Source organism: Dendropsophus ebraccatus, chromosome 5 (genome assembly GCF_027789765.1).
Source record: "Dendropsophus ebraccatus isolate aDenEbr1 chromosome 5, aDenEbr1.pat, whole genome shotgun sequence".
Classification (NCBI taxonomy): Eukaryota; Metazoa; Chordata; class Amphibia; order Anura; family Hylidae; genus Dendropsophus; species Dendropsophus ebraccatus.
Window position 1 is genome coordinate 104,909,540 of NC_091458.1, and position 238,245 is coordinate 105,147,784.

Below are 238,245 nucleotides of genomic sequence, written 5' to 3' on the forward strand. Positions count from 1 at the left end.
AGTGATGAAAAGGTCACATATATAACAGTTGGGGGGGTAGATGATAGATAGATAATAGATAGATAGGGGGAGATTTATCAAACATGGTGTAAAGTGAACCTGGCTCAGTCGCCCCTAGCAACCAATCAGATTCCACCTCTCATTCCTCACAGACTCTTTGGAAAATGAAAGGTGGAATCTGATTGGTTGCTAGGGACAACTGAGCCAGTTTCACTTTACACCATGTTTGATAAATCATAGATCGTACTACTATCGGGGGTCGGGTGGTTTGGGGGGCTGGGGTTTAGGGGTGGCACTCGTTGTAGTAGGATTTAGTATATCGTATCTAAATACTACAGCCTCCCGTCATGTTTGTGGTTTTATTGTGGGGGTTGTCTGGAGGGGTGGGAGGCTGTAAGATTTAGTGTATGTCACCATAAGGGGGTATCAACAGGGGCGGGGGGGGGGGGGGGGCGCCAAAAGAAAGTTTCGCACGGGGCGCCATCTTCCCTAAGGCCGGCCCTGACTGTCATCACCATCACCAAGCTCTTCTCTCAGCTCCTTCTTCTGTTACAGCAGCCCCCCCACCTCCCCTGCCTTGTCAGGTGACTCGGCTTGCTCAGCTCCCATTGGCTGAACAACTGCAAGCCATCACTTGGACTGGGGAGGGGGGGCTGCTGTAACAGGACCTAGAGCAGCCCTCCTGCTGATGACTCATCCTCACAAGAAGGAGCTGCCTGGTGATGGTGACGACAGTCATTAGGTCTGTGTGAGTTAGGACACTTCCTGGTGGAGGGGGGAAAAGACAGGGAAGGGAGGCAGATAGGTGATTGAAGCATATTACAGAGTTATATAACTTTGTAAAGTGCTTCAATTACTGGGAAAAGTTTTTCATGGCACTTGTCCTTTAATGCCCCCCTCCCTCCCCCCACAATGCACAGGTCACAGCACATGCCCAGAAAATGTTGTCATAATAGTAAATAGGTTTACTTCCAGTCTATTGTACCTAAGTCCATGCGACTTGCTGTATTGCTTATCTCTAAAAGCAGCTTATAGACAAGTTGTGTGTGTCCATATTAATGTACTGAAATGAAAACAGATTGGGAAAAAAAACACTACATACTTTTCAAAATTGTGAGAAAATGCTATTGCTTCTCCAAATCATAAATGGTAATCTCCTGCCTGTTAGGCATAGAGGTCCTCCGGAGAGAACCACACACCAGTGTGCACAGCTCTGACTTTTGAAGTTGGCTTACAACAGATGCATAATTTATATTTCTTTAAATATTAAATACTTTGACTCTAAGCCTCTGACTTCACTAAGACTTTCTGTAGTGCTACTGATTGATTTTAACTATTAGGTGACAGCAGCTTTCCACAAGCTTACATACAACTCTGCATTTCACTAAACAGTAGCTGCCCAGGTAAAACAAAGCTGGGGAGTATTCATTTGATTCATTTGTTATTTCTTGGGAGTTTCATTGCAGTACTGTCACAATCCTACGGCGTCTTCAGAAATACGATACTCTACTTCAATAAAATGATGCAGTAATACAATAAAATGATGCAGTACTGCAATGAAATGATTAAACGGGTATTCCCTTTGCAATGAAACTGCAATGTGTGAACATAGCCTAAAGCCCCTATTACACGGGGCGACTGAGAGGAGCAAACGAGCACTGTCAGCGCTCGTTTGCTCCGCATTTCTCCCTTGCTGCCGCCGCTATTACGTGCGCCGGCACTGAGCGGTTGAGTACAGGGGGGACCGCGGGGAGCTGCAGGGGGGCTGCCCAGGTGATCGCTAGAACGTCCAGGCAGCCCATAGCAGATAATGGTGGTCTGCTGCCACCGAACCTATTCCACGGAGCGACAACAGCAGACCGCTGCTATATGAGTCATTTGTCTTTCAACATGTTGAAAGACAAACGACAGCAACGATCAGTCAACATCATTTATGTTGGCTGATCGCTGTCTTGTATAACACAAGACAATTATCGGCCGATAATAGTCTCGTGTAATAGGGCCTTTAGGTATAATTCTTAAAGAGTCACTGTCGTATTTTTTTTTTTTGCAGAAATCAATAGTCCAGGCGATTTTAAGAAACTTTGTAATTGGGTTTATTAGCCAAATCTGCCATTATCTGCATGTAAAAAGCCTTTTCCCAGGTCCCCCCCTCCTTCCTCTTTTTCATCCACTCTGAAAAATCTGAAAATTGTGACTTGTTGCAGGAGACGTCCCCTGTCTGCTCTAGGGAGAGGGGAGGGGGGAGGAGGAAGGAGGGAGTTAGCCGGCAGCAGAAAGCAGATAACAGAGGATTACAGGCACGGAGCTGGGTGACAGCTGTAATCTGAGCTCAGACAGTCACTGGTGATGGTCAGAACAGATGGGTGAGGGATTTGTAGATTAACTCTTTGTTGTCCTGTTTTGGTCTTTTCTTTAGCTCTCTCCATAGGAGAACAATGAAGACAGGGGGAGAGCTTCAAACTGCTTTTTCATGATAAAAATGCATTTTTCGGATAATAAACCCAATTACAAAGTTTCTTAAAATCGCCTGGACTATTGATTTCTGCAAAAAAAAAATTCACGACAGTGACACTTTATGGGTAGCTTCACACGGGCGGGCTCGCAGCGAGATTCTCGCTGCGAGCCCGGCAGGTCCTGTCAGTTTCCATAAACTACATACTTGCTGCGGACCGCAGCGAGTATGTAATTGTACCGCGCTTAACCCCTTCTACTCCCGCCGGCTCCCCCGCTGTAAGCACCATACATTACCTGTCCTTGCTGCACGGGTCCGGCGTCCTGCTCTCCCGCCCGGCCAATCAGTGGCTGCGGCTGGGCAACACACTAATTGGCCGGACGGGAGAGCAGGACGCCGGACCCGAGCAGCAAGGACAGGTAATGTATGCTGCTTACAGCGGGGGAGCCGGGCGGGAGTAGAAGGGGTTAAGCGCGGTACAATTACATACTCGCTGCGGTCCGCAGCAAGTATGTAGTTTATGGGAACTGCCAGGACCTGCCGGGCTCGCAGCGAGAATCTCGCTGCGAGCCCGCCCGTGTGAAGCTACCCTAAGTCAATATTAGGCTGTAGATAGGGTAAATATCAAGTTAAAGAAAGATAGTCATTGAGTTGTGTAGGAGGCTGGGGGGAAGAAACAGGAGACACCAGGAGATTGTGTTGCATCGGCAACCATTCCATGTAAAAGCCCTATTTCATGGAACTAACTAGAATAGGACTCGTGCTCAGAACTTCAAACCATCACATCATGTGAAATTAGGACCACACAGTGCTAGTTCACACACCCAACTATTTTTGACAGGCCTTTTTAAAAGCCCTCCACCTTATTGGACACCAAAGCAGCTACATAGGCTACCATGATGTTACATATACTATTGCTTGCACAAACCTTGTGAAACCTGCCATTTGCTTCAAGTTACTGACCCAGACAGCCATTTCTCCCTGATGCTCTCATGCTGCTAGATCATATTCCTTTTATTTCAAATAGGATGGTACCATTCTGAGTCTCCTGAAGGCACAACTAAGCAACATACCATCACTTTAATAAGATAGGAAATACCCTTTAAACGCTAGTGTTCCTATCTCTCCAATTTAGACCTAAAAGAGTACATGAAGAAAAAGATAGGGAGAGTTTGGTGGCCCTCTCATACTGGAAAACTACTGTATCTGCTTCTGTACTTGCCTGTGATATTTAGGGAACATTGCGGTTTTATTTCCTCAACTTCCAAAATAGCAGCTTTGCAGAGCTAAAAAAAACCCCACCCCCTAAGGTTGAGAAAACCACTACAATCCAAAAGCAACTTAAAAAAGACTTGGCTTACAACGAACTGTCCTGCCTTTAAAAGTGCCTTTGCCTTTCAACATAGAATAGTGACAGTATGGCCTCTGGTAGTACATTCCCAAGCTTTGTAAAGATATATTGTATAAGCAATTCTGTAGTTTTAAAATACCAGGGCTGTGGAGTCGGTAAGCCGCAGCTCCAACTCCGACTCAGACTCCTGAATTTTATCAGGACAGACTCAAGACTCCTGCTCCTTCATAAATGGCCAGTCAGATACCAGGGGAGTTATTTATCACACTGGCTTAGCAGATTCTCCCTAATGTCCAACATGATCATGGGGCGACTTCTGAGGGAATAAGGAAAGATATAAAGCAGATTCTCCTCTAGACTAGACTAGATGGAGCAGGTGGTCTTTTCCTGATGACAATCTTCTACGTTTCTAACTAATATTCACCATACACTGCTAACAATGGCAGATCCCTGTAATATAGAGGTCAGCCATAGTGATATACAGGGGGTCACACATAGTGATATAGAGTGGTTACTGTAGGGTCACGCCAAAGCACACACACAGCCTGCTGCAGCCATAGCATATACACACACACACACACACACACACACACACACACACACACACACTGCTGCAGCCATAGAACACTGAAGAAAAACACACAATCTTCTCCCAGAGAGAAAAACACCACATTAAGGGCAAAGGTTACTGCTTCGCTACTTCTCCTCCTGCTCTATATTACACAGGATATCTTTAGATTACACTGCTGCTCATATACAGTCATCGAGCATCTAGGAAGAGAACAGCACAGATCCCCCCCCCCCCACACACACACACAATGGACTCTTCCAGCTCAGAAACAAACTGCCAAATAGTGACCGACAACTTTTCCCTGACCACCCTTATCTAATAGGGTCAGTGTCCTATTACTAATATATTCCCTGACCACCCTTATCTAATAGGGCCAGTGTCCTATCAGAATGTTGCTCATGAAATATATTGATGAGCAAAACTTATAAAATTCATATCAAAACTTAATTCAAATTTTTTTGAAGATTTTTTTAAAGCTGGAGTCAGAGTTAGTACATTTTTTCCGACTAACTCCATGACTGCAGAGCCCTGTATAATACCCCTGCTCACATTTTATATATACCTTCAATTACTACTAATCACAAAAAGAAAGATTAATGCATCTGGTGAGATACCAAAAACTTTTTGCAGGTATCCATCTGGCATGAGGTTTTTCCCATAAATATCCACAGACTTCTTAGTGGCTAGCTTCTGGCCCTACAAGCTATATAAGTTTACCCCTGTATTAGTGAACATTACTTTTTAAACAATATTTTCACCAAGAACATTAAAGGAATGTACTACAGCACAGAGATCCCAGTGATGTGGTCCATTTTTCAAATCACCGCCTGGTTCCCGCTATCTGCAATGGTTTCTTTATATGCAAATAGCGCTGCTGTATGCACTGGAGGGGGGCCTGGCACCCCCAAGCATACAGATATCCCCTTGGTGACGCATCTCCTTAAGAATCAAGTCTGGCCACATTACCATTGAAAGGAGATATCGGTACACTGGGGGTGCTGGATCCTACGCTGGAACATAGAGCAGCCCTGTTTGGATATAAAGAAAACGGTGGGAATGGGGCGGCGATTTGAAAAATGGACCACGCCACCGGGATCTCCACGCCAGTGAAAACATTTTATTAGCCCTAGTAATACATTTGCTTTAATAAATGAATGCAGTCAAACATATGTAAAACAACATTGAGATTAATGGTAATTAACTGTTTTTACCGCAAGGTACTGGGGTCTGTGAGACTGAGCTCCAGAGACTGAAATACTGCTTAAGCAAATCATTCGGCATCAAAGAATTATTTCAGGCAAAATACCTCTATGAAAAGGTTTCGCTAGTTCTCCTGACAAATCATCTCCTATAAACATGCATGTTTTAGTAAATGGTTGCATTCCCCATGAAGTAACACTGCTGAAGCATCTCTTCTTAGAACCTGCAGCACTAAGCCATTCCTGTTATTCCTCCTGAAAATGTATGAATAAATTGACAACTAGGGTGTGTGTCCATGTGTATGAAGGGAATGGGAGAGATAGATGGCAGCTATTGCATTTCTATGGGTACCTGTCAGCACTCAAAGTATGTAGAGAAAAGCCTCTTTGACAAGAAGAACGGCAACACCCAGTTATCACTATAATGATGAATTTCCAGAAGGAATATTTGAGAAAATACACAATGCAGAGTGCCAAGAAAGTCATTCTGAAGGTCAGGATAGCTAAAATGATCTTGTTGCAGGGGCTGTAATATAGAATATATCATAGATCTAGATGTTGTTTAAACCCTCATACTAAAGAGATGAACAGAGTTCTTTCAAGGCTGCTCCTGCTGATAGTAAGAGGCATGTCCCCATAGCGGAGCCCTTTATTACTTATGTATGCTGTTGACAGACTTTCCAGGCTAACTAGGCACAATCCGTTACCAGATGATGTTATATACCCCACAGAAAATAATACCCCTCCACCAGCACCACGCACAATGTCAAAACAAAGGTATTTGACTATGCACTGTTGGCAACATGTTCTTGGGATGATGGGTAGATGAGGTAGTGACAGGATGTTCCCGGAATTCATTCTATGCAGTTTTGTAGCAATCTGTCCAGGGCAAATCACATGTGCAATTTAATCACGGAGAGACCAGAGAGTAGCAGGACAGATGCACATTGGACCTTATTCATGTACAGTGTTATAATCCTGTTTTATCCAGGCCTCAGGCAGAACAATAGAGCAGCTACCAAATCCCTTCTCTCTGTTCAGTCTGCCCCAGTCTAAACAGTCAAGCCGACTAGTAAGCTGCAGAAAACACCAAGAAAACATTTACTATGGAGTCTAATATGTGCAACTATTCTAATGAGGACTGGTGTGTATTTTGTTCCAATATCTTGTGACTGATTTATTAAAATGTAGCACTGCCATAGTGAATGTATCCAAGTAAAAAGTCGCACAAAAAGTCGCAAAATTGCAAAAATTGTGCAAGCCTATTCACCTGGTACTGACTAGACGTAGGCCTGCACCTGTTTGTGCGACTTTTTAAAAATTTGCAAATGATAAATTGGGCATTAATCTCTGATTATGCAAACTTTAGGGTGAATACTGAAAACAGGCAGATTAAAAAAAGTTGCATCTAGAAAATGTTTGCCCCTAAAATACTGGTTCATAAAAAGTACTTGGGTGGAAAATCCAATCATTCACCAAAAAAAAGTCGCAAAGCCTTTGATAAATGTTCCCCTAAGTGTCAGCTTATTGTGTGTTCCAGTGGTCATTTTAGCCACTGGTAAAAAGCGCATGGCGTCGCCTAGAAAACCAACAGATGATGTTGTTGGAGACAGGGGTCAAGCCCTTTGTTTAGAGAGAGAGAAGCCACAGTGAGACCACTCTCTCTGCGGCTTACCCCTACCCGTAGAAAACACAGCAGCCCTTAGCCAGGACAAGTAGTAAGCAGGAGATACAACTGACGTTTCGACAATTGTTGAGCCTTCAGTTACTAAAGGTTTATGAGGAACATTACGAACACATCTAATAGAATTTAGACTCCCCATCCTGGCTGATACTCATCTTTGGCACATTTTAACAAACCACTATGACATGGAGGAGATCTCAGCTGCTAGAGGATAGCTTGACTGGATACACTGAAGCTACAAATATGAGATGTGTACAGGTTCCTGGCCTCTGAATGGAAATAAGGCTGTTTTCCACTGACAGCAAGCAGAGGTCATGAAAATAGGGAGAAAATAAAACACAATGCATAGTAGCTGCTTTTCTCTGCATTGTATATTTGTAATACATAAGATGCCCGTGGCTTTCTGGCAGCTAGTTTGGTACTTTTTGTACCTTGGAGTGAACCAGTCTGTGGGTAGGTGAAGCAGTACAGTTATGCAAGTTAGCAGCAGAGTATGTACTACGCACCAGTCTGCAGGTGTCAACATTCCCCTTCCTATATGTACGTGCACTCTGAGTGCGCATGCAGATCCCTCTACTGTTAAGAGAAATTCACATCAGTTACTAAGGAAATTCAGCTCTCTATTCAGACAGAATGCTATTGTTTTAGTTTTTTAACTTTGGAGAAAGGTAAAAAAAACAGCTTGGTCGTGCTACAAACCTTGGGTGACTCTTACTGTACAATGCATTATGTCTGTAAAAAATAAAACTATACCTATCCACATATATGCTGGATACTGAGGTAGAGCTCTTAGGTGACTGCCAACACACCCTGTGGTGAATTAGATAGTGTATACCTTTGAATACTTTTTGCCCATAGAGCAATGCATAATTTATAAGACTCCATGTGTCAGTCACATTTCCCTAACTGGTAATTGTGAGACACTTTCTCATGACTCCCCCTTTGCTTTTTACTCTTTGAGAATTGTCTCACACTGTTAGGCCATGTTCACAAACTGTATAAGACCGGCTGTTCTGTGACCCAGGCAGGTCACGGAACGACCGGTCTCAGAAAAGATCATCCCAGCCGGTACTGCAGTACTGGCCAGATGATCTTTAGCGCCGCTGAGTTCTGATGCGAGCGCATTTGTGCGCACCCGCATCAGAACTCCCCACTGCACACAATGGAGCGTACGGCTGGAGCCACTCGCTCCAATGTGTGCACTGACAGGGTTTTCTGTGGCCGCTATTCAGTAAATAGCGGCTGCAGAAAACAGAAATGTCAGTTTTTCGCAGCACTGCTAGGGATCCCGGTGTATACCATGTGTATATACTCCGGTCGGGATTCCCTCAGCCTGCAGCACTACTAAAATACCACAGAAATCACGGCCGTTGCCGGTCGGCATGTTGTCCCTTGAGACAAATGTGTTTTTAGTAGTACCTGCTACTTTGTCCCATATCTACTGTCGGCCAGCGCCTGGCAAGGTTTCATCTACATCCACCGCTGCCAACTGCAGAGATTCGACACCCCACCACTCTGCATTTCCTGTTGGGACCCAGTGGCGTAGGATCCCAGAAACCTAGAAACCTATGGTAGCTCCGACCTCCATCATTCTCTTCACTGAGAGCGTTTTTAGATGTTGTGCTCTAAGGTGAGAAAATCCAATTGCCTTTGTTTTCACCACCTTTCTCCTGGATTTCACCCTATGGTACCTGCATATCTCTTTTAGCTTTCCATTGATTACAATGGAACCTTTCTCCTGGATTTCACCCTATGGCACCTGCATATCTCTTTTAGCTTTCCATTGATTACAATGGAACCTGGAAGTGAGGAAGAACCAAAGGCGGTGACCAGAGCGGACAGAAACTATGGCCGGCAGGATATTCAAATGGCGATCTATTCAGGAGGGATGGGGAGTATAAAATCTGTGTCGGTCAGTGGGGTTTTTTTTTTTTGCTAGAACTGGAATTGTTATAGTTATAGAAAGTTATATCGTTTGCAATTTATTTCTATTTATAAATCTTAAAACTTCCAGTACTTATCAGCTTCTATATGTTCTGCAAGAAGTGGTGTATTCTATCCAGTCTGACATGGTGCTCTCTGCTGCCTCCTCTGCCCCTGACAGGAACTGTCCAGAGCAGCAAAGGATTTCTATGGGGATTTGCTCCTTCTTTGGACAGTGTGGGAGCAGAGAGAATTGTGTCAGGCTGGAAAAAATACACCAGTTCCTGCAGGACATACAGCAGCTGATAAGTAGAGATTTGCGAATTTGCCGAAGTTCGGGTTCGTATGAATCTGAACTATCGGCTTCTGATTCCCGCTGTCTGCAGCCTCCGCAAACAGGGTGGATACAGCGTAAGCACCGCCTGGAAAACTGGGATACAGTTTTCCGGCCGATCCGTAAGGCTGTATCCACCCTGTTCATTAAGGCTGCAGACAGCGGGAATAAGAAACCGAACTTCGGCAAATTCACTCATCTCTACTGATAAGTACTGTAAGGCTTGAGATTTTTAAATAGAAATACATTACAAATCTAGCTAACTTTCTGAAACCAGTTAATTTTTTTCTTTCAAATGGACGGGCACCCCTTTAAAGAAAGAATTGTCTAACATTGGTACATGCAGCAGCATGGCTCCTGGGCTTTGCTTAGCTCCTAATGTATAACATGTTACAGCGTTCTTTTCGGCGTATCCCTTGCAGTAGGGCAGAAGAGACACCATTCCTCTAAAGGACTAGACATTATGCTGCCACTTACCCAGCTCCAAAGCCGCGTTGTATTTCTCTAATGCGCCTACTAAGTCCTTGTTCTGCCATAGAGCATCTCCTTCAGCAGACAACCTCCGTACCTTGGTCTCGGCACCGAACCACTTCTCCATCAAGTTGCCCAGCACCACATTCACCTTTAAGTCCATGCCTGGTGCTTCATGCCCCTCTGCTTTGCCTTTAATCCTATTGCTACAACAGCTACATTCAGTGGATTCTCTATCACACAGGCATTTCTTACAGAAACAATGGCCACAAGTCAGAGTGACCGGGTCCAGTAGTAACAGTCTGCACATGGGGCAGGAGAAGAGGTCGGAGCCCAGGGGCTGCTCAGGGGGGGTGCTCCTAGTGCAATGGGGCTCTTTTCCTTCCTTCTTTGTAGGTATAGCGTCACTTTTCATCTTGGCACAAGGTAATTTCAGTTCTTTCTCTCTGATGGTGTGAGCTATACTTTCCACCAGTATGCCAAGTTCCTGTGGACATAGCTGGCGCAGCATCGCTGCCCTTGTGTATGAGGCCAAGGCATCTGCCACCCTGCCAGCCAGTGCCAGGGCATCTCCTTTCTTCAGGTACAAGGACCTCTCAGGCTGGGGCAGCTCATCCAGCTGAGAACCATAGATCTCTGCTGCCAGGTCAAAGTTGCCAGCCTTGAAGGCTTCCTCTGCCACCCCCAGCATCTCAGAGCACAGGCCGGGGGGGTCCAGAGAGAAGGGCTCGGGGGGCTGCAGGGCCCTCACCTCCATGCTGGGACCCTCGTCCAGTCAGGGGCCGGGGGAGGACAAGGCTTCCCCTAGCACAGGCGGCTGCTCACGTCTCCTCCTCAGTAAGGCCATTGTCTGATCGCACGCTCCTTTGTTCTCCAGAGATGAAGCTGATTTCCGTGTTACTGTGCCAGGGCACTGGAGTTGGGCTGTCCGGATTGCCCCATTGCAGCACATGGGCCATGCCCGCCGCGGCTGCCAGCACACTGACCAAGTTGGCAGGCGCCAGTCATCGCCCGGTGACGCCTCCTAGCGGCGGCCTGTGCCTAATGACCTGGAGACACTAGCGGCTCATAGAGCAGTGTGCCCCGGTGCTGTGTGTCTGCCGGGCACCAGCGACTTCTCCTCCCGGTCCGATCCCCAAGGCTATGAGCTCATACACAGAGGCGGGGGCCGTGGCGTCACAGCCGTCCTCTTAAAGTCACCGCAGCACTGTACAACCGGGCGGCGCGGTGATAGGTAGTAGTGGCGGCGGCGGGCGGAAGTGGCGCAGGAATGCCGGGCGGCTCGGTGTGTTACACTCAGGGACTAATCTGTATAGGTTACATAAACTACCAGTCATGAGGCGCGCGCACGGAGGCGGCAGTGCAGGGGTTAATGCGCTTACACCAGGGCAGACGGTGTGTGACAGGCGGGCGGATTACCTCCAGATCTCCTGTAAAATACTATTAGTGTCGCTTACTGTCTGCGCCTGCACTCCCTCTGGGAACACTGAAGCATTGTGCTGCTGCCCCCTGGTGGCAGCCCGCGGGACTGGCAGTGTTTTGGGGAATTGTGACTAATGACACGTGAGGGAACAGCTCCCCGCCCCCACCCGCGTAGGTTTATGTAAGGAGCTGAGGGGGGTTATACAACGCCGGCTCCACGTCACGGACGGGTCACCCTCTGTCTCTAGTGTCATGTGAGGAGAGGCTGCATGACAAGACTGTGATATACACTGTGTTATGTATGTGCGCAGTACCACACAGGTGGTCGGACGGACCTGACCACCTCCTTGAGGTTCCCATGTTAGTGGCGTTTCACTGAAGGTCACATTTCTTTGTTGCTACCACAGCTCATGCAGGGCCTGACACACAGCTTTCCTGGAGTCCTGAATGCCATGTCTGTGTAGTACTGCCACCAGACACCTAGCGTTATACAGCTGAGGGCGTCCTGCGTGAGGGGCCATGCCTCATGGTGCCCTATCATTATTATTATTATTACTGTGGTGGGAGACTATAGCTGAGGTATATGCCAGGGGAGAGGGAGTGTTTTGTTATGACGAGGCTGAAGTTGGTTTCTTATTCGGCCAGTTTCTTATTCGGGGCTGAAGTTGGTTTCTTATTCGGCAGTTTCTTATTCAGAGGATTTTTCTTTTTCCTGTTTTAGCTATTATTCTTACAGAAAATGAATAATATTCATACCCTACCGTAAGTGAGGGGCCTTGAGGGGACTGGTGATAAAAATGGCAAAAAAGATCCCACGGTTGGCATAAAAATGGGCATGAAAGTAAAACCACAAAATTATTATTTAAAAATAAAATTGACTTTGGGCCACTGATCTCACACTGATAATACACAGAGAGGGATGCCCCGCATCATACCCAAGAGAGTCCAGCCTGGCCCAAAGTGGTTCTAGGTATAAAAACTGGCGTCAAAGTGGGCACATAGCCATTTTTCATGATTTGAATAAGTAACAGGTATTTTCAAAGGGTTAAATGAGTTTGGGCCACTGATCTCACACTGATAATACACAGAGAGGGATGCCCCGCATCACATCCAAGAGAGTCCAGCCTGGCCCAAAGTGGTTCTGGGTATAAAAACTGGCATCAAAGTGGGCAGATTGGCATTTTTTCCTAATTTGAATAAGTAACAGCTGTTTTCAAAGGGTTAAATGAGTTTGGGCCACGGATCTCACATTGATATTGCACAGAGAGGGATGCCCCGCATCAGATCCAAGAGAGTCCAGCCTGGCCCAAAGTGGTTTTTGGTATAAAAACTGGCATCAAAGTGGGCAGATTGGCATTTTTTCCCAATTTGAATAAGTAACAGCTGTTTTCAAAGGGTTAAATGAGTTTGGGCCACTGATCTCACACTGATAATACACAGAGAGGGATGCCCCGCATCATACCCAAGAGAGTCCAGCCTGGCCCAAAGTGGTTCTGGGTATAAAAACTGGCATCAAAGTGGGCACATAGCCATATTTCATGATTTGAATAAGTAACAGCTATTTTCAAAGGGTTCAGTGAGTTTGGGCCACTGATCTCACACTACGTACACACAGATAGGCATGCCCCGCATTACATCCAAGAGAGTCCAGCCTGGCCCAAAGTGGTCCTGGGTATAAAAACTGGCATCAAAGTTGGCAGATTGGCATTTTTCCCAATTTGAATAAGTAACAGGTATTTTCAAAGGGTTAAATGAGTTTGGGCCACTGATCTCACACTGATAATACACAGAGAGGGATGCCCCGCATCACATCCAACAGAGTCCAGCCTGGCCCAAAGTGGTTCTGGGTATAAAAACTGGCATCAAAGTGGGCACATAGCCATTTTTCATGATTTGAATAAGTAACAGCTATTTTCAAAGGGTTAAATGAGTTTGGGCCACTGATCTCACATTGATATTACACAGAGAGGGATGCCCAGCATCACATCCAAGAGAGTCCAGCCTGGCCCAAAGTGGTTCTGGGTATAAAAACTGGCATCAAAGTGGGCAGATTGGCATTTTTTCCTAATTTGAATAAGTAACAGCTGTTTTCAAAGGGTTAAATGAGTTTGGGCCACTGATCTCACACTACATACACACAGATAGGCATGCCCCGCATCACATCCAAGAGAGTCCAGCCTGGCCCAAAGTGGTTCTGGGTGTAAAAACTGGCATCAAAGTGGGCACATAGCCATTTTTCATTATTTGAATAAGTAACAGCTGTTTTCAAAGGGTTAAATGAGTTTGGGCCACTGATCTCACACTGATAATACACAGAGAGGGATGCCCCGCATCATACCCAAGAGAGTCCAGCCTGGCCCAAAGTGGTTCTGGGTATAAAAACTGGCATCAAAGTGGGCACAGAGCCATTTTTCATGATTTGAATAAGTAACAGCTATTTTCAAAGGGTTAAATGAGTTTGGGCCACTGATCTCACACTAGGTACACACAGATAGGCATGCCCCGCATTACATCCAAGAGAGTCCAGCCTGGCCCAAAGTGGTTCTGGGTATAAAAACTGGCATCAAAGTGGGCACATAGCCATTTTTCATGATTTGAATAAGTAACAGCTATTTTCAAAGGGTTAAATGAGTTTGGGCCACTGATCTCACACTACGTACACACAGATAGGCATGCCCCGCATCAGATCCAAGAGAGTCCAGCCTGGCCCAAAGTGGTTCTGGGTATAAAAACTGGCATCAAAGTGGGCAGATGGGCATTTTTGTCCTATTTTGAATAAGTAACAGGTGTTTTCAAAGGGTTAAATGAGTTTGGGCCACTGATCTCACACTGATAATACACAGAGAGGGATGCCCCGCATCACATCCAAGAGAGTCCAGCCTGGCCCAAAGTGGTTCTGGGTATAAAAACTGGCATCAAAGTGGGCAGATTGGCATTTTTTCCTAATTTGAATAAGTAACAGCTGTTTTCAAAGGGTTAAATGAGTTTGGGCCACTGATCTCACACTGATAATACACAGAGAGGGATGCCCGGCATCACATCCAAGAGACTCCAGCCTGGCCCAAAGTGGTTCTGGGTATAAAAACTGGCATCAAAGTGGGCACATAGGCATTTTTCATGATTTGAATAAGTAACAGCTGTTTTCAAAGGGTTAAATGAGTTTGGGCCACTGATCTCACACTGATAATATACAGAGAGGGATGCCCCGCATCACATCCAAGAGAGTCCAGCCTGGCCCAAAGTGGTTCTGGGTATAAAAACTGGCATCAAAGTGGGCAAATAGCCATTTTTCATGATTTGAATAAGTAACAGCTATTTTCAAAGGGTTAAATGAGTTTGGGCCACTGATCTCACATTGATATTACACAGAGAGGGATGCCCCGCATCACATCCAAGAGAGTCCAGCCTGGCCCAAAGTGGTTCTGGGTATAAAAACTGGCATCAAAGTGGGCAGATTGGCATTTTTTCCTAATTTGAATAAGTAACAGCTGTTTTCAAAGGGTTAAATGAGTTTGGGCCACTGATCTCACACTGATAATACACAGAGAGGGATCCCCCGCATCACATCCAACAGAGTCCAGCCTGGCCCAAAGTGGTTCTGGGTATAAAAAACTGGCATCAAAGTGGGCACATAGCCATTTTTCATGATTTGAATAAGTAACAGCTGTTTTCAAAGGGTTAAATGAGTTTGGGCCACTGATCTCACACTGATAATACACAGAGAGGGATGCCCCGCATCATACCCAAGAGAGTCCAGCCTGGCCCAAAGTGGTTCTGGGTATAAAAACTGGCATCAAAGTGGGCACAGAGCCATTTTTCATGATTTGAATAAGTAACAGCTATTTTCAAAGGGTTAAATGAGTTTGGGCCACTGATCTCACACTGATAATACACAGAGAGGGATGCCCCGCATCATACCCAAGAGAGTCCAGCCTGGCCCAAAGTGGTTCTGGGTATAAAAACTGGCATCAAAGTGGGCACATAGCCATATTTCATGATTTGAATAAGTAACAGCTATTTTCAAAGGGTTCAGTGAGTTTGGGCCACTGATCTCACACTACGTACACACAGATAGGCATGCCCCGCATTACATCCAAGAGAGTCCAGCCTGGCCCAAAGTGGTTCTGGGTATAAAAACTGGCATCAAAGTTGGCAGATTGGCATTTTTCCCAATTTGAATAAGTAACAGGTATTTTCAAAGGGTTAAATGAGTTTGGGCCACTGATCTCACACTGATAATACACAGAGAGGGATGCCCCGCATCACATCCAACAGAGTCCAGCCTGGCCCAAAGTGGTTCTGGGTATAAAAACTGGCATCAAAGTGGGCACATAGCCATTTTTCATGATTTGAATAAGTAACAGCTATTTTCAAAAGGTTAAATGAGTTTGGGCCACTGATCTCACATTGATATTACACAGAGAGGGATGCCCAGCATCACATCCAACAGAGTCCAGCCTGGCCCAAAGTGGTTCTGGGTATAAAAACTGGCATCAAAGTGGGCAGATTGGCATTTTTTCCTAATTTGAATAAGTAACAGCTGTTTTCAAAGGGTTAAATGAGTTTGGGCCACTGATCTCACACTACATACACACAGATAGGCATGCCCCGCATCACATCCAAGAGAGTCCAGCCTGGCCCAAAGTGGTTCTGGGTGTAAAAACTGGCATCAAAGTGGGCACATAGCCATTTTTCATTATTTGAATAAGTAACAGCTGTTTTCAAAGGGTTAAATGAGTTTGGGCCACTGATCTCACACTAATAATACACAGAGAGGGATGCCCCGCATCATACCCAAGAGAGTCCAGCCTGGCCCAAAGTGGTTCTGGGTATAAAAACTGGCATCAAAGTGGGCACAGAGCCATTTTTCATGATTTGAATAAGTAACAGCTATTTTCAAAGGGTTAAATGAGTTTGGGCCACTGATCTCACACTAGGTACACACAGATAGGCATGCCCCGCATTACATCCAAGAGAGTCCAGCCTGGCCCAAAGTGGTTCTGGGTATAAAAACTGGCATCAAAGTGGGCACATAGCCATTTTTCATGATTTGAATAAGTAACAGCTATTTTCAAAGGGTTAAATGAGTTTGGGCCACTGATCTCACACTACGTACACACAGATAGGCATGCCCCGCATCAGATCCAAGAGAGTCCAGCCTGGCCCAAAGTGGTTCTGGGTATAAAAACTGGCATCAAAGTGGGCAGATGGGCATTTTTGTCCTATTTTGAATAAGTAACAGGTGTTTTCAAAGGGTTAAATGAGTTTGGGCCACTGATCTCACACTGATAATACACAGAGAGGGATGCCCCACATCACATCCAAGAGAGTCCAGCCTGGCCCAAAGTGGTTCTGGGTATAAAAACTGGCATCAAAGTGGGCAGATTGGCATTTTTTCCTAATTTGAATAAGTAACAGCTGTTTTCAAAGGGTTAAATGAGTTTGGGCCACTGATCTCACACTGATAATACACAGAGAGGGATGCCCGGCATCACATCCAAGAGACTCCAGCCTGGCCCAAAGTGGTTCTGGGTATAAAAACTGGCATCAAAGTGGGCACATAGGCATTTTTCATGATTTGAATAAGTAACAGCTGTTTTCAAAGGGTTAAATGAGTTTGGGCCACTGATCTCACACTGATAATATACAGAGAGGAATGCCCCGCATCACATCCAAGAGAGTCCAGCCTGGCCCAAAGTGGTTCTGGGTATAAAAACTGGCATCAAAGTGGGCAAATAGCCATTTTTCATGATTTGAATAAGTAACAGCTATTTTCAAAGGGTTAAATGAGTTTGGGCCACTGATCTCACATTGATATTACACAGAGAGGGATGCCCCGCATCACATCCAAGAGAGTCCAGCCTGGCCCAAAGTGGTTCTGGGTATAAAAACTGGCATCAAAGTGGGCAGATTGGCATTTTTTCCTAATTTGAATAAGTAACAGCTGTTTTCAAAGGGTTAAATGAGTTTGGGCCACTGATCTCACACTGATAATACACAGAGAGGGATCCCCCGCATCACATCCAACAGAGTCCAGCCTGGCCCAAAGTGGTTCTGGGTATAAAAACTGGCATCAAAGTGGGCACATAGGCATTTTTCATGATTTGAATAAGTAACAGCTGTTTTCAAAGGGTTAAATGAGTTTGGGCCACTGATCTCACACTGATAATACACAGAGAGGGATGCCCCGCATCATACCCAAGAGAGTCCAGCCTGGCCCAAAGTGGTTCTGGGTATAAAAACTGGCATCAAAGTGGGCACAGAGCCATTTTTCATGATTTGAATAAGTAACAGCTATTTTCAAAGGGTTAAATGAGTTTGGGCCACTGATCTCACACTGATAATACACAGAGAGGGATGCCCCGCATCATACCCAAGAGAGTCCAGCCTGGCCCAAAGTGGTTCTGGGTATAAAAACTGGCATCAAAGTGGGCACATAGCCATATTTCATGATTTGAATAAGTAACAGCTATTTTCAAAGGGTTCAGTGAGTTTGGGCCACTGATCTCACACTACGTACACACAGATAGGCATGCCCCGCATTACATCCAAGAGAGTCCAGCCTGGCCCAAAGTGGTCCTGGGTATAAAAACTGGCATCAAAGTTGGCAGATTGGCATTTTTCCCAATTTGAATAAGTAACAGGTATTTTCAAAGGGTTAAATGAGTTTGGGCCACTGATCTCACACTGATAATACACAGAGAGGGATGCCCCGCATCACATCCAACAGAGTCCAGCCTGGCCCAAAGTGGTTCTGGGTATAAAACTGGCATCAAAGTGGGCACATAGCCATTTTTCATGATTTGAATAAGTAACAGCTATTTTCAAAGGGTTAAATGAGTTTGGGCCACTGATCTCACATTGATATTACACAGAGAGGGATGCCCAGCATCACATCCAAGAGAGTCCAGCCTGGCCCAAAGTGGTTCTGGGTATAAAAACTGGCATCAAAGTGGGCAGATTGGCATTTTTTCCTAATTTGAATAAGTAACAGCTGTTTTCAAAGGGTTAAATGAGTTTGGGCCACTGATCTCACACTACATACACACAGATAGGCATGCCCCGCATCACATCCAAGAGAGTCCAGCCTGGCCCAAAGTGGTTCTGGGTGTAAAAACTGGCATCAAAGTGGGCACATAGCCATTTTTCATTATTTGAATAAGTAACAGCTGTTTTCAAAGGGTTAAATGAGTTTGGGCCACTGATCTCACACTGATAATACACAGAGAGGGATGCCCCGCATCATACCCAAGAGAGTCCAGCCTGGCCCAAAGTGGTTCTGGGTATAAAAACTGGCATCAAAGTGGGCACAGAGCCATTTTTCATGATTTGAATAAGTAACAGCTATTTTCAAAGGGTTAAATGAGTTTGGGCCACTGATCTCACACTAGGTACACACAGATAGGCATGCCCCGCATTACATCCAAGAGAGTCCAGCCTGGCCCAAAGTGGTTCTGGGTATAAAAACTGGCATCAAAGTGGGCACATAGCCATTTTTCATGATTTGAATAAGTAACAGCTATTTTCAAAGGGTTAAATGAGTTTGGGCCACTGATCTCACACTACGTACACACAGATAGGCATGCCCCGCATCAGATCCAAGAGAGTCCAGCCTGGCCCAAAGTGGTTCTGGGTATAAAAACTGGCATCAAAGTGGGCAGATGGGCATTTTTGTCCTATTTTGAATAAGTAACAGGTGTTTTCAAAGGGTTAAATGAGTTTGGGCCACTGATCTCACACTGATAATACACAGAGAGGGATGCCCCGCATCACATCCAAGAGAGTCCAGCCTGGCCCAAAGTGGTTCTGGGTATAAAAACTGGCATCAAAGTGGGCAGATTGGCATTTTTTCCTAATTTGAATAAGTAACAGCTGTTTTCAAAGGGTTAAATGAGTTTGGGCCACTGATCTCACACTGATAATACACAGAGAGGGATGCCCGGCATCACATCCAAGAGACTCCAGCCTGGCCCAAAGTGGTTCTGGGTATAAAAACTGGCATCAAAGTGGGCACATAGGCATTTTTCATGATTTGAATAAGTAACAGCTGTTTTCAAAGGGTTAAATGAGTTTGGGCCACTGATCTCACACTGATAATATACAGAGAGGGATGCCCCGCATCACATCCAAGAGAGTCCAGCCTGGCCCAAAGTGGTTCTGGGTATAAAAACTGGCATCAAAGTGGGCAAATAGCCATTTTTCATGATTTGAATAAGTAACAGCTATTTTCAAAGGGTTAAATGAGTTTGGGCCACTGATCTCACATTGATATTACACAGAGAGGGATGCCCCGCATCACATCCAAGAGAGTCCAGCCTGGCCCAAAGTGGTTCTGGGTATAAAAACTGGCATCAAAGTGGGCAGATTGGCATTTTTTCCTAATTTGAATAAGTAACAGCTGTTTTCAAAGGGTTAAATGAGTTTGGGCCACTGATCTCACACTGATAATACACAGAGAGGGATCCCCCGCATCACATCCAACAGAGTCCAGCCTGGCCCAAAGTGTTTCTGGGTATAAAAACTGGCATCAAAGTGGGCACATAGGCATTTTTCATGATTTGAATAAGTAACAGCTGTTTTCAAAGGGTTAAATGAGTTTGGGCCACTGATCTCACACTGATAATACACAGAGAGGGATGCCCCGCATCATACCCAAGAGAGTCCAGCCTGGCCCAAAGTGGTTCTGGGTATAAAAACTGGCATCAAAGTGGGCACAGAGCCATTTTTCATGATTTGAATAAGTAACAGCTATTTTCAAAGGGTTAAATGAGTTTGGGCCACTGATCTCACACTGATAATACACAGAGAGGGATGCCCCGCATCATACCCAAGAGAGTCCAGCCTGGCCCAAAGTGGTTCTGGGTATTTTGTGAATAAATGTTTAGCGCCGCACTATCCCTTTAAGCAAACAGGGCTAAAGTACTCAGGAGGCATTTGTCAGCATAACAGGATCCCAGAATTAGCTGTCCCATCTCGTCTTATTAAACATTTCTCGGCTAACCCTGAATACATTTCTATAATAACAATACCTGCAGCAATATTTTCTGCTGACAGGTCTGCTTTAGGCTATGTTAGGCCTCATTCACACATCCATAGTTCAGCCAGTGAATACGGACCTGTAATGGTGGACCGCACTATGAATGTGCAGTAACAGTGCTACGCAGTTTACGGAGCACTATGTAGAAGACAATGATTCGTGCCGCAAATCCAAGTCCGCACTATAATCTATCCTTTATTTTTTTGTAGCGCGGGACGTGGACCTGAACACTTGTACAGATGTGTGAACAGGGCCATTGAAATATATTTGTCCTATGTGTTGCCTGCAATGTCAGGGTCCCCTTGTAGCCATATAGGACCCCTTTGTAGCCAGTAAGACCGCCCTTGTAGCCAGCAGAACCTGATTACGGGAGCATTGATGTCCCTGTACCCAGTGGGATTAGCAGATGCATGCTGCAATACTAATGATCGCACTGCGCACATGTAGGAAGGCCGTTCTGGGTACGAGAGATGGCTTTGCCCCCAAGTGCTGACGTCACCATACCCAAGAAGATGAAAGGAAGTAGGACATCACTGTAAGAAAGGTTGCATCATGTGACTGGACCAGCAATCTCCGAGTAAAGCCAACAAGGAATATATAAGTTCTTTAGTTAAGGGTTAATTTTCGTTCTTTTTTTTTTCAATTTTTCCAGGATAACCCGTTAGGCTATGTTTAAACAAAGTAAAAATAAGGGCAAATAATGACCATTATTAAAGGGGAACTGTCAGCCAGTTAGATTAATCTAAACTGCTGATAGCTCCTTATTGCACCAAAAACACCATGGATAAAGGTGTGTTTTACCTTAATCCTCATTACCGTTTCAGTAAAGTTTGGCATTTGCTCCAAAGTCTGGTAAGGACCCACAGGGCATCCCTCTCTGTGTATTATCAGTGTGATGCGGGGCATCCCTCTCTGTGTATTATCAGTGTGATGCGGGGCATCCCTCTCTGTGTATTATCAGTGTGAGATCAGTGGCCCAAACTCATTTAACCCTTTGAAAATAGCTGTTACTTATTCAAATCAGGAAAAAATTCAAATCTGCCAACTTTGATGCCAGTTTTTATACCCAGAACCAGTTTGGGCCAGGCTGGACTCTGTTGGATGTGATGCGGGCATGCCTATCTGTGTATTATCAATGTGAGATCAGTGGCCCAAACTCATTTAACCCTTTGAAAATACCTGTTACTTATTCAAAATAGGACAAAAATGCCCATCTGCCCACTTTGATGCCAGTTTTTATACCCAGAACCACTTTGGGCCAGGCTGGACTCTCTTGGATCTGATGCGGGGCATCCCTCTCTGTGTATAATCAGTGTGAGATCAGTGGCCCAAACTCATTTAACCCTTTGAAAATAGCTGTTACTTATTCAAATCATGAAAAATGGCTATGTGCCCACTTTGATGCCAGTTTTTATACCCAGAACCACTTTGGGCCAGGCTGGACTCTCTTGGATGTGATGCGGGGCATCCCTCTCTGTGTATAATCAGTGTGAGATCAGTGGCCCAAACTCATTTAACCCTTTGAAAATAGCTGTTACTTATTCAAATCATGAAAAATGGCTATGTGCCCACTTTGATGTCAGTTTTTATACCCAGAACCACTTTGGGCCAGGCTGGACTCTCTTGGATGTGATGCGGGGCATCCCTCTCTGTGTAATATCAGTGTGAGATCAGTGGCCCAAACTCATTTAACCCTTTGAAAACAGCTGTTACTTATTCAAATTAGGAAAAAATGCCAATCTGCCCACTTTGATGCCAGTTTTTATACCCAGAACCACTTTGGGCCAGGCAGGACTCTCTTGGATGTGATGTGGGGCATCCCTCTCTGTGTATTATCAGTGTGAGATCAGTGGCCCAAACTCATTTAACCCTTTGAAAACACCTGTTACTTATTCAAAATAGGACAAAAATGCCCATCTGCCCACTTTGATGCCAGTTTTTATACCCAGAACCACTTTGGGCCAGGCTGGACTCTCTTGGATCTGATGCGGGGCATGCCTATCTGTGTGTACGTAGTGTAAGATCAGTGGCCCAAACTCATTTAACCCTTTGAAAACAGCTGTTACTTATTCAAATCATGAAAAATGCCTATGTGCCCACTTTGATGCCAGTTTTTATACCCAGAACCACTTTGGGCCAGGCTGCACTCTGTTGGATGTGATGCGGGGGATCCCTCTCTGTGTATTATCAGTGTGAGATCAGTGGCCTAAACTCATTTAACCCTTTGAAAATAGCTGTTACTTATTCAAATCAGGAAAAAATTCCAATCTGCCAACTTTGATGCCAGTTTTTATACCCAGAACCACTTTGGGCCAGGCTGGACTCTGTTGGATGTGATGCAGGGCATCCCTCTCTGTGTATTATCAGTGTGAGATCAGTGGCCCAAACTCATTTAACCCTTTGAAAACAGCTGTTACTTATTCAAATTAGGAAAAAATGCCAATCTGCCCACTTTGATGCCAGTTTTTATACCCAGAACCACTTTGGGCCAGGCTGGACTCTCTTGGATGTGATGCGGGGCATCCCTCTCTGTGTATGATCAGTGTGAGATCAGTGGCCCAAACTCATTTAACCCTTTGAAAATACCTGTTACTTATTCAAAATAGGACAAAAATGCCCATCTGCCCACTTTGATGCCAGTTTTTATACCCAGAACCACTTTGGGCCAGGCTGGACTCTCTTGGATCTGATGCGGGGCATGCCTATCTGTGTGTACGTAGTGTGAGATCAGTGGCCCAAACTCATTTAACCCTTTGAAAACACCTGTTACTTATTCAAAATAGGACAAAAATGCCCATCTGCCCACTTTGATGCCAGTTTTTATACCCAGAACCACTTTGGGCCAGGCTGGACTCTCTTGGATGTGATGCGGGGCATCCCTCTTTGTGTATTATCAGTGTGAGATCAGTGGCCCAAACTCATTTAACCCTTTGAACACAGCTGTTACTTATTCAAATCAGGAAAAAATTCCAATCTGCCAACTTTGATGCCAGTTTTTATACCCAGAACCACTTTGGGCCAGGCTGGACTCTCTTGGATGTGATGCGGGGCATCCCTCTCTGTGTAATATCAGTGTGAGATCAGTGGCCCAAACTCATTTAACCCTTTGAAAACAGCTGTTACTTATTCAAATCATGAAAAATGCCTATGTGCCCACTTTGATGCCAGTTTTTATACCCAGAACCACTTTGGGCCAGGCTGGACTCTCTTGGATGTAATGCGGGGCATGCCTATCTGTGTGTACGTAGTGTGAGATCAGTGGCCCAAACTCATTTAACCCTTTGAAAATAGCTGTTACTTATTCAAATCATAAAAAATGGCTCTGTGCCCACTTTGATGCCAGTTTTTATACCCAGAACCACTTTGGGCCAGGCTGGACTCTCTTGGGTATGATGCGGGGCATCCCTCTCTGTGTATTATCAGTGTGAGACCAGTGGCCCAAACTCATTTAACCCTTTGAAAACAGCTGTTACTTATTCAAATTAGGAAAAAATGCCAATCTGCCCACTTTGATGCCAGTTTTTATACCCAGAACCACTTTGGGCCAGGCTGGACTCTCTTGGATGTGATTCGGGGCATCCCTCTCTTTGTAATATCAATGTGAGATCAGTGGCCCAAACTCATTTAACCCTTTGAAAATAGCTGTTACTTATTCAAATCATGAAAAATGGCTATGTGCACACTTTGATGCCAGTTTTTATACCCAGAACCACTTTGGGCCAGGCTGGACTCTCTTGGTTGTGATGCGGGGCATCCCTCTCTGTGTAATATCAGTGTGAGATCAGTGGCCCAAACTCATTTAACCCTTTGAAAACAGCTGTTACTTATTCAAATTAGGAAAAAATGCCAATCTGCCCACTTTGATGCCAGTTTTTTATACCCAGAACCACTTTGGGCCAGGCTGGACTCTCTTGGATGTGATGCGGGGCATGCCTATCTGTGTATACGTAGTGTGAGATCAGTGGCCCAAACTCATTTAACCCTTTGAAAATAGCTGTTACTTATTCAAATCATGAAAAATGGCTATGTGCCCACTTTGATGCCAGTTTTTATACCCAGAACCACTTTGGGCCAGGCTGGACTCTCTTGGGTATGATGCGGGGCATCCCTCTCTGTGTATTATCAGTGTGAGATCAGTGGCCCAAACTCATTTAACCCTTTGAAAACAGCTGTTACTTATTCAAATCATGAAAAATGGCTATGTGCCCACTTTGATGCCAGTTTTTATACTCAGAACCACTTTGGGCCAGGCTGGACTCTCTTGGGTATGATGCGGGGCATCCCTCTCTGTGTATTATCAGTGTGAGATCAGTGGCCCAAACTCATTTAACCCTTTGAAAACAGCTGTTACTTATTCAAATTAGGAAAAAATGCCAATCTGCCCACTTTGATGCCAGTTTTTATACCCAGAACCACTTTAAGCCAGGCTGGACTCTCTTGGATGTGATGCGGGGCATCCCTCTCTGTGTAATATCAGTGTGAGATCAGTGGCCCAAACTCATTTAACCCTTTGAAAACAGCTGTTACTTATTCAAATTAGGAAAAAAATGCCAATCTGCCCACTTTGATGCCAGTTTTTATACCCAGAACCACTTTGGGCCAGGCTGGACTCTCTTAGATGTGATGCGGGGCATCCCTCTCTGTGTAATATCAATGTGAGATCAGTGGTTCAAACTCATTTAACCCTTTGAAAATAGCTGTTACTTATTCAAATCATGAAAAATGGCTATGTGCCCACTTTGATGCCAGTTTTTATACCCAGAACCACTTTGGGCCAGGCTGGACCCTGTTGGATGTGATGCGGGGCATCCCTCTCTGTGTATTATCAGTGTGAGATCAGTGGCCCAAACTCATTTAACCCTTTGAAAATACCTGTTACTTATTCAAATTGGGAAAAATGCCAATCTGCCAACTTTGATGCCAGTTTTTATACCCAGAACCACTTTGGGCCAGGCTGGACTCTCTTGGTTGTGATGCGGGGCATCCCTCTCTGTGTATTTTCAGTGTGAGATCAGTGGCCCAAACTCACTGAACCCTTTGAAAATAGCTGTTACTTATTCAAATCATGAAATATGGCTATGTGCCCACTTTGATGCCAGTTTTTATACCCAGAACCACTTTGGGCCAGGCTGGACTCTCTTGGGTTTGATGCAGGGCATCCCTCTCTGTGTATTGTCAGTGTGAGATCAGTGGCCCAAATTCATTTAACCCTTTGAAAACAGCTGTTACTTATTCAAATTAGGAAAAAATGCCAATCTGCCCACTTTGATGCCAGTTTTTATACCCAGAACCACTTTGGGCCAGGCTGGACTCTCTTGGATGTGATGCGGGGCATCCCTCTCTGTGCAATATCAATGTGAGATCCGTGGCCCAAACTCATTTAACCCTTTGAAAATACCTGTTACTTATTCAAATTAGGAAAAAATGCCAATCTGCCCACTTTGATGCCAGTTTTTATACCCAGAACCACTTTGGGCCAGGCTGGACTCTCTTGGGTATGATGCAGGGCATCCCTCTCTGTGTATTATCAGTGTGAGATCAGTGGCCCAAACTCATTTAACCCTTTGAAAATAGCTGTTACTTATTCAAATCATGAAAAATGGCTATGTGCACACTTTGATGCCAGTTTTTATACCCAGAACCACTTTGGGCCAGGCTGGACTCTCTTGGTTGTGATGCGGGGCATCCCTCTCTGTGTAATATCAGTGTGAGATCAGTGGCCCAAACTCATTTAACCCTTTGAAAACAGCTGTTACTTATTCAAATTAGGAAAAAATGCCAATCTGCCCACTTTGATGCCAGTTTTTATACCCAGAACCACTTTGGGCCAGGCTGGACTCTCTTGGATGTGATGCGGGGCATGCCTATCTGTGTGTACGTAGTGTGAGATCAGTGGCCCAAACTCATTTAACCCTTTGAAAATAGCTGTTACTTATTCAAATCATGAAAAATGGCTATGTGCCCACTTTGATGCCAGTTTTTATACCCAGAACCACTTTGGGCCAGGCTGGACTCTCTTGGGTATGATGCGGGGCATCCCTCTCTGTGTATTATCAGTGTGAGATCAGTGGCCCAAACTCATTTAACCCTTTGAAAACAGCTGTTACTTATTCAAATCATGAAAAATGGCTATGTGCCCACTTTGATGCCAGTTTTTATACTCAGAACCACTTTGGGCCAGGCTGGACTCTCTTGGGTATGATGCGGGGCATCCCTCTCTGTGTATTATCAGTGTGAGATCAGTGGCCCAAACTCATTTAACCCTTTGAAAACAGCTGTTACTTATTCAAATTAGGAAAAAATGCCAATCTGCCCACTTTGATGCCAGTTTTTATACCCAGAACCACTTTAAGCCAGGCTGGACTCTCTTGGATGTGATGCGGGGCATCCCTCTCTGTGTAATATCAGTGTGAGATCAGTGGCCCAAACTCATTTAACCCTTTGAAAACAGCTGTTACTTATTCAAATTAGGAAAAAATGCCAATCTGCCCACTTTGATGCCAGTTTTTATACCCAGAACCACTTTGGGCCAGGCTGGACTCTCTTAGATGTGATGCGGGGCATCCCTCTCTGTGTAATATCAATGTGAGATCAGTGGTTCAAACTCATTTAACCCTTTGAAAATAGCTGTTACTTATTCAAATCATGAAAAATGGCTATGTGCCCACTTTGATGCCAGTTTTTATACCCAGAACCACTTTGGGCCAGGCTGGACCCTGTTGGATGTGATGCGGGGCATCCCTCTCTGTGTATTATCAGTGTGAGATCAGTGGCCCAAACTCATTTAACCCTTTGAAAATACCTGTTACTTATTCAAATTGGGAAAAATGCCAATCTGCCAACTTTGATGCCAGTTTTTATACCCAGAACCACTTTGGGCCAGGCTGGACTCTCTTGGTTGTGATGCGGGGCATCCCTCTCTGTGTATTTTCAGTGTGAGATCAGTGGCCCAAACTCACTGAACCCTTTGAAAATAGCTGTTACTTATTCAAATCATGAAATATGGCTATGTGCCCACTTTGATGCCAGTTTTTATACCCAGAACCACTTTGGGCCAGGCTGGACTCTCTTGGGTTTGATGCAGGGCATCCCTCTCTGTGTATTGTCAGTGTGAGATCAGTGGCCCAAATTCATTTAACCCTTTGAAAACAGCTGTTACTTATTCAAATTAGGAAAAAATGCCAATCTGCCCACTTTGATGCCAGTTTTTATACCCAGAACCACTTTGGGCCAGGCTGGACTCTCTTGGATGTGATGCGGGGCATCCCTCTCTGTGCAATATCAATGTGAGATCCGTGGCCCAAACTCATTTAACCCTTTGAAAATACCTGTTACTTATTCAAATTAGGAAAAAATGCCAATCTGCCCACTTTGATGCCAGTTTTTATACCCAGAACCACTTTGGGCCAGGCTGGACTCTCTTGGGTATGATGCAGGGCATCCCTCTCTGTGTATTATCAGTGTGAGATCAGTGGCCCAAACTCATTTAACCCTTTGAAAATAGCTGTTACTTATTCAAATCATGAAAAATGGCTATGTGCACACTTTGATGCCAGTTTTTATACCCAGAACCACTTTGGGCCAGGCTGGACTCTCTTGGTTGTGATGCGGGGCATCCCTCTCTGTGTAATATCAGTGTGAGATCAGTGGCCCAAACTCATTTAACCCTTTGAAAACAGCTGTTACTTATTCAAATTAGGAAAAAATGCCAATCTGCCCACTTTGATGCCAGTTTTTATACCCAGAACCACTTTGGGCCAGGCTGGACTCTCTTGGATGTGATGCGGGGCATGCCTATCTGTGTGTACGTAGTGTGAGATCAGTGGCCCAAACTCATTTAACCCTTTGAAAATAGCTGTTACTTATTCAAATCATGAAAAATGGCTATGTGCCCACTTTGATGCCAGTTTTTATACCCAGAACCACTTTGGGCCAGGCTGGACTCTCTTGGGTATGATGCGGGGCATCCCTCTCTGTGTATTATCAGTGTGAGATCAGTGGCCCAAACTCATTTAACCCTTTGAAAACAGCTGTTACTTATTCAAATCATGAAAAATGGCTATGTGCCCACTTTGATGCCAGTTTTTATACTCAGAACCACTTTGGGCCAGGCTGGACTCTCTTGCGTATGATGCGGGGCATCCCTCTCTGTGTATTATCAGTGTGAGATCAGTGGCCCAAACTCATTTAACCCTTTGAAAACAGCTGTTACTTATTCAAATTAGGAAAAAATGCCAATCTGCCCACTTTGATGCCAGTTTTTATACCCAGAACCACTTTAAGCCAGGCTGGACTCTCTTGGATGTGATGCGGGGCATCCCTCTCTGTGTAATATCAGTGTGAGATCAGTGGCCCAAACTCATTTAACCCTTTGAAAACAGCTGTTACTTATTCAAATTAGGAAAAAATGCCAATCTGCCCACTTTGATGCCAGTTTTTATACCCAGAACCACTTTGGGCCAGGCTGGACTCTCTTAGATGTGATGCGGGGCATCCCTCTCTGTGTAATATCAATGTGAGATCAGTGGTTCAAACTCATTTAACCCTTTGAAAATAGCTGTTACTTATTCAAATCATGAAAAATGGCTATGTGCCCACTTTGATGCCAGTTTTTATACCCAGAACCACTTTGGGCCAGGCTGGACCCTGTTGGATGTGATGCGGGGCATCCCTCTCTGTGTATTATCAGTGTGAGATCAGTGGCCCAAACTCATTTAACCCTTTGAAAATACCTGTTACTTATTCAAATTGGGAAAAATGCCAATCTGCCAACTTTGATGCCAGTTTTTATACCCAGAACCACTTTGGGCCAGGCTGGACTCTCTTGGGTATGATGCGGGGCATCCCTCTCTGTGTATTTTCAGTGTGAGATCAGTGGCCCAAACTCACTGAACCCTTTGAAAATAGCTGTTACTTATTCAAATCATGAAATATGGCTATGTGCCCACTTTGATGCCAGTTTTTATACCCAGAACCACTTTGGGCCAGGCTGGACTCTCTTGGATGTGATGCGGGGCATCCCTCTCTGTGTATTATCAGTGTGAGATCAGTGGCCCAAAGTCAATTTTATTTTTAAATAATAATTTTGTGGTTTTACTTTCATGCCCATTTTTATGCCAACCGTGGGGTCTTTTTTGCCATTTTTATCACCAGTCCCCTCAAGGCCCCTCACTTACGGTAGGGTATGAATATTATTCATTTTCTGTAAGAATAATAGCTAAAACAGGAAAAAGAAAAATCCTCTGAATAAGAAACTGCCGAATAAGAAACCAACTTCAGCCCCGAATAAGAAACTGGCCGAATAAGAAACCAACTTCAGCCTCGTTTTGTTATGTCACAAATGTAAACTTAAAGGGATACTAATGGCAGGTTAAGTTCCTATAGCACAGGGATGGGGAACCTTCCGCCCTCCAGCTGTTACAAAACTACAATTCCCCTCATGCGTGGCTTTGGCTGTAGAGGCATGAGGGGAATAGTAGTTTTGCAACAGCTGGAGGGCGGAAGGTTCCCCATTCCTGTGCATAGCACATGAGATGGAGAATAAAGGTCATTTCTCTACCTTCATCCTTAGCACAGTTTTTGTTAAATCTTCAGTCTAATTATTATTTACATGAGAGGGTTTGGTGCACTGGGGGTGCCGATCAGCCCCACCTGCTGTCTGTGTCTTTATGAATATTGAGGTGGCATCGCTCATCACTGTAAAAGAGCATCGGATAAATATACATGAGGAGGGGTGGATCAGTGCCCTCAGGGTGGTAGTCCTGCCCCCAGTGCTCCAAACCTCCTAATCTACATAGTAAATACATACATAGAACATTTTACTACAAAGTTCACTGTGTGCATTAAAGTGACTGTACCACCAGGCCCAGGCTGAAGCACTGGTGGCAGACCAACCCACCCCCAGTGGGAAGAAACCCCAGCCCCTCTATGACGTGACTCTATTAGAATCAATGGAACCCTATCATAGAGGGGCTAGGGTTTCCTCCCACTAAGGGTGGGTTGGCCTCCCTCCAGTGCTTAAGCCTGGGCCTGGTGGTACAGTCACTTTAAATAATGTCTTTGCTCTATGGCTCGAGTTATTACAGGAGTGGTGATATCAAATATGTATATAGTATACTAATAAATTAAAATATATTGGCTTCCATGGAAATGAAAACAGAGGCTGGACATTTCATACCTATGGTTGCCATGGCCACCATCAGTACTCCCCAATCATGTATAGTACCAATGGAAAACTAGATGCCATGGTGGCACTGACCACTGCATCTAAAAGGTTAAAGGAGAAGTCCGGCCAGACCCATTTTTTAGTAATAGCATTCTCTTACCTCTCCCGCTCCAGCGCTGGTGGCCACATGCCGCCGCTTGTGAGCGGGGACCTGGGTCTTGACGTGTGAGGTCCGCTCTGCCAGTCAGCAGCCGAGGTGGGATCCCACTACAGCCACTGACTAGCTAAGTAGACCTAATTGAAAGTGTAGAGACAGCACTTGTAGGCTGACACTCAACCTTTCTCACGCTTGAGAAAGGCTGAGTGTCAGCCGAAAGGTTGCAGGAGTAGGATGTGAATAAATGACACATTTTATTCACCTGGATGCTGTCTCAATGCTTTCAATTGGACTCTGTCTGGACGGTTGCGATCCCGTTTGGTGAGGCGTGCACTCTGTTTTGTCTACTTTATCTAGCCGGTGCTGTTCCAACAAGCAGACCTAACATGTCACAACCCGGGGCCTGCTCAGACCAGGAAGCGGTGGTATGCGGCCACCAGCGCTGGAGCTGGGGAGGTAAGAGAATGCTATTTCTTTTATCCTTCCCAGCACTTGCTAAAAAAAGGGTCTGGCCAAACTCCTTTAGGGTAGCTTCACACGTACCAGACCGCAGCGGATTGCCCATTGCGTATATTTCGCATCTTAATCCGCTGTGAATTTTGGCTCAATTATAGTCAATGGAAAAGCAGATTCACAGAGTATACTGTGCATGTTTTATTGTTCGGCACCGTGGGTGCGATTTTGACAGCTTATTTGTTAACATTGCCGGCTTGGTAATAAAGCACATTACAATTACAGTTGGACATACTGGCGGAATAAGGAGAAGAAGTTGCCACGTTGCTGAACTGCATGCGCTGGGGCCATCTTGTGTGTTCATTATGGCCTCCTACTGCCGGATGGGTATAAATGTGCCCCGCTTGATTTTGCTGGTGAGTGTTGATTTTTTTTTTTTTGGCTATTTTGTTTCTTGTGTGGACATGACCGTTGTTTGTGAGCTGTGGCCTCTGTTATTTGTATAAGTGATGTGTACTGCCTTGTCAGCAAGAGAGTTAGTAATTTTTGCTGTGGCCATCACATTTGGGATGTAAATGTAGTCATCGGACGTAATCCGCCCCACTATGACACTTTGCACAACACAGCTTATGTTGCCCCCCCCTCCCCCCTTGATATCTGTAGTTTAGCGCCGCCCATTAGGAATTAGGAAGTCCTGTGTAGTCTGGAGGCATGCTTACTTGCCCTCAGTGTTGGCTTACCCCTAAGTAATGGTGGCGTTATCAGATCGCATTGTGGTCTGCTGCCTGTGATGCAACTCAATTAGGACTAGTTGGCAAAACACCACCCAGTGCACTTTTTGGATGGCTTCGGAACAACTATCTTGTGTGTTTCCATGAGGCTCCAGAATGAGCATTGCTGTGTATTGTGAGAATATAGCCAAGGAGTCTGGTTTTATACTATGTATATGTCTGTGTATGTGAAATCAATAACTATACTTATATATGTATGTAGATAGATAGAGATAGGAAACAGCAGGGGCAGCATGCATGGATGCCTCTGAGGCTGCCAATCGCACCATTACGCCAAATTATGGGCAACAGTAGGTTAATGATCACACAGTGAAGGATTAAAACAGAGGTAGCATATGAACCACCCCATAAATTAAGCTTGACATACCATGGCAGTGAGAACACAGGGAACCATTAAAACAGAGGTAGCATATGAACCCCCCAAAAAACTTAGCCTGACATAGCATGGTGGTGAGAACACAGGAAAGCATTAAAACAGAGGTAGCATATGAACCACCCAAAAACTTAGCCTGACACAGCATGGTGGTGAGAACACAGTAAACCATTAAAATAGAGGTAGCATATGAACCCCCCAAAAACTTAGCCTGACACAGCATAGGAAACAGCAGGGGAGATAGGAAACAGCAGGGGAAGCATGCATGGATGCCTCTGAGGCTGCCTAATCGCACCATTACACCAAATTATGGGCAACAGCATTGCAGTGATCACACAGTGAAGGATTAAAACAGGTAGCATATGAACCACCCCATGAATTAAGCCTTACACTCCATGGCAGTGAGAACCACCCAAAAACTTAGCCTGACACAGCATGGCAGTGAGAACACAGTACACCATTAAAACAGAGGTAGCATATGAAACACCCAAAAACTTAGCCTGACATAGCATAGCAGTGAGGACACAGAGAACTATTAAAAGTGAGGTAGCAAGTGAGCCTCCCAAAAATTATGCCAGACACAGCATGGAAGTGAGGACAGAGTGACCCAGGTAGAAGCGGTAGCAGGTGAGCTTCCCAAAAATTATGCCAGACACAGCATGGCGGTGATGACAGAGTGACCAAGGTACAAGCGGTAGCAGGTGACCCTCCCAAAATTTTGCCAGACACAGTATGGCAGTGAGGACACAAAGAACCATTAACCCTTTGAGGACCAGGCCCAAAATGACCCAGTGTACCGCGCAAATTTTGATCTTAGTGTTTTCGTTTTTCCCTCCTCCCCTTCTAAGAGCTCTAGCACTTTCAGTTTTCAATCTACAGGGCCATGTAAGTGCTTGTTTTTTACAGGTACATTGTAGTGGCGTCTTTCATTTTACCATAACATGTATGACAGAATTCCAAAATTATTATTTATGAAGATATAAATAGGTGAAATTGTAAAAAAGAACGCAATATGGTAACGTTTGGGGGGTTACTGTGTCTACGTAATGCATTATATGGTAAAAGCGACATGATACCATTATTCTATAGGTCAGTCCGAACACAACCATATGCAGTTTTACATAGATGTATATATATGATGTTATATATTTTTTTAATTTGAAATCCTTTTTTTTGGCAATTAGTTATTAATAAAATGGGCCTATTGTGACGCTTATAACTGTTTTATTTTTTCACCTTTGGGGCTGTATGGAGTGTCATTTTTTCCGCATGATCTCTAGTTTTTATTAATACCATATTTACGAAGATGGGACGTTTTGATCACTTTTTATAATTTTTTTTTATATATAATGTAACATCAAAACTATAATTTGCGCACTTTTTCCCCTCTTTTCATGTACGCCGTTCGCAATGACGCTTGTTATATTTTAATAGATTGGACAATTACGCACGCTACGGTATATTATATGTTTATTTATTTTTATGTTTTATTTATATAATGGGAAAGGGGGGTGATTTAAACTTTTATTGGGGGAGGGGCTTTGGGGTAGTGTATTGGTGTTTTTAACTTTTTTTTTACATATTTGAAGTCCCTTTGGGGGACTTTTACATACATTAGTGTGATTATTCACACCCATCACTGCTATGCCATAGGCATAGCATTGATCAGTGTGATAGGCGATCTGCTCATTGAGCCTGGACCGCACGGAGGAAGAGACCTCCGGCGGTCCGATACAGTGATCAGGACTGCGGGGGTCCCGATCGGTAAGTGACAGGGGACTCCCCCTGTCACTTACACTTAAACGTCGTGGCCGTGCCGCGGTTGCGGCATTAAAGGAGTTAATGACATGCTGCAGTGCGATCGCTGCAGCCTGTCATTAACGGTGAGGTGCCGGCTACTCACTGCAGACGGTACCCACGCTCCGGAGCGCGCTTCATAGCAGGAGAAACACCCAGGACGTATAGTTACGCCCAGGGTCGTCTGGTGACAGACTTCCATGGCATAATTGTATGTCCAGGGTCATCTAGGGGTTAAAAGGGGGTTAAAAGTGAGGTAGCAGGTGAGCCTCCCCAAAATTATGCCAGACACAGTATGGCAGTGAGGACACAGAGAACCATTAAAAGTGAAGTAGCAGGTGAGCCTCCCAAAAATTATGCCAGACGCAGTATGGCAGTGAGGACAGAGTGACCAAGGTAGAAGCGGTAGCAGGTGAGCCTCTCAAATATTAGGCCAGACACAGCATGGCGGTGATGATAGAGTAACCAAGGTAGAAGCGGTAGCAGGTGAGCCTCCCAAAAATTATGCCAGACACAGCATGGCGGAAAAATAATTGGCTGTTGGCTGAGAACTGAAGGAGGAGGAGGAAAGGATATACGAAGAAACCTCATGTTGAGCTGCTTTCCCTGGGTGGACAGTTGAATTCAGGTGAAATCCAGGCTTTGTTCATTTTTATAAATGTCAGCCTGTCAGCGCTGTCAGTTGACAGGCAGGTGTGCTTATCAGTGATGATGCCACCAGCTGCACTGAAGACCCGCTCTGACAACACGCTAGCGGCAAGGCACCCCAGCACCTCCAAGGCGTAAAACGCCAGTTCGGGCCACGTATCCAGCTTTGCAACCCAATAGTTGTATGTAGCAGAGTGATCGGGAAGGACGTTGGTATGGTCAGCAAGGTACTCCCTCACCATCTTTCTGAAGGCTCCCCCCCTACTCTGTCTAGACTGGGGACGGGTGACATAGTGTTGCTTGGGGGGGCCATGAAACTGTCAAAGGCCTTGGAGAGTGTTCCCCTGTCCCTTCACAAGCTACCTGCTCATCCCCTCCTCTCCCTAGCTTTTTGGCTCTCAGAACTACATCCTCTGGCGCTAGTGGTGCCAGAGGAAAGTAAATTTTTAGTTTCTGCACCAGGGCCTGTTGATATTAATTCACTCTCATACTGCGTTCCTCGGCAGAAATGAGAGTGGAAAAGTTCTGCTTGTACCTAGGGTCCAGGAGGGTGAACATCCAGTAATCGGTGTTGTCAAAATTTTTTTTACCCGAGGGTCACGGGAATGACTGCCTAACATAAAGTCAGCCATGTGCGCCAGGGTCCCAACACATAAGAATTCCCTCTCCTCAATAGGCTGACTCTTAATATCCTCCTCCTCTTCCACCAATTCCTCCTCTTCAGGTCATACACGCTCAACAGCTAAGGATTGAGCATGGGTACCCTCTTCAGTCGTGGCAGCAGTCTGCTCTTCTTCATCCTCCTCTACTTCGTGCTGAAAAACAGACATGAGGGTGGACTGGCTATCTAACCGCGGATGTTGTTCCCCCGTCTCCTGAGACGAAGGCAAAGTCTCAGACTTCAGGCTGAGCAGGAAGGTTTGAAGCAGACACAGCAGCAGGATGGTGAGGCTGATGATGGCGGCATCACCGCTGCCCAGTACCTGAAAGATAGCAGACATCCACATCCACTCCTCATTGTAGATTTGAGGAAACTGACTGACCTGACTACCGCTTCTTGCCGAGGTGCGGGGTCATATTGCCCCTAGTAGACTTAGAAGGGTCCAGAATAGGGTTCCTGAACAAATACAAAATGTATCAAAAGAGGTAGGATCCACAAGATGTGGGCATAATCGATGCCTATGTTGTGAATGGATGCCCCCGATTTTAGTTACCACATTTAAATCTAATACCACAGGAGAAGTATATTTTATTCGTAGCAAACTTAATTGTGCAACACAGTTCGTCATATACCTATTGGAATGTAGTTGTGGACTGCAGTATGTTGGCCGCACTGTTCAGACAGTGCGGTCACGGATGAATAAACATAGGTCCAATATAAAAAAAGCTTTTCTTCTTCATAGTATATCCAAACATTTTTCAAGTCATCATCAGAATAATCCCACTGATCTAACCCTTATTATATTAGAACAAATCCCAGAAAATCACCCGAACAGATATAGACAACTGATAAATCGGGAATCCTTTTGGATTTTTAAATTAGCTACTCTCACACCGCAGGGATTAAATGAAACCATTGAGAATACAAGATAGGCTTTTATCATATATTTTATATATATATATTTTAATATTTATATTTTTTCTGATGTTTGTATTTATCCTTTTTTTGGTTTGCTTGCCTCCTATTTCTTCTTTGTAGAAGTTTTATGTACTAAGTGAAAGCAGGTTTACTTGTAACTTGATCTACTCCCTGCTGGGAGGTACTATGTAAGTAATCAGACATCACCTGTATCTTTGGCTGCTACTGGGCATGTGCAAACCACCCTTTTTATAGACCTTGAAAAACATTCTTTTGTTATACACTTGAAAAAGAAGTCAGCACGACTTCGAAACGCGTTGTGTTTTAATAAATATTTTTATCTTCATTATCTATTTTTTGCCTATCTTGGACCAGCGCCCGATTTTACCCAGTGGTTGGAGTAGAGGTTTTATGTTTCTTGAGGTTGACATCTGGCATTCCACAATGGCTCTGCATTTCTGGTAAACCCTGGCTACCATCTGGAAGGTGGAATTCCACCGTGTGGGCACGTCGCACAGCAGTCGGTGAGCTGGCAGTTGCAAGCGCCTTTGCACTGCCCTAAGGGTGGCAGCATCTGTGGTTGACTTGCGGAAATGCGCACAGATGCACCGCACCTTAGTTAGCAAGTCAGCCAAATTGGGGTAGGTCTTAAGGAACCGCTGCACGACTAGGTTGAACACGTGGGCCAGGTATGGCACGCGTGAGGCTGCCAAGTTGCAGAGCCGCCACCAGGTTCTGCCCGTTGTTACTCACAACTAGCCTGGTTCGAGGTTCCACGGCGCGAGCCAAAGATCGGTCTGCGCCGTGATGCCCTGCAACAGCTCCTGAGCGGTGTGCCTCTTTTCGCTTAAGCTCAGCAATCTTAACACCGCCTGTTGGCGGTTACCCACCGCAGTTCTGATGCACCTAGCGCTAACAAATGGAGGCGACATGCTCATGGACGGTAATAGAGAGAAGGAAGAAGAGGAGGAGGTGAAAGAGGTATACAAATCAAGGGAGACTGCGACCGAGGTAGGCCCTTCAATCCTCGGTGTGGGCAGCACATAAGCGGAACCAGGGTCAGACTCTGTCCCAGCCTCCACCAAGTTGACCCAATGTGCCGTCAGCGTGGTTAGGTGGACCTTGTCACTGACCGTGTTGGTCAGGGAGCAGATTATGTTTTCTGACACATGCTGGTGTAGGGCTGGGACGGCACACCTTGAAAAGTAGTAGCAGCTGGGGACAGAGTACCGAGGGGCAGCCACCATCAGTGGCAGTGTATTTGCGCTTCCGTTCAAAGGTCTGTTGTAGGGATAGTTGAAAGCTGCACTTGGACACTCTGCTGGAGGGTGTTGAGCATAGTGGAGGTGAAGGGGTGGGTGTAAGGCGGGAGGCGCTGGGGCCTGGGTGGGTGCACTGACAGAGCGAGCATGTGACACAGGGGAAGGAGCAGGGGTGTGACTTGCAGTAACTGAATGGCCTTGGTTCCACTGAGTGGGGCGTTTAGCACTCATATGCCTACGCATGCTGGTAGTGGTTAGGCTGGTAGTGGTGGCTCCCCTGCTGATCCTGGCGTGGCACAGGTTGCACACTACTCCCTCTGCCCACCCCTCTTCCTCTTCCAACCGGTTCTGTGGCTAAACTTGCCTCCGCCTCAGAAGCAGTGTCTTCACTAGGCTTATCGACCCAGCTCAGGTCAGTCACCTGGTCGTCAACCAGCAGCTCTTCCTCCAATTCCTCACTCTGCTCCCCACTTTGAGTTACATCCATCACAACAACGTCATTGTCTGACAACCGGGTCTCATCGTCATCATCAGACACCTCTTCCAACCCCGCTTGCAAGTCCCCACTCTAGTCACCCTCTGACTGCGTGAGCTGCATAGTTTGGGCATCGGAACAGATCGACTGCTCTGGTTGCTCAGACTCAGGGAAGGGTCCAGAAAAGAGTTCCTTGAAGCATGGGGCTGCGTTCACACTACGTATATTTCAGTTAGTATATGTATATTTCAGTCAGTATATTTCAGTCAGTATTGCAACCAAAACCAGGAGTGGATTAAAAACACAGAAAGGATCCATTCACACAATGCTGAAATTGAGTGGATGGCTGCCATTTAATGGCAAATATTTGCTGTTATTTTAGAACAACGGCTGTTATATTGAAATAATGGCATGACTGCACGAAGAAATTAGAAAATATACTGGTCACCCTAGTTTTCGGAGGTTGTCGTATAAAATCTGTGGGTAACTGCAGCTATATACTGTATGATACCCTCTTACACAGGGCAATTCGCAGTGAGCTTGGATATGACTGCATGAAGAAATAAGAAAATATACTGCACACACTAGTGTTTGGAGGTTGTCGTATAGTCTGTGTGTAAGTGGTGGTATATGGTGTATGCCACCTGTTATACAGGACAGTGAGCAGTGAGGTTCTCTGCAGCTGTACTACAAATCACAGTAATACAATGTACAGCAGCAGCAGCACCAGCCACAAAAAATATAATAGTACTGAGGACTTTTTGGGGGTCTGTATGCAACACCAGCTGTCCCCTTTCTGCCAGCAGATGATCACCACAGTGTACAAGCCAGGTAGGAAAGCAACAGAAAGGTAACCAGTAGCACTCACCAGTCTTCAGGCAGTACGTTGGTGTGATGCAGGGGGAGACAGATCCAGCAGATGCCGTGCCCCGTGGACTTATATCTGCAAACCTGTCTGAGCACCACATATAGGCAAGACGATCGGGTTTGAACAATCTGGTTACCCGAGATACCAAGAGTGACACTTCCTACACTTAAAACACATTTGTGAACACATTCCTCACCACTGAATGCGATAGTGCCGACATCTCTTTGAAGCTTGTGTGATCACCACAGTGTGCTGCTAAAATCGTATTAGCTGCACTGCAAGTCCCAGCCAGCAGTCTGGAGTAATCAAAAAAAAAAAAAAAAAAAAAAAGATTTTAAGGCTTCAAAAGGGCGGTTGGGTTCTGTATATAGTATCCCGACCTAGTGAAACGCTAATTCCCTCCCTAACGCTCTCCCTGACAAGCAGCAGCTCTGTCCCTATTCTCTTCCAGCATGCATGTGAGCCAAGCCCTGCCGACACAACTTTTTATATGCCAGGGTCATCTGATCTGGCCAATCGCTGCTATCGACATGTATGGACCCTACATGATCGCAGGATGTACCAAAGACTCTCCTGCATGTTGATTAGCTGAAAAATTGCGCCCAAACTTACAGGAAACAAATGATGCCATTTTCTTGAGTATTGCGAGATGCTCGTCCGAGTACCATCGAGTACCCTAATACTTGAACGAGTACCAAGCTCGGACGAGCATGCTCGCTCATCATTCGTTAAAATGTCGGTTCATGTTTCAAGTTGCTGTTTTTACTCTTGCTGTCTTGCTCTGTTTCTGTTTTGTTCTCGTGTGTTTTGTACCTATGGTATTTTACGTTTTCCAAATTTTGCCATGTTTATTAATTTGCAGGTTAAGCAACAACCTTCAATATGGAATGTCAATCACCCAAAATACAGGGACCGTCATTCTAAAAATGACATATGGAAGCATATTTGTAAAACCTTATATCCTGAATGGAACACACTGACCCCATGGTTGAAGAAGCAGATAGGTAATTAATAAATAATATTTTGTTTGTTTAAATATGTGAAGTCTTTAATAAAAGGAACAGTATTGGGGTTGTAGAGCAGCATACAGTCTATAAGCATTTTCCTTAAAGAGTCACTGTCGTATTTTTTTTTTGTGTGTGCAGAAATCAATAGTCCAGGCGATTTTAAGAAACTTTGTAATTGGGTTTATTAGCCAAATCTGCCATTATCTGCATGTAAAAAGCCTTTTCCCAGGTCCCCCCCTCCTTCCTCTTTTCCATCCACTGCAAAAAATCTGAAAATTGTGACTTGTTGCATGAGTCGTACCCTGTCTGCTCTAGGGAGAGGGGAGGGGGGAGGAGGAAGGAGGGAGTTAGCCGCAGCAGAAAGCAGATAACAGAGGATTACAGGCACAGAGCTGGGTGACAGCTGTAATCTGAGCTCAGACAGGTCAGTGGTGACTGTCCCAGGAGATAATGGTGAGGTATTTGTAGATTAACTCTTTGTTGTCCTGTTTTGGTCTTTTCTTTAGCTCTCTCCATAGGAGAACAATGAAGACAGGGAGGAGAGATTCAAACTGCTTTTTCATGATAAAAATGCATTTTTTGGCTAATAAACCTAATTACAAAGTTTCTTAAAATCGCCTGGACTATTGATTTCTGCAAAAAAAAAATCACGACAGTGACACTTTAAATATTCTGATGTACACAGGCTTGTGATACGGTGGATACATTATTGCCCTATAATGTGTTTACCCTGTCTGTGTGTGGTTATTATTAACAGGCAAGGATGTGCGAAATCGATGGAGATCAGTGCGTGACCAATTTCGCAAATACGAGAATGACCTTGGCAAAAGGGGATCCTTACCTCCCAAAAGGAAGACTTCATATTCGGACATCCTCCAATTTCTACACACAGGGCGTGAGCTTAGACAGTAAGTGTTTTTGGTTTGTTTGTTTGTTTTAAATTTTTCATTTAAATAATGTACATTAATATTTCACAATTTTCTCAAAATGTCTCAAATTATCTGGCCAATCTTGAGGGACGAGGTCTGCGTGCTGCTTCCTGTTGGGCGCTGTGGCTTGGGAAGTCACATCTCAAGGCATTAATGTCTTTTAGCTACTGTGGCGAAATTATACTACACCAGCTAAACGGCTGGTGTGCCATCAGACATCATCTCCCAAGCAACACCGCAGACCATGAAGCCACAGTCTGACAGGAGAATGGCCAGCCACAATCCATGAGGCAAGCCAGAAAACAGGGACCTAAGTGCCAGACCCTTTCCATATGCACCCCCTTTACCCACACACCACAGGCAGAAGTACATCAGCAGCATTATTTAAAGCGTAACTCATTTCAGGGCCATTTTTCTGAAAACATTAAATATCAACAGTACAAGCGATTTTAAGAAACTCTGTAATAGGTTTTATGTACTAAAAGAGTTTCCTTCTGTACTGAAAAAGCAATCTCCCAGCCTCCCCCCTCACATCAAATGAAGCAGGATTTCTGTCTCCATTATGTGGCTATGGAGAGGGGAGGGGCAGTTAGGAGTGACTGAGCACGGAGGATTTCTGCAAAGCACAACACCCTGCAATCTTCTCTCAGTAAGTTCATAGATAAGCACTGACCTTTCTGACACCTGAATTTAGGGTTTTAGGTGCCCAGAGAGTCTACAAACAGCTGACCTTCATGTCACCTCTTCCTGCTCCCTCATCTCCCTCAGCCCCTCCCCCCTTCATAGGCTTACAATGGAGAGAGCAGAGCCCGTCTTCACTGGCTTCTCTGTAATGAAGACGTGTTTGCCTGATAATGCACAGACAAGAAGTCAGGGGGGGGGAGGCTGGGAGATTGCTTCTTGAGTACAGAAGGAGGCTTTTTTGGCTGATGAAACCTATTACAGAGTTTCTTAAAATCGCTTATACTACTGATTTCTGCAATAAAAAAAAACATGACAGTTACGCTTTAAATCTCAATTACTCACTTCACCATCGATATATTGTGTTTGCCGATGATGTTGTGGATCTACTATCATTAATTTGTTAATGCTTAAGGATCTGGACCATCTTCGGTCACCACAATCACATATAATTCTGAAGCTCCCTGTGGGCAATTACCTTCCACACAGGAGTTGATTTTATCATTGCACATAATTGCTGTTAGACACACTTATATGAGGAGCCATTTAATTACATATGTAAATGTTCTGGAAAAATATGCTGTTGTCTATATGGCTTTGCTGCTCCTGTTAAATTTTTGAAATTATGACCGTTACATTTTGGATAAGTATCCACTTTGATTTTAACATTTTCTGTCCTTTTCCAGAACGGAAGGCAACATTCCCACTCAAGAGTCTGTTTTTGAAGATAGTAACCCACTTCCATCATCGGGATCAGGTCAAGACATAGCAACGTCTCAAGATGTGACAGATGGCCAGGCTGGTACCTCCAGTCCAGTTGATGCTCAACCATCAACATCCGCTGCTGGGCCTCAATGTCAAGCCCGTGCGCGTGTCCACTCCAAGTCAAACACATGCTCTTTGATGCCAACTGCAATGGGATGTGAGGCCCTCAATATGATTGAGAGTGTTGAAAAGGAAGACCACTGGGACCATCTGGGGTGCGTTGTAGCTGAACGCATACGTCAGCTCCCCGAGTCCCGCCAGTGGGTATCAGTCCCACCAATGTTTGAATTATTGAATTTATTTGGGAAACCACACCCAATACCAGACAATGCTGAAATTTTACTTACCCTGAAACATCTTTTTGAAAAGCATAATAACTCAAACATTGGTGTTGAAAACTATTGTTTAAACACAGTAAACACCACTATCGGGCAAAACAACACCAGAATGGCTGTTGCCCAAATATCACAATCTTTGGAAATGTCAAACAGTAGCCACATGCAAGGCAACACCAGCTCCAGAGTTAGCTTTATGGAGTTACGTAACTCTACTCCACTACAGTCTCCTGGCATTACACAAGTTTCTCTGACTGCCCAGTTTAGCCAGCTGTATGAAATCCAAAGTGTCTCACACCAACACTCTCCTTGCTCATCCTCAAGACACTGTGAGCCTTTAAAATGAGCAATGGTAGTGTACTGTATGTAATGGTTTACAAAATTCCTATTTTGCAAACATTGTTCTTTTCATATTGTTATGCTAAGTTAGCATTTGGTTTTATATTTTGCATCACTTGCCTATGATGCAATGTTACAATATGGGTATGCATATTGTGTATTTACATACTGTTGGTACAGCGTTAACTCCGTGCCTTATGAGCCACTAGTTTATTGGCAACCTGTACCAATGTTTAGTATTGTTTGTGCCTTTTTTCCTTTTTTACTTAAATTGTTATACAACATAACAAAATAAATTTTGTTTTTTCAAACCTTTCAGGGTTAATAGTCTAGCACATGGCCTAATGACAAAGGCCATCTTCTTGATCTCAGGACACCACAAAAATACACACTTATATGTGTGCTGGTCAGCATGTAAGCAATGGCTGAGTAAAGTAACCAAATTTACCCCTTAGCAGTGTTGTGCTTAAATTACCTTTTTTGTCTGCAATTCTACTATTGTTGGAGAAATGTTGATAATAATGCATAGGATACATTGTCGTGATCTAGCAGATGATGTTCACACATAATGATGTTGCTCCCAGTATTCTGTATTATTATTTGACTCTCCTGTCTCTGTGTCTGCCGTGAGGGTTGGGCCATGAGGGTTATGGATGTGGATTGCACTGGTCTGTCTTTTCCCTGGCTGAAGAGTGAGGTTCAGGATTTTGGGGCCCTGTTTTCCCCGGCTGCAGTTGGTTTCCGGTCTGAATAGTTGCTTGAGACGTGACATCAGAAGACACATGAGCCATTATATGTTCTTTGCCCAGTGCCACCACCAACGCTGATTGGCTGCCCTGCCTTTTGACGTCACATCTCAAGATGCTAGTCTGAACAGGAACAGGCAAGTGAAATTTAAAAGGGGTTGCCCCTAACATGGACCCAACGCTTCACCCAGGGCCTCAACTAACGAGTGAGCTCAATGTGCACCAGTCTTCCCTGCCATACATTGACCCACAAGAGGCATGAGTATCTTTTATAAACCTTTGCTTCTCCAAAACAGTCATCCAAACCAGGCAATCATTTTTGCACTTTCATATGTATCCTTTCAGCATTGCTCAGTTGGTATTTCAGCACACAGAGGACAATGTTGCATCACTACACACATGTCAATGTGTACTTTATGCAATGTTGACTCTCTAATGTAAAGGCCTTAAGAAATGTAACTGTCCTTGTTGTGTTTGTGAGTCCCAAAAATATCCAGACATTGTTAATGTTAACAATTAAGTTATTTTTATTTTGTTCAACACAGATGAAAACAAAGTTCCTTAATGTGTCTGTATTCATGCTACACCCACAAAATTTGTGGTCTCTTTGATTTTTGGTTGTTGGTTGATTTTTGTTGTTTAGTTTGCATTTTCATCAAGGTAATCCTAAAACAAAAAAAAGTCAATGTCAATGTTTGGAGGGTCTTTCAGTGTTTTTTTGATAGTTCCAAAATTCTGTTTGTGTATGACTCTCGTAATAAACATGTTGTCTGACCATAGGCTAGATTTTGCTGACTACAGGATACTGGAAAAGCTGGGTGACCTCCATTACACTGACTACAGGATACTGGGAAAGCTGGGTGACCTCCATTATACTGACTACAGGATACTGGGAAAGCTGGGTGACCTCCATTATACTGACTACAGGATACTGGAAAAGCTGGGTGACCTCCATTACACTGACTACAGGATACTGGGAAAGCTGGGTGACCTCCATTATACTGACTACAGGCTACTGGGAAAGCTGGGTGACCTCCATTATACTGACTACAGGATACTGGGAAAGCTGGTTGACCTCCATTATACTGAATAGAAGATTCTGGAAAGCTGTGTGACCTCCATCATACTGAGTACAAGATGGTCTCAGAGCTGTGTATATATATATATATATATATATATATATATATGGCTCCTCCTGATTATTTGGTCATATATATACTGTATATAGCTGCTGCGTCTGGTCCGTGGTGTGGGTGGGTGGTTGTGTGTCTGTCTGTGTGTTGTCACTCCTCTCACAGTACCTGACACCTTCCAGCGCTCAGCAGCCTCACTTACTGTCAGAGCTGCTGCTGGATGACTTCAGTCCCTCTCTGGCAGCCATGGACGGCAGGATCCCTCCAGCTGCTGGTCCCTCCCCACACATGTCTGTAGTGGCCGGGGCCTCCAAGAAGCCAACAGCACCTGGCAATAGCGGGCCCCCTCAGCTGTCGGATGCCGTGCCCGGCCAGGGCTGGATGTTTTTCCTGCTTCTTCCTCACACGCTGCTGCTTCTCCCCTCCCCCTCACTGTCCTACAGAGTGTGGTATGAGGGGGAGGGGCCAGCAGCAGCTTGTGAGGAAGAAGCAGGGAGAAGATCCAGCCCTGGCCGGGCACGGCATCCGACAGCTGAGGGGGCCCGCTATTGCCAGGTGCTGTTGGCTTCTTGGGGGCCCCGGCCAGGACAGACATGTGTTAAGGCTGTCTGCAAAAGCAATAGCTTTTGCAGACAGCATTAACTGTCTGAGACCTTAGTGGGCCCCTGCCTGAGTGGGCCCGGGGGCGACCGCCCCCTTTGCCCCCGCCTATTTTCGCTACTGCCGGGACCGCAGGTATTAGCTGGCACGGTCCGATCGCCATGCCCGCTAATACAGTAATCAGATGCAGCTGTCAAACATGACAGCTGCATCCGATTACCGGACGCAGCATTTCCCTGGTGTCTAGTGGGTGGGATCGCTCCTCCGGGGCGCCGTCCCGGCTCGGCACTCGTTTGTTATCGGCTGCAGCAGCCGAAAGCAAACAAGTGCTGATCTCATTGATCTTTGCTGTATAACTATACGAGAAAGATCTCAATGAGAGATCTGAGTGCATATACTAGAAGTCCCCCAGGGGGGCTTCTGGTATATGTGTAAAAAAAAAAAAAAAAGTATTGTTGTCAATAAAAAGCCCCCTCCCCTAATAAAAGTCTGAATCACCCCCCTTTTCCCATATTTTAAATAAAAGTAATAAATAAATAAACATGCTTGGTTTCGCCGCGTGCGTAATCGCCCGAACTATTAATTAATCACATTCCTGATCTCGTACGGTAAACTGCGTAAGCGCAAAAAATCCCATAGTGCAAAATTGCACATCTTTGGTCGCATCAAATCCAGAAAAAATTTAATAAAAAGCGATCAAAAAGTCGTATATGCGCAATCAAGGTACCGATAGAAAGTAAACAACATGGCACAAAAACTGACACCTGACACAGCCCCATAGACCAAAGGATAAAAGTGCTATAAGCCTGGGAATGGAGCGATTTTAAGGAACGTATATTTGTTAACAATGGTTTGAATTTTTTACAGGCCATCACATACAACAAAAGTTATACATGTTATATATTGTTTTAATCGGAACGACTTGAGGAACATGCATAACAAGTCAGTTTTACCCCAGGGCGAATGGCGTAAAAACAAATACCCCCCAAATAAAAGAAATGCGTTTTTTTTTTTCAATTTCACCACACTTTGAATTTTTTCTGGTTTCGCAGTGTACTTTATGCACAAATTCAGCCTGTCATTGCAAAGTACAATTAGTGGCGCAAAAAATAAGGGCTCATGTGGGTTTTAAGGTGGAAAAATGCAAGTGCTATGGCCTTTTAAAGACAAGGAGGAAAAACTGAAAACGCATAAACGAAAATGGGCCCCGTCCTTAAGGGGTTAAGAGCGACCTGGGTCCCTTTAAGAGCGACCTGGGTCCCTCTAAGAGCGACCTGGGTCCCTCTAAGAGCGACCTGGGTCCCTCTAAGAGCGACCTGGGTCCCTCTAAGAGCGACCTTGTTCCCTGTAAGAGCGGCCTGGGTCCCTCTAAGAGCGGCCTGGGTCCCTCTAAGAGCGGCCTGGGTCCCTCTAAGAGCGAAATGGGTCCCTTTAAGAGCGACCTGGGTCCCTTTAAGAGCGACCTGGGTCCCTTTGAGAGCGAAGGGACCCAGGTCGCTCTTAAAGCGACCCAGGTAGCTCCTAAAGGGACCCATGTCGCTCTTAAAGGGACGGGAGCCAAGTTGCTCTTAAAGGGATGGGACCCAAGTCGCTCTTAAAGAGACGGCACCCAGGATTAAAGTTTCTCTTAAAAGGAAGTCACTGGTAAAGGGGCGCTCTTTTCAAGCACTATCTATTTCCCTGGAAATGCAAATCTAGTTGCTTGATCAATCTGATCACAATCAGACAAACATCTGCGGAAAAAAACGCAGCAAAAATCCGCACATCAATGTCTCTTGCGTAATTCCTGCACATGAAATCGCACAAACCGTTCAGGCGAGTTTGATGCGGATTTGCAGCGGGCAATCCGCTGCAGATCCAGTATGTGTGAAGCTACTCTTAAAGAGGAAAATGTCTTTTTTTCAAATGAACTGGTTTCAGAAAGTTATACAGATTTGTAATTTACTTCTATTTAAAACTCTCAAGTCTTCCCATACTTATCAGTTGCTGCATGTCTTGCAGGAATTGTTGTATTCTTTCAAATCTGACACAGCGCTCTCTGCTGCCACCTTGGTCCACAACAGGAACTGTCCAGAGCAGCAGAGGTTTTCTATGGGGATTCGCTACTGCTCTGGACAGTTTCTGCAGCGTGGTCCTCTCCCCACTTGTTCTCCCAATCGGTACAGGTCCGAACACTCAGAACTGGACTGATAAAAACTTTTGACTTGTCTCAATGACATGTCAGAAGTTTTCCCAAACAACTGTGTCACTTTAAGTTAAGGCTCATTTTGAGCCTCAAAAATGTGCCCATTTTTACAGCCTGCTTTGGGGCCAGTGTTTACCATTTTTGGAAAGTTTCGTGTTTTTTTTTAATGGCAAAAGTTATTAACCCCTAGACGACCCAGGGCGTATAGTTACGCCATGGAAGTCTGTCCCCAGACGACCTAGGGCGTAACTGTACGCCCTGGGTGTTTCTCCTGCTATGAAGCGTGCTCCGGAGCGGAGCGCGCTTCATAGCAGGTGGGGGCCCGGCTGCAATCAGCAGCCGGGACCTCACCGGCAATGACACGCTGCAGCGATCGCGCTGCCGCGTGTCATTAGCTCCTTAAACGCCGTGATCGCGGCGCGACCGCGGCGTTTAAGTGTAAGTGACAGGGGAAGTCCCCTGTCACTTACCGATCGGGACCCCCGCAGTGTGACTGCGGGGGTCCCGATCGGTAAAACGGACTGCCGGAGGTCTCTCACCTTCCTCCGTGCGGTCCGATCGGCGATCTGCTACACTGAGCCTGCACAGGCAGGCTCAATGAGCAGATCGCCGATAACACTGATCAATGCTATGCCTATGGCATAGCAATCATCAGTGTAAAAATCCAAGTACTGTATGTAAAAGTCCCCCAAAGGGACTTCAAATGTGTAAAAAAAAAAAAAGTTAAAAACACTAACACACTACCCCAAAACCCCTCCCCCAATAAAAGTTGAAATCACCCCCCTTTCCCATTATATAAATAAAACATATAAAAATAAATAAACAAATAAACATATAATATACCGTAGCGTGCATAATTGTCCAATCTATTAAAATATAACAAGCGTCATTGCGAACGGTAAACGGCGTACACGGAAAGAGGGAAAAAAGTGCGCGGATTACCGATTTTATGTTACATTATATAGAAATTTTTTTTATAAAAAGTGATCAAAACGTCCGATCTTCACAAATATGGTATTAATAAAAACTAGAGATCATGGCGGAAAAAATGACACCACATACAGCCTCATAGGTGAAAAAATAAAACCGTTATAAGCGTCACAATAGTCCCATTTTATTTATAATTAATTGCCAAAAAAAAGGATTTCATTTAAAAAAAAATATATAACATTAGAGAATCTGTGTAAACCTGCATATGGTTGTGTTCGGACTGACCTATAGAATAATAGTGTCATATCGCTGTTACCATATAGTGCATTACGTAGACACAGGAACCCCCCAAATGTTACCATATTGCATTCTTTTTTGCGATTTCACCAATTTATATCTTCATAAATAATATATTTGGAATTCCATCATACATGTTATGGTAAAATGAAAGACGCCATTACACAGTACAACTATTCCTGTAACAAATAAGCCCTTACATGGCCTGTAAATAGAAAACTGAGAGTGCTAGAGCTCTTAGAAGGGGAGGAGGGAAAAACGGAAACACTAAGATCAAAATTTGCGCGGTCCACTGGGTCATTTTGGGCCTGGTCCTCAAAGGGTTAAAGGGGTTATCCAGTGCTACCAAAACATGGCCACTTTCTTCCAGAGTTGTGTTGTGTCTGGAAGAAAGTGGCCATGTTTTTGTAGCACTGGATAACCCAGAAATGCCTTTTTGTAAACAAGATTTCTGGGGGAAGGGAGGGGTACTTAAAAATTTGGCTCACTGTTCTTATTGGGGGGAGATTTATCAAAGGGAGTAAAATATACTTTAGTGTAAACTGCCCACAGCAACCAATCAAAGCTCAGTTTTCAGCTCTGATTGTGGGCAGTTTACACCAGTCTGTACTTTTAACCCTTTGATAAATGTGAGCCTCGGTTCTAAATGTCCCTAATGGTCTGTTTACATGTAGCAATAATTCTCCCAATCGCACGATTAACGATTTTGAAGTAACAATGTGTTTTGTATAACGATCAGCATTTAGACAGAACAATATATAGTTCGGAAAAATCGTTATTACAATCATTTTAAGATCGCTTAAGCCCATCTCACACATAGGGTTAATCGGTGAAAAACTGTTTACACAAAGCGATCTGCGAATTTTCAGTGAACGACCAACGACGATTTGAGAACTTGTTGAAAGATCACGATGAACGATTTATCGCTCGTCGCTTGATCGTTCACTGTGTTTACACAAGTTGACTATCGCTCAAATGCGATCGTTATCGCGAAATTTTGAATGATAATCGTTCCGTGTAAATGCACCATAAATTTCCACACAGTTATGGCTGAACAATTAAACAGACACACTTTGTACCATGTTTTTTTGGATTTTTTTGAGTTGCAAAACATATTTTTGTTTTTAAATGTTTTAGATTTCAAAAATGTGCCAAATCCTGTTTGTGCACATACTGTAGCTTTAGGATATATCTGCTCAGCCAATCACCGACTGAGATCATTGTGGTCAGGGAATAGCTAAGTGGATATTATCTTTCAAGCTGTACAGTGTTATAACCCTGTAAAAAATAACGCTGCATAACGGCATCTGTTAACCGGAGGGTGGGGGATGTAGTGTAGGCGTAGATCTCTGCTTGCCGACTGTGAATAAAAACATTCTAGTTCCATCCAGCCTCTAAGAACCTCCATAACACTTACAATATACAGAGCCATGACACAAAGACAGGCACATATGCCTGCATTCACTGACAGCAAGCAGTGATAGAACTGTAACTTTTCATATTACAGAAATCTAGGCTAAGTCTATGGAAGCAGCACTTTCACTAGCAGTAAACAGGTTCATGAAGATGATGCAGATGATGTCTCCTGGGGGCCGAGTTACCAATTCAATAGACAGCTAACGCAGCCCCCAGAGAGGAGATCACATGTCCTTTGTCTACAAAGGGAGGGGGGAAGGGGGAGCAGCACGTTGTCAGAGAGGACACAAAGAAGATGATTTTAGACATCCAGAGCTGGTAAGTATGAGAAAAAAAACTGGGAAAGTGTGCAAGATAGATTATACATGTATATTAGACATAGGGTGGTATTGGGAAGGGGGATAGTTTAGAATATTGTTTTTGTTACCTAGATAACCCCTTTAAGATGGGGAATTTTGTGTATTGCTGTGTGTCTGAATTTCATACATATATCAAAAGGCTAAATATCCATTGTTTTCCCAGATTCTCACATCAAAAAGGTTCCTGGGTTTCACATTGCTTACATTGCACTTACATATTGAGCACAATGTAAGCAATGTGAAACCCAGGAACCTTTTTGATGTGAGAATCTGGGAAAACAATGGATATTTAGCCTTTCATTTATTTCATTATATTTCAGTATTTCATTTATTGCACCTAACCTCAATTCTAGACCCAGCAGGTATACATTTTCCCTCGTCTCTAGGCTCATCTCCCTGACCTTCATAATAATAATAAAAATAAACATATTTATATAGCACTACCAAATTGCACAGCATTTTATAGATAGGAATTGGACATTATAATTACACACTACTTATATAAACATGGGGAATGAGGGCTGCAATCTATGTAGCTCTCCCCACTTCCTGTATAATCTTCTGCCTCCAGAATCTCTCCCTGCCCAGTATCACCTCCCCCCTTACCCAGTATCCTCTTGCTTCTAGTATAAACTCTCCTCACCTCCCAGTATCTTCTCCTCCTCCCCTAGAAGGCAACTGTCTAATTCAGTTGTCAGTGCTATTTGCTCTGTGGATGCTTGCCTAATGCCACTTGCAGTAGGAGCTGTCAGTTGTCTTGCTTAAACTGTCATTGTCGTTTAAATTTTTTTTTTTTTTGCAGAAATCAATAGTACAGGCAATTTTAAGAAACTTTGTAATTGGGTTTATTAGCCAATGAGAAAGCAGTTTGAGAAAGCAGTTGGAAGCTCTCCCCCTTGTCTTCATTGTTCTCTATGGAGAGGGGAGGGGTGGAGGGAGATGAGGCACCAAAACAGGACAGCAAAGAGTTAATTTACAGCTACATCACCGAGCAATCTCCTCTGAGGTCAGCACTGACCTCTCTGACCTCTGAATATCTGCTTTCACAGAGTTTCCACTGTGTAATCCTTTGTTCTCTGCTCTCTGCTGCTGATTAATCTCCCTCCTCTCCCTTCCCCTCTCCATAGAACAGACAGGGCCGGACTGATGTAAAAGAGTCAAGATTTCCCCTGATTCTGAGCAGTGGATGACAGAGAGGAGGGGGGGGGGGGGCTGGCAAAAGGCTTTTTGAATGCAGATAATAGCATATTTGCCTAATAAACCCAATTACAAAGTTCCTTAAAATCGCCTGGACTATTGATTTTTGCAAAAAAAATAAATAAAAAAAAATGAAACAACAGTGACACTTTAACCCCTTAACGACATCGGGCGTAAATTTACGCCCTGATGCCGGTAAGGACGTTCAGAGCGGGGCCGCGCGGCGACCCCGCTCTGAACCGCGGCGGTCCCGGGTGCCGCTTGTAGCCCGGGACCGTAGGTATTAGCGGGCACGGTCCGATCGCCGTGCCCGCTAATACAGTAATCAGATGCAGCTGTCAAACATGACAGCTGCATCCAATTACCGGATTCAGCCGTTCCCTGGTGTCTAGTGGCGGAGATCGCTCCCCCGAGATGTTATCCCGGAGGAGCGATCTCCGTTTCTGAAGCTGGCCGGGGACCGCTCCAAGATGGCGCCGTCCCTGGCTCGGCACTCGTTTACTTCCGGCTGCAGCAGCCGAAAGCAAACGAGTGCCTATCTCATGGATCTCTGCAGCATATCTATGCTGCAGAGATCTCTATGAGAGATCAAAGCACTTATACTAGAAGTCCCCTGGGGGGGCTTCTAGTATAAGTGTTAAAGTAAAAAAAAAAGTGTTGTTAATAGTAAAAATCCCCCTCCCCTAATAAAAGTCTGAATCACCCCCCTTTTCCCAGGTTATAAATAAAAGTAAATAAATAAATAAATAAACATATTTAGTATCGCCGCGTGCGTAATCGCCCAAACTATTAATTAATCACATTCCTGATCTCGCACGGTAAACGGCGTCAGTGCAAAAAAATACCAAAGTGCAAAATTGCGCATTTTTGGTCGCATCAAATCCAGAAAAAATGTAATATAAAGCGATCAAAAAGTCATATATGCGCAATCAAGGTACCGATAGAAAGATCACATCATGGCGCAAAAAATGACACCTCACAGAGCCCCATAGACCAAAGGATAAAAGCGCTATAAGCCTGGGAATGGAGCGATTTTAAGTGACATATATTTGTTGACAATGGTTTAAATTTTTTACAGGCCATCAGATACAATATAAGTTATACATGTTACATATCGTTTTAATCGTAACGACTTGAGGAACATATATAACAAGTCAGTTTTACCCCAGGGCGAATGGCGTAAAAACACATTTCCCCCAAATAAACAAAATGCTTTTTTTTTTTCAATTTCACCACACTTTGAATTTTTTTCTGGTTTCGCAGTGTACTTTATGCAAAAATTCAGCCTGTCATTGCAAAGTACAATTAGTGACGCAAAAAATAAGGGCTCATGTGGGTTTCTAGGTTGAAAAATGCAAGTGCTATGGCCTTTTAAGCATAAGGAGGAAAAAACTAAAACTCAAAAATCGAAATTGGCTCTGTCCTTAAGGGGTTAAACCAATAGGTCTCTTGCCACCTGTGCTTTATAATCATATATATGGCTGCAATAAAAAGATTAGAGGCAAAATAAAATTATGCACTAACTGAAGTGAATGCTTAATGTTGCACAATACATGTTTTTATTTGTTTTGTAACTTAAACAAAATAAGCTTTGCAACAAAAGCTCTCTTTTGCCTCTAGGGAGAGCTCTGCATACAAGGTTATGTCGTTGTCACTGACTTCAGAAGTGGTTGGGTAAATGAGTTAGTATGTAGTGTGCTCAACCTAGTGGAGGCTGCATGCCCTGTTAGGGGTCATGAACAGAGTTATATAACTCTGTAATGTGCTTCAATCACCTATCTGCCTCCCTTCCCTGTCTTTTCCCCCCTCCACCCCCCACCAGGAAGTGTCCTAACTCACACAGACCTAATGACTGTCGTCACCGTCACCAAGCTCTTCTCTCAGCTCCTTCTCCTGTTACACTAGCCTCCCCCCTCCCCTGCCTTGTCAGGTGACTCAGCTTGCTCAGCTCCCATTGGCTGAACAACTGCAAGCCATCACTTGTCACATGTCACTTGCTTATCTTCCCTCCGACTGACTCCGGCACATAGGCAGCTCCCCCCTCCCCTCATACTCTCTCCTGCTGCCGTGGACTCAGTGAGTGAATGAGTCATGTCACTAGAGAAGATAAGCAAGTGACAATCGGAGCTGAGCAAGCTGAGTCACTTGACAAGGAGGGGGGTGGGCTGGTGTAACATGACCTAGACCAGCCCTCCTGCTGATGACTCATCCTCACAAGAAGGAGCTGCCTGGTGACAGTGACAACAGTCATTAGGTCTGTGTGAGTTAGTACACTTCCTGGTGGGGGGTGGAGGGGGGGAAAGACAGGGAAGGGAGGCAGATAGGTGATTGAAGCACATTACAGAGTTACATAACTTTGTAATGTGCTTCAATTACTGGGAAAAAGTTTTTCATGGCACTTGTCCTTTAAACAGTACATCAATATAAAAGGCGGGGGCATCAACAACTAACTCTCAGCACAGGAAAAATAAATACACAACTACAGTTACAAAGGTACATCAGGAATATAGTTAAAGAGTGGACGATGTTTGTCTTGGTAAATAAATAACCATTCATAAACAATATCATGTGGTGGTGCAAGTATAACCTCACCAAACAAGTCAGAAATACACATAGGAGAGGGAATAGACTGATTTAATCAGGGGTCCCCTGATGCACATTTTGCACTCATGCATATTCATGATATACCTGATATATTATTGGCTGTATATTTATTTTTCTGAGCTGAGAGTTGTTGATGCCCCCACCATTCATATTGATGTACTGTTTATTATACACGGGGAAGGAGGTTTTATAATGCATTAAATTGCATAAATGTGTGTCTCGGGTTTATAGGGCAGGGATAGACCTTTATTCCCCACTTAGTTTTCCCTTTCTGTATACAGAATATTATTAGTCTGAACTAAGAATATTACATTTTATGATATGAATGTGCATACTTTATTATTAGTCACCTAAATGCCGCTGCCACCTTGGTACAGGACTGAAACTGCCTGCGGCCTAGAAGTTGGCGCATCGCAACAGATGAAAAAAGGGTTGGTCCAGAAGAGTGCCCATATTATAATTTGTTGCAATGTCCTATCGGCTGGCCAAAAATAATGGCGCCACAGTCCAGAGTTTGACATGTCTGCTCTATGTGAAGCAAAATTCTTAGAGATGCTGTTACAGATTTTAAATTGGGGTCCCAGAGATTGAATTTATACCCCTGTCTATAAACACATTATGAGACATTTACTAAGGAGTCTAATATGTGCAACTATTCTAATGGGGATTGGTGTGTATTTTGTTCCAACATCTTGTGACTGATTCATTAAAATGTAGCACTGCCATAGTGAATTTATCTAAGTAAAAGGTCGCACAAAAAGTTGCAAAACTGCAAAAATTGCGCAAGACTATTCACCTGGTACTGACCAGACGTAGGCCTGCACCTGTTTGTGCGACTTTTTAAAAAGTCGCAAATGATGAACTGGGCGTTAAAATTAGATTATGTGAACTTTTGGGTGAATACTCAAAACAGGCAGATAAAAAAAAAGTCGCATCTAAAAAATATTCACCCGTCAAATACTGGTTCATAAATAGAACTTAGACTAAAAATGGGTGAAAAATCCAATTATTCACCTAAAAATAGGCGCAAAGTCCTTAAATTTCCCCCTTTATGTAAATGATTTAATACTTTTCCATGTAACTTTGAGAGCAATCCCAAATCAGGCTTCTTGGTCATTCAATATTCTGCTTCTGTGTAAAAATGAAAAATATACCTACCATAGCATACCTACCTACCATATACCTACCATAGCAACAAACCATAGCATGAATACTACATATAGAATACAAATGTATAGTAGCAAATCTCAACCACCAGGGGTCAGTTATCATGAAAGCATTTCTGATAAATACTGTTCAATGAAGTGAGAACATTTGGTCCTAGAAAGCGGTAGAAAATAGTAGCACCCCTGCTCCTGTCAGTCACAGGTTTTAAAATACCCGAGATCACAAGCTCTATCTGTTAAGAGCCTTAAATTAATTTAACAAACTTGGAAATTAATTTACTTTGAGTAGGACATTGACATTCATTTTTATTCTTAGCATATATTTATAATAATGAACAGTTTATATTAGACAAAAGCATTAATAACCGCTAATGCAAGTTCTAAAACTATAGTTATCACACGTCTATTCCTATTTCCTTTTCATGCACAAGACTTTAGAATTTCACAGAGACCACATGAATTTCAGTTCCTATTTAGACTATGCTCAGTAGAATAAAAGAGATTTATATTTTATAATGAAGCAAAAAAAATGCATTTGAATAACTAAGGACTATTCTACCCATAAGATGTTAGACCTCTAAATGCATGTCCACTTTTAGACACTGTTCTACATAAAAGTTTTACTACATCATATATGCATTGTGTTAGTGTTTCAAATTGGTGTAATACAATTTATACTATAAACTTTTCCAGTCTCACCAATCAGTACTTTTTCTAAAATGACCATATAACCAAAGTTTTGTTTCAGGGAGAAGGAAATGAGAATCGGACATGCTAAGTTTCAGCACAATAAACATTTATGTTTGGTTGAGCTGAGCATACATGTTTATAGGGAGTTTGAAGCATACCTCTGAGTGAACACTATGCCAACCTTTGTGTAGAAATGTGTAACAAAAATGATTGATTAATTAAATCACTTGAAAGGTTTTAGAAGATTGTTGGCAGAAAAGATAACCCTTTTTTTCCCTTTCCTATTATCTTAGGATAGATGTATGTTTATCCCAGGCATGTTTAAGTTCAGTTATTGTAGGTTTAGCTTCCACGTCTGCTGTAAGTTTATTCCAAGCATCTACTACTCTTTCTGTAAAGTAATATTTTATTGTGGTGTTTCTGATCTTTCCCCCAACTAACCTCAGATGCAGCCCCTTGTTCTTGTGTTCACTTTTTTTTTTTATTTAGATCGTGTCCCTTGTTTCCTTCAGACTATACAAATTTAGAAGTCTTCCCTACTTCCCTGTTTTTATTCTTCAGATCCTTCACCATTTTTGTGGCCTGTCTTTAGACTTATTCCTTTTTATTAGCACTTTTTTGTACCTGGTGTCTCCAAAACTGGACATTCCAGATGTGGTTTCAAACAGAAATGTTGTGAATTTGCGCAATTATTCTCATTTGTGCAAAAACTCAAACAGGAGTAAATTGTACAGGAGAGTGGCCAATAACTGCTCACAATTTGCACAATTTTTAATTTTTTTTAACACCAATAAATTATTCTAATACCACTGCACACTAACATTTTAATACTAACTGCCTCACTTTCATTTAGGTAAACAATAAAAAAATTACAGACAAAATATAATTGAGCACTGAATCTCCGCCCAGCATGTCCTGGCCCTTCTCCATCCCTCCTCCATGTCTCCGCCAGCCACCTTTTCTCACTTCTCTGTCTGCAGATTTTGAATTTCGCACGTCTCCTATCTCTGCTGGGCTTTTGGGTCATCAGATTAGTGCATGACACATCAAAGGCTGATCAGGTGACCCATAAACATTTGGCCAATAATCACCCCTTGTAAAGCCACCTTTATAAGTTGAGGTTTTAGGACATTATGACTTTTATTATGTTCAAGTTTTTCTTGGTTGAAGGAATAAAAGTCTACAGCCCAGATTGATTATGGCTTTTGCACCTTTTTTGGTGAATATACTTGATTTGCCCCCTTTTTTCTGACATAGTGGTATTTCTGAATGGTGAGTATATACATTTTTTTCTCAGCAATTTCTCATTAGCAATAAGTCACTTATCGCTAAATGCAAGGGACAACTATCCGGGACAACAAACACTACATGGCATGGTGTTACTAGAATGCCTACCTTGTGGTTATTTGGATACAATTATTGCATTTTAGCACCTGTCTTATATTTAGTTTTACTTTCTGTAATGTTTTTTTTGTGGGGTTGGTGTCTTGCAGTTTGGTTATCTAGTTAGAGGGTGGGATGTTCCCTGATTTACCCTCACCCCCCTTTCCCAAGTGATTTTATTTATGTATACAGTGTTGGTTTTAGCCTTGTATATTTAAAGAGGATGTACCACCAGGTACATCCTCTTTAATCTGAACCTACTGATCGAACAAAGCTGGCACGGGGAAGCCGGTGCCGTGGTCCGTTTTTCGGACCGCGGCCCGATTCCCGTGCACGACGCCGTTCTATGCACCGGAACCAACCGGTGCTCAAGCACTGGAGGCCGACTGGCCCGCCCCCAGTGGTAGGGAATTCCCTCCCACTAGGGGGCGGGCCGGTCGGCCTCCAGTGCTTGAGCACCGGTTGGTTCCGGTGCATAGAAGAACGGACCGCGGCACTGGCTTCTCCGTGCTGGCGCCGTTAGATCAGTGGGTTCAGATTAAAGAGGATGTACCTGGTGGTACATCCTCTTTAATAAAGCAATATTTTTATGCATAATATTGAGCGGAATGTGCTCCTTTTTCTTTCTCAGGCTTTTTTTTTTGTAGTATTATGTATACCTAAGATAGTTGTGCACTCCCTATTTATATTGGTATAATGTGCATTTTTTTGTTTGTTTCTATGGTGTTCATCAGTGGGACAATTCTTTTAGGACGTTTTGTTCATGTTCATTGAGAAGAATATTTGCTCACAGTCATATGTGCTGCCAAACATAGATAGCGTTTGAGCAGCTTGGGTACGGAGCTGGGTCATTGTGTCAGGGATGTAATGTGGGAATAATGCAACACCTTTCAACAAACACTTGGGAACACAGCTTCAGGGTCAGCATACTGAGATGGTTTGTGATGTCACTGAGAAATGCCAGATCAGACAGAAATCTTTATCCTTGAGCTCTTCTGTGTCTTTCCCTCTACTTTCTTACTTTGTTATCTACTTGTGTTAGGATGCTTATAACATGTTCCATTTTAAGGGCTTTTGCCACACAACAATTGATGTATGATGCAGTAATAAAGTTAGCTTAGGGTCCATTTACACAGAAAGATTATCTGACAGATTATCTGCCAAAGATTTAAAGCCAAAGCCAGGAATGGATTTGAAAAGAGGAGAAATCTCAGGCTTTCCATTATGACCTGATCTCTGTTTATAGTCTGTTTCTGGCTTTGGCTTTAAATCTTTGGCAGATAATCTGTCAGATAATCTTTCTGTGTAAATGGACCCTTACCTGCACAGTTCTCCTTGTGCATCTTCTCCTGAATCCTAGCCACCAATCCATCCTTTTGCCTGTGCAGGTGCACCATCTGTCGTTCATCCCACTGGTTTATACCAAGGTATCCTCATTACAATTGTTGTACCATGCATTGATTGTTTCTCTGTAACACTCAGATTTGAGTCCACTGCACGGATGAAGATTGACAGCTGGGCAGTATCAGATATGTTGCTGCTCTTATCCAAAGCAAAGGGGAATGCAGTGAAATATTTTCCTTTTCCATCAGCTGTTCATGTAGATTTGTGGCATGATCAAATGCATGATCAGCTACTGTTTCTGCTCAGGCTTACATTGAAAAATGCTTGCCTTTTATTCTGGGCACATGACTTTGCAAACTTTGCCAAAATTTCCCGCATAAAAGGCTGGGGCCAGTTTTTTGCTATACTTGCTGCCATAATAAAACTAGCCCTTACAGTAACCCCCCACTTTGTGCTATAATTTTATCATTTGATCATATGGGCAGATCTATCATGTGTTCCCCCGGCGTACCCATTTTTGTGCAATTCGCAAAAAACAAGATTTATATTTCAATACTTTGCAATAGTGTGATAAGTTCCAAAACATGTGAAACTACACAGTCCTAGTGTGGATGGGGACATAGGACAATAAAAACTTGAGTCATCTCTTTGGGTTTTTGACAAACTCCTGATCTGGGGGTTATCTCTGGCTTTTTGGAGTCGTCTCTGGGTTTCTTGGATTCCTGATTCCTTCCCTTTAAATAGAAGATGTTTCAGAAGTTTTTTTTTACAAATACTGTAAAATGTATTTGTTCCCTGGGACCTTTTGCAAATAATATAGGAATTTAAAACTGCAACTTAGATAAATGATCACCTTCTTGTACCAAGCTCCTTTTTTTTTTTTTGTTCAGTGAACTTCACGTATTTAGTGTCATCATGTATTGTGGTGAGCACGAACACTTCTTTTCTATCACATCACTAGAGGTCAAGCAGTTTGATGCTTGCTACAGCACGGTGTAGGTGCCATGTAATAAGCTGTGATAACAAGCCATTCTCACACGCCTCTGTGCTCACGGTTTACATACGTTTGTAGAGTGGCACACTGGAACAGTAATTGTCTGTGAAAACTCTAGCACTTGTGGAGGAATGGATTCAAGAACCCAAAATCCGCTGGCACCAATCTTGTCTGGGCATAATGAGGAATTGACATCATGGTCCCTGCCTTAATGATTTATCCACAATTTATATCCCGTGGTGCTGTCATAAAATTTGTATAGCTTTACAACAACTTGTAGTTTAGGCCAGTTGCACTCATAACGGAATCGAAGCAGATTTTATGCTGCAAATTTGCAGTGAGATCTGCTGCGATTCTTAACACTGTCAGTTTCAAACAGATTTTCATCCCACTGTGAGTATGTAAACGCGTCTCCCTTAACCCGCAGCAGGCCATTGCATACTTTAGCTATGGTAATAAATGGTAGAATGTTCTAGAGGTCAGATTTTACCTCACAAAGATGTCAGTGTCTGACCACACACCCCTCCTCTTTCTCTCTGACACACGCACACACACACACACACACACACACACACACAATAATGGTATTTGGGAAGGTATACTGAAGCCTTAGCAACCAATATGATTACTAGTTTAATTTTCAAAGGGAACTGGAATCTGATTGGTTGCAAGGTGCAGCTGCCTCAAAACAGAACTATAGAAATAAGTGGTAGAATGTTCTGAAGATCAGATTTTACCTCACAAAGATGTCAGTGTCTGACGACACCCCCTTCCTCATACACATACAATAATGGTAGTTGGGAAAGTATAATAATGACACTTTATACCCGGGCAGCGGTGGGTACATTTTCTAGTGTACAATAAAACTATAATTGTAAAACTACTTTTAGGGTGCCTTCACACGTACCGTATCGCTGCGTTTTTAACGCTGCATTTTTATCGCTGCGTTTTTTACATGCGCGTTTTGATTTTCACATGATTTTCATGTGAAAATCAAAACTTGCATGTAAAAATCACACTAAAAACGCAGCGATAAAAACGCAGCGATACGGTACGTGTGAAGCTACCCTTAACAGATTTTCTTGTATGTTTTTTTTTTTAATACTTTTTATGCAAGATACCAATGTTGGAGGCTGACAGCCTCCTGTTTAAAGGGGTAGTCCAGCTGGGGGGCATTTTTTTCTTGGGACCGGGGCTGAGGGAAACGACATCCACTCCCCTCCCCAATTCCAGAGGCAGGTCCCGCATCGCGGCGCTCCAGCCCCCAGTTCCTGGCCGCTTCCTGGTGTCTGACGCGGGCCCGAGACGATACGTCTCAGGTCCGCTCAGCCAGTCAGTGACAGAGGATATGAGCGGACTTGAAACGGATCCCGCCTCCGTCACTGACTGGCTGAGTGGACCTGAGACGTCACGTCTCAGGCCCACCTCAGACACCAGGAAGCGGCTGGGAATCGGGGACCGGAGCGCCGCGATGTGGGACCCGCCGCTGGAACCAGTGAGGTAGGTGGACGTCGTTTTCCTCAGCCACCTCCTCCCCGGTCCCAGGAAAAAAATCCCCCCCCCCCGCTGGACTACCCCTTTAACCTATAGAGATTCAATTAGGGCCCTTTTACACGGAAAGATTATCTGACAGATTATCTGCCAAAGATTTGAAGCCAAAACCAGGAATGAATTTGAAAAGAGGAGAAATCTCAGGCTTTCCTTTATTACCTGATCTCTATTTATAGTCCATTCCTGGCTTTGGCTTCAAATCTTTGGCAGATAATCTGTCAGATAATCTTTCAGTGTAAAAGGGCCCTTAGTTTTACTGCTTCTGGCAGCAGTTGAACCCCTAAGCCTTCAAATAAACCTCCTGCCGCATTCTCTCCAAGTCTCAAGCTAGAAACTTTATAGTTAAACAAACTGTTCAAAGATATGTTTTTACACCTAGTTTTATTTATTAAAATACTCTTTATATAAATATAGAGGTTCAAAATATCACAAAATAAATTCTGTATTAACCACACTTACATAACATGGCAAAGTATTCCAGTTTGCTTATTTATACAACAAATAATATACACATAGGGGAAGATTAATCAAACATGGTGTAAAGTAAAACTGGCTCAGTTGCCCCTAGCAACCAATCAGATTCCACCTTTCATTTTCCAAAGAGTCTGTGAGGAATGAAAAGTGGAATCTGATTGGTGGAAGCTGATTGATAAATCTTCACCATTATCCAGAACAGTAAAGATTAGTGTTTAAGATACAAAATTTTATAGATGGTTAAGATGGTTATTTTATAGAAATATTTTGTAATAACTAAGTAGCCATGATCTTCCTAGTTGAGGCAGATTGTAAAATTCCCCTTCCCCATTTGTAGTTGTTTGCTATACCTCTTGTCCCATCACCTTGCCCTGTACACATGAATTTTCAGCTCAGTGGAACATGCTTACATTTTTTAATGATAAGAAGGGGATAAGCTGCTGCCAGACACCCCTGACAGTGCTTTATCTACATGGAGAACAGAAAGTCAGCATTAAAGATGAGTAAAGCGGGTTTTGTGTGAAGCAAAATGATCAACTTTTGAATCCTGCTGTCTGCCATAAGCTGTATCCATGTTTTCCACGGTCCTTGAGCTGTCTCCACATTATCCATGGACAGCAGGATTCAAAAGGCGATTAGTTTTGCTTCGTACAAAGCTAAACAAAACCCGCTTCGCTCAACTCTAGTCAGTAGGCCTGACACCTGCCATGGAGGGAGGTCAGGAGACATACGACTAAGATAGTAGGCTAATCCCACAACAGTTATTGGGTTTTTATGTACTATGTATGGCATATTAAGATGTAGTAGTTTGCTTGGGGTTAATCAATCTTACACTGCATTGAGGTATACATTCATATAACTCCATGGCTCCATTCCAGTGTCAAACTATGTATGTAAACAAGAGGTAGTGCCTTAAAGGGATTGTCTCATCACGCAGGCATATTCATCCATATGGGCCCCATTCATGACCCCCTTTATGAACAAGAACAGTCAGACTTGAGTTGTTTTAGATGAATAGCCATATATCTAAGGCCACCATTTTATACAACAAATGCCTGGCTAACTGGGGCATTTGTTATAAGCATGACAATCAGCTATGGTGGTTGCATTTTGAAATGGTTTGTAGCTGATAAGAAAAGCCCTTTAAGTGTTAAGTAGTGCAGTAATGTAGTAGTGTATGAGCTATGTTAGCTGACTAGCATGTAAACATTAAGGACTGGCACTGCATATATCTGTTGGAATCATTGAATGTAAACTAAAAGAACCTGCTATCCTTAGTAGAAGTCACCAAATTATTCCTTCCTTACACACTGAGTAAAAGCCAGTTCACACTGAGAAAAAGCAGTGGAATTCAGCGGCGGAACTCTCTGCCGCGGAATCCCGTCTGCCTCAGTGTCACACTGTCTCTATGGGAGGGCTTGCGCCCCTCCAATGCCGTCACACTCCGCTCTCCGCGCAATTGAGGCAGACGGGATTCCGTGTCGGAATTTCGCCGCTTTTTCTCTGTGTGAACTGGCCCTAAGAGGAAATCTGTTAATGCCACCAGCACTGCCTTCATAGCATATCAAGTACAAATATTTACAGTACAGTGGATAATATGCATGCATAATATTTTACAACGTGGTATAGAGTATAGTATACAGAATAGAGCTAGTTAACAACCAAATATACAAATTTCCTTTAAAGACAGTACAAGGTAACCAGATATTTCATGTGGTAAAGTACATAAAAATGTGGACTTGTCATTATGTGCATAGCAATAAGATTTTACAAGTGTGAACAAGATATGCCATTGAAACTTTTCATATAACTGGTGCTTTTTGTACAGTTGCAATATAGGTATATATTTTATTTAGTGCTACTGAGAAATTTGCCAATAAAGTAAAACTGTAAAGACTAAAATAAATACAACTCTTCTATAATGTAAGGCATAATTTCATATTGACAGTTCCACTTTAAAGTATCATTAATATTCACCCTACCCTGTAATGTTTTTAGTGCTGTAATACTATGTTTTGTCAAACATACATATATCTGAATAACTGCTATTTGCCTGGTTATCTTACCATTCACTGCATGCTCATTAGACGGGTATTCGACAAAGCTCAGAAACATCATTTCAGTCCTATCCCTTAATTATTTATAGTCTTTGGCCCAGATTTGTCTAAGTGATGTCCAATTTCCCTTTCAACATTAGATATAAGAATTAGAGATGAGCGAACCGGGTTCGGGTCGATCCGAACCTGAACGTTCATTATTTGATTAGCTGGGGCTGCTGAACTTGGATAAAGCTCTAACGTTGTCTGGAAAACATGGATACAGCCAATGACTATATCCATGATTTCCACATAGCTTTAGGGCTTTATCCAAGTTCAGCAGCCACAGCTAATCAAATGCTGAAAGTTCGGAAACGACTCGAGCATGCTCCAGGTTCGCTCATCTCTAATAAGAATAACAGGCCTGCAGTCTCATGCTCATCACATAATCTCCTACTATTGGGAACCCTAGTGATCAGCTGATAACTCAGATGAAAGGTGCTGGTGAGTACAGTATATCACTGAAATAGAAAAAAAAGCATATCTTGATGCTCATGACCTCAGGCCCTTGTAGAAGCTCTCCACTCTGGCTGATGGAAAAGGTCAAAAATAGAGATAAACAAATCAGATTTGTTTTCCTTCATATGATGCAAAACTGATCTGCGTTTATTTCCCTAAGGCTGATGGCTCTGTGCAGAGGCAGGATATTGCCTGGAAAATGTCTGGAATACATGGATACAGCTGTGGCTGTATCTATCTTTTCCAGGCGGTCCCTGGATGGTATCCTCTCTGCACTGAGCTGGCAACCTGAGGGAGATGAATGCAGATCAGTTTTGCATCATGTGAAGAAAAACAAATCTGATTCACTCATTTCTAGTTGTAAACATCACATAATGTGATGTTTATGGACTCCCTAGGCCTAAGGCCATAAGGATAGTTCACATTTACAAAAGTTTACATAACCTGTACTATGGCCTCACTCATTGTATGTTGGTGATGTTCGGCTTCCAAATCATAAAAGAGCTGGGATAAGGAAGGAAATTACATAGTACTACACCACAAGACTTACTTCAACAACATACTGTAAGAAATAATAATAATAAAAAAAAAAACAACAGTCATTGCATTCCATTTATAATAAAAAGGTCTCTAGCACATAAATTGAATTCTGCACTTTAAGTTATTAATTTGTCTTTATATTCAGCTGGGGCAGCATTTGGTGGTTTAAACATAATGTGCCATATACTGTATTTTATTGAGACTTAATCGTTTACTGTTAGTATTCTAATTGTACTACCCTAGGTTATAATTGCTGATTTATGCAAATTTCATCCAACAAATGTGTGTTCCTGGTCATGTCGTTCTTGTGCTATTCCTTGTTCTCCTACATCATCATTATATTTTCTACAAAAAGAAAAGGTATCTATTTAATATACTGTGTATTGAGCCAATATCTTCATGCTCATTAAATAAAATTGTGGTTAACATTAATAGGTTAAATTTCATATAAATATTAGGGATGGTCCGAACCCAGTTCGGCCCGGGTTCGTACGAACCCGAACCCTCGGTAATGATTCTCGCTGTCTGCCCGCTCCATAGGCTGTATCCCAGTTTTCCAGGCGGTCCTCCCGCTGTATCCACCCGCTGCACGGAGCGGCAGACAGCGGGAATCTGCTGCCGAGCGTTCGGGTACAAAAGAACCCAAACCTCGGCAGGTTCGGACCATCCCTAATAAATATCAATGAATATAATTTATAGATGATATATTATAAATCTATTATATCATGAAGTTCAGAGACAGCTGTCTCTGAACTTCATGATATAATCGATTTTTAATATATCATCTATAAATTATATTCATTGATATATTTTACATTTTGAGTTTTTGTTGTTTTTTTTTACATCAAAGTGACTGTTAAATTACGTTAATTAAAATAAAAAATAGTATATTTACTAAAATGGTTGTCCAGGCTTAGATAAACATGGCTGCTTTTTTCCAGAAACAGCACCACTCAGCTCAGATCCATTGAAGTAAATGGTGCTAAATTTTAATACCACACACAACCCAAGGACAGGGGTGATGCTATTTTTGCAAGAAAGTAGCTGTGTTTTTATCTAATTCCGGAGAACCCCTTTACTTAGTGGCCTAAGGTTGTTTTCACACTTAGATTAAGGGTCCTGAGGAGCCTTTGTCACAGATTCCATCATATTTCAGTGGATGAATAGTGCAATGAGCAGTGTTAGAATTACAGACATTCTGGCACAAGCTGACAAACCCAATTATGAGTTAGTGGTGTCCATAGGTCACTGGTAGTGTCTGTTGTATGATGGATTCAGGACTGCCTCTTAATGCATGTTTACAGTGGAATCCACAATGCAAGTGTGAACAGAGCCTAAGAATAGTCTTTATACTATATTATATTTGATTACTAACCCATCATATACAGATTTTATATACAGGAGAAATATTTTACAATTTATCAAGGAGTATGTTTTTTACAGTCATAGTATTGTAATCTATAATACAAAGTGGAACATTTTATGACTTCATATCCCAGTTTAAATTCCATTCAGTAGGTACTCTTAAAGGGCCAGCAGGATTTAAATTCTGCACCTACTGATAGATCTTGATTATTCGGGCTAGATGCACAGGTGAAAGCATGTTATGACAACACACTCTGATGGAGGCATTGCGTGTCCAGGATCACATTACATCATGTGTCGTTGGTTTAACCACCATCTGTATCATGCTTAGGTTTAACATTTCTTGCGCAAAAAATAGCAACAACACCAGGTGCAACTTTCCATTCTGACTTACTGTAGCTTCCATCTGAAAACTATATTAAATAAAGCAGAATCCATGTAAAGTAAAGTGCACTTCATGATGATCTCTCGTTCCTATTATTTACAAATAAAAACAGATAAGCTGCATTACAAAAATCCAGTGTAAACATAGAGAATCAAGTGGATATATTTAGAACAGGTCTATATTCAGTGCAAGTATTGTGCAAGCTGCTCATCAGAGTAAATGTCCACATACACCTTAAATAGACAAGTGCTTCTCCCCTTCTCTGTGCTGTAAAGAAAACAGTGACCAGATTAGAAGACATGTTTCATAAGGTCACAGTCCACAGACAAGGGACATTACTACGAAACAAACACGTTACAAAACAACAAATTATTTAGAGATAATAGTTAAAATGGAACAAAATGTTATCATTTCAAAATACATGCACATATACTATTATACACATATATATCCCATAGCCCATCCGTAAAGTATTTTAACAGAACATTTACCTTTCTATAGTTCTAAGGAATATATTGATGCTCTAAATACTGGGTAATATAATAATAATAATGTAATACCATGTACTTTCTATACTAGGAAGAAAGCCCTTTGTTATCTATTCCCTTTAAAATATTATATTTTAATATAATTCCCAGAAAAATTTGTTTTGATTTGCTGTTGTTTCACGCACAGTATCTCAGAAGTAAAATACAGAATATATTGCTTTATTACAATGTTGTAAGCATCATAGTAACTATTTATAGACCAAATCTACTCAGCTGTCACAGATATGCATAGCAGGACTATTTACTCATACACTATAAAAATAGTAGCATTTGGGCTCTATACAATATGCTGTGCATAGAACTAAGCCCATAAAATCTCTTATTTTGTTTTCTGCCCATTTGCTGTTTCCTAATTATTAAATTAGACATAGTGCAACAGAATGATGTTGCTGGATGTCTATGTCTAAGATAAACGGAAATGACACTATAGTTTTTTATGCGGAAAAGGCTATTAGTCTACTACTTACTATTTTTCTCTGATTGCTGAGGCAAAAGGTGCAGATAGGTTTGGGAGCCGTACTGGTCACAGAAGCTCTGTACTGTAGACATGGCTGTCCATCCATGCAGTTCTCTCCTAGGAGCAGGATGTTGGCTAGATGAGAAATGTAACTAGAAGCCAGCCTCAGGGTTTCTATTTTGGACAGCTTGCGGTCTGCAGGCTCTGTGGGGATTAGTGTCCTGAGAGCAGTGAAGGCTGTATTCACACTGTGTGTTCTGTCTCTTTCCCGGGCATTGGCAGCTTGTCTTTGCTTGCTGACTCCAGACAATTTACTCTTCCTCTTCCTCTTGCCCCTGTTGTCTGCAGATGGGCTGCTGTAGCCTCCGTCATCTCCTCCACCAAGAGATTTTTCTGAACTGTCACTTGCACTTTCAAGATCTTCAGCATCAGACAGTAAACCACCACTACAGTCTACAGGTTGCCCAATTCCACTGCCCACACACTTCATGGTCCTGCAGTCTACGCCTGTAGTCTGTGCCTCTGACCTCATGAGCAGCACTATCCCCTGGGCTCCCATCACTTTTATGCACTGCAGGCAAGGAGCACCTGTTGGTAGCGAGCAACTCCACTTGATCCACTGACACCTCAGCAAGTCATTTTTTGAATGGTTGCTCCATTTAGACTGAGCATGTGGTCGCTTCGAAAGGCAAGAAAGGTGGGGTTGGTGGACAGTTATGGAGGTTGGGGCAATGGCACCATCCTAAGCAGTGCACCTGTTCTTGTTGTCATGTTGTGGGTAACAGCTAAAGACAGAAGCCCCGTATCAAAAGTGAGTGAGAGGGGACAGGCGGTGTGCTAACTAGAGTGACAAGTGAATCTGTACAACCTATAAAAGTTTAAAGTGTCAACCAATAACATCATGCCCTAACTTTACTCATATTGTACAATAACTATGACTAGAAGTATTCTTTCATAATAATAGTATAAACTTTGCACTGAAAGCCAAACTTTTTGTATAAAAGAGCACAGGCCTTGTATTAAGACCATGGGCCTTGATAAATATTGAGCAGTTTTGCACTTTATTTTAGGTTTTTAAAAAAAGGCTAACGACTACTTGAGTTCTGCAGCAAAATATCAAAGCAACAAAATCACACAGGATAAATCTGGCTTAAAAAAGTAGCTAACATAAAACCTTTCCTCCTCAGAGCAAAAAAAAAATGGCGCAGCTGTCATAAATTGCTTATAAATAGCACAAATGGCTTGATAAATGCACCCAATATAATGGTGCAAAATGAATGTTACATGCGCAGTGCTGTAATGAAGGGAGTGGAAGGGAGTTCTACTACAAGTCTTCCATGTCCGTGTCGTCTGTTAAAGGAGACCTGTCACCCCCCCACCCCCTCACCCCGTGCCAGGGTGAAGGCCTGGAGCTGGTCCCGGGATGGAGATATCCCCGTTGAAAGCTGTGCACGTGCGCTCCTGTGATGAGTCCGATGCACATAGAGAATAAATGGCTCCATTCATTCTCTATGGGCGTCGGACTCATCTCAGGAATGCACGCGCTGGGCTTCCGACAAGGATATCTCCGTCCCGGGACCGGTTCTAGGCGCGGGACTTGGAGAGAAGGGGTAAGTATAAGGGTCTCTAGCGGGGGGTCAGACAGCCTTCACCCCGGAACGGGGGGTGACAGGTTCCCTTTAAACATGGAACATGGTAATAAGGCCTTAGGCTGATCAGTTTAGTATGATAGTACTTATCTATCATTAACCTATGCTTTTATGGAGTTATGTGGTGCCGTGGCCCGAGGTTGCTAGATGACAATAGTAGTGGGTTAGATGGTGTTTTTGCTTGGGCACTTGTTGCGGTGGCCAGGAGTGGTGATACCCACACCCCTGGACACACTGGCACTGAGCTTTGTATGGGTAGCATAAATGTGTGAGTGCAGGTGCGGCGGACAATAATGAGCACACTAATTAAACAGGAACAACTTTTACTTGAATACTCTTCAATGCACTACAGTAGTAAACTGTGTAGTATATGAAGGTGCACTAAAAATATTCACAGTTAACAATGTCCTTTCTCTTGGTGGACAACACAGAATCTTAAGCTTTGGGTCCTTGGGGTGAAGGTAATAGGTGAAGAAGAATAGCTGAGTGGAGTAGGCTAGGAAGTGTAGCTGAACTGAACTCCCTGCGGAAGTGGAAGCAAAACGGAGTTGGAGTGAGGTGGGAGGCCAGCGGACTGGGACTTCTAATATCATGTATTTTTGATTTTTTGCTTGTGTGTTACTGGATGGCACTTTTGCATATGCTCTGTTCAGCATTTTATAGCATTTTGTGGTGTAGCACTTGCACTTAATTGTTATTACATGCATTTATGCTGATGAGTTTACGAAATGTTTATTCATTATATGCACATGCACTTTATACCTCTAATTGTCCCAGTTTTGGGGTCTCACACCTCCCAGGTCTTGTTTTTAGTGCTTTCTTTGTGATAGAGTCAATAAAGTTTTGTTGTATTTTCCTACATGTTGTGTGATATGGAATTATTGAGCGCTTATTGTACTATATAGGTGTTTCATGAATAGGTTTGGGGGCTGTCTTAGGGACCTTGCCTAGGTAGTACAGTACTCTGCCGGGATGGGTTGTACTGACTTTGTGTAGAAAGAAGACTCTCATACTCATGGTTAAAATCAGAAAACAGAAGACTGCCTTATGCCAAACAAGTCCATCGAGTGTCAGGTTTGGTTGTACGAGTCCCAGGCTTGAACAACTGGGCAAAGCTAATCTCTCAAGATTAGGCTGAGTAGGCAGAGCAAGGGTCAATGGAGTACTTCAGCTTATGCTATTTGCTCCTGGCTTTGGATTGTCCTTACTTTAGAAGGATCCCAGGCATAGGCAGGGTTGAACCCAGGTGACAGTTATCCCACCTTTTGGGTTTAACAGTGCATAGTAGTTTATTCAAAGTTTTCTCACAAAACATTCTCTCTCTCTCCAACAACTGACTAGCAGAAAAAAAAAACACAGGCAGCCCTGGCTGTAGACTAAAGGCAGCAACTATCTCTCTGTCTCCTTCACTGCAGCTAACTGGACAAAAGACCCTCCCACCAGGAACTAACTCTCCTAAATAGGGGTGACCAGGAATAACCTCCTATTTGTGGGGTAAGGGCTAGAAGAAGTGAGGTGTAAGCGTGTCATAAGGTGGCATCTAAGCGAGTCATTGGTGAACAGAAAAACAGTGAAACACACAAGTTGAAGGGTTTGTCCAGTGAGAAAAAAAATCTTTAAAATCAACTGGTGTCAGAAAGTTATATAGATTTGTAATTTAATTTTATTTTAAAAATGTCAAGTCTTCCCATACTTATCAGCTGCTGTATTTCCAGCTGTTTTATTTACATTCAGACACATTGCTCTCTGCTGACATCTCTGGCCAAGACAGGAACTGTCCTGAGCAAGAGAGGGTTTTCTATGGGGATCTGTTACTGCTCTGGACAGTTCCTGACATGGACAGAAGTGTCAGCAGAGAGCAATGTTTCTGAATGTAAATAAAAAAACACTTCCTACATGACATACAGCAGCTGATAAGTATGGGAAGTCTTGAGATTTTTATATAGAGGTAAATTACCAATGTATATAACTTTCTGACACCAGTTGATTTGAATTTTTTTTCTTCCCCCTGGACAACCCCTTTAACCCCTTTCCTTTCTTCAGATGTGCCAACAGACATGGAAGAGTGAGACACCAAGTGGTGATGGCGTGGAAAGGCACCCATCATCCCAGAGTGTGACAACTGACAGAGTTATCTTTGGACAGGTGGAATACAGGGCTTAGTGGCACACCTGTACTTGGACACTACACATTTGTTTTCGTAAACTCCAATATTGCTAATGTAAATTGGATGTGAAGTGAATAGTGTAGTACAGATCTAGAAAGCAAATTATGATCAGGAGCACCACAGCAATTGCAGATTTGTGTATGTCTCTGCAGTAATTTTATGCACTTCCAAATTAATTGCTTGACTAAATCAAAACAAGAAATTCTTCAATTTTCTTCCAAGTTTTCTCATTACTTTAATTTCACCTGGGAAATTTATCATTAACTTGCTTGTGCTTGAAAGGAAAGTGTGTTTTGCATGATCCTACATTCAAGGTTAAAGGAAAGATATACAGTATGTGTATTTCGGCAATATTCATAGAAACTATTAACCCCTTTGCTGACTGACATACAGCTGCGTCGTGGTGCTGATAAGGGGATACCGGGCAGCCCGCGGCTGCTATCAGTAGCTAGGTGTCGCCAACTAGTAGCCGTCACAGAGTGATGCCAGCTAGTTAACCACTAACATGCTGCTGTCAAAACTGACAGCTGCATTTAAATGGTAATAAAATGCCTTTTACTGGTGGTTTAGTGGGAGGATGGAGGATCAGTCCTCCGTGACATGATCATGGGAAGTCGATCTGTTCTGGTCCTTGGTTCAGTGATTGCTTCAGGTTGCCTTCTGCAGATTTCATGGATCAATGCAGTACATATGTACTGCATTGATTCCTATGAGCAATCATGGTATTGCTCATAGAAGTCCCTAAGGGGAAATACAAAAATGTGAATAAAAATTTTAAAAATATATCTAATCGATCCCATAATAAAAGTTTAAATCACCCCTCTTTTCCAATTTTCCAAATTATCACATTCCTAATCTCACAAATGGCATAAGTGCAAAGTACCAAATTGCTGATTTTGGGTCATATCACATCCCAGAAAAGATTGAATAAAAGTAATCTAAAGTCGCACATTTGCAAGTGTAGTGCCGATTAAAAACTACAGATCACTGTCCAAAAAGTGACACCTCACACAGCTCTACAGTCGGAAAGATAAAAGCGCAATAAGAGTCACAATAGAACACATTTTTTCATTTTTTTAAATGTTTTAATTTTTGGAAAATAGTAAAATAAAATAAAAGTTCTATGAACTGCCTGTCGTTGTAATCGTACTTACTTGAGGAATATAGATCAGTTTTACAACAGAGCGAAATCTGTAAACATGAAATCCACCTGAAATTTGAAAACTACCATTCTACTTGAACAATGAGAAGAGTCGTTACAAAGTACAACTGGTGTCGCAAAAAAAAAAAGCGCTATGGCTTTTTAAACACAAGGAAAAAACAAAAGTGCATAAACAAAAATTGGCTGTGACATGAACACTGTGGGGGAGATTTATCAAAGGGTGTAAAACTGGTGCAAACTGCCCACAGCGACCAATCACTGCTCAGCTTCCAGCTCTGGTGAAAGGAAAGAGGAGCTGTGATTGGCTGCTGTGGGCAGTTTGCACCAGTCTAAATTTTACACCTTTTGATAAATCTCCCCCAGTGTGTTGCAAGCTTCAATAGTGGATCATTCGTGAAAGATTATTAGTGTATTAACAATTCCGAATGAACGATGTGTTTTTCATAATGATCAGCGTTTAGACGGAACGATACATCGTACGGAAAAATCGTTTTGCGATCGTTTAAGCCTATCTCACACATAGCTTAAAGGACAACTCCGGCGGGACCCCCCCCCAAAAAAAACACAGACACACACAGACACCATACTCACCATCCCTCCGGTGATGATCGCCACTCCATTCGCCCGCCGTCCGCCTCACCGTCACCTGCGTATACATTACCTATTACGGTCGTCACGGTCCTCTTCTCCCGGGAGGCATCTGGTGACGGGTGACGTCAGAGCTGGGGGGCGGTCCGGGTCTTCTTCCTCTTCGGCGTCTTCATTGAGAGTGAATGGGAGAGAAAAGGCTGCTGGTGCACATGCGCACCAGCAGCCTTTTCATTGGCTGGAGCGCATCACATGGCTTCCAGCAAGCTCAGCCAATCAGGGCTGAGCAAGCTGGAAGCCATGTGATGCGCTCCAGCCAATGAAAAGGCTGCTGGTGCGCATGTGCACCAGCAGCCTTTTCTCTCCCATTCACTCTCAATGAAGACGCCGAAGAGGAAGAAGACCCGGACCGCCCCCCAGCTCTGATGTCACCCGTCACCAGATGCCGCCCGGGAGAAGAGGACTGTGACGACCGTAATAGGTAATGTATACATTCTTTAACTTCCGGGGTGGGGGGTCGGGAGTCGGAAAGTGGGGGAAGGGGGCCAGACCGGGTATTTAACCACATTACAAAGTTATATAACTTTGTAATGTGTGTTAAATAAGCCAAAAAAAATTTTCGCCAGAGTTGTCCTTTAAATTGGTGAAAGACTGTTTACACGGAACGTTCTGCGAATTTTTTGCAAACGACCAACGATGATTTGAGAACTTGTTGAAAGATCAAAATGAACGATTTCTCACTCGTCGCTTGATCTTTCGCTGCGTTTACACGGAACGATTATCGATCAAATGCGATCGTTATCATGCAAATTCAAACGATAATCGTTCCCTGTAAGACCACCATAAGGTTGCATTCATACATTCCATGAATATGGTCCGTGCATGGAAGATGTGCTATGGACTGGATTCACAGACCTCCTGGCATCATGTATCATTATGATGTTGGGAGCTCAAAAACAGTTCAAATGTTTGTGCCACTGTACTGATACAGCCGTGCGGCTGTGGAATGTTCAGCTTTTGGTTCTAACAAATGATGAGGTTCAAGCATTACCATAAAATGCAACAAGAATACACATTAATCCTTTTTTTTTAATGTTTAAGGCCACAAAGGCCCTTAGTCATAGCACAACTACTTAAGGTTACAATATGTACACAAATACATGAATAACCATATTAAATGGGTTACATGACCATGAAGAATCTATAAATATATAAAACTCACTTAACACTTTACTATCCTGTTATCAGTATGCATGTCATTAATTATGCACATAGCTCAATAATAAGTCTGGGTGCACCTCAACACATACAGAGAGAAGCAATATCAAAAACAAAGAGAAAAGCGTATGTGTAATGAGTAGATGCACACACAAAATAGATTTACCAAAAATGATAGACATCTTTATTAAGTACAAAAACACCACAAGAATGAATTAAAACCACTTAAAAATGACCACAAGGGTCATGTACAACTTCTGATGACCCCCACTATAATTGGGGTAACATCATAGTACCGGAAAAAATATCCAAATACAGTACACACACAGCACAATGCGGAGGGGGGCACGACAGAATACACACAACAAAGTGTTAATCACAGAAATAAATCAAATCGTATACAGTGAGACAATAAACCAAACAAATACACAGTGTGCACCAGCATGATGCCCTCCAGTGTATTGTGCATAGTGTCCGGTACAATACCACCTAAACCCCACGCGTTCCGTTATGTTCCCCTAACTTCATCAGGAGTAAACAATTGTCCCAAAACTTATGCGCAACGTGCATGAGTCAAAGGGTGACGCAGGACTGGCATAGGTGCATGCAGTGATGTTACTCATTGCACCTTCACCAGAACAGAGAAGGAAGGAAAAGGTCTTGCTGCACTACATGGGAGATGGTGAGTTTTCTTTTCTTCTTAGGGTATGCTAACACTGCAGAATAGGCAAGGAATTTCAAGAAGAATCCACGCTCTGGATTCAGCTTGAAATTCTGTGTGTCCCATTGATCATTGACATATGACTTCTTTGGGTGGATTGCGCTTGGGAAATCCCATTGAAACAATAAGACAAGGGGAATTTCTGCCGATGGCAACAACGGACGTACTTTTATGTAGTGTGAACATAGCCTAAAGGGGATATTCACCTAAAAGGGAAAAAAATGAAATGCTCCCAACCCTAGGTGGTCTTACTCACCAAGTCCCCTGGAGTATTTACACTCCTGCTAGCTCCATGCCTTTAATTGGACTGTATGCACCTATCACTCCCTATAAATTCCTGCCCCTGCTCTGACCCCGCTGTTAGAGCCTCTGCATTGCTAAACCTCAGCATTGCAGTCCCAGCTCTCCTGCTTTTGACTGCTTTCGACTTCTTGTTCCTGTCAGTGAGTCCTGCCCGAGATTCTTGTGTGTTTATGCCTCCTGTCCTGGCTACGTGTCACCAGCTGCGCCTTGCTCCCCCATCACTAGCAGGCCCAGCCAGGGGTAGTGGCCTGGGAGGTTGTCTGCCGCAGCAAATTCATCCCACCTTGTGATTCCTGGGCTTTACCAACTATTCTCGGCAGTTTATCCCACACTTTTGCAACCTGGATGTGCCAACTGTGGCCTGTACCATGAAGAACACTAACCCCAAATGCGCCTTTGCTTCTGCTCCAGATTTAACTTTGTTTTCCACTTCTTACTGTCTGAGAATGTAAAAGCCAACGCTCTCTTACGAGCTTCTGATGTTCTTGGGCAAGAAGATGATCCTCATCACAACATCCCTTCTGAATGCTTGGTTCCTGTGGCAGCCTCGATTCTGCAGAGTCTACCTCCTGGTAAGATCTATGTGTGCCCAGTGCTTCGGAGAAAAATACTGGAATAGAGTCCTGCTTCCTTGATTGCTGCGCATCCCAGAATCCTACAAAAAGGGCAGTTGATCTCCTGTCTTTTCAAGGATGTCAAGGACTTTGTGGCTACTTGCAGCACCTGTACCCAAAACTAGGCCTCCCGTTTAAAACCAGCAAGGTTCCTCTAGACTTTGCCCATTCCAGATCAGCCTTGGGTGCATATTGCCATGAACTTTGTCACCGACCTACCCCCATCACCAGGCAACACTGTCATTAGGATGGTTACTGACCAGTTTTCCAAGATGTCCCATTTTGTGCCTCTCCCTAGTTTGCCTTCCGCTCCTAGTCTGGCCAGCCTTTTTCTCCAAAACATCTTCAAGTTGCATGGGCTGCCACAACATATCGTTTCAGATAGGGCAGGATGCCTTGCCGATCCATGCTCCTGCTTACTCCCTCCATCGTCAGTGCAAGCGTGGCGGCTCAGTGGAGTTTAAAGGGCCAGTATGCCCTTAATTGGACTATATGTACCTAACACTCCCTATAAATTTCCGGCCCTGCCGTTGGAGCCTCTGTGTTACTAACCCTCAGCATTGCAGCCCCCGCACCCCTGCCCGTGAACCCTGGTCCCTGTCCGTGAGTCCTGCCTGAGATTCCTGAAGTGTGTCTGCCTGCTGTCTTGCCTATGTGTCACCAGCTGCACCTCGCCCGCCACTGGGAGTAGACCTAGGGTAGGGACCCGGAGGGTTATCTGCCACAGCAAATCCATCCCACCTTGCAGTGGGCTCTGGTGAAGACCTTTTAGACTCTGTTCCCCATTGCTAGAGGCAGTTCAGTGGATCCACGACTATGGTTGTTACAGACAGGAGTCTGCAGGAGACACATTTACAGTGGATGCATTGGAAAATGTCTTTGTTCTATCCACGGGTCCCGGGCCAGAGCTGAAGCACAGGAGGCGGGCTGGCACACCCCCAGTGGGAGGAATCCCCCGCCCCTGTATGACGCAGCTTAATTAAGCCGCGTCATAGAGGGGAGAGAATTCCCTCCCACTGGGGGCGGGCTGGCCCGCTTCCTGTGCTTCAGCTCCAGCCCGGGACCCGTGGATAGAATGGTGCCATACACGGGAACCGGGCCGCAGTTAAAAAAACAGACGGCGGCATCGGCTTCCCCATGACAGCGCCATTCTATCCTGGGTCAGATTAAAGAGGATGTACCTGATAGTACATCCTCTTTAATATAAATGTTTTCCTAGCAAGCATCTAAACCCACCCTATAGTATTGTGGCATTTACTGAATCTTGGAATAGAACTGATGTTTGCAGATAAAATTGCAAATGTGCTTATACTAAACATTATAGCTTGTAGAAAATAAGGCATACTGTTTGTATGTTGGTGTATTTTGTCCTCTCATTTAGATCACTGTGTAGCACTGTCTTGCCGAGATTTAATGTATGTGCAATATGTTGAGCCCTTTGAAACACCCAACCACTATATCCCTGGTGCAGAGTAGTTTGGTCTTCCATAGCCTAATGGGGAAAAACAAATAAATACAAAATAATTGCCCATAGGTATACTCTGAAAGGACAAAACACAGTAATCACTGAACTCAAGGAGAACAGCGAAAAAAATTCCAATGAAGTTCTCAATCAAGAGTCTCCACTGATGCCCCCAAAAATTTAAATATGCAAAACAAGAGTCCGTGGAGCCTCAGTTACGAGTCTCAAAACACGGGATAGCCAGATATCTCTAGCCTGTTGCCAACGGGGTGCCTCCATGATGGGGAGAGCACCACACCACCCTGATAAATAACCCCTTAAGTCCCACTCGGTTGCGAGTATTGGAACATAGACAGGGAAACAACAGGGTGGCCCCTTTTGTCAATGTCTAACTCAAGGTGCGAGTATTGCGATCATGACAAGGGCTTGCAAAGGCAGGCTTCCACCCACAGACAGCCGTTTCAGGGTTTTTGCCCCTCGTCAGTGTGGGGTAGGATTCTGGCTAGTTGGGGCAATGAAAAATCAACAGACAAAACACAGTAATCACTGAACTCAAGGAGAACAGCGAAAAAAATTCCAATGAAGTACTCAATCAAGAGTCTCCACTGATGCCCCCAAAAATTTAAATATGCAAAACAAGAGTCCGTGGAGCCTCAGTTACGAGTCTCAAAACACGGGATAGCCAGATATCTCTAGCCTGTTGCCAACGGGGTGCCTCCATGATGGGGAGAGCACCACACCACCCTGATAAATAACCCCTTAAGTCCCACTCGGTTGCGAGTATTGGAACATAGACAGGGAAACATACTCTGAAAGGAGCATTTTTTTTAAACATATAACTGACACAAAGCTCCCTGCTGCTACCTCGGGCCATGTTAAGTACTGACTAGAGCAGGGGAAAACCCTGTTCTAAAAGAATGTAGTCAGGAGAAAGCAAGAGGCAAGACAACAGACAAACCAAAGGACAAGGCTGAGGTCAGGAACAAGGTGAAACACAGTAACAGCAATGCAGGAAAACAAGAGTCATAAAAAGAATGTATTGCAGTCTCCACACAAAGCATGGAAGTTCAGTCCCTCATTCATGTCATCTGCAGGCCTGGTTGCCCTTGCAGTCTGATGCTGTGCATTTACACCCGTGATCAGCACCAGCATAGCCACGGTGTAAAATGAGAGCTACAGCAGGTGTGGAGAAAGCAAGGTTAGTGACCCTAGTTCAAGTGGAACCTCTTGATAAGCAGAGGCACATGAACATTAATTGTAGGACTCAACTTCTCTCTTCTGTTTCAGTCTGTAAAATTTAGCTGTATGTTATGAGTTAAAGGGGTACTCCAGCGTGGGGGAACTTTTGCGCTGGGACCAGGGAAGAGGTGGCCGAGGGAAAAGACGGCCACTCACTTCCCCGGTTCCAGCGGGGGGTCCCGCATCGCGTCGTGACGTCTCAGGTCCGCTCAGCCAGTCAGTGAAAGAGGCGCCTCCTTCACTGACTGGCTGAGTGGACCTGAGACGTCACATCTCGGGCCCGCGTCAGACACACGGAAGCGGCCGGGAACCGGGCACTGGAGCGCCGCGATGCGGGACCCGCCGCTGGAACCGGGGAGGTGAGTGGACGTCTTTTCCCTCGGCCACCTCGGCCCCGGTCCCAGCGCAAAAGTACCCCCACGCTGGAGTACCCCTTTAATATACTATAAGGGTATGTTCACACTGAGTAAATCAGGCGGAACTCTCCACCGCGGAATCCCGCCTGTCTCAGTGTGTCATAGCCTGTCAATGGGAGAGCGCGTGCTCCTCCGCTATTGCCGCTATCTGCTCAAAAAAATAACATATCAATTCTTGGAGCAGAGAGCGGCGGCAGCAGAGGCGCACAAGCTCTCCCATAGACAGCCTATGGCACACTGAGACAGGCGGGATTCAGTGTGAACATACCCTAATACAGTAAAAAATGAAACATCATCAGCAGGCCTGTTCCTACCATGAGGCAGAGTGAGGATCCTGCCTCAGGCGGCAGCTTCCGAGGTCCCTGAGGGGCGGCACAATCCTGCCCTTTCATTGTAGTCATTTCTGACTTAACTAAATGACAGGAGCCGCCCAGCAGTGTTACAGGACCCCCTGCTGCTGCCTTATCTGGGTCCCGGCTGCCTTATCTCCAAATCAAACAGTGGAGGATGTGATCCCCGTGTTTCCTCCACTGTTTGCTACCTGAGCGTCGGGACTGGAAGCAGGAGGAGGAGGAGACTCAGCACGGCAGCCTGCAGAGGTCATAACAGTGAGAAGACCAGGAAACTGACCCTGCAGAGCTGTGTGCTGCCTGTCCTGTGCCCCCCTCTCCTCTGTGTGCTGCTTGTCCTGTGCCCCCCTCCCCTCTGTGTGCTACCTGTCCTGTGCCCCCCTCCCCTCTGTGTGCTGCTTGTCCTGTGCCCCCCTCCCCTCTGTGTGCTGCTTGTCCTGTGCCCCCCTCCCCTCTGTGTGCTGCTTATCCTGTGCCCCCCTCCCCTCTGTGTGCTGCTTGTCCTGTGCCCCCCTCCCCTTTGTGTGCTGCTTGTCCTGTGCCCCCCTCCCCTCTGTGTGCTGCTTATCCTGTGCCCCCCTCCCCTCTGTGTGCTGTTTGTCCTGTGCCACCCTCCCCTCTGTGTGCTGCTTATCCTGTGCCCCCCTCCCTTCTGTGTGCTGCTTGTCCTGTGCCCCCCTCCCCTCTGTGTGCTGCTTGTCCCGTGCCCCCCTCCCTTCTGTGTGCTGCTTGTCCTGTGCCCCCCTCCCCTCTGTGTGCTGCTTGTCCTGTGCCCCCCTCCCCTCTGTGTGCTGCTTGTCCTGTGCCCCCCTCCCCTCTGTGTGCTGCTTATCCTGTGCCCCCCTCCCCTCTGTGTGCTGCTTGTCCTGTGCCCCCCTCCCCTCTGTGTGCTGCTTATCCTGTGCCCCCCTCCCCTCTGTGTGCTGCTTGTCCTGTGCCCCCCTCCCCTCTGTGTGCTGCTTGTCCTGTGCCCCCCTCCCTTCTGTGTGTGCTTGTCCTGTGCCCCCCTCCCCTCTGTGTGCTGCTTGTCCTGTGCCCCCCTCCACTCTGTGTGCTGCTTGTCCTGTGCCCCCCTCCCCTCTGTGTGCTGCTTATCCTGTGCCCCCCTCCCCTCTGTGTGCTGCTTGTCCTGTGCCCCACTCCCCTCTGTGTGCTGCTTGTCCTGTGCCCCCCTCCCTTCTGTGTGCTGCTTGTCCTGTGCCCCCCTCCCCTCTGTGTGCTGCTTGTCCTGTGCCCCCCTCCCCTCTGTGTGTGCTGCCTGTCCCCCCTCCTCTGTGTGTGTTGTCCCCCCTCCTCTGCACCATGAGCTCTGTCTTCTGAGGTCCTGACTCTCCACAGCCTCCCAGGACCTGTGTAGCCAGGAGACAGATTAGAAACAGAAGGTATGGGGTGAATTGCATAAGTGTGTGTGTGTGTATGCGATGCCCTGGCCCATAGGGGCCACTCCGCAGTGTAGATGGTGCTAACAGGCAGGAATTGGGGCAGCTGTAGGGTATAAGGTTGTCACGGTGAAGGCACGAGGGTGATACAGCTGGAAACCGGGCTCCTGACCATGCGGGAATACTGGGCATGCGATTCTTCGTTGTCCTTAGTCAGGGCACCAATTATCACACCAATGCCAAGGTTCAGAAACAACGGCAGTTGTATATTTATTGTAACGGTGGTAACTAGTAGCAACAGTCTCTCCGGATGCAACCGGGAATAAGGCAATCCTGAATAAAGCAGAGTAATGGGTGATGCTGCAATAGGCTGTGAGAGTAGCATGCTGAATGATGGGAGTTGTAGTGAAACTGAAAATGAGATGCTGGGTGGAATGAGACTTGAATGAAATACTTGCTGTTGATGATTAGAGAAGATGATGAGAGGAACTGAAGAATGACTGAAGAATCGACACCCAGATGAGAATCTTGAGACTTGAGACAGGAACACAGCCAGTGGACTGGAGCAGCAGAGCACACACAGGCCTTTCTCTTAGCAGGGAGAGAGGACAAACACACAACCTATTCCCTATGGGATAGGAGATAGACTGAGGTAGAACAGGAAGTCACATGGTAAACCCCAGCCAAAGCTCGATGACCATTGGAGTTACCATGGAAGCAGGGCACAGTCATGTGACATCCAGCCATTGCATCATCACACCATTAGGCATATACAGAGAAATATATATGAGAAGTACCATACTTGAACACTGGGGAGTGACATAATCCCATTAGACACTGATACCTGAATATACATGCAATAAATGAATGAAATAGCAGACCTGAATACTGCAGGGGTGACACAATACACACAGTTTGCAGTGGACCATAGCTTTCCAGAACAGAACTGGTTATAATAAAAGTGTGAGCATAAGAAGGGCTGTTCTGGGACACTGCATGTAAGTGTGTGTGTGTGTGTGTGTGTGTGTGTGTGTGTGTGTGTGTGTGTGTCTGTGTGTATTATACAGTAGATATATGCTGGGGTGGGTATGCAGTGTTTCTAGGTGCTGTGTGTTTGGGGAAGTAGGGCTGACTGACTGGTAAACTGGGTCTTTGCTGAGGGAAGGGTATGGGTATCTTCTATTAGGAGGTCAGTATCACCAACAAAGATGCTGTTTGGGGGTATTAGGTGATGTCCACCATTCCAGGGGGCACCATGCTTTATAGGTCACCTCCCCTGATCAAATGCAGTAATCCTCTACTGGACACTCTGGAGGATTACTGCATTTGATCAAGGGAGGTGACTTATACAGCATGGTGAGGGTACAGCGATTATGCGGATCCCATGCTTTACAGTTCATCATCATCTCTCCATCTCATTCATTGAATATCGGCTGCAGAGAACCTGTTAGTTCACACGATGAAGTGTGTGGCTCCGGCCGTACGCTCCATTGTGTGCAGCGGTGAATTTGGATGTGGGCGCACATGGGTGGGCCCGCACCCAAATTCAGAAGGAATGAACATCATCCAGCCCGTACTGCAGTGAATTGATGATCTTCAGTAATACCAGCCGCTTTGTGATCCAGCTGGGTCACAGAATGGCTGGTGTTATACATAGTGTGCACATGGCCTAAGGCACAGAGACAGGGGGAATGATGGTAACTGGTCACACAGCTGGTACATGTGTTTGCATGCAGTATACGCACTGCTGGTACCTACTATGCAGTACATACACTGCCGGCATATACAGTATGTTTATGTGTCATACAGTGACTGCTGGTAGTATATTTTTATGTGTGTGTTATATTTATAGCTAATATATACCTATATGTGTGGTATAATTTCTGCTAGTATATTTATGTATGTGTGCAGTTGAAATGGCGCCATTTTAATTTTAGCCTCAGGCAGCAGAAAGGCTAGAATCGGCCCTGATCATCAGATATACCTTTAAAACTTAAAAACCATGGAGGATTACCGTAAAAGATTGTGGAAAATGGTATTTGACATGCAACCATCTGAGAGGAATGCTGGTTGACTGGAAAGATTACTATTCAGAGAAATGAAGCTGGGGTGGAAGTTAGAAAAACTATGTGATATGATGATGAAAAAAACCTAAACTTGAACTTACCATAGAAAAAATATTGTTAACACAAAAGTCAACCTTTTAAAGAAGAAAGAATAGAACTGATATTCCAAAACTTTGTTTCATTTCCATTGAAGGTGAAAGTTCAGATTCTCCAGAATAAATGCGTAATGATATGTCCACTTGTTCATGAAGAGAAATGTCTTCTAATCCTTGAAAGGTGCTATCAGCTTAAGAAACCACCAAATGCAATTTAAAAAAAAAAATTCAAAAGGTAATTAAAATGTCTACTGTATTCACAGTGGAGGAAGAAGAATCCCCAAAGGTAGGTTAAGGGAATCTGTTAGCAGCAATATACTTTCCAGACTGGGTCCTATCACACAGAGCAGTTATCTGCACAATCAGGCTGCTTTGGGCAGATATCGATCTGTGTAATAAAAACAATGATCAGCAGAAGAGCTGATCATTTTCTGATCTTTGTCTAATCTAAAGATCATCCAGGGAGCCCCTCCTGCAGCCCCCGGTGCATGTTACCCGCTCGCTTTTAACACATGTAATAGCGTCGCCAGCAAGTGGGGAACAAGGGGCAAGCGAACACTGATCTGACATGTCAGCGCTCGCTTGCTTCTCCATATCGGCCTGTGTAGAGATAAGCTAACCTTTCGGACTTTTGGTCCGAAAGCAGTTTGCTCGATCGTGATGCCTGTGATCCCGGGTGCATAGTTGCGATCCCGGGAATATGCGTCCGCGCATCTTTAATAATAGGGCCTTAAGGATTTCCCTCAAAAAAGGGGGTCACACCACATATAGATTTGATTTACCAGTTTACCAGTAAGAAGAGGGAAATAGTGATCCCACTGTATAGAGCTCTAGTAAGACCACATCTGCAATACTGTGTCCAGTTCTGGAGACCTCATCTACAAAACGATATTGATAAAATAGAATGGGTCCAAAGACGGGCTTCAAAATGGTGGAGGGTGTGAGGCATAAACCATATCAGGAAAGACAAGGATCGAATCTGTATAGTCTGGAGGAAAGAAGAGAAAGGGGGGACATGATCGAAACCTTTAAGTATGTTAAAGGACTGAATAAGGTTCAGGAGGGAAGTGTTTTTAGAAAACATAGAGGTTATTTGGGGAAAATATCAGAAGCAACATGATAAAATATTACTTTACTGAAAGAGTAGTAGATATTTGGAACAAATGTCCAGCAGATGTGGTTGATAAATCTACAATAACAGAATGTAAACATGCCTGGGATAAACATATATTTATCCTAAGATCATAAGGATGGAAATACTAAAAGGACTAGAATAACACTAGATGGACCTTTGTCTGCCAACAATCTTTTATGTTTCTATTTAGATTATGTTCTGTTTATTCACTTTGCATTTTCTATTTTTAAATAAACATTTTTACTTTGCTGCATCTTTACCGCAAAATGCTTTTTATAAGGAACTCACTAAAATAACGTTGATGGATGAAATTATGTACATAAAATTGCCTTAAAATCCTACAACAGCGTACAAACAGGTTTCGTCTAAGATTAAAAAAAGGGGTGTAGCTTGAGGCAGTGGGTGTTCGCTGGTGTAATCAGGGATGAATGGATTTCGGACAACACCTTACTGTAGAGGTCAGATAACACAACAAATTGTCCTCTGGGTGGTCTCTAAAGGATGCCATAAAGGTCAATGATATGTGTCTTTTCCACAAGAAATAAATCAGAGGCCTTCAAGGACTTAAGGAGGACATTTCCTTGCTTGATGAAAGGTGAGAACAAAGTTGAACTAAGAGATGAAAAAACTAGCACATATAATTGGATGAGAATTACACTTCTCCAAGACGAGCTTCAATGCCAGTAATTCACGATCACCAATTAAATAATTCTTCTCAGTAGAAGAAAGTGCTTTTAAAGGGAACCAGTCAGCCCAATTGGTCTGATTTAGTTCCCTGCAGCACTGTATAAGCTCCTGTGCAGCTCACGACATGTACCGGCTGTGAGCACAGGAGCTTTATACAGTGCTGCAGGGAACCAAATCAGCCCAGAGAACCAAAAAAGCCACATGTATTTTACTTTAAAAGAAAATATCTCCCTGAAGCCACAAAAAAATATATAGAAAATACAGGTTGTCCACCATTATGTTTCATTAAAGATAAGGCTTTTCCATACTCTCCAAGTGCTGTCTCTGTTCTGCCCCCTCTGAAGAAGGGTATATAACGCAAAGTGATTTACGCTATTTACATGCAAGTTAATTTCTCCCCACCGTGCATTCTCTGAACCTTAATGGATGAGATCTTCCAGCAAGACAATACAACATGTTACACAGCTAAAAATGTCCATCATTGGTTGGAAAGGCACGACCATGATTCCAAGTACTACCCTGGCCCTGGACTTGAACCCAATTAAGCGTCTGTGGGAAACCTCAATCCTCATGTTTGCTCTATGAATCAACGCCTATGCACCTTCCTGCAGCTGCACTGGGATGTGGTGCAGTCAGCATGGCTGCAGATACCTGTGCAAATTTACCAGGACCTTATTGACTCCCTCCCAGCCTGTCTAGCTAGCTGCTTTCTGTGCTACGCACAGCAGTTACTCTGGGTATTAGCTGGTGGTCATAGTAATGTGACTTGACTGTGTATATAAGAGTTCTGTTCTGTAATGTTCTCATTTGCATCTGGTGCTTTTGATGCATCCCATGATGTTCATTGTGCTGTTAATTTACTATCCACTAATATGGCCAAATGCTTACAGACAGCATACCCAAATAATTCTTTCATCTTCTTCTAGTGTCATCTGTATTCACTGGTTTTGTACGATCTATGGTTTGTCCTAAAAAAAATGTTCATTGTCTCCGCTGGCCACTTAATTCTTGTTGATAAGTTGCAGATAACAGGATGACATCCTCTTGAGCTGTAAAGCTATATGTAAACCAACTGTGGGAATCCATTTTAACATTCTGAGCTGTGAATTCTCTTGCTCAGCTCCAGCACAGCTGATGCTCATACATGGTATCTTGGCTGCCCATACACACGTCCAGCTGTTGGAATGACCTTGCACCTGTAAATGACCAGTACACCAAAAATAAAGGCACCAGGTGCACCAGATTAGAACACAACAGGCTCACAGCTCGTGGCTGTCTTGTTCACTAAAAAAGAGCTAGATCTTACCCTACAAATAATGCTAGATTATCCTCTATTAATACATTGTTTATGTGTTATTTTAATGCCGCATAGGTCTTTGTCCCATGCGTCCAATATCTGCCGCTATCCAGGAACATCCCAATATAATTTATTCTGGATATGTAGGATCCAGTAGGGACCATTCATAAGAAAAGCCACACGGGATAAAAAACATTTAAAAAGTCACCAAAGGACTTCCGGTTCCGGCGCGGCCATGTGAGGACGCCGCACGGCAGAGCTCCCGGGATCCGAGCTGCACCTGACCCTTACAAAACCGCCATAGCGGCGACTGACCAGCGGGGAGGATACAGCGGGGCCCGGAGAGTCTGGAGAGTGGCTCCATGGACCGCTACGTCCTACGCAGCACCGCCAAACAGCTCCCATCTGACGGCACCACAGATCAGGGTCCCGCCGCAGCTTCCAAGATGACGCCGGACGACAGCTCACAGCTAACCCAGGACGTGCACAGGGAGCTGGAGTTCACTGACATGGAGGTACTGGGGGACGGAGAAGCAGTAGTGCAGTCTGTGCATGCAGTGGCGGCAGACCCCATAGATTTTAAACTTATGGCTGCAGAAGTGACCAAGTTAATAGTGCCAGACTTCCAAAAGCTGCTGGAGGGAGCCCTCAGGAACTCGCTAACGCAGATTCACAAAGATATCTCTGATCATTCTAATAGACTATCTGCTGTGGAACACAGAGTAGCGGCATTAGAGGATGAAAATGATTTTTTACGCTCTAAAATGCGCCAAATGGCGGGTGACTTTGATCTTTTTGCTGATAAGTTAGATGATCTGGAGAACCGCTCCAGAAGAAATAACCTGTGGATAGTTGGGGTTAAGGAGAGTGTGCTCAATACTGAACTACAACCTTTTTGTGAGAGAGACATTCCCAAAGTACTGGGTTTACCGCATGCATGCCGAGTGGAGAGGGTACACCGCTTGGGTCCTAGCCCTGCACTCAGAGGGGAGCAGCCTAATAACCTCAGCCCACGGCCACGACAAGTGATTTTATGATTCTTTGTCTACAATGACAAAATGGCCGTATTGCGGGCATATAGAAAGAGAGTGCAACCTTTGGAAGTGAAGGGAATGAAACTACTGCTCTTTGAGGATTTCTCGGTCGAAGTGACTAAAAGGCGGAGAGCTTTCACCACAGTATGCGCAGCCTTGTATAAGGCCAAAAAGAAATTCCAACTCCAATACCCGGCTGTCTTGAGGGTATTCCATTCTGACGGCTCTGTGTCTACCTATACATCCCCCCGCAAGGCGGAAGACGCACTGCACACTCTGCGCATACCGTCTCCAGAGGCTTCTACGTTACCCAGACGCCCCAGGACGTCACCGCAGCGGAGCCAACGACAACAGTCGCAGATGGAGGATCGGTAGATGATTTCGTCGCAATGGCGCAGAGACACATCACCATTGCAGCAGCGCAGCAGGAGGCGCCGCTCCAGACAGAGAGGGAGAAGAGCACGATCACTAACACCAGATTGAGTCCTTTTTATTTTTTGTCTCATGGTTATTTTGTTCCAGTTGGGACACTGAAAAATATATCTACTGGATTTTCTCCCTGAGGGCAGTTTCTTATCCTCCCCTAGTTCTAGTTGGGGGGAAAGTTAGATTGATACCCCTCATGCCTATCGTAGCATTCAGTAACCCTTTCAGGGCCTTATTTCTGTCTTTTTGGTTTTTCCTTAAGGTTTTGTTTATAGGTTAACTTTCTCCTGCTCCACTAGGTGGCACGTCGCACCTTGAAGCAAGTAATTAGAGGTGCACCCCGAGGAGCCTTCCACAAGGCTGAAAAAAGTGAAGTCTACATCTCTGATATGGGGGTATTTAGATCTTACCGACCTCTATGAGAATGAGGGTTCTTGTGTTTACATTGTTGTTTTCTATTTCATTGCATTGTGCCGTATTTTAGCAATAATTAACGAGTTTTGTTATTCTCTCTCAGAAGTCTGCCTCCGAACTGTAGATTTGATCACACCGCCTCGGGGTCGGGGATCCGAACGCCCTGCCACTCAGCCCTTTCCGAATAAGTATCGCTTTTCTACATTGTATTCAGGTAGAGTGTCTCGCCGCCCTCTGTCTATAATCCCGCCCTTGCCCGAGTCACAATGGCGACTGTAATCACCTGGAATGTCAAGGGGCTGAAATCTCCCCATAAGCGTGTACAAATTTTGCGCTTTCTAAAACGTTTTCGCCCAGATATAGTCCTATTACAGGAATCTCACCTGGCGGCTGATGATTTAGTGAGAATGCAACGCATGTGGGTAGGCACGGTGTTCGGATCACCCGCAGTGGAGGGAAAGGCAGGAGTGATTACCTTAGTTATCAAATCCTTCCAGTTTTCGTTGATCTCGCATGCTCATGATACGGAGGGTCGTCTTTCTCATGTTCTCCTGGACCATCAGGGAGAAACTTACAGTATATATAACATTTATGCACCCAATGGGGAAAATCGGTCCTTTTTTACAGCAATGGCCTCTAGGTTGGGGAGTGACCAAACACCCTGGAAACTAGTGGGGGGAGACCTGAATACATTAGCCAGCCCGATAGAAGACAGGAGAAGTTCGGGCCATACTCTTCCATTACCCCGAGCCAGAGATAAAATCTTGCCCGGGTTTTTGGAACAGGTGGGATTGGAGGACGTGTGGAGGTTGACACACCCGGCTGAGAGGGATTTTACCCAATTCTCCCATTCCCACCAATTGTGGTCCAGGATTGATTAAGTTCTCACCAGCCCTATGGTTAGCAGGAGAATACAACTCATGGAACATAAGGATTTGGTCATCTCAGACCACGCCCCGGTTCTAGTCAAATTGTTCCCCACTAGCCCGAAGGGTAATGAATATTTGTGGCGGTTCCCATCTTTCTTGACACATGATGAGTCTTTTAGAGAACTCCTGCAGGCCTGGTGGGTGGAGTATGACTATTATAACAATGAACATAGAACGGACCCACAGTTGTTTTGGGAGGCTGGTAAAACTGTTATGAGGGGGAAAATAATAGCCCATGTGACTAGCCTAAAGAAACGTACTTCTCAACAGTTTAAAACCTCCAGTGAAGCTCCTAGATCTGCCTACACAACCTTTGTACAGTCCCCTTCAGAGGAAAATGGTGCTCTGTGGAGGAAAGCAAGGGAAGACTTTGAGTTGTGGCTAGATAGACGGGACAGATTGTATAGTTCCCACCAGGAGGCGGACTTCTTCCGCTTTGGGAATAAGGCTGGGAAGCTTCTGGCTAGATTAGCGTGTAGTAATTGTCCCCCCTCTAATGTTTTAGCTCTGAAAGATCAGCATGACACTATTCATACTGACCCAATAACTATTAATAAATTGCTTGGGGAATACTATGGGGCCTTGTATGCTCCCCCGCCTTCGGGTCTGGGTCCCTTGTCTGATTTCTTGCAGAACCTCCACTTGCCCTCTCTGACAACGGAGCAACGGGAGGTGCTCAATGCAGAAATTACAAAGGCAGAAGTACGCACTGTTATTAAATCTGCTCATAATGGCAAGGCTCCGGGACTGGATGGCTTTAGTGGGGAATTCTATAAATCCCTCATAGATAAAATTGCCCCTACTCTGGTTAGTCATTTTAATAGCATGTTTGAAACAGGGAACGTTCCGATGGGAGCTAAGCTCGCATACATTAAAGTCCAACCTAAGGTGGGTAAGGACCCTCTAAATCCAGGATCTTATCGTCCCATCTCCCTGATCAATCAGGATATCAAAATGTTGACCAAGATTTTAGCAGATAGACTGGCGGTATTTCTGCCTGAGATAATAAAGGACAACCAGGTGGGTTTTGTCAGGAATAGAGCGGCGGTCATCAATATACGTAAAGTTCTGGCAGTCCTGGATAGGTCCGGCACCGCCCACAGCCAGGAGAAACCCCAGCTTTGTTAACACTAGATGCCGAAAAGGCTTTTGATAACGTGAAATGGGACTGGCTGTGGGCAGTGCTAGATAAATTTGGGATATTGGGTAGATGGCAGACTTTCCTACGGGGCCTGTATAGTGATCCCATTGCTAGAGTCCACACACCGGGGTTGCTGTTTGATCCGATCCGTTTGTTCAGGGGCACCCGTAAAGGGTGCCCGCTTTCTCCCCTGCTGTTCGATCTGGTGATCGAACCCCTGGCCAGATACTTAGATGAATCTGCCTTATTCGAAGGGATTAGGGTGGGTGAACAGGAGGTGCGCTTAACACTTTTTGCTGATGACGTTTTATTATTTATAAATAAGCCCCAAATTGGTGTTCCAATGATCCTATCCTTTCTGGAGGACTACGGTACACTTACAGGATATACGATCAATACGGGGAAGAGTGAAATTATACCTGTGGGTTTGGCTCCTCCTACTTGGCAGCGATCTGTGGCTTCCCTGGAGGTTAGGGTGTCTACTAATTATATTACCTATTTGGGCATAAAGGTGGGGAGAACCCCTGATACCCTCTATTCTCTCAATTATCCGCCCCTCATAGATAAAATAGTGACGGAACTGAGGAGATGGGCTCATTTGCCTTTGGCATTCCTGGGGAGGTGCCATTTAGTTAAAATGGTCAGCTTTTCCAGATTGCTTTACCCGCTACAAACGTTACCCTTATTGTTAAAGCACACAGACGTTGACAAATTACGGCAGGCGTTCTCAAAATTCATCTGGGCGGGCAGGCGCCCTAGAATAGCCTTTTCTAAGTTAGCTTTATGTAAACCCGAAGGAGGGCTAAATTTCCCCAACATCAGGGGGTATAATATAGTATGCATTTTTAGACATGTCATAGACTGGATTCATGGGTCATCTTTCTACTCTAATATATCCTTGGAACAGGCCTTTGCCCATCCCTGGGATCTCACTGCCTTACTACATTCTTCCTTGGCTCGCCTGCCGTCTTTTGTTAAGAGTTCTGCTCTGCTGCGTGACACCATCATGGCCTGGAGGGAGATACGCAAACTTTCTCGCTTACCATTTCTATTGTCTAAACATATGCCTCTGTTTGGCAATCCAGACACGCCATGGAGCTGTCATCCTCCCTGGGAATCACTGTGGTTTAGTAAGGGTCATATGTGACCCTGGTCATCTGTGAGTCCATCTAAGTGAGCCATTTTAAGTGTGAAAAATAAATTAATACCAGAATTGAAACCAGAATTAAACCAAAGGTAACACTCCGCCATATTCTTATCTCCTCTTCCTCTCTTTGCTCACAATGTTTATTTTGGCTTTCACCTTTGCTTCCGTTATCCTCAAACTCTGTGTTAACCCTCCACTCCCCACACCAAGTAACAATCTCTTTATTTCTCCAGCTCTTCTACCCGCTGATCTCACCCCTCCTTTTATCCTCTTTCCATACAATAAAACCTTTACCTACAAATGCTCTCAATGTCTGCGCCCTCTTACCTACTCACACCTACTGTCTCTGTCTCTGCTACTTCTCACTGCTGGAGACATTTCACCAAACCCTGGCCCTCCCCACCTGAACTCATATACTCCACTGCCCCCCTTTCGTCCACATTCTTCTAGATCACTCTAACACCATACGCATCCGTCCTGACCCCCCTCCCCCTGTCCCTTTCTCTGCTGCTCTCTGGAACGCACGTTCTGTCTGCAATAAACCTACATTCATACACGATCTCTTTCTTTACCACAACTTCTTCTTCCTAGGCATAACTGAAACATGGCTGTCCCCTACTGACACTGCTTCCCCTGCTGCACTTTCCTACGGTGGGCTCCAGTTTACTCACACCCCTCGCCCTGGCAATAAGCCGGGTGGCGGGGTTGGCCTGCTGCTAATGGACAACTGCTCCTTTACTCCAAGCCCTCCTCTCCCTGCTCTCACCCTCACCTCCTTTGAAGTACACTCTATCCGTATCTATTCCCCCTCTAACCTCCAAGTGGCCGTCATCTACCGACCACCAGGCTCCGCAACCACCTTCCTTGACCAGTTCAACACTTGGCTGTTGCATTTCCTTTCAACAGATATTCCCACCATCATCATGGGCGACTTCAACATCCCCATCGACACGACCAAATCACCCGCCTCTAAACTCCTATCACTAGCCTCCTCCTTTGGCCTTACACAGTGGTCCTCCACGGCAACTCACAAAAAGGGCCACACACTGGACCTCATCTTCTCCCGCCTCTGCCCCATATTTGATCTCACCAGCACATCCCTCCACATCTCTGACCACAACCTCCTAACTTTCTCGTTTCTCCTCTCTTCATCTGCCCCCCCAGTCCAGAAACTTGCCCACCCTCGCAGGAACCTCAGAAACCTCAACACTCAAACACTCTCTGACTCCCTTCTGCCTCTCTCCACCATACACTCTCTGAACGACACTGACACAGCCGCAACCTTCTACAATTCCACAATAACCTCAGCCCTCGACTCTGTTGCCCCTCTCACGAAAAAGAAAACACGAAGCACGAACAGACAGCCCTGGCACACCGACCTAACCAAACAACTAAGGCGAGTGTCCAGAGCTGCTGAACGGCGCTGGAAGAAGACTGACTCTGAGGAACACTTCCAAACATACAGGAGAGCACTCCTTGAGTTCAAATCTGCCCTCACCTCTGCTAAACAGGACTACTTTTCTTCCCTCATATCTTCCTTATCTCATAACCCTAAGCAACTGTTTAACACCTTCAACTCTCTTCTCCGCCCCCCACTGCCACCCCCCACATCTCTCATCTCTGCTGAGGACTTCGCCACATTCTTCAAGCAGAAAATCGATGACATCAGAGGAAGCTTCAACTCACAGTCCCCTCAGCCCCCCCCCCAATGCCTGTCTACTGCCCGTCCCCACTAACTCACCGCTCCACCATCACAGAAGAACATCTCTCCAAACTACTCTCCACATCGCACCTCACCACCTGCGCACTTGACCCTATTCCATCCCACCTTATCCCCAACCTCTCCTCAGCACTTGTCCCAGCACTTACCCATCTCTTCAATCTATCACTAACTTCTGGCATCTTCCCATCTCCATATAAACATGCAACCATCACACCCATCCTCAAAAAGCCATCCCTTGACCCTACCTCCTTATCCAGCTACCGCCCCATCTCGCTTCTCCCCTTTGCCTCAAAACTCCTGGAACAACATGTCTACCATGAACTTTCCTCACATTTTTCATCCAACTCGTTTTTTGACTCCCTGCAATCCGGTTTCCGCTCCCACCACTCCACAGAAACTGCCCTCACCAAAGTGGCTAATGACCTGCTGACTGCCAAAACCTCGCGCCACTACTCTGTGCTCCTTCTCCTTGACCTATCTTCTGCCTTCGACACAGTTGACCATTTTCTCCTCTTACAAATCCTCTCATCCCTTGGTGTCACTAGCCTAGCTCTCTCCTGGATCTCCTCTTACCTCTCCAACCGCACTTTTAGTGTCTCCCACTCCCACACCACCTCCTCTCCTCGTCCCCTTACTGTTGGTGTTCCCCAAGGCTCTGTACTCGGGCCTCTTCTCTTCTCCATCTACACCTCTGGCCTGGGACATATCATAGAATCCCATGGCTTCAGGTACCATCTTTATGCCGATGACACTCAGATCTACCTCTCTGGTCCGGATGTCACCTCTTTGCTATCCAGGATTCCAGAGTGTCTATCGGCCATATCCTCCTTCTTCTCCTCCCGCTTTCTAAAACTCAACATGGACAAAACAGAACTTATCATCTTTCCCCCATCTCGCTCCACCCCGCCTTCTAATCTGTCAATCACTATCAATGGCTGTACTCTGTCCCCTGTCCCCCAAGTCCGCTGCCTTGGCGTCACCTTTGACTCTGCCCTGTCCTTTAAACGACATATTCAGGCCCTGACCACCTCCTGCCGCCTTCACCTCAAAAACATTTCCAGAATCCGCTCTTTCCTCACCCCTGACTCCACCAAACTGCTGGTCCATGCTCTCATTATCTACCGCTTGGACTACTGTAACATCCTCCTCTCTGGCCTTCCAGCTAACTCCCTTGATCCCCTCCAGTCTATCCTTAACTCTGCTGCCCGACTAATCCACCTTTCCCCTCGCTTTGCCTCAGCCTCTCCCCTCTGCCAATCCCTTCACTGGCTCCCCATTGCCCAACGTATTGACTTTAAATTGTTGACCATGACGTACAAGGCAATCCACAACCTGTCCCCTCCGTACATCTCTGACCTGATATCCCGCTACCGTCCCTCACGTAACCTTCGATCCTCCAGTGACCTCCGTCTCTGCTCCCCCCTTGTTCGTACCTCGCACAACCGCCTCCAAGACTTTGCCCGAGCCTCCCCCATACTCTGGAACTCACTACCCCGACACATCCGTCTCTCATCCACCATCAAGTCCTTCAAAAGTAACCTGAAAACCCATCTCTTCAAACAAGGCTACAACCCACAATAACTCTGCATCACACTTGAATGGCTGCACTTTACCTCCTGTTTCTCTCCCTATACCCCATAGATTGTGAGCCCTCGCGGGCAGGGTCCTCTTCCCCCATGTACCAGTCTGTCTTTTGCCTTCATGTAATGTTTTCTGATCTTGTATTGTTCCTGCCTGTTGCCTATCTATTGTATAGCGCTCTGGAACTAAGGGCGCTTTATAAATACATAATAATAATAATAATAATAATAATAAAAGGGTTTATCTACGGTGAGACCTCTCATCAATGTGGAAAGAAAAGATGGCTTTCCCCACAATATATCCTTAATAAATTTTCTCTTCCCTCCTCACATTTTTTGTTTGTTCAGCAAGTATATTCCTTTTGTTCGGCCAAGCTGAGGAACTTGGACTCTGAGGCACCATCCCACACACTGGATGGCGTGATAGGGGGGGACTGGACGAAAAACGTCCATTTCAGACCAGTATAATGCCTTTAGGAATGCATTCCTGAAAATTGATCCTAAATCCATCTTCCCTACCTGGATACGATGGACGGGCGACTCTGAGATACAGGAATGCATTCTTAAAGGATGGAAGGTGGTACGTGCTTGCATCGTCAATGAAAGGTGGACAGAAACTTATTTTAAATTGGCTCACTGTGCTCTTTATGGGTTTAATATCCGTCCATCACCGAGTTTCCCTGACAGAATAGTCGCCTGTCCAAAATGCAAAGAGGCTCTAACTAATTTGTGGCATGGGGTTTGGGAATGCCGGCATACCAAAGCTTATTGGGCCTCACTGGAGACTTTGATTCCCTGATACGCCGCAGGCATTTCTCTTTCACCAGTTGAGGCCGCCTGACACGGAATCCCCTGTGGCCGCCATCCCAGAAATAATACATGTAGTGTTGCACGTTGATCTTAGGTGCTTGTTTCATGAGTGGCTGGCCGAGGAGGTTCCGGGGATACCCATGATAGTAGCGCAGCTCAAGCTGCTTTTTGGTATAGATAGGATTTATGCCGAAAAACACAAACTAACGGGTACTAAGAAGTTTTTCAAGAGATGGAAATCTTTTCTAGAATCTCATTACCAATCACAGGAGCTCAGAGATATAGTATTCCCGTTTCGGTGTACTGATTGGTACTGTACGAGTGATTTAGCTGGTACCTTGGGTTCTCTTCGCCTTCCTCCGTCAGCCACTGGAGGGGGCCGTAGGGATGATGGAGATGGTGGAGCCACGTAGGGGTTTTTCTTTCTTTTCTTTTTTTTTTTCCCCCTGACCTGACAACAGAGTATGTTCCTAGTATTCGGGCAGGGGGGGGGGGGGCAGGGGGGCAGGGTGGTGGGAGGGATCTGGTGTATTGTATACTCCGTTAGTGGCATAGTTATACTGAGGGGGCAGATGTCTGAGAGTTATTGGTACAACTGTTTCTTTATTTTATTTTGTGTTTTTCTTATTGTCTCTGATGTTTTATACGTTGGGTCCAATGTTTTGGACTATAGTTTCAATGTTTGTCATCACACAATTGTCTTGAAAAACCTTTAATAAATATATATTTAAAAAAAAAAAGTCACCAAAACATAAGTCACATGGTAACAAGTAATATGTAATTCATACTATACAGTGCACTACATGTGCTGAGGTCTCATACACACGTTTTTACTACTATAGCACTATACTATAACACTAATTCAAAGAGAGTAAACTCATTTTTAGTTGTCAAATGATCAAAAGCTCTTAGGTTATGCTCACACCCTTATGCCATTATTATCGACCATTAAAAAAAATACTCAACTTGTGTGTTTAGCTGTAGATGTTTTTCCACACAAATCCACAGCAATTGCATTTTATTTTGTGCAATCAAAGTCAATGGGAAAAATCGACAAGAAGTTTCCAACATTTCCAACACCAGTAAAGACCTCTCATATTAAGGTCCATTTTCGCACAAACTTTGTGCTAATTTTTTTTTCACAGTATGTGGATTTGATTTTTTCAAATCTCCCTTTGCTGACCACTGTAAATGATGGGGGATTTTCTGAATGAAAATATGGCACAGTGGGGTTTAATGTTGGAGTAGGAAAGGTTACAGAAGGGCAGGGTTAATGCCAATCTCTAGAGTGTAACCTCTTGTAGTGCCAAGAGCACCCTGCATGGCATATAGGCCCAATTGCAGCAAGTAGGGGGCTGTAGTAGGGTCAATAGATAGAGAGCCTGAATGTAGCTGTGCAACAGCAACCAAATAGAGCCACCAATGGCGGTACTGCACAGAAAAGTGTGAGTGTAGCTGCAGGAAGATGAGCCGATGAGCTGGTAAAGAGACTTTGGAAACCATTACCCATTACCTAGTTGGTAAAAGAGAGAGACTCGAGAGTGAGTGACCAGTGGTTATTAAAAGACTGGTGGACTTCCGGCCTGTAAAGTGAATGCACTGATGGCTAAACAGGGACCGTAACATTCCAAGATAGTTATTAGGAGACAAGTTTAAGAATTTGTGAGTTATCCATCCTTCTGTTTAGTATGAGGTTGTATGAGTTAGACTATTTTTTCAAAAGCAAGCCCTAACTTGTGTTGAAGTTGAAACTGCGCTGCTGTTATTATTGCTGTTACAAGTACAGCAGTTTCCTCATAAAGCCGGTACAGCAAAACCTTGGATTACAAGTAACTTGGTTTGAGAGCGCTAACAATTTTTTAAAAATTAAACTCTGCTGGTGATAGGACACCTTCCTGCTCTCCTCCAATACAGTCTGCGCCAATGCTGCTTCTCTCTTACCCCTGAATTATCCCTTCACCAGTAGCGGCTCCACACCATTAGGTTTGCAGCCACCTGGGGAGTTGTGTGGGAAGGGAAAGTTAACTTATAAACCCCTTCTTTACTGATACAGTGTTCTTTGTTGATACAGAAAACCTTACCTACCTTTTTTTTGGGTAGTGAGAAGAACTGTCTGCTTTTCAGTTTCTTATGGGAAAATGTGTGCTATATGAGTGATTTGAATAACAAGCACGTTCCTGGAACAAATTTTGCTCGTAATCCAGGGTTTCACTGTATCTTGTTCTGACAATGACACTTGGGGGCTTGAAACTGTTCTATTGTGTGTATGTTGTATGTTGTGACAGAAATGGTCAAGGTTTGTAGCAGTGGATAGTCTGGCATCTGTGAAACGTTCTAATGTATTGGGCATGAGAACTTGTGGTAGTAACTAATGCAATGCCAAGCGCGCTGTGAAGTTGAGGCAAGCTGTTATAGGGGGTAGCCTCCCAGACACTCATGGCTTTACAGCAGGAACTAGGGATGGTCCGAACCCGCCGAGGTTCGGGTTCGGCTGAACTCGAACGCTCGGCTTAGGATTACTGCTGTCTGCCCGCTCCGTGCAGTGGGCGGATACAGCGGGAGGACCGCTTGGAAAACTAGGATACAGCCTATGGCTATGGCTGTATCCCAGTTTTCCAGGCGTTCCTCCCGCTGGATCCGCCCGCTGCACGGAGCGGGCAGATAGCGGTAATCATTGCGGATGGTTCGGGTTCGTACGAACTCCATACGAACTAGGTTCAGACAATCCCTAGCAGGAACCACAGACATCCGTGTCCTTTGCAATAGCACTGGACAGGAAATTCACTTTCTTTTTTTCTTAGAAATTGGATGAGGGTCTGATTCCTAACATAGACTATAGATTGTTGAAAAATCAGAGTTAAATATCTGTCTTCAGCAGTTTAAATAACTTGCCATTATTGTGGTGAATATACACTCATTGACACTCATATACACTCTCAGGCAGATAAATGATCGGAGGTATGGTATGAATAGACATTGGGTCTTGGGTCAGGTTCTGTTTGGGGTCTGAAAATGGTTGGTTCAAGTATGAAGGCCTCATGGTGGGCACTTTAATCCTGCCTTTGCTGTGGAGCAACACACTGCCCCAACTGCAGGCATGATGATCTGGGGAGCCATAGTATATGAAAGTCCATCACCCCAGTAGTGACGGGAAGGAAAGGACACATCCTGCCTCTCTCCTAGCAGGGCTTCAAACTGGCTTTTTTAGCTGGATAATTCTCACCTACACATAGCAAGAGTTTCCCAGCAATGTCTCTGCCAGTTATATTGTATCTAAAATGAGGAGGCTAAAATAAGCAATATGCCCATTCTTCTTATGTAAGTTTACACGGAGCGATAATTGGCCCGATCGTACAATTAACGATTTCGAAGTAACAATTTTTTTTTCATAATGATCAGCGTTTAGATGATACGATATATCATACAGAAAAATCGTTTTGCGATCGTGCGCCAGCAGCCCGGCCCCCCGCTCGCAGCCCGGCCCTCCACTCGCAGCCCGGTCCCCCGCTCATCCGCAGCCCGGCCCCAGGGTCAACCGCACCCCCCTGCGCCGCCCCGATCGCCACCCCCGCCGCCGCTCTGATCGCCACCCCCGCCACCGCTCCGATCGCCGTCCCCCCGCCGCCATCTCTCCGATCGCCAGCCCCCCCCGCCGCCGCTCTGATCGCCACAACCCCCCCCCCGGCTCCGATCGCCACCCCCCCCCCAATGCAAGGCAGCACTGATTGGCTAAATAGGAGAGCCGGGAATTTCAAACGGCTCCTCTTCAACCAATCAGTGCTGCCTTGCATTGATTGGCTGAAGAGCGGAACCGGGGATGTCGAAGACCTGCAACGCGGAGCAGGTAACGTATGGTTGCGGTGGGGGTGATCGGAACGGCGGCGGGGGTGGCGATCAGAGCGGCGGGGGTGGCAATCAGAGTATTGGTGGGGGTGGCGATCAGAGCGGCGCGGGGGTGGCGATCAGAGCGGCGGCGGGGGTGGCGATCAGAGCGGCGCCGGCAGGAGTGGCGGTCAGAGCGGCGGCAGGGGTTGGCGATCGAGCCGGCGCAGGGGGCTGTGGATGAGCGGGGGGCAAACTGAGGTGCAAATCTCTCACACGTTCACACGTAACGGATCCGCAGCGTATTTCACGCTGCTGCAGATCCCTTCACTGTCACTTTCAATGCGATTACATACTTAGAGCGGAATTGTCATCCCGCTGCGAGTATGTAAAAGGCAGCCCCTTAACTCCCTGCCAGCCTGGTGTATACATTACCGGGTCCGCGCTCCAGCTTGCTTCGGGGGCACCCGGCGTGTCGACGTACCGCTCAGCCAATCAATGTGCTGCCTCGTCGCAGCCAGGGGCCACATGAAAGACTGACATAGCTCTCGAGAGCCAGACTGGTACGTGGCTACTTTTTCCCCTCGCTTGTCTCCAGGTCAGGTGTGCTTTGCAATTAAGTTCCATTTGCTTCAATGAAACTGAGTTCTAAACCCCACCCAATCTGGAGACAAGAGAGGGGAAAAAAGGCCATGTTTTTGTAGCGCTGGATAACCCCTTTAATACGGCTGAAAAAAGACACATGTCTATCAAGTTCAACCAAGGAGGGGATGGATGGAGAGAAGGGGGAGGGATGATGGGTAGGTTCTTTAAATATGCATTCATTTTATTTTGTTCTAAGAACCTGTCTAAGGCTGGGTTCAAACTACGTTTTTGCAATCGTACAAAAAAACGTATGTGTGTTCATTCGTTTTGATCCGCTTTTCCATTGACTTCCATTAATAATGGAAGTCAATGGAAAAACGGATCAAAACGGATGCACACACTTGCAACCGTTCTTTCTATCCATTTTTCATCCGTTTTTTGCAAAAAAACGGATCGCAAAAACGTAGTGTGAACCCAGCCTAAGCCTGTTTTGAAGCCTCAACTGTTTTTACTGTTAGAGCAATCACATCCCGGCTGCTCATAGGCTGCGGGCATGAGATACCCACAGCCTATGACAATGATTAGAGCAGCAGGACAATGACACAGGACACCTACTGTTCTATTCTCCTTATGCTCAGCCTGCTCACACTGCAGTGAGCGTGCTGAACATATCAGTTGCGAGGATTCCCTAGAAGCTGCACAGCCACAGCTTCTAGGAATGCTGAAAGGTGGACGCCGGCCAGGCCGTACTTTGCCCAGGTCTGCCTTAAAGCCTACCTGTCATTAAAAAGACCATTGACATGTCACAGGACATGTCAAAAGTATTGATAGGTCAGGATCTCACTGCTGAGACCCCCACTGATCCAGAGACAGCTTCAGTTTCCTGTGACATGTCAAAAAGTCTTTCGTAATGACACATTTATTAAGTAATTAAACACTGCACACATAAGAGTGGCCACTGGAGGGCTCCCTACACCGAAAGGAAAAACATCCAAGGAAGGAATACTCATGCTTCTAATACTGTGTGCAGTTCGATGGTTCATTTCATAACTTTTTTGACAATTACTGTAATATTGTTTTTTTTTTAACCCCTTCATGGACAAAGGTCATTGATACACATAAGTCTAGGTCACAATGAAGCAGCGCTTTCCTCCTTGTCTCCTAAGAACCATTACTCTTTTATTTTTCTGCCTACAGGGCTGTTTGTGGGCTTATTTATTGTGTCATGATCTATAGTTTTTATACCAGTACCATATTGGTGTAGATGGAAAGTTTTGATTGCTGTTATTTTTTTTCTGATATATAATGTGACAAAAAATGCAATGCTTTTTTTCTCCTTTCATTTATGCTGTTTACCATGTGCGAACCATATTATTATATTACAATAGTAAACATTCCCACATGCTATGGTACCAAATATGTTTGTTTGTTTATTTATTTATTTATTTATTTGACATATTTTTATTTGTAAAATAGGAAATGGGGGTGATTTCAACTTTGATTAGGGCAGGGGCTTTGTAATATTTTTTAAGTCCCAAGTGGACTTTTATAAGCAATTAGCAATGCATAGCATTGATCAGTGACATCTGACAGCACAGAGATAGGTAAAAGACCTCCAGCTGTCAGGGAAACTGAAACTGTCGGGACCCCCACAGTCAAATTTGCTATAGATTGTGGCGATTAACTGGTTAATGGTGGACAGCAGTGTGATCATTGCTGTCTGTCATTGTGTCTGCTGCTGCTCACACTAAAGTCCCCTTCTCACCAGAAAGGCATAAATACCAACATTATAACTGCAAGGGAAACCGACAAATGGAACATATATAGCCACATGACTGACGTGAACGGGTTAAAGGGGAAATCCAGGTAGAGGTAAAAAAAAAATAAACTAGGTGCAGAAGCAAATTGCATTACTTACCTATCTATTCCAGTTTTGAAACTACAATAATCACAGATAGGTGGCTATAGTAATGCAATTCCACCAAGGGGTATCTCAAAATAACAAATGATCACAGATAGATTACCCAAAATAATAAAACATAACTTTTAATACATTAATGCAAAATAATATCCCCAACAATAGCCAAAAGCTCATAGAGCCAACACATAAATATACAGACAAGTGAAAAAATATGTATCTGACAGTATAGTGTGATCCCTGGCACCAACTCAAACAAATCATAGAGTGCGTAGCTCAGAGTAACTCACTGTCATGTGTCAAATACGAAAGGGGTATTCAAGGCAATTTTTCTCTCAGCCCACATGTGGGGAGCACCAGACCCTGTCGGTCCCTAATACGGTGCACCACCTACCCCTACTCGCTCAGGGAGTAGCGGAGTTATCGCCCTAAAAAGGACGGCCCCTGCCCCGTTCTACCCCTGTCATCTTCCCTACACTTAACCTGCCTAAGCTCCCGACACGTGTTTCGTGGGTACTCATCAGGGGAGTCACGTTAGGTAAATGACACTACCATCGGGTATATGTGTCATAATAATACAATACAGTAGGGGCGTCCTGACAGTGGTCAGAGACGCATAACTCACGTGGCCCAACGGCCGATAGTCATCTGTAGCAGCAGCGTATGGCTCCAGCTCGTCCGTCCCATCGCGGGGATCTAAATAATCAGGTAGCTGCCCGCCCATAGCGCGTCATCCCCAGCTTCCGGTTTCATGGAACGCAACTTGCGCTCCACTGACGTATAATTCTAGGGGACCCGCTCAGTGTCGGCGCTCCCAACATTTACTGGCAACATGCCCTGTTTACCAGATAGATCAAATAAAGTCAAATAAAGGAGTTATATGACTGGTAAGAACATATCAATTACTTAAAACACTGATTCATGCAAACTGCGGACATAGATGGAGAATTCATGTATTATAGAGGAAACAATCGGAACAATATCCCAGGGGGGGGGGGGGAAGGGGGGGTTCTCAGGGGGAGGTTTTTGGGGGGCGGGGGAAAAGTACACGGAGATACAATCAATGATGGAGAAATTTATACATATTTATATATCTACATGAGGCTCGTAAAGTTATATACAATTATCACAATTTACAAGAAACATCCAAATGTCAATTGTTCATTAAGGCCCTTGGGACACACTGTCTGCATACGGAATATCCACTCCGTTTCTCTTTGCAGAATCAGTCTGTCCCAATTACCACCTCTAATAGGGGGTCGTACAAGGTTTCAGGGATTGGAGCTTGTAGGACCCCCTATTAGAGGTGGTAATTGGGACAGACTGATTCTGCAAAGAGAAACGGAGTGGATATTCCGTATGCAGACAGTGTGTCCCAAGGGCCTTAATGAACAATTGACATTTGGATGTTTCTTGTAAATTGTGATAATTGTATATAACTTTACGAGCATCATGTAGATATATAAATATGTATAAATTTCTCCATCATTGATTGTATCTCCGTGTACTTTTCCCCCGCCCCCCAAAAACCTCCCCCTGAGAACCCCCCCTTCCCCCCCCCCCCCCTGGGATATTGTTCCGATTGTTTCCTCTATAATACATGAATTCTCCATCTATGTCCGCAGTTTGCATGAATCAGTGTTTTAAGTAATTGATATGTTCTTACCAGTCATATAACTCCTTTATTTGACTTTATTTGATCTATCTGGTAAACAGGGCATGTTGCCAGTAAATGTTGGGAGCGCCGACACTGAGCGGGTCCCCTAGAATTATACGTCAGTGGAGCGCAAGTTGCGTTCCATGAAACCGGAAGCTGGGGATGACGCGCTATGGGCGGGCAGCTACCTGATTATTTAGATCCCCGCGATGGGACGGACGAGCTGGAGCCATACGCTGCTGCTACAGATGACTATCGGCCGTTGGGCCACGTGAGTTATGCGTCTCTGACCACTGTCAGGACGCCCCTACTGTATTGTATTATTATGACACATATACCCGATGGTAGTGTCATTTACCTAACGTGACTCCCCTGATGAGTATCCACGAAACACGTGTCGGGAGCTTAGGCAGGTTAAGTGTAGGGAAGATGACAGGGGTAGAACGGGGCAGGGGCCGTCCTTTTTAGGGCGATAACTCCGCTACTCCCTGAGCGAGTAGGGGTAGGTGGTGCACCGTATTAGGGACCGACAGGGTCTGGTGCTCCCCACATGTGGGCTGAGAGAAAAATTGCCTTGAATACCCCTTTCGTATTTGACACATGACAGTGAGTTACTCTGAGCTACGCACTCTATGATTTGTTTGAGTTGGTGCCAGGGATCACACTATACTGTCAGATACATATTTTTTCACTTGTCTGTATATTTATGTGTTGGCTCTATGAGCTTTTGGCTATTGTTGGGGATATTATTTTGCATTAATGTATTAAAAGTTATGTTTTATTATTTTGGGTAATCTATCTGTGATCATCAGTTTTGAAACTAACAAAAATCTATTTGTTTTGAGGGGTTTTGTTCTGTATTGTGTGGCTGTACTTCCTGGTTGAGCAGTATTACACAGAACTACAGGTTCCACAATGCAATGCTTTCCCTCAGCTGTTCATCACAGTCCCCCTCCCTAATCTATTGCAGAACATCTAGGCTGTGTTCACACATTGCAGTTTTATTGTGTTACAGAATTAATCGCAGTACTTTATCATTTCATTGTGGTCCCACCAACACAGCACACAGTTACTACCTGTAACACCACACGGCACGCTGTATTCTCTACCTGTAACACCATACAGCACACTGTATTCTCTACCTGTAACACCATACAGCACACTGTATTCTCTACCTGTAACACCACATAGCACGCTGTATTCTCCACCTGTAACACCACACAACATGCTGTATACTCTACCTGTAACACCACACAGCGCGCTGTATTCTCTACCTGTAACACCACACAGCACGCTGTATTCTCTACCTGTAACACCACACAGCGCACTGTATTCTCTACCTGTAACATCACACAGCACGCTGTATTCTCTACCTGTAACACCACATAGCACGCTGTATTCTCTACCTGTAACACCACACAGCACACTGTATTCTCTACCTGTAACACCACACAGCACACTGTATTCTCTACCTGTAACACCACACAGCACGCTGTATTCTCTACCTGTAACACCACATAGCATGCTGTATTCTCTACATGTAACACCACACAGCACGCTGTATTCTCTACCTGTAACACCACACAGCACGCTGTATTCTCTACCTGTAACACCCCACAGCACGCTGTATTCTCTACCAGTAACACCACACAGCACATGGTATTCCCTACCTGTAACACCACACAGCATGCTGTATTCTCTACCTGTAACACCACACAGCACGCTGTATTCTCTACCTGTAACACCACACAGCATGCTGTATTCTCTACCTGTAACACCACACAGCACGTTGTATTCTCTACCTGTAACACCACACAGCACGCTGTATTCTCTAGCTGTAACACCACACAGCACGTTGTATTCTCTACCTCTAACACCACACATAGCACGCTTTATTCTCTTCCTGTAGCACCACACAACGCGCTGTATTCTCTACCTATAACACCACACAGCACACTGTATTCTCTACCTGTAACACCACACTGTATTTTCTACCTGTAACACCACACAGCACACTGCATTCTCTGCCTGTAACACCACACAGCACACTGTATTCTCTACCTGTAACACCACACAGCACGTTGTATTCTCTACCTGTAACACCACACAGCACACTGTATTCTCTACCTGTAACACCACACAGCACGTTGTATTCTCTACCTGTAACACCACACATAGCACGCTTTATTCTCTTCCTGTAGCACCACACATTGCGCTGTATTCTCTACCTGTAACACCACACAGCACACTGTATTCTCTACCTGTAACACCACACAGCACACTGTATTTTCTACCTGTAACAGCACACTGTATTCTCTACCTGTAACACCACACTGTATTTTGTACCTGTAACACCACACAGCACACTGTATTCTCTACCTGTAACACCACACAGCACACTGTATTCTCTACCTGTAACACCACACAGCACACTGTATTCTCTACCTGTAACACCACACAGCACGCTGTATTCTCTAACAGTAACACCACACAGCACGCTGTATTCTCTACCAGTAACACCACACAGCACACTGTATTCTCTACCAGTAACACCACACAGCACACTGTATTCTCTACCTGTAACACCACACAGCACGCTGTATTCTCTACCTGTAACACCACACAGCACACTGTATTCTCTACCTGTAACACCACACAGCACGCTGTATTCTCTACCTGTAACACCACACAGCACGCTGTATTCTCTACCTGTAACACCGCACAGCACGCTGTATTCTCTACCTGTAACACCGCACAGCACGCTGTATTCTCTACCTGTAACACCACACAGCACACTGTATTCTCTACCTGTAACACCACACAGCACACTGTATTCTCTACCTGTAAAACCACACAGCATGCTATATTCTCTACCCGTAATGCTTATATTGGAATAAAGTAAAGAACTTTTTGACTAAAATTTTTTGTTCTTTTCATCTCCACGCACATATTATGATCAAGCATCTTTTATCTTTGAGGTTGAGCCCCACAATAATGACTTTATCCGATATTATCTTACATGGGATATACTGTTTATGCTTTATTTTTTTTGTCCAGGTGGGATTGGCAGTGCCGGCTCTGATTCTCTGTACTGTTTAGCATTGTTTAATTGTGTTACTGCATCATTTTTGTGAAGACACTGCAGTACTGCAATAAAACTCCAACATGTGCGAACATAGCCCTAATTTAACTGCAGACTTTTGCACAATCAGTAAAGTTGCAGCAGCTGCTTGTGGTTGGTCAGAGATGGTGAATCACTCAGGGGATTGGGGGATCCAGCCAAGCCTCCTGTGACATCACGCCCTGCCCCCTGTCTGCATCATCAGCCTGTGCTCAGCAAACACATACAATGTGAGACAGAAGCATGGAATCTGTCTCCATAGGTGGGAGAGCAGTGGGAGCAGGAGAAAATGTGAATTGGCACAGAGGCCAGTTTTCTTCACTTCCTGGATTTCAATCAGCTACCAGTGTGGCAGAACCGCACAGATACGGTAATGCATTGTATAGACACATCTATATAACTTTTAATAGAAAAACTGTTTTCCTTATGTAGAGTTCCCCTTTAATGTGTGTTAGATACTGTATAAGACTTCCCTGCTTTTTTGCAAGAAAACATTGCTAAGTGATGATGATGATGATGATGACAAAAATATTAAATAATTCTTAGATTTCAGACAGGCAATTTCAGTGCCTGAGCCCTCATTGATCAATGTTTCCTGGTCTCAACAGGGGAAATGCCCTCTAAAGAGATGATTTGGATCACAACTGCAGTCAGCGATTGGCTAAATGGAGCATGTCCTGTGTGCTGAGACCTTTAAGTTATGTTCAGGGCCAGGCACCAGCAGCAGAGAATGGGCAGGCATGCTTACCAAGGCAACCAGGAAGTTGGATGTGGGCAAGATGGGTGGGAGGGGGATTAATGGTGGGCTAGTTCACAGTGCAGGCACCACTGCTCTCCTGAACAGCTGACTGGCACCCAGAAACCCCATTTGTTTTGTCCTTATGTTGTTTCCTACTTGTAAAGCTTCTTTCTAATGGTAGATTCACACACATCAAGAGTTACTTGTAGGTCCAGCAATAAAATTATTAAGGCTTCGCATCATCTCCTTTCTCTTTTTTTCTCCTGATTTAAATATTGACTAATTTGGTTTATTCACACACAGTCATAAAAAATGTAAAGATACCTTTTGATGTTTGATTTTTTAACATTATATAAAGATAAGAGTAATGTAAATGATTAAGACTGCCATTGCATAGTAAGCATACTAAACTGATTAGGCACTGTTAGGCAGCCATTAGGGCTCTGATGCACACCATGCCTTTTATTCTTAGGCCTCGCCCACACATCCGTGTGCAGCTTGTGATATACGGTGCCTGTGCTGGCCGCATATCATGGACTGAACACTTATCTGTGATGAAACACTGTGTATCCTTTATTATGATGCAGTGAGCTCCTGAACACCCAGAGCACTACACTACTAAACTAAAAGAAATGTTTAATAGAGAAATATAACGATTACTGAACAGTAGTTTTCATGATTGCATAAAAAAAAAAAAAATTAAATAATAATGGGTGGAATAACATAGTCTACCATGCTATTCCATGCCTCATATAGTTGCTGGAATGTAACATATAAGGCCTCAATTACACATATTGTGTTTCCCTGAAAATAAGACATCCTCTTAACATAAGATGCCCTAACTAGCCTAAAGCAAGCCATCCCCAAAAAGTAAGCCCCCCCCCCCCAAAAGTAAAGCCATCCTCGTTGCATACTGGTCCATCTGTAGTGCTGTCTGTAGCTTCAGATCCATGGCCACAGACAGCACTACAGACATGTGCATGAGACTTTAGTTCTGCATATTGATGAAACCCAGTGTTTCAGCATATGTATGAGAGTAATAATATGCCACCTTGGGAATTTTGTGTGCATATAACCTAAAGCATGGGTCTCCAAACTGAGGCCCTCCAGCTATTGCAAAACCATATTCTCATTATACCCGGACAGTGTCGGACTGAGATATCTGGGGCCCACCAGGGGAAATGATCCTGGGGGCCCACCAATGAAGAACCATTGAGAAACAAAATGTCAGTCAGTGTTTGTGCAGGTTCTAAAGCTAACGGACCACCAAAGGATCCTCAGATCCTCTGGTGGGCCAGTCCAACACTGTGCCTGGACAGCTAAAGCTTTGGATTTGGCTGTCCACACATAATGGGAAATGTAGTATTGCAACAGATGGAGGGCCACAGTTTGGAGACCCATGCCCTAAAGCATTCCTCTCAAAAATTTTAGACATGTCACAAGGACATATTCTACATGTTCTGAACTGGACACCTGACCAAATGTGGGTTCCTTTTGGGTAGCTTTTTTGGATTTTCCGAAAATGTTTCTGCTGTTTTTACCCCACAGACAGTTTGAAGCCACTTTGACACTAAGTAAAAACACTGGGCCAAGGATCACCATTACGTCTTTACTGAACTGTGCTGTATCTAACATACTGAACAGTTATCTAATAAGACAGTTGGAGCTTCTGTTGGTCTGGTATATCCTTACAGTCCTGTATTGATCTGTTTGTGTTCTATAACAGTGAAGAGGACCAGAAAATTGATTTAAGGGGGTTATCTTTAGAAAATGCTTGTAGCAGCTTCTATAAATAAATGAGCTCAGGGAATTTTGAGATGTTCTGAATATTTTAATCCACAAACATTGAGAAAAGATGCACATTTTATTGATTTGGACTAGTTCTAACAGTGGAAATGTATTCAAGACTAATGCTCAACATTGAGCTTATATAATTTAATTACAACCACAATAGCTTTCAAATTGAATTCAAGCCGTTTCCAGTGTCTGCCATGGTCAACTGTTTAAAAACAACAAATCTGTCGACTGCAGGAAGTAAAGGAGACTGAAGGGTGCCTATCATCTGAGTCACACAACATATTTTCCTTTAATGCTAAAGGACAGACAAATATTCTAGAAGGTAAAAAATCTGGAGCACATTAGCACAATTTATTCCAGATATGTGGGAAATAATTCTCATTTGCTGGAATGGAACTGAATGGAAGCAGTAATTGGCAAACCTACTGGCAGTGAAGCATATGACTAATCTTAATGTTCTGTAAAGATGGTTCTAATGTAACCTAGGTGTGGAGGGAAGACTCTAAACATCTCATGGTAATTTATAAGAGTGTCCTTATATCCCTGTTGGGTGATTTCTATATGCAAGTAATACAATGTAGAAAGAATACACATAAGCTAGATCCACGTTCTGTATCTGAGATAATTTTGTTGTCAAAGTCTTTTAGAGGGAAAATCCCAAAGAGGTCACCATGTTTGTCAATGTGAATGTACTCACTTGGATATTAATTATCTGTTCGTCCATAAAGTCAAATGAGAGCACTCACATTTAGATAATTAAAAAAAAAAGATAAATAAAGGATTTAAATGGAATAGAAATAGAAATAAGATGTGTATTTTATATATATATATATATATATATATATATATATATATATATATATATATATATATAGTTTCTAAAATCACAGGCGTATTTTAGCCTCAAAATGACAGACGTCCAAAAATACCTTAGAAAAAAGATGATTTGTGAACCAGATGTAGCCCAAATGTGCTGTTTTTAATAAAGTAACTTACGTCCCTGTATTTTTCTTTCTTACTGGTTTCCTCTCTGAACTGTGACCTGGCTGTTGCCATGCAACAGTGCACACACTTTCCCACAACCCCCCTTGCTTGCAGGCTAAGTGGAGACCAAATGCCTGTACTTCCAGGAGATTGCAATTGAACTTAGCATGCCTGGTCCACCCTAGTGGGTGATAACAAAGGGCAACAGGTTATCAAAACAAAGCAGGCACAAACTCTCAAATAGGACATTTGTCCATGTGTGTACATAAACACTATGGGGCACTAGTGCAAACTTGAAAGAAAGTGCAGTTTTTGTGCAAGGACCCCTGTGCGCAAAAAATGACAATTTTTTCAGGTTTGCACCTTATGCATCATGGAGGAGAGGGCATGGCATTGCATGTGGGGAAGTGTGTCCTGCCTGTGCGCAAAATTTATCACATTTATCACTCTGAATAGGGCAAAAAGAGGCTACAAAACTATGACAGCTCCAAACTGGTGTAAATCTTTTCATTTGCAGCTCTGCTAGGCTGGATTTATCAAGACATGTGCGGGGAATAGCGGGGAAATTTATATATAGAGGTACAAAAAAAGGCCCCTACATGTTTGCGAAGTATTCCATTTACAAGGAAAAGTAAAACGGTTCTGTCAATACTATTAAGTTATCAGGTATTCTCTCTCATCATGTTTATGTAAAGGAAAATACACAAAAAAAAGCACAATACAGATTTTGCAAATGATCCTTGTATAAAATTATTTTAAAGTTCACCTGCCATTACAGGTACCTTTTAAGGATAAGCAGTCATGTGAGTGTATCTAAGGACTAGCACTATTTCTGGCCATTATATAACCTGTAAATTTTTCAAAAGATCTCCGCTCTGCGGGCTTTGTTTGTAACTCTCAGTTGTCTCCCACACACTGCACACATACAGAAGAGGGGATTGAAGGGTTCCTGCTCCCCACATGTGTAAAGAACACTTTCAGAAGCAGCAGCATAACGGATATTATGGAGCAGTATTAAGCAGTATAAGCTGAAATCAAGCACTTGAGTTAGATCTTTTACTCGCCCTCAGCTCCTATACTTTTTCTGCAATCTCTCTCTGCATCTAGCTCTCTCCGTCCTCTACATAGACTTCCATGGACAGCTGCAACCTGATATTTTAGTAAGCTGATCTGTCTGAAGATAGGATGGTAGAAATGGAGGCTTATATTCAGAGAACATGGATTTTTATTCTCTGATTAGATATAATACAAAGGATTTTAAAGTCCCTTGTTTTGTTGATTTATTTAAAGTGTGTTGAACTGACAGTGTCCATTTAGATAGATAATATGATATAATGATATTAAATATGAACTTAAGTGTCCATATGAAATACTGTTATCATAAATCTGAAACATCAACAACCAATGTCTCACTCGAGTTTCCTTGTTACAAATCACAGATTTAATTTAGCCGCTAGAATGTGACATTGAACTGTACTCACCTGCAGATGCTCATCCATCCGTACAGACTGTGAGATTACAAGATCATCAACAAGAAAGTCATCTGCAATAAGAAGTACTTTTACATTACTTTTATACACAATTCTATTGTTTATCAATTTGCAAATAAAAGTATTCAGCAAAAAGACTTTTATTTTAGTGAAAATTGCCTAAAGTCAATATTGTACACTGCAAAACTTGGCACATCTCATAATGTGTAGTGAAAATCCATTACTACATTGTGAATATTGCCCATATATATTTAAAGGAAGCTTATAAACTACTTTTACTCCCCTAAAGTAACAGAGGTGAAGCCACAGTCACAATTCTCTGCCTGTTTTCCCCTTTAGCTGTGGCTGCTATGACAGTGTGTTCAATAAATAAATAATTCATGTGCCCACATAGTCTTTTCTTCTGGGGGGCAAGATAGATCACATACATAAAAATAAAACAAAAATAATCAAATAAATAGTATACATAAAGTCAATTATAAATAATTACATCATTTTATACATCAAAATAAACACTAGCGGGCACAAACAAATTCTATTTGACAGTTTAGCTTTTAAAAAAATCTTTAAACTTGAAAAACTGTTTTTACTCTTTGTTACAATCTAAAAACACCATAAAAAACACTAAATTTTTTTTATTTTATTTTTTAGGACTAAAAAACAAAACCTTATTTTTACAGGCCAAAGCTATGTTAACTTAACTTAAAGTTATCAATAATCAATACCTTATTTTTTAACATCTGTATAATTTAATATTTGTATGCCATTGCATTTTATTGCAAAAACAAGTAAATGTTGTGAAAATATTAATACAAAGTATATGACAATAAAAAAGAAACAGGAAATTCAGTGAGCAGGAGAAAGATGTAACAAGAGAAGCAGTCATCATCACCCACTGCCACATATCACACCTGTCTCTCCAGCAGGTCACATTGAGATAGACATACAGTAGGCAGACAGTTCCTACACTGTGCAGAACTGGTTGAATTGTAGCTTGGAAGGGATAGCTTATAACCCAGGCAAGGAGAAGGCTGCTGTAAATGTGATCAGTTGGAGTCATCATCTCTTGCAGGATGCAGCCAGCTTCTGCTCCTACAGCTGCTTTCAATGCCACAGGTAAATTTCACTTCAAATATTGTCCACTGTTTATTGTGCTATGGTAAATTTGCTGTAAAATAGATATTCTCTAGTGTCTTGTGTCCTTTCCTAATTTTATTTTTGTAAATATCTAAATTTATACAAAATAAAGTGGTTTGTGTTTGAAGGTAATGCACATATATAGCTTAATTTTTAGGTTAAATGTTTTAAATGTTTAATAGTTTAATAATGTTTAATAATATTAATACGATCACATTTATGGGGCAAATAACAATGCTGTTTTTGTTTTTATGTCATCCCACCTATAATATTGATGAGAATTTTGTTACACACTTTATACAGTTATAATAACCTATAGTGGAAAGAAACCTGTAAAATAACATCCAGCCCATGATATAATATACCATTATCCTGAAATAAACAGAAATAAGGCTGTTGGGGGTAAGGAGAGTAGGAGGGACAGACCTGCAATTAATATTTTATAAAGTTTTATATAGTTAATGAGCTTCACTTGTTTCTAGTCTCAGTTCCACCTTAGCCATAATACGCTTAGGTAAACCAAGCTGGAATGTGAGTCTACCACTAAACTCAATTAGATTTTAATTCGAGCTATATGACATGCCTTAATAAGCTAGTGTCTGTCCTTGTAGCCAACTAACAGTCCCCTTAAAGAAGCACTCTGGAGAGGACGGAGCAAGCTCTTTTTCCATCTCCCTGTTCTAAAAATCCATTTAATATATAGTGCCCAGATAGGGGACGTATGAGATATAAAATTGATAAGAACAGATACTACACTTGATCTTAGCCAAAAGGCCGAGAAGTGATAGTTGCACCTATACTGTACATTTTGAACCATTTTATTATGACAGCTGTATCATGTGATTCCCACCCAGATCACTAGTCCGGCTTAACTTCCTATGTGGATAGGTCAGTCTCTCCTTTGGTAGAACTTCCTGAGAACTACAAGGTTACAACAGAATGTATAAAATCCCTCTCGGAAGCTCTGACACACCTTACCCTCCAACCAGTCTCTACACTCCTTGTTCCTCTGTATGTCCCTCCATATATAAATTGTTACTAGAGATATAATTTTTGCTGTAAGGGGGCTGGTGGGCAGTGATATATTGGGTACATCCATACTGTTATAAGAATGCCCTGACTCACAATGTCTCTCTGCTTTACCTGCTGACAGTGCGGGGCATCTCCTGCCTTCTGTCTGATGACTGTTTCCTTCTATTAGCGAACTGACTCTATTCAGACCCTAAGAGACCTCTGAATGTTGATGAGCACTGAACTTGTCAATGTTAAGAAGTCCCCTGGACAGCAAATGGTGCAGTGGCTGAACATGTGTGCTGCCACGTCTTTCACTCAGTTTCTGCTATGGGGAAAATCCCAGAGTGCCTATAAGTAGCTCGGAGGCTTAAAGCTTAACCTTTATTATTTATGCTATAAAAAATGGGAAGTGTTCAAACAACAGTGCAGTGGTGAAAATAAAATAGAGATGGGTGGCTCAAACCTCTCTTACAAAGGTGGAGGGGTTGGTGTACGTTTAGGCAGAGATAACGGTCAGGATGGAAGCACTTTGGCCGTAAGCGCTAGACTAGTGAACTCAATGTTCTATCGACTTTTACAATACGTGGCAACCAAGCGATAAAAACAAAACACCCTTGGTTGTCCCTGACCGCTAATCTTTCTATCCTAATAGTCTTTCACATTACAGCAATGTTGAAAGATGCAGGCGTGTCCACTCGGGAGCACGCTAGATGTCTGAGTACAGACACCTAGATGCGAGTTTGTATACGCATATAACAGCCCCAATAGCAATCACCCATGTTCTAATCTAAAATCGTACTGCTGCCTTTTCTGACATGTTTCGCCAGTAGCTCACTGGCCGATACTTTGAAAAAGCTCCATAGCAGAAACTAATAAAACGTGCCTTCTGGACTTGGCTGGGATCTCCCCTTCACTTCTTTTACTTAGGACTAGGAAGGAGAGGATCATCTGATCTCTGTGGTGACCCATCACCACAGCTAGATATACTTGCTAGATATACTTGATGCTAGATATACTTGATGCGTCTGATGTATACCTATGACTAGGGACGAGTGATTTTTTTTATTTTTATTTGCACACCACACATAATGAACAGCACTGAAACAGCTAAACAATTGTTTCGCTGTTTTGCTGCATAACTTACCTGTTCGCGCTCCCCCGGTGTCTTCTTCTATGTCCCCAAGCCTTCAGCCCGCTCAGCCAATTACTGACTGAGAAAGCACTGCAGCCAGTGAATGGCTGAGCGGGCTGTCACTCTCCAGGCAAGATTGATAGCCTGCTCAGCCAATCACTGGCTGTCTGTCACTCCAGAGAGGAAAGTGACAGCCCGCACAGCCAATTGGTGACACTCACTTATGTCTGGAAAGCGAGATCCCCATCCTATCTTGGCTGAAGGCACGGAGACAAGACAGGTAAGAGGACTTCGGGGAAGTGCAGACAGGTGAGGAAATCTTTTTTTTTTTTTTTGTGAATTTTAAAAGTGCTTTGTCGAAAAAGCTTCCATGGAGTTGCTTTGCTCATCCCTATGTATGACAACTGCCAATTGGAAAAATCCATCATAAATAGGGTCCCATGTTTTTTATTTTTTTTTTAAAGTGTATGGTTATGTTCCCACAACATTTTTTTCTTATCTGTTTATTTATTCTTAAAATTAAGTCCGTCATTTCGCCGTTTGGTTGCACGTCAATTAAAATGTGGCAATAACAGACATCTTTAAAAAAAAAAAAAAAAAAAAAAAAAAAAAGCAGACGCCGGAACCTGTCACAGCATTTGTATTGAACAGATTTGGCTGGGTACTGCTCACACAGTGTTAAGGGTACAAAAACACACACCGTATACGCAGCGTATTTACTTCTGCGATACGCAACAGATACGCAGCAGATACGCAGCAGATTAGCTCTAAATAACTGAACACAGCATCAAATCTGCACCATCAAATCTGCTGCGTATCTGCTGCATATACGGTGTGTGTGTGTTTGTACCCTAAATCAACATTTATAACTAAATGAACAAAACATAAATGTATAAACAAAAAAAAATGTTCTTGATATTTTTCAGACTGCTGTGTAGTGGATAGAATACGACTTACTCGTATAGACACAGCAATCTAAACACAGTGATCGGATAGTTTGTAAATTATTTAACAATTACACAATGGTGATACTAACACGTCTACTATAATGTTACTTCAGCATATCACTTACACCATGACTGCAGTCAGTTTTAGAAGCTGCACATAGTAAGCATGCAAGGTTAGTAATAAAAAGAAACGTGTGTAGTTCTGCCTTAGTATCCCACAGTGTCTCTATGGGAGGGCTTGTGTGCCTCCACTTCCGTCACTCTCCACTCTTTGCGCAGAGAGCAGCAGGAGCGGAGACGCGCAAGTCCTCCCATAGAGACACTGTAGGACACTGAGGCAGGCGGGATTCTCCACCACGGAATTCCACCGCCTATAGGCCTTATTTACACATCCTGTAATCTACGGATCCCTATTTCCGTATTCGAGTTAGTGCACATTGTTGTCTATTGGGCTATTCACACGATCAGTAGATTACAAGGACGCAAACCAATGCTGGAAAAAAAATGTCCTAGTGCGTACCTAGATCCACTTACGGATTGTAACCTGTTGGGAATTCGTATTTAAGTTAAAAAAATTGACATGATGAAAAAAAATAAAAAGGATTTACAGAAATACAGATGCACTACATATGCCCAACCCGTAATTTTTTGCGTATTGTACGGGTGGATAGCGGGAGGAATCTATGGACAGGAAAAAAAATACTGAACGTGTGTATAAGGCCAGTGTGAATATACCCTTATGGTATTCATGTCCTTGGAAGAGGACCAACGGGTGCACTGGAGCACTGCATGTCTGAGCCTCTCAGGATTATGTACTGGTAGCAGGGCATCAAGAAATAGAATTGGCAAAACGTATGCAAAGCCATGTATAAAAATTGTAGCACCACCTGATATCTTATTACTATAATTTTTATTAATAAAATGTCAAACATTGTAGGCTTAGACATGGTGACCTTTATGACAGTGATGCTAAAACCTTTAGACAGACTTAGCATTCGTCTGAAGAAGTAAAGTTGCGATTTAATCAGCAGATGTCCTCTGAAGTCGGTGCTCATACAACAAATCACTGAGTGTTGACATGACTTGAACTTACTTCTTTAATGAAATGATTTTACTTATATCTCAATGAACCAGTGTCTTACACGGTGTCTGTGGATTCCAATTATCTCGACACTAAAGCATTGCATCATTCAAAGGAAAGATAATTCTTGTGTATGTTGGAAAAATTCAATTATCCAAAGCCTGAGACAGTTTATTCCTTTGTCCTGTTGCTGCACCTATTCTATTTGTGTCTTTAAGATAGATAAAAAACATATGATGTCGCCAGATTAATTGTTTTAAGATGCCATGGTGACTATTCATGCTGTAACTATTGATCATTATTGTAATTACTAGAACACTCTAAGTTTACTGTGGTACTCAGTGATGCAGCAGTTTTCTTTCCGTCTCTGTCTTTAATGTAGCTATTTGAGGACTTGTTTTTTGTGGGCCAAGTTATAGTTTTTATTGTGGCACCAATATAATATACTGTATTGTGTACTAAAATAAAGTAGAACATATATACCGTATTTTTTGCTTTATAAGACGCCCTTTTTTTTTACTCCCAAAATGGAGAGAAAATTCAGTGCATCCTTTACAAATGAACATGCCAGCCAGCCCGCCTGCGCCAAATTTAAAAACCTGGCGCCAAGTTTAAACTGCTGCCACTCTTGCCCCTTTCCCCACCACAGGACACAACACTGCTGGCCTGTCCACATGTCCCCCACCTAGCCACTGCCACTTGACTATTACCTCTGTCGTACCCACACGTCCAGCCGTCACCCGCTGATTACATAACGCTTGTCCCCCTGGCATACCTGCACGTTTCCCACCCGGGTGCTGCTGCCCGCTGATGACGAGTGGGGGACATGCCGTGGACATGTGGGTATGCCTGGGGACAGAGGTAGTGTAATTAGCAGGTGGCGGCCAGGCGGGAGGTGTGCCGGGGACATGCGGAGATGCCAGAGAAACAAAGGTGACATCAGTTTATGACTTAAGTGATGACTCCAGAGGCTGACATCACCTCATTATTACATCACAAGGCCTAAATTACATCATATCACCTATTACATCACTTAATGAGCTGTAGCCTTTTACAGCTCATTAATGGTTAACTCCCTGCCACCACTGTTCTTAGAACAACCTCAGCAATCTGATACATTTTGCCCATAGCACTACACAGCTGTAACTGCAGCTCAGCTCCTATTGACCGAAACGGTTTACACATCACCGCCGCTACACAATGGAGACAAACTTACTTCACTATGTAGTGCAACACCAAACAGCTTTTTCCTATTTTATCCCCTCTAAAACCTGGGTGTGTTTTATCATCAGAGGCGTCTTATAAAGAGAAAAATATGGTAATTGTTTTTATGTTACTAATTTTACAGCTTAGTAGCATTTTGGACTTTTGATCACTTTTGAATTAGTTTTATGTGACTTATGTGACATATGTCGCTGTGCAGCCCTATCTTGCAAGAAAGTAGCATGTTTTTTCTAATGCTGGATAACACATGGATGTTTTCTTTCATAAACAGCACCACTCTCTCCAGTTTGTGTGGGGTTTTCTAACTCAGTTCCATTGAAGTGAATAAGCCTAATTGCAAACCCCACCCAAACTGGAAGAAATGGCCATGTTTTCTAATCCTGCATGAGGGCGCATTCCCACTACGGAATCCACATGGATAAGCTCTGGCGGATTTTGTGTGCTAACAAACCCCCCACCCCCCGTGCTCCCACTTAAAGATTGGCCCGTCCTGTAGGCTCCATTCTATTCAGGCGGATTCCACTTTCTGTCCCCCCAAGGGCAGACGGCAGAATCTGCCTGACCATAGAATGGAGTCTATGGCTTGGGCGGAGATGACAGCAGGGGCGAGTGGCGGAATTTGCGTTGGGCTATTCTACTGGATAACATAGTGTGAACGCACCCTAACAACTTTGAATTGAATAAATAGCATGCACATGGTCAACATCATGTGCTGTATAAATGATGTTTGGTATTAAGGGGCCTAATCCAGGCCTACAAAATATTTATCAAAATATGGCTATCAATGTGTGAGCAGGTGGGAGCAGGTTTTTGTAAAAAAAAAAAAAAAAACAGGTCAATATTTTTGTTCAATATTTTTTACTCTCGTACTCAATTATTTCTCTACTATGTGCACTAACAGACAAGTCCCCATAGACTTCAATAAAGCACACTGTTACACTGAAGATACGTTCTTGTATGTGTGTGTGTGTCAACAAAGCCTTATATAACACCTTAAGCCAGTGCTTCCCAACCTTTTCCACCTCGGGGCACCCCTTGGAAAAAAAAATTAGCTCGGGCACCCCTACTAAATAATGTTCTACAAAATAAGAAAACTGTCATACAGTGACTCACAGGTGACGTTTTCTTTGATCTGAGGCGTCACTTTCCTCTCCATCTAGTCCAGTCCTCCATGATGATTTCTTCCAGATACAATTCATCTCTTTAGAACCTGCGAGACAAACAATTTAGACTCTGCACATTTCTAGCAACTTCCTTTCCTTTCTCCCTCCTGTCGGCTCCCAAAGTAACTGCGCTGTCTGGTGTTATGTGCAGTAAAGCGAGTAGAAATGTGGGATGCCCCCTGTATGTAGGATCCCCTGCTGTGCTCCCATGAACTAATAATACCCCCAGAGGTGCCCCCATATACTAATAATGCCCCCCAGAGGTGCCCCCATGAGCTAATAATGCCCCCAGAGGTGCCCCCCCATGAACTAATAATGCCCCCAGAGGTTCCCCCATGAACTAATAATGCCCCCAGAGGTGCCCCCATGAGCTAATAATGCCCCCAGAGGTGCCCCCATGAACTAATAATGCCCCCAGAAGTGCCCCCATGAACTAATAATGCCCCCAGAAGTTCCCCCATTAACTAATAATGCCCCCAGAGGTGCTCCCCATGAACTAATAATGCCCCCAGAGGTGCCCCATGACCTAATAATGCCCCAGAAGTGCCCTCCATTAACTAATTATGCCCCCAGAGGTGCCCTCATGAATTAATAATGCCCCCAGAGGTGCCCCCATGAACTACTAATGCCCCCAGTGGTGCCCCCCATGAACTAATAATGCCCCCAGAGGTGCCCCCATGAACTAATAATGCCCCCAGAAGTGCCCTCATGAACTAATAATACCCCCAGAGGTGCCCCCCATGAACTAATAATGCCCCCAGAGGTGCCCCCCATGAACTAATTATGCCCCCAGAGGTGCCCCCATGAACTAGTAATGCCCCCAGATGTGCCCCCATACAATAATAATGCCCCCAGAGGTGCCCCCCATGAACTAAAAATGCCCCCAGAGGTGCCACCATGAACTAATAATGCCCCCAGAGGTGCCACCATAAACTAATAATGCCACCAGAAGTGCCCCCCATGAACTAATAATGCCCCCAGAGGTGCCCTCCATGAACTAATAATGCCCCCAGAGGTGCCACCATGAACTAATAATGCCCCCAGAAGTGCCCCCATGAACTAATAATGCCCCCAGAGGTGCCCCTAAAAAAAACAAACATCCTACTCACCTAATCCGCGCTGTGTGGCTGCAGGCAGCAGCTCTCCTCCTCTTCTGGCTCCATCTTGTGAGCCGCAGGGACGGGACCTCCGGCAGGCATGATGACGTCACATCATCACGCCTGCTAGAAAGGTCACGTCCCGGCGCCCCATAGGCTGCTGGTATGAAGTGCCGGCAGCCTATGGGAGTGAATGTAGGAGCAGGACGCTGACAGGTCCTGCTCCTACATTCTGCTCACTTTAATGTTCTGACAGCTTACTATGCGTGATCCGTGCATCCCAAGAAGCTGCACGGCCGCAGCTTCTCAGGATGCTTAAAGAGACCTGGCTGGTTCTCCCGGCACCCCAGTGTGCCGACACCCCAGTGTGTTTCCCGGTTGGGAAACACTGCCTTAAGCAATGACACTGCAGGATGAATCCATAGATTATGGATAATTATTTTGTCAGAGCTGTATTTTCTTTTAATATTGAGTTCAGTTATAGTACCCGACAACATATGTATTTTATTATAATAATCTAATTACACATAATATAGACTGTCAGCTATCCTTTTCTTTGTAACCTGTAAAATTGTAGACAATATCTGGCATCTGAAATTACATGAAGAATTGATAATGCTGTTCTAACATCTGGATTTCATTAAATACGGCTCTTTCACATCGGGGGGTAAAATATTACATTAGGTTTATAAACAGCCGCACTATGACGTTTCCCCTGGTATTAAGGGCTGAAAAGTAAAAAAAGAAAAACACAAATATTTAGGCATGATGATACAGCCTGAATTTCTTTTGTGATTTTTTTAAAATTTTATTTCTTATTCTAAAATATTTTATTATTGCCTTCTCACTAAATCCACCTCCATTTTGCCTTAATTTCTGAGAAACACTGAAAGTGTTAATAAGTTCCTTAAATGTAATTTTAAATACTTTTAGGGTTGTAGTTTTGTGAGGTTTCTACCATACAAGCCCCTACAATTCACTTAACTGAACTGATCCCTACAAAAATCTCAGTTCAAAATTTTCTCAAAAAATTTGGAAAATATTTTTAAACTTATGACTAGAGATGAGCAAACCGAACTTTCTGAACTGAGAATCGTTCTGAAGTTCGAGAAAAGTTCAGAAAAATGGCAGCGGCACATGTGGGCTGCCCTGGTGTCCTTCTCTGGGTCTCAAGTGTCCCCAGCCACCTCCATCCCGTTCAGCTAATCACTCTTATCTCAGGAGTGACAGCCCACATATGGTGCCTTTACACAGAGACATTTATCTGTGTAAAGCCAAAGCCAGAAATGGATTTGAGAAGTGGAGAAATCTGTCTTTCCTTTATGACCTGTTCTCTGTTTATAGTCTGTTCTTGGCTTTGGCTTCAAAAATCTGTCAGATAAATCTCTCTGTGTAAAGGCACCCTAAGCCAATCACTGGCTGACTGAGACAGGACAGTGGCACGGACAATGATTGGTTGAGCAGGCTGTCACTCTTGGGACACGAGTGACAGCCTGCTCAACCAATCATTTGCCACGGCGATGTCCCGTCTCAGTCACTGATTGGCTGAACAGAATTTTGGTGGCTGCAAGGGACACCGTAGAAGAAGGACATCGGGAGAGCTTGAACATGCAAGTATAAATGAGTGAATTCTTTGAACTGCACTAAAACAGATGAACACCTGCAATTGTATAGCTGTTTTAGTGGGGTCCATTTAAGGTTTAGTTAAGACAAACCTGAACTTAATGTTTAAGTTCGACAAACCTGACAAAGCAAACTTTTGAAAAGTTTGCTAATCTCTACTCTGTCTTTCTAGCATCCTGCAAAGGTAAAAGGCAGATTTACCAAATGATGCCAGCATAAAGAAGACATTTTGCAAATGTTAATTATCAACACATTTATGTGGCATAACTATCTTATAAGCAAGGAAAAACAATTTTTAAAAAATATTCTTATATTTTGGTGTTTTTCCACAAATAAATGCTAAGTGTATCACCCACAATTTACCTTTACATAAAGTACAATGTGTCATGAAGAGAGATGAGCGAACCTTGAGCATGCTCGAGTCGATCCGAACCCGATCGTTCGGCATTTGATTAGCGGTGGCTGCTGAAGTTGGATAAAGCCCTAAGGCTATGTGGAAATCATGGATATAGTCATTGGCTGTATCCATGTTTTCCAGACAACCTTAGAGCTTTATCCAAGTTGAGCAGCCCCCACTAATCAAATGGCAATCGTTCAGGTTCGGATGGACTCAAACCCGAACCCGGTTCACTCATCTCTAGTCATGAAACAACAATCTCAGAATCACTTGGATAAGTAAGTATCTCAAAGTTATACCCACCTAAAGAGATACATGTCAGATTTTCAAAATGGGCCTTGGTCCATATACAGTGGACGATGGGGGAGTATATACAGTAAGTCCTAGACCTCGCAGGTTGCTGTTTTTGTATGTCACAGAGATATGTCAAAGGTTTTTATTGGTCAGTGTCTGAGTGTTCAGGCCATGACTGATCAGAAAAACAAGTGGGGAGAGACATGCGCTGCTGTTCACTTGTCTTTCCACTGTCTATGTATGTAAGACAGCCCCTATAGATTTATATTATGCGACCATCTGAGATATAAAGCTTTTTTTGTGACATGGCCCAAATTTCCTAGCAATAACCACAGCACTTCTGGTCAGTCTTTTCCTCCATATTTGGTCCTTTGCTACTTGCAGTCTATAAAGAGCAGCATTATGTAACTGATCATAGGTAACTAGTATAAACCTGCATATATGACAGCATCTACCCCTGCAGATATCCAATGTATTATACTTTCTGTTTCATGTAATTTTAGGCCATTTTATTAAACGGAAGACGTCTGCTCTGTGGTTTACCATCTCCCTGCTTGTGGTATCTCTTTTTATATTGACTATTGGTCTGGCTGCAACCACAAGAACAGAAAATATAACGGTTGGAGGTTATTATCCAGGGATAATAGTAAGTATGCCTTTAGGCTATGTTTACACACCATCAAAATGACAGCTGTTTTTATTGGACAGCCATCATTTAACAGCAAATAATGCCTGTTATTTTAAAACAACAGCTGTTATTACAAGAATAACAGATGCTATTTGTCGTTGAATGAAGGACATCATTTTGAAGGTGTGTGAACATAGCCTTAATTTGTTTATTCTTACTTTAAATAAAAGTTTTGTAAATAATTTATTTTATTTCTATTTTCTTTCATGATTATTTCATAGTAAAAATGCACACCAGTCCCAGAGCTGGTTTTGATTTCCAAGACTGGTGCATAACAGCCCTAAAGGCGCATGCCTCTGGCGTAGTAAATCTGGCGTGGGGCAGTGTGGGGATTTTATTATTGTTCTTACCACACCACTATGCATTAACCCCTCTACGACCAAAAGTCATTGATGTACATATGTCCAGGTAACACTGAAGCAGTCTTTCTCCTCACTTTCTAAGAAGTTTAACCCTTTTTTTTCCTATGGAGCTGGTTGGAGGCTCATTTTTTACACCATAACCTATAGTTTTTATTGTTACAATATTGGTGTAAATGGAAATTTTTCATCACTTTTTAATTCTTTTTCTGATATATAATTTAAAAAAAATCTGCAATCCTGGTGTTTTTCCCCTTTTTTTGTTTAGGCTTTTCACTTTGTGTGTGGGAACAATATTGTTATATTTTCATGGATTTTTTTTTTACAGGGAAACTGATTGGGACTACTCCCGTCACTGACACCCTTAAACACCACAATTGCTTTAGATATCAGCATTTAAGGGGTAAATGGAAAACAGCAGTGTGACCACTGCTGCCTGTCATTATGCCGGCTCCTGGCACATTACTGTGTGCAGTGTTGTTGGCACTGAAGCAGCACAGCATACATTAAACCCTTGTAAGCCAGGAACCTTTACAGACGTTGCAACAGGAAATGATTGAAGCATTTCAGATATATCAATTCTTAGGGTACAGTCATGGCCAAAAGTTTTGAGAATTATACAAATATTAATTTTTACAAAGTCTACTGCTTCCGTTTTTAAAATAGCAATTTGCATATACTCCAGAATGTTATAAAGAGTGATCAGCTTAACAGCAATTACTTGCAAAGTCAATATTTTCTTAAAAAATTAACTTTATTCCCCAAAACACATTTCACCATGATTGCAGCCCTGCCTTAAAAGGACCAGCTAACATCGTTTCAGTAATTGCTCCATTAACACAGGTGTGGGTGTTGATGAGAACAAGGCTGGAAATCAATCTGTCATGATTAAGTAAGAATGACACCACTGGACACTTTAAAAGGAGGCTGGTGCTTGGCATCATTGTTTCTTTTCTGTTAACTATGGTTATCTCTAAAGAAACACGTGCAGTCATCATTGCACTGCACAAAAATGGCCTAACAGGGAAGAGTATCGCAGCTAGAAAGATTGCACCTCAGTCAACAATCTATCGCATCATCAAGAACTTCAAGGAGAGAGGTTCCATTGTTGCCAAAAAGGCTCCAGGGCACCCAAGAAAGATCAGCAAGTGCCAGGACCATCTCTTAAAAGTGTTTCAGCTGCGGGATCGGGCTAGCAGCAGTGCAGAGCTTGCTCAGGAATGGCAGCAGGCAGGTGTGAGTGCATCTGCACGCACTGTGAGGCGGAGACTCTTGGAGCAAGGCCTGGTCTCAAGGAGGGCAGCAAGTCACTTCTCTGCAGAAAAAACATCAGGGACAGACTGATATTCTGCAAAAGGTACAGGGAGTGGACTGCTGAGGACTGGAGTAAAGTCATTTTCTCTGATGAATCCCCTTTCCAATTGTTTAGGACATCTGAAAAACAGCTTATTCGGTGCTACCACCAGTCTTGTCTCATGCCAACTGTAAAGCATCCTGTAACAATTCATGTGTGGGGTTGATTCTCAGCCAAGGGAATCAGCTCTCTCACAGTCTTGCCTAAAAATACAGCCATAAATAAAGAATGGTACCAGAATGTCCTCCATGAGCAACTTCTTCCAACCGTTTGGCGATCAGTTTGGCGATCAACAATGCCTTTTCCAGCATGATGGAGCACCTTGCCATAAAGCAAAGGTGATAACTAAATGGCTCAGGGAACAAAACATAGAGATTTTTGGTCCATGGCCTGGAAACTCCCCAGATCTTAATCCTATTGAGAATTTGTGGTCAATCATCATGAGACGGGTGGACAAACAAAAACCAACAAATTCTGACAAAATGCAAGCATTGATTGTGCAAGAATGGACTGCTATCAGTCAGGATTTGGTCCAGAAGTTGATTGAGAGCATGCCAGGGAGGATTGCAGAGGGTCAACACTGCAAATATTGACTTGTTGCATTAAAGGAGAAGTCTGGCGAAAATTATTTTTTTTATATGTTATTACTTATGGAAAGTTATACAATTTTCTAATGTACATTAATTATGGGAAATGCTCATATACTGCTATTTCCCTTAATTTAGTGTATCAGGAAGTGTTAGAATTCTCTCAGAAGCAGTGACGTCACGACCAACGGTGTAATTCCTATGGAGTGTCCAGCAGGGGGCGCTCTATATATAGAAGTCAATGAGTACCATTGACTTCTATATATAGTGCGCCCCTGCTGGACACTCCATAGGAATTACAGTGTATGTAATGTAATGTAATGCACTGTACTGTTGTGACTTTATGAATACATTTATGGAATACTTTGGGGAGCAAGTGTCCTTGCTCCCCAAAGTATCCCATAAATGTATTCAATGAATACATTTGCAGGGCACCGAGCAGGGAGGGAGAGAGGTGCCATCTACCTCCCCCCTCCCTGCTCGGTGCTGGGAACATATACAAAGTACTACTCCCCCATTATCTGCAGATAATGGGGGAATAGTACCTGTGCTATCCCTATCACCGCCCGCGCCGCCGCCGCTCACACAGGGGCTGCTATTCATCGCGCCGCTGATTCCCCGCCGCCCGCGCCGCTCCTAACTACCCGCCCGCTCGCTCTCTGCTCATGCCAGCCGCGTCAGCCCACCCCCACCCCGGCCGGGAGCACTGCGCTTCCTGGTGTCCCCGGCCGGGGTGGGGGCGGGCTGACGCGGCCGGCATGAGCAGAGAGCTGCGGCCAGGAACGGGGCGGGCGGGCGAGCGAGCGGGCGGGTAGTTAGGAGCGGCGCGGGCGGCGAGGAATCAGCGGCGCGATCGTAAGTTTGATGCCGGGAGGAGGAGGAGGGGGAGCGGCGGGGGGCATGAATAGCAGCCCCTGTGTGAGCGGCGGCGATAGGGATAGCACAGGTACTACTCCCCCATTATCTGCAGATAATGGGGGAGTAGTACTTTGTATATGTTCCCAGCACCGAGCAAGGAGGGGGGAGGTAGATGGCACCTCTCTCCCTCCCTGCTCGGTGCCCTGCAAATGTATTCATTGAATACATTTATGGGATACTTTGGGGAGCAAGGACACTTGCTCCCCAAAGTATTCCATAAATGTATTCATAAAGTCACAACAGTACAGTGCATTACATTACATTACATACACTGTAATTCCTATGGAGTGTCGAGCAGGGGCGCACTATATATAGAAGTCAATGGTACTCATTGACTTCTATATATAGAGCGCCCCCTGCTGGACACTCCATAGGAATTACACCGTTGGTCGTGACGTCACTGCTTCAGAGATAATTCTAACACTTCCTGATACACTAAATTAAGGGAAATAGCAGTATATGAGCATTTCCCATAATTAATGTACATTAGAAAATTGTATAATTTTCCAGTAATAACATATAAAAAAATAATTTTCGCCGGACTTGTCCTTTAACTCATTCTAACTGTCAATATAAGCTTTTGTTACTCATAATATGATTGCAATTATATTTCTGTATGTGATAAAAACATCTTTAAACACACATAAAAACCAGAGGGCAGCAGATCATGTGAAAATATAATATTTGTGTCATTCTCAAAACTTTTGGCCATGACTGTACTATTACACGGAACGATAATTGGCCGAATCGGCCCTATCCAGCTGATTATCTTTCCGTGTAATAAAGACAACGATCAGCTGATGATAGTTGTCATCAGCTGATCGTTGATATAGGTTCTGACCAATAATTGTCAGGCGACAACCGCGCATCGCTACGTGTATTAGCGGTGCGCAGCCGGTGCTGACGATATGCAAAGAAGAATACATTACCTATCCAGTTTGCTAATCTCTACTCTTTCTTTCTAGCATCTTACAAAGGTAAAAGACAGATTTACCAAATGATGCCAGCATAAAGAAGACAGATTGCAAATGTAAATTATCAACACATTTATGTGGCATGACTATCTTATAAGCAGGGCAATACAATTTTAAAAAAAATATTCTTATATTTTGGTGTTTTCCACAAATAAATGCTAAATGTATCACCCACAATTTACCTTTACATAAAGAACAATGTGAACAACAATGAAACATGAAACAACAATCTCAGAATCACTTGGATAAGTATCTCAAAGTTATAACCACCTAAAGAGATACATGTCAGATTTTCAAAATAGGCCTTGGTCCATATACAGTGGATTGGCTGAGCAGCCTGTTAGTGGTTGGCTGAGCGGCCTGTCAGCTGAAGGTGGGGCGCGCGGGACTCGGGGATAAGCACAGAACTAGAGGAACCCTGCAGCCTGGACAGGTAATGTATAAAGTTTAAACAAGGGCTGCAAGGACATCGGTAATGATTATCGGGCCGTGTAATAAGCCCAGTAAACGAGCGTTGATCTAGCAGATCAGAGCTCGTTTACATTTATTATGGGGCCTTCATCGGCCCCTGTAATAGTACCCTAAGGGTAATCTATTAGGGTAGTCATAATCTATTATGACTAAGGATTGATATATCCAACATATGTCAATCATTCTTCTTTTCTATTGCATGGAGTGATTTTTCTACTTTGATGTTCCATGGTGTGTACCATTTTTATTTGCTTCTAATAAATATCAAGACTTTATGACCTACAGAGAGTGCTGGATTATATGTTTTTTTTTCTGGACTATTTTCTGATCACGGGTGTGCGGGTTTTTTGCTTGTATATAGACGTATTGCTGACGTGGGGGTTAATATATCCACTACATGATGTTCTTTTCATTTGTATTCCCTTTTTTAACCATTTGGTTAATAAAAATAACAACTATTAGAAAATTTTCAGTTGCAAATTGCTATATACTATATGTTGACTACATAGAAAATGTAAATGTTTTGTTTTCTTTGCCTCCCGACATCAGCTGGGCTTTGGATCTTTCTTAGGCATAATTGGAATTCACCTTGTGGAGAACAGAAAGCAAATGGTATGCATATGTTTTCTACATTTATGTATTTTAAATGTAAGAAGAAGTAATATGTAATGGTTGAACCCATTTTGCCACAAAAAAATCACATCTTCCTAGAAGATATAGAAGATATTACATAGACCTTTTTTCTTAAAGAACTTTGCAATTCTATGTTTTTGCAGAAGGGAGGAAAGCCAGGGATCCCATCTATGGATTAGAGCTCTACTGCAATGTTTACACTAGTGCTTCTCAATTCCAGTCCTCAGGCCTCACCAACAGGTCATGTTTTGAGGATTTCCCATACAAAGAACACCTGTGATAATACCTGATGCACTGGGTATAATTATATCACCTGTCAAATACTAAAGAAATCCTCAAACCATGGCCTGCTGGTGAGGCCTGAGGACTGGAATTGAGAAGCACCAGTTGAAATGCAACAATGTGTGCATGTTAAAGGGGTACCCTGGCCATTTAAATGTTTAGGTTCCTAATATTGTGTCCTGGTTAAGAGAAATGTTTGCTTACTGAGGTGCCCAGACTCCTTGTTAATGTGTGTTTATGTAAGGGTCTTGGTATTAAAAGGTCACTTTAAAAATGACAGGCAGTGAAGGACATGTGTGCATGTTAAAGGGGTACCCATATCATTTAAATTTTGTATATGTTGCTTCTCTTGTCTTAAGAGCCTAGTCTTACCTCACCCTTCTTCCCCAGGACCCTCCTGCCGTGCCTTCAGGTCCCCCACTGATCGTTCCCATCACCACTTCTGAGACTGACTTGCCTTGGCAGTGGCAGCCTGGTCAGCCAGACACTGATTAAAGCAGGAGGCTATCACTGTGAGTCTGTGACAGAAGGAGCGTTCAGTGGGGGTCCTGAAGGCGCTACAGAAGGACCCGAAGGGAGAGTGGTGAAGTAAGAATAAAATCTCTATCATGTTCTATACAAGGGCAGCAATGTACAAAAAATGTTAAATGCCAGAGTACCCCTTAATTTCAATAGGGAGAGGGAAACTCTAGCCAGATGTTATGCTTATCTGCCCCCATGCACAATAGACTGCTGATGAATCCCAAGTTACCTAATATTTATCTTATTTTGTATGGCAAGTTTTAAATGCACACATGCCGACTCTGATTTACTGTTGTCTGCTGAGCGCCCAACATGATGCCTGCAATGTGCCAAACTTCAGTGCATGTATGTCCTAATGCACTTGTTAGGACTCGGGCCGGGCGTTCGCCCCGGCGTCCATAGCAGCCATATGTTTTTCATCATGAGATCTTCATGCCCCTGATTTAATAAAAAGTTTTCATCTTTCGTATCCTGAAAAGCCTGGAGGTCTTCGTGAGGGTCCAGAGGCCCCTCCTCAGGGGGGGGTTCTGTTAGGACTCGGGCCGGGCGTTCGGCTCAGCGTCCATAGTAGCCATATGTTTTTCACTCACTCTGCTCTGCTGTTCTGTGTTGTAGCAGAGGCCAGGGTTTAACTCCCCTGGCTGATCAGCTTAGGTGTCATGTATGTTCACTAATTATTGACTGACAGCTGACTCCCCAGTAAGCTGTCGGTATCTGTGCAGGACCTGGAGCCTTAGCCCCATTCAAGTCTGGGGCTGGGACTCCAGGCTCCATAAGTATCAGCCCTGAGCTCTCATTCCTCGCCTGCAATAGTACCTGGTTCACCCTAGAGTTACTTGACCTAGCCTTTAGTCTGTATTTGATTCCTGGTTACCTGACTTCCGCTATTAACCCTTTGACTACCCCTTTGGACACGATTTTGTACTGTGCTGCCTGTTTGATATTTGACTTTGACTTCTGATTTTTCCTTATTGTGTTTTGTCTGTCTTGTATTGTTCTGTGTTTCACTCAGCCAGCCTAGGGACTGCCGTCCAGTTGTCCGTTTGCTATTTTAGAGCATCTGAGGCAAGTAGGTAGGGGCAGCGGGGCGGGTGCCAGCTTCAGGGCTCACCTGTCCTTGTGTCTCCCTGTCCCAATCCTAACAGCACTAATGTGCACAAATGGCTGCTTCCCGCTAATATGTGGATAAAAAAAAAAAGAAAAAAATATATACATTCTTAATATTTTTTTATACAGGAAAACATACATTCTCAGTTGCAAAAAAAAACAAATGTAATACCAATCAGGGCGTTCACAATAACACACAAAAATAAACAATAATTGCTCAAAGTAATATAATAACATTTGGTGAACACTGGCTAATGGAAGCCATTAGAGATCCGATTTCTCTGACACTGTCATTTAGGAAGCAGTGTCTGCAATTATAATGGATGTCATGGGTTGAAACATATCCCCTCTCTTTTTCTATTTCACTTATATTATATTAGACTGTAGATCTAATCCTGTAATACTGTAGATGTAAACTTGAATATAGCCTGAGAGGTCAATCCTGACATATTCTGGCTTGTAGACATATAGGAACAGGTTGGACTACTTTTGTTTGTTATTTTGGTTATAGAAAATACTTTTGTATCCAAAACGACAGTGTTTTAGGTGTTATACCTTTATTGGCTAACTAGAAAAAAAACATATTTGTTGGCTTTCGATGTGCAAGGATATCTTCATCAGACATGTTACAGATGAAATGGCATCAATGGAATGGTTACAAGTAATAGGACAACAGACAATTAGCAGTCCAGAGATCTGAAGTGAGCCTGTTGGGAGGTGTTAGGTTTATTGAGTTAGGCTCATAAAACCAGGTGTTAAATTGAGGCCACGTGTCAATGACTGGAACTATGTTATCAGCTTAAATTGACAGATTCTTCTCTGCCTGGCATTTTTAAGGTGACTGTTCAGCACCAAGACCCTTAGGTTCTGAATATTGTGTCCTGGTACAGAGAAATGCTTGCCGACTGAGGTGCCCAAACTCCTTGTTATTGTCTATGTAGGGGTCTTGGTGCTAAAAGTTCACTTTAAAAATGACAGGCAGAGAAGAATCTGTGAATTCAAGCTGATAACATTGTTCCAGTCATTGACATATGGGCTCAATTTAACACCTGGTTTTATAAGCAAGTCCATTGCTAAACGTCACACCTCACCCCAGACTGACTTTAGATCCTATTGTCTGTTGTCCCGTCACTTGTGACCAAACCCCAAAGGTATTACTTCTGCTTATATTGATTGCATGTATTCTCCACCCCCCCCCCCCATTTCAGATTTGTCTGTGTAAAATACTTTAAATTTGCTATTTCTTCAATCACTTTATCTGTAACTTGACTGATGAAGATGTCCTTGCACAATAAAAGCTAACAGACATAATGATTTTTTACTAGTTAGCCAATAAATGTATCACACCTAAAATACGTTGTGGCTTCGGACACAAAAATAATTTCCCTCACCCGGATTTTGCCGGCTAACATGGTACAACACTATATGTTGCTATACGCTTGATTTGGGTTGACAGGAATGTACAGTATTGGATATAATATAGCCAATTTTCCTATATTGGTACTACTTGGTAAATGTTCATTTATTTTATTGCTGACATTGGTTATGATCCTTTGGGTTACACACATTGGGGATTTATCAAACTGCTGTAAAGAAAAATTGTCTTAGTTGCCCTTAGCAACCAATCAGATTCTACTTTTCATTCCTCACAGATGCTTTGAAAAGTGTAATCTGATTGGTTGCTAAGGGCAACTAAGACACCAGTTTGATAAATCTCCCCAATTGCTTCTAGTTTCTCACAATACTTAGGCCTCATTCACACGATCCGTGTCGTGATCTGGAGGAGAATTGTGGCACGGATCCCTTAGCAGTGCAGCCACCCCCGCTGCCCGTCACCGATCTCCCCTGCCCAAAAGATGACAGGAGAGCATGATGTGCTCTCCTGTCATTGCATTGGACTACTCACCTACTCCCCCATGCCAGCCAGGAGAAGAAGGCAGTGTAGTCCAGGCCACTTCTGGCGAACATGTAAGCCGGCTGACACAGGGGATTAGGTGAGTAGTCAGATGCGATGACAGGAGCGTACATTATGCTCTCCTGTCATCTCTACTGCCAGGCGGCGATAGGGGGGGAGTGAACCGTGCTGCAATCCGCACTAGGACATGTCCTATTTTTCCGCGACCACGGACAATTTTACAGGACGTGTGAATGAAGCCCTACTGCTGTGCAATTCTTCAAACCAACATTAGCAATTAAGCCACTAATGTTCCATTACCTGCCAATTAGATGACAACATGCACATGGACTGAACCTTATTTATACAGTTCCTACATATTACATTACATAAAGAAAAATGTCATGATTCCAGAAGCTGAAGCATTGTTTTGTAACATTGGGTGATACTGCTGCAGTGCTGCTTCCTGTTTTTGACAACATGTTGAAGTACAGGTCAAGAAGCTGCCATGTGAATAGAGCTATAGCATGTGTGTTCCAGAAAGCAGTAAAAATATCATACATCCTGTAAAAACAGTGATGTATTAATATATATATGTATACAATAATACACTTTGATGTATACAATAATATTATAGAACATCTACACTGGTATTTTGTTATAGACGGTGATGTAATGTTCAGTAATCCACACAGCCCAATAGTTTAGATTAATTTACCAGCTAGAGTCTTATTTCTATGTCTTTCGTGCCATGTAAGTGCTATATGTCATTCAAAATATGTTTCTTTTTCTCCAGCTAGTAGCCTCCATTGTGTTCATCAGTTTTGGAGTGGTAGCAGCATTTTGTTGTGCCATAGTTGATGGAGTTTTTGCAGCACGACATATTGTAAGTATTTCCACTTTCTGCTAATTCCATTTTCTAATTGGCTGGGTTTTTTATCGAGAGATCCCAATTTATTTTTAACCTTTTTTATTTATAGAAAATGTTTTTATTACATACCATACTATAACAGTAAAATCATACAATAATCATTTACATCAGTATTTCATACATACAGTTATTACAGAAATATACTATACATAGCCATCTATGGGATCCTGGCTGGAGCGTATACACATAGGGGGACATGTATCAAGCAGTGTACCTTGTGCTCCTTAGCATTTTTTGGCATATGTGTAATGTGCACAGACCTTCGTCAGATTTACCAAACAGTCAGGGGCGTAGCTAGGATTTATGGGGCCCCATAGCAAAAAACTGTATGCCCCCCCCCCCAAATGTGTCTCAGGGTGGGGGAGGGAGGGAAAGGATCTTTCCAGGGGAGGTGCTGCAATGCAATGGGATATACATAAGGGTATTATGTACATATGAGAGGGGTATATATGCATATTAGGGATACCCATCTAATAGGTATACAATATCCTCATATTTACCCCTCTCAAAAGTTTATAAAATCTTTAAATACTGTATATTTGAGGATATTACTGTATATACATATGGGAGAGGTATATATGATGGTATTATATGCAAAGATGAGGGTATTATATACACATTAGAGGGGTATAATATACCCTCATATATACCCCTCTCATATGTATATTATACCCTCATATATGTATATAATACCATCATATATTAGTTAGTCATAGCTTTTGCAAGTGGTGCAAAAAGGACATGTTCAAGAGGGATGGTTTGCACCCATCACACATAGGTACACAGGTACTTAGTGAGGAATTCAGATTGTTTTTGGACAGACATTTAAACTAGATGAAGGGGACAGAAGTATAATAGAGGAGGAGGATTTCTGTCCCCGACCAGTAAAGACAAATAAGTGTATCCGGATTGGTGAAAGTGCAGTGGTTGGTGCTGTAGACACAGTGGTTGGTGCTGTTGATGTAGTTGTTGGTGCTGTTGACGCAGTTGTTGGTGCGGTTATTGGTGCTGTAGATGCAATGGTTGGTGCGGTTATTGGTGGTAAGGAAGGTGCTGTTGGTGCGGTAGATGAATTTGGGAATAAAGGTATTATGAAGCTTAGTAATGTTCGGGCAATGTGTACGAATGCTCGCAGCTTAGGAAACAAGATCTGTGAGCTGACGGCCATTATGTCTAGAGATGATTTGGACCTTGTTGCTGTAACAGAGACCTGGTTCAAAGAGTCTAATGATTGGGAAATAGCTATACCGGGATATATTCTGTACAGGAAAGACAGAGCAGAGAGAAGGGGAGGCGGGGTAGCCATTTATGTCAGGGATAGTCTTAAATCGACACTCATCCAAAATACATATAAAGAGCTGGAGACTCTCTGGGTTTGTATGCAGTCCAAAGAGGGATCTGTTATTAGGATAGGTGTTGTCTATAGGCCTCCGGGGCAAAGCGAGGACTATGATAATATGCTGATGGATGAAATTACTAAAATGTCATTAAAGGGGGACATTGTAGTTATGGGCGACTTTAACATGCCGGATGTGGATTGGAATATCCCTTCTGCACTTACATGTAAAAGCAAGAATGTAATGGAGGCCCTTACAGGGGCATCTCTGAAACAGCTTGTGAAGTCACCTACCAGAGGAGAGAACATTCTAGATTTAGTATTTACTAATGTGGATCGGGTGTCTGAAGTTAGAGTGGAAGAAAATCTAGGTTCCAGTGACCACCAGTGTCTATGGTTTGACGTACAAACTGACTACGTCCAATCCCATACTACAACAAGAGTATTGGATTTTAGGAAGACAGATTTTAATAAAATGGGGGAGTATTTAGATAAAGAATTAAGAGGGTGGGATAAAACATCAGGGGCGAGCACTCAGTGGGCAGAATTAAAAAATGTCATTTTAAAGGCAACTAGACTATATGTACGAGAAGTTAGCAAAAGTAAAAGGAAGAAGAATCCATTATGGTTTACTAGAGAGGTTAAGGCCATTGTAAAAGGAAAAAAGGCAGCGTATAGGAAGTATAAGGAGACTGGGAATGAAGCTGACAGAGAGACGTACAAAAGTATACAGAAGGAGGCAAAGCAGATTATAAATGCTGCTAAAGCCTCAAAAGAAGAGGAAATGGCAAAATCTGTTACTGCGGGGAATAAAACCTTTTTCAGATATATAAGTGACAGGAAGAAGAAGAAGAATGGCTGCAGCATTACTAAAATAAGTAATGGGGAGAATACGTTTATTGATGGAGATAAGGCGGTCGCTGACTATTTGAATAGTTACTTCTGCTCAGTGTTTTCAGAAGGCGGCCTTCACAATCACAGGATGGTTGGACACAACATTGCCTCCAGCTATATGGGTTCGGCTCCAGTATTTTCAGAGGCTGAAGTTGCAGAGGAACTTGCCCGTTTAAAGCTGAATAAGGCGATGGGTCCAGATGGGATCCATCCCAGGGTTCTTAATGAACTCAGATCTGTGATTGCTGCCCCCCTGACAGATCTGTATAACCAATCCCTGCTAACAGGAGATGTCCCCGATGATTGGAGAACAGCCAATGTTATACCAATCCACAAGAAGGGGAATAGAGAAGAGCCCAGTAACTACAGGCCAGTGAGCCTGACATCTGTAGTAGTGAAAATGATGGAAACTCTTCTAAAAAAGAAGATAATGGATCACCTAAGAATCAACAATTTGATGGATCCAAACCAGCATGGCTTTACTGAGGGCCGATCATGTCAGACTAATCTCATTGATTTCTTTGATTATGCCACAAAAGTGCTGGATGAAGGTGGTGCTGTGGATATCGCCTATCTGGACTTCAGCAAAGCTTTTGATACAGTTCCCCATAAAGAGCTGATAGAGAAGTTGGAGAAAATTGGACTAAATCCCTGGATAGTTCAGTGGATTTGTGGTTGGCTGAAGGAGAGATATCAGAGGGTTGTTGTTAATGGTGTATATTCTGAGCAGAGACTGGTTACAAGTCGTGTGCCACAAGGGTCTGTTCTGGGTCCTATTCTTTTTAATATGTTTGTAAGTGACATAGGAGAAGGGTTGATAGGTAAAGTTTGTCTGTTTGCTGACGACACAAAAGTGTGCAATAGGGTGGATATTCCTGGAGGTGTCAGTAATATGGAAAATGATTTAGCTTTGCTAGATACGTGGTCCAAACAGTGGAAATTGAAGTTCAACGTTTCCAAATGTAAAATAATGCACTTGGGGAGGAGGAATCCTCTATCCGAGTATCACATCGGCAGTACTGTGTTGGAAAAGACTTCAGAAGAGAAGGATTTAGGGGTAATGATTTCTGAAAGCCTTAAAATGAGTCACCAGTGCAACCAGGCGGTGGGGAAAGCAAATCGTATGCTGGGGTGTATAGCTAGAGGTATAACCAGTAGGAAAAGGGAGATTGTGATCCCGCTGTATAGAGCTCTGGTGAGGCCACATCTGGAATACTGTGTCCAGTTCTGGAGACCTCACCTAAAAAAGGACATTGATAAAATAGAACGGGTCCAAAGACGGGCTACAAAAATGGTGGAGGGTGTGAGGCATAAACCATATCAGGAAAGACTTAAGGATTTGAATCTGTATAGTCTGGAGGAAAGACGGGAAAGGGGGGACATGATTGAAACCTTTAAGTATGTTAAGGGACTAAATAAGGTTCAAGAGGGGAGTGTTTTTAGTAAAAAACTGAGCTCAAGAACAAGAGGACACAGTGAGAGGTTAGTTGGGGGAAAGATCAGAAGCAATGTAAGAAAATATTATTTTACTGAAAGAGTAGTAGATACCTGGAACAAACTTCCAGCAGAGGTGGTTGGTAAATCTACAATAACAGAATTTAAACACGCCTGGGATAGACATATATCTATCCTAAGATAATAAGGAAGAAAATACTAAAAGGGCGGACTAGATGGACCCAGTGGTCTTTTTCTGCCGACAATCTTCTATGTTTCTATGTTTCTATATATACCTCTCCCCTATATACATTAATATCCTTATATATACTGTATATTATATATGAGGATATTACTGTATATCCATATGGGAGAGGTATATATATATATACATTTGAGAGGGGTATATATGAGGGTATATTACCCCTGTAATGTGTATATAATACCCTCATATATGCATATATACCTCTCCCATATGTATATACAGTAATATCCTCATATAATGTATACATATACTATATAATATACAGTATATATGAGAATATTATATACATATGAAAGGGGTGTATGTAAGGGTTTGGGTGGTTAGGCTGTAGGTGATGGGGACCTCAGTGGAGTATCAGGTCTTTGTATAGGGCCCCACAGCTGCCCTGGGTTACACAACAGCTAAACACATCAGACCATAGGGAAAGTGACAGTGTACATAACAAATTATGCAACTTGATAGTAGGGCTGGGCGATATGGGCAAAAAATAAAATGTTGATTTTTTTTTAAACATTTTGGACAATTCTCGATTTTTTTTCTTTTTCTAGTGGATAAGGGGTGTAGTAGTGGAGGTATAGTGGATAAGGGGTGTAGTAGTGGAGGTATAGTGGATAAGGGGTGTAGTAGTGGAGGTATAGTGGATAAGGGGTGTAGTTGTGGAGGTATAGTGGATAAGGGGTGTAGTAGTGGAGGTATAGTGGATAAAGGGTGTAGTAGTACTGGTATAGATGAGGGGTGACTTAGGGGTGACTGAGGGGAAACTGAAGGGGGCTGGGGGACACTGAAGGGGAATGGGGTAAAACTGAAGGGGAAAGGGGTGACACTGAGGGGGAATGGGGTGACTGGGGGTACACTGAGGGTGACTGGGGTGACTGAGGGGGAATGGGGTGACTGAGGGAGGACACTGAAGGGGACTGGGGGACACTAAAGGGGAATAGGGTAAAACTGAAGAGGACTGGGGGGACACTGAAGGGAACTGGAGTGACTGGAGCTCCCCGGTCTCTGGAGCTCCCAGACATGGAGCTCCCCGGTCTCTGGAGAAGGCCGCAGGGACTACAGTAGGAGAAGGTGATCGCGCCCTGCGGGTCCTGGAGCTGTACAGCGGGATCGGGGGTCTGCACTGAACCCCGTGACCCCCTGCTCAGCTCCAGGACCCACAGGGCGCGATCACCTTCTCCTACTGTAGTTCCTGTGGCCTCCTCCATGTCTGGCAGGCAGGGGAGCGGGAAGCTTAGTGGAAGGGGCGGGGGCAGGTCAGCGGCGGCGCTGTTAAGCGTCCGGAGGCCGCGGACACCGCACCGCCCCTCTGCAGCCGCCGACCCAACATCTTGCCTCCGCTCACCCCTCTCCGGCGTGCCTGTGTCGCGCGCACCACTATGACTTTCCCGCTGGCCCTATACAGCAACGCCCCCCCCCCCCCCACACACTCTTCTCAGACTTGCCCGCACTGCCCTTCTCAGGACTGCCCGTGCTCCTGACAACGTTCAGCCCAATCGCACTGTGATCGCACTGTGACAGACGGGGGGTGGGGGAGGGAGATGCTAGCACATCGCACTGTCACAGCATCAGCATCATTGGGACATCTGTTTTCCTGAGGGGCCCTGGTCCCCTGCTACCCAGGGCCCCATAGCGACCGCATTCCCTGCCCCCATGGAAGTTACGCCAGTGTAAACAGTGTAGCTCGGTGTATGTGTGAATATGACAGCTTACTCCAGTTTTTTGCCTTCTTGACATTTGTGGGCATGGTTATCCGTAAGAATATTCTCAGCCGGGATTTATCATGTGAGAATTTTGAAATTTTCACATTTTCGTTCACATCTGTACTCCAGTCCCAGGGTAGCGGAACTTTCCTAACCAAGGTCAATTCATGAATACCTGCAGTAAAATGCACAGCGCCAGGGAAGCTATGGCAGGTGATTTATGAACCAACATGTGAATGTTCATAAATACCTTACTAGGCTGCAAACATATAAGCCAATGCACAGTGATAAAAATATTCTCAAAAAAAGGTGCAAATGATAAATGTCTCCATAGTATACGCTTCGGCCGGGATCCCTCGCGGCGCCGCAATGAACTGACATGTCAGTTTTTTGCGGCCACTATTCATTGAATAGCGGCCGCAAAAACCCATGCCAGTGCACACTGTGGAGCGAGCAGGTGCAGCCGTATGCTCCATAGTGTGCTGTGGGGAGTTCTGATGGGGACGCGCACAGATGCGCCAGTATCAGAACTCTGCGGCCCAAAAGATCATCTGGTCGGTACTGCAGTCACGGAACAGCCAGTCTCTTACAATGTGAGAACATAGCCTAAGGCTATGTTCCCACACAGTATTTTTGCTCCCAAAACCAGGAGTGAATTGAAAACACAGAAAGGCTATGTTCACACACTGTTGAAATTTAATGGATGGCCGTCATTTAATGGCAAATAATTTCTGATGTTTTAAAATAATGGCTAATATTTCTCATTAAATAATGGTCGCTGCAATACGGTGTTTGCGAAGCTACCCTAAAAGTATTTTATTTTTCCTTCCCCTATCCACCCTCTCACCCAACATCTCCAAATAATGTCCATTATTTCGGCAATATCAGACGTTATTTGCACAATGACGATCGTTTGAAAAACTAGTATGAAAAATTACACATAATGTGAACCTATCCCAATGTCAGGATTTTTGTGTTTGTTGCCCATCTTTTCCCACTAGCATTAATAATTATACAGCCAAGTAATATTAAACCAAAATAAGAATGTCACAAAACCAAAGTAAACATTAGATGCCAATGCAAATACAATAAAGGTATTCTCAAAATAACAAAAATGATTATTCTTTCATAATTTTTTTAACCACAGTTCATATTTTCCACAGTTCTCTAAGGATAACACCAAACAAAGATAAAACACAAAAGAAAACCAAGGCAACTGAAACAAAGATGATATGATTCCATGTTATCATGTAGCAATTGAAGCTGTATTCATTCACAAACACTGACTGACTGACTGACTGACACAGACTCACTCAGACACTGACAAACAGCACTTACAGCTCAGTCTTCTCCCTCTTCCTCTCTGTCAGGCTGCTCTCCACACTGTAAGGTTGAGGACCTTTTGGTCATGTGATCAGGTCCTTCACCCTTTTCTTTCTCTGTGCAGGTCCCGCTTCTTTCTTCTGTGTCTTCTGATGTTCAGCATTCGTCCTGAACTACAGTGAGCGGACTGAACATTAGAACACCAGGCCCCTCTCCCTCTCTGGGTCCCTGAGGTGCTGTGGGCCTCGGCACTTGGCCAAGTAAGCCCTGTGCTGATGCCCTGGATATAGATAATTAGCAAATTGTATGCCATACCAGTTTGTATCTGGCTATGTTCACACAACGTTTTTTCAGCTCCATTTAAAATGACGTCCGTCATTTTGAATCTAAAAAAACAGGCGTTATTTAGCTGTCTAGCCTTCCCTTAGTGCAATGACGGCTACTTGTGCATTATTCTACTTTGGGTTTACTAATTGGCCTTTGGGTGTGGCTTAAGTAAAAAGTCCATTAAATTTAACTGTAAAAACGGAGAAAGAACGGTGAAAAAAGATTATTCAATACATTGTGTGCATTGGACATCCGTCTTTCCATTGACTTCAATGTACTGTCATTGCAGTCTGTTAAATCGCGGCAAAAACCGACATTAATTTTTTCTCTGTTTTTGACGTTGTGTTAACATAGCCTCTCATGAATTTGTTATTTTTAACATCACTACATTAAATGCTGTCCTCAGAAATGGCACCATTTTCTAAGGAAATCTGTTACACGTGTATGTGCAAAAAAAGACCCAACAAACAAACTACTGGGTACAGGCTACTGGATCTAATTAAAGGAGAAGTCCGTCAAAAATTTTTTATTAAGGTATTTTATTGCCCCCCAAAAGTCATACAAATCATCAATATACAGTTATTACGCACATAAAGTGTTTTTTTCCCTGCACTTACTACTGCATTAAGGCTTCTCTTCCTGGATAAAATGGTGATGTCACGACCCGACTACCAGAGCTGTGCGGGCTAGATCACTCATCCTCAGTTTAGTTGCGGTCACATAAACGTTTCCATTAGTACTGGCAGTTGATTTTGAACTTTTTTTCAACTTGCAATGCCAATTCACATGCATCTCATTTTATAAGGAAGAAACATTGGGTTGGTTGTTGTACATTTCTTTTCTTGTACTATTTAAAGGGGCATTCTGGCCCTAGGTTAAATTTGAATTGTGGCGAGATGAGCTTCTTGCATGAGCATAGGGATCAGGACCTGGACACCAAGATGGGGCACTGTTGTGGCTCCTGAGTGCTTGGCTAATATGCAGGAAGAAGATCCAGGGACCGGACATAGAAAAACTGAAGATGTAGGGGAGCAGCATGGGATCAGGGCTAGGTAGGTTCATATATATAATTTTATAATTTATATAATTTGGGGGTCAGAATACACCTTTAAGTCAATAAGAGTACTGATTTATTGGAGGAAAGACAACTGGTCCTCAGAATTCCTAAAACCATTGTGAAGCAATGTAAAAATATACATTTATACAACCATAAATTGTAGTACCCCATTGTCCACTAGGTGGCAAACTAGTTCTACTGAAACTATTAGTATAGTATAGAATAACTTTATTAGTATATACTACCTTTCTATAGAAATGAATTTTTAATTTTCTTTTATCATAACTCATATCTGTATCGTAAAAGTGAGATTCTTCAGTTGGTCTACTTTCAGTCTGTAAATGCTATGCACAATAGTTCTAAATGTTGTTTTCCTGAAATCAGGCCAGCTCATTTCAATATATAAATCTAACATCTTAAGAACTGTGAAAAACTCCTTTTACAAACCCCATAAAGTATGGCACATAAATATGAAGCAAAAGCACGCATGACTATTAGGCGTTGTTCACGTCTCCTTTATAGAAATAAAGTGATAGGAATATAAGTAAAATAGAAAAAAGTCGGTGATTTAAACTTTTATTATGGGATGGATTTATTAATATATATTTTTTTTAACATTACTGTAGTCCCCCATGGGACTTCTATGAACAATACCAAGATTGCTAATAAATTGATAAAGTGATTTCACTGCAGGGAACTGATCTGCACCACTGAACACTAATAAGGGTATGTTAAGGTCATTTAAATGCCACTCTCAGTTTTGACTGTGGCATCTACATGGTTAAAGGGGACCTGTCACCCCCCATGCCAGGGTGACGGGCTCCCGACCCCCCACTAGAGCCCCCTATACTTACCTGATCACACCAGGTCCCGCTACTTGATCCGGTCCGGTGCCCTGCACACGCGCTCCTGAGATGAGTCCGATGCCCATAGAGAATGTATGGGGAGTCCAACGCTCCATTCATTCTCTATGAGCGTCGGACTCTTCTCAGGAGCGCGTGCGCCGGGCTTGGGCGCTGAAATCTCCATCACCAGACCTGATCAAGAAGCGGGACCTGGTGCGATCAGGTAAGTATAGGGGGTTCTAGCGGGGGGTCGGGAGCCTGTCACCCCGGCACAGAGGGTGACAAGTTCCCTTTAAAGTAGCCATAGCATGCTCCTTCTATGATGTCAGACGGGTAAATACATTTTTTAGTAGATCAAGTACAGTAGATCATGTAAGATCGTTGCCCCCACAATTCCATACAGAAAATAAAATTTAAATATTTGCAATAAAAGAATATCAGTAGCTGACTTTAATCAGTAACAATCCCTCTCAGAAATCATACAGGGTGCATCCAAAGAGAGGTTTATACATTCTCATAACCAACCTTGTTCTCGGTTCTTTTACTAAATCCTTGGTTTCCATGGCTGAGGAGAAGGTCATTGCACATTGGGTGATGAATGGCTGGTGTTAATCTAGCTGTCTGCGTTCTTGCCGGGCTGTGCAATTGTTCTGATTGCTTGGTTGGATTATCAAGATTGATAGAGTTCACTGTACATTACAAAATAACTAAACCAGAATAAGATCAGTGTTAAATTGCTCAGCTACAGCTTCACAGACTCTGATATAAGATATGCCTATAACCATATAAATAATGATTTTTATCGTCATAATGAAGAGAACAAGTATGAAGATTAAGTATATGCTAAATGAATTGCTTTTGTAGCTCACAATGAGTGAAATAAAAGCTGAGCCCAGAACCCAATGTACTTTTTAGTTACAGCATGTGCCGATACAATGCAAGAGCTCCAGCAAAACTGTACAATGTACCTTGTGTCCTGCAGAAATAATCTGTGTTTTATACATTTTAAGTCCAGCTGAGGAATGTATAAAAGTTAGTTTACTTCCAAAAAAAAAAAAGATTGCGCTGTTCACCACTTGGAGGGCTTTAGGGAACTGTGTGAGAACATGAAACAGGCTGACGCCTTGCTTTGTACCACAGACCTTATGTTTCAATAAAGAAGATTCAAACCATGTGGTGAGTGCCGCACTCTTTCATTTGGAAGTGCTGAATATTCTAACCACTTGCTTTGATACTACATGCTGAAGCTGTGACAGGATCATTTTCCAGGTACTTCTGGAAGTAGTAGTGCTGTCTGAACTTCTTTGTGCCTAGATTACTTTAGTACTGTATGTGCACAGTGAGATTATTTTCTTCTTATTTGTTCCATGCACTTTTTACATTTTACCTGTAATTAGACATTGGCATGTGACTGGCCAGGGGCGGACACAGACTGCATAGGGCCCCTGTGCAAAAAATGTGCCTGCCCCCCCCCCCCCCATTGCCTACCACCAACCTTTGTATACCTCTCCCTCTGTAGTTGTTCCCCCCATACTGTATACCTCTCCCCTTGTAGTTGTTCCCCCCATATTATATACCTCTTCCTCTGTCTCCCGCTGTAGTTGTTCCCCCATACTGTATACCTCTTCCTTTTTCTCCCCTGTAGTTGTTCCCCCCTTACTGTATACTTCTCCATCTGTAGTTGTTCCTCCCATACTGTATACCTCTCCCCCTGTAGTTGTTCCCCCCCATATTGTATACCTCTCCCCCTGTAGTTGTTTCCCCGATACTGTATACCTCTCCTCCTGTAGTTGTTCCCCCCCATACTGTATACCTCTTCCTCTGTCTCCCCCTGTAGTTGTTCCTCCCATACTCTATACCTCTTCCTCTGTCTCCCGCTGTAGTTGTTCCCCCCCATACTGTATACCTCTTCCTCTGTCTCCCCCTGTAGTTGTTCCTCCCATACTGTATACCTCTTCCTCTGTCTCCCGCTGTAGTTGTTCCTCCCATACTGTATACCTCTTCCTCTGTCTCCCCCTGTAGTTGTTCCCCCCACACTGTATACCTCTCCCTCTGTCTCCCCCTGTAGTTGTTCCCCCCATCCTGTATACCTCTTCCTCTGTCTCCCCCTGTAGTTGTTCCCCCCATACTGTATACCTCTTCCTCTGTCTCCCCCTGTAGTTGTTTCCCCCACACTGTATACCTCTCCCTCTGTCTCCCCCTGTAGTTGTCCCCCCATACTGTATACCTCTTCCTCTGTCTCCCCCTGTAGTTGTTCCCCCCACACTGTATACCTCTCCCTCTGTCTCCCCCTGTAGTTGTTCCTCCCATACTGTATACCTCTTCTTCTGTCTCCCCCTGTAGTTGTTCCCCCCATACTGTATACCTCTTCCTCTGTCTCCCCCTGTAGTTGTTTCCCCCACACTGTATACCTCTCCCTCTGTCTCCCCCTGTAGTTGTCCCCCCATACTGTATACCTCTTCCTGTCTCCCCCTGTAGCTGTTCCCCCCACACTGTATACCTCTTCCTCTGTCTCCCCCTGTAGTTGTTCCCCCCACACTGTATACCTCTCCCTCTGTCTCCCCCTGTAGTTGTTCCCCCCATACTGTATACCTCTTCCTCTGTCTCCCCCTGTAGTTGTTCCCCCCATACTGCATACCTCTTCCTCTGTCTCCCCCTGTAGTTGTTCCCCCCATACTGCATACCTCTTCCTCTGTCTCCCCCTGTAGTTGTTCCCCCTCATACTGTATACCTCTTCCTCTGTCTCCCCCTTGTAGTTGTTTTCCCCACACTGTATACCTCTCCCTCTGTCTCCCCCTGTAGTTGTCCCCCCATACTGTATACCTCTTCCTCTGTCTCCCCCTGTAGCTGTTCCCCCCCATACTGTATACCTCTTTCTCTGTCTCCTCCTGTAGTTTACAGTGGCAGCAGTTGGCAGTGAGTGGGGGCGGCAGTACGGCTGTACTGCCGCCCCCCCTTACAGCGGCAGTGTCGCCGCCCTCCCCCCCCCCCCCCCCGACCCATCCCGGAGAGAAAGGGGCTTGTGTAGCCGGTTAGGCTACTGGGGGGCCCTGGGCATTAGAGGGGACTGCTAGGCTGAGGGTCCGAGTCTGGTGGGCCCCTCCTTTGCCCAGGGCCCCTGTGCAGCCGAACCGTCTGCACAAGCGATGTTTTAAATTGCTTTTCTCTATTTTTGACATTATGTGAACATAGCCTAACTATGGTTTAGTAATACAATCAAATTCTGCAGTGAATTATTATTATAAAACCATCCAGAAACGTGTCTCTGAGTCACTGTACTTCTTTGGTACAGGGTCAGTGAGGCAGTAAGAGGCCACTGGACTCTTGCCATTAACCCCTTAATGACCTAGCCAATTTTAGTCTTTTCCACTTTTTTTTCCTTTTCTTTAAAAGCCCATACTGCTAAAATTTCCTGTGAAGTGAAATTGAAAAAAAACAAAAACCTTCAAAATCTTAGGTTGATTTTATTTTTACACTGTTCACTGTGTGGTGAAACACATGTTGCAATTTAAACAATACCTAATTTGCAGAACTTTTATTTTATTTATTTTAAAAAGCTTAAAATTGTTTTCTGATCCTTATCATGTTCTTATTTCTTGGTCTCTTGGACTATTTGAGGGCAAATTTTTTGCGCCATAATCTGTACATTTTATTGATACTTCATTTGCGTATATGTGACTAAATCAATTTTTATTTTTTTTCTGGATGGGATATAACAAAAAAATCTGCAATTTTACGATGTTTTCTATGCAATATCAGGAATGTGAGATTTTAATAGTTTGGATGATTCCACGCATGGCAATACCAAATTTGTTTCTTATTTTTTTATTTAAAAAAATAGGAAAAGGGGGGTGATTTTCATTTTTATTATGGGATTTTCGATCTACAGTATAAAAACTTATTTTTTACACTTATTTGCAGCCCCCCTAGGGGACTTTCATGAGCAATACACTAATTGCTTATAGGAATCATTGCAGTACAGATGTACTGCATTTATCCATTTTATCATGACTGTTTTTGGTATTCTATTCACCACAAGCAGGCCAGACCATTTTGGACAGGCCCTCATTCTAGCAGGTCCAGTCCCCAGTGCACTAAAACAACGTATTAGTATAGGGATTAGGCTCCTAACATCACAAAAACAGTGCTGAGTATGAAGTGCCCCATGTGCTAGAGATAGTTCTAACCTGCTGATAGTTTCCCTTTAATGTTTGAAATGGGAATACTCCTTTAAATAAATATATGACACATGACATACATGACACAAAGCTTTGGTGGAACGTAGGTATCCACTGAAAACAAGTCAAATAACTCTAGTGCTTCATGCCATGGTCTCTTAAAAGCTAACAAGTGATTTTAGGGGCTTTCATCAACAGGACACTACTATTAGCATGTGTCAGTAGTTACTGCATCTAAAAAATTAGTTATCCAAAATCAGAGCACATTCTAGAAATTGTGGTTATATTAGATGTTTGATTTTTAATTACTGTTTATTTTTTTAGGAACCAAGACCTTTGTATACAGGAAGATGTAAGTTCTATGCGAGTGGGTCAGGCCTTGCTTATGAAACACAGCAGACAGAAGTAAGTTCTTATGTACAGTAAATTTGCTGGTATTATCTATACAGCGGATTAGAGTTGTCTGAAGTGCTTTAGGAGTTGCATTACTATACAATATGTAGTGTTCTAGAATAGTTATCCAGCATTAAAGGTGAAAATTTTTATTAAGATATTGTATTGTCCCCCAAAAGTCATACAAATCACCAATATACACTTATTACGGGAAATGCTTATAAAGTGCTTTTTCCCTGCACTTACTACGACATCAAGGCTTCACTTCCTGGATAACATGGTGATGTCACGACCCGACTCCCAGAGATGTGCGGGTTGTGGCTGCTGGAGAGGATGATGGCAGAGGGATGCTCAGTTTCCCTCCAGTGCCCTGTGTCCCTCAGTGTCCCCTTGCCATCATCCTCTCCAGCAGCCCCAGCCCGCACAGCTCTGGGAGTCGGGTCGTGACATCACCATGTTATCCAGGAAGTGAAGCCTTGATGTAATAGTAAGTGCAGGAAAAAAAGCACTTCAAGGCTGCATTCACACGTGCAGAACACGGACGTGGAATGCCTGTAACGGACTTCTCCCCCCGTCCGGGCAGCATCTGTGATAAGATGCTGGGAGCGGGGGAACTGTACAGATATGCACTGCGCTGTAATGACAGAGCCATGCGGCTGATTAATTACAGCGTGGCACATATGCATACAGTTCCCACGCTCCCAGCATCTTATCACAGATGCTGCCTGGGCATTCCACGTCCGTGTTCCGTGTGAAACATGGAACGTGTGAATGCAGCCTAAGTGCATTTCCCATAATAAGTGTATATTGGTAATTTGTATAACTTTAGGGAGGCAATACAATACGTAAATAAAATATTTCGCCGGACTTCTCCTTAAAAAAAAATAATGGCCACTTTCTTCCACAGACAGCACCACTCTTGTCTCCAGTTTGGGTGAAGGTTTTGCAACTGGAGACAAGAGTGGTGCTGTCTCTGGAAGAAAGTGGCCACTTTAAGGGTTATTGCCAAATATGAAAAGTGTCTAATGCTAATATTCCTCAATTGTTTAAGACAGTGAAGGGGTTAATGGCATTATCTGACATGGTCTTAACAAGTAATTGGCACATGTAGTATTTTTGTCACAGTAGATCGAAAATTCTCCAAAAACCCTATAGCTTGCTTGTCATTGGTTCCTGTCCTTACCTTGACCCTGTAAACTTGGCCACAAAGCAGCTGCTATGACTACTCAGGACCTGGGTGATGAGACACACATTTCTGTGTCGGCCTTTATCATACAAGGTGAACGGCATGAGGACCCTAATTAACGACTTTCCATATCTCAGCTTCCTTGTCCCCAGTGAAAGTGAAGGGGGGTAGGATATTTGGGTTAATTGCTGGTAATGCCATTTGCACACATGCATAATACAGATGCATTTTTGCACCCTAAGGTGGTATTCACACAATCTGCAATTGCGGTACGCACATAGACAGTTTGCTACAGACCGGAATTTGGAACTCCCGACATCTAGTTTTAAATAGTTTAAATCTTTGTGCCACTGTACTGACACAGCCACACGGCTTTCACCATTGGTTCAGTTGATCAAACCCACAGTTGAGCCAGCATTTTTGAGCTATCAGTGGAGATATATGTTAAAATTAATTCAATGCATTTTTAAGTTAGGACGATGCTCTGGAATAATGATGAGAGGGTACTAAAATGCTCGGGTGCTCGGTACTCAAGACGTATATTTTCTGATGCTCGGGTTTTCGTTTCGAGTAACAAACCCCATTGAAGTCAATAGGAAACTTAAGCATTTTTGCAGGGGACCAAAGCTCGGCCCAGGGAAGGTTGCGTAAAAATCTGTCAACCTCAGAAAATGATGGAAACACCACGGAAATGGACAGGAAACAGCAGGGGCAGCATGCATGGATGTCTTTGAGGCTACAGCTAAGATGCGCAGTGCAGCTAAGATCATGGTAGCTGCACTGCAAGTCCCAGCCAGCAGCCTGGAGTACTCCAAAAAAAACGTGCGTTTCGGGCGGTATCCCGGGGCCCTGAGTTCCTGGGGGGCCCATGACCACCCAAAAAGACTTATACTTTCAGTAGTGGACTGTCTCCTGGTTACACTTCCGCCATGATTTGCAAAAAATCTGTTTTTTTTTTATGGCAATTTTGCACAAATCAGGACCTCATGACATTATCTATACTGTGCTATGAACGCAAGGCTAGTGCCGCCATAGTTACAGTGGTGTGGGGGGGCCCAGGCTTGGTGAACAGCCCGGGGCCTATGGTAATGTTATTCCGCCCCTGCTGGCCCAGATTCTTATAGGGTCATTTGATCTGGCCAACCAATCGCTGCTATGTATGGGTCCCACGTCATTGCACTATGTACCAAAGAGTCTCCTGCATGTTTATTGGCTGAGAAATAGCGCCCAAACTTGCAGGAAAAGGATGATGCCATTTTCTTGAGTATCGCGAGATGCTCATCCGAGCATCAAGCACCTTCGAGTACCTTAATAAAAAAGCATGCTCGCTCATCACTACTCTGGAATCAATAATTGTTATTGCCAGATAATGGCAATAGTATAATTGTGTTTTCTATCCTTTTTAGGTGACATGCTCTACAGGAGGTAGCCGATGTTATCTAAGAATTCGGACTCACACATGCTATTGCTGTGACCTCTATAATTGTGACAAGTATGAAACTATTTTTTTTGTCAGTCTACAAGACTTATAAAAACAATAACAGGTTTTCAGGAGCAGGTGGCATAACTAGTGAGCCAGCCAGGGGGATTCTTTCACTTCTAATTAATGTACTCCAGAAACATGACATAATTGTAGCATTCCAGGAAAGGGACCAGGGAAATCTATTTTCTGCATTTGTAAGTCTTTCAAAATTCTTTCAAATCATCTGCTGTAAGAAGGTATAGAGATTTGTAAATTACTTCTATTTAAAAAATCTCGTCTTATAGTACTTATCAGCTGCTATATGTCCTGAAGGAAATGGTGTATTCTTTCCAATCTGATATAAGGCTCTCTGCTGCAACCCTTGTCCATGAAAGGAACTGTCAAGAGCAGTAGCAAATTCCCACAGAAAACCTTTGGACAGTTACAGACAGAGGTGGCAGCAGAGAGTAGTGTGTCAGATTGGAAAGATTACACCTTTTTCTGCAGGACATTCAGCAACCGATTAACACTGGAAGACTTGAATTTTTTTTAATAGAAGTTAATTACAAACCTAGGAAAGAATTTGTTTGTTTGCCGGAATAACCTTTTAAAATGACTCTGAACCCACAATCTGCCCCCCAAACCGCTTGTACTGTCGGATAGTTGCTTTTAGCCCAAGATTTGTCCTGGGGTCCGTTCAGCAGGTGATGCAGTTATTGTCCTAAAAAACTACTTTTAAACTTGCAGCCCTGTGTCAAATTGGTGTGGCCTAGAGTGTCTACTCCCTAGGCTTGCACTGCCTCTCTGACCCTCATCACCATAAGGAATGCCCCAGGCGGAATTTCTTCTATTCATCACCTGTGTGAACACTGAACATGAGCTGGATTGTTAAGGCCCATGTGCAGTGTGCCATGTGTTGGAGCATTTTTTACTGAGTAAGGCTATGTTCATGCAACATCTTTTTTGGGGTTTTTAGCGGCCGTTTTTTGCAAGGTCATCATCTTGGTGCCAAAACGCAGCTGGTTTATGGACAAACTAAGGCTGTCATTTGCCTAAAACGGCTGTGCTTTGGTGCCAAAATGATGACCGTCCCCCCAAAAAAATCTGTTAAACGGCCAAAAAAGGATGACTTTATTTGTTTTTATATTTTCAATAAACACACCCAAAAATTATGAACAAGGTCTATGCAAATCTAAAATCCATACTCAATTCTCTAGTACATAAATTTTACTTTTTTTCTTGCTATTCTTAACATAGAGTACAAGAAGAAAATGTGAGTACAAAGTTAAATATAGCATTTATACACTATATAGATAATTGCGCTCACATATAATAAGCGGCGTCTTGTAACAGCTTTATGTAACTTGGAATCAAACTGTTCCCCTGACCTTTCTTTCTTTATTTTGGCAGTTCTGATGAGGCCACCAGTTATTATGAATTTGTAGGGGTGAACAGCTGCCAGGATGTTGTTCATTTATACCGGCTGCTGTGGACATGCACAGTCCTTAATATTGTGGGCCTGTTCCTTGGCATTGTCACTGCTGCTGTTATTGGAGCATTTAAAGACATGGTAGGTCTTCCATTTGATGCCCTTATACAGGTATTTTATATAAATGTCAGAATTCTAATGATTGTCAAATTATTTTGAAAGAAAAAAAAATGTTATATTGAATAGGGTTATCAGATAGATAGATAGATAGAAAGAAAGAAAAAACACAGCATCAATTACCCCAATAGAGTACTGAGTTAGGATAATCCCTCATACAGGACCTCCATCAATTACCTGACGTAGACAGTGACTACAAAGAACATTGCATTCTCTTGTGGCTTTTTCTTACATTACATAGACAGTATATTGTACATCTTTTCAATTTCAATGGACACTGTGTAATGCTTCACCAATGGTAGTACCAATAGCTAGCCGTTTCACTAATCCCATTTGACTAGATTATTTTAAAGGGAGCCTTCTGTTTGCCCTATCTGCCATGATTCACAGATCTCTCTCTGTAGCCAAACAAGCAGAGATCCATCCATCAAGGCTGGTGGGGTTGGGATACATGGTCTGGAAACATTGATGACTTGTGCTTTAGGCAACATGAAAGGTTCCCTTAAAAAATTGATTGCAAATGAACATACCCACCTTTTAAGAGAATTTTGTGAGGTGTCTTGAAGACATGTGCAGAGCAACCTAAAGTGTACCTGTTGTTATAACTTTTAAAATCTAAATCAACAGTAGATGTGATATAAAGCAAGTTTGCAATTTACATTTTTTTTTGTTATCATGGGAAAAACCGCACTTTCTGTTTTCTGACTCTTTTTTTTTCTCAAAGAGTCAGAAAACAGGAAGTCCTGTGTATCCCGGGCCATCTGAGCGCTCACAGAGAGAAAACAGTCATGTGGCTAATACACACATTGAGCCGTAACTCTCTGTACTGGCTGGAATTCCTGTGTTTAGTCTCTTTTTTTTCAACCAGCACAAGTCAGAAACCCTGCCTTCAGGAGACTGGACCTGGATTTCTGGTAAGTTCAGCTTTGTTTTTCAGCATGACAACATCAAAACAATTATGTATGTATATTGCTAACTTGCTTTATATCACATCTACTGTTGAAAGCTATAATGACAGGTACACTTTAAAGCCCTCTCTCATTTCTGACCCAAACAAAAAAGGCAGGGGGCTCTTAATAAAAGTAAAGTGCCTTTCCATTAAAGAAGAGATTCAGAAAACATGTTTATTAAAGTATTGTATTGCCCCCCAAAACAAACACAAATCACCAATATACACTTATTATGGGAAATGCTTATAAAGTGCTTTCTTTACCTACACTTACCACTGCATAAAGGCTTCACTTCCTGGATAAAATGGTGATGTCACGACCCGACTCCCAGAGCTGAGCGGGCAGTGGCTGCTGGAGAGGATGATGGCAGGGGGACACTGAGGGACACAGGGCACTGGAGGGACACTAAGCATCCCCCTGCCATTATCCTCTCCAGCAGCCACAGCCCGCACAGCTCTGGGAGTCGGGTCGGGCAATACAATACTTTAATAAAAATTTCCGCGAGACTTCTCCTTTAATATAAACTCTGCCAGTGTTTCTACACTGTAATAAATCATTATGGCAGAGGCTGAAATGCTGTTAAACAGAGAATATAATGATTTAATTAATACATAATACCAGCAGGCTGGTTGTAATACTCAGTAATGGGGATTTTAGTAATGTAAACTATTATTGACATTGTTAAACAAGTTTGTTATCCCAACATTACTATGTTCTATAAATCCACCGTGGTGTCGGGCTGTTCAATCAAGACAGCAGATATGATAAGTTATAGTAATCCTTGCTACTGTATGGGGGAATTCTTAACATTCCAAACACCATCCAAAATCCTTACAGTGTTCTGGTTGATATTCTGGTTAATACTTTTCACTATTAGATTTTCTACATTTTCACTGAACATAAGGTGAATTAACTATAAGGTGAAGAAACTATACATATAACCCAATGGAAACTAGGATGTATTTCTTACAACAGTAATAAAATAAATATTCACAGCAGTGGGATGAAACTTTTTAACAACTAGATCTCAACTGCTTGTTGTGTAGAACAGTGCAGAAAATTATTCCTATTTTGATAATAAAATAAATACAAAGTCCCAGGGTGTGAAGAGACAAATCTCCCTAATATTTGGTACAATAGGGAATTTAGAAATGTTACTGTACTGATATAGTATCAGATGAAAGTATATTGCATAGATACATTGTAAGAATCAAGCTCAATACAAGGACACAGTACCAGAACCAGTACATACATAAATCAAATTCAGTCTGGAGATACAATCCCAGAACCAAGCTCAGTATACATTTACAGCAACAAAACCAGGCTTAATATAGAGCAGGGATGGGGAAGCTTTAGCCCTCCAGCTCTTGCAAAACTACAATTCCTATCATGCCTGGACAGCCAAAGCTAAAGCTTTCCCTGTGCATGCATGATGGGAGTTGTAGTTTTGCAACAGCTGGAGGGCCGAATCTTCCCCATCCCTAATATAGAGGAACCAAGCTGAGTACATATACAGGTGTAGCTAGTGCCATCTTTACTGGTGCAGAACCATCCAACATTCATTTCTGTAGAGCTTGCCACTCATGTCTTTGACTCCTTTATTTCCAACCCATTTACACCCACGTGGTAACTCAATCATGGTTTCATACGCTGTGGCCTAAAATATAATATTATCACTAGAGATGTGCAAATTTGCAGTACTAGAAAAGCAAAGTGCTTTAGTAGTTCCGCAGTGCTGCTCCAGTTCCGATGCCTGGAAAGGCTCAATCCAGTCCTGGGAAACTTCTCCAAACAGACTGCCAAGCTAACAAAATGCTTCACTTCATTAATACTGTAAATTCACTCATCTCTAAATATCACATGTTGTGCCCTTGAATGCCATCATTTAAAAAACGTCGCCCCTAAAACTGAAGCAACGCACGCAGCATCTTATAAAAATAGTGTCATGGACTATGGCAAACAAAAATAAGGCAGCACACACACATAGACAGTGCCACACAAAAGGCCTCATGTATATAAAGTGACACAGTGCCAACTAAAACAACTGCTACATGCTGTTCCCCAAAATACAGCGCCAAACATACAGAGACCATAAACAAAGTGCCACTTGTGCCTCCCATCTAAGGAATCCGTGTCCCTTCTTAAGACAAAGCTCCACACACTGCCCTGTAAGGGTATGTTCACAGAGATTTTTTTCAGCCGTAATATAAAACTGTAAAAAGACAGTAAGGGTATGTTCACGCAAAGTAAGGCTGGGTTCACACTACGTATATTTCAGTCAGTATTGTGGTCCTCATATTGCAACCAAAACCAGGAGTGGATTAAAAACACAGAAAGGATCTGTTCACACAATGTTGAAATTGAGTGGATGGCCGCCATATAACGGTAAATAATGGCCATTATTTCAATATAACAGCCGTTGTTTTAAAATAACAGCAAATATTTGTCATTATATGGCGGCCATCCACTCAATTTCAACATTGTGTGAACAGAGCCTTTCTGTGTTTTTATTCCACTCCTGGTTTTGGTTGCAATATGAGGACCACAATACTGACTGAAATATACGTAGTGTGAACCCAGCCTCAATCAGGCGGAATCCCGCCTGCCTCAGTATGCCATAGCCTGTCTATGGGAAAGTTGACATGCCTCTGCTGCCACCGCTCTTCGCTTAAAGAATTCTTTGAGTGGAGAGTGGTGGCACGCAAGCTCTCTCAAAACCAAGCTATGCAAAAGAAGAGCCCATGGAGCCTCATCTGTTTCTCTTATATCCAGGCTATGGCACACTGAAGCAGGTAGGATTCTGCCACATACCGTAAAGGTGTAATGTACTATAGTAAGAAAAAAATGCTTTTTTTTCAAATTATTTTATGGTTGTGTTAAACTTTGTTTAATCTTGTCCCATCGGCCAATTTTCTTTGCCTTAATTTCAATGATAAAACTGAAATACCTGTTTGAACATGTGTGCATTGATGGCTGTTTTTTATAGACTTCAATAGAGCAATTTTACAGTGTGTCAATGCATCTGTGCGTGTTTCCACCGAACGATTATCAGCCGATATCGGCCGTTACAGCCGATAGTCGTCCCGTGGAATAGAAGGCAACGATCAGCCAACAAAGTACAAGTCGACTGATCATTGCAGTCGTTTGTTTTTCAACATGTTGAAAAACAAGCAACTTATATAGCAACGATCTGCTGCGGAGGCAGCAGACCGCCGTGATCCTCTATGGGCTGCCCGGACGATCTAGCGATCACCCGGACAGCCCCCTGCAGCCCCTCCCGCGCTCACCTGTTCGCTGCTGACGCGTGGAATAGGCTGCTCCTCATAGGCTACAAATACAACAGTTGAGTATCTACTGGTAATAATAGAAATCATGATTTAGCAAATACTGTCAGTTTAATATAAGTAATCTTTTCTGATGTACTACATGTATGCAGACATACATTTAGATTTTTCTGGTTTCTGATGAAGTTTGTACGCATGGTATTTACTATTATAATTCAATATACATATGGAGATGCATTGTGGTACAGATTGTTATTCATCAACATGACAAGTGATTCCCAGGTGCCATGGTGTGGCAATTAGAGATGAGCAAACCTCAAGCATGCTTGAGTCCATCCGAACCCGATCGTTCGGCATTCGATTAGCGGTGGCCGCTGAACTTGGATAAAGCCCTAAGGCTATGTGGAAAACATGGATATAGTCATTGGCTGTATCCATGTTTTCCAGACAACCTTAGAGCTTTATCCAACTTCAGCAGCCCCCGCTAATCAAATGCCGAACGATCGGGTTTGGATGGACTCGAGCATGCTCGAGGGTTTGCTCATCTGTAGTGGCAATCACACACATACTATACATATATATATATATAATGTATTATAAAATGTATGTGTATCCCCTCTCCAGTCTTAGATACACAACTGTGTTACCTGTTTAATGGATTTGGGTCTTCTTAACTCGAGCATAGTTATGGATTTATACTAGTACATAGGAAAAGAACTTTCCATATTTATCCATAACGCTGTGGAAAGTGGAGGTAAGATGCATTATTTCTAGGCAATTTACTGTCAATGAACAATGATTAATACTTAAATAAAATGGAGCACTTTAAAACAAAATAGAGATTTTTCATGGGGACATTATTAAGCCTGGATAAATGTAATAACATTAGTTTTACAGAAACCTAAGATTAAGCCCAGTGACAATGTTAGTTTATCTCAAGCATATTGATGACTTGCACTTTTTAATAAAAAGTGTAGTTGTTCATTGACTAAAGATGTCTAGCTAACAGCCATTTCATAGTGTCTGTGACATAAGCTTTAAAAACCTTGTCATGTCACAATAAATAAAAGAGAATGTATCATGAATTCAATACTTTTAAGAGAACCTGTAGCCAACCTCAATGAGATGTTACAAGCATCAAAAAGCTTAGGGTGCCCTGCCTAGACAACTTTTACAGTTCCTTGATATGCCTTTCTTTTCCAGAGATCTGTAGCTTTATAGCTTGACAAGCCAGATGGGCGTAAACTTAATTTAAGGAATAAGAGTGAATATCAAGTGATAGATGTGATTAGAGATGAGCGAAGCGTGTTTCGTTTAGAGCGTAGAAAACAGAAGCATCAGTGTTTGAATCCTGCTGTCTGCCTGCTCCGTGGAGAAAGGGGAGACAGCCTGAGGACCTGCTAAAAAAAAACATGGATACAGCCTTTGGTTATGTTCCCACACAGTATTTTTGCAACCAAAACCAGGAGTGGACTGAAAACACAGAAAGGCTATGTTCACACACTGTTGAAATTGAGTGGATGGCCGCCATTTAATGGCAAATAATTGCCATAACTTTACAACAGTGGCCGTAAATTAAATGACAGCGGCCGTGTACCATTAAATAACGGCCATCCACTCAATTTTAACAATGTGTGAACATAGCCTTTCTGTGTTTTTAATCCACTCCTGGTTTTGGTTGCAAAATACTGACCAAAATACTGAGCAAAAATACTGTGTGGGAACATAGCCATAGGCTGTATCCATGTTTTCAGCTGGTCCTTGGTCTGTCTTCACTTTTCGTGGTGGTAGCAGAGGGGCCATGTCACTCCTTATTGCATGTATAGAAAATACATATAGAAATAAAAATAAACATTTTTGTGTGCCATTTTGGTGCCATAAGCACTTTACGCTAAAAAAGGGTGCTGAAAGGCCATTGTTGTGTGCCACTTCTCCCAAAAAATATTTTTTTACCTGTCAAAAGAGGAGAGTGTCATTGGTTAGTGCTACTTTCCTGTCACATTTATTGAATGGCGCATAAATGTGTTGCACAATATACCACATTGAAAATGGTATAAAAAAAAAAAGATCTAAACAAGCAGAATATTAGCAGGATCAGACAGGTAGTGCCAAAATTATCATAGCCCATACACTACAGTCATGGCTAAAAGATTTGAGAATGACACAAATATTATATTTTCACATGATCTGCTACCCTCTGGTTTTTGTGTGTTTTTTATCACATACAGAAATATAATTGATTTCTTTGATTATGCCACAAAAGTGCTGGATGAAGGTGGTGCTGTGGATATCGCCTATCTGGACTTCAGCAAAGCTTTTGATACAGTTCCCCATAAAGAGCTGATAGAGAAGTTGGAGAAAATTAATCCCTGGATAGTTCAGTGGATTTGTGGTTGGCTGAAGGAGAGATATCAGAGGGTTGTTGTTAATGGTGTATATTCTGAGCAGAGACTGGTGACAAGTCGTGTGCCACAAGGGTCTGTTCTGGGTCCTATTCTTTTTAATATGTTTGTAAGTGAGATAGGAGAAGGTTTGGTAGGTAAAGTTTGTCTCTTTGCTGACGACACAAAAGTGTGCAATAGGGTTGATATTCCTGGAGGTGTCAGTAATATGGAAAACGATTTAGCTTTGCTAGATACGTGGTCCAAACTGTGGAAACTGAAGTTCAACATTTCCAAATGTAAAATAATGCACTTGGGGAGGAGGAATCCTCTATCCGAGTATCACATACACAGTACTGTGTTGGAAAAGACTTCAGAAGGGAAGGATTTAGGGGTAGTGATATCAGACAGCCTTAAAATGAGTCACCAGTGCAACCAGGTGGTGGGGAAAGCAAATCGTATGCTGGGGTGTATAGCTAGAGGTATAACCAGTAGGAAGAGAGACATTGTGATCCTGCTGTATAGAGCTCTGGTGAGGCCACATCTGGAATACTGTGTCCAGTTCTGGAGACCTCATCTAAAAAAGGACATTGATAAAATTGAACGAGTCCAAAGACGGGCTACAAAAATGGTGGAGGGTGTAAGGCATAAACCATATCAGGAAAGACTTAAAGATTTGAATCTGTACAGTCTGGAGGAAAGAAGGGAAAGGGGAGATATGATTGAAACCTTTAAGTATGCTTAAGGACTAAATAAGGTTCAGGAGGGAAGTGTTTTTAGTAAAAAAAACTGAGCTCAAGAACAAGAGGACACAGTGAGAGGTTAGTTGGGGGAAAGATCAGAAGCAATGTGAGAAAATATTATTTTACTGAAAGAGTAGTAGATACCTGGAACAAACTTCCAGCAGAGGTGGTTGGTAAATCTACAATAACAGAATTTAAACACGCCTGGGATAGACATATATCTATCCTAAAATAATAAGAAAGAAAATACTAAAAGGGCAGACTAGATGGACCCAGTGGTCTTTTTCTGCCGACAATCTTCTATGTTTCTATGTTTCTAATTGCAATCATATTATGAGTAACTAAAGCTTATATTGATAGTTAGAATGAGTAAATGCAGCAAGTCAATATTTGCAGTGTTGACCCTTCTTCTTCAGGACCTCTGCAATTCTCCCTGGCATGCTCTCAATCAACTTCTGGACCAAATCCTGACTGATAGCAGTCCATTCTTGCACAATCAATGCTTGCATTTTGTCAGAATTTGTTGGTTTTTGTTTGTCCACCCATCTCTTGATGATTGACCACAAGTTCTCAATGGGATTAAGATCTGGGGAGTTTCCAGGCCATGGACCCAAAATCTCTATGTTTTGTTCCTTGAGCCATTTAGTTATCACCTTTGCTTTATGGCAAGATGCTCCATCATGCTGGAAAAGGCATTGTTGATCACCAAACTGCTCTTGGACGGTTGGGAGAAGTTGCTCATGGAGGACAATCTGTTACCATTCTTTATTCATGGCTGTGTTTTTAGGCAAGACTGTGAGAGAGCTGATTCCCTTGACTGAAAAGCAACCCCACACATGAATGGTTTCAGGATGCTTTACAGATGGCATGAGACAAGACTGGTGGTAGCGCTCACCGTCTTCTCCGAATTAGCTGTTTTCCAGATGTCCCAAACAATCGGAAAAGGGATTCATCAGAGAAAATGACTTTACCCCAGTCCTCAGCAGTCCACTCCCTGTACCTTTCGCAGAATATCAGTGTCCCTTAAGTTTTTTCTGGAGAGAAGTGGCTGCTTTGCTGCCCTCCTTGAGACCAGGCCTTGCTCCAAGAGTCTCCGCCTCACAGTGCGAGCAGATGCACTCACACCTGCTTGTTGCCATTACTGAGCAAGCTCTGCACTGCTGGTAGCCCGATCCCACAGCTGAAACACTTTAAAGAGACGGTCCTGGCGCTTGCTGGTCTTTCTTGGGCGCCCTGGAGCCTTTTTGGCAACAATGGAACCTCTCTCCTTGAAGTTCTTGATGATGCGATAGATTGTTGACTGAGGTGCAATCTTTCTAGCTACGATACTCTTCCCTGTTAGGCCATTTTTGTGCAGTGCAATGATGACTGCACGTGTTTCTTTAGAGATAACCATGGTTAACAGAAGAGAAACAATGATGCCAAGCACCAGCCTCCTTTTAACCCTTTAAGGACCGGGGCAATTTTTATTTTTGCTATTTTGTTTTTTCCTCCTTGTGCATAAAAGGCCATAGCAGTTGCATTTTTTCACCTAGAAACCCACATGAGCCCTTATTTTTTGCGCCACTAATTGTACTTTGCAATGACAGGCTGAATTTTTGCATAAAGTACACTGCAAAAGCAGGAAAAAATTCAATGTGTGGTGAAATTGAAAAAAAAACAACACATTTTGTGTTTTTAGTGGATGTGTGTTTTTACACCGTTCGCCCTGGGGTAAAACTGACTTGTTATATATGTTCCACAAGTCGTTACGATTAAAACGATATGTAACATGTATAACTTTTCTTGTATCTGATGGCCTGTAAAAAATTTAAACCATTGTTTACAAATATACGTTCCTTAAAATCGCTCCATTCCCAGGCTTATAGCGCTTTTATCCTTTGGTCTATGGGGCTGTGTCAGGTGTCATTTTTTGCGCCATGACATGTTCTTTCTATTGGTACCTTGATTGCGCATATATGACTTTTTGATCGCTTTTTATTAACATTTTTCTGGATTTGATGCGACCAAAAATGCGCAATTTTGCACTTTGGGATTTTTAAGCGCTTACGCAGTTTACCGTGCGAGATCAGGAATGTGATTAATTAATAGTTTGGGCGATTACGCACACGGTGATACCAAACATGTTTGTTTATTTATTTACTTTTATTAATAACCTGGGAAAAGGGGGGTGATTCTGACTTTTATTAGGGGAGGGGGCTTTTTATTAATAGCAACTTTTTTTTTTACTTTTATACTTATACTAGAAGCCCCCCTGGGGGACTTCTAGTATAAGTGCTCTGATCTCTCATTGAGATCTCTGCAGCATAGATATGCTGCAGAGATCCATGAGATAGGCACTCGTTTACTTCCGGCTGCTGCAGCTGGAAGTAAACGAGTGCCGAGCCGGGGACGGCGCCATCTTGGAGCGGTCCCCGGCCGGCTTCAGTTACGGAGATCGCTCCTCCGGGATAACATCCCGGAGGAGCGATCTCCCCACTAGACACCAGGGATGACGCTGCGTCCGGTAATCGGATGCAGCTGTCAACTTTGACAGCTGCATCCGATTACTGTATTAGCGGGCACGGCGATCGGACCATGCCCGCTAATACCTACGGTCCCGGGCTACAAGCGGCACCCGGGACCGCCGCGGTTCAGAGCACGGCCCCGCTCTGAACGTCCTTACCGACCGCAGGGCGTAAATATACGCCCGCGGTCGTTAAGGGGTTAAAGTGTCCAGTGGTGTCATTCTTACTTAATCATGACAGATTGATCTCCAGCCCTGTCCTCAACACCCACACCTGTGTTAATGGAGCAATCACTGAAACAATGTTAGCTGGTCCTTTTAAGGCAGGGCTGCAATGATGTTGAAATGTATTTTGGGGGATAAAGTTCATTTTCTAGGCAAATATTGACTTTGCAAGTAATTGCTGTTAAGCTGATCACGCTTTATAACATTCAGGAGTATATGCAAATTGCCATTTTAAAAACTGAAGCAGTAGACTTTGCAAAAATTAATATTTGTATCATTCTCAAAACTTTTGGGCATGATTGTGCAATAGTAAATCCACTACCACTAAAGGGAAGAAAGACTCAAGCAAAGCCTGCATACAAGAACACAATAGAATATCTGGGCCTATGTGCCAAACAACATCACTGTTTAAAAATATTCCATATTTATGACTGTCTAGTCTAAGCAGGACTTTTATTACTCGTATATCAGTCTTAAATTAAGCCATTTTTTTCTTCAGATGACAGCAAAATGTGGGGGCACTGTAGCTGTTACAGAGAAGCCTTCACAAGGGCTTTCATACATTTATGGAATGCTAGGTGGAGACATGTTTCCATTGGTGCAGTCATTCAAGCGAGTGGAGATGCAGGACAAGATGTGGACAGGAATATTACTGGTCTCTGGAAAAATACAGATCATTTTTCTTTATGCCCCCTGCTGACTGTGCCCTGTCTACAAACAAATATGGAAAGTGAATTAAAAAATTTAAAGAATTTCTATTTTATTCCCAAAAACAAAACCTCCAAAGAGTTTTCAAATAAAGCCGGAAGTAATTATGATACATTCCCTTTATGCTGGAAACACGCATTGCAGGTTTTGGGCCAAAGCCAGACGTGGATTTAAATGGGATGGGAAATGTAAAAGGGAGGACTTGTACTTCTCTTTTCTGTTGGATCCTCTTCTGGTTTTGGCACAAGAACTGCAGTGGCAGTTTAAAAAAAAACAAAAAACTGCCGTGTGTAATTCCAGCAGTTAGCAGTCACAAACATCTGCCCTTCAGACTAACAATTTGTATTCTATCTACCAGGCACCAGTTTCACAACACAACTTTAATTCCCCTCCACCACAGATTTTATACAACCCAGCTCAACAGATACTAACCTATACTGGGTTTTGCTCTCCTACATCCTCTCTCCCTTCCTATGCATCATACCCTCTACCACTGCAGGTAAGTCTAGTAAATTACTACCTGCCACTAATCATAGTTTTTAAAAGTATTTGAAGATTTTATAACTTTCCCATTTTAAACTTATTTTCTACTGCCATAAATAGCTCCTTTTGACTATATAAAACTATACCCCACAACAACTGTACTTGTCTGAACAAAAAAAAAATCTGGGAATGAATAAATTGGGCAGACAGTCAGGTAGTACACATTGTAGCGCACTATTATTTCTTCTCATACTAACATTAGTATTTTTATATAGCCATCAGGATCCTATCCAGCAACTTCTTCTGCAGATATTTCCTTATCAGATGATATTCAAAATCCATCCCACTCCAACTCCATGAACGGACTGTCTTCTAATCCACATTCACAATATGCATCTACAATCCTACTACCAGGGGAGAAACCACCGCCTTATGCGCCTTGATGCAAGGACCTTCAACACATTCACTGGCAGGAAAACAAGATTTAAAAGGGCTTTCTGCAAAACTAATAAAACCACTGACATTCCTTCCAACTAAATATTTACCTTCCTAACTTGAAAAAAGTGTTCACACCAGTCGTGAGATTAGTGACTGAATAGTCTAGACGAGACAGAGCTTTGCATCAATATATTTTACTATGTGTTACTTACTGAAGTGTTTAAAGAAAAAAAAAATCTATCTTTGTACTGTGTCAATGCCTGGTAAAGAGAGCTAGGTAGTCTTGGAAGCTTGTGATTTGTTGTCTTTTTCAATAAGCCATTAAAAAGGTATCAACTACTAAATAATAACTCTTATTTTTTAATCATTTGCTGAAGTGTGTCTATTTGACTTTTTCTTCAATATTTAACTGTTGTTACACTGAAAAGATTATATACACTGCAGCCGTTCAATATGAATAACATTTATTATATCACTACGTACTGTGATTGTAAAATGCTTGAAATGTGTATTTTCTCCTCCTCTTCTAAATACCTCTGCCCCTGTGTCACTGTCTTCTGCAAACATGATCAAATAAACTCTTTATACTATACTTCATATTGAGCTGTGGTCTTTGCTAAGGAAGGATATGTGCACACTACAGAGTCCCAGCGGATCACCCGGCTCACCCCACTGTTTCCATACCTGCTTCATTCTATGGTTTGCCAGATTCTATTCCCCCCCCCCCTGAAGAATGAACCCGCTCATTCTTCGAGTAGACAGCAGAATCTGGCAAAGCATAGAATGAAGCCTATGGGAGCAGAGAAGACGTGCGCGTCCGCCGGCAGGGACGAGCTGCCGAATCCGCAGTGGGTGATCCGCTGGGATTCCGTAGCGTGCACATACCCTAATACAAGTGATGCAATACTCAAATCATACAATGGGTGTCAAAATGACAAAAGATCTTTTTTCTTGTTTCCAAATTACTGAGGCCCTGATGTGCTAATGTACACTTGTCTGCACCAGAATTCTGTCCAAAATGTGGAGCACAGGACTTTTCTCCACATTTAATATGGTTTTTAGACACTTTTTTGACCAGTCTGAAAAAGGGCCATGGCTTTGGTGAAAAGAGACATAGCCTAAGGCATGAAAATGTGCGCCAAAATTTGGTTGAAAATACAGGCGCACATTAGGCAAACTAATAGTTGGTCTGAACTGAGAGTAGACAGCCTTCAGATGCAACGGATTCATCAAACAGCCTGCACCACATTAATAAATCTGGCGCATTTGAAGTTTGTCTAGTCTAAGTTTGCACATTGATAAATATGATAAATCTGGAAAAGTATTTGGTAGCTGAATGACCCAGTGTCTAGAATTGTGTGTCTGAGTATCTCTCCATTTTATTCTGGAAATCAGTAGTGGTCTATGAATACAAAAACTTCAGCTACTATTCACTTTAATAGGAGCTGAGGCTGCAGTACCCCAGCACTGTCACTACAAAAGTCTGGAGCCAACTAATTTTATACTCAGTGCAGTGTGGGCACCAAACTAATAATTGGCGAGGGTGCCAGGTTTCAGTACCCTGCCGGTAAACTATTGATAGCCTACTCTGTAAATACGTTATCCAGTTTTTCCCTGGAACAACCCTTTTCATTTCATAATCTCACCTCAACTCTATAACCTGCTCTTCTTATTTATTGTTAGAAAAGCTGTCTTATATTAAGTTCCTTACCTGGTATTTCTATTAACCTGCACTGGTTGAGATGCCATCTCCAATAAACCTTACAATATACTGCTGTTTTATGCAACCAATTCTTGCAGCACTACAACTTCCAGTATGCCCCAACAGTCTATGACAATAGTTTTCCAATAGCTGGAGAGCCACAGCTTAGGGATCATTAAGATACAGTATATGAACGATCAGCTATCTCAGCCATTTTCCATGGACTAATCCATGTACAGTACAGTAATGACATAAACCCATCTGAATGCTATTAATACAAAGGACTGACAGATTTTAGCCTGGTCTTGCAGCCTTGGCTACCTAAGCCTAATAGGGAATAGTTACATCAGTTACATATATTAAAGGCGCTAAATATAACACATTATTTTCAGCGACGTTGCACTTATGGAATTTTCATTATCCTTACACAAGTACTGAGTGCCAAGTAAATTCATTTTAAAAGTAGAGTTGCTGTGCTTATTCCTATATTTTATAGACATTGGTTACGTGCAAGTAGAAATTCATCTAAATAACGGAAAAGCTTTTTAAAATATTTTTTTATTTTAACTTGTAAATTGTTAATTAAAAAGCAGTGTTTGCTAATAAAAATATAATACATTTCCAGTTTTGCATCTCTTCCACAACATTACCACAGTTCTCAGTTGATAGGAGGCCTCAATAAGGAACTTTCCACACAGGTTTTTGGTAATTAACATTAGTCTTCTGAAATATTTACAATATATTACAAAACCTTAAGCGACAAAGGTGCCTCTCAATTTCGCGATGCCATGTAAAAATCAGTAGGTTCTACATAATTTCAGTGTTTTACGAAACTATACACACAATACTGCAGAATAATTTATACATGTATAAAAAAGTACTTAGTTTAAAAAAAAAAGTCATGTAACTATTTGACAGACTTAACAGGTGGGCATGAGTGGGAGGTAATATCATTATGTTTGAAAAACGCGTCATCCAAGTCCAGGGTTTCTTGTTGGACCTTGATGGTCATGCAGCCGTGGTAAAATGCAGTTACTGGGGTGCTAGTGACGTCCACATCTATACAAGTGCAAAACACAATGTCAGAAATACAGGAAAAAAGGTGATATTTACTATGTGCCCAATTATAAACATCTAGCAGTATCTAAATTTTGAAGCCAATCTTTATGCTGCTACTCTAGTACTGATGCAGAAAAATATCAATCACATTGATATTTACCTGGCAGCCCTCCTATATAAGTCTTTACTCCCTGCTGAATGTGGTCATTTAAGGTGGAAAGAATGGTCTTTAGTTCTGATTCAAACAATTCTACTTCTCCAAGCCTCCCGTCAAAGGAAAGCTGTATGTGCTCCTTGCTGGCAGATATCTCCACTGAGTGCTCTTTATCACAAACATTTACTTCTAGCCGACAAACCACAGTGTTTTCTACAGACAGGATGATGAACTGCATGTAAAGACAGAAATAAGATGACAAAACATTAGAAAATGTGTCCTCAGCAAACTCTTCAGCTTATCATTCTTGCTAGTGGCATGTCAGGAAGTGTTTGTTTTTTTTGTTACCCATAGGTAATCCTATATGAAAATAAAAAAACAAAAAATACAACAAAAACAAACAACAACATAAATGGCTAACAAAGTTATGCCCAGCAGTAAAGGGCTTCTTCGGCACCAAGACTTGTTAAAATTGTGCAGAACTAATCATTGCAAATAAGTTATCATCATGTATTTCACTGGAAAGAAAACATCTGTACTAGGAATCTGCCACAGAAGCCGGTGCCTGGCAGTACAACTGCACTGGTGTAGGGAGCTTTGTACAATAGTTTGTTTTACAACAGCGTGGCTGACCGAGGAAACAAGCTTATATTACTTTCACTGTTGCTTCAAAACAAGATATAAAATAAGGTAGTTTTGTATTTTCAAATAGTTTACTTATAGTTAATATTTAATGTATAATATTATAACTGATATGAATTGCAAAATATATATACAGTGGTACCTTGGTTTAAGAGTAACTTGGTTTAAGAGCGTTTTGGTTTAAGAGCTTACAGTTTTTCAAAATTGTGACTTGGTTTAAGAGCATTGCTTTGGTTTAAGAGCTCCCTGTACTGGGTGGGAGCGTGAGTGGGGGAGGGACATGGTCTGCATAGTGTAGTCTACAGCCCTGTACTCTGACCCAGGAAGTCTCCCTCACCTTCCAAATCATAGCAGATCCACTTCCGGCTGGGGCTTACATCAGGGGACAGGACTGTGTAGGTAATCTCTTCATAGCTGTAACCCCTCTCTCCCCGGACAGAGAGCACTGCACTATGTTCCCACATCTGTCCTGCTGATTCCTTCATGCTCCCTGCAGTCTCTGTCAGCCCTTGTGTTTCCCATCCTCTCCATTACTGTACAGTAACTTATAATATCACATATTCTGCTTTTTCTGAATGTTTGTTTCATTTGTTTTACATGTTATTCAGAATAATAAACCACTATTTTTTGGGTGTGGAACCAATTGTCTGCATTTCTATGATTTTTTTATGGGAAAATTTGTTTTGGTTTAAGAGTGGATTTGGATTACAAGCAGAGTCCCGGAACAAATTATGCTCATAATCCAAGGCACCACTGTAAATTATAATTAATTATTAATAATATGTAATATTTAGTAAATATAACAAATTTAACATAAAATGTATTACACAAGCCAACTTTTTTACTAGCATTGTGTGAAAACACCAAACTTTCACTACAAGGAAAAAAGCCAAAAACTTTTTGGTAAATCAGAGAAGGGTCTGTGTCACAAGGACAACCCCTGTACATCTGCATCGCTGCAAATGTATCTCCTGCTGCTGACTTCATATGTGCATGGGAGATACAGGTACAAATATCATTTGTATTAATCACCCTCTTGGGTTTTTACAGATTTGGTACTTTGCCAACTGGAATGACTGTACTATTTTATGTACACAATGTGCGCACTACTTCTACTACTTAAAATACAGATGCAAGTCTCTATTGGTTACACATCTACCCACTGCTCCTTCAAGACAGATAAGTTATGTTGGAGTACAGCAGTCTTCATGCTATGACCTAACTCTTAGGCTGGGTTCACACTACGTATATTTCAGTCAGTATTGTGGTCCTCATATTGCAACCAAAACCAGGAGTGGATTAAAAACACAGAAAGGATCTGTTCACACACTGTTGAAATTGAGTGGATGGCCGCCATTTAATGGCAAATATTTGCTGTTATTTTAAAACAACGGCTGTTATATTGAAATAATGGCCGTTATTTACCGTTATATGGCGGCCATCCACTCAATTTCAACATTGTGTGATCAGATCCTTTCTGTGTTTTTAATACACTCCTGGTTTTGGTTGCAATATGAGGACCACAATACTGACTGAAATATATGTAGTGTGAACCCAGTTATAATGCATGACAATGTTTCCCCTTAAACCACTTCACTGTAGCTAGCATTACGCACAGTTCTATTATCTTGCTGCAAGGTGAACTTCTGTCCTAATCTTACGTCTGGCAGACTAAAACAGGTTTTCTCAAGAGCTGTCCTGTATTTACCATCCCACATTTTTTTTTTTTATCCTGACCTCATCCTCATGGTACATGTGGAAATGGTGTTTGTAGGGTCAAGTGTTTGGGTCACACAGCATTTGCTGTGATGGTCAAAAATAGGGGTTATCCCACAAAATGGAAAAAGAAAAAACTGGAATAATACAAACCACTATTCTAACACACTCTTTTCACTTTCTCTGGGCAGGCACCAGTGCAATTATGTGACCGGGAAGTAGCTGTATTTCAAAGAAGTGCCTTACCACCGTTTACTTTCTCCCTCCACTGAGCTGTATAAAAAGTAGTGCCTCCAGAGGCAAAGCACAACATAAAAGTGATATAAGGAGTCATACACTACACAAACTCTCTTTGGAGCTCTGCCACAATTCTTGACATAACATGGTTTCTTAACATGTCAAGAAATAAACAGCAAAAAAACCTCTGAAGATGCATCTCTTGGTGGTCCTCTTGGTTTCTTTTTGCTATATCATGCTAAGATTTATGCACCATGCCATCATTTACTGAAATGCAAAGTACTGACTCACACACAGCTTCAGAGATCTTACTTAAGGCCCTATTCCACTGAACTTTTTCGAATGATTATCGTTCATAAAATCGTTCAAACGACCGCTCGTTAACGATATTCGTTCTGTGGAATAGCTGTAAACGAGCGAACGACAACAGCAAAATCGTCATTGAGTCGTTCACTATTTTTTTTTCAACATGTCGAAAAAAAATCGTTGGTCTTTCAACAATAATTCGCTAATCTTTTTGTTGAATAAAAAATCTTTCTTATCGTTCGCTTAAAAAAAACGTTAAGTGCTCATTAACGAGGGGTCGTTGGAGCGAGTCTATGAACGATAACTGTTCCGTGAAATAGGGCTATTATTCTCAGAATTTTTTTTTCCATTGTCCCCAGCATTGTATCCTCATTATTTCTGCCTTATGCATTTCCTAACATATGCAGGCTTACGGGCATGCATAAAGGAAGTACAAAGGCCCCCAAACTTACAGTAGTCTCAGGTTACAATATTTTCAACATACAATGATCTTTCTTGACCATTGTAACTTAAAACCAGGCTCAACATACAATGCTACAGAGTCTGGATTTGCCGCACATGTGAATAGCTAAATGACTGACCATTATACTGGTAAAACCCCAGTATTACTAAAGTCTATTAGTGTCTCTCTGCAGTATAGTGTGGTACCTACAGAACATGTTCTGTACTGCTCTTTACCTGTGCCAGGAAGAGTTGCATCTTTGCATATTTTTCTGGTACTCTGATCTGTACAGGACATGGAAAACACTCCAGTTTTCTACATAGAAAGTAATTTACAGTTGCTATTTCTGACTGCTGCATGTAAGGACCTGTTTTATCCATATCAGCTATCTGTTTTTCTCATTATGGGATGACATTTTGGGGACTTTAGAACTAAATTAAAGGTTTTGGCCTCAAGATACAATGCAACATACAATGATCGCCTTCAGCTAATTAATATTGTAACGTTAGGGTCCACTTTATGTAATATACAAATGTATAAAGGAACAGTATTCACAGTACAAGGAACAGCGGGGGAAATACCACAGACATCAATGTAAGACATGTTATAACAGAAGCAGAACTTTTAATCAGTTGGTTTAAATGAAATGCTTATTTTTATACATACTGTTGAAATATGTGCACTATTTTTCCTAGGATACTCCTTTAGGCTGGGTTCACACACACTATATTTCAGGCAGTATTTGGTCCTCATGTCAGGTCCTCATAGCAACCAAAACCAGGAGTGGATTGAAAACACAGAAAAGATATGTTCACATAATGTTGTAATTGAATGGATGGCCGTCATTTAATGGCAAATGTTTGCTGTTATTTTAAAACCACGGCTGTGGTATTGAAATAATGGCAGTTATTTACTGTTATATGGTGGCCATCCACTCAATTTCACCATTGTGTGAACAGAGCCTTTCTGTGTTTTTAATCCACTCCTGGTTTTGGTTTCTATGAGGACCTGACATGAGGATCAAATACTGCCTGAAATATACATAGTGTGAACCCAGCCTTAAAGTGTAACTACCATTTTTAAAAACTTTTGACATATCATAGTGAAATGTCAGAAGTGTGTATTGGTTGGGGCCGGCTGCTGAGAACCCCTTCGATCACTGTCCCTTCATCTCAGCAACAGAGAGATGAATTCCGTAGACTGCTAATACGAACAATCAATGGAATTCACCTCCCTGTAGCCGAGATGAAGGGGCAAAGTGCATGCTCCTGTGCGCACCTGTTCCTTCGTTCTAGCGATCAGAGGGATTTTTAGCAGCCAGACACCAACCGATATACACTTCTGACATGTTGCTATTACACTTTTAATTTCAGCCTCATCTGACCAGAAAGCCTTCTACCATGTATTGGAAAATACATCACATGTTTTTTGGTGAACTCCAAACACGTTTTCTTATGGGGGTTTTTAGCCCCTATGACAAGGGGCGATGTGGAGAGCAAGTGAGTGCCGACCTGTCAGGTCAGCGATTGCTTGCTCCTCGTTCCCCTGCTGGCCCTATTACACCGTCGGCTGATCATTGTCTATTACACAAAGCGATTATCGGCCAAATACAGCCAATAATAACTTAATGTGATGGGGCCTTATAATACTTCCATCTCTGCTGTGGATGTTTCAGAGCTTCATTAGAGTTACTGTTGGCGTCTTTGTTGAATCTCTGATATATGCTCTCCTTGTCCAGTTTAAGTTTTGGTGGGTGGGGTTTTTATCAGGTTTATAGTGTGCCATATTCCATTTTGGGGCTTGTATGGTGCTCCATGGGATCTTAAAAATGTTAAATATTTTTTATAACCTAACCCTATCCTTATGTCTGCCCTGTATGAAGAGATCCTTGGTCTTAAACTGGATTGCTTAGGGTCCTTTTACACAAGAAAAATTGGCTTCTTAAGAAGCATTGTTTAGTATTGACCTTGTTAACTATTTTTTTTTCTACTTCTTCCACTGCGAAATTGGTCCATTTTAATTCCATGTTATAATACAGCACTTGGGCATTGGGGCAGCACTTTCCTCATAAATTTACCAGACTCAATACACATTTTTTGTAAAGTGAATATACCTTTCCTTCTTACCTGCCGTTTCACTTTTGTAGTGGAATGATAATCGACAAGTGCTAATGATAGAGGAACTTTCTTGTCTTCTGACACAAGTGCAAAAAGCACACCAGTATCTGTTGCTGGATTTATCTCCGCACTGACCTCTATACTCCAGTTTGACTCATATTGCTCTTCATTAGATAAAAGCACTACAAGAAATCATGGAAATGTCATCACACTCTGATACATTCAAATTTCATTTTTAATTTAGAGCACTGTACCGGGAATGTACTGACAAAATATAACTCCCATCTGGGAGAGTTCTGTCAAAGTCACAAGATTGGACCTACCGTACATCTATGGTTATATTTATGGTATAACTCTGGGACCCACATTTATCTCAAGAACAATACCCCAGTCTGGTTGGGGCAGCCAGAGGTGGTGGGGAAACTGAAAACAGCCAAGCTGGATGCTTTATATTGTGAGCCAGATAATACGATAGTTCACGAAACGGCTGTTGCTCCTTTCATTAAAACACTCCTGTAAGACCCTGTGTTTTATGCTGAAACTTTTATGGCATATCGTGAGCATATGCCTTAAAGTGAATGTACAGGCTTGCACATGGATAAAATGGTGCAGGTGCCACAGTCTTTCTTTTTTTTTTTTTTTAACCGCAGCCCTTCTCCTTGCTTGTTCTAATAACTGGAAAGACAGGTAATCAATGATACCGTATGCTTCTGCAGTTTTTTTTTTCTTTTCAACCTAATGGAGTATTCCTTCAAAAAATTCCAGTTTTTCATAAATATCCACCATTATGCAATTAATTTTTCCTTACTTACTATAATTAATGTAGAATAGAGCATATCCTCTTCCTGGATAAAAAGATCCTCTACCAGCAACCAAGAAGCATTGCATCTTCTCTGTCCTTTGCACAGTCTCCTGTATAGAAGTATCTTCTCCATTCAGCCAGTTCCAGCCCCTCATACAGCCATCTATACGAGGGTTCATCTGAGAGCAGAGACAGGTTACAACATTTCAGAGCAAGAGTGAAAAATAGTAGATTTTTTTTATTACTACCCTCAAGGACGACACTTACTGGCTGAATCAAATCACTACTTTTAAAAGGAATTCCTCCTACTGTTAAATTTAGCTGGTACAACCCTTTGTCAAGTGTAAATAGATCTCCAGCCACTGCTATTTTCATGACTGCATCTTTATTGACTTTTATGACCAAGTTCCGATCAAGTTCTTCTACAGAAATCTGCAAACAAAAAATATACATTTAATATAACCAGTTTAAAGAATTTGCTCACTTAAAATGGTACTCTGGAGAATTTTTTTTTTCAAATTAATTTGTGTCAAAAATTTATACAGATTTGTAAATTACTTATATTAACTCAAGCCTTCAAGTTGCTGTATGTCCTGCAGGAAGTGGTGGATTCTTTAGTCGGTTCATATTGCTCTGGAGAGTTCCTGTCATTGACAAAGGTGGAAGCAGAGTGTCAGACCACTTCCTTCAGGACATACAGCAGATTATAGGTACTGGTAGACTTGAGATTTTTAAATAGAAGTAATTTAGAAATGTGTATAGCAATTGTTATCATTCACCTAAAAATTGTTCAAAATATTACACAGAATAGTCATAAGTTACAATCGTTACTTCAGTTTTACCTTTGTAAAACTGGAGTCAGCCCTGCTCTGTTTACAATTGGACAAAATCTAATTTACCTATGTCCCTCATGCACACTGGGGAAAATTGAATATTATGGCTATGTTCACACCACGTATGAGACCAGCCGTTCTGTGACCCGGCCGGTCTCTGAAAAGATCAACCCGGCCGGATGACCTTTAGCCACGCAGAGTTCTGATACGGGCACATCCGTGCACGCCCGCAGAACTCCCAACAGCACACTATGGAGTGTGCGTCCGCAGCCACTCGCTCCACTGTGTGTACTGACAGGGTTTTCAGTGAATAGCGGCCGCAGAAAACTGACATGTCAGCTTTCTACAGTGCGGCTAGGAATTCCGGCCGGGGTGTATACCCTTTTTGTATAAGTATTGTATTGTATTGTAGGCAGGGGGGACAGGGGGTTGTGGGATCATAATTAAGAAGTCCTATTTACCCACCGCTGTAGTGCAGCGTCAAAGCTCATGGTCACCTGCCGGGCTCCCAATGCTGTAATTTCACAGCCCCACTCAGAAATGCCCACTCAGCCAATCAGTGACTGAGGTGGGACACAGCGGAAGTCACTGACTGGGTGAGTGGGTAGTTCCTATGGGGTCGCCATGGTTCTGGATGCTGCCATAGAGCTGGTAAATCTGGGCCTATGTTTGACCACTATATCACAGATATCTGGCATTGTTAGCCTGGTGATTGGTCATTTATAAAGGAGCTGCAGTTGGTCGGTCCCTGATAAAGTTCAGTAGTGAGAACTGCGGCTTACCAACTTCACAGTCCTGGTGGTAGGTAAAAAGGCAACTTTTCATCATCCCATGCTTTGGAAATGTTAGTAATCTTATGTGAAATGAGAGCCCAATTTATCCTTATAGTATGTTTTCTAAATTGCAATTTAAATCATTCAAAAATCAGTGTCAAAGAATAAAAATGTATATATATGTATTTTAATAACTTCTCACACAACAGATTTAAGTGGGTCATGCTAATCTCATTCTTAAGGGGCCCTTACTCGTTGTATGGACTGATGCAGCATAAACAGGATATGAGACATTTTGATGATATTAATTTATTCTACACAGTGTTCATATCTGGGAGATACTTACTGTTTGCCAAATACCGTGGTTTATCATTGGTCCACTGCTTGTCACTCGTCCTATTCCATTATATTTCAGTTGCAGCTCAAGCTTTCCGTTTCGCAGGGCAAGTACTATCCATGAGCTGTCCTGATGGCCACCAGCAAAGAAAAGGACACCTTCAGGATCAAATGTTCGAAAGTCGAACTCTGCCACAAGTCTAACAATGTGCCAAAAAATGAAATAAACATTTTAAAAGACTTCTTTTTTTTCTAATCTATGCAAGACAATATAAAACAATTCATGCTTCCTACAAGTGAATTCAACCAATAGTAGCACCAGGTAAAACCATGAGAAATAACAAATACATGACATGGTATCTGTGAACAAAGAATGTCCTAGGATAAGAGAAGGATGAAGCACAGAAAGGATAAAAATACAGAAAATTTGTATTTCGAGTTTTGAGAAAAAGTAGTGGATTTCTATTTCTATGGCACCATGCACACATCCATATTTGTTACTGATCTGAGCTGGGGCCATGATCCATGCAGCAAAAAATTCAGACAGGCTACTATATGGTCCCTATGTGTCACGGTCTTGACCAAAGAAATTCATGGGATAATGCAAATTATGGACAGCTTAACATCTATATCCGCAATTCATGGATCCATTTCCCTCTTTCCCAGGCAACATGCCTTTTTTGGTGGATGAAATTGGATGTGTGAAAGAGGCCTGACTTCTCCTCTTTTTGAAACTATCCCTGGTTATGAATTCAAACATTGCAAACAAGGACATGTGATACAGACTTGTAAGGTGGAACAGTAAGGTGGAACAGTGTGAAGGACAGAGGTTAGTACACCCGGGTTACTCCGTTATAAATTGTAATCTTGCTATAGGAGCAACTCCCTTAATATGATGAGAAAAGTGTTCATTTGCGGAATCACACATTAAAAATAAAACTTTAGATTAAAATGTTATTGCCCATCTTTATACATTCTGTGTAATAGGCCAAGTTTGGAACTTGAAAGAAACCTGTACAGGGCATCAGTGTAAGACATATGTCAATGAGCAAAATCATAAAAACCATTAAGTCATTATTCTTAGTGTTAGGAAACACTGCAGAAAAAGACATCAAGACTGTTTCCATCTCTAGGGCCAAAAAAAAAAAAAAATGCGCAGCCAAAATCAGCCAAGCCAGTTTTAAGTCAGAATATACTTGTGCCAAAATTTCCTTTCACCCTAATGGAGAAAACTGAAAATGTCAAGAAATGTTTTCAGAAAGAAAATCCAGACAAGGCAGAAGTCCAGGTGTGGAGGAGCCAGAATAGGATAGTATCTACAATGTAGTAGTAGTGCAAATGAATGATTAAAATGTTGTATAAAACCAATGACAATCTTAAAAGAGAAGTCCGGTGAAAGTTTTTTTATTAACGTATATATTGTCCCCTAAAAGTTATACAAATTACCAATATGCACTTATTACGGGAAATGCACATAAAGTACTTTTTTCCCTGCACTTACTACTGCATCAAGGCTTCACTTCCTGGATAAAATGGTGATGTCACAACCAGACTCCCAGAGTTGTGCGGGCTGTGGCTGCTGGAGAGGATGATGGCAGAGGGATGCTCAGTGTCCCTCCAGTGCCCTGTGTCCCTCAGTGTCCCTCTGCCATCATCCTCTCCAGCAGCCACAGCCCGCACAGCTCTGGGAGTCGGGTCGTAACATCACCATTTTATCCAGGAAGTGAAGCCTTGATGCAGTAGTAAGTGCAGGGAAAAAAGCACTTTATGTGCATTTCCCATTATAAGTGTATACTGGTAATTTGTAGAGATGAGCGAACCTCAAGCATGCTCGAGTCCATCCAAACCCGATTGTTCGGCATTTGATTAGCGGTGGCTGCTGAAGTTGGATAAAGCTCTAAGGTTGTCTGAAAAACATGGACAGCAGCCACCTCTAATCAAATGCCGAACGATCGGGTTTGGATGGACTCGAGCATGCTCGAGGTTCGCTCATCTCTAGTTATTTGCATAAATTTTGGGGGACAATACAATACCTTAATAAAAATTTTCTCCGGACTTCTCCTTTAAGCAAAGTATTTACTGATCTCATTTCTGTTTTCCTGGATCACTTTCCAGGTTCCTTTCTCACCTAGTTGGTTGCTTTCTTTTAAACCTAAGTTTGATCACCGGTGTCCCACTGAACATTCTGCCAAGGTACAAAGACTTGATGCTCTTCTCCATTGCAAAGGGAACACATGGCATTATGTCCTGAAGGCAAAAAGGCAAAGCAACAGTATAACATAAATACATTAGCTGAGCCTTACAGGTGTGTAATGCTTAACAAAAATGCAATTTAAGAGTACCTCACAAGTGCTCATATCATGTGATAATTTTACTCCTCCGCGACCATCACAATGACATGAATAGCTTCCAGGCATATTGACACAGGTTTGTTCACAACGGCTCTCTTCACATTCATTTATATCTGTGTGGGAGAAAATAACGTGCTATGTTAAAGGGGTAGTGCGGTAAAGAATTATTCACAGACTAACACACATTACAAAGTTATACAACTTTGTAATGTATGTTATGTCTGTGAAAGGCCCCCTTCCCCGTGTCCCACCACCCCCCACCCGTGTACCCGGAAGTGTGGTGCGCTATACTCACCTGTCACGTGCCGACACCAGTCTCCAAACTTCAGTCAGTGATGTCTTCTTCGGCCGGCCGGCGAACAGCTCCGACTGTTCCGAATGCCGGCCGCCCTCTGCAGCATCATCTGATGCTCAGCCGCGATTGGCTGAGCATAACTGTACAAGTACAGAGAGTACTCTGGCAAGTACAAGAGCCTCCACCAGTGGATCACTCACTTTTGACAGAAAAAAAACAACTGTATTCTTTTTGTCAAAAATGATAGAAACACTGAACCACAATGGAAAAGCAATATACACTCACCGGCCACTTTATTAGGTACACCTGTTCAACTGCACGTTACCACTTAATTTCTAATCAGCCAATCACATGGCGGCAACTCAGTGCATTTAGGCATGTAGACATGGTCAAAACAATCTCCTGCAGTTCAAACCGAGCATCAGTATGGGGAAGAAAGGTGATTTGAGTGCCTTTGAACGTGGCATGGTTGTTGGTGCCAGAAGGGCTGGTCTGAGTATTTCAGAAACTGCTGATCTACTGGGATTTTCACGCACAACCATCTCTAGGGTTTACAGAGAATGGTCCGAAAAAGAAAAAACATCCAGTGAGCGGCAGTTCTGTGGGCGGAAATGCCTTGTTGATGCCAGAGGTCAGAGGAGAATGGGCAGACTGGTTCGAGCTGATAGAAAGGACACAGTGACTCAAATAGCCAACCGTTACAACCAAGGTAGGCAGAAGAGCATCTCTGAACGCACAGTACGTCCAACTTTGAGGCAGATGGGCTACAGCAGCACAAGACCACCCGTTACTAGCATGGTGTACCTAATAAATTGGCCGGTGAGTGTATATCAAGGAGGTCCATGGGCCATCAGCATAATATTGTTGCTTCCATTAGGTCATGAAGCCAATGGGAAAAAGCCCAATAGAATAGAATTCATCTCCTGCAGCAATATAGAGAGAGCAATGACAGAATCACTTAGCTGAATAAGTCTCCTGACTTGTTCTAGCAATCATTAAGGGTCTCCCAGATGCCAACTGACCAAAACCTTTGCCATGTCAAATGTTTTTGAGGACAGGGGTGGTACTGTTTTTGCAAGAAAGTAGCTTAATCATATACAAAACACCAAGAGAACATTACTAAAGCATTAATTTAGATACATAGCCATTATTCATATTAGTCTAGAGTCTGTGTACCTTGACAACTCTTAGTTAATTCGTCATATATGAAACCCTCTTCACAAAGACAAGTATAAGTACTTGGCATGTTCTTGCATTTTGCTGTTCCACAGATGTCTGGTGATATTCTACATTCATCAATATCTACAAAACAAATTCTTCAGTTATTTATCTAAATCCAAATATTTTAAAAGCAGTAATACTGGCAGAAACCATTGGCAGCAAGGATCAGAATACCTAATATTGGCCTCTACCATATGCAGGTTTCTCACATAAATGTGTCAAGTTCTGTCCTTACATGTTTGGCAAAGTAATGGCATATTAGCGGTGTCCAAGAGTGCTGGTATGTAAGAAAAGCAGTGCTATATGCCCTTCAGTCTCAGGATTGGTGGGGAGCCCATAGGTCCGACCTCCACCAGTCACGAACTGACAACATATCCTAGCAATTCTTTAATAATTAAGTGCCACCTGCTTAAAAAAAAGCCATGCCTTTTTTTCCCAAAGCAAGCAAGCATCAAAATAGCAAGTTATTCATACTACAATAGTGACAAAAAGACCTTTAAAGCAAGAACTCTGTTATTGCCAATTAGACAAATTTCCCATCTAAGTTATTTCCTATCTACAGCATAGCAGATAAAAAGGCAGATGAGAGGGTGTGCGACCACTGGGACCCCAGCCCATCCTGAGAATGAGAACATAATCACCCCGGGGAACTAATGGTGTGGACTGCGCCTGCACAGCCAATACTCCACTTATTATCTATAGGGCCACTGAACCCTCCAAAGACTGAAATTGGAAGCATTCAGCAGCTCCATAGACAATAAATAGAGCAGTGTCCATGCAGGTGCAGTCTAAACCATTCATTTAGGGGACGTTTATGTTCTCGTTCTCGGGATCAGCAGGGGTCCCAGCAGTCAGAACCTTACTTATTTGCTTGTTACTGAGATGGGAATGCACCAGTGAGTAGACGACTGTCTTCTTAGTGATGTATCGAAAGAATTACCCTCACCTTAAAGGGATTTTTCCAGTGAAAACATATTGATGGCTAACTAAAAGGATAGGCCATCAACATCTAAATCGAAGTAAATGGAATCTGAGCAACAGTAACCCAGTACTGCCAAAACACAATGTATGGAGCTGTCTGCTTTTGTCTCTTTTTACTGTGTAGTGTGGGTTCCCTGGATCTGCAGAACAGCTGAACAGGGGGTGTCAGCACCTTACAGATCAGATATTGATGCCTTATCCTGTGGACAGTCTATTAATGTTTTCACTGGAAACCCCCCTTTAAAACAAGAGAAAAAAACTGCACTAGAAAAAAAACTAGCAGGACCAAAAAACATATCACAAAACCTAAAACCTAATATCATGTGGCTATGGTAAAACTTTGAAATGCTACCTAAGCAAACCACAAAAATATCTGTTATTGAGATTATTGTGTAGGACTATGGTTGTATATTACATAAGGATAAAATAACACTCTGAAATACTAGAATCAGAAATAACATTGCAACACACCAGGTTCAGTCTATTTATTTTGATAAAAATAACAAGAAATAGAGAATGCATTCCGCATTTCCAAATATAAAAGATAGGTAAGAATTCCAGGAATATATGTAGGTTGCTGATAATTCTGTGGTAAACCACTGGGAGAAAAGTAATTAATTTCTTTGGTGAGCAGCTGGAGGATTTGAAAACATTGGCCTACTTCCGAGGAATCATACGGGTGCTCTAGTGGCTGGAGACTATGAAAATATACATGTCCAGTCTTGTTTTTCACTGCAGCTCAGTGCAGGAATGCTGTGTGCTAAGATCCCAGAGCTATTGGCTTCAATATACACCGCTGCAGACATTAATCTTCTCTCCAATGCACAAGCCAGCCCACCACTGAAAATAATACTAGCTGGCTAATACAACTGGAAGAATTTAAGTGTCGCAAGTCAATTTTTTTTTCTTTCAAACCCAGAAAAGAAACAGCAATGCTGGCACCAAACAACATCCCTTTAAACTTTCCAGAGGAATATTTGGGAAGTGTAACTAGCAGACACAAGGAGATTTAGTAGTTTAATAATACAATAAAAAATATTACGCTACTTCTGAGGATCTGCTGCCAGCTTTTCTCACACAAACCAAGTGTTCTGCCATTTTCTCAGAGAATTCTGACAGCATACCTAAAAGCCGGGATCGAGCCAAGTTCACACATGGTGGTACAAATACAACCTATGTATTTGTACTTAATATTTAAAAGCTGAGCTGTGATTGGTTGCCGATACATCTCCTCTAAACTGCTTAGGTGTTTTGATGCCTATAGACCACAGGCTGTGATAATGGCTAATAACAGAGAATTATGCTGCGTTTACACGGAGCAATAATTCGCCCAATTGATTGTTTAACAATTTTGAAGCAACGATTTGGTTTTTATAACGATCAGCGTTTAGACACAAATTGTTAGAAAAATCGTATTCGAAGAAAAATAGTTATTGCGATAGTTTTTAAGATCGCTTAAGCCCATCCTTTACATAGGGTAAATCAGTGAAAGACTGTTTATACGAAGCGATATGTGAATTTTTAGCGAACGACGATTTAAGAACATGTTGAAAGATCAAAATGAACGATTTCTCGCTCGTCGTTTGCTGTGCTTACACGGTACGATTATCGCTCAAGTGCAATCGTTTATGCGAAAATTCGAACGATAATCGTTCTGTGTAAACGCAGCATTAGAGAGTGCTGTGTATGTTCAGCAAGGTCAGAACATTTATCTTCCTGGGAATCCAATGGACCTTCGTGCTGAATTTTGGATCAAATAAGGATGCCTATAGAGGATGGACAAACATTCACTTCTATAATATATATTTAAAGGGAAACTCTCAGCAGAATAGACAATTCTAACCTGCTGATAGCACCCTATTGCACAAGGGGTGTTTAGGATGAAGGCAAGTCTCAGCAAAGTTCCCGTGCAGGTAAGAGACTTATCTTCATACTTAGTGCCCTGTGCGCAATAGGGAGCTATCAGCAGGTTAGATCCGTCAGATATTCAAACAACATTTGACCCATCAGGAAACACTAGTCTTAATGCATTCCTCTAGTAACCTAAATGCTAACATACACTCTCCCTCAACACCCAACCCTCAAAAAAAAAATATGTTGTTAAAGCGCACCTGTACATGTTTTGTTGTCTGCAAGAAGACGATATCCACTCTGGCAAAAACAGTGATAGGTCCCTGGTTTGTTAATACAATAGTGGGAACATCCTCCTTTCCGATCAGCACACTCATTTATATCTGGAGAAATTGTATAAAACATACTGGTGAATGCAATCTGTGACCATATAAATTATTTATAAGCACTCTCTAATGTGTCACAATGTAACTACACAAAGAAAATTGTGCATAATAATTTCATTAACAGCGATTTACTGCAGGTGCAGATAACATACATGTGACTCTCCTTTAATGTGCCTGTGACTTTTACTAATCAGCATTACAGGCTGGCTTCCCGCCTGCACTCTCAGGAGACAACACTGAGCAGAACAGTCAGGAAATCAACCTGTAATAGTGACTGGTGAGAGCCAGAAGATGACGGTTAACCCTGCCTGCAGAGAATCACTGGGGGTAGGAACCTAAGAAAATTATCACTGGCAATCAGGGCCATCTTAACAGCATTATGGGCCCCTGAGCAGAGCTGTGACCCCCCCCCCCCCCCCGACCCTCCAATAAAAAAAATCCATATGATACACATACAAATACACATGACACACCAGCACTTACTTCCCTGCACAGCTCTAGGCTCTATTCTCTTATATTACTGCTTTACTATATTACTGCTTTTGAGTTCCCGCCTGGCATACACGCACAATGATTATGGTGATGTAATCGTGTGGTCCGTGGATCCTCTAGTCATAGGGATTTATAAAGCGCAGACTCTAGTAAGTGCAGCAGAGGTGCGTGGCCCCATTTTACAAGATAGAATAACACTGACAGACCAGAGGAGCAAATTGCTCATCACTCTTTTGTCTGTCAGAGTCAGTGTTTTACAGTCAGTCCAGAGCACAGAGGGGCCCCTAAGAGTTATGGGCCCCCAGGCAGTCGCCTACCCTGCTTAATGGGAAAGATAGCTCTGCTGACAACCAGGAGGCAGCAGTAGTTAGGTGAACCTTCTGTTTCCTTACTTTCACCTGGTGGCAGGTTCTTTTAAGTAGCTCACATACTGGTATAAAATTCCCGTATCTTTAAAAAAAAAAAAAAATAAACTTTACCAATTTATATCTGTGCTGGATGTGTCACAAGTCTCCAGGAACTATTTCTGAAATATATCTGACTTGCTGCAAAATAATCCCTTTCTGAGGCCATAAACCACCACTGATATGCATAACATACATCAAAAGTTATTTTAAAATATAAAATAAATTCCCTATTAACAGAAGCTCAGTTCACTGCCCTTTCCCAATTTTTCACAAAAAGAAAATTTGTATTTAGTATTGCCAAATAACCATAGAATGAAAAGTATGTTCAAGCTCTGGACTACAATATATGTTTTTACCTTGTTTGACGGCCATCGTACGGAAAACACTGGCCAGATATCATGGTGTCACAGCACATTGCAACAAAAGATGAAAGTAGCTCTTATTACATTCTTAGGCTCCGTTCCCACTGAGCAAAGGTAGCGGAATTCCGCGACGGAATTGTCCGCCACGGAATGCCGTTAGCCTCCCGCTCATAATGGGACTCTATGGGAGGTGCGCGCTCCTGCCCTGTCCGCGCTGAAGAATGAACATGTTCATTCTTCAGCGCGTATAGAGCAGCAGCGCGCAGCGGGAGGCTAACGGCATTCCGCGGCGGACAATTCCGTCGCGGAATTCCGCTAGCTTTGCTCAGTGGGAATGGGGCCTTATGCACATACAAGACAGAGAAAACTGTATCTTAAATACCTGTGCTACATGTCTTCCCCATCCATCCTTTCTTGCAGGTACAGAAGAAGTCTCCTTGCAAATCCACACATGTTTTTACACCAGGTTGATAACATGGGTTTGAAGAACACTGATCCCGTAAATCTAAAAGAAGGAGAGGGAACAATATTTACACACTTAGGCTGGGTTCACACTATATATTTCAGTCAGTATTGTGGTCCTCATATTGCAACCAAAACCATGAGTGGATTAAAAACACAAAAAGGCTCTGTTCACACAATGTTGAAATTGAGTGGATGGCCGCCATTTATTGGCAAATATTTGCTGTTATTTTAAAACAACGGCTGTTATATTGAAATAATGGCCGTTATTTACTGTTATATGGCGGCCATCCACTCAATTTCAACATTGTGTGAACAGAGCCTTTCTGTGTTTTTAATCCACTCCTGGTTTTGGTTGCAATATGAGGACCACAATACTGACTGAAATATAAGTAGTGTGAACAGGCCTTTAGGGATAAATAAACTGGAATAAATGTTTAGATTAGAGATGAGCGAACCTCGAGCATGCTCGAGTCCATCCGAACCCAACCTTTCGGCATTTGATTAGCGGTGGCTGCTGAAGTTGGATAAAGCCATAAGGCTATGTGGAAAACATGGATATAGTCATTGGCTGTATCCATGTTTCCCAGACAACCTTAGAGCTTTATCCAAGTTCAGCTGCCCCAGCTAATCAAATGCCGATCGTTCGGGTTCGGATGGACTCGAACCCGAACCCGGTTCGCTCATCTCTAGTTGTGATCAAAAAGGGTTAGGCCTCATCCACACATCAGTTGCTCTGTTCTTAAATCAGGATCTTGATTCATTGACAGAAAAAGGACCCACTTTTTTTTTTTTTTTTTTTTTTTGTGGTCATCCACACATTTGTTTTGAAAACTGATCCTTTTTTGACCACTGATCCGTTCCATGAAAAAGTAGAACCTGCACTTGTTCCATATGTTCTGTTATTCAGAACAGAAGCTCCAACATAAGTCAATAGATCAGTTTTTCATGGATGACACACCATCCGTGTGCTGTCCATTTTTTACTAAAGCATTGCCTAGCAAACCCTAGGCAGGCTCCACCATGCCTTTTATTGACCTCCAACAAGTTTTTGTTGATCCACAAAATCTGATGTATCACAGCAAAACAACTAATGTGTGAATGGGACCTTTCATGTAATTTGGTTGCTTTATCTACAGCCAGTATTTCTCTATAATGTTGTTTGTAATTTGCACCAACTCATACATACAGGATGAAAGTGGCCGACCCTTCTCTCCACTGACATCATATTTCAGTCAGGAGGCCAAACTTTGGCTACTAATTCATCTTCTGATTTACTAGAGTATAAACTTTTTTTTTATTATTAAATATTGTATTTCGGAAACACAGATTAGGAAGTCCTCGATCAAGCTGCTCCTCATAAACTATCCTTTACTTCCTTTAAGCAAGTCATCTGCCACTTCTGAAAAAGGACTGGAATTTCAAGTTTTGCTGCAATGTGATAGTAAATAGAAGTAAGAGGAAACGGAAATTTATATTTTGGTTTATATATTGGGTCACCCTGGGCACGTGAAGACAAGTTAGAAAATATGGGAGGATCAACTAAGTTGTACAGAGCCATAACATGCAATAATCACACATTAATCTCAATAGAAAATAGGAGGGTGATGAAAGAGTCAGACAGAAACACCACATAGAGAGCAAAATATGTATACCAGGTGCATTAAACAAGACATTGCAGTTCTAAATCTCGAAACCAAAGCAAACTTTAACAAGAAGCTCTAAAATATTCATTATTTGACAGACTTGAATTAAATTTACGGTATATTTTATGTCCACAAGGTTACATCAACTGAACACGGAGATTACTGCACTAAAGTATCCTACATAAAGGACCAGATTTGTGGGCCTTTTACATCATTGTGCAATAAATCGTTAAACCATTCAAATTTAATTGATAATCTTCTAATGTAAACACGGCAACGATCAAATGACAAACAAAAATTTGTTTGTATGTCGCTGATCACATCTTTTGATTATGATGGACTGCTGTCGCCAAAGCGCATCCTAGGGATCCCAAAGACTGTGAAATTTATCTACTGTGTTATTGAGACTGGCAGTAAGAGAATCCATATTACAACATCCCTAATTTGTGTGAGTAAATCCAGTGAGGATGGGGGTGGAACATTTAGGGTACGTGCACACTACGGAATCCCGACGGAAAACCCGTTGAAGATTCCGCAGCTTGCACCCGCTTGCGATTATTGTCTATAACGGCCGAATACGGTCGATAATTGCTCTGTGTAATAGGGCCTTAAGATGCGAGTATTGCGACATGATGAGGGACAACAAGAGCCAGGCATCCATCCACAGCTAAAAAGGCCTGAATCAGTGTGCTCATCATTTTGTGCCTATCCATTTAATTAATATGGATGGATCCATTAGCAAATGAGTAAAATACTAATGTGAACGCAGCCTTATGTCTGTTAAGGCCAGAGAAGTTAAAAAAAAAAATCAGTAATGTTTTCCAGAAAGGTAATCATCCTGTCACTCAGTTTCAGAGCATGTTGATGTGCCATGTGCTAACCAGTCCATGAATTATGATCACGGCAAGAATTCCACAGATGTCAGCATGTTGGAGATAAAAGGATCAGGTTATTTTTTTCAATATGCCTAAGGCCTAGGTTTAATAATTAAACTGCTCAGAGTAGAAGCCAGAGTGTACACTATTTCACAACCTGTAGAGTAGTCAGCTATAAGGGAAGTCTGCAAAAATGCTTTACAACTTATAGAAAACAGTGTTGTGTCAATTGTACAGCTGGCCCTTCACTAGCCAATTTATTCAGCTGTAATGACAGGTTGAGGCCATCTGTTGCCAGTCTTTATATACTACAAAAATGTTTGTATAAGGCCAGTTTTATATGAGCAGAAAATGGACATGCTTTCCATCTGTATTACTACTGCTAACCGCACAGTGGCCGCAGATCTAAAGGCTAGAACTGACAGCTGTCAGGCTGTCATTAGACCTGCAGGCAGGCTAGAACTTGCAGCCAGGATAAAGAAGCAAAAAATGTGTCTGCATTATGCTAGTGTGAATTTGGCCTTAGTGGCAATTCTGCGTATGTTTTAATATAGCACAATTGCTTACTTTTGCTGCTGCCCCTCTTCCAATTGTTGGCAGCACATTGCCTAGTATACTAACCACTGTTCCCCACTGTCAGGCTGCTGACATCACTCGGTGGCTGGGATCTAGGGGGGGCGTTCAAGACAATTCCAAGGCTTGTGGACTATCCCCGGAGCCATCTGTGATCTCAGCTGGAGACACAAAGCTTATTTAGCTCAGCATTGTTCCATCCTGCTCTCACTCACAGACATCCACCACCTACCAAGCCAGAAAGTGAGTGTGGAAGACAGCAAGGAGGTAAGAATACCCCTTTAATGTTGTCATTTCCTTATATAATAAAATAGGTGCAGAAAAATGGGAATGGAATGGACTGTCAAAGCCATTGGACGAGGTACACTTCCAACAGACGTCTCTCTGTTGGAAGTCTGATATGCCACATACTCTCAAACATCATATTAAGGGTACGTTCACACTTACCGGATCCGCAGCAGATTTCATTTAAATAACTGAACACAGCATCAAATCTGCACCATCAAATCTGCTGCGGATCTTCTGCAGATCTGCTGCGGATCCTGTAGGTGTGAACGCACCCTTAAAAGGAGTGTGTCACAATGGGCAAAAAATTTGCACCACAACTGTCAACGCCTCATCAATATTACAGAAAGCTTCCGACTTTTGTATGGAATTTTTATGGGGTAATCCCCTCAAAAAAAAAAATGACAGTGGATATGGATTTTTTTCCCCCTGCTTTTTGGATAAAAATGCTGTACTAGCTTAAAACCACAAATATATGTTAATGTCAAACAAATTACTTTACTATATACTGTAAACTGGAAACGTCTGTATAAAGTTCTGTTCAGAAGAAGTTTGGATGTCTGTTGTAGTGGAAATCCATTTATCATCTTATATAAACAAAGAAGATTTAGCTACAAAACAAATGCATAAATCCAGACTTGCTTTATTGCAATACTTGTAGTGGATTCCAGCAGCAGAGCCCACCCAGAGATTCTTGTAAACATCATCATTTGCTGGAATAGAACAAGCTGTGAAATTCAGTGCAAAATATGTATATAAAAACAAAACTAGCTGATCACCTTTGTATTTTATTGTACTGCATGAACAATTGACTGGGCACAGGCCCAAAAATGTTTTCATTGCTGGGAAGTGATTAACCGTTTGCAATGCAGCCAGTTATGATGAGCGGAGAGAGGGATCATCTGGAAGAAGCATTTACCATATATTCATGCACATGGCTATGGAGCTGGCTTGTGTCTAATAAATAATGTTTTAATTGACATTAATATTAAAAGATAAACTAAAGTACATTGTTATGGAGATTTATAGTAATCTACTGGCCATAAAAGGGCAACATTTACTAAAAGGCCTCGGAAAGTTTAGAACAGGTTAGGCTGGGTTCACACTAAGTTTTCGTTGTTTGTTTGACAACGCTTGTACCTTCGGATAGCTGCTTTTAATCCAAAATCTGTCTTGGGGTCCATTTGGCAGGTGATGCAGTTATTGTCCTTAAAAACAACTTTTAAACTGGCAGCCCTGTGCCCTACGGGAGTGGCCTAGATTGTGTATGCATTAGGCTGGCACAACCTCTCTGTCCCTCCACATCATTAGGAATGCTCCAGGCAGATTGCCTCCTATTCGTCAGCTGTGTCAGCCCGGCACATGGGCTGGATTGTTAAGAGACCTGTGCAAATGTTCAGCATGGAGAAAATGTTCGAGTGGCATTCCTAATGATGAAGAGGGTGGGGAGGAGGGACAGAGGGGTGGTGCAAAGTTAGGGCACGGATATTCTAAGCCACGCCGTTGGGCACGGGGCTGCAAGTTTAAAGGTTGTTTTTTAAGACAATAACTGCATCACCTGCCAAACCCCAGGACAGATCTTGGATTAAAAGCAGCTATCCAACGGTACAAGTGGTTTGGGGGGGGGTCAGATTGTGGGTACAGAGTCACTTTAATACTACATTCTACAGGGAGGGGGAAGCAAAGATGTGAGCAATGGCTGAAGCTGAACGCTCTGCATTCGACTCGGTAGCTGGAGAAGTTGTATGCCACCCTAAAGCTGCCAGGGAAGCACATCCTATGGCTGTATCCATGTTTTGCAGGACTCCACCTTTCATTTTTAAAAGGATCTGTGAGGAATGAATAGTGGAATCTGATTGGTTGCTAGGGGCAACTGAGCCAGTTCTACTTTAAACCAATTTGATAAATCTCCCCCATAAGATTTTAACTTAGGTTTGTACTAAGAGTCTCTGAAAAAATGTGCTATGTCTGATTGTGCCCCACAAGCAAGAAGAATGTAGAGCTGCTATGATTTACCAGTAACAAAGCAAAAATTCAAAAATACCACAGCACTCCTAAACAGTTAAAAAAAGTAGAACTCAAAGAACCAAAAAGAAAACAGATAATTGGATGAAGCAAAGTTACATGTACCGTAGTCCAACAGAACAAATGTCCATGGAAAAGAAAAAGTAACAGCATCCAGGCGATTATAGTGCAAAAAGTGCTTTATTACCTCATGGCACATACACAACAGCGACATTTCGACCTACATGGTCTTTTTCAAGCTTTTCAGCTTGAAAAAGACCATGTAGGTCGAAACGTCACTGTTGTGTATGTGCCATGAGGTAATAAAGCACTTTTTGCACTATAATCGCCTGGATGCTGTTACTTTTTCTTTTCTTTACCAGTAACAAAGAACGCTAAAGTTCCTTTGCCAGAGTCGCTCTTCTCAACTATTCAGAGCACCATGATCAATACATAAAACAAGTCATTAAGTTGACTGGCAGCCAGGAAAACCCCATATCCATATGTCCTATTAGAGGGTATCACCCGTAGATGACAGCATCAGCACCTAATAAGTCAGGCTGTTTGCGCATTTTCTTAGTTCACAATTTAGAAGAGAAAATGTATGTTTCTCTTTTAGCAGAAAAGCTGACTTCTTGTCAGGTGCAGCTTCTTTGCAGTCAACAAGTGCTGATTGGAAGTCTTATCTTGCAGCTGTGCAGCGAGTTTCAGGGAAAGGAGGAAGGAACTAGTGAATCAATGTGGAATGCAAAATATTTGCTGAATGAGCTTTTACAAGCAAAATATTGAAGAGATTCCAATATCAACAGAATATCTGATATTAGTCAGCGGCCACTTATGACAACAATTACTTACAAAGGTTTTTATTTAATATCCTAATATCCCCTACTGTGTCTTTAGGATTGACTAATGTTTCATATCTAGCATCAGGGCTGTGGAGTCGGTAAGCCGCAGCTCTGACTCCTGAATTTTATCAGGACCGACTCAGACTCCTGCTCCTTCATAAGTGGCCAGTCAGATACCAGGGGAGTTATTTATCACACTGGTTCAGCAGCTTCTCCCTAATGTCCTACATGATCCTGGTGCAACTTCTGAGGGAATAAAGGAATACTGTATATAAAGCAGCTTCTCCTGTGTGTGCAGAGGATTCAGCCAGTCTCCAGCCTCCATGTCCTGAACAACTCAGAACTAGACTAGATGGAGCAGGTGTTTTTTTCCTGCTGACAATCTTTGATGTTTCTAGCTAATATTCACCATACACAAAGAAACACTGCTAACACTGCCAAATCCCTGTGATACAGAGGGGTCAGCCATACTGATAGAGTCACACATAGTGATGTTGAGGGTCACTGTGGGGGCAAGCAATAGCGCACACACACACACAGAGCCTGCTGCAGCCATAGCACACACACACAGCCTGCTGCAGCCATAGCATACACACACAGCATGCTGCAGCCATAGCACACATACATACACACACACACACACACACACACACACACACAGCCTGTTGCAGCTATAGCACACACACAGCTGCTGCCATAGAACACTGAAGAAAAACACACAATTTTCTCCCAGAGAGAAAACACCACACTGAGGACTGAGGTTACTGCTACACTACTTATGTCTTCTCCTCCTCTATATTACACAGGATATCTTCATATTACACTACTGTTCAAATCATCCAGCATCCAGGAAGAGAACAGCACAGATCTCCCCCCACACAATGGACTCTTCCAGCTCAGAAACAACCTGCCAAATACTGGCTGACAACTTTTCCCTGACCACCCTTATGTAATTGAGCCAGTGATCTATTAAAATGTTGCAAAACGTATAAAATTTATATCAAAACTCAATAAATAGTTTAAAGATTTTTTTTAAAGCTGGAGTCGGTACATTTCTTTCCCGACTCCAACACTAACTCCAGTCAAAACTAGCTCCGACTCCAACTCAACGACTCCGACTCCACAGCCCTGTCTAGCACTTTGAATTATGTTCCAAAACATGGACTAAAATTACATCGAAACTGACTTTCATTATGGATTGAAATATAAACAGATATTCCATAGACTCCAGAACGAAGAACCTCCTCACCGATGAAGAAATACACAAAGGAAGCATGAACAGGAGGAGATGAGCACACTGATACAGTTTTTGGGAAATATTCCCAAACTTATTGAGAGTGTGGTTTGCGATGGTGTGGCATGTCACCAGTGTGTGTGTGTGTGTGTGTGTGGGGGGGGGGGGTCAAGTAACAAGTAACAAGACCCTACAAGTAAGAAAATATAAAGGGAGCATATTAGAGACCCCACTATCAGGCCTCCAGCATATTACACACCCTAGTATATTACAGACCCCAGTATCAGGTCCCCAGAATATTATAGACCACAGTATTAAAGAGTGTTATCCAGCTTTTCCAGGTTCCCAACAGTGCCTGCTTATCACCGAGGTGCCAATACCCCTGGGAAAGATCACCATCATTCTGAGTACAAAATACTGGGAAAGCTGAGTGACCTATATCATAGTGAGTATAAGATGCTGGGAAAGCTAGATGACCTCTATCGTACTGAGTATAAGATGCTGGGAAAGCTGGGTAACCTCCATTATACTGAATACAAGATGCTGTGAAAGCTGGGTGACCTCCATAATACAGAGTATAAGATGCTGGAAAATCTGGGGACCTCATCATACCGAGTACAAAATAACGGGAAAGATGGGTGACCCCATTATACTAAGTACAAGATGCTTGGAAGCTGGGTGACCTGAATTATACTTAGTAAAACATTCTGGGAAAGCTGGATGACAAGATGCTGGAAAGTGACTTCCATCATACTGAGTATAAGAAGCTGTGAAAGATTGGTGACCCCCATTATACCGAATACAAGATGCTGTGAAAGCTGGGTGACCCCCATCATACAGAGTACAAGATGCTGGGAAAGCTTGGTGACCTCCATCATACTTAGCACAGGACTTTTCAGGACACCCTCCCACCTCCCCATGTAATTTTCAGGGCCTAATGAACAGTATACAGAGAGGGAGGAGGGGATCCTGTATGATACAGTACCTCCCACCCTCCCCATGTAATGTTCAGGGTCTGATGCCCACACAGAACCCCCCCCCCCCTTTTCCTCTGAAGGAGGGGGCGGTCTAGCCATCTTTTCCCCATGCAGTGGGCGACCCTCATAGCTCCTTGCTTCATTGGTGGGGCAGGGAAGCAGTTTGAGCTGTGCTGCCTGCTACACTACTGAAGTAAGGAGTAGCCCCCCCCCCCCGTGAACATGGCCACGCCCAAGTTTTCCGTCAACTAGGTAAAAAAAAAGTTCGGGGAGCTCTGGAGGTGCCACTCCCTGCCAGACCACGGATTCCTAGTGGCAAATATGGTCCCGCTGGTTAGGACCACTCATTGGACTATTTAACCCTGAGTAACAAGGGATTTACTTAAATTATTGACAAGTTATGCTAAAACATTTCCCACAAATCATTATAATCATTCTGCTCAGCTTCTCCTGCTCCATAACATGATGTTTACAGATGACAATGCATTTTTAAAGTAACAGTTTCCTTTTAAACGGGTATTTCCACAATCAAATGTATGGCTAATGATACCAAATTCACCTAAACAATTTTTTGAACTGCAAATAATTTAAATAAAAAAGTATTGTTTACCATCTCTAGCCGCCTGAAACACTCTTTTCCTATGTCTGTTTTTTACTTGTTTTCCCTTGTCACATCCTCCAGTAGTAACATGCATTCCAGGTCGAACAAGTGCAGTTTGTCATCATTATCTTTCTACAGCAGTACTATGTGCAGTGGCAGCATCTTCCTTATCCATTGTAATCATCAAAAGCACAGACAGTACTGTCCTCAGAACAAATGGTGTCACCACTGTACTTCCTCCTTCTTTCCCCACTTAGCTCAGCTGTGTCAGCTCCACCTTAGCAGTACATTCCCCACGTGCGCACTCTAAGCACAAGAGTTCACCGGCAGAGTGTAAGAAGCAGCCATCACTAGAGACCAGACTGCTGATTTCCTCTCTGAACAACAGAAAATGAATGGAGAAAACATGGATTGCAGGGGGAGGGGCTAATATATATATATATATATATATATATATATATATATATATATATATATATACACACACACACATACATATACACACACACACACATATACACACACACACACGTGGGAAAACATGAACCCTCACTAATGATTGTTATTTAGAGAACATGTGACACTTTGTTGAGGCGTAAAATCAAGTGATCAGGTTTTATGTTTAACAGTGTCAGTGTGAATAGTATGAGAAAATTAAATGATCAGAGTTTGATCAAGGCATGGTCCTTGGAAGCTAGACTAGCTGAGCCAGTATGACAAAAACTGTGCATCATGTGGGGTTCTCTCATGCATCAGGACCCTTTTAGCAGGAAAATGCACACTAACACAGGAGTTGGATGGTCATTGAGTGGTTCCAGTAATGTGATAAGTTGCAATTGCTTCCCTGGTTTTTACAGTTTCCAGAGCATTTTTGGGATGAGGTACAATAGGCTGTTCAGTTCATATTAGCACCTCCATGTAGTCTGTCTGCATTGATTCCAACGTCTAGAGAATCTATGCCACATTGAATTACTGGGGATCTGAAGGCCAAAGAAGGTCCAAAGGCGTATCTTATGAGGTGGCCATTCTGTGTAATTAACCAATACTGCATTAAGGCTGAGGCTACATAGTAATTCCCGATCATGTGACCAAGAATCACTGTGTGGAGCCACTCCATTACTCATAGAAGGAATTTTCGTGTAGCCCCAGCCTTAAATGTAGCACAATAAACTTTTTAAATTTTTAAGAAACCCCAAAACATTACTCACTGTGGATACATGTAGAGAGGTCTGGATCTCTTCTGTCTAGAAATGAATAATTCTCAAGGCATTCTGCAAAAGAGATGTTTTAAATTTATGTACTCAGTCCTTTACATATATTTTAAAACTGGTGAAACAAATTTTAAATGTAAACGCTGACTATAAAAGCTGCTAGAAAAACAAACTGCAGAAAAAAAAAAAAAAAAATAGCCAGACAGCAGAGGGTGATATAAAAAAAAAAAAAAAAAAAAGTATTTCCTGCAGCCTCCACTGGTTTCCTCTATCTCCTGGCTCCTGTGACGTCATGTAGCCACAGGAACTGCCTGCTCAGCCATTTAGTTTTTGCGGTGGTGTCTCACTAGTGAATGACTGGGCAGCTCCTGTGGTGATGTGACATCACAGAAACCATGATATAGAGGAGACCAGTGGAGGTCTGGGAGTGACAGCTGTGGGGAACTGGCATGGGTGACTATAACCATTCCCTGATGCCCTGCATTTTTTTTTTTTTCCCAGATAACCCCTTTAAACACTGCAGAGAGTTTCTTATCCATAAAATTAGCACCATATTAATAAAAGGATATGTTTACGGGTTGTGGATTTGGCTAAAATATAGCACTAGCCAAGCGTTATGGAATGATTTCTCTAGCTCCAACCTCAGGTCAGGCTTCTATTCAGGGAGAGGTCCCATGCAAGAGAAGACATTTATCAGTGGGTTCCGCATAGGTGAAAAATCTACACATCAAAAAACTCTGAAAGCACATTTCTGCGGGTCCTGTCCTTTCCTGCGGTGGGGTTTCTATTTAACAAGTCTGCGCTGTGGAATGTGTTGGTGCTATACAAATAAATATTATTATTATTATTATTATTATTATATTAAGTCCTTCTCTGAAATGTAAGGGGGGCTGGATCCTGTGGGTCCCTTATCCACATGTGTTTATGACCCTGATATTCACTATGACCAACAGCATCAGGATAAATAACACAGCGCACTCCATTATACAAACAAAGCAAAGCTTCCTTCTTAGATCCCTTTTACTGCTGATTTCCCACATATGTCATGTATTTGCACTATATTATGTTACAGATGTCTATACAGATAACTAGGACAGCTCTTAAGCTTTTATATATGCCCAGGATGAAAGCAGCTATATCTTTCTAATCCTGAATATCCCTTTTAAAAGAATGACCCTCTGAGTCCTGAACATGCATAACCTTCCTAGTTACTCTACTTCTACTGAAGTTCAGAAAGGTGGCCTGACCATGCTAGGAGCTACCATGCATGATCAATACATGCACAATTCTGTGAATGGAACTAGGAACACTAAAGAAGCACATCTGCAGAAGCTTGGCCACTGCTGCTGGACAGTGTCGGCGCTGGAGCTGATAGAATCAGAAAAAGAAATAGAAAGAAGAGGCTGTAAATGCACTATGCCCAACCTGAACATGTCAATAGCACCTTTCATTACCAATAGTATCCTACCACACCCTACCGAAACAATAATACATAAATTTTTAACACCCAGGGTGTCTGGTTTATATAAGCTTACGCATATTCCAATATAATAATAATAATAATAATAATAATAATAGTATAATGTATGTGTGTATTGTGTATTCATTTCTGATATTAAGCACATGAATTATCAATAGGAATTCAGAAAATTAATAACACTTACTTAGGTATCGGGGATAAAAATACTCCTGTAAAAAGAAAATAAAAAGAAAACATTAATTTAACCATGTACCTGTGAATATAAATATAGGTATAGAGATACTCTAAAACACAAGTCAAAGTTAAAAACGTAAAGCTTCTTTCAGCTCAGTGCTCCTGACCCTCATGGGTATAAGGATTGCCTTTTAAAAAGCAGCAATATATACATTAATAAATAATCTAAAAGTAACTTTTTCATTATTTAGAGCAAGGTACCTGTTGCTGTACAGATGTAGCTTTTATTCATTAGGCCTCTTTCACACACTCTTTTTGGTGTGTTTTTGCCTGTCTAGTGTAAGTTAAGGCTAACTGACTGCCATAATCTTTACTTATATACACCATGGTAATTTTTTATGACATCTTGCCAGACCTTTAGACAGACCCAGCAGGAAAGTGCCCACCTGGGCCAGTGTGTTGTAGTACATGTGTTTTTTTTGGCTGCTTCTTTCAGTGTCAGCTATGTTTTTGTGTCAGTCAAAAAAAAACAGATCCATTTTTTTTACAATGGAAGTCAATGGAAAAACGGATCAAAACAGATTGCAAAAACGCAGTGTGAACCTAGCCTAACAAAAAAAAGCTCTTATTTTCCAGTGCAAAGAGGCTTTCCTAAACCTCCAAATGCTGGGGGCTAGAAAGCCTGCTGGCTCTGCCCCCCCCCATCCCCCATCTTGACTGAAAGTGAGCTGGAAGCTAAGCCCTGTCAATCAAGCAAGAACTGGGATGGGTGAGGAACAGGGAAGCGTTCCAGCCCTCTTTGACACTTTGTACTGGAAAATAAAAACATTTTTTTGTGTTATGGAAGCACAGACCAGTATATGAAAGGTACCATGTGTCTCCATGCTCTAATAGCTGTCTAGCAGTGTCAGCAGTTTGGACCCTGAATTGCAGCTGACAGATTCCCTTTATAGCTGCACTTTAAAAGCTTTATGATAGCCAATACATTAGTGGGTCACTGTCAGAGAAGATAAAATAAAGAGCTTTACCCCACCAACCCAAGTCTCCTGGATGGAAACGGGGAGCTTTCAGACATATTTTTAGGAATTTACTCAAGTTTATTAGACCTCTTCAAACTATCTGACATCACAATACGTGATTGCCTCCAGAACTTTGTCCTAATAATGCAATGATCATATTCAACGTTACAATTTATTTCTGTATGCTTGGTGCTAGGATTTTCATTTTCCGATGCAGAATTGATTCACGAATAATCAGTCCCAAAATATTCCACAGAACTTTGTAATGCCGCAGTTGTCTACATGGCAATGTCATCTTCAATTTCATGTAGAAACACATTACAAAGGGCTTGTGTGCAGCAACTGTCCTAAAAGATGGCTGTGAAGAAAGTCTGTATAGCAAAAGCCTTCTGTTCCCCTAACACTTATATAAGCTGTCTTTTGTCTCATTCATTCTACAAAGGATACAAATGGATAAGAAGTGGAAGCAGAAGCTAGCACAGCGGCAATCCCCACTGACAGCACAGATCTCTGCTTGCCTTCTCACTAATTTGCCAACCCTGGAGAATATTATTGAAAGCTGCTGGACAGCAGAGAAAACATCTGTGGACTGTGAAAGTCAATTTCTCAGAGGTACAGTGAGTGCCTAGAGCATGTAACAGCCAGCAGAGGAGCCAGCCAAAATGAACGTACAAATGACCAGTCCTTCAGTCTGTGCTTACCCACCTGGAGACTGTCCAACGTAAAGTTGTATTTTTCATAGGGACTCAAAGCTCTAACAAGTCTGCTGCTGCATGTACTGTAATACTTGGTATTATGCTTTAGAACAGATCAATAGTCTGTCTCTGGAAATATTGTCAATACAAGATGAGCAACCCTAAGCATTGTTCATACATAAAAATATTTTCACTATTCAAAAGTTACCATTTCGCTATGTTCACACAAAGCCTGTAGTCGGCCATACCACTTTTTAGATGGCTGTCATTTTAAAGAAAACTTACTGCCATATTAGGCAAATTACACTCGTAATTTGCTTAATACTGTCATATTTTAGCTTCAAAATACAGCTAAATAAAGATCTTATGTGAACATATCCTTGTCATACAAATTCTTACATTTTAACAAATATATGAACAAAATTGCTCAAAGTACATAACATGTAATGGTGTATACACGTATCCAACATCCATAACAATTATTGAGGGAGGAATTTTGCTAAAAGACGATGTAAGAAAAGTATCAGCTGGTTTGTAACTGTAAAGCCTAAAGTCACAGAAAAGACTACATATGTCCGTCTATAGCAGGGGTGGGGAACCTTTTCCATGTCGAGGGCCGGTCGGGCATTAATAAAATCATTCGAGGGCCGCATACCGTGCGCGGCAGTTAGTAGCGGGGGTTTGCAGCACCCAGGACAAGGCATAGTATTGTTCCCCTAGTGCCCCTGCTATTGTAGTTAACCCCCAGTGATGCCCCTTGTAGTCTAGTTAACCCCCAAGTCATGTCCCTGGTAGCCTAGTTAACCCCCATCAGGCATGTCCCTGGTAGCCTAGTTATTCCCCCCCCCATCAGTCATGTCTCTGGTAGCCTAGTTGTCCCCCCCATCAGTCATGTCCCTGGTAGCCTAGTTGTCCCCCCCCCATCAGTCATGTCCCTGGTAGCCTAGTTATTCCCCCCCCCATCAGTCATGTCCCTGGTAGCCTAGTTATTCCCCCCCCCCATCAGTCATGTCTCTGGTAGCCTAGTTGTCCCCCCCCCCCATCAGTTATGTCCCTGGTAGCCTAGTTATTCCCCCCCCCCCATCAGTCATGTCTCTGGTAGCCTAGTTATTCCCCCCCCCCCATCAGTCATGTCTCTGGTAGCCTAGTTGTCCCCCCCCCCCCCCCCATCAGTCATGTCTCTGGTAGCCTAGTTATTCCCCCCCCATCAGGCATGTCCCTGGTAGCCTAGTTGTCCCCACCCCCCATCAGTCATGTCCCTGGTAGCCTAGTTATTCCCCCCCCATCAGTCATGTCCCTGGTAGCCTAGTTATTCCCCCCCCCATCAGTCATGTCTCTGGTAGCCTAGTTGTCTCCCCCATCAGTCATGTCCCTGGTGGCCTAGTTATCCCCCCATCAGTCATGTCCCTGGTAGCCTAGTTGTCCCCCCCATCAGTCATGTCCCTGGTAGCCTAGTTGTCCCCCCCCCCATCAGTCATGTCTCTGGTAGCCTAGTTGTCCCCCCCATCAGTCATGTCCCTGGTAGCCTAGTTGTCCCCCCCCATCAGTCATGTCCCTGGTAGCCTAGTTATTCCCCCCCCCCATCAGGCATGTCCCTGGTAGCCTAGTTAACCCCCATCAGGCATGTCCCTGGTAGCCTAGTTGTCCCCCCCCCCCCCCATCAGTCATGTCTCTGGTAGCCTAGTTATTCCCCCCCCCCCATCAGTCATGTCTCTGGTAGCCTAGTTATTCCCCCCCCCCCCCATCAGTCATGTCTCTGGTAGCCTAGTTATTCCCCCCCCCCCATCAGGCATGTCCCTGGTAGCCTAGTTGTCCCCCCCATCAGTCATGTCCCTGGTAGCCTAGTTGTCCCCCCCCATCAGTTATGTCCCTGGTAGCCTAGTTATTCCCCCCCCCCCCCATCAGTCATGTCTCTGGTAGCCTAGTTATTCCCCCCCCCCATCAGTCATGTCCCTGGTAGCCTAGTTGTCCCCCCCCCATCAGTCATGTCCCTGGTAGCCTAGTTGTCCCCCCCATCAGTCATGTCCCTGGTAGCCTAGTTGTCCCCCCCCCCATCAGTCATGTCCCTGGTAGCCTAGCTGTCCCCCCCCATCAGTCATGTCCCTGGTAGCCTAGTTGTCCCCCCCCATCAGTCATGTCCCTGGTAGCCTAGTTGTCCCCCCCCCCATCAGTCATGTCCCTGGTAGCCTAGTTGCCCCCCCCCCATCAGTCATGTCCCTGGTAGCCTAGTTGCCCCCCCCCCCCATCAGTCATGTCCCTGGTAGCCTAGTTGTCCCCCATCAGTCATGTCCCTGGTAGCCTAGTTGTCCCCCCATCAGTCATGTCCCTGGTAGCCTAGTTGTCCCCCCATCAGTCATGTCCCTGGTAGCCTAGTTGTCCCCCCATCAGTCATGTCCCTGGTAGCCTAGTTGTCCCCCCCCATCAGTCATGTCTCTGGTAGCCTAGTTATTCCCCCCCCCCCCATCAGTCATGTCTCTGGTAGCCTAGTTATTCCCCCCCCCCCCATCAGGCATGTCCCTGGTAGCCTAGTTGTCCCCCCCATCAGTCATGTCCCTGGTAGCCTAGTTGTCCCCCCCCCATCAGTTATGTCCCTGGTAGCCTAGTTATTCCCCCCCCCCCCATCAGTCATGTCTCTGGTAGCCTAGTTATTCCCCCCCCCCCCATCAGTCATGTCCCTGGTAGCCTAGTTGTCCCCCCCCCATCAGTCATGTCCCTGGTAGCCTAGTTGTCCCCCCCATCAGTCATGTCCCTGGTAGCCTAGTTATCCCCCCCCCATCAGTCATGTCCCTGGTAGCCTTGCTGTCCCCCCCCATCAGTCATGTCCCTGGTAGCCTAGTTGTCCCCCCCCATCAGTCATGTCCCTGGTAGCCTAGTTGTCCCCCCCCCCCATCAGTCATGTCCCTGGTAGCCTAGTTGCCCCCCCCCCATCAGTCATGTCCCTGGTAGCCTAGTTGCCCCCCCCCCCATCAGTCATGTCCCTGGTAGCCTAGTTGTCCCCCATCAGTTATGTCCCTGGTAGCCTAGTTGTCCCCCCATCAGTCATGTCCCTGGTAGCCTAGTTGTCCCCCCATCAGTCATGTCCCTGGTAGCCTAGTTGTCCCCCCATCAGTCATGTCCCTGGTAGCCTAGTTGTCCCCCCCCATCAGTCATGTCCCTGGGATCCTAGTTAACCCCCAAATAAAAAAATAAACATCCCACTCACCTTACCTCCGCTCCCACGCAGTCCAGGTCCTCTTCTCTCCCAGGTCCTCTGTGCCGGTCTTCTCCTGCAGGCGGCGCGCGATGAAATGACGTCATCGCGCGCGGCCCGCAGGAGACTAAAGACACGCGCCGCTCTGCTGGGGAAGAAGCCGGCACAGACAGCATCCTCCGGTGTCCGCCAGCTGTCACAGACACCGGAGGATGCGGTGTATGCCGGCTTCTTCCCCAGCAGAGCGGCAAGCATCACAGGGGAGCTGCGGGCTGCGGGCCGCGGGCCGCATCGGGAGGTCTCAGGGGCCGGATGCGGCCCGCGGGCCGGAGGTTCCCCACCCCTGGTCTATAGCATCTCCTTTTCTGTGACTCAAGGGCATTGAACTCTGCTCCAGTTCTGCACTTACAGTACTTGCATAACATTTCTTGTGAACAGCAGTAAAATCAGTAGGCTTATCCATAACAGGAACTAGTTCCATTAGTATACTTCTTCACTGAGCAATAAAAAATAAAACCACTCTGAAAGGGGGGGGGGGGGGGTCAACGTGCGAAGTACTGCTGAAGTACAGAAATTATAAAAGGAGATTTTCCTTAGAACTGCAACCACGAAGACCATGATTTTCTAATTGATCTTCATCTCAAATGAAAATGCAACAATTTCACTGCTCAAATATTTAGTTATTCTGTAGTAATGATATAAAAAATAATTACAGACATCAGAGTTGACTACAGGGCTGCTCTGTGCTACAAAAGGATGGAACTAGTGCTCAATTTCACTAATAAAAATGCATTTTCATAATTATTATAGACAACAGTTTACTGCCACCCAGCTCATTACTGTTATTTGAGATGGGGTTCACTTCTCCCCTGGATGGGCGTCTCATGGACTTTTCTTCTAGAGATGCAGAACTCGATGGCCAACCTCACAGAGAATAAATGCAAAGGCTCCCTTGACATCTCCATTTGGAAGCCTGATAAGGATCTCCTAACGCTGCTTTATACTAGTCTAATATAAATACAACGACCCTCAAAGGCTCTATTACACAAAGCGATTATTGGCCGTACTTGGCCGATTAATGGTCGATAATCGTATGGAGTAATAGGACCAGCCGATATGCAAGATGTTGGGTGATCTTGGTCTTTCAACATTTACGGATCATGTCAGCAATGGTCTGGCGCTCGTTGCCCCATGTAATAGGCATGGCAGCTATTGACTTCGTTGACTTCAACGGGCAGTTGGGACGATCTAAGGACGTCCGGACAGCCCCATCCGCTCCTCCCCGCTCACTGTCTGTGCATGTAATAGCACCGCCAGCGAGCTGGGAATGAGGGGAAAGCGGGTGCAGACCTAACAGGTTGGTGCTCGCTTCCCTCTCATTATCATGCTGTGTTATACAAGATTAAAGCGACTCTGTACCCACAATCTGGCCCCCCCCCCCCCCAAACCGCTTGTACCTTTGGATAGCTGCTTTTAAACCAAGATCTGTCCTGGGGTCTTTTCGCCAGGTGATCCAGTTATTGTCCTAAAAACAACTTGTAAACTGGCAGCCCTGCGCCCAACGGCCGTGGCCTAGATTGTTTATGCATTAGGCTGGCACAACCTCTCTGTCCCTCCTTACCGCCCTCATGATTAGGAATGCCCCAGGCAGATTATCTCCTATTCCTCACCTGTGTTAGCCCGGCACATGGGCTGGATCATTAAGGCACCTGTGCAATGTTCACAGAAGAAAAGGTTCTAGGGGCATTACTAATGATGAAGAGGGTGGGGAGGAGGGACAGAGGGGTGGTGCAATGCAAAGGCATGGGTAGTCTAGGCCACGCCAGTTTGGCACGGGCTGCCAGTTTTAAAGTTGCTTTTTTAGGACAATAACTGCATCATTTGCCAAACGGACCCCAGGACAGATCTTGGATTAAAAACAGCTATCCGAAGGTACGAGCGGTTTGGGCGGGGGGGAACGATTGCGGGTACAGAGTCGCTTTAAGATTTTACTGAGATTTGGCTTCAACAGATGCAACCATGGCCTTCATCTCCCTAGAAAGGCTCTTCTTTCCTTCACTTCGTATGGAGAAGCATGTACCCCCTATACAACTTTTTGCTCTGGCCACTGAAACTCTGGTTCCTGGTTTTATAGATATGTTCTCTTTTCTGACATACCCATAGAACAGAATTATGTTTGCATGCAAACGACCATTTCCTATTCTTGATCTATCCATCAGCTTCTGGCCTATTCATTACCTGAGAGACATTCAAGGGGTACTCTGGTGAAAAAAGTCTGTTCAGATGACACTCCGGACATATTCTCACAGGATGTAGATCCTTTACAAATGCAGGATGTCCTTATGAATATAATATTGTAAGAAAACTTAACCTCTAACTTGGATAAAGCTTTAATTGGGAAGAGTTAAAGGGGTAGTTCCCCCCAAAAAATGTTTCTTTCAAAACAACTGGTAACAGAAAGTGCCAGAGATTTGTAATTGACTTCTATTAAAAAGTCTTCCAGTACTTATTAGCTGCTGTATGTCCTGCAGGAAGTTGTGTAGTCTCTCCAGTTTGTAGTGCTCTCTGCTGACACCTCTGTCCATGTCAGGAACTGCGCAGAGCAACAGCAAATCCCATTAGAAAACCTCTCCTGCCCCCCAGACTAAAAAAAACACCCCCTTCCTGCAGGACATACAGCAGCTGATAAGTACTGGAAGACTTAAAACATTTTTAATAGAAGTGAATTACAAATCTCTCGCACTCTCTGACAACAGCTGATTTGAACACCCCACCCCCTTTAAAACAATACAACTTTGTCCTGTTAGGATCACAATTCTTGCTGCTATTGCTGTTTTCCACTAAAGTCCTGCTCCAAATAGTTGGAAGATGATGTCTAGTATGTAGTATAAATAGTATGAAAACAAAGAAATGGATGAGCCAAGCCGATGAGGTGAAATAATGGAAAAATGGGATAGAAATACAAAACACAGCAGTAAAACACCTAATGACTTTCAAAGTAAGAGTAACAATGAAATATGAGATGTAACAGTGTCTTACAATAGCAAAAACACAATGTTAACATAATAGCAGTATAACCTGACATCTAAATCTAGAAGCTGGAATTGTGCTCAGGATTTCAACCTTACTGAATGCACGAGTCACTTCCAATGCGAATCAATACAAAGGAAACTGTGACCATGGGTAAAGAAAATGTGCCAACCTGGCTGTTATGGGCACAGAATGAACCATCACTGACACCGGGCAAATCCTCACAGTGTTCAAAGATGGTTAACACAAGGTGTAGGGGACCCCTTAGACGCAAGGGGGGAGAGTGGCAGCAGGCCCTCATACTGACTTTCCACGCTTGGCTATAAAGTAGTAATATAATATAATAATCTGAGCATGAAACAGGACAGGCTGCATTATAAACCTGCCCAACCAGTTTTTTTAGGCCACCAGTGGGTATCATGTCTCATAAATCTAATGGAGGTCACCCTTAAAACACATGTACCCCTTTATTCAAAGCACCTTGAAGGCAAGTCTAACCACTTATCAGAAAAACAGGATGTACTTTACCTGCACCACTTAAAGGGGTAGTGCGGCGGTGAAGAATTATTGACAGAATAACACACATTACAAAGTTATACAACTTTGTAATGTATGTTATGTCTGTGAATGGCCCCCTTCCCCGTGTCCCCCCCCCCCACCCGTGTACCCGGAAGTGTGGTGCGCTATACATACCTGTCACGTGCCGACTCATCTCCGATCTTCAGTCTGCGATGTCGTCTTCGGGCGGCCGGGCCGAATCCCTCTGAGCATCCTGAGTGCCGGCCGCCCTCTTCAGCGTCATCAGATGCTCAGCCGCGATTGGCTGAGCACAGTTATGCTCAGCCAATCGCGGCTGAGCATCTAATGACGCTGAAGAGGGCAGCCGCCACTCAGGACGCTCGGAGGGATTCGGCCCGGCCGCCCGAAGACAACATCGCAGACTGAAGATCGGAGACGGGGGCCATTCACAGACATAACATACATTACAAAGTTGTATAACTTTGTAATGTGTGTTATTCGGTCAATAATTCTTTACCGCCGCACTACCCCTTTAAACCACTCTCAGGTAACTGCTAGTACACTAGTCACAGCCATAACAACCTAGCACTCATATATTGTTACTTGGCACCAGAACGTCTTAACACATGAGCATCTTTCATACTAACCATTTTTTTTATTCTCCTTCTGCATTCTGACAATAAACATAAAATTCAGACCCACAAAGCCAGTACCGATAGCCCTAAAACAGTCATGTCAATCTCTGGCCCCCAGTGTCATTTTTTGCCCACCAGACAATTCAGAGTTTGAATTCCATCTGGCCCGCCATGGCTACTATATAAGAGACTATTGTGCAGGGCTGGCTACTATATGAGACTATGGGGCAGGGCTGGCTACTATATAAGACTATTGGGGAGGGCTGGCTACTAAATAAGCGACTATGGGGGAGGGCTGGCTACTATATGAAACTACAGGGGAAGGCTGGCTACTATATGAGACTACAGGGGACGGCTGGCTACTATATAAGACTATGGGGGAGGGCTGGCTACTATATAAGAGACTATGGGGGAGGGCTGGCTACTATATGAGACTACTGGGGAGGGCTAGATACTATATAAGACTATTGGGGAGGGTTGGCTACTATATGAGACTACTGGGGAGGGCTGGCTACTATATAAGACTATGGGGGAGGGCTGGCTACTGTAGAAGAGACTATGGGGGGCTGACTACTATGAGACTATTGGAGAGGACTGACTACTATATGGGACACTTGGGGGGCTGACTACTATTTGGACACTTTTGGGAGGGCTGGCTAATATGTGGGGCAATTTTGGTTGGGATGGCTACTACATGGGGTAATATTGGAGGGGTTGGCTATTACATGGGATGGGGTTTAATCATGTCATAGCAATTTATTATGTCATTTATCATAGTGGACAATGCTGGGAGACACACACCACTGATAGTGGCAGGAACGCCGCACGCTGCAATAATTATCAGGGTTGGTCCGCGACATTGTACAATTTTTTTTATTTTGGCCCACTGTGTATTTGAGTTTGACACCCCTGCCCTAAAATAATAAGCAGACAAGTACAACATTTGATGCATCACCACTAGAGATGAGCGAACCTCGAGAATGCTCGAGTCGATCCAAACCCGAACTTTCGGCATTTGATTAGCGGTGGCTGCTGAAGTTGGATAAAGCCCTAAGGCTATGTGGAAAACATGGATATAGTCATTGGCTGTATCCATGTTTTCCAGACAACTTTAGAGCTTTATCCAAGTTCAGCAGCCCCAGCTAATCAAATACCGAACATTCGGGTTCGGATCGACTCAAACCCGAACCCGGTTCGCTCATCTCTAATCACCACCACTGAGGTATGGCAAATTTACATATTGTAATAAAAGGCTAAGTTCCTGCTTCGTTTTTTGCATCTGTATCCATTTTGAACCTTTTATTTCTAGTACAGAAAAGCATTTAGGGAAAAAAAAGGATCCATTTCAATGCTTTTTTTTTTTTTTTTTTTAAATAAATATACGTCAATGGAAAATGGATCATGACGGATGGCATACACCTGCCTCTGTTTTTACCATCCGTTTTCTCCCTATAAACAGATACGTTAAACAAACAGCAAAAATGCAGTGTGAACCTAGCCTTATTAAAAATATTATTTTTTTTATATATTTCACTACCAGCTATAAACTTCTTCTCCAATAACTAAACTGAAGCACAACAGCACTTATCACTTACACTTACAGCTCTTAGAAACAATATTACTTCATCTTCTTGACAACCACATGCTATTTCACCATTTAAAATTCCAAGCTCTCTAATTGGATTGCTAACTCCATGTAAATATAGGTTAAAGTAATAACAAGGTAGCATAGGTGAACCATGCCATGTGTCTCATATGTAAATAAAGGTGTGGGACTTGTAAGAGCTTAGCAACAACAAATTTTCCCATGTAAAAGGGGGGGGGGGGGGCTTCACATTACAGAGATGTAATTACCGTGGCATCTGAAAAACAAAAGCCAATGTGGAAAAAAGGAAGGTCATAAAGTCATTGTGTCATTATTCGTTGATGTTGCCCAGGCTTTTAGGGTATATTCACGCGCCCTTAACCCCTTCTGCTCCCGCCCGGCTCCCCCGCTGTAAGCATACATTACCTGTCCTTGCTGCACGGGTCCGGCGTCCTGCTCTTCCGCCCGGCCAATCAGTGGCTGCGGCTGGGCAACACACTAATTGGCCGGATGGGAGTGCAGGACGCCGGACCCGTGCAGCGAGGACAGGTAATGTATGCTTACAGCGGGGGAGCCGGGCGGGAGCAGAAGGGGTTAAGGGCGGCAGAATTACATACTCGCTGCGGTCGTTTAGACCGCAGCAAGTATGTAGTGTATGGGAACTGCCAGGACCTGCCGGGCTCGCAGCGAGAATCTCGCTGCGAGCCCGTTTGTGTGAATATACCCTTAAAGTGCAGATTCAATTATAAAAATAAAAACACAATAAGAGAACCTGTCACAATTCCTGGCCTATCTGTTTTAGCAAATACAGTGGTGCCTTGGATTACGAGCATAATTCGTTCCGGGGCAGTGCTTGTAATCCAAATCCACTCTAAAACCAAAGGAAATTTTCCTATAAGAAATCACTAAAATGCAGACAATTGGTTTCACACCCCAAAAATTAATGATTTTTATTCTGAACAACATGTAAAAACAGATGAAACAAACATTTAGAAACAGCTAAATATGTGATATTATAAGTTACTGTACAGTATAGCAATCAGCATGTGGTGTATAATGTATAGTAACTGCATACACCTGATAACACAGCAGCAGTTTGTAGGTAAAGGATGGAACTGCAGATCCCTATAATGAAGTAGCGTAGTACAACAGCAATGGGGAAGGGGGGTGTGTTCAGCATGGACCAGGAAGTGAGAATCACAGAGCTGTGCCGAGTGTAAGTGCAGACTTATTATAGCAGCAGTGTGTATAGCTGAGTGTAAGTGCAGACACATTATAGCAGCAGTGTGTATAGCTGAGTGTAAGTGCAGACACATTATAGCAGCAGTGTGTATAGCTGAGTGTAGGTGCAGGCACATTATAGCAGAAATGGAGAGGGTGGGAAACATAAGGACTGACAGAGACTGCAGGGCATATGATGGAATGAGAAGGAAATATGTAGGCACAGTATAGCAGCGCTCTCTGTCCGGGGAGAGAGGGGTTACAGCTATAAAGAGATTACCTCCACAGTCCTGTCCCCTGATGTAAGCCCCAGCCTGGAGTGGATCTGCTATGATTTGGAAGGTGAGGGAGACTTTCTGGGTCAGAGTACAGTTTTGCTTTGATTGGATAGTATCAGACACTATTGGGACATGCCCACAATTGGTGACACCCAGTTGGTTATTGACTCATAGTAAGAATAACAGAGGAATGACACATTACTGAAGAAGAGATGTTCCAGACTTTCTGTTTCATACGCATTGCATGCATTAGGTAAGACTGGCAGGCAAAGAATGACAATAGGTCTAATTTTGCAATTTTTTTTACTTTGTTCAGTGATGTTGGTTATGGCTAGACCACTATTTAAATCTACTATTATCAACAAGAGTCAGGGTTGCCAGGTGTCTCTAAATCCCTGGACACTGTGAAAATTAAGGACTGTTTACCTAGTGTCTATAAAATACGCACTCTTGATTTTTATGAAGCTTAAGAAGCTTGCGCAGATTATTGTGGTTGTAATTATCATTTTACAGGTCAATAAATGCTAATGAAGGATGTAAATATTCTGACCTATACACATATATTTATCTTTAAGAGTCATTAGAATAACATAAGGCCATGTGGGGGAAACAAAACAAAACTTTTCTACAAATTTTCCTTTAAGTCAGCAGTTCCCAAAAGCACAAGTCAGCACACAGGGTCAGCGTGGTGCTCCGAAGGCAGAGAAGCTCCTGGCCTCTAGTCTTTCCTTTATGACCTGTTCTCTGTTTAAAGGGAACAAATGACCTAAAATACCGCTATAACTCTATTAAAATGTGCTGCAGCAGCGCCCAGCGCACTTCCCAGACATGTGTTTTGACTTTCCTCCCTGCAATGTATTTTTCCCAAACTTACTTTATATTCTTGGCACGCTGTATGCAAATCCCCCGCAAGAAGTCATATGGGCAGTGAGCAGTCGGCATCTAGTCACAGTTCCTCCGCGTCAATCACGCCCCTTTGGGTGTGATTCAGGAGTCAATTAGCGGTGCACTGTGCATCACCTCGCCATGCCCACGTTCTTACTACGCCGCACATGCGCAGTACATCGGTCCCGATCTGCCCTTTACTGCGCAGGGGCAGGATAGCCTCTAACTCATTGCCAGAGATCCAGCAATGAGTTCAAGGGTATTCTGCACCTGCACAGTACAGCACAGATCGGAACCACTGTACTGCGCATGCACGGCGTAGTAAAAACGTGGGCATGCCGATGTGATGCACGGCGCGCCCCTGAATGACGTCAGAGTAATTATTCAGTATCACACACAGAGGGGCATGATTGGGCATGACTGATCCGGACTGTGACTAGATGTCAACGGTTCACCGGCCAGATGACTACTTGCAGCGGATTTGCGTACAGCATGCCAAGAATACAAAGTAAGTTTGGGGAATATATGTTGAAGGAAGGAAAGTCAAAAAGCACATCTAGGAAGTGCGCTGGGCGCTGCTGCAGCACATTTAAATAGCATTAAAGTTATATTTTAGGTAATTGGTTCCCTTTAAAGTCTAGTCCTGGCTTTGGCCTCCAAAATCTGTCAGATATCTGAGTATAAAATGACCCTTTGTGCTATGGGTGTATCCTATTGGTCCATTACCCTCTGCTCTGCTACCATCTGATCTCCTTATTAAGCCCCCGAGTTCTTTGTTATGAATACAGCCGCGGGTACAGCATGTGACCCGGGGCTCTATTCGTTCCTATGGAGCTGCCAGAAAGACGATTAAGAACTTTCCGGCCTACTCGGCTCCTTCCTGCAGCTCCACAGGAATGAATAGAGCTGTGGGTCACATGCTGTACCCGTGGCTCTATTTATAAGAGAGAAGACAGGACCTGATACGAAGATCAACAGGGGGGTACGGCAGTCAGACCCCCCGCAAGTTAATCTTGCATGGACACCCTCTTTAATAGCATTGGGTTTGCCCTCTCTTTTTAATCCAGATACAGTTTCCTTTTTTTTCTAAAAGCATGACCCTTGAATCACAATTTTATTGTCCTTGTGGGCCACACAATGCTTTTTTTCTAATAAAAATGTTTCAGAACAGAATGGTACAGAGCATAGCCAAGTTATATACAAATGGATACAAAAATAAACAATTCAGCCTAGAGGATATATAACATTTGTGATTACGTAAATCTGCCAGCCAGAAAGCTAAATCAAGGGCAGTCATGTATGAAGATGTTAGAAAGAACTGTCAGATAGCATCTTAGAAAAAAAAACTAAAATAACATCCTATACTTCCAAAAGGACTGTTCAGCTCCTCTTTGGGAATCTGTGTACATGCTGCAACCTTTATTAACACTGAAGTCGGATCGACACAATTATGGGTATTAGATAAAAGGACTTCATTTGCTGGTTAGTGTTAGTTAGGATTATTTATACAATCAATCTGTGGCACAAATGATTGTCAATGTGCCTTACCTCATCTATTATGTATGGTCAGCCTTACTAGTTGTGCAGTGTGTAAATCTCCATAAAGCCAAGACTCCACAATATCTTCTAACGTAAGATTGTGGCACAAATTTACAGGCAATGTGCGAGCCATGTTTGTCCTCACTAGAATGAGGAACTTCAACGCCTACCTATTGTAGTTAGAACACTACAAACCTGTATGTATGATTTTAGTCTTCTCACTTATGTTATTGACCCACAGAGAGTCTGCTCCCTGGTGTATCACATTCACCACATCTCAAAGTGCTGGTCCAGGGCTGTACACATTTCTTTAGCCAGTCACAGCACCACACATTACATACTCATTTCTGCTAAGCCATAATGCTGGTGAATGTGCACTCAACCAGCATACACTGCACTAGGCTGGTGATTTGAAATGACAGTGACTAAGGAGAATGTACAATCAGGTACATTCGCTCTAAGTGTTTCACATGAATAGAACAAGGCCAGTGCGGGGAAGCTGATGCCGTGGTCGTTTTTTTTTTTGTTTTTTTTTTAACAGCGACCCGGGTTTCAGTCTATTATCGAGGACTGGCCCAGGCTTAAGCACTGAAGGTGGGCCGACCCACCCCTATTGGGAGGAAACCCGGACCCCTCTATGACGCGGGCTAGATTATAATCAATGGCGCTGCGCCCCCAGGATGTGTATTGGGGATTTTTCTCATTTTGTGCTAAAGGTTGAAAATTTTTTAATTAAATATACAATGAAAACTAAAAGCTGAATAAAAGGGTGTAGATTTGTAGTCAACAACCCATCTTGCCTGCATTTCAGTGTTGATGTGAATAGACTTCATGTAATGCTACATTTCAATTAATGATCAGTTATGCCCCAACAGGTTTTCTATAATGGCCAAAAACACATACTTTTCTATCAATTTCAATAATAAATATAAGTCCTATAGAGTCCATGTCATATATTGGAGGTCTGTTTCGCTGCACAACACTAGTAACAATTCTGTTGCTTTGAAATGACACAGTTGAAGAAATCAATAAATGAAGCAAATGCTGATGACCCCACTCTCCACCTCTATCCTGGGAAAAGGTCACATGTGTGGCTCCAGTGTCTAAGGTCAAAGAAATCCTAGTACAGGCAGCCTCGGGCAATGTACTTCGGTGGTACCATTTTATAATACTGGAACAAAAGGCAACTGTTTGAGAACACACTGCCAATAAGGAATATAATTGACAAGCAGTTGTAAACATTATGTCCCAACAGTGGCTGAAACAGAACAAAGAAAGGAAGAAAAGATGCTACACAACAAACAACCACAACACACTCATAAGAAGGGACCATAGGTTTTATTATAGTACTAAACTAGAAAGTAGCACCTATACACAGAAATATGGCAGACTGAGACTTACATAAAGGATTACTTTAGGCTAGGGACACACTCTGGACTGTGAAGCTAACGCCTATGTAGCATCAGGTTAGATTAGTTGTAGTGTAAACCAAACAGTACAAGTAATAATAATCTTTATAAATTAGGTGTTCATACACTTGGCAGCCATTGTAGCCAAGTGTAGTCTTCCTGTTATAATTATCAGAGTCACTTAGATCACATCAATGTATTTTGCATGGCTGTACAAATACTGTTATCAGTCTCTGTCCCCAGTGAGGCGCACAATCTAACCAAGCCTCATGCCAACGCAGGAAGAACATACAACCTCCATGCAGATATTGTCCCTGGTCAGTTTGGAACACATGAGCCAGGGGCTAACCAATAGTACCAAATAGATCAAATCAAAAGGTTTTAGCAAAAAATACTTGAGTTACCTGTGGAGAATAAAGGTGTTATCCGTAGATTAAAATCTGCCTTCTTTCCTCAGGATAGGGAATGAGTAGCTGATCTACGGGGGTCCAACCACTAGGACCACTACCGATCAAGAGAACAGAGGTTTTTTGTCCTCCAAGTATATGGCGTGGCGGAGTGCATGCTTGTCAGCTGCTCCATTCAATTTCTATGTGATTTCCTAACATTACAGAGTGCAGAACATGGACATGTACAGAAGCCCCACAGACAATAGAGAAAATTTAACAATGGCTTTTTTGTAGGTTTTAGTGCAAAATTGTTTCAAATATTTTGCACAATCGCTCATTTGTAGAAAAAGAATTTTAATTTTTCTTTTGATGTTCGCAAAAATTTGAGAGTACTGCACAAAATTGTTAAACTTTCCTACACTAGTTTACTGACGAAAGCGCTGAATAATTCCCCCAATTAAAGCGACTCTGTACCCACAATCTGACCCCAAAACCACTTGTACCTTCGGATAGCTGCTTTTAAATCAAGATCTGTCCTGTGGTCCGTTCGGCAGGTGATGCAGTTATTGTCCTAAAACAATACTTTTAAACTTGAAGCCCATGCCAAACGGGAGTATCTGTGCCCTAACTTTGCACCACCCCTCTGTCCCTCCTCCCCACCCTCTTCATCATTAGGAATGCTCCAGGCAGATTGCCTCCTATTCCCCACCTGTGGCAGTTCAGCACATGAGCTGGATCGTTAAGGACCTGTGCAATGTTCAGCATTGAGAAACTGTTTCAGTGGCATTCCTAATGATGAAGAGGGTAGGGAGGAGAGACGGAGGGGTGGTGCAAAGTTAGGGCACAGATACTCCCGTTTGGCACGGGCTTCAAGTTTGAATATATTTTTTTAGGACAGTAACTGCATCACCTGCCGAACAGACCGCGGGACAGATCTTGGATTAAAGGCAGCTATCTGAAGGTACAAGTGGTTTGGGGGGGTCAGATTGTGGGTACAGAGTCGCTTTAAAGGAACAGAACTGGTGGCCGAGCATGCTTGCTACTGCTCTATTCAGTTCAGTCTATTCAGGCATAACAGGAGAAGGAGGCAAGTTTAGTAAAAAAAAAATAATTATTTGCTAATTTATTTAACGTTTGACTATTTGAGTCAAGATGGTACTACCTCATTAAAGTTTACAAAGTGCACCCTTGTCATCACAGGTAGATTTTTCAACAATCTTTGGCATCCATAAATTCTGATCAAAATGCTATTTAGCTTCCTATAACAGTACTATTCACTTATCACCATTTAAACCAAAGATCTACTCTAAAAAGATTAACTGAAAGGGAATCTGTCAAGGGTACGTTGTGCTCAGATTTCAAGTGTTAAAGGGAATCTATAGTAATTCACATTCCAAACTGCTGTTAGACACTGTTAGATAGCTATTAAATCAAGAAGACATATGGGGGAGATTTATCAAACACGGTGTAAAGTGAAACTGTCTCAGTTGCCCCTAGAAACCAATCAGATTCCACCTTTCATTTTCCAAAGAGTCAGTGAGAAATAAAAAGGTGGAATCTGATTGGTTGCTAGGGGCAACTGAGCCAGTTTCACTTCACACCATGTTTGACAAATCTCCCCCATGGTACCTTTCATATATCCATATTTATTCTCTGCTACAAGGAGTCAAGTAGGCTTTTCCAAGATCCTGAACAGCTGCAAGCTTTAATGTCATCTCCCTCCCTGATTGATTGACACCTGGAAGTTGCATCCCAGGCAGATCGAGAGAGAGAAGGGTCTAAGGCTGCATTCACACGTCCGCAAATTTTGCGGACCTACAGATGGTAAATGCCCATCCTGGATGGTTTCCCTGCCTGGCATGATGTATCAATATCATGTCAGCAGTGGGGAAAATGTTTAAATCTCTGCAGCTCATTCATTACAGTGCTGCAAATATTCAAACAGTTTGCCCGCTGCCGGTATGATATTGATACATCATGCTGTGCAGGGAAACAATCTATTACAGGCATTCACCGCCTATAGGTCTGAAAATCTGTGGACTTGTGAATGCAGCCTAAGGGTCTGTTCACACGTACAGACTCGCTGCGTATTTACCGCTGTGAGTTTCTCGCACATAAATCCACAGCGATACTGATTGCTATCAAGTCAATGTATGTGTACTCTCGCTGCGTGTTTGGTGCGATTTTTACATGCGAGTTTTGATTTTCACAGGCAAGTTCAACACCACAAAAAACGCAGCTACTTTCATGCGAGCTCTGTGCGAGTTTAACGTGGCGAGTCTGTACGTGTGAACAGACCCTAGAGAGGTGTTACAGCTTGCTGCACTTCAGGAGCGTGAAAAGGACTCTGCACTACAGAATAAAAGCATTGTTCTACATTCTGGAAGTACAGACAGATATTTGAAAGGCACTATGAGTCTCCTTGACCAAGAACTGGTACTTCCACAGCAAGATGATATTTTTTCTCAAATTACAACAAATTCTACAAATCTAACAAACAAACAAACAAGCATTGTAGATTTCACTTACAGTTTCAGGATCATTCTCAAAAACCTCCCTGGCCTCTTCCTTACTGCACTTCTCCTCTACACACTCCCGTTCCAAGTGGCCTTGCTTAGTCTCTTCAAATATATGGTTTGCCCTCTTCAGCCTGGGGCGTAAGAACTGTGCCGCCTCACTGGCCTGCAACATGACTCCTGCAGCCAACATATAACAAAAACATACAAAAGATTATTTTGTCTGTGAACATATTTCCCAGACTATTCACATTTATAGAAGTAAGAAAAAACACCATATTATCTAACTTAGTTGTAGTGCTGCTATCAGAGACCTCTTCATCCAGGAGCTAATATAATGGGGGTTGACTAGCTATCCAGGAAGTAGAGATCACTTTCTTTTCGCCAAAGACAGGACGAGTGAGAGGAATGAAGCCATAACTGCTACAGTATGTTGAGTCAATTTTCACATAATGGAAAAATCTGGTTATCTAAGGGGTATTCCATCCTAGAGCATTTCTCACCTATCCACCGAATAGGTGATACATACTAGACTGCTGTGGGTACGACCAGTGGGCTGTGCCCACCAGTGTCATTGACTCTGAATGCAGTAGAAGGGACATACTCAACAGCTGCACCATTTAAACTCCCACTGCTACAGTCTTGCAGCTAAGGAAACAAGGGACCTGTGTCCTTTGTCATAGTTATTGGAGGGGATCCCGGCAACTCTTGTGCGGTGGATACGTAGTCAAATCTTCTGACAAGAATATCATTTTAAATGGAAGATGCCAGGATTCTAATTTTGACAACAACAATGGTAAAAGAAATGATAGTGAAAACACCTAAAAGGTTTACAGAAACGTCAATGGTTACTGAAAATGCTGATATGAACAGAGGCATAGACAGACCAGAGTTACAGGAAACGTATATATCATGTTATATGTTATGTTATATGTTATAAGCAACAATTTCCTATGTGGACAGTTGTACCCATTGCTGCAAACATTTCCAATATGCAAATCCCAATAACGTCTATTGTGATTTAATCACCCAATAAAACTTCAAGGGGACATCTATACACTTGAGCGCACGTGCTGTTACATGATGTGGCTGCTGTGTGCATTGGTGCTAATTCTCCTAACAGCACAGAGAACCTGTATATAAAGGATAATCGGGAATTGTCAGCTTTGTAGCCCCCAAAAATCAAGTAAGGTGGCAGGAGGGCACATAAGGCTGCTTTTTATAGGACATAATAGGTACAGAATGTTCAAACTGCTGGAGACATAGAGACTATACACAGTTATACAAAGCATATATAGGTGATACATGGGCACACACTGTAACCCTGCACCTCCAATGCATATGCCCACTGTACCAAAGTGTGGCACTCCCTCAAGGAGTATCTCACCTATACAGCACTGAGGTATATACAGTATGTATACAGAATTGTACACCGACATAAGAAACACTCATATATATATATATATTATATATATATATATATATATACACACACAGTGCTGTGCCCTATGGAGGGAAGTGACTCCTCAGTAGTCAGTGCTGCCCTTTACTATTCTGCAGCTTTGCCCAGGAGGATATAAACAAAGCCATGCCAGCTGCTGCCCGGGCTCCCATGTGCATGGTGAAGCAATCATGGAGCCTGCTGACAATGCAGCTCTGTCACCATCCCAAACAGCTGGCACCTTCTGCATGCTGCCCATACTATGCCAACCCCCAGGGGTGAGAGTGTCCCTGTATGCCCCCGGGTCCCCTGCCCTCCCCGGTCCCCCCATACTCACTGCCATGCGAGGTCTCCGCCGCCGCCAGCACACTGAGGAGGAGCAGCAGCAGCGCGGCTGTCAGGCTGGAGGTGCGGGGCATGGTGGGTGCACGAGGCCGGCCAGGTAGAGGTGATGTCCCCGGTGTGCAGCGTGTGATCCGGAGCCAGGACTGTGTGTGAGAAAGCATAGAGCACCATTCAGCAGGCGCAGCAGGCACAGCGGGCAGTCCGCCTCACCCCCTCCCAGGCAGCTGATAAAAGTTTGCACACATCTCCAGACACACCTCTATGTCCCTGACGTGATCCCGCAGCCTCCTGAGCGCTCCGGGCGGGCACACACGGCTATATATACACCCGGCGGCGGCGGCTGCTGCTGCTGGGAATGCTACACGGCGCCCACACGGTATGTGCCCCTCTGCTGCCGGCTGGCTGCCCTCATCACTACTACCCACTGCAGTGTGCACGGCTCCTCCATACAGACCCCGCCAGTACCTACAGAGAGACAGAAGCTGCAGGAGCCTGGCGGTCACCCGGCTGGGCTCTAGTGTCACTAGTCAGGGGAACGGTGCCGGGGTGACATGACCGGGCCGCCTCCCTGCCCGCCGCTCCGTGTGTACACAACCCTGATAATATGGCACCACCTGCTGACGGGCTCCACAGCCTCCACTGACCTGGATTCACACACAGCTGTGCCCGGCCCTGTGTCCGGAGAACAATGGCTTACACACACAGCACACAGCAATAGCAATGCATACACATATAGCAGGCTGTCAGGACAGTAAAAACTCCCCAGTACAAAGAAAATTTTTTTTTACTGCATTTTGCGCCTTTTTTGTCCGGTTTTTATTTTTATTTTCTGTTGTGGACAGATGTCACTTTAGTGGTGGTGTCCATTGTATTACTTATCTATGAATTATATTACGCTATTTACTCCCAAGTTGCCATTTTACAGAATGTATAAAGAGAACCTGCCATAGGTTTATTGCTGCCAGAACCACGGGCAGCATGAAATGATGAATGATTTCAGAGAATTCAGACTTTGGGGCCTATCCCAATTTACTTCATTGATTCACATATAGAGAGAAATTTATCAATCAAAGCCAATATAGAGAAACAGTGAGACTTAGTTCACACTATGAAATTGGCGACAAAGTTCTGTACGGAACCCCGCGTACCGAATCCTGTTTAAATGGGATTGCTCATTGCTCAAAGAATTGAGGCGCGGAGGCGCTCGATTCCTCCCATTCAAACAGATAGCAGTCCATAGTGTGAACAGGCTCTTAGGGTGCGTTTACACAGAGAGATTTATTTGACAGATTTTTTATGCCAAAGCCAGGAATGGATTTGAGAAGAGGAGAAATACTGTTCCTGGCTTTGGCTTCAAAAATCTGTCAGATAAATCTCTCTGTGTAAAGGCATCCTAAGTTCCCACTTCAGTAATTTCTGAGATCACCAGAGATCACCATTCACCTATGAATGGGTCTATACAATTGTGGACCGCTACAGGTGCACATCCATAGTGCTGTCCGTGTCGGCTGGTCTGCATCTATGGCTGTGTGAATTAGTCCTCAGGGACTGCCCGATGAGGCCTCTGAGCCCTATTCCTGGATGATGTTATAACTATGATTTCCCTGAAACACTGCAGTATTTCATAGTGAATCAAATGTCATTGCAAGGGGAAGCTTATCCTGGTTTAATGCTGTCTGTGGCTCAGGCAGCATGAAAAGGGGGTGCCCGACCAACAACACTCATCGGTAATGGATGCCTAATCAGTGGGGGTCTGTCCACTGGATCCCACCATGGATACGAAACAAAACGAAGCTGCTTTGCTCATCTCTACTCATAACTTTTAAAATCTCAATTAACAGGGGATGTAAAAAAAAAGCCTTTTTGCAATTTACATTCATTATTATGTGTCCGTCAATCAAATGGTCAAAATACACAGGTGAAGAATTAGGAAACCAAGAAAACGGAAAAAAGGATGCAGAATGAAATGAGAAAGAACTGCTTAAAATAATAATATGAAAGGCCTCAAAAGTTTTAAGGAGAACCCCTTCAGGGAGACCTGATGTCACATTCCAAACTTCAGCCTGACTTCCTCCAGCACATTGGCATACAGTACACACTGCAAATATTTCTGGAATGGAAGCAAATGTGTTCTCTCCTTCAGAAAGAAGAAAACGTTTTCTAGTGACAATTGCTGCCTGGAGAAGATGGATGCAGCCCTAGGGCTACCTGGAAAATATGGATACTCTCATAGGTCTCAGGGCTAGTGGACCATGGACTGAGATGACCTGTTTTAACTTCCATATCATGAGGTCATACATCTGAATTGGGGGTACACATATATCCAGCACCTCCTGCAACATAATTGTGAGGAAAAAGAAGTTGGCACTCACCGCTTGGGGTCATGAATATCTTTTATTGGAAAGAAGGTGGTACACTTAGCTGGGAAGGGGGAAGGTGGTGAGGGCAGGTAGCGTCACTGATACAACAAACGTTTTCGCCCTGTGTCGGGCTTCGTCTGGTTGTGAACACGTCAGAGGAAGGGGAGGTGCTCTTTAAAGGGACTGTACCATCATGCCTGGGCTGAAGCACTGGAGGCGGGCTGACCCACCCCCAGTGGGAGGAAACCTCAGCCCCTCTATGACACTGCTCCATTAGAATCAATGGAGCTGTATCATAGAGGAATGGGGGTCTCCTTCTATTGGGGGTGGGTCAGCCCAACTCCAGTGCTTCAGCCCAGGCCTGATGGTACAGTCCCATTAAAGAGCACCTCCCCTTCCTCTGACGTGTTCACAACCAGACGAAGCCCGACACAGGGCGAAAACGTTTGTTGTATCAGTGACGCTACCTGCCCTCACCACCTTCCCCCTTCCCAGCTAAGTGTACCACCTTCTTTCCAATAAAGGATATTCATGACCAGGCCTACCTGCTTAAAACAACTTAACAATGTATACATAACAAATCAAGGTAGTAATACGTTCAAGTCATTCCTCTCATTAAGCCCCAAAGGGCCAACAACATTTAATTTCATAATCCAAATAGTTTCTCTAACTAATAAGTTTCTTAGCCAGTCACTGCCATCATTCGGGGATTAACTCTTTCAAGCCCGATGTATTTCAGACATTTAGGATCGTTGGCGTGTGCTGATGAAACATGTTCTATTTACCAGGGCACCCCCTTTCCTGTTCTGAGAGAGTAAAGATGCTCTTTGAAGCGAACCCACAGTGCCCTTTTAGTTTTACCCACGTAATAGCGGAGACCAGGGCAGATGATGGCGTATATGACATGTGTTGTCTTGCACGTTATCATCTTTTTTATGAAGCATTCTTGGTCTCCCAATCTGATGTATGCTTTAGTGAGCAATTGTGGACAATATTGACATTGTCCACATTTCTTATTGCCCTTTGGTAGAGAGCGCTGTAACCAAGTTTGTTTTATTCTAGGGGAGGTGGCTTTAAGGGAAAAGATGTAGCTGTGAGAAAGCCGATACGTTCAGGAAAAACGTGACTATAGGCGATTCCCTTAAAGCCACCTCCCCTAGAATAAAACAAACTTTGTTACAGCGCTCTCTACCAAAGGGCAATAAGAAATGTGGACAATGTCAATATTGTCCACAATTGCTCACTAAAGCATACATCAGATTGGGAGACCAAGAATGCTTTATAAAAAAGATGATAACGTGCAAGACAACACATGTCATATACGCCATCATCTGCCCTTGTCTCCGCTATTACGTGGGTAAAACTAAAAGGGCACTGTGTGTTCGCTTCAAAGAGCATCTTTACTCTCTCAGAACAGGAAAGGGGGTGCCCTCGTTAATAGAACATGTTCGATCAGCACACGCCAACGATCCTAAATGTCTGAAATACATCGGGCTTGAAAGAGTTAATCCCTGAATGATGGCAGTGACTGGCTAAGAAACTTATTAGTTAGAGAAACTATTTGGATTATGAAATTAAATGTTGTTGGCCCTTTGGGGCTTAATGAGAGGAATGACTTGAACGTATTACTACCTTGATTTGTTATGTATACATTGTTAAGTTGTTTTCAGCAGGTAGGCCTGTTTTGTATTCAATTGTTTAAAGAGCACCTCCTCTTCCTCTGACGTGTTCACAACCAGACGAATCCCGACACAGGGCGAAAACGTTCATGGTATCAGTGACGCTACCTGCCCTCATCACCTTCCCCCTTCCCAGCTAAGTGTACCACGTCTTTCCAATAAAGGATATTCATGACCCCAAGCGGTGAGTGCCAACTTTCTTTCTTTACCAGTATTTACACTGTGCGTTTTTTCTGCAATTTTGTTTAGCACCTCCAAGGGTCTATTTTTTGGACGTGGGAGCTACATGTGCCATTACTCAGTGGTCCAATACACCTGTGTTATACGTGGTGCCGGCTACCCCCCTCTCTATTACATACACATGATTGTGAGGACACTGCATCACTCAATATTTTCTAATTGGAGCATCAGGGCCAATTGATGCTATGTATGTATCATATCTCCATTGTATCATAGCAGATACTATCACCAATTAATAAAATTATAAAACTACTGTTTTATGACTCTCTGATCTCTTACACAGAGGGGGCTCTATTGACTTGGATGTGGAGAACTCTGCCATTAAACTGCATATCAAAAAAATATATAATGTGTGTATAAATATAGCAATGTATGTGTCAAAAGGTTAGAATAACTGACTTGAGAATTATGTAATGCAATATCCGTAGAGTTCCTGAATATATGAGTGGAAGTACTATCAAGCACTGACAGCAAAGAACAAACTGAAAATGTCACAAAAATAAAGAATTCTTTTTAGTGCAATCTACGACCTTATGTACATGACATATCCTATTTTACTAGCTGCAGATTCGGAAAGTCACCAGTATATCCTGACTGCAGTCCCTGATTATGGTCCGTAAAGCATCCATAATGCATCAGTATTTCCTGATCCAGAAATGTAGTTTTTGCAGAGTGACTCAAGTACATATTTTCTGATTTCTATAAAATCCTAAAAAAACATTATATATAACATTGAGGCAAGCGTTCTCATGATTTTACTTAAATGACCAAAATGCACAGAGCCCACAAACCGCTGGGTTATTTACTTAATACTAGTTTTCAATTAATCCACTTATATTACTCAGCGGACTGCAGCTAGATACATAGGTAGCAAAGACACACAAAAATACATATATACAATACATATAATAGCATACCTCCCAAGAGGGACACTTGTGGTTCATTCTAGGAAAATATTACAGACATTTCTTTACTTTTTAACCCTTTAAGGACCGGGCTAATTTTCGTTTTTGCTTTTCGTTTTTTCCTCCTTGTGTATAAAAGGCCGTAGCACTTTTTTTTTGCATCACTAATTGTACTTTACAATGACAGGCTGAATTTTTGCATAAAATATGCTGCGAAACCAGAAAAAATTATATGCGCGGTGAAATCGAAAAAAAAAAAATCTTTGGGAGGGCTCCGTTTTTATGCTGTGTGTCCTATGAAAAAAACTGACATGTTTTTATGTTCCTCAGGTCGGTACAATTAAAACGATATGCAACTTGTATAACTTTTATTAATTGATGGCTCGTAAAAAATTAAAACCTTTTACAGAAAATAAACATTCTTTAAAATCGCTCCATTCCCATGCTTATAGCACTTTTATCCTTTGGTCTATGGGGCTGTGTGAGGTGTCATTTTTTGCGCCATGATCTGTACTTTCTATCAGTACCTTGATTGTGCATATGCAACTTTTTAATCGCTTTTTATTACAATTTTTCTGGATTTGATGTGCCTAAAAAATGCGCAATTTTTCACTTTGGAATTGTTAATATTTCGGGCGATTTCGCACGCAGCGATACCAAACATGTTTGTTTATTTATTTTTATTTATAAAATGGGAAAAGGGGGGTGATTTGGACTTTTATTAGGGGAGGGGGTTATTTATTAATAAAAATACTTTATTCTTTTTTTAAATACAGTAATTAGAATCCACCTGGGGGACTTCTATACACACAGCACTGATCTCCCATTGAGATCAATGCTGTGTATATAATAGAGCAATGATCCATCAGATCGGTGCTCTATTATAATGGTCTGCTGCAGACCATCTAAATAGATTGGCGAGCCGGGATTAGCGTCATTCCGACGCTGAGCCCCGGCCGGCTCAATAGAACGGATCTCCCCTCTGCAATCGCATCGCGGGGGGGAGATCCCCCACTAGACACCAGGGACAGGGGGCACAGTCACTATTCAAATGCAGCTGTCAGCTTTGACAGCTGCATTTAAATAGTTAATTAGCTGGCCGCCGCGGCTAAGACCTGCGGTCCCTGGCTGCACATAGCAACCGGGGACCGCGGGCTGCAGAGAGGGCTCACGCCGGGAGCCTTCTTTGATCCTCCTTAACGGCCGCATGACGGGTATACCTGCTATGCGTCGTTAAGGGTTTAATTCAAAGATTAATTATACAGGATCTGCTGCAGATGCAGATCCTGTATAAGGATGCATTTAGTTACATTGATATTTGCAAATCTGCAGTAGATCCTGTTTGTGTGACTGCATCCTCAAGGCCCTATTCCACAGAACGATTATCGGCCGTTACGATCTGCTGCCGTCGCCCCATGGAATAGGAGCTTTAGGTCCCATTCACACATCAGTAACCCTGTCTGTAATTGCGGACCTGCAACCACCGACCGGATTACAAATGTTTCAGTAACTGTCTGCATTTGCACGGACACACAGTGGCTTAATCATTTTTTGTGTCATCGCTCATGGACCCAAAACAGATCAGTAACACCTACAGATGCGTTTATTAGGCCAAAGAGATGAATGAGTCTGCATGTGTGAAATAATGGGTGAAAGCGGCCATAATGTAACAATTTATAGGATCAAACTTGCACTAGAGAGTATATTAATGTTAATCTCATTTCTAGGTCAAAAATGAGGGACATGTAATGGGCAACAGAGGGACGTGGGCCAAAAATAGGGACTGTCCCTCCAAAAGAGCGACACTTGGGAGGTATGTAATAGCAGTAAGCTGGTAAGTATTTGCTTATTCATTCTGAGTACATATCTACATATCTGAATAGGTCTCCATTTAATGGAGAATTCTGGGCAAATTTTTTTACAAACTGCCAGGGAGGTGGAGGATGAAAGAACTAACATGCACCTACCTCCCTGGCTCTGCTCCGGTCCCCTGATCCCAGCCAATTCCTGGTTAGAGAGAGGACCTGGGACGTGACGTGTCAGACCGCTCAGCCAGGTAGAGGCGGGACCACACTATGAACTTTAAAAAAAAACAAAAAACAGTGTGCCTGGAATTCTTCTTAAAGTGGGCACATTTCAGCTATAAAGATTGTTCTGTGGTGTGCCCCCGGATGAGGTTATAGTGGTGGGGCGGCTGGTCACTTGCTAGGTGGAAGTGTGATGCCACTACTGTGGTAGATGGCCAAGATACAGCCGGACCTTTGGGTTTTGTCACGTGACGCCAGTGCCTGGTGGGCACACAGGTGTGATGGCACGCCTGCTTTTAGAGGGTAAGGCCGGCTGTACCCTTCTCCCCTGTGGTCGGTGTCCTGTTGGGTTGCTGCAGGGTCCCTTGGGATAGTGTAGTCACGGATGTTGTTGTCACGGATGGCCAGAGCGGTGTAGTAACCCTCCCGAATAGTGGTAGGACCCACCACCCACAGAAAGAGAAAATGTCCCAAGGTTGTGGTATAGTGCAGGTGGTAGCCAGAAATCACAGACTCAGGTGATAATGTTGACTAGGTTTACTTCTTGTAAATGTGCAGCAGGTAATACAACGAATCAAAAGAATACTTGTAGAAGAGGAAGAAACAACCTGTGCCTGTGTTTTGACCTTTCTTTTAGTCTTCACACAATCTGATGCCCACTAGCTTTGGCAGAACTGTACTAACGAGTGACACAGGCCCCAGACCCTGTTACCTGGGATGAGCGGAATGGTTAGGATTTCCTAAGTACACCCATGCTGCGAGATGGAGTTCATAGACTTTACGTAACTTTGCTACACACAGATCAGTTCCTAGTTTTTTGGCTCTTTGGCGGATACTTACTGTCCTGCACTGTAGTTACTCCTAGTCCACGGCGTGGGTTGAGGTAATCTGATGGCTAGTCCTCTCTTGAGGGGCTTAACAGTGCATCACACAGCATGTGTGGTGCTTCAAGAAAGAGGTCTGTAAGGACTGACTGTTCTGCGTGCTTCCCATGCAGGGTACTGGCTAGAACTTGACTTGTAGCAGGGACCTGGCAGAGGGCCAGGGCCCAGGTAGAACCACGGTGGAGAGCTATCTGAGTTGCGTCCTTTCTCCGCCAAAGCTCAGCTAAGACTCCTTCTTCACCCAAGGGACTAACTTCCTAAGCAGCATGTAAGATGCGCTGTGGTTGGATGTGCAATAGAGTGCAATAGAGTGCAATAGAGAAAGGGAAAGTAGAGAGGTGATCGGATAGAAGAAAGGAGCAATACTACTGGTTAAAAGAATCTGGGACTTACACAAACAATAACTCTTTAGAGATTTCAGCTTCTAGACCTTAGTTATATGATACAACGACATCAAGTGGTGATCTTTGGTAACAATATAGCTGTGACAAGACCACAAACAAGTTCAGACTTTTACAAGGGGTGTGAAGGATAGCAACACCTGCAGTGGGACACCACACTTGCATTATAATAGCACACCTCACAACTTTTTGGACAACCAAAGTTCCATTATTACATGAACTTATGTATACCAGAATACTTTTTAATTTAAAGGAGAACTTTGGCAAAAATATAAATATTTTTAAAGGGGAACTCCAGGTAGAGGTTAAAAAAAAGAAACTTCTGCAGAAGCATAACGCATTACTTACCTGTCTATCCCAGTTTTGAAACAAACAAAAATCCATTTGTTTGGGGGGAGATTGCTCTGTTTTGTGTTTCTGTTCTTCCTGGTTTGGCATTTCCCAGAATACAATGCTTTCCCTCATGTGATCATCACAGCCCCCACCCATTACAATCAGTAAAATTAGTGCAGCAGCTGCTTCTATTTGGTCAGAGATGGTAAATCAGTCAGGGGATTGGGTTAACCAGCCAAGAGTCCTGTGAAATCACGCCCTGCCCCCTGTCTGCATCATCAGCAAACACACACAATGTGAGACAGAGGCATGGAAGATTTGTCTCCTAAGCGGGATAGCAGAAGGAGCGGGAGACAATGTGAATTGGCACAGGGGCCATTTTTTTCACTTCCTGGATTTCTATCAGCTACCAGTGTGGCAGAAGTGTACAGATACAGTAATACATTGTATAGACACATCTATACAACTTTTAATGTACTTTTAATAGAAAACATTTTTTTTCTTATCTGGAGTTCCCCTTTAATAAATCAACTGGTACCAGAAAGTTATACAGATTTGTAAATTATTTCTATTCAAAAATCTCAAGTCTTTCATTCCTTATCAGCTGCTGTATGCCCTGCAGGAAATGCCCTGCAATGCTCTCTACTGCCACTTTTTTCCATGGCAGGAACTATTAAGAGCAGGAGAAGTTTTCTATGGGGATTTGCTACTAATCTAGACAGGTGATAGTAGAGGGCACTGTGTCAGACTGAAAAGAATAAATCACTTCCTGCAGGACATACAGCAGCTGCTAAGTGCTCAAAGACTTGACATTAAACAGAAGTAGTTTACAAATCTTTATAACTTTCTGATACCAGTTGATATTTTTTTGCCAGAGTTTCCCTTTAAACATGGTCACGAGATTCATCTGAACCATTACAAAAAAATAACGGATCCAAATTGTACTAGATTGGAATAATATGTAAATTGGAGTCCAATATCCAGTTAGGAACAAACTGGTTTCTAGAACAATGTATAAAGTTTATTGATGCAAAATAGTTTCCTAGATCAAAAGGAGGTTGTCACCTGGTTTATAATCAACAGATGCACTACTTTCCCTGCCTGCTCATAATGCATAATGAGCAGACAAGGAAAGTGGTACACAGGGAGTGGTGTGACCGCCTCCAGTGCACTACCCAAGCTAATTAGCATATGCAGAATAATGGGAATATCTGAAGAACCAGATCTAGGATTTTAAATCCGGCTTTTTACTGGATTCAGTGCAGCGGTGCCAACCTGCAAATACTCCATACGTGCAAAGTTAGCATTAGATGTTACTTTGTTGTTGCTTTTTAATGTCGCTTTTTAGAGATTGTCTGTCTGAGCTGCCTCAAATTGTACTAATACATATTATACATGGTGAGTTCATTCCCTTCATATAAAGTTTTGCATAATTTTTTTCATTAGGCTGGGTATACACTATGTATATTTCAGTCAGTATTGTGGTCCTCATATTGCAACCAAAACCAGGAGTGGATTAAAAACACAGAAAGGATCTGTCCACACAATGATGAAATTGAGTGGATGGCCGTCATATAACAGTAAATAACTTCCATTATTTCAATACAACAGCCAGTGTTTTAAAATAACAGCAAATATTTGCCATTAAAGGAGAAGTCCGGCCAAAACTATGTTTTAATATGATATTACTTACGGAAAGTTAGACAAATTTCTAATGTACATTAACCCCTTAGTGACCGCCGATACGGCTTTTTACGGCGGTCACTAAGGGTCCTTATTCTGCTGCCATCAGCTTTTTACGGCGATGGCAGAGAATAAGGCTGCGGGGACGGGACGGCCCCCACCCCATCCCCCAGCTACCGGAGGTAGCTGAGGGGTTGGGGCAGTGTGTGGGGTCCGTCCCGCCCCCCCCCCCCTTACCGACGATCGCCGCTATTAACGTTATAGTGGTGGCCGTCGGTAAAGGGGATTACCGGTGCCGCCGCCGCCTTTCATCTCCCCCCGCCGTGAATCCACGGTGGGGGGAGATAAAATAAGTGTCCCCCAGACCTCAGATCAGCCCCCCCTAGTAGGGCGATCACTAACCCCCCTCCCCCGGCGGCCATCTTGGCCATCATTTCCAAGATGGCCGCCGCCATCCCTGCGAACAAACGATGTTTGTTCGTAGGGATGGAAAAGTTTAAATGAATGAAAGCCTCATGCTCTCCGTCACCGGAGGTAGCGGAGAGCATGGGGCAGTCATCGGAGACCCCCCTGTGGGGTCCCGGTACAAGCGATCAGCGGTATATACTATATACCGCTGATCGCTTGTACCATGTGCTGCCGGCACTTTTTATCCCCTGTCACCATGAATAATTGGTGACAGGGGATAAAAAGTGATTTCCCCCCACCCCCCAAGTCGCCCCCCACTCCCCCTGTCACCCCCGTCCCCCAGTCACCCCCCCTTCCCCATATACGTTACCTGATCCTGGAGCTCCTTCCTCTTCGGTGTCCCGGCTGGTTATGAAGTGCGCATGCGCTCCACAACCAGCCAGCTCTGGAAAATTTAAAGTGACAGAGACCAATTTGGTCTCTGTCACTGAACTATGATTACTGTGATAGAGAATATCACAGTAATCATAGTTATACAGTGAAAATGAATGTATAAAGTACAAAAAGTTACAAACATACAAAAAAATAAAACACAAACTTTTTATTATAGTAATAATTGCAGTTTACTCCCAAATTACCCTTAACCCCCCCCAGATTACCTGTAACCACCGCACGTTGCCCATAACCACCACACATTGACTGTAACCACTGCACGTTGCCCGTAACCACCGCACGTTGCCCGTAACCACCGCACGTTGCCCGTAACCACCGCACGTTGCCCGTAACCACCCCAAATTGCCAGTGACCCCCTCCAGATTGCCCGTAACCACCCCAAATTACATGTACCCACCCCAGATTACCTATAAGCACTTCAGTTTATCAGTAACAATCCCAGATTGTCTGTAACCCTTCCAGGTTGCACATAACCCCCCCAGGTTTCCAGGAATCACGCCAGATTACATGTAACCCCCCAGATTGCACGAAACCACCGCACGTTGCCTCTGACCACGCCACGATGCCTCTGACCACCGCACCTTGCCTCTGACCACGCCACGATGCCTCTGACCACCGCACCTTGCCTCTGACCACGCCACGATGCCTCTGACCACCGCACCTTGCCTCTGACCACCGCACGTTGCCTCTGACCACGCCACGTTGCCTCTGACCACCCCAAATTGCCAATGACCCCTCCAGATTGCGGTGCCCATGCCAGATTACAGGTATCCACCCCAGATTGCCTATAAGAACTTCAGTTTATCCGTAACCACCCCACGTTGCCCGTAACCACCCCAGATTGTCTGTAAGCACTGCAGGTTGCCTGTAACCACCCCACATTGCCCGTATCCACCCCAGACTGCACTGTAGTTACTCCTAGTCCACGGCGTGGGTTGAGGTAATCTGATGGCTAGTCCTCTCTTGAGGGGCTTAACAGTGCATCACACAGCATGTGTGGTGCTTCAAGAAAGAGGTCTGTAAGGACTGACTGTTCTGCGTGCTTCCCATGCAGGGTACTGGCTAGAACTTGACTTGTAGCAGGGACCTGGCAGAGCCGGTAGAACCACGGTGGAGAGCTATCTGAGTTGCGTCCTTTCTCCGCCAAAGCTCAGCTAAGACTCCTTCTTCACCCAAGGGACTAACTTCCTAAGCAGCATGTAAGATGCGCTGTGGTTGGATGTGCAATAGAGTGCAATAGAGAAAGGGAAAGTAGAGAGGTGATCGGATAGAAGAAAGGAGCAATACTACTGGTTAAAAGAATCTGGGACTTACACAAACAATAACTCTTTAGAGACTTCAGCTTCTAGACCTTAGTTATATGATACAACGACATCAAGTGGTGATCTTTGGTAACAATATAGCTGTGACAAGACCACAAACAAGTTCAGACTTTTACAAGGGGTGTGAAGGATAGCAACACCCGCAGTGGGACACCACACTTGCATTATAATAGCACACCTCACAACTTTTTGGACAACCAAAGTTCCATTATTACATGAACTTATGTATACCAGAATACTTTTTAATTTAAAGGAGAACTTTGGCAAAAATATAAATATTTTTAAAGGGGAACTCCAGGTAGAGGGTAAAAAAAAGAAACTTCTGCAGAAGCATAACGCATTACTTACCTGTCTATCCCAGTTTTGAAACAAACAAAAATCCATTTGTTTGGGGGGAGATTGCTCTGTTTTGTGTTTCTGTTCTTCCTGGTTTGGCATTTCCCAGAATACAATGCTTTCCCTCATGTGATCATCACAGCCCCCACCTATTACAATCAGTAAAATTAGTGCAGCAGCTGCTTCTATTTGGTCAGAGATGGTGAATCAGTCAGGGGATTGGGTTAACCAGCCAAGAGTCCTGTGAAATCACGCCCTGCCCCCTGTCTGCATCATCAGCAAACACACACAATGTGAGACAGAGGCATGGAAGATTTGTCTCCTAAGGGGGATAGCAGAAGGAGCGGGAGACAATGTGAATTGGCACAGGGGCCATTTTTTTCACTTCCTGGATTTCTATCAGCTACCAGTGTGGCAGAAGTGTACAGATACAGTAATACATTGTATAGACACATCTATACAACTTTTAATGTACTTTTAATAGAAAACATTTTTTTTCTTATCTGGAGTTCCCCTTTAATAAATCAACTGGTACCAGAAAGTTATACAGATTTGTAAATTATTTCTATTCAAAAATCTCAAGTCTTTCATTCCTTATCAGCTGCTGTATGCCCTGCAGGAAATGCCCTGCAATGCTCTCTACTGCCACTTTTTTCCATGGCAGGAACTATTAAGAGCAGGAGAAGTTTTCTATGGGGATTTGCTACTAATCTAGACAGGTGATAGTAGAGGGCACTGTGTCAGACTGAAAAGAATAAATCACTTCCTGCAGGACATACAGCAGCTGCTAAGTGCTCAAAGACTTGACATTAAACAGAAGTAGTTTACAAATCTTTATAACTTTCTGATACCAGTTGATATTTTTTTTGCCAGAGTTTCCCTTTAAACATGGTCACGAGATTCATCTGAACCATTACAAAAAAATAACGGATCCAAATTGTACTAGATTGGAATAATATGTAAATTGGAGTCCAATATCCAGTTAGGAACAAACTGGTTTCTAGAACAATGTATAAAGTTTATTGATGCAAAATAGTTTCCTAGATCAAAAGGAGGTTGTCACCTGGTTTATAATCAACAGATGCACTACTTTCCCTGCCTGCTCATAATGCATAATGAGCAGACAAGGAAAGTGGTACACAGGGAGTGGTGTGACCGCCTCCAGTGCACTACCCAAGCTAATTAGCATATGCAGAATAATGGGAATATCTGAAGAACCAGATCTAGGATTTTAAATCCGGCTTTTTACTGGATTCAGTGCAGCGGTGCCAACCTGCAAATACTCCATACGTGCAAAGTTAGCATTAGATGTTACTTTGTTGTTGCTTTTTAATGTCGCTTTTTAGAGATTGTCTGTCTGAGCTGCCTCAAATTGTACTAATACATATTATACATGGTGAGTTCATTCCCTTCATATAAAGTTTTGCATAATTTTTTTCATTAGGCTGGGTATACACTATGTATATTTCAGTCAGTATTGTGGTCCTCATATTGCAACCAAAACCAGGAGTGGATTAAAAACACAGAAAGGATCTGTCCACACAATGATGAAATTGAGTGGATGGCCGTCATATAACAGTAAATAACTTCCATTATTTCAATACAACAGCCAGTGTTTTAAAATAACAGCAAATATTTGCCATTAAAGGAGAAGTCCGGCCAAAACTATGTTTTAATATGTTATTACTTACGGAAAGTTAGACAAATTTCTAATGTACATTAACCCCTTAGTGACCGCCGATACGGCTTTTTACGGCGGTCACTAAGGGTCCTTATTCTGCTGCCATCAGCTTTTTACGGCGATGGCAGAGAATAAGGCTTCGGGGACGGGACGGCCCCCACCCCATCCCCCAGCTACCGGAGGTAGCTGAGGGGTTGGGGCAGTGTGTGGGGTCCGTCCCGCCCCCCCCCCCCCCCCTTACCGACGATCGCCGCTATTAACGTTATAGTGGTGGCCGTCGGTAAAGGGGATTACCGGTGCCACCGCCGCCGCCTTTCATCTCCCCCCGCCGTGAATCCACGGCGGGGGGAGATGAAATAAGTGTCCCCCAGACCTCAGATCAGCCCCCCCCCTAGTAGGGCGATCACTAACCCCCCTCCCCCGGCGGCCATCTTGGCCATCATTTCCAAGATGGCCGCCGCCATCCCTGCGAACAAACGATGTTTGTTAGTAGGGATGGAAAAGTTTAAATGAATGAAAGCCTCATGCTCTCCGTCACCGGAGGTAGCGGAGAGCATGGGGCAGTCATCGGAGACCCCCCTGTGGGGTCCCGGTACAAGCGATCAGCGGTATATACTATATACCGCTGATCGCTTGTACCATGTGCTGCCGGCACTTTTTATCCCCTGTCACCATGAATAATTGGTGACAGGGGATAAAAAGTGATGTCCCCCCACCCCCCCAAGTCGCCCCCCACCCCCCCTGTCACCCCCGTCCCTCAGTCACCCCCCCTTCCCCATATACGTTACCTGATCCTGGAGCTCCTTCCTCTTCGGTGTCCCGGCTGGTTATGAAGTGCGCATGCGCTCCACAACCAGCCAGCTCTGGAAAATTTAAAGTGACAGAGACCAATTTGGTCTCTGTCACTGAACTATGATTACTGTGATAGAGAATATCAAAGTAATCATAGTAATACAGTGAAAATGAATGTATAAAGTACAAAAAGTTACAAACATACAAAAAAATAAAACACAAACTTTTTATTATAGTAATAATTGCAGTTTACTCCCAAATTACCTCTAACCCCCCCCAGATTACCCGTAACCACCGCACGTTGCCCATAACCACCACACATTGCCTGTAACCACTGCACGTTGCCCGTAACCACCGCACGTTGCCCGTAACCACCGCACGTTGCCCGTAACCACCCCAAATTGCCAGTGACCCCCTCCAGATTGCCCGTAACCACCCCAAATTACATGTACCCACCCCAGATTACCTATAAGCACTTCAGTTTATCAGTAACAATCCCAGATTGTCTGTAACCCTTCCAGGTTGCACATAACCCCCCCAGGTTTCCAGGAATCACGCCAGATTACATGTAACCCCCCAGATTGCACGAAACCACCGCACGTTGCCTCTGACCACGCCACGATGCCTCTGACCACCGCACCTTGCCTCTGACCACGCCACGATGCCTCTGACCACCGCACCTTGCCTCTGACCACGCCACGATGCCTCTGACCACCGCACGTTGCCTCTGACCACCGCACCTTGCCTCTGACCACCGCACGTTGCCTCTGACCACGCCACGTTGCCTCTGACCACCCCAAATTGCCAATGACCCCTCCAGATTGCGGTGCCCATGCCAGATTACAGGTATCCACCCCAGATTGCCTATAAGAACTTCAGTTTATCCGTAACCACCCCACGTTGCCCGTAACCACCCCAGATTGTCTGTAAGCACTGCAGGTTGCCTGTAACCACCCCACATTGCCCGTATCCACCCCAGATTGTCTGTAACCACCCCACGTTGCCTGTAACCACCGCACGTTGCCTCTGACCACCTCACGTCGCCTCTGACCATGCCACGTCGCCTCTGACAATGCCACGTCGCCTCTGACCATGCCACGTCGCCTCTGACCATGCCACGTCGCCTCTGACCACCGCAGGTTTCCTCTGACCACCGCAGGTTTCCTCCGACCACCGCAGGTTGCCTCTGACCACCGCAGGTTGCCTCTGACCACCCCAAATTGCCAATGACCCCCTCCACATTGCGGTAACCATGCCAGATTACAGGTACCCACCCGAGATTACCTATAAGCACTTCAGTTTATCAGTAACAATCCCAGATTGTCTGTAACCCTTCCAGGTTGCACATAACCCCCCCAGGTTTTCAGGAATCACGCCAGATTACATGTAACCCCCCAGATTGCACGTAACCACCGCACGTGGCCTCTGACCATGCCACGATGCCTCTGACCACCGCACCTTGCCTCTGACCACGCCACGATGCCTCTGACCACCGCACGTTGCCTCTGACCACCGCACATTGCCTCTGACCACCGCACCTTGCCTCTGACCACCGCACCTTGCCTCTGACCACCGCACGTTACCTCTGACCATGCCACGTTGCCTCTGACCACCCCAGATTGCGGTGCCCATGCCAGATTACAGGTATCCACCCCAGATTGCCTATAAGAACTTCAGTTTATCCGTAACCACCCCACGTTGCCCGTAACCACCCCAGATTGTCTGTAAGCACAGCAGGTTGCCCGTAACCAGCCCACGTTGCCCGTAACCACCCCACGTTGCCTGTAACCACCGCACGTTGCCTCTGACCACCTCACGTCGCCTCTGACCATGCCACGTTGCCTCTGACCACGCCACGTCGCCTCTGACCACCGCAGGTTGCCTCTGACCACCGCAGGTTTCCTCCGACCACCGCAGGTTGCCTCTGACCACCGCAGGTTGCCTCTGACCACCCCAAATTGCCAATGACCCCCTCCAGATTGCGGTAACCATGCCAGATTACAGGTACCCACCCGAGATTACCTATAAGCACTTCAGTTTATCCGTAACCACCCCACATTGCCCGTAACCACCCCACGTTGCCCGTAACCACCCCAGATTGTCTGTAAGCACTGCAGGTTGCCCGTAAACCACCCCACGTTGCCTGTAACCACCCCAGGTTGCCGTAACCACAGCAGGTTGCCTGTGACCACTCCATGTTGTCCATAACCACCCCAGATTACCTGTAACCTCCTCAGGTTGCCCATAACCACCCCTGGTTGTCCGTAACCACCCCACATTACCTGTAATCTAATTTTTTTAATTTTATTTTAGTAACTGCGCTATTCTAATAACCATTACTAGCTGCGGTTTTGCTCCAGTAAATTGGCACTCCTTCCCTTCTGAGCCCTGCTGTGTGCCCATACAGTGGTTTATGCCCACATATGAGGTACCCTTTTACTCAGGAGAACCTGCGTTACAGATTTTGCGGTACGTTTTCTCTCCTGTTCCTCGTCAAATTGAGAAATTTCAAACTAAACCAACATATTATTGGAAAAATTCGAGTTTTTCATTTTACTGGCCAATTTTGAATACTTTCCTCTAATACCCTTGGGGTTAAAATGGTCACCACACCCCAAGATGAATTCTTTGAGGGGTGCACTTTCCAAAATGGGGTGACTTTGGGGGGAATCTATTCTGCTGACACTACAGGGGCTCTGCAAACGCACCTGGCGCTCAGAGACTTCTTCAGAAAAATCTGCACTGAAAATGCTAATTGGCGCTCCTTCCCTTCTGAGCCCGGCTGTGTGCCCATGCAGTGGTTTATGCCCACATATGGAGTACCGTTCTACTCAGGAGAACCTGCTTTACATATATTGGGGTGACATTTCTCTCCTGTTCCTCGTGAAATTGAGAAATTTCAAACTAAACCAACATATTATTGGAAAAATTCGAGTTTTTCATTTTTACTGTCTAATTTTGAATACTTTCCTCTAATACCTGTGGGGTCAAAATTCTCACCACACCCCAAAATGAATTCTCTGAGAGGTGTACTTTCCAAAATGGAGTGACTTATTGGGAGATTTTACTCTGCTGGCACTACAGGGGCGCTGCAAACGGACCTGGCGCTCAGAAACTTCTTCAGCAAAATCTGCATTGAAAAAGCTAATTGGTGCACCTTCCCTTCTGAGCCCTCCTGTGTGCCCATACAGTGGTTTACGCCCACATATGGGGTACCATTGTACTTAGGAGAACCTGCGTTACAAATTTTGGGGTACTTTTTTCTCTTGTTCCTCGTGAAATTGAGAAATTTCTAACTAAACTGACATATTATTGGAAGAATTCGAGTTTTTCATTTTTACTGTCTTCTTTTGAATACTTTCCTGTAATACCTGTGGGGTCAAAATGCTCACGTCACACCAAGATGAATTCTTTGAGGGGTGCACTTTCCAAAATGGGGTGACTTATGGGGGTTTTTCTCTCTGCGGACACTACAGGGGCACTGCAAACGCACCTGGCGCTCAGAAACTTCTTCAGCAAAATCTGCATTGTAAAAGCTAATTGGCGCTCCCTTCCTTCTGAGCCCTGCTGTGTGCCCATACAGTGGTTTATGCCCACATATGGGCTACCGTTGTACTCAGGAGAACCTGCATTACAAATTTTGGGGTACTTTTTTTCTCTTGTTCCTCGTGAAATTGAGAAATTTCAAACTAAACAAACATTATTGGAAGAATTCGAGTTTTTCATTTTTACTGTCTTCTTTTGAATACTTTCCTGTAATACCTGTGGGGTCAAAATGGTCACCACACACCAAGATGAATTCTTTGAGGGGTGCACTTTCCAAAATGGGGTGACTTATGGGGGTTTTTCTCTCTGCTGACACTACAGGGGCTCTGCAAACGCACCTGGCGCTCAGAAACTTCTTCAGCAAAATCTGCATTGGAAAAGCTAATTGGCGCTCCCTTCCTTCTGAGCCCCGCTGTTTGCCCATACAGTGGTTTACGCCCACATATGGGGTACCAATGTACTCAAGAGAACCTACGTTACAAATTTTGGGGTGCTTTTTCTCTCATGTTCCTTTTGAAAATGAGAAACTTTAATCTAAACGTACATATTATTGGAAAATTTTAATTTTCCATTTTTTTACTGCCTAATTGTGAATACTTTCCTCCAGCCCCTGTAGGGTTAAAATGTTCATTATAACCCTAGATTAATTCTTTAAGGTGTGTAGTTTCCAAAATGGGGTCACTTATGGGGGTTTTCAGGATACCAGACTTCTAAATCCATTTAAAAAAAGAACTGGTCCCTAAAAAAAATCAGTTTTGGAAACTTTCACGAAAATGTGATAATTTGCTGATAAATTTCTAAGCCCCATAACACCCTAAAAAAGTAAAATATGTTTACCAAATTATGCCAGAATAAAGAAGACATATTGGTAATGTGACTTAGTAACTAATTTATGTGCTACGACTTTCTTTTTTTAGAAGCAGAGAATTTCAAAGTTCATAAAATGCAAATTTTTTAAATTTTTCATGATATTTTGATGTTTTTCACAAAAAACACACAAAGTAGTGACCAAATTTTGCCACTAACATAAAGTGCCATATGTGACGAAAAAACAGTCTCAGAATCGCTAGCATACGTTAAAGCATCACTGAGCTATAAGAGCATAAAGTGAGACAGGTCAGATTTTAAAAAATTAGCCTGGTCATTAAGGCCCAAACTAGCTGCAGCACAAAGGGGTTAATTATGGGAAATGCACATATATGGCTATTTCCCTTAATTTAGTAGATCAGGGAGACTTCAGATTCTCTAAAAAGAGATGACGTCACGAACTGGGGGTGTAATTACAATGGATCGCCTGCAGGGGCGCACTATATATAGAAGTCAATGAGTACCTTTGACTTCTATATATAGTGCGCCCCTGCTGGACACTCCATTGAAACTACAATGGATGTGTATGTACATGTAATACAGTATATAGTGTTTTTGATTGAATACATTTATGGAATACGTTGGGGAGCAACTGTCCTTGCTCCCCAAAGTATTCCATAAATGTAATCAATCAGTACATAACAGTAAGCATGCCGCCGCCGCCACCGAACGCCCTCCGAACCGCCGCTCTGGACTACGCTCAACTACTACTCTCATCAGAGAGAGTAGTAGCTAGGTTCTGTCGCCGATGCCGCCACCGCTGATGCTGCTGCTGATGGGCGCAGGGGGAGTTGCTCATCACTGCAGCTCTCATCCTCCTCCGCTCCCCCCTCCTCCTCCGGCCAAACTTTACTCTATGTGATCGCTGAATCCCCGCCGGCGCCGTTTTCCAATCACGCATGCCAGCCGGGGACACCAGGAAGCACCGGGAGCCAGCATGTGTGATCGGAGAGCGGCGCCGGCGGGAAGTCAGCGATCACATAGAGTAAAGTTTGGCCGGAGGAAGAGGGGGGAGCGGAGGGGGATGAGAGCTGCAGTGATGAGCGACTCCCCCTGCGCCCATCAGCAGCATCAGCGGCAGCGGCAATAGAACCCAAGCTACTACTCTCTCTGATGAGAGTAGTAGTTGAGCGTAGTCCAGAGCGGCAGTTCGGTGGGCGTTCGGTAGCGGCGGGCGTTCGGTGGCGGCGGCAGGCTTACTGTTATGTACTGATTGATTACATTTATGGAATACTTTGGGGAGCAAGGACACTTGCTCCCCAAAGTATTCCATAAATGTATTCAATCAAAAACACTGTATACTGTATTACATGTACATACACATCCATTGTAATTTTAATGGAGTGTCCAGCAGGGGCGCACTATATATAGTAGTCAATGGTACTCGTTGACTTCTATATATAGTGCGCCCCTGCAGGCGATCCATTGTAATTACACCCCCGGTTTGTGATGTCATCTCTTTTTAGAGAATCTGAAGTCTCCCTGATCTATTAAATTAAGGGAAATAGCCATATATGTGCATTTCCCATAATTAATGTACATTAGAAATTTGTCTAACTTTCCGTAAGTAATAACATATTAAAAAATAGTTTTGGCCGGAGTTGTCCTTTAAATGGCGGCCATCCACTCAATTTCAACATTGTGCGAACAAAGCCTTTCTGTGCTTTTAATCCACTCTTGGTTTTGGTTGCAATATGAGGACCACAATACTGACTTAAATATACGTAGTGTGAACCCAGCCTTATTGTGTAAAAACTGTGTTGATGCCATTTGAAGTACAGTGAAACCTTGGATTACAAGTATCATTTGATCCAGGAATGTGCTTGTAATCCAAGTGGCTCATATATCAAAGCAAATTCTACTATCACAAATAATTATCTGCTTCACAGTCCAAAAATAAGGTAGGTAAAGTGTTCTGTATAAATAATTAAACACTATCAGTAAAGAAGGGTTTACTCAGTTAACTCTCCCTAAACACACAATTCCCCAGCTGGCTATAAACCTACTGGTGCTGGTACCTGCTTGTTCTAGTGCCTTAAGGGGTTATTTCGGCGGTCAGAGGGTAGTAGCAATCATACACCATCCAGCGCCACGTGTAGGCAAGATGGTGGCAGCGCATGAGCGTCAGCCTCAGGAGATGTCCGGACAATGCCCTTGGGTAGTTTAAGCACTCGCCGCTTAGATTTTGTCTGTTCAGGAGTCAGAGGGAAACATCGGTCATACGCCATCCAGCAGCGCATGTCAAGATGGCGGTGACACGTTTTTGGCAATAGTGGGAGATGTCTGGACGAAGCCCTGGGGAGTTGAAGCACCCAACGTTTGGGCTACATCTGTGCACACAAGATCTAGGCTGCAGTCTTAGGGCCCTATTCCACAGGACGGTTATAGTTTG

General features: G+C 43.3%; 5 protein-coding genes and 1 non-coding gene across 21 annotated transcripts in view; 2 read left to right on the plus strand and 4 right to left on the minus strand.

The window, feature by feature from the left end:
- Positions 1 to 11,558, minus strand: part of LONRF2 (LON peptidase N-terminal domain and ring finger 2) — a 64,091-nt gene extending 52,533 nt beyond the window's left edge. The window contains exon 1 of the mRNA XM_069970882.1: positions 9,995 to 11,558. Coding sequence (XP_069826983.1) covers positions 9,995 to 10,745 — 751 coding nt within the window. The 5' untranslated portion in view covers positions 10,746 to 11,558. The remainder of the gene's footprint in view (positions 1 to 9,994) is intronic.
- Positions 10,736 to 44,596, plus strand: LOC138792873 (uncharacterized). 12 transcript variants are annotated; one of them, XM_069970884.1, is made up of 5 exons: positions 10,736 to 10,825; positions 31,508 to 31,638; positions 39,878 to 40,019; positions 40,780 to 40,930; positions 42,319 to 44,596. In XM_069970884.1, exons 1-5 carry the CDS (start codon positions 10,744 to 10,746, stop codon positions 43,076 to 43,078), a joined length of 1,266 nt encoding a protein of 421 aa, XP_069826985.1. In that variant the 5' UTR covers positions 10,736 to 10,743; the 3' UTR covers positions 43,079 to 44,596. The 12 variants fall into 12 exon arrangements, with proteins under 12 accessions (XP_069826985.1, XP_069826991.1, XP_069826995.1 ...); XM_069970890.1 differs by lacking the exon at positions 10,736 to 10,825 and adding an exon at positions 11,018 to 11,273; XM_069970894.1 differs by lacking the exon at positions 10,736 to 10,825 and adding an exon at positions 11,018 to 11,222.
- Positions 44,597 to 64,522: 19,926 nt separating this feature from the next.
- Positions 64,523 to 68,541, minus strand: LOC138793720 (transcription factor 15-like). 3 transcript variants are annotated; one of them, XR_011363327.1, is made up of 3 exons: positions 68,001 to 68,541; positions 66,995 to 67,252; positions 64,523 to 65,580 (listed from the first exon to the last, which is right to left on the minus strand). XR_011363327.1 is itself a non-coding variant. In XM_069972401.1 (3 exons), exons 1-2 carry the CDS (start codon positions 68,520 to 68,522, stop codon positions 67,220 to 67,222), a joined length of 555 nt encoding a protein of 184 aa, XP_069828502.1. In that variant the 5' UTR covers positions 68,523 to 68,541; the 3' UTR covers positions 66,063 to 67,074; positions 67,217 to 67,219. The 3 variants fall into 3 exon arrangements, 2 of the variants coding, with proteins under 2 accessions (XP_069828502.1, XP_069828501.1); XM_069972401.1 differs by lacking the exon at positions 64,523 to 65,580 and having other exon boundaries at positions 66,063 to 67,074; positions 67,217 to 67,252; XM_069972400.1 differs by lacking the exon at positions 64,523 to 65,580 and having other exon boundaries at positions 66,063 to 67,252.
- A 44,345-nt stretch (positions 68,542 to 112,886) lies between these two features.
- Positions 112,887 to 163,988, plus strand: TMEM255B (transmembrane protein 255B). Its single transcript, XM_069972402.1, has 8 exons — positions 112,887 to 112,971; positions 123,468 to 123,610; positions 128,865 to 128,927; positions 133,550 to 133,639; positions 147,368 to 147,448; positions 150,029 to 150,114; positions 151,495 to 151,654; positions 163,246 to 163,988. Exons 1-8 carry the CDS (start codon positions 112,929 to 112,931, stop codon positions 163,411 to 163,413), a joined length of 834 nt encoding a protein of 277 aa, XP_069828503.1. The 5' UTR covers positions 112,887 to 112,928; the 3' UTR covers positions 163,414 to 163,988.
- On the minus strand, positions 113,580 to 113,778 carry LOC138794281 (U2 spliceosomal RNA). Its single transcript, XR_011363434.1, has one exon. It is a non-coding gene; the product is annotated as a U2 spliceosomal RNA (small nuclear RNA).
- Positions 163,989 to 165,640: 1,652 nt separating the features above from the next.
- Positions 165,641 to 216,504, minus strand: GAS6 (growth arrest specific 6). Of its 3 annotated transcripts, none has more exons than XM_069970897.1 (16): positions 216,406 to 216,504; positions 215,929 to 216,079; positions 214,164 to 214,330; positions 195,251 to 195,275; positions 193,584 to 193,646; positions 183,256 to 183,378; positions 181,487 to 181,609; positions 178,350 to 178,475; positions 176,870 to 176,991; positions 176,656 to 176,774; positions 174,538 to 174,727; positions 172,853 to 173,017; positions 172,596 to 172,764; positions 171,793 to 171,965; positions 166,330 to 166,555; positions 165,641 to 166,169 (listed from the first exon to the last, which is right to left on the minus strand). In XM_069970897.1, the coding sequence occupies exons 2-16, from the start codon at positions 216,008 to 216,010 to the stop codon at positions 166,018 to 166,020; spliced, it is 2,025 nt and encodes a 674-aa protein (XP_069826998.1). In that variant the 5' UTR covers positions 216,011 to 216,079; positions 216,406 to 216,504; the 3' UTR covers positions 165,641 to 166,017. The 3 variants fall into 3 exon arrangements, with proteins under 3 accessions (XP_069826998.1, XP_069826999.1, XP_069826997.1); XM_069970898.1 differs by lacking the exon at positions 216,406 to 216,504 and adding an exon at positions 216,194 to 216,335; XM_069970896.1 differs by lacking the exon at positions 216,406 to 216,504 and having other exon boundaries at positions 215,929 to 216,169.
- Positions 216,505 to 238,245: the final 21,741 nt, after the last annotated feature.

Excerpts from the sequence above, each read along its gene's own strand:
- LOC138792873 (XM_069970884.1), top strand. The coding sequence starts at position 10,744 with ATGCTGGGACCCTCGTCCAGTCAGGGGCCGGGGGAGGACAAGGCTTCC. Across the intron at positions 31,639-39,877 it reads TGCCCCGCTTGATTTTGCTG|GTTAAGCAACAACCTTCAAT; the intron begins GTGAGTGTTGAT and ends ATTAATTTGCAG. Across the intron at positions 40,020-40,779 it reads ATGGTTGAAGAAGCAGATAG|GCAAGGATGTGCGAAATCGA; the intron begins GTAATTAATAAA and ends TATTATTAACAG.
- LOC138793720 (XM_069972401.1), bottom strand. The coding sequence starts at position 68,522 with ATGAGGTCAGAGGCACAGACTACAGGCGTAGACTGCAGGACCATGAAG. Across the intron at positions 67,253-68,000 it reads TCAGCAATCAGAGAAAAATA|CACAGAGAAGGGGAGAAGCA; the intron begins GTAAGTAGTAGA and ends TTTTCTTTACAG.
- TMEM255B (XM_069972402.1), top strand. The coding sequence starts at position 112,929 with ATGCAGCCAGCTTCTGCTCCTACAGCTGCTTTCAATGCCACAG. Across the intron at positions 147,449-150,028 it reads ATGAAACACAGCAGACAGAA|GTGACATGCTCTACAGGAGG; the intron begins GTAAGTTCTTAT and ends TATCCTTTTTAG. Across the intron at positions 151,655-163,245 it reads TTGGAGCATTTAAAGACATG|CCATCAGGATCCTATCCAGC; the intron begins GTAGGTCTTCCA and ends ATTTTTATATAG.
- GAS6 (XM_069970896.1), bottom strand. The coding sequence starts at position 216,097 with ATGCTTTCTCACACACAGTCCTGGCTCCGGATCACACGCTGCACACCG. Across the intron at positions 183,379-193,583 it reads CCTCTCTACATGTATCCACA|ATTTACGGGATCAGTGTTCT; the intron begins GTGAGTAATGTT and ends TCCTTCTTTTAG. Across the intron at positions 172,765-172,852 it reads GTAGTGATTTGATTCAGCCA|ATGAACCCTCGTATAGATGG; the intron begins GTAAGTGTCGTC and ends CTCTGCTCTCAG.